At 41.2% G+C, this 288,358-nt stretch overlaps 4 protein-coding genes across 5 annotated transcripts; all 4 read right to left on the reverse strand.

Moving 5' to 3' along the window:
• Positions 1–53,245: 53,245 nt before the first annotated feature.
• On the reverse strand, positions 53,246–130,564 carry EPM2A (EPM2A glucan phosphatase, laforin). The gene is made up of 4 exons (XM_060240570.1): positions 130,227–130,564; positions 96,803–96,977; positions 62,734–62,975; positions 53,246–53,758 (listed from the first exon to the last, which is right to left on the reverse strand). Exons 1-4 carry the CDS (start codon positions 130,489–130,491, stop codon positions 53,484–53,486), a joined length of 957 nt encoding a protein of 318 aa, XP_060096553.1. The 5' UTR covers positions 130,492–130,564; the 3' UTR covers positions 53,246–53,483.
• A 5,903-nt stretch (positions 130,565–136,467) lies between these two features.
• On the reverse strand, positions 136,468–160,265 carry FBXO30 (F-box protein 30). The gene is made up of 6 exons (XM_060240583.1): positions 160,102–160,265; positions 154,339–154,439; positions 145,953–146,057; positions 145,259–145,370; positions 142,261–144,328; positions 136,468–139,171 (listed from the first exon to the last, which is right to left on the reverse strand). Exons 5-6 carry the CDS (start codon positions 144,310–144,312, stop codon positions 138,968–138,970), a joined length of 2,256 nt encoding a protein of 751 aa, XP_060096566.1. The 5' UTR covers positions 144,313–144,328; positions 145,259–145,370; positions 145,953–146,057; positions 154,339–154,439; positions 160,102–160,265; the 3' UTR covers positions 136,468–138,967.
• Positions 160,266–162,151: 1,886 nt separating this feature from the next.
• Positions 162,152–201,495, reverse strand: LOC132586814 (pancreatic secretory granule membrane major glycoprotein GP2-like). The gene is made up of 9 exons (XM_060258937.1): positions 201,372–201,495; positions 193,308–193,396; positions 190,394–190,498; positions 185,976–186,136; positions 181,873–182,008; positions 177,416–177,510; positions 174,997–175,165; positions 163,237–163,357; positions 162,152–162,416 (listed from the first exon to the last, which is right to left on the reverse strand). Exons 1-9 carry the CDS (start codon positions 201,436–201,438, stop codon positions 162,244–162,246), a joined length of 1,116 nt encoding a protein of 371 aa, XP_060114920.1. The 5' UTR covers positions 201,439–201,495; the 3' UTR covers positions 162,152–162,243.
• A 13,594-nt stretch (positions 201,496–215,089) lies between these two features.
• SHPRH (SNF2 histone linker PHD RING helicase) lies at positions 215,090–276,004 on the reverse strand. 2 transcript variants are annotated; one of them, XM_060240594.1, is made up of 30 exons: positions 275,711–276,004; positions 266,957–267,626; positions 265,166–265,295; positions 260,790–261,005; positions 257,060–257,138; positions 256,398–256,548; positions 254,041–254,146; positions 252,898–253,154; positions 250,801–251,454; positions 249,682–249,933; positions 248,499–248,577; positions 247,134–247,297; positions 246,785–247,041; positions 244,745–244,866; positions 243,060–243,148; positions 241,632–241,724; positions 237,412–237,519; positions 235,072–235,214; positions 232,576–232,749; positions 232,215–232,277; positions 231,279–231,504; positions 229,350–229,493; positions 225,659–225,760; positions 224,354–224,425; positions 222,944–223,132; positions 221,575–221,667; positions 221,242–221,328; positions 218,430–218,608; positions 217,728–217,808; positions 215,090–216,461 (listed from the first exon to the last, which is right to left on the reverse strand). In XM_060240594.1, exons 2-30 carry the CDS (start codon positions 267,593–267,595, stop codon positions 216,365–216,367), a joined length of 5,046 nt encoding a protein of 1,681 aa, XP_060096577.1. In that variant the 5' UTR covers positions 267,596–267,626; positions 275,711–276,004; the 3' UTR covers positions 215,090–216,364. The 2 variants fall into 2 exon arrangements, with proteins under 2 accessions (XP_060096577.1, XP_060096585.1); XM_060240602.1 differs by lacking the exon at positions 225,659–225,760 and having other exon boundaries at positions 275,711–275,959.
• Positions 276,005–288,358: the final 12,354 nt, after the last annotated feature.

Here is a 288,358-nt window from a genome sequence, read left to right on the forward strand (position 1 = left end):
CCCAAATGAGGAAGATCACTGGGAGGGCCTCAGATTGTGTGAGAGGAAGGGAACCATTCTTCTCTCTCAGCTCAGCAGCAACACACCAGCTATCACTGTCCCATTAGAGAGACCTCAGCATTGGTATGGCTGCTGGCTGCCTGTCATCATCACTGGCACCTCCCTCTTTCTTCCTCCTCCCCTGGGAAAAAAAATGGGTTATCCTGACTGGGCCTGTGGGTGCTGTTGGTTACAGTTGGGGGCTTCAATGGCCCTTTCAGTATTATTAGGCATGTGTGGATGGGGGACTGGGGAAATTTGGATTGCTTTGCAGATTTTAAATCAGCATTCACTTTTGGTTTAGGGATGGATGAAGGGGGGGGGGGGGTGCACTGCCAATCAATTTGTGAGTGACTTTTTGGGCTGTCTTTGGACTCTAGTCTATTTTTAATGGGAGAGCATTTTACAACCACCTTCCAAGCACAGACCAAGAGAGGATGCAGGCACAAGCAGATGCTCACTTCATTCACTCTCAAAGTCTACATTCAGGGAGCCGAACAGAGGCAAGTTGACCTTCAGGAAGACCAACTACTGAACTGTTCAAGGTTGCAGGGAATTGCAATGTGGGCAGACAATGTCGCCCATATATGAAAAGACGCGCTCGCTCTGCACGTTCGTCGGTGGGCATGAGAGGAACGCCTTGGCCACGGAGGAGAGGGCTGGCCAGACCGCCTCCTTCGCAACCCAGTAGTTCAAAGGAGATGTTTCATGCAACTCGTGGGCTCCAAAAGATAGACCCTCACCATCGCAGCACCCGTCTCCACTCTCAGGGGCCTACTGCTCCCAGAGGGGCCAACGAGCCGCCCGATGAGTGTCATCTTGGCACTCTTCTTGGCATGAGTCTGGTGGGAAACACTGCCTAGCCAGGGAGGTTGGGGATGAACAGCAGTGGAAGTAGCAGATGAGCTGCTTCCACCCCCCTCCTCCTCAGCTACCGGCACTAGACCTGCCCTGACTCTACAGCGCTCGACCTTCTGGGAGAGGTTGGCCTGCTTGGCGATCATGCCCTTAAGGTGCGGGTCTAACATGGTCACCATCATGTAGACCTTATCCTGGGTGAAAGTCTGAAAGCGGGCCTCAAGCCCTTCCTGCAGCCTAACAACCAGGGTGCACACCACTGGAAGAACGTCTGCATGGCCTTGAGCTGGCACTACAAATGAGACCATGGGGACGACCAGTGCGATGCTCGCCGTATCAGACGAGAGCATTTCTGTGTGAGTCTTGAAGGGCCCAAGAACCTCCACAGCCTGAGAAATGACCACCCAATCCTCTTGGGTGAAACGGTTCTCATCCCGAAAGACCCTAGTCTCAGAGACAAAGGTATCCAGGGCTGCTCTCTACTCCACCATGCGCTCCAGCATGGCACAGGTGGAGTTCCAGTGTGTGCTGATGTCACCAATCAGGTGTTGCCCTGGCACGCCTGTCAGTGTCTGTTTCTCACACAGCAGATACCAGTCTGTATTGCTGCATGAGAAGTGACCCGTGATGTGCCGACACTTCTGGAGCTGAAGTCGGTACTCATGGGTCGTGGCTAGAAACCGATGATCCTGGCTTTTTGTCTGGCCCAATGTGTCCTTATCCACGAGGTGGAGAAGAAAGGCCACACAAGGAAGGCATTTTAGGTCCTGACGCTGGACAGCCGCCTTGATGTTGGACCATCAGTCACCACGAAGCCCGTGGCAATGTCCCTGCCTACCCAGCCCTCTAACTGCAGTGAGAGGATGGCTCCAAGAGTGTTTGTGTGCGGTGCGTCAACTGCTTTGGTGTGCAGTAAGGCCCAGCGATAGCCGGCCTGGCAGCCCTGATCCTGCCTGCTGCTACTGCCACCCCCACCCTGCAGCTCACTGGGTTGCCACCAATGCACAGTCAGGGAGAGATACCCCTCGAATGCATGTTGGGAGCTCCAGATAGCTGAGGTAAAATGAACAGTCTCCCCAGCAGCACAGGACAAATGCTCCTTCACCACAGATCTGGTCGCCCTGAAAACAGATGGCACAATGGTCCTGCTAATGGTGGTTCCAGCAGGAACTCTGTACCAGGTCGTTAGGTATTCAAGCAACCCCAGCACCCCAGAATTAGGCCAAACACCCTCCCTTCAAGAACCAGAACCAGAGGAGAAAAGGGACAACAGCAGCACAACACAGCAGCAACAAATCAAACAGAGAATCCTTTTAAAACAATAAAAAAAGTTTTAACAATACAGGAACTTAACCAACCACTCCCCCCAAAAAAACATTCACCCTAACCCCAAGAAATCCAAGCCACCCAAATCAGGAAAAGTAAAAGGATACTGCACTTTTAAAAGTCCTCTCACTAAAGTAAGATATAGGCAAATTGGCAACCCCACCCCACCCCAGGCCCCCACCCCCAGCATAACCTCCTAAACCCAAATAAGCTACCCACCCACCAAAATCTGGATAAGTAAAGGGACTCTGAGTCTTAAAAAGTCCTTTTACTGTTATCCTAACTAAAATAAAACAAGAACCCCAAGACTGTCTTGCCTTAGATGTCTTCCCCAGGCAAGTCAGGCAAGGCTGAGAGAGAGCAGCAGCAGCTGAAGCCAAGGGCCAGCGCAGCACAATCTCTCTCACACACCAACACAGCAGCAATGGAATTGAGTCCAGCCAGGCAGACTCCTTAAAAAGGTTCTCTGACCCTACACAGAGCAGTTTCAAAAAATACCACTGCTCTGTGATTGGTCAGAGAACACTGTTTACTTGGATACCCAAGTAAACAAAAGAACAACAATGTTGCTGATGGCTGAGGGATTAGCCTAGCCATCAGCTACACAACAGCCCTGCAAAGCATGCATTTGAAATGCATTTGGATTGGCTGCTGGGGCTCCTCTCCCCCTCCCTCCCTGATCCCAGGGAGGCTATGGGAGAGGCGGGAAAAGGCTTCCAAAGGTGGGAAAGGAGGCAAGCAGCTTCCCTGAGGCTGCAGAAGCTCCTTTCTCGCCTTTTACATTGAGTTCTGTATACTTCCAAATATTGATTCGGAAGTATATGGTGAGCTGTATATGGCTCCTGGATAATGCCTTCCAATTGGATTCGGAAGTATACAGCACCATATACTTCTGAATCGGGGGTATTCGGCAGTCTATTTGGTTCGGCCGAACCGAATGCACACCCCTAATAGTAATATGCCCTGATCTGGATAGCCCAAACTAGCCCAATCTTGTCAGATCTCAGAAACTTAGTCAGCCCTAGTTAGTATTTGGATGAGATTCCACCAAGAAATTCCACCATGGTTGCTATTCAGAGGAAGGTAATAAAACCACCTTTGTTATTCTCTTGCACTGAAAACCCTATGGGGTTGCCATAAATTGGCTGCTGCAATGACAGCACTTCACACACACACAATAGTAATGTACAGTGGAACCAAAGTGACTTCTATGAAATTTTTACTTGGATATTTCCTGTGTTTTATTTTGTTTAAATTTATGTAACTGCCTTACTTGTGCTACTGATTGGAGGTGCCAGGGAACTGATCTAAAATTGAATTGTAAAGCGTGTGCTACTCACCATTGAATAATGACCTTTCATTGGTGCTATGGTATATAATTCAATGTATAATATTGAACACACATGAACATATGCATGAAGCTGCCTTGTACTGAATTAGACCATTGGTTCATCAAGGTCAGTATTGTCTATTCAGTCTGGCAGTAGTCCTCTGGGGTTATAGGTTGAGTCTTTCACATCATCTACTACCCAGCCTTTTTAAAGGGAGATGCTGGGCATTGAATCTGAGACCTTCTGCATGCAAAGTAGATGCTGTACAAACCCTCCCCTCAAAGCAATGTGTTTTTATTGACTTAGAAACCTTGCTGCAAACAATGAACTAGAAACATTTTTATACTTTATGCAACCTCACAAGAACAGGGGGATGTGGCAGAGCCAGAAAAAGTCAAAAGGAGGTCAAATGTAAAGAGGTAATCCAAAGGAAATTTACCCGAGGAAAATGAGTAACAATACACTGAGCAGTATTTCAGAAATAAACATAATGGCAACATGACATTTACAAGCACTACTTGTTCTCTTGGCACCTTTGCTACCCACTACTTCGATGCATGACCTCTGCTACTGCTTTGCTAATTACTGACAGTTAAGGTTACTAACCTCAAGGTACAGCCTGGCATTCTCCTGGAATTACAATTGATCTTCATACTATAGAAATAATTTGTTAGAGGAAATGGCAGCTTTGGAGGGTGAACTCTATGGCTTTACATTCTGTGATCCCTGTCCTCCCCAGGCAGTACCCCAAATCTCCAGATCAGAATTGCTTGGCTGCATTGTTCATTTTTATGCCTTATAAAGTCCCTTTTGCTCCAACACGGGTTTTAAAATGCATAAATCCATTTTTAAAAAATCAGAGCAAAAAGAACAGCCGTAATACGGGTGTGCAACCTTGAGGTGCCAGTAGTGCAACTTGTCCTTGTGGAGGCATGATGCATAGTGAACGCTTGATGCTCTTCATCCTGTTCCCAGTCTCAGGGAGTTCTGCTGCTGAAGTACTCAAACCAGGGGATGAAGGAGGTAATCATGTTGCTGGCAATAGCTGTGTCTCTGTGCCCACCAAGGAGAAACTCAGCAGTTGAGCCTATTTCCTACACAGAGCTGGAGTACGGTGTTGAGAAAGACATCACCTAGCGAGGTTCTGCATGTAACATTGGTGCTGGAGAGAGTAGCCATATCAGGCCAGGACACCTTAGTAACCATCCGGCGGGGAGGGCGGGATAGAAATAAAAAATTATTATTATTATAATTATTATCCCTTGATGCACTTATCAGCATTTTGAACTGCAGGCAGACCAATGTGATTGAATGTGCACCAAACAGCTATTAAAGCACATTAAGTAATCTTTAGCACACTTCTTACTTTGGGGAGGGACGGTGGCTCAGTGGTAGAGCATCTTCTTGGGAAGCAGAAGGTCCCAGGTTCAATCCCTGGCATCTCCAAAAAAGGGCCCAGGCAAATAGGTGTGAAAAACCTCAGCTTGAGACCCTGGAGAGCCGCTGCCGGTCTGAGAAGACAATACTGACTTTGATGGACCAAAGGTCTGATTCAGTATAAGGCAGCTTCATATGTTCATATGTTCCAGGAATTTTCCAAGCCAGGGCAACTTTATTGACTGTAATGAGCATGTGCATGCACATGAGCATTTGCACATACATCCCCAGGGACATTGCAGAGTGAGTGGAGATTTAATCTGGTTCTTACCATCGCCATAGACATTATATTATAGTCTCTTATTTCTAGCATTATTTATTTTATACAACATTGAACAAGGATGCCTTCTGCAGTTCTAGAGCTGCAGTCTGTGATACCCAATGATCTCCAAACACTTGATCTTATGAAATGCTGTCTTAGAACTATGTCATAGGATCATGTAATTAGAACACCCCCCTCCCCAATCTAAATTCAATATTCCAGAACTCTTATGAAGAAACTGCATCAACTTAATCAGAATAAGGAATGCCATCATTTTATGTTTACCTGCAATAAAGATGAAAATGAGGATCCTTTTAAGATATGGTTGTTGGTTTTTACAAAGACTCTTCAGAGACAGTCTTTCAAGGCTGAATAATGGGAGTTTATTCCTGTCATTTGCAATCTTAAGAAGGAAAAGCTTGACCCCCTATCCCCCTAGTTTTCTGAATCTGAAAACAGTGGTGCAAAGCATTCATTCAAAGACTAATAAAAATTTTAGCGAGCCAAGAATTCACTAAACACATAGGAAGGGAACACTTGACAAGAGAAAGATGTAAAAGCAGGTACTCTTGGAACACATTTTGAGAATAAAGTACTAGAGGGATATGGATGTTTTCATATTATAGTTCTTCTGAGATACCACGTTTTGTATATTATAGAAGAAAGTACTGATGTGCAGACTGACATTTAAATCAACGCAAGTTTTTCTAAGGCATTGTTGCGATCTTTGTGGTTACAGCTGTTATTTATTATGTGATGCCCAGTACTTTTTTTTGATAAATGACCAAATTCCAGAAACCAGCTCTTAAAGCTGTTCACAGACCTCATGTATATGTGAAGCTGGTTGGTAAGAAGATTTTACCCATACAATCTTTCATGCACCATGTATCTTTTTAAAACTGTTTTTACTCCTGACTGAAACACTCAAATTTATGTTAAAAAGCAGTTACCGTATTTTTCGGACCATAAGGCACTCCGGACTATAGTACGCACCTTCCTCCTGGGGGGGGGGGGGGGCGATCCGCTGCCTCCGCCTCCGATCCCAGCGCTTCCCCCACGCCTGCCTGCCTGGCTCCAGCTTCTTCCAGCAAGCGCTGGGATCGCTCCACGCTGCCCCCACCACAAACCCAGCGCTTCGCAAGCGCCAGGATCGCTCCCTCCGCCCTCCGATCCCAGCGCTTGCTTTAAGCATCAGAGCTGGAGCCAGGCAGACAGGCACGGAGAAAGCACACCACCCCCTCCACAGCCGGCGCTTGCGAAGCGCTGGGTTTGCGGAGGGGGTGGGTGCTTCCTCCGTGCCTGTCTGCCTGGCTCCAGCTCTGATGCTTAAAGCAAGCGCTGGGATCGGAGGGCGAAGGGAGTGATCCTGGCACTTGCTGTAAGCATCAGAGCTGGAGCCAGGCAGACAGGCACGGAGGAAGCACGCTGCCCTCTCTGCAGCCGGCACTCGCGAAGCGCTGGGTTTGTGGTGGGGGCAGCGTGGAGCGATCCCAGCACTTGCTGGAAGAAGCTGAAGCCAGGCAGGCAGGCGCGGGGGAAGCGCCGGGATCAGAGGCGGAGGCAACGGATCGCCCCCCCCCCCCGGAGGAAGGTACCTTTGCTCCATAAGACTCACACACTTTTCCCCCACACACTTTTTTGGGGGGAGGGAAGTGCGTCTTATGGTCCAAAAATACGGTACTCTAGCCTATAAAGTAGACCCTTGACATTCGTGGCTTCATGATTCACAATTTAACTTATTCAAAGCCCATTACCTGATCATGCTACATAGTGTCCAGCCTGATTATGCTACATAGTGACCATACCATTATCATCATAATTAAATAATTAAAATTTGCAAGAAATGTGAAGGAATTAATATCCAATGGTTACTATATACCAGTCAGCTTCAAGATTTAAAAAGATTAACACAGAAGGTAGAGTGGTAAGAGAGATGACTGAATTTAAAAAACTGGTTACAAAACAAAAAGATCATTTATTACATTGGATATATAAGTAATACTTCAGCTAGAAACAGAAAAAGAACAAGTGAAAAAAAGGATGAATAAATGGATGCAGAATTTGGAAAGCAGATACCTATGCATCAGTGGAAACAGTTACTGGAAAAAGAACTTAAGTTCACAGTCAGTCAGGTGCTAGGAGAAAACTGGCATAAAATGTTTTTCAGATAGTATATTATTCCAAAAGATATTGAGAAAATAGATAAGAATTACAAAGGAAAATGCTGGAAATGTCAAGACATAGATGGAATTTTTTATCATATGTGATGGAATTGTAAAAAAGCAGAAAGATATTGGAAAGAAATACATGGGAAAATGCAGAATTAGCCCAGAACAAATTTTGTATAAGGAAATTGATTTTGAATAAAATATTCCTTATTTCTTACTTTTGTTGTAAGATAGATAACAGAATTCCCTTTAGTTTTGGTATATTAAAAGTTACAGCTAGTACATAGTAATGATGAAATATGTAATACAGAATATGTATTAATGATGAAACTATTGTAGAAAATGTTTTAAAAATTCTAATTAAGGAGATGTCAAGGAGAAGTATTTCTTTACTTCTTTCTTTAATATATCCTGTATCCATAATCCCTATACAACCCCTTTCTTTCCTTCTGTGCCCCTTTTACATTATTGCTTTGTTTTTAAGATAAAAAATATATTATAAAAAAAGTGCAAGAAATTTGGTTGATTTGTAGGAGGTTTGGTTGTTTTGTAGCATAGAGGCAGCAGGCACCTGCATCCCTGCAAAAAAAAAAAAAACTATTATATTTCCCACAACATTCCCTGACTCTCAGTATTTGTGGATTTCACCATTCATTGTGATCCTGAGAACAGAGAAGGAACAAGGATTCTTGCTGAAGCAGATAAATAGATCCAAGTAAGAGACAGCAGTGGAAGGACATGCCTGTATCGGTGGAGCTGAGATGATCCCTCCAGAATGATATCTAGACTGAAGAGACAAGTGGGACCACTGTGAAGAGTTCAGCTCCAGATAGCAGAGGCTGGTCAGCTAAGAAAGAACTCAGAATTGTGAGGGATACTTTGGGGAGGATAGTATGGGGAAACGCCTCTACAGAAGAGAAAGGGAAGTCTTTTTCTACTAGTATTTATTATTGTTTTCATTCTTCCTTTTCCCATTCTCCCCTTTTGTGCCCCCCCCCCCGCTTTTGTTCATGCTTTTCCATTCTCATATGTGAAACCATATATTTTGCTACATCAATATTTGCCAACGTCCTGCATTCCTCTGGTTGATGACACCACTGTGGCATCAGTGCTGGGGAACTGCAAGGATGGAATTAACACACAAGCAACATCTAGTGTATCAGTGCAGACTGATACTGGGGACAATTTTGCCTGTTGCTTCTGCCTGATAACTTTTTTATACCAAGCCTTTAATATGCAAAACAATACTGACAATAATTTGACCTGCAGAGATGTAATACCTTACAATAGAGGCATGTAGGCTCAATAACTTGAAACAGACACTTAATTTTAAATAAAATAATTGTATCAATATATCAAAAGACTGGGGCCATGATAGGGTTGCTAACCTCCATGTCGTATCTGAAGATCTCCTGGGATTACAACTGATCACCAGGTAAGAGAGAAGAATTCACTTGGAGAAAATGACCATTTTGAAAGATGAACTTTATAGCATTATATCCAATTTAAATCATTATTACCATATGTTACTAATCATTATTACCATATGTTACTAATTATTATTACCATATGTTACTAATAATATTTAACAAAGTTGCAGAGACTCTTCTGTTGGGATTACAAATGGAAAAATTTCCAAAAGAAGATAGAACTTTAATCTGGTATTTGCTCTCAGCTGCTAGGACATGGTATGCACAGTTGTGGAAGCAAGAAAAAATACCAGAGAAATGGGATTGAATTGTTAGAGTTATGACATGGAGTGAAATGGACAAGTTAACAAGAACCTTAAAAGACTATGATTTAGAAGTATTTAAGATGGAGTGGAAAAAGTTCAGAAGATATGTAGAAAAAGAGTGAAAAATAAAAGGACATTGGACAATTTTTGATAATGACTAAGTATAAGAGGGAGGAAGATATTAATTTTGGTTCCTATTTATTAAGGGTACCTTTAATATTAAGATTTTAAGTATGTAACACCAGCGGGGGTCAAGTAACGGGGGGAGGGGTGGGTAGAAAGTAATATATGGGATAGATTTTAAAAAGTAATTATTAATTATGTAAGAAATTGAAATTTATTACCATATGTTACTAATAAAATTGTTTGAAACAAAAAAAATATATCCTTGAAGGCCATTTTTAGAAAACCACAACAGTGTTGCCATCCTTTAAGTCTTAGTTTTTGTCAGTAAAAGGCAGGACCTTTTCAAGGGCAGTTTTGGCCTTTGAGAGAGGACTCATTGAGGCCAGGCCCACCACCAACCACTGGAGTACTTACTATCACCCAACTGGCATGGCACCCAGACCCAGCTGCTTGCTACTGTTCAGCATCAGCTACCACACAAAGAACAGTGGTGTAGTGGTTAGGGTTACAGGGTAGGGAGAACCAGGTTTAAATTCCCACTTTGACATGGTGCTTGCTCAGTGACCTGGGCATAGGGTTGCCAGGTCCCAGCTTTTTAGGGTTTGGAGGGAAACCACAGCCCCAAACAAGGATGTCACTATGCAACATCCCCAGCGTGATAATGTCACTTCTGGGTGACATCTTCGCACTAGAGATGTCATTCAGTGATGCTCTGGTTTTTGGGCAAACTCTATGGTTTTGAAACAAAAAAACCCATAGTTTTCTCCCCAAACCAGAGTGTTTCACACACAATGTTGCTGACATGATGGCATCACTTCCAGGTGAAGTTATTGAATCAGGAATGTGCATGCAATGTCCTGCCCCCCCAGGATGCCCCCAAATCCCCCCACTGAAATGGCAAGGCGACCTGATAATCCTACTTAAGCAAGTTACACATTCTCAATGTAACCTATTTTACAAGATTGTTGCAAGGATAAAATGGAGGAGGGGGGATTGCTATAACCTGTTTTGAGTTGTGGAGAAAACAGGGTATACATAAAGTAGATAAATAATAAATATAGCTGAAGATGGGGGACACAGAAAAGATTGTTTGGTGGATGGGAAGGAGAAAAGGATGCAGGGAGTGCTGAGAATATGGGAGCTGACACGAGAAGGAAAGGAAGAAATAGTGCATGGAGGAGATGCAAGGGAATGTATGGTGCCCCTGAAAAATCCTTGTGGATTCCCCACTACACCACTGAGGCTGGCCTAGTTGTCAGCATCACACAACTGGGCCTGATTAAGGTCAACAACTGGAATCACACAGCATTTTCCCAGCAAGAGGCTGCTAGGAGGAGGGAAGTAGGGAAAAATGAAGACCGGGCACATAAATGTAGGTGGCTGTTGGGTGGGTAGGAGCAAAGGAAGGAAGAAGTGGGGAGAGGCTATAGGGGGTTTCAGAGAAGGGAAAGGACATAGTGAGGAAGGGGAAGTGACATGCCCTCCACAAGTCCTTGTGGCCCCCCACTTGTATTTATATCTTTTTGTTTTCAAATGAACCTTTTCAAGATGCATGTAAGTGGAACATGAGGACAAATATGTGTTCTCCATCATAATTTCTGAGCACAAATTTGTTTCAGCCATAATGATTGAGTTGCTTTGCCTGCTGCAGGCAGCAGATGCCTTTTACATGTCCTCTAGAACATTGGATTATGCACCTAATCTTGGTTCTCTTCATTATTTATTAAACATAATTTATTTTACCTCTGAATAGCCAAACATTATTGCAAGGTTATTTTTACTTCAGTCTAATTTGTCCGCCCTTTTCACTCCTCTTATAGCAATATTTCCTAGGTACTTCAGTGACTACTTGACAAACTCCCTAATACTAATATCCTACTAACTGATTTAGTAGGATGCCATATTGTGTCTCTGTACACTGTGGCAATCATGTCAAGTGAAATGAACCTCTGTGTGTTGTACTTTGGTTCCTTTTGTTGTATAATGGAAATTTGTTTGTATCCATATTACATAACAACCCACTTTTTAATATCTGGATTTTCAAAACCACCATATGATGGAGCATGACTGCTAGATTGCTGATTGAGGGGAGAAGGGCCTTCATGCCTAAAGGCCATCTGTAGGGTATTGTCTCACAGTCACTTCACCAATTGTAACTTTACATTTTCTAAGTGGGCTATTCCCATGGAGTTTCTGCCAGGAGCCAGCATACCTATGGGACCACCTCTCCCTGTATGAGCCCCATAGGTCTTTACAATCAGCAACTCAACAACTTCTGGTGATACCTGGCCCCAGAGGTGTCCATCTGGCCTCGACGAGGGCCAGGGCCTTTTCAACCCTGACCCCTGCCTGATGGAATGAGCTCCCCCTGGAGATCCAGGCCCTGCGGGATCTGCTTCAATTCTGCAGGGCCTGTAAACAGAGCTCTTTCATCAGGCTTTTAGTTGAGGCAGTGGACGTCACTTGTTATTGGACCTCTCCCTTCATTCCATCCCAGTGCTATAAGACCTGCTGGACCTGGACAATAGGCCTTGTCTGTGAGGCAGAATTTGCCATTTTAGTACCTCTTGTCCTCTGAATTTTAGATTTTATATATTTCAAATTGGGTTTTTATTGTTGATTGCTTTTATGATGTAACCTACCCTGAGCCTGTTCTACAGGAAGGGTGGGCTAAAAATCGAATTAAAGACTTCCGGTTTCGGCAACACGCCATTAGGAGTGGCTCGGACCGGCGCATCCTGAGCTGCTTCTAAATTGGACATTCAAGGGGTCATCCACAAAGGGTGATTCGACTCTGGGACCCAGGAAGGGTCCCAGAAGGCAGGGAGCTCGAGTGGTTGAACGGGGGATGCAGCGGAGGTAGCTGCATCCCGATCCCACTCGCTTCTAGCCTCGCTGTTCCAATTGCCATTTGTAAATGGCTTGAGGGTCGACTGCCGGCTTCTTTTCTTTCCCATTCCAAATCAAGAGATCCTTCAATGGCAACACAAGCTGCATCTTTATTACTAGAACTGTAAGTGTCTTTTCTTCTTTATGCTGATTTTAAGGCATCTTCATTGACAAGCAGGAAAATGGAGAATTGAGGCTGAAGCAGAACTCAAGTGGAGGCAAAAGATAGAGGGTGGGGGGGAACCCTCTTTTCCTCGTCTTCAAGGCTTCTAAAAGTTTCTGCTATTTTGGTGATTTTATAATACTTTCATGAGGAAGAGCACACCAATTTCTAGATACAGAAGAAACTTGATGGCTAAACTTAATTAAGCTGTTTTAAACTTACGTCTGGGGAAAAGATCTGACTTTGGAAAAGTTGTGTGTAAACATATGCTGATGTGAAGGGCAGTTGGCTTAAGAAGTAATTTGCAGCTTAGACTGAAGTGCTCTGAATAAACTTATATGAGCCCCAATTTGACTCTTAAACTCTAGTGGTTATTGTATATTAATCTATAAAACACAACAGGATCCTTGGTTGAAAGACAAGGCTGTCCGCTGTCACCACTACTTTTCATTCTATCTCTAGAGATATTGAACAACCCGATAAGAGAAGATGCAAGCATCAAGGGAGCAGTGATAAAAGGTGAACAATATAAATCGAGAGCTTTTGCAGATGACCTAGTTTTTATATTAGAACAACCAATAGACTCAATAGGCTGTTTTATAAATAAGATCACACAGTTTGGGTACTGGGCAGGACTAAAGATCAATTATCACAAAACTAAATTCCTGACAAAGAACATGACGATGGATCAAATTCAAATTCTCCAGCAAAAATCAGGGGTTATGTATGAGAAAAGAATTAAATATCTAGGTGTACTTATCTCAAATAAATGCAGCAATCTAAAAATAGACAATTATGACAAACTACTTAAAGAAATTTTAAAAGATTTGGAAAAATGGCATGACTTGAAATTATCCCTAATAGGAAGAATAGCCTCAATAAAAATGAATATCTTTCTAAGGTTGCTATTTTTGTACCAAACTATTCCAGTATTTTTAAATAGTGGGTTTTTTCAAGAGCTGAGCAAGATGGTTTCCAAATATGTTTGGCAAGGCAAGAAACAAGAATTAAATTAAAGACTTTGCAAGACTCCAAATTAAGAGCAGGCTTGGGTCTACCAGACTGGCAACTGTACAATAAGGCCTCTGTGCTCTTGTGGGTAAGAGACTGGGTACTATTGAACGACAAGAGACAGTTGTTGCTAGAGGGACATGACCTCACTGTGGAGTGGCATGCGTACCTGTGGTATCAGACTTGAAGGACATTCTTATTTTAAGAACCATTGGTTTCAAAAATCTCTGTATCATATATGGTCATGGTTAAAAATGAGAATTTACCAAAAAAAGTGGAAGCATTTACTCACCCAAATATTTTAAAATCTAATCAGAGTTATAGATATGATGATTTGTTGGGAAAAGACAATCAACTGAAAACTAAAGAAGAGTTAGAAAGTATGGATATTAAAATGAATTGGTGGTTGAGAATGCAAGTTGAATCTAGGTATGCCAAAGACAAAATGACAGGCTTCAATATTGAACAGTATCCATTTGACAAAATTCGCCTAGGCCCTCAAGAAAAATCAATCTCTAAACTATATGCATATTTATTGCAGCTGAAGACACAAGATGAAGTTGTAAAAGATTGCATGGTCCAATGGGCGAAAAATTTGGGCCATAGCATTACACTAGAAGAATGGGAGAGACTGTGGAAGTTTAATGTCAAATTAACTAGGTCGGTAACTTTCAAAGAAAATTCATATAAGATGTTTTATAGTTGGTATCTGACTCCACAGAAATTGTGTAAGATTTATACTAACATGTCTAACAAATGTTGGAAATGTACTAAGCAACTTGATTCTTTTTATCATATGTGGTGGACATGTGAGATGGTGAAGGACTATTGGAAAATGGTGCATGAACTAGCTCAGAAAATCATGAAGACACAGATTCAATTCAAACCAGAACTGTTTTTATTGAATATATTTCCTGGGGATTATTCCAAAGAAATGAGACATCTGTTGGCACATTTCAATACAGCAGCCAGGATGCTTCTGTCGCAGAGATGGAAATCTCAGGAAATTCCCATGAGAAGGGACTTGGTGGGAAAAATTCTAGAAACAGCTGAGCTGGATTTTTTGTCCCCGCTGATGTCTGGGAAATCTAAGGAAGAAGAAAGAAAATATTGGATGAAATTTTATGCCTGGCTAGATAGTCAAGACTCTTAAGATTCTCTGGTGTGAACTTATATCTCCTTTTTTCCTATATGCTGTACTACAAGATTGTCTTTATTAGATTTGTCAAAATCAATAGACAATATAACTAAAAGATTTATAACATAAAATACTATAATGTTGATGATGTGTAGTTTAGATATAATAATAACTGACAATGTATGTATTTTAAGAAAATATTGCAGATGCAGACTTGTACGTTTTGAAAGTATTTTCTATACAGAAAAAGATTAATATGTACTTTTATTTTCCATCCCCCCTTCTCTATTTCTAATTTCTTGAAACTAATAAAACTTTTAAAATCTAAAAATCGAATTCAATAAATAAAGTGTATCCACAGACTCATGTGATCCTGCATACCTATTCTTTTACCCCCTACTTTTTACTCCTGCGTGATTTCAGTTTACACTGGTGCTGGGATCTAACAACTCCAATGCAAGTTCCATATCCAGAAGTGTGATGCTTTCTGTCTCTTTTTGCCCCTCTCCTCCTGTACAGCATCCATACACTATCAGCCTTGGAGCTGAAAGGGAAGTTTTGGAGTTAAACCCTCAGCATGATTCACTAAGTAACATGACAGAAAATGCTGAAAATTCTAGTCAAATCCCATTGGTGTCCTTGGAAAAAATTAGTGAGATCATATTTATTAAAGCGTTCAAAAATTGTCATGATGACTATAATGGAATATTTATAAAGGTAAAGGTAGTCCCCTGTGCAAGCACCAGTCATTTCTGACTCTGGGGTGACATCATATCATGACATTTTCACAGCAAACTAAAATGTTGTGAAAGCAACATCACCCCAGAGTCGGAAATGACTGGTGCTTGCACAGGGGACCTTTCCTTTCCTTGCCATTGCCTTCCCCAGTCATCTACACTTTCCCCCCAGCAAGCTGGGTACTCATTTTACTGACCTCGGAAGGCTGGAAGGCTGAGTCAACCTTAAGCAGGCTACCTGAACCCAGCTTGTGCCAGGATTGAACTCAGGTCATGAGCAAAGAGCTCGGACTGCAGTACTGCAGCTTTATAACAATATATAACAATTTATAACAATATATATAATCAACCTGACAAAAAAGAATGGAAAGGAAATTCTTACCAGCTTTACATTACATTCTAATTTATTTTCCCTTTCCTTTTAAAAAACAGATGTAGTAATAATATAATGAAGAAAGACAGACATGGAATAGAAATTTATATTTGTCATTTAGAATAATTCTGCATCAGAAGCGCTATTCTGAGGATATTTCAGCATTGCTATAGAAGAACATCTTAGCTGAAGGTGCTGTGTGCCTGATCTTGCCTAACTACATTTTGTAAGTATGAGAGGTTCCATTCTGCTTTTCTAGTTTCCTCTATTAATAATTTTCTGAAGTTGAAATTTCCCATTCTTCCTTGGGATAGGTAATGAATTTTTTTATGTTTTTGAGTAAATGGATTGACATTTTGTATAAGATTGAAGGGAAGTACATTTCCCACATTAAATATTCCACATTCAGTGGTCTGGCTAGATTCAGAAAGACAGCTGTGAGGAAAACACTCAGTGGTTGGGCACTTGCTTTGAATGTGAAGGTTCAGTTGTAGCTATAGGTTTAATTCTTGATAACTTATTTTAAAAGACAGTAGGCTATGAAGGGCTAGAAAAAGTACTCTGAGAGCCACTGTTAGTCAAGGTAGACATTAGTGAGACAGTGCATTGGTCTGTTCTACTATAAAATAATTCCTTATACCTTTATTGTACCCAAGATGGTATATGGATAGCATCCGAAAATTATATTTCAGCTTGCTGATAGCAAATTGTCCAAGATAAACAGAATTAGTTCTCTTCAACATACTGTGGCACTCAAACCATGTAACCTAAAGGTTTATTTGTACAACAGTTTGGAAGCTAACAGGGGCCATCAACCCCTAGAGCTACAAAGGCTGGCAATTTCAGCTTGTGCTGGGCCTTCCAGGGTTGCCATCCCCTGAGAATGTAAGTACTGTTTTACTACAAGAAGAATGTTTTTGGATTCATAAATTAAACTCAGTCATACCTTACGGGTTGAATAACTGCCTGGATTTGTTGTGTTTTGTGTAAATCTGTAACTGACTTATTTAATTTTTTCCTGTATGTATTAAGTATATGGCAGCTGTATGCATGCGTTGCCTCTTTAAGAACTAGTATACTAGCAGCAGGTGTTACTGATCACAGCCATATAGGCGTATCGCTTTTGCGACTCTTTGCCTTGAGCCTTTTTGAGTATAGTGCAGGTTTGAAATTTTTAGTGGAGACTTTCTGTCCTGTTTTTCTATTGGAAATTGTAAGTATGGGAAGTTTTTAATTTTATACTGAGCACTATGTATTGGTCTCTGGAGGCTTAGTAATTTTTGCTATGTTTTGCAGCTTCTGCAGTCAATTGATGCATCAGAAACTGTCAATATATTTTTCTAAGCATTTGTCCTTGTGAGTATATCTGATAGATAAATGGGTATGATCATGTATCCCTGGTTGCATTAAGTATTGTTTAGTGTTTTGTTTTATATTTTAGTGGTTGAAATCTTATTCATGGAGCACCATATGCTGGAAGAAAAATCGAAGCAGGAGTAATCAAGTTGACTTCCTGTACATCAGAACTCCATTGATAGAATTGTGGAACTTTGGGAATTGATTTTTCAGTCTTTATGTGATTTGATATTGTATATGTTTGTTGCACTATATTAGTAATCTGGTCACTATAACCTTGGTTGTGTATTTGTACTCCGTAAGTGACCTCTCTCTGTTCAACTATCCTCCAGGTGGGGCCTGGAGATTCCCGCTTTTACAGCTGATCTCCAGCTGACAGAGATCAGCTCCCCTGGAGAAAATAGCTGATTTGAAGGGTGGACTCTATGGCACAGGCCCCTACCCTCCCCAAACCCTGCCCTCTCCTGGCTCCACCTCCAAAGTCCTTCCTCACCACTTGCCCATCCATCAGAAAGGCAATCATTGACAGACCAGCACAGGTATTGTGGTCTCTGCACAGCAGAAATGACTTTTCCAGCTTGTGAGAAGCATACATACTTTTTCAAGGTACACAATTTATTCCAGTGCTTCTTTAGCTAAGAATGCTGGAAGCTGCTCAGTCTGTTTCTCAGTCTCTTTAATCTGCAACTGTGAATATATATATATATTTATATATATATATATATATATATATATATATATATATATATATATATATATATATATATATATATATATAAATTCCCAAAGTTCCACAATTCTATCAATGGAGTTCTGATGTACAGGAAGTCAACTTGATTACTCCTGCTTCGATTTTTCTTCCAGCATATGGTGCTCCATGAATATATATATATATATATATATATATATATATATATTTTGCTTGTCTCTCTATCTCTTTCACCCAAATTGGTGGATCCACTCACTCATTCATTGTGATTTCATGGTATTAAAACTGAGAATATTCATTATTCTCAGCATACATTCAGTGACCGTGTTATTTATACAGCATGTACCTCCTCATAATCCATCCTGGCTCTCCTTGAAGTGCAAGAGTTAAATAGAAGGCTGCAAAATAAATATCAAAAAGTCAGTAGCACATAACTCATTGCTAAGGAATACAAATAGCACACTGCAAACAACTCAAGCTTGACTGTCTGTGTTCACTCATACATGAGCTCTTGAACTTCTTGCATTGCTGAGGTTTTGCATGAAAGCAATTCATGTTTGCTCAGTCTTCACTGTGGCCTTTAAAACAAACCACAGTGCTCCAGATTAAATGCTGGAAGGGGATAATTACAGTCCCAAGCATATGTTAGACCTTTTATTAACATCACAGGGCTTCATTCTGAAGATTCTTTTCTTGCTCTTTCTGTTTACTCCCCATCATTGGCTTGATTGGATGCTGTCTTAGCAGCCAAAGTAAACTAGATAAACGGAGCAAAATGCTTGGTGGGGGAGGGAGGGGGAAAATGACATCATCTAAATGTTCCTCATGTCTCACTCTAGTGAAAAGTTCATAGTTCAAAAACACTATGGCAACAGTCCAGCACACAATGAACTCCATTTATGTCCCATTTACCACTGTGAAAATTAAAGTCACCTAACAATGCACTTAACAATCCCCCTTCTGGACTCACACCTGAATATGGTGAGGGGGTTTGTGTGTGTCAGCAAAGCTGTGAGCAATAACATAAGGGGTCTAAACTTCTAACAGAGTCACTCAAGGCAGAATGGTCACAGCTGAGACACCAGACTAAGATACATCCACTCTCTTCAGGGATTAAAAGGCACATCAGCAGAAGGGAACAAATAATTCCAACCATGATGGGGGAGGAGGAATTGTTGAAGGGTAGCTACTGGGCAACAGCAGTACTGGAAGATGACACTGAGGGAGGATCTTTCATAGACAACAACGGTGCTACTGGACTCAAATCTAGCTATCATCCATTATGTATAAAATATACATTTGTAAATTAATAAAGAAAACTCAGGGTAGACAGCTATGAAAATTGTAACAATCAATATATTTAACTAGAGCACCGAAAAATAAATCATATAAAAGAAGGGCCTGATGAGAAAGAGGGTGGTAATGATGAGAAATTAAGAGTGTATTTTTGTTCCTGATTTCAAAACTATATCCTTGTCTAAGATAACCCTATCAGGGAAATGTTCACCTTTACTATAGGAAAAGAGCTATGCAGTGTTTTACCAGATTCCTATAACATCAATGGTGCCTTCTATAGCTCAGCTTCCATTGTTTTCTTCCTCACTTGCTCCACCAGTACTGCAATAGTAGGAGAACGCATCTGATAGAAATAAAGTCAGCGAACTTGTTTGCATGAGAATATTATTAGAGACACAATAAGATTGATCCTGCTATATTGGACTGTAAAATATCGTTCAGAATCCAGACTGATGCAGAACAAAAATAAGTATTTTCTTCCTAATGGAAGTAATTTATGGAATTAAATGTAGGTAATGTAGCAACAAACCTCAGCTGCAGGTGGTCAGGTAAAGACGAGGCCACAGGCAATATCAGGAAAAACAGCAAACTTTAATGTGCACACTGACTCCCAAATCAGACTCATGTCCAAAAGAATCTGGGAGCCCCGATTTCAGGAAGGTTTACAGTTTTATAGTCACAGACAATTACTTCCAGCAAACGATCACAAAGTTACCGCAAAGGACCACCCCAATATCCCATACATCATTACAAGCGTCATATTACTAAAGGAACAAGGAGGAGACAGGGAGGGTCTTTCCATACACGGCATTATTGCTGCAAATACCTTTTAAGCAATATCCTTTATCATAAATACATATGCACTTTTGACTTACTCTTGAGACATTTTCCTAAATGCTATGCCAGCAAATGTAGCTGGTTCCAGTTCCCCTTTTCGCTAGCTGCTATTCAGCAAGCCAAATTCCTCTTTTTCCCGGTTCACTCTACTGCTACTTGGAAGTGGAGGCTAAGCAGGGGAGAGTCCAACTTCTCCTTTTTGGCAGACAGATTTCAAATACTCTTGATACATTTTAATTCCTACTCATCCCTAGGCGCAGTCCCTAGGCCCAGAAGCCGAATTTATTTGTGGCCTGCTATAGTAACAATAGGACATCACTTTTCTCAATGAATTCTATAATTATAACTGTCCATCTACTCACAAAGACCACATAAACCATTATAGGTAATCAAACTATGATATGTCTCAGGCACAGAATTGGTGTATTACAGAAAGGTATTTATGGGATGTATCAATTGACTCCTTAAGCAATAATATAAAAACTGAAGAATGCAAATACAGCATGTTGGGTCCATGGTGTTTGGTCACATGTCTAGGTAATCTGTTTCTTGTTAAAGCCTGACACATCTCTAATGCAGAAGACTGCTTATCTTGTTAAGCAATTAAGCTAGGTTAATTGATTTGATTTGCCAAACTGTTAACTCTGCATTAGATTTGAAATGAACAGCAGAACTGATCTCAAGTCCAGCTTTTGCGCCTCATCAACTGTTCCACACAATTGGCAGCTGTCTAATGAAGTTCTTCCCAATATGCAATGAGGTGTGTACCAACCTGCTGTCAATAGTCAGGGCCATTCTCTTTATTTACGAGAGCATGCTAACAAAGGGAAAGGCCCAAAGAAAGGCATGAGTCTATGAAAAGATGTACAATATATTGATTTCATGTCCAAGGGGGAGAATAACAGAAAACTATGAAGGAGAACAAACAATAATAAGGTGCTTGGGGAGCCCACCAAAACTTTATGACATAAGGTTTATTACCACATACAACAGAGGGCTTTCTGAGTTCTAACCAGAATTACCTTTTTATTGCTACCCACAGATCTTTCATCTGGAGAGCCAGTTTGGAGTAGTGGTTAAATGTGTGGACTCTTATCTGGGAGAACCAGGTTTGATTCCCCACTCCTCCACTTGCACCTGGCACCACTGGCAGGAGCTGCCAAGGCCCGCAGAATGTTCCTGTCATCTGAAGACACTGTCAAGAGCAGCTTTCCACAGAAGTCATGCTCTTGAAAGATCTTTCAACAACAACTCTTCTTGCTGCCTATCGTTATTAGGGCTAAGCAAGAGCACCATCTACTCCTGGCGTGTCAGTGGAGAAACCTACTGTCAACAATAGGCTTGCTGTCCTGTATTCACACTTAACAAAAGACAGTTCTTGTCAACCATTTAGGAGATTGCTGAACACAAGAAGAAACTCAAGAGAGAGATGGTTGCTAAGGACTTAATCCTGTCATGCAGATTATGCCCATTGTGTTTGCTATGGTGTTACAACAGATAGCGATTTGACTCTAAATTTCATATCTGTTTCTTTGTTTTAGCAGGGCTTGAATTCAGCAGGAGCTCACAGGAGCACAGCTCCTGAACCTTCAGACTGGGTCTGCATGCAGTGGGGAGTTCTCTCCCTGCTGCACACAGATCCCAGGACATATGCAAATGAGATATGCTACTGAGCTCCTGCACCTTTTTTTCTACAAAACAACCCTTGGGTAAACGCATCACTGCCCATAATCCTTTATCCAAACCCTCCTGGGAGCCTCCCCTTCGGTGATGTCAGGGGTCACATGCAGCTATGTCACAGGTCATCTGACAGCTATGTCATGAGTCACCTGATATCATTTCCTGGGGATATGAATTTGGCCATATAAGGCCATTATTCACCTCCTCTGCTTCATGGATCCTTGGACCACACCTAGAAAGGTAAATATAACCTCTGCAATAATTCCTAAAAATCTCTGTTCCTCAGCCCTGAATTCCTAGAGTCTTGATTGTATTTTTTGTATTGCTTATATGTGTGATTGCATTTTTACATATTTTTTTCTAGTAAACATTTTAAACTATTTTAATTTTAGAGTCTTCCTTCTGATACTGGACCTCTGTATTATAGGAATAAGATCAGCTCCTAGCTCTACCAGGGTCATTCCCTCATATAAAAAGCAGCCCCCCCAGCAATTTTGGTAACACATCATGAAGAATAAAGAGTGAACAAGTTGCTCTCTCTCAGCCTTACACAGAGTTAATGTGAAAATGAAACTGAGATAAAACATGGCTGCACTTACCTGTAACTTGTTCATCAAGTGGACACCTATGCCGTTAAACATTGGTTCCTGGGGCTCCAGCAAATTTATGGGGAGCAGACTCTTCCTCTTTGAACAGTTGGCACTGGGCCATAACCAGTCCAATGTGAGCACTCAACCCATTACTGAGGCATCAGTGGAAAGAGTTACTATGGGAAAGGAAATGACAGTGATAATGTAAAGGCTGCAGGACATCAGAGATTGAAACCATACAGAACTTTTTTATTTGCAGGAATGTGTCAGGTCTGGAATGGGCCTGATCGCTCCTCCTCCCACCCCCATTTTATTCACAAGAAAATAACTGGAATAAAAGCCTAAGTACTGTTCCTTCACAGGCATCTGTTCTAGTGAAAATTGTTTTGCTGCTGTCAGTATACTGATCTAATTTTAACTGTTGTTCATTTGTTATGGTTTGGTGGTGAATGCCATTCAGTTAAAACTAGCTGTTCCAGAAATCATTATTTCCCTATATGGAGAGAAGGATGGCTGGGTGCACCTTCTTCAGGATGCCATAAAATTAGACCCCTTTGTCCAATTCACTTAAAGTTTGGAGAGTCTTTAGTAGAGAGGGAGAACTTGATTCACTGGCATTTTGATGTGATTTGATGAAAAAACAGCCATTCTGGAAAACCTTCCATTTTCCCCATAGGAAATAATGGGTAGGCATCTGATCCAACATTAATAAAAAAGGAAACATTCCCCAATACAATTTTACAATACAATAAATACATTCCTGACATTTAACAAAAATGATAAACCTGCCCTTTAAGAAATTATGATACAGAATTAAAATGATCATTTTTCATGTGCACACCACTAATGATGCTGTATTTCATGCTTTTTCTCACAGTTTTCTGGTTATTAATTTCTGTATTTTCAGCAGTTTCATGGTGTATTTCATTGGTAATCTCCCTTTGTGTCATTTCTGCCTCAGTATATAAGTATCTATTTTTTTTTATTTCACACTTGCAATGGCTCATTAAAATGTTGCAGAACTCCCAAATCCCTCTGCTATCTCATTTAACTATCTTCCTAACTAAAATGTCTGCTGTAAAATTACATGGCTGAACTTCAGCAATCATATTGTCAGATTGTATGTTGATCCCCCAACTTTCTTTACTTTTCACTCTGCGGTTGTCCATCCATCCATCCGTCTGTCTGTCTGTCTATCATCCATCCCATCCATCATGGATACTACAAAATTTCATAGTTCATTGTTTTGACTTTTAGAAACTTTAGATTTCATTTGGTCACAATTGTATGAATTGAGCTAATAAATCTTTATGTTTCCTTTATTGTATGAATTGAGCTAATAAATCTTTGTTTCCTTTATTGTTTCCTTATACCAGATTCATCCCTTTAAAGTTACACAATTTATCATATAAGCTTGCATCAATTTCATATAAACTGCATAAAACATAGAAATAGCATAAGATGTCATAAAAAACAAAGGTTCACAGTGGCAACATATGCAAACAGAACAGGGCAGATCCCTAGTATGTGTCATGTATGTGCATATCTATACATGTGAGTCAGTTCAGATATGTGGTAAACTCTTTGGGAATACAAGCTATCACTGTGCAGTTAAACTGGATTTGCATGGAGAATGTTAATATCTTCCTTCACCTTGTTCCTTTGGACTCTAATGATTCAATTCTTACGATGAGGAGAGACCAAAAAAAAGTGTTGGTGCCATTATTAAAAGATTCACAGATGGATCACGCATGTTTAAAAATACTGCATCAAAAAAAGCCTAACCCAGCTATTAACCTAGTAGTGGTCCCATATGCTCCTTAGTTTCTCACATGAGGAGAGTTGCCTGATGTCTAATGCAACCTTAATTTTTAGAAATGTTCTGTTCAGTTTTTTTGCCTAAGCAAGTTTGCATCTAATAAACCAATTAGCTTGTAGCATATTTTATGTTCTAGTTGTGAGAAGACCTCTGAATGGAAGTAATTTATGTTTACTGCTCCTGAAACACCTAAACATACCTAATTACATTTTTGATGATATAGGTGATGCTTATAACTAATGAGGAGTAGAGAGGAAGTAATAAGAAACAGAGTTGGGTAAAGGTATGAAAGCTGTTTTATTATTTAAAGTGCCATCTATTGTTTGTTTGTTTGTTTAGCTTGGTAACCCACCTTCCCCTGTAAACAGGGCTCAGAGCAGGGAACAACATTTATAGCAGTATTCATAAAGTATTTAAAAATTAAAATAACGATTTCAGATGGTACAAAAAACTCACAATTTAATATCCTTTTCCTGATGGAAGAGAAGGAAGGAGCCAGGCTAGCTAGAAAACCATAGTTGTCTTCAACCATAAGCCTGGCAGAACATCTCTATCTTATAAGCCCTGTGGAACAGCATTAGGACCCACAGGGCACAGATGTCATTCAGCAGAGAGTTCCACCAGATTGGTGTTAGGGTCAAGAAAGCCCTGACTCTAGTTGAGAACAGCCAGATACGTTTTGGGTCAGGGATCACCAGCAAGTTCTTCTATGCTGAGCGTAGTGCTCTTGGAGGGATATATCAGGAGTAGGGTTCCCAAGTCCAACCCCAGAAATATCTGGGGACTTTGGGGGTGGAGCCAGGAGACTTTGGGGGTGGAGCCAGGAGACACTGGGGTGGAGCTAGGGGGGAGGGGGGAAACGGCCCTTAATTTGCGTATTAACCTTTTACGTTACCAGTTCTCAACGCCCGTGGGATCCGAGGCAACTTTCAGCAAGCCCTTTTCCCCTAAAGCAGTGCTGCAGCTTCAAAAACCCGCCCCAAAGCCCACTTTCACTTTTCCTCCAGCCCCGAAGAACTACAACTCCCAACAGCCCGCACGTCGAAAGCGCCCATAGGAAAAAGTAGGTGTTCCTTCCCTGCGCTTCCTGCCTGGGCAAATTTCTTTTTGCTAGTTCCTGGTTGGAACTTTGGAGTTTCTTTCGCTTAGCGGGCGATCTCTTGCTGGAAAGCCTTTCCCAAAGGAGGGAAGGAACGGCTGCCTCCCGGTGTGAATGCAAGTGGGATTTCTCTTTTGGGCCGGGAAATGGAAGGGGCGGCGGCTTGCAAAGACCCCCTCGTGAGTTGCCCCGTTTGTTCCTGCGAGCTCCCGGCCCCGAGCATTAACTTGCATCTGGACAGATGTTTGCAGGGGAAAGGGGGCGGCGAGAAAAGTGGGGGAAACAGCGGCTGTCCGACGGGCCCGCAGTAGCCCTGCAAGAAGAAAATGCGCCTTTCTGCGTCCCCGGAGGGCAGCAACCGAGAGGACGAGCCGGTCAAGAGTCTCAGCCCCCCGCCGCTGTTTTCCCTCTTCCAGAAGGGCAGAGGCTTCGGAGCAAAAGCGCCTCCTGCTGCTGCTGCTGCCGCCTCTCCAGCCCGGGCCCAGGGGGAAGAGAAGCCGTCGGGGGAGGAGGAGCCTGGCATCAGCCCTAATGCCCGGGGACCTGAACTGAGCGGTGAGCCTCCCCGGCAGCCCCCGACGCCGCCAGCAGCAGCAGGAGGACGCCGCTTCTCCCCCCGCTTCCGTTTTTTGGGGGGGCGGGGGAAGAGGCTCGGAAACCTGGGGTCCCCCGCTAGAGCGGGAGGATTGGGACCCCTAATCAGGAGAGGCAGTCTCATAGATACTGCCAAGTCATTGGTCCCAGACCATTTAGGGCCTTGAAGGCTAGTACCAAAACCTTGAACCTGATCCAGTATTCAACCTGCAACCAGTGCACAAATCACAAATTACTAGGCAAATGCAGGTTCATGCCAAGTTTCTTCTCATTCCTAAGACTACAAATGACAAAGTTCAGAAAGGTAAGATACCAAAGACATACCAAAACTATATTCATTTTAAAAATACACTCCATTCTAATAATTGGATCTAGTGATTCATCAGGGAAAGGCATCAATGGCTGTGGATTTTCCTATGTTTCTGTCCTCCCAGAAGTCCTTCTGGAGTCCAGGGAGGTTCTCAGGGTTATAGGATCCACCTGTACAAAAGGTCATATGTTTTGATAATCAAGAGTGGTGAGCAGTTGTTTAAGACTGAGGGCTGCCAGTTGTCAAGAAAAGGGTTGTCCCCCAGTACTTGTGAAGTCAATGATGCGTTGAACTGTTTTGAGTTGGGAGCTGTATGTAACCACTAGTGGTGTGGGGTTACTGTCTCTTCGGGGCCTATCTTGCAACAGGTTTTCTCTGGGTACCATTCTGGCTTTGTTAATCTGTTTCTTGACTTCATCAGGTGGATACTTTAGCTCCAAAAAGTTTTGTTGTTGATCCCTCATGTGTGAATCTCTGTAGGATTGGAACAGACACAGCTGTAGCACAGAGCCTAGCTATATACAATGAATAGCTTAGCATGAAAACTGGAGGCATGTAGATATGTTTATTTGTCAGTAGGTTTCTAGTATAAGGTGGTGTCTAAGCATCCATTGTGCATCTTTATACAGTAGTGTCCAGAAAAGGTATTTTTTGCATGGATTGGCTCATTGTCAGGTTGATAGTTGGGTGCAAATCATTGAATACCTGGTGGAATATGCCCAGGGTGTCTTTGCCATGTATCCAGACAATAAAGATGTCATCAATGTATCACAGATATAAGACAGGTGTGAGTGGATGGGAGTTTAGGAAACATTGCTTCAAGTCAGCCATAAAGATGTTAATCTATTGTGGGGCAATGCAGTTCCCATGGTTGTGCCATTGATCTGAAGGAACAAGATGTCACCAAATTTGACCTAGTTATGGGTGAGAACAAATGGCACAGTTTGGTGGCAAAGTCAGCTGTGGTGTTGTCAGAAATCATGTTCCTTATGCTTGGTAATCCATCTTCGTGTGGGATATTGATATTCGGAAATAACATCCATGATGGCTAAAACAGTATTCCCGGAAAGCTGTTCAAAAATTGTATTTTCCTCAGTACACAGTGTCATGCACATAACTATAATAGGATCTTAGAATGTATCCCGATACCTTCCTGGTGAGAGTGCCTGTGCCTGAGACAGAGGGGTGTCCTGGGTTGCCAGGTTTGTGTATTTTGGGTAGAAGATAAAAAATACCTGGTTAAGGTTCCTGTGGTGTGTCTGAACGGATTTGTTCCTGAATGTTTAGTGGCAATTCCTTTATCATCTTGTTTAGCTCTTTTTTGTATTCCTGTGTGAGATCTGACTACAGTTTGTAAAAAGCATATTTGAGGTTTGTTTTTGAGTCTCCTGTATGTAGTCTGATCTATTCATGATGACAATGGCTCCACCTTTGTCTCCCTCTTTAATTATAATATCTGGATTGTTCCTGAGACTGTCTACAACAAAGGTGTTGAACTCATTAGTTATGAGGACTGGATCTGTTATAAATGGAACTTTGTGGGACTGGGTCATGTGTGACATAAACTGTAATGCCAGGTAGCAGAGATATAAACTTTATAAAGGATACAAACGCAATTAAAGATATTTTTAAACTTAAAATACAAGCATGCTTAAAACTCTTGCAATATTTTATTTAACAGTTTTTGATATCTGACACTTTCCAAACCTTCCCTCCCTTAAAAGATGCCTGCCTGAAATGGAAAGGGGAGGAAATACTGTGATTTGGCAATGCAATTTTTAAAACAAAACATCAAGGCAAATCACAAGGATTACAGCAGAAACTAAAAAAATAAAATGCTCTGAGCCTAGGAAATGGCAGGGCATTGCAAACTTCTCCCCCACCCCCCAGATCTACTCAGAGTGGCAGTGGTTCTTCTGTGTAATGTCCCCCTTTGGTTGTGGTTTCCCAGGTTAGAATACTCAGACACCCATTCTCAGGTCCATTCAGCAGAGACAAGCTCGCTCAAAATATCAATCATTTATTTGCAAGGAGACAACTCCAGCAAGCAACAACCTCAGTTTGCATACAAACACTGGAAAGTGAAGTTACTTGAGCTCCACACAATTGAACTACATTGCAGCACAGACAAAGTTGCAAGGAAAATGTGGAATGGATTTTCCATTAAGGCATCTGGGCCCAGATAGACTACTCTGGGACCTAAATGACAGTCACCAGAGTGAAATGGCAGTCCCTGGGAGAAGCAGAGGTGTTTTGGGATTGGAATAAGGGCCCCCAGAGTGGAATTCCATTCCCAGAATGCTGCTGCAACTTCCAGGGGCTGTCATTCCACTCTGTACCCTGACATTCCAGTCCCAGAACATAGATTCTATTGCTAGGAACCATCATTCTACAGTGGGGGCTGTCATTCCAGTCCCAGAGTACTGTATCTATCGCGAGAAACTGTACTGTTTCTATTGCTAGAAACAGTCCCAGAGTAGTCTATCTGGACCCAGATACCTTAATGGAAAATCCATTCCATTTTTTCTTTACAACTTTTCAAGCCCAGAAGAGCTTCCTGCTGAAGCAAGCAAAGCCAAGGTTTAGGGAGGTGGGAACTTTGGCAGCCTTAAGCTTTAAAGGGTGAGGACAAGCAGAGGAGGGGGAAAGACCTGTGGGCTGGATAATAGCCATAAGTGGGCCAGTTCTGGCCTGTTGGCCTTAAATTTGACAACCCTGGTCTACAGCCTTCCTTTCAGCATGGTTGAAATACTGTTGTACACAATGGTGTTTGTTGATCACATTAGTTTGGATTTTACACTGAAAGCTTTTAATGTAGAGATCCAATGTGGCATTCTGACCATCAGGAGGGGTCCATGTGGAGTCTTTTTTGTAGCATTGTTTTGATGGCAGTTGGTGGTCAGTATCTTGGTGGGTTAGAGGAATGGTTGCTGTTCTCAAGTAGATTGTGTGATGGTATGTTGTGAAGATGCTAGCTGTTCCTTCATGTTCTATTTTGGGGTATGTTGGAAATACTCCTTCAGGTGTAGATGGGAAAAGACTTCCAGGTCCCCGCAGAACTGAATCATCTGTGTGGATTTTGTGGGACAGAATGATAGTCCGTGTGAAAGAACTGGTTCATCTGCTGGACTGAGTCTGTACTGTGAAAGAATGACAATATTGTTGAAGGAATTCTTGTTGTTATGAGTAGCAGCCTGCATGTTAGAGTGGCTTTTTTTGTTGTTTGTTTGTTTCTTCAGCAACTCTAGTTCAGACCGGTACATGGTTTGTCTCTTCTTGTGGAAATTTTGCCAAGTAGGTTAATTCCTTGTAGAAATGTCCAGTTTAGGGAGTTTCTTCTTGAGCAGTTTCTGTTTGTGGTAAAGGACACTGATCAGATGTTTGAGTAGCTTTTGGGGGAATATCAGGCAGTTTTTCCTGCATAGTTTTCTGAATTATTTTAAAAAATTGTGAGTGTATTCCCTCTAAAACTTTAACCTCAACTGTGCAGGCCACCATGCCCCACACTCCAGGAAGCAAAACTAGGTTTGAAAATATCATTTTCCATTTCTTTCATCATATCCAAATTGTTCTCCTGCAATTCATATCTCAGCAAGGATTCCTGAATCTCTCTAAAGCTATTCTGGTTTCTCTGTCTCCACCCCCACCCCACCCCCCAGCAGCTTTCTTTCACCTTTGTCAGCTGTATCCAGGTGACCTTCCTCACTGTTTGAAGGTGATTAATTCATTTGTTCTGCCTCAGTTAGCTGGCATGCCTCTCTTCTTCCAGTTTTCCTTGTAAAATTGTTCTCCTCTCATTACTACTTGTCTCTCTTAATTTAGGATGTGACTCTGTTACCAAAAATCACCCTCTTTTTTGTATTACTATATTTTAAATTAAGTATTGGCAAACAATATTATTTTTTCTTTGTTGGTCTTCAGTTTTTGAGAAGATATTCAAATAGAAGAAGGTACAAAAGAATTCTAGATTCAAAATGGGATTTGTACAATGGTGGTTATATTTGTTCAGCCAGAGAGCAATTGATGAAAAGCTGACTTTTGGAGCAGGTCTAGTTTAGAAGTCTTAATTTTATTTAATGGGGCTTATTCCCAGTAAAGTGTCCTTAGGGCTGTGGCCAGTAGGATATTTTCTGCATGCACAAGTTACTCCTGATTTTCTTGTGAGTCAACCCTCAAGCATAGGAAATGGTTTGGGTAGGGTTCTTCTGTATGTTTGCCCTCCGTATGCAGTTTTACAGTTGTGAAGTCAATTTATTTTCTTCTGCATGTAGCTTAAATAATGATTTTCAAGGAAGGTTGCTGTCATTATATTTGGCATCATTGGTGGTATCCAGGAACTCATTTGCATATTAGGCCACACCTCCTGATGTCACCATTGTTTCACACAGGGCTTTTTTGTGGAAAAAACTCAGTATGAACTCATTTGCATAGTAAGCCACACCCCCTGACACCAAGCCAGTTCAAAAAAAGCCCTGGTGGTGTCACAATAAGACTCAAGCCCCTCCTTCATTGAGATATGCCTTTTTTCTATCTCTGAAAAACAGCTAGAGACTTACTTTTTAAAAATGACACTGGGAATTCAGAGAACCTACTTAAATTATTGTTACAATACCACAGCAATATATTCATATTTTAGCAGCTAAAAAGAATTGAGGGGCAAAGGGAGTGGTTTAACAATGACAACAGTCCAAGAATTTACAAGTTGGGTGGGGCTAAGAAAACCAATAGAAACGTTATACATTAGGGAAAAGCTCAAAATTGGCTTCCAGAAAAAGTTTAAAAGTGGTCTCAAGGGTCAAAATGGTCTCAAAAGGGCTGGGAAAAGTCCAGGGGTAAATAAACAAACAAACAACAAAATAAAGTGAAAACTAAAAGCAGAAAAATACACACAGAAATCAGAAGATAAATGAAAGCGCTATGGGATCAGGCAGGCATCAAAGGCGAGGGTGTAAATGCTAATTACTACCCATTACAGCCCTATTTGGAATAACACACACTCACACACAGTTTCTTTGGAAAGTTTCTAGACGCTCTCAATGACTGTGCTATGGAGCAGATGGTCACAGAACCTACCAGGGGTGGGGCGATCCTGGATTTGGCCCTAAGTAATGCCCAAAACTTGGTGAGAGATGTAAAAGTAATCGCACCGCTTGGGAGCAGTGACCATAACGTTACTGATTTCACCATTTGTATAAATAGGGAGTTGCCCCAAAAGACCAGCACAACCACGTTTAACTTTAAAAGGGGTAAATTCTCTGAGATGAGCAGGCATGTGAAGAAGAAACTGAAAGGAAAGGTAAATACAGTCAAAAACCTTGGGAAAGCTTGGAGGCTATTTAAAACTACAATCCTAGAAGCTCAGATAAAATATATACCACAAGTTAGGAAAGGCACAAACAGGTATAAGAAAAGGCCTGCATGGTTAACAAACAAAGTAATGGAAGCTGTAAAAGGTAGGAAGGATTCCTTTAAGCGGTGGAAAGCTAGTCCAAGTGAGATTAATAAAAGGGAACACAGGCTGTGGCAAATCAAATGCAAGACTGTGATCAGGCAGGCAAAAAGGGACTATGAAGAGCATATTGCAAAAAACATAAAGACCAACAATAAAAATTTATTCAAATATATTAGAAGCAGGAAACCAGCCAGGGAGGCAGTGGGGCCCTTGGATGACCAAGGGGTCAAAGGATTACTGAAGGAAGATAGGGAAATGGATGAGAAGCTAGATGCATTTTTTGCCTCCCTCTTCACTGTGGAAGACGAGAAGTGTTTGCCCACTCCAGAACCACTAATTTTGGAAGAGGTATTGAAAGACCTGAGTCAGATTGAGGTGACAAGAGAGGAGGTCCTACAACTGATTGACGAATTAAAAACTAATAAGTCACCAGGTCCGGATGGCATACATCCAAGAGTTCTGAAAGAACTCAAAGTTGAACTTGTGGATCTCCTGACAAAAATCTGCAATCTTTCATTAAAATCTGCCTCCATTCCTGAGGACTGGAAGGTAGCAAATGTCACCCCCATCTTTAAAAAGGGTTCCAGAGGAGATCCGGCCAGTCAGTCTGACTTCAATACCGGGAAAGTTGGTAGAAACCATTATCAAGGACAGAATGAGTAGGCACATTGATGAACACAAGTTATTGAGGAAGACTCAGCATGGGTTCTGTAAGGGAAGATCTTGCCTCACTAACCTGTTACAGTTCGTCGAGGGGGTGAACAAACATGTGGACAAAGGGGACCCAATAGATGTTGTTTACCTTGACTTCCAGAAAGCTTTTGATAAAGTTCCTCATCAAAGGCTCCTTAGCAAGCTCGAGAGTCATTGAGTAACAGGTCCTCTTGTGGATCAAAAACTGGCTAATTAATAGGAAGCAGAGAGTGTGTATAAATGGACAGTCTTCGCAGTGGAGGATGGTAAGCAGTGGGGTGCCGCCGGGCTCAGTACTGGGTCCCATGCTCTTTAACTCGTTCATAAAGGATCTGGAGTTGGGAGTAAGCAGTGAAGTGGCCAAGTTTGCAGATGACACTAAATTATTCAGGGTGGTGAGAACCAGAGAGGATTATGAGGCACTCCAAAGGGATCTGTTGAGGCTGGATGAGTGGGTGTCAACGTGGCAAATGAGGTTCAGTGTGGCCAAGTGCAAAGTAATGCACATTGGGGCCAAGAATCCCAGCTACAAATGCAAGTTGATGGGTTGTGAACTGGCAGAGACTGACCAAGAGAGAGATCTTGGGGTCGTGGTAGATAACTCACTGAAAATGTCAAGACAGTGTGCGACTGCAATAAAAATGGTCAACACCATACTGGGAATTATTAGGAAGGAAATTGGAAACAAATCAGCCAGTATCATAATGCCCCTGTATAAATCGATGGTGCAGTCTCATATGGAATACTGTGTACAATTCTGGTCACCGCACCTCAAAAGGATATTATAGCATTGGGAAAAGTGCAGAAAAGGGCAACTAGAATGATTAAAGGTTTGGAACATTTTCCCTATGAAAAAAGATTAAAATGCTTGGGGCTCTTTAGCTTGGAGAAACGTCAACTGCGGGGTGACATGATAGAGGTTTACAAGATTATGCATGGGATGGAGAAAGTAGAGAAAGAAGTCCTTTTCTCCCTTTCTCACAATACAAGAACTCGTGGGTATTCAATGAAATTGCTGAGCAGTCAGGTTAAAACGGATAAAAGGAAGTACTTCTTCACCCAAAGGGTGATTAACATGTGGAATTCACTGCCACAGGAGGTGGTGGTGGCTACAAGCATAGCCAGCGTTAAGAGGGGCTTGGATAAAAATATGGAGCAGTGGTCCATCAGTGGCTATTAGCCACAGTATATACATATATGTGTGTGTGTATGTATATGTATATATGCACACATACATATTTTGGCCACTGTGTGACACAGAGTGTTGGACTGGATGGGCCATTGGCCTGATCCAACATGGCTTCTCTTATGTTCTTACGTGTGGTGTGATGCTATTTAGCATTCACATTTTTCCTGTTACCTAATTTCATTTGATAGAAAGCCCCACCACTCTACTTCATCAGTGCATTAAAATGGTATCTCCACAAGGCATTTGCTTATTTATCGAGGTATTCACATTCCTCATTTCCTCCCTTTTGAATGACTCAAGATAGCTTACAAAATCATTTTTTAAAATCCAGTGGTACATTAAATACTAAGAATGTTTATTTCAATATGAACTTTTGTGAATCACTGCTCACTTCATATATGTGATGGGAAGATTGTGCTTCACATATCTGAGGAAGTAAGCTGTAACTCATAGACATATTGAAATAAACATTGTTAGCCTTTAAGATGCCACTGGAATTTTGCTTTAATTTGCTACAGCAGACTAACATGGGTACTCTTACAAAATTATACCCAAATGATAAAGATGACAACCAACATCGTAAAAAGCTGAGTCATATTACCTGTTTGTTGTTATTCAGTTGCACAGCTAAGTCTGACTCTTTGCGACCCCATGGACAGTCATGCCAGGCTCTCCTGTCTTCCACCATCCTCCGAAGTCTGCTCAAATTTATGCTTGTTACATCAGTAACGCTGTCCACTCATCTCATCTTTTGCCGTCTTCTTCTTCTTTTGCCTTCTGTCTTTCTCAGCATCAGGGTATTCTCCAGGGAGTGCTCCCTTCTCATTTGGAGGCCAAAGTATTTGAGCTTCAGCTTCAGCATCTGACCTTCCAGGGAACAGTCAGAATTGATTTCCCTTAGGACTGACTGATTGGATCTTCTTGCAGTCCAAGGGATTCTCAAGATTCTTCTCCAGCACCACAGCTCAAAAGCATCTATTCTGCGCTCGGCCTTCCTTATGGTTCAGCTCTCACAGCCATACATTACTACTGGGAATACCATCGCTTTGACTATACAGACTTTTGCTGGCAGGGTGATGTCTCTACTTTTTATTATACTGCCCAGGTTCACCATAACTGTCCTCCCAAGCAGCAAACGTCTTTTAATTCCATGGCTACAGTCACCATCTGCAGTGATCTTGGATCCCAGAAATGTGAAGTCTGTCACTACTTTCATGTCTTCCCCTTCTATTTGCCAAGGTGTGATGGGGCCAGATGCCATGATCTTAAGTTTTTTTGATGTTGAGTTTCAAGCCTATTTCACCCTCAACAAAAGGTTCTTTAGGTACTCCTCATTTTCTGCCATTACAGTGGTGTCATCTGCATATCTGAGGTTGTCGATGTTTTTCCTGGCAATCTTAATTCTGGTTTGTGCTTCATCTAGGCCAGCCTTCTGCATGATGTACTCTGCATATAAATTAAATAAGAAGGGTGACAATATACATCCTTGTCGAACTACTTTACCTATTCTAAACCAATCAGTTGTTTGTTACATATCCCGTTCCGACAGTTGCTTCTTGACCCTTATACAGGTTTCTCAGAAGATATGTGAGGTGGTCTGGTACTCCCATCTCTTTAAGGACTTGCCACAGTTTGTTGTGATCCACACAATCAAAGACTTTAGTGTAGTCAATGAAATAGAAATAGTCGTTTTTCTGATACTCCCGTGCTTTCTCCATAATCCAGCAAATGTTGGCAATTTGATCTCTAGTTCCTCTACCTCTCCAAAGCCCAGCTTGAACTTCTGGTAATTCCCGATCTACATACTGCTGAAGCCTAGCTTATAGGATCTTTAACATGACCTTGCTGGCATGTAAAATGAGTGCAATGGTGCGACAGTTTGAACATTCTTTGGCATTACCCTTCTTTGGGATTGGAATATAAACTGACCTTTTCCAATCCTGGGGCCACTGTTGCATTTTCCAAATTTGTTGATATAATGTGTGGATCACTTTAACAGCATCATCTTTTAGGATTTTGAATAGCTCAACTGGGATACCGTCATCTCAATGATGACAAAATACATGGTGACAATATACACAATATACATATTACCTGTAGTTCTTTTTAAAGTCTTCCCTGAGAAGATATCCTGACATGTTAACAGAGAAGATCTGTCTTCCTATATAGGCCATACCAGAATAGTTAAATGGGCTAGGACAAATCCCACCAGCCTTCAGAATGGCACAGTTAAAAGGAACCAGTGGGCAGGGAGCAGCTGCCAGATAACCGTCTAAGATACAGAAAACTGGTTCTTTAGCTATATGGAACTCTGGCTGCTGGTTCTTATTGATAAAAACAAGCACTTTAAATTGAATCTGGAAGCACATAAAAAGCCAATGAAGACATTTATAACAGCGCCCGCCTCATGATCCCACTGGATCGCTTTTAGATGCGGCTTATGTCTACCCCAGCCCCTCTTCCTCCTCAGTTCTTCCTTTTAAAACTTTTCCCTCAGGACTATAGAACTCAAGGGGTGGGTATGATATGGATTTTGCTCTTCTAGTCTCTTCGGGGTTTTTGCTTTCAGATGGATATATATATATATTCACTTTGTAGGGGACCATCAACGCATCAAGTCCTGCAGTGATGGGCAAGGGGCGAAACGGCAGGTGGAAGGTGCCACTGGAAGCCGCAGTCCCGATACTGCATGTAGGCGGTTCAGGGTATTGGTCGCCTGATGCTAACCCGGAGACGAAAGCATTTTTCGGCAGCACCCTGAACGACCAAGCAGCCTTATCTAGGGACAGCACTGCTTGCTCCACACGGAGAGGGGCCTAGAAAAGGTGGCCTAAACAAAGCTCGTCTCCCCCACCCCAGTTGGCTAGCCGCGGTCAACGGGCATCCTTACTTGCGGTCGAAAAATAACAACAAAGAAAAGGCATGCACCTGCCTCACAAAGTGTGCAAAGACTAAAGCTTGCGTGTTGGAACATCAGAACCATGCTTGAAACAGTAGGCAGTGGTCGCCCTGAACGACGCTCTGCTCTAGTTGCCCATGAACTTCTCAGGTTGAATATCGACATAGCAGCTCTCAGTGAGGTCCGTTTCCCTGAGGAAGGTAGTCTTCAAGAACACGGTGCTGGCTATACCCTCTACTGGTCGGGTAAGTCAAAGGCTGAGAGCCGCCTTTCTGGCGTTGGCTTCATGGTCAGGAACTCCATTGCCTCCAAACTCGAAAACCTGCCAACAGGTCACTCAGATCGCATCATGTCCATGCGCCTCCCACTTCAAAACAAGCAGCATGCAACACTCTTCAGTGTGTATGCCCCAACCCTTCAAGCAGATCCTGCAGAAAAGAACAAGTTCTATGCTGATCTACGCAACATCGTACGGAAGACCCCTACAGAGGACAAGGTGATCATCCTTGGCGACTTCAATGCCAGAGTAGGTAAAGACTCGGAAGCCTGGAAAGGAGTACTTGGCAAACACGGCATTGGCAACTGCAATGACAACGGGCGCCTCCTGCTAGAATTCTGCATGGAGCACCAGCTCACCATCACCAACACTATCTTCCAGCAGAAGAACAGTCTGAAGACAACCTGGATGCACCCACGGTCCAAGCATTGGCACCTTATCGACTACATTCTGGTGCGCCAGAGAGACCTTCGAGATGTCTTACACACCCGAGTAATGCCCAGCGCAGAATGTCATACGGATCATCGTCTTATACGCTGCAATCTCCGTCTTCACTTTAAACCCACACCCAGGAGAGGAGGTATCCCTCGGAGGAAGTTTCAGGTTGGCAGCCTCCAGTCAGCCGAAGTTAAAGCTGCCTTCCAGGCAAAACTCCAGTCAAGAATTGAGGACCCAAGTTGCCCCACAGACCCTTCTCCAGAAGCACTTTGGGAACACCTAAAAACTACCATCCTGCAGATCTCTGAAGAAGTCCTCGGGTTCTCCACAAGGAAGAACAAGGACTGGTTTGATGAGAACAATCAAGAGATCCAAGAATTACTGGCAAAAAAGAGATCTGCCTACCAAGCACATCTTGCTCAGCCCTCCTGTCCTGGGAAAAAAGCAACTTTTCGCGCTGCATGTAGCAACCTCCAGCGCAAGCTTCGAGACATTCAGAATGAATGGTGGACCAAGCTTGCAGAGAGAACCCAGCTGTGTGCAGACACTGGTGATTTAAGAGGGTTCTACGAAGCCCTGAAGGCAGTATATGGTCCATCATATCAGGCTCAGAGTCCCTTGCATAGTGCAGATGGCCAAGTGCTCCTCACAGACAAGGCATCCATACTGAACCGGTGGTCGGAGTATTTTCAGGTTCTCTTCAGTGCCAACCGCGTAGTTCAAGATTCAGCAATCCACCTCACCCCACTTCAACCAGTGAAAACAGAGTTGGATGAGATCCCCACCCTAGAAGAGACTGTGAAAGCCATCAAGCAACTGAAAAGTGGCAAGGCAGCAGGAGTTGATGGAATTCCACCAGAGATCTGGAAGCATGGGGGCACAGTACTACATAGCTCACTTCACAAAGTACTTGTCACCTGCTGGGAACAAGGCAAATTACCACAGGACTTTCGCGATGCAATCATCATCACCCTACACAAGAACAAAGGGGAAAAGTCAGACTGCTCCAACTACCGGGGGATAACCCTGCTCTCCATCGCAGGCAAAATCCTTGCCAGAATACTCCTGAACAGACTGGTGCCCACCATTGCAGACGAACTCCTCCCAGAGAGCCAGTGCGGCTTCAGAGCTAACAGGAGCACCACCGACATGGTATTTGTTCTCAGGCAGCTCCAAGAGAAATGCAGGGAACAGAACAAGGCTCTGTATGTGACTTTTGTCGACCTTACCAAAGCTTTCGATACCGTTAGCAGGAAAGGCCTGTGGCAAATCTTGGAACGTTTAGGATGTCCCCCAAGGTTCCTCAGCATGATCATCCAGCTACACGAAGACCAGCAAGGCCAAGTCAGACACTGCAACGACCTCTCGGAGCCCTTCCCAATAGGCACAGGTGTAAAGCAAGGCTGCGTTCTCGCGCCAACTCTCTTTACGATCTTCTTTAGCATGATGCTTCAAAGAGCCGCTGTAGATCTAGATGATGACGATGGTGTCTACATCCGCTATCGCACCGATGGCAGCCTGTTCAACCTGAGGCGACTAAAGGCCCACTCCAAGACAATGGAAAAACTCATCCGAGAGCTACTGTTTGCTGATGATGCTGCACTTGTCTCCCACTCGGTATCAGCTCTGCAGCATATGACGTCCTGCTTTGCAGAGGCTGCCAAGCTATTTGGCCTAGAAGTTAGTCTGAAGAAGACAGAAGTTCTCCACCAGCCTGCACCCCAGGAAGATTATCACCCTCCCTGCATCACTGTGGGTGAATCAGTTCTGAAGACAGTCCAGCAGTTCAGCTACCTGGGGTGCATCATCTCCTCAGATGCCAAGATCGACAAGGAGATTGACAACAGGCTGGCAAAGGCAAACCGTGCATTTGGCCGACTGCACAAAAGAGTGTGGAGCAACAAGCATCTGAAAAAAGGCACAAAGATCAATGTTTACAAAGCGGTTGTGATGACAACCCTCATCTACGGCTCTGAATCGTGGGTTTTATACCGTCATCACCTGCAACTCCTTGAGCGCTTTCATCAGCGCTGCCTTCGCACCATCCTCAACATCCACTGGAGTGACTTTGTGACCAACACTGAAGTCCTCAAGCGGGCGGAGGTTACCAGCATCGAGGCACTGCTGTTGAAGACGCAGCTGCGCTGGGCAGGGCATATTTCTAGGATGGAAAACCACCGCCTTCCCAAGATTGCTCTGTATGGCGAACTTTCCACCGGCCATCGAAATAGAGGGGCACCAAAGAAGAGGTACAAGGACTCCTTGAAGAAATCCCTTGGCACCTGTCGCATCAACCATCACCAGTGGTCTGACCTAGCCTCAGATCGCAAAGCATGGAGGCACACCATCCACCAGGCTGTCTCTTCCTTTGAGAACGCACGCATAGCTGGTCTTGAGGACAAAAGGAGATTGAGGAAGAATCGCACTGCTACAGCACCAACCCCAAATCAGACCTTTCCCTGTAGCCGCTGTGGCCGGACCTGCCTGTCCCGCATTGGTCTTGCCAGCCACCAGCGAGCCTGCAGCAGACGTGGACTACTGCACCCTTCTTAAATCTTCGTTCGCGAAGCCAAGCCGAGAGAGAGTAGGGGACCACAGCAGTTTGGACAGTTTTCCCAAATTATAGGCACCAGAGAACTTTAACGTAAACCACAGATATTTATTTCAACACAATGACTTAAACTGGGGATATGGGTGATATATACACAGGCTATATTATGTCTCAAGCTGTTAACAAGTTGCTCAGTAGTTTCAGGCTTTAAAATATCTTTTTCTTCTTAGGTCTCTCAGGTTCACAGTTCCTATATAATACACTCTCCACCCCTAATATAGGCTGGCCTCTTGGGTATACTGTGCCAAGTCTCTCAAGTCGACTGGAGCCTCTACTCCCAGCCCTTCTGACTTCCAGACCCACATATATTCCCTCAACCACCTCTCTAGATCTTAAGAGATGTATTTAAGTGTCTGTGACCATTCAGGTCTTCACAGTGACTCTCCTTCTTAGTCACACAGACCCTTGCTGTTTTTATAGAGCTAGCAGTCAGCTTTGCTTCTCACGAAGACTCTCCACAGCTACTGCCCCAGCTCCTTCAAAGACCAACTCCCTCAGATTCTGACAGACACTAACTGACTCTCCTCAGCCGTTAGCTGTCCAACTCACACTGAGAGTTCCGAGCACTCTGGCCCCCACCCTCAGGTCACCTGACACAGGCTCTATGCGTCCTTGGTTTTCTGTTAACCCATACCTTACCGTCACAACATTTAAGAACAAATATTATACATTCAAATCAGTTAGATCCTGTCAAGTACCTGGCCACTCATTTTCTGAGTCTTCTTTAAGGGCAGCTCTCAGTAAAGCACATGGAGTAGTCAAGCCTTGAGGTTACAGTACTGTGGATCCTCATTGCAAGATCAGCTGGGTAGAGACAGGAGAAAAGTTTCCATTTCTGAAGTACTCTTTAAAGTAAAGGTAGTCTCCTGTGCAAGCACCAGTTGTTTTCCACTCTGGGGTGACATTGCTTTCACGTTTTCACAGCAGACTTTTTACAGGGTGGTTTGCCATTGCCTTCCCCAGTCATCTACACCTTCCCCCCAGCAAGCTCGGTACTCATTTTACCGACCTCGGAAGGATGGAAGGCTGAGTCAGCCTGGAGCCGGCTACCTGAACCAGCTTCCACTGGGATCTAACTCAGGTCATGAGCAGAGGGCTCTGACTGCAGTACTGCAGCTTTACCACTCTGTGCCACAGAGCTCGTTACCACCATACTAATCTACTTCTCCAAGAACAGGACTTAGGGGGTCAGGCCTCCCCCAAGCAACCAGTGCCAGACATAGTGACAAACTCCATTGAACGTATGAAAATGTTTTCCAGTCCATTTTAGGTTTTCAAGAAGGAAAGATAATGAATAGGGTAATGGATCCTGTGAACAAATGCATTTTTCTCCTGGGGCCTTGTGAGGCAGGAAAACTCCCCACTCTGTGTGTTATTTCCTCTGGGCTGGAAGGAAGGAAGTTAGCAGTGTAATGATCTCCCATGCTCACCTTCTTACAAATGCTAATTCAGCTAGCACAGAAACACAATGGATACATAGATGGATGGAGAAATTTCTCTTCCCTTTCTTATTGTGGAGGTATCTAGTGCTAGAGAGTCTTCAGGAAGAATTATAGCAATCTGTATTTACATTTAGTATCTACTATATATTGCCAGTAATGTATATTGTAATTACTAAACAATATACATTTATTTCACAAGTTTTAATTGTACCTTTTCCCACTTACGTATTTTTTCAAATTTTTATTTATTACAAAAATTAAATGATAGCCTTATAGTTGTGGTTGGGCCCCCTTTGTCTCCTCCTGGCAACCAATATTTTTAGACCCACTGGGGTGCACTATCCCTTCCAGAACATCAGCAAATTGAACTAACATCGCCTTTATCATCTGGATTCATTTTTAGTTTATTCCCTTAGTTACTCGACCACAGAGCTCAGGGCACTAGCTCAGGATGGAAATGGCTACTTTGAGAGGCTGATTCAAGGAAATATAAAAATATGTTATCAGCTGACTGATGACACAGTTCACCAAAGCTGGAAAAAGATTTCATTTAGTGGCTGAGCATAGTTATTTAAAAATAAAGGAAATACATCTGATTTTTGTGGCGCTTTGTGGTCTGAGGACATCACAGAAATGGCCCTCAAACCATAGAGTTTTGCCTTCAAACCAGAGCATCCCTGCACAATGTCCCCAGTGTGATGATGTCACTTCCACATGATGTAATTGTTTTGGGAATGCTGCTATTTGAAGGTGGGGTTTCCCCCACTGGCCAGCCAGTGGTCCACCAATTGCACTGGCTACCAATTGAATACCAGATTTGTTTCAAGGTGTTGGTATTAACCTTTAAAGTCCTGAGTGGCCTCGGACCAGCATATTTTAAGAAAAGTCTCTCCCCATGCACCCCCTGGAGAGCCTTGTGCTCTGTTGGTCAACATCTACTAGTGATTCCTAGCCCAAAGGATGTCCACTTAGCCTCAACCAGGGTCTGTCCTGGCCCCCTCCTCTCACCTTTCACCTGAGATCAGGGTTTTGTGGAACTCATTGCAGTTCCACAGGGCCTGTAAAAGAGCTATTCCACCAGGCTTTTGGTTGAGGTGGTGGATGTCCAATTCAATCATCTGCCTTCCCTGTCTAGAAGCTACCTGACCACTGCCACATGAAGTCACGATATAATGATTTGGAGTGATTCCTACCATTATCTGTCTAGTTTATAGGGGGATTCTGACTCTAGAACTATGACACATACTTTGCCATCTTTATTGTTAACTGTTTTGTTTTTATTAATTGTATACTGACTGGTTTTTAATGTTATATATGCTGATGTTATCCACCCTGAGTCCACTTGGGAAGGGCAGGATATAAATATAATAAATAAATAAGCCCCCCCCCCAAAGTGGGGGGATCCCCCCAGGACCTTGGGGCTGGCAGCCCTAGTTTTACATATACATGTAAAATATGGACTGTCCCTTAGCTTCTGATTTTTTGAGAACAGCATGTACATATATTGTTTAGCAGATCTGCAAAATGTGTCTCAGAATATCAGTGACCTGGGTTAAAACTGCACTGGAAAAAAAGCATTAGGCAACAATATTTCACTTCCACTATATTATAAGATAAGATAAATATGTCTTTCATACCCCAAATCATTAGAAGCTGGAAAGAACAATTGGGGACAGATTATTCCATTACACTTCTGGTTTTTGTACACTTTCTATCAACATTCAGTTACTGTTTGTATCTGAGACAGAATACTTGTCTAGAAGAATTTAGATATTATCAACATGGCTGTTCTTACATTCTTATAGCATTTATGCTAACAGAGCAGAATATTGTTCTATTAAGTCTAGTATGGTAGAATTCACTGTATCAAAGGAACTTTCATAAAGCTACAATCAGTACTGCTTGAGCCTCCTCTTGGTATGAATTTGCTATATTCTTGGAAAATAAGTTGGGCTTTAATAGACTAATGCCATTTGGAAGTATTGAAAGACCTAAAACATACTGAAATTAATAAATTGTGTAGTTCTTCATGTAGTATTATTTTTTGTAATTGTTAATAAAAAAAAGCCCCTGTGACGGTAATGAAAGGGTTAACAAGAAAACTAAGGATGCGTCAGGTGATCTGAGGGTGGGGGCCAGAGTGCTCGGAACTCTCAGAGGTGATTGACAGCTAACGGCTGAGGGCAGTTAGTGTCGGACAGAGTCTGAGAGAGACTGCTGAAGAGAGCGGTTGGTCTGAGAAGGAGTTGAGACAGGAGCTGAGGAGAGTCTTCGAGAGAAGCAAAGCTCACTGTTCACTCTATAAAGACAGTCACGGGACTGTGTGTGACTCAGCCATTAGCTGTCCATCTCTGAGAGTTCCGAGCACTCTGGCCCCCACCCTCAGATCACCTGATGCAGGCTCTATGTGTCCTTAGTTTTCTTGTTAACCCTTTCATTACCGTCACAGCCCCATACTATTAAATATTCACATGTGAAACAGATTCTTATTCCTTCTACTCCAGAATTTTAAGACAAAGTATAAGTTATTTTTGAGCCAATTTTGGCTGTACAAGAAAAAAATTCCTATTTGATTTGCAGTGTTTAAGTTTCAAGTAGGCACGCACATAGCAAAATATTCAAGCTGAAGATATAAATGGAAATCACTTCTTTGGGTCATCACCATTACGTTCTAGAATGGTGTTGGGAATCTGGGATTCTTAGTAAAACAAAACTACCATTCCCAAAGAAATCTATTTTGTTTTTGAGTTTGGGTTTTGCTAGCTGGCTAGAGCATGTGCTCAGATTCTTGAGTCTATTGATTTCTGGAGCACTGGCATTTCTCCCTTTCAATTGGATCCTTGCAAAGAAGGAGCACAGAGCACTTCCAGCCATTCACATTTGGAGATAAGCCATAGAGAGCCACAGTTCTCTTTTCTTCTCTCTTTTGTGGGTGGAGAGCTCTTTTGTTCATTTATGGCTTGATAAATATACTGCTGGGGCAGCTTGTTCAGGAGACCTATGAAAATAGTCCTCTTGGTCCAGTTTGTTTGAGAGCCAGCATGTTGTAGTGGTTAAGAGAAGCAGATCTGAAGAACCTTGATTGATTCCCGACTCCTCCACATGAAGCCTGCTGGGTGACCTTGGGCCTGTCACAGTTCTCTCAGAATTCTCTCAGCCCCACCTACCTCACAAGGTGCCTGTTGTGGGGAGAGGAAGGGGAGGAGATTGTAAGCCACTTTGAGACTCCATATGGGAGAGAAAAGCAGGGTATAAAACCAACTTTTCTTCCTTAATTTGGTTCTTTAGTAGACAAGCAGTACTCTGCTGCAATGTTGGTGTAATTTAGTTGAAAAACAGCCCTCCTGAAAAGTTTCCCATGAAGCATAATAGCAGGATGTAACAAAATGAATGACAGGGATGCCCACTGGATACAGGAGAGGCCTGAAGGCCCATTGAATACAATGGGAGCCAAGACTGCCAATTGACTTTCACAGGCTTCATTGAAATACATCTCAGCTCACAATAGATGAGCCCTGCTAAGGGGCTTTAGGACAAATGACAGGCTCCAGATTGAAATGACATATATGAACATATGAAGCTGCCTTATACTGAATCAGACCCTCAGCCCATCGAAGTCAGTATTGTCTACTCAGACTGGCAGCGGCTCTCCAGGGTCTCAAGTTAAGGTTTTTCACGCCTATTTGCCTGGACCCTTTTTAGTTGGAGATGCTGGAGATTGAACCTGGGACCTTCTGCTTACCAAGCAGATGCTCTACCACTGAGCCACTGTCCCTCCCCTAACAGTGCCTGGGACCATATAAACTGGTCTGAAACTGGAATGACAGTGCTCAGAGCACAGATTCAAGTCCCAGCAGGGTCCATCATTCCACTCTGGGGTAGGGGTGCCAGCCTCCACGTGGGGTCTGGGGATCTCCTGCGTTTACAACTGATCTCCAGCTGGCCCTCATAACAAATGTGAGGTTGTCAAATTCAATAATAATTATAGTTATTATGTACTAAGAGACCCTGATGTCCTCTTGAGCTGGCTGTTACTATTGTTGAGAGACTGCAATGCCCTTTTGAATTGGCTATCAGTATTGGAATTATTCATTTCATTGTTCGTTGGAGTATATATTGGAGTATAATATGTACAAGTGATTCTTGTTCTCAAATAATGTTTATTGTAGTATGATTGAGCATTGTATGCACAATTATAATAAATGACTGTATAATACATAAATCATCATCATCATTTTATTTATATCCCGCCCTCCCCGCCGAAGCAGGCTCAGGGCAGCTAACAACACAAATCAATACATTCATTATACAGTAATTGACAAGACTAAATTAACAATTTAATTAAAATTCTATTAAAATTCTATTAAAATTCTAAAACGATAAAATTAATATTAATATGCTGGTGCTATTGTACAGATGGTAAGTTTACTTAGCAGCCTCTCTCTTTAGTTGGTGAAGGCCATTCGAAAAAGGATAGTCTTGCAGGCCCTGCGGAACTGTTCAAAATCCCGCAGGGCCCGCATTTCTTCCGGAAACTGGTTCCATAGGTGTGGAGCCACAACAGAGAAGGCCCGGGCACGGGTACTCTGTAGTTTTACCTCTTTCGGCCCAGGAATAGTCAGCAGGTTCTTCCCTGCTGACCTCAGTGCTCTCTGGGGTTCATATGGGGAAAGACGGTCCCTAAGGTAGGCAGGTCCTCGGCCATATAGGGCTTTAAAGGTGATAAACAGCACTTTGTAATGAATCCGGTATGTAACTGGCAGCAAGTGCAGTTCACGCAGCCCCGGCTGTATGTGCTCCCACTTTGGGAGCCCCAACAACAGTCTAGCAGCCGCGTTCTGCACCAACTGCAGCTTCTGGGTTCAGCACAGAGGCAGCCCCATGTAGAGGGCATTACAGTAATCCAGTCTCGAGGTGACCATTGCATGAATCACTGTTGCCAGGTCCTGGCGCTCTAGGAAGGGGGCCAACTGCCTTACCCGCCTCAGATGAAAAAAGGCTGACTTGGCAGTGGCTATCTGGGCCTCCATTGATAATGAAGGCTCCAGTAGAACTCCCAGGCTCTTGACTCGGCACGCCACTTTCAATGGCGCCCCGTCAAAAACCGGGAGAGGTATTTCCCCTCCCAGAGCGCCCCGACCCAGGCAAAGGACCTCTGTCTTCGCTATTAAATAACCATTAATGGTGTTCTTTTCTAGTTTTGTTGACCATTGGTGGTGATGGCAGTTGGTGATGACAGCACCCTCACTCAGAATACCCAACTGAATTGAGGCATGTCTTTAAGAAAATAAACCAATGTAGCAGCTGCAAAACTGTGGAGGCAGAGAAGACATGCAGAAGTTCAGACCTTAAAAATGATTCTGCTACTATCATATTGACAGGTCAGAAAACACAGAACAAGGACCTTGTTTGGAAGAGACCCCCTAGAATGAGAAGGAGATTCATGAAATCAGTATCCAGAACCTCAAGCGTGGTTTCTGTCACTGAACATGAATTTACATGATCAGTGCTGAACACATGACCAGTGGGTCCATCTTGGCAGTGCTTATTGAGGATTAATCTAGTTGAATCTATTGAGGCTGAACTTAATCTTTGGATGAAGACCACAACTTTTTAACAGATACAGCTCACAGAGGTTTTAGCTTTCCCAGGTATTGATAAAACAAATATTACATTAAATCAATTACACTTTTATGAGACACATTGAGATAGTAATACAAACCAAAGAAGGATTTTGTTAAACTAAAACAACATACTATGAATGAGTGCAAATAGGAATGCGCAGCTTGTTTAAAGGAGCTGTGCCAGGCACCCTGAAGCAGCTGAACCAGCACGGAGAGACTTCTCCCTGCTGGCTCAGCCGCCACTCTCCGAATTCCTCATGAAGTCCATTTAAAGGGACTGCACTAGGCAGCCTGAGGCAGGGATGAGGTGTCCCCTGCTAGGCACTTCACCTGTTCTTTTCTGCTGAATGTAGCCAGGAGAAAGAGCTGATCTCCCAGGAAGGAACTCCCTTCCACTCCCTCCTTTCTTCTGGCTGGGACAAGTCACAGCCAGGAGAAAATAGATCTCCCAAGAAGGGATTCCCTTCCTTTCTCCTGGCCAGAGGGAGTCATGGCCAGGAGAAAGTGGAGAGGAATCTCCCAAGAAGATTAAAGGGACTATGCCAGGGAGCCAGAAGCAACTGACCCAGTGGGGAGAGCCTTCTTCACCAGCCCAGCTGTCTCAGACTCACTGGTGCAGCCTGCTTAAAGGTACTATGCCAGGGAGCTAGAAGCAGCTGAGCCAGCTCTCTGTTACAGCCCCTTAAAATGGCCTGTGCAAGTGAAACTAAGAGAGCTGGGCTGGCATAGAGAAGGCTCTCCCTATCAGCTCAGCTGCCCCTGGCTTTGCGCATAGCTTCTTTAAATTGGCTATGCCACTGACCCTGAGACAGCTGGGTTGGTGTGAAGAAGTCTTTCTCCACCAGCAGGGAGAGTCACTTTCTACCTGGAGGAACACCCCTCCCCCTACTTTCTCCTGGCTGTGGCTTACCTTGGCCAGGAGAAAAGTGGAAGGAAGTCCCTTCCTGGTAGATCTTCGCACTTTCTCCAGGCTGTGGCTTGCCCTGGCCAGAAGAAATATGGGAGTGGAAGGTATTCCCTTCCTGCGAGATCCTCCCCCCCTTTCTCCTAGTTGTGACCAGCAGAAAGGAATGGGTGAAGTGCCTTCCACGGATCACCTCATCCCCAACTTAGACTGCCTGATATATTCCTACTTTAAATGGGCTGCATGAAGGAGCAAGACAGACAGCTGTGCCAGCAGGGAGAAGTCTCTCCCTGCCAGCTCCACTGTCTCAGTGTGCCTGGCACAGCCCCTTTAAACGGGCTGTACAAGCAGGCTGAGATAGCTGGGCCAGCAGAAAAGAAGTTGTCGAGTGTCTTCCAGGGGGCATTTCACCCCTCCTTTCTGCTGGCTATGGTCAATGTTGCAGGATTACTTATGTATACCTCACTGTACCTTCAGTAACCCAAACCCAAAGAATTTTCAGAAGGCTAATACATACATACTAGTAAGTTTCAAGACCTTACAGATAAACTTTATTAGACTCCAAGGGCGTTTTCGTACTGACCTTACTCGGGAGCGACGTCCCTCTTCACCGCACAGCGTCTGCGCGGATTTCGCACTAATTGCTCCCCAGAACCCGGAAGAGCCGCAAAGTCCCGCGGCTTTTGCATCACAAATGTAAACTGGCCAAAAAACAGTTTACATTTGCGACGCAAAAGCCGCGGGACTTTGCGGCTCTTCTGGGTTCTGCGGAGCAATTAGTGCGAAATCCGCGCAGACGCTGCATGGTGAAGAGGGACGTCGCTCCAGAGTAAGGTCAGTGCGAAAACGCTCCAAGTTTCTTCTCTAGACAGAGGGCTTAAAATATAGGCAGAAAGGCAAAGCAATTAGATAGCTTTAGTACATTTGCTCATATAGTTAGAATTCAGTCCTACAGTCAAGCATCTCTCTCTCGGCTTGGCTTCGCGAACGAAGATTTAAGAAGGGTGCAATAGTCCACGTCTGCTGCAGGCTCGCTGGTGGCTGACAAGACCAATGTGGGACAGGCAGGTCCGGCCACAGTGGCTGCAGGGAAAAGTCTGATTTAGGGTTGGTGCTGTAGCAGTGCGATTCTTCCTCAATCTCCTTTTGTCCTCAAGACCAGCTATGCGTGCGTTCTCAAAGGAAAAGACAGCCTGGTGGATGGTGTGCCTCCATGCTTTGCGATCTGAGGCTAGGTCAGACCACTGGTGATGGTTGATGCGACAGGTGCCAAGGGATTTCTTCAAGGAGTCCTTGTACCTCTTCTTTGGTGCCCCTCTATTTCGATGGCCGGTGGAGAGTTCGCCATACAGGGCAATCTTGGGAAGGCGGTGGTTTTCCATCCTAGAAATATGCCCTGCCCAGCGCAGCTGCATCTTCAGCAGCAGTGCCTCGATGCTGGTAATCTCCGCCCGCTTGAGGACTTCAGTGTTGGTCACAAAGTCACTCCAGTGGATGTTGAGGACGGTGCGAAGGCAGCGCTGATGAAAGCGCTCGAGGAGTCGCAGGTGATGGCGGTATAAAACCCACGATTCAGAGCCGTAGATGAGGGTTGTCATCACAACCGCTTTGTAAACATTGATCTTTGTGCCTTTTTTCAGATGCTTGTTGCTCCACACTCTTTTGTGCAGTCGGCCAAATGCACGGTTTGCCTTTGCCAGCCTGTTGTCAATCTCCTTGTCGACAAGTGCATCATCTCCTCAGATGCCAAGTTCTATAGTTAAGCACAATTCTATAGTCAAGCATTGTCTACATTTTCTCATTTAAAGTCTCAAGTCCCAAGTCCCCTTTGTTTGGCATGACCAGCACAGAGAAAGTCTCCTGTCTCTAGTCAGATCAGGCTGAAATCAACAAAAGCTTATTAATTTCAGGGCTTGACCAGCACAGAGGTTCCCTGCCTCTCATGCACTCTCTAAATCCCAGGGTTTTTAAAGAGTTTCCTCCGGAAAACTTTCTTATCTCTATTTCTTCATCATCTTATCATATACATCATCAATCTTCAGTTGCATCTTGCAGATAGCCAGTATCTTGCTTCCTCCTTATACCATATAAGGCTATTCCTGTCCCGAGACAGTTTTTACCTTTCACACACTTTCTCTACTGACCTAGATTTTCAGCCTAAACTGTTAGCTATTAGCAATATGAATGCTTAATAGTGCTGAATAGCCTGTGGCTCTTGTGGCTAATTTCATAAAGAAGGCCAACCAAAAGAAATCCTGCCACAGTTAGCAAGCAGGAGGGGGTGAAGTATCCCCTGGGAGGCACTTCACCTCTTCTTTTTTGCTATCCGGGGAAAGCTGCGACCAGCAGAAAGGAGGAGGTGAAATGTCCCTGCAAGGCACTTTACTCCATATTTAACCCTCTGGTTTTGTTCCCCCTGCTTTGAAGTGGCAGGGAGCAGAACCAGAGGGTTTAAATGGCTCAAAGCCCTTTAACCCCTGCTTTCTGCTCCCCCTGCTTTCACGGGGAACAGAAAGCAGGGGTTTAAACTTTATTATTATTTTTTCCTGTTTCAAATTTTTTATTAGATTTCAGTATAAAGGGGGGGAATAATGCAGGGATACAGAAGCAAAAAAGGGGGTAATTGGGGAGAGCATAAGACAAAGAAACATTAACCAAAAAAGAAAAAGAGAAGCAGTATATATAACTATTAAATTTCTACCTTTCAAACCTAATATATAATTTTTTCTACCTGTAAGTCTTAAATTTTAACTCAATACAACCATTACATCCTACAGTCTTATTATTTTATTATATATTTTAACTGTCTATTGCTTATGGCATAAATCTAAACTATTCATTTTAATACCAATAAATGAGAAAGCAAAAAAGTCAGCCACTAAATAAAACCCGCTGTGTATTTTAAACCTCATTAGCAGTAAGTACTAACTTTATCACCAACAACAGTAATCATAAGCAGAGAAGATGGACATAGTCTTTTTTATCCTTAATACTTAATTAATTCAATAATAAGAGAGGAAAGATAAGAGTAACAAAAAGTCAATCTAAAACCTAGCATAGGGTGCTTTATCTGTTTCAATGTCAGCAGAATCTGTTATTAAAAGGAAAAAAAAACAAGAGAATAACCAGGAGCAGATCTTTCAAATACCTGTGTCATCTACCTTTATAGTTTGACCCAAGTTAATTGCTTATCTAAATTAAGTATTTGAGTATTTAGCTTCATTAAGTTTTGGAGACTATATCTCCCATTTCCATATTATTTTAAAAACTAGAAAAAGAGAAAAAAGGATCACCAATTTAATATGCAGTGGCAACCTCATTTCCAATACTTACTATTGCATACATATTTTCTAAATAAGAAGTTATATACTCCCTATAATTCACTCTCTGTTAAATTGCTCTATTTGTCTTTGTAAAATAAAAGGAGGAAAATCCTTAAATAAAAACGGCCTCCTCTCTCACGCTTATTTATTTTTACCCCTAGCAAAAATCATACACCTCTATAACTCTCTCTCTGTTAAATTACTCTATTTAACTTTGAAAACATATGATTTATAACACCAAAAACAAATAGAGAGAACACATTTAAATTCTAAACATCTCATTGCTATTTCATAGCCACACGTCTCAATAGATCTCAGTTGTCCCTTCCAAGCCGTTTAAGGTCGTACATCAAGTCCCTTTTATTAATTCCATGTTAACTGATTACACAACAGAGCAATAGTTTATAATCCCTTCTTTCTGAAAGCTTTCCAAAACTTGGATTTCTTAAAGTAGTCTGCCTTTTCTCCCTTTGATGCATATGTCCATTTTATTAAAAATGATGAAGTCTTCATGCCAGCACTTCCTCCTGCAAAGATCTTAATCAAGCTTGATTTCCATCTTTTTTTTGTAGTTGCACATGATCTCGCCATTTTGATTTCTTTCAGCTTCTTTCCCTCTGGGTCTTTTCCCACTTTTCTCATCCTCCTAGACAGCACTGGGATCCCGTCATTGCTCCACTCATATATATTTTCAGTTTCGCTGTGTTTTAAAATAAAAATTTCCACCTTATCCTGTATTAACTCTGCCAGCTGACCAATTTCCTGCTTTAAGGAAGATATAGCAACCATAATATCACACGTTTCAGCTTTAAACTCCATCTTCCTTCAAAAGCATCTATTCTTCTGCGCTCGGCCATCCTTATGGTCCAGCTCTCACAGCCATACATTACTACTGGAAATACCATTGCTTTAACTATATGGACTTTTGTTGGCAGGCTGATGTCTCTACTTTTTATTATACTGCCCAGGTTCGCCATAGCTGTCCTCCCAAGGAGCAAATGTCTTTTAATTTCATGGCTACAGTCACCATCTGCAGTGATCTTGGATCCCAGAAAAGTGAAGTCTGTCACTACTTCCATGTCTTCCCCTTCTATTTGCCAAGGTGTGATGGGGCCGGATGCCATGATCTTACTTTTTTGATGCTGAGTTTCAAGCCTACTCCTCTTTCACCCTCAACAAGAGGTTCTTTAGGTCCTCCTCATTTTCTGCCATTAGAGTAGTGTCATCTGCATATCTGAGGTTGTTGATGTTTTTCCCGGCAATCTTAATTCCAGTTTGTGTGTCTTCCAGGCCAGCATTCTGCATGATGTACTCTGCATATAAATTAAATAAGCAGGGTGACAATATACATCCTTGTTGAACTCCTTTTCCTATTCTAAACCAATCAGTTGTTCCATATCCCGTTCTGACAGTTGCTTCTTGACCCTTATACAGATTTCTCAGGAGACATGTGAGGTGGTCTGGTACTCCCATCTCTTTAAGGACTTGTCACAGTTTGTTGTGATCCACACAATCAAAGGCTTTAACATAGTCAATGAAGCAGAAATAGTCATTTTTCTGATACTCCCGTGCTTTCTCCATAATCCAGCGAATGTTGGCAATTTGATCTCTAGTGCTTCTACCTCTCCGAAACCCAGCTTGAGCTTCTGGTAGTTCCCGATCTACATACTGCTGAAGCCTAGCTTGTAGGATCTTTAACATGACCTTGCTAATAGCCACTGATGTTTATCCAATCCCCTCTTGAAGCTGTCTATGCTTCTAGCTGCCACCATCTCCTGTGGCAGTGAATTCTATGTGTTAATTACCCTTTGGGTGAAGAAGTACTTCCTTTTATCCATTCTAACCCGACTGCTCAGCAATTTCATCGAGTGCCCATGAGTTCTTGTATTGTGAGAAAGGGAGAAATATATATATATATATATATATATATATATATATATATATATATGACAATATATTAAATTACACAGCCAGGATCACAACTGAGAATTCCACACTTAAAATACATAGATTAAAATTAAATTCAGCACCTTATTTTAGAAGTTAAAAATCTAAATCATTACACATGTTATAAGATCAAATTCTAGTCATGCAGCACAAACAAATGAGTCAGTGCAAATAGAGTAGTACACAAATTCCTTAAGTTTTTCTCTTTCATTCTGCTTCATTACAGCTTCCATTTGGCAGAGACTTGGAAAAAAAGGTTATCTTTGAAATGACCAAATAGTTCTATGAAAAAAACATGAACACATTTTTATTGGTTTCCTCTATGATTTTTTTCTTTCTGTTTCTCTTTGCTTATACACTTCATACATATCTTCACTGTGCCACGGTATGAGATTGTTTGTGTGACTGCATGTAGTAGATTAGGAAGAGCTTCATTCTGATCCAGCAACTGTTTGTGAGTGAGGAAATGAACAGGGTAGATTTAGTCTCCCATTGTTGCCCTTTCTGCCATCCTGCTTAGCAATATGATTGTTGCTTTTTGACAGAACTGCCCAGTGCCCACTCATGCATAACCCTGGTTCTACATACACACAGAGTTGAATTAGAGCCCTTGTGCTTAAATTATTTCATGACAAATAAAAACGTGAAGCATGGATTCAGATGGCTTATCATGCTTCTTGTTCTTATGAGTAATAATGATTTATTCTTTTCTTCAGTCACTCATACCACTTTGGGAGCCAGATCATTGATTTATCAAATGCTGGGCTTGATCGCGTTTCTACTGATTTCCTCTTTTTTCTGTTAAGGCTTGTATGAGGAGCGAAGAGGTCCAAATTTCTGAAAGAAATCCTCCTCAGCACATACGAGAGCCTCTTCATCAATATAGACAGCTGCTCTTCTGGAAGCCACAAAGTATTGCACTTTCCTCAAATTCCACCCCAACACATATTTTAACCAGCCACAAACTGCAGCTGTGGACCTGCCAACTCCAGCATTGCAATGAACATACACAGTATGCCCATTTTCCAGCAGCCCATGTAGAAGACAGACAGCCTGGGGCAACATCTGTACTCTACCTATGAATAAAAACAAAACAACTGTCAAATACTTGCCAAAGAAAGACAGTTAGAAGCATTATTAACAGTATATCTTTAACATTCAGTGTGCTATGCAATCATACTTCCAGAATAAGCTATATATAGTTCACTTATTTTCATTGATTTAAACCCCCCCACACACATGCTGTTTTCATTTTGTGACTTGTAATTAGGGATTGCTTTATTATGGCAAGTCAAGGATTTGCAGATGAGCCAAAGGATTATAAATTCTTCAGTTTTGGAGGTTTCAAACCACAACCTCTTTCCAGGGATCTTGCCATAAGCTTAGTCCTGGGATATAAATGTGTGACACTGTTTGCTAGATTGAAGCCTGCTGAGCAAATGACTCAACAATCTTTTAAAATGACAGCTTAACTTTTCCAAACAGCTTTGCACCCCATCATAAAAGTTTCTGTTTCTACCTATGAGACCAATTTAATATCCTCTTTTGTGACATTCCACTATCCTAATAATTTATATATCTGATCCAGAGCGCCTATATGATGGCCCAATGTAGCATGGGGTTGCCAGGTCTAACTCAGGAAATATCTGGGGACTTTGGAAGTAAAGCCAGGAGACTTTGGGGGTGGAGCCAGGAGCAAGAGTGTGACAAGCATGATTGACCTATGAAGGGAGTTTTGGCCATCACATTTAAAGGTACCGTGCTTTTTAAAGATGCCTTCCTTCCATTAGAAATAATGGAGGATAAGGGCGCCTTCTTTTGGGGCTTTTGATTTTTTTTTTTTTTGCAGGGGCAGTGTTTGAGAAGAGGTACCAGATGCTATGCTGAAAATATGGTGCCTCTACCTCAAAAAACCAGCCCCCCTGAGCTCCAGATACAGAGATTTTTAGCCTACAGGAAGGGCAGGCTAAAAATCAAATCAATCAATCAATCACATTGATTCTCCATTTCACCCCATGGGGACCAGTCTCCATAGGGTATAATGGAGTGCCCAGCTGACATCCCCCCTTTTGCTAACCCTGAAGCAGGGGGAGGGCCTCCAAACCAGGGGATCCCCTACCCCCAACTGGGGATTGGCAATCTTAAAATAGCATATCATGTTTTCAACAACTATTTGAACAAACCAGTTCTAAATGGATCCTACTTTATGGTAACCTCAAGGCAAACACATGACAGTGAGATTAAAGGTTGAGAGTTACCTCATTGCATTTTAACCATCCATTCCTCATCTGCAAGCAGTGATTTACAACCACTTCAGAACAACAGACTTGTTCCAGAAAAATAACAGGTACAACTATCAGCATTCTTTCAGCATTCTCTCCTTATAGAGTACAAGGGCCATTAAATTGCAGCCAACTTATGGTGACCCCATACAGATTTCAAGACAAGAAATATTATCGGTATTATAAAAATGCTGTTACTTGCGCTGAACTCTGCAGTAGTAAGGGAAGATGTGAGGGAGCCAGGGTCAGCAGGCAAAGGGGACCACTTTGAATTCTGTCACACCTTTACCCAGTATCTCAGGAGAACCAAAATTAACCTTGTCAGAAATAAATGGTGGCACAGATAGCGTTTTAAGATCAAACAAATACTAAGTTTTTAAAATATACAGATAGACTGGGAAGGGTGGAAATAATATCAGGGGTTTGTAACAGTAAAAAACATTGGCAGGCAGAAAATCAAATTAGAAACACATAAGAACACTCCTTATGTTGGCAGGCTGTTATTATTATATAAAAACAAACAGTGTTTCCCTCAACTGAATAACACTCAGTAAAAATACATCTTTGAGAGACGGATTTGGCTTTTAATAAATCTCCACACACTATTTCACTCCCTGAGAGGACTGATTGAACTTGTGACAGAACTTCCCACCACAGACCCTTTCCCCTAGCAAACTAGGTATCCTCTTGTCTGAAGAGCTATGCCCTTGAGGGCCCTTCACACTGGCACATCATACACTTGTGCCAAGTCCCCTTCCACTGCTAGGATCTCTGTCTGACTTCTGGGATTTCACACAGACACAAGACTCTTTTGTCCCTCTCACAGTGTATGTTTTGATATTCTTTCTTATGACCAGGAGCCTGCCCTCTGGCTCTGACAAAACTCCTCAGCAGAGTCTTTTTGACTCACTCTGCCTTGTGACACTCTGTGCCACAGCCTTGAGAGTCTTCCCAGAAAGAGCCACTGTTATCCCCTTCTCACACAAACAGAAACTCTCACCAACAAGAGTTCCAATGAAACAACCAGTTCTGTCTCAGACTGCTCAGTCTGCAATCTCAGATTTCTCAGTCTAATCTCTACTGGAACTCGACTGGGAGATTTCTCTCTCCCTGCCTCCTTTAACTTGTTACATTGGTAACCATGGAGGCAGTTAGCCCATCACAGCGAGTGTGTCAGTTGTCACTCATGCAGACTGCTTTCCAGTCCATCACAGAGGGTGAGTCATAAATTGACTAAATAAATAAATAAATGAAACAAAATATTCAGAGGTTGTTTGTCCTTGCCTATCTCTGCATAGCAACTCTAGACTTATTTAGTGATTTCTCATCCAAGTACTAACTGGGGCTGACCCTGCTTAGCTTCCCAAATCAGATGAAATCCATCTACTCTGGGCTTTTCTATGTCATACAAATTATATGGAGGGTCCTGCAAGGAGCCCATGTATGAGAGTATTTCCATACTAGGAGTATAATATCTAGAGATGTTCATAACATTATTTGCCCTAATAAAGTGAAATACATAATGAGAAACCTTCACATACAATGCCCCAGGTAGAGGAATAGTAGTAAGTATAATACGCAGATTGGCCCAAATATTTAGTCAAACTTTGCCTTAAAAAGTTTGCTATTCCTTTTTAAATAAATACTGAGGGGAAAACTTTTGTTTGCAGTCTGTATCTTTTGCCACTTAAATGCCTTGCAACTTATTATATTTAAAGAATGGAATGAGGTTTCTGCCAACACAAATCCAAAAGTTTTATTTAATTTAGTATAATTAACAGAAAAAAAACAGTTCATTGATTTTTCAAGACAACTTTCCTTGCAGAGAATGTTAAATATATGCTGATTAGAGACAATTTAGACAAATGTACTAAGAATTCCACTGATGAGCTAACAAAATTAAATCATTGCTTAAAGACTTCCTACAAAGATAGGGTTGCCAAGTCCAATTCAAGAAATATCTGGGGACTTTGGGGGTGGAGCCAGGAGACTTGGGGGGTGGAGCCAGGAGACATTGGAGGTGGAGCCAGGAACAAGGGTGTGGCAAGCATAATTGAACTCCAAGGGAGCTCTGGCCATCACATTTAAAGGGACAGCACACCTTTTTAAATGCCTTTCTTCCATAGGAAATATGAAGGATAGGGGCACCATCTTTTGAGGCTCATAGAATTGGACCCCCTGGTCCAATCATTTTGAAACTTGGGGGTGGGTATTTTGGGGAGAGGCACTAGATGCTATACTAAAAATTTGGTGCCTCTACCTCAAAACATAGCCCCCCCCCCAGAGCCCCCAATACCTGCAGATCAATTCCCCATTTTTCCCTATGGGAATCGTTCTCCATAGGGAATAACAGAGTGCCCAGTAGACATTTCCCTCCCCCCCCACACTTTCTAAAGCAGGGAGAGGGCCTCCAAACCAGGGAATCCCCTGCCCCCTCCCTCTCTCTCACCCACAAATACTTACTCGGTTTTGTTCCTGCAGAACTTTACTTGATCTGAAAACGAAAGCAAAACAAAGGGAGGGGCCGTTCTCTGAAGCCCTTCCTGTTTCCTGCTTCCTGCTCAGCCTTAAAGGCACATATTTTAAAAACGGACCTGCAGGAGCTCTAAAATTACATGGTGACTGTGGGGGGCGGGGCTTCCCCCGTCGGCCAGCTGGCTGGGGGTGGGGAGAAGCCTGTAAAAACAGGGGATCCCCCACTAGAACCTGGGGAAGCCTATACAAAGATGGTGCTTGTTACCAGACCAATTGTATATCAGATGCTCTTTTAAGTTTAGTTCTATTGCTTATTTACTACCAAATAAGTCAGCTTCACAGTGAAATATAAGCACCTGCAGCAAATGACTGGTCAAAATTATGGAAGAGAGAACATGCATAACAATGCACTGATGCTGTAGCATAATGTTGAACTGAATTTGGATTCTCTTTGGCATCCAAATAATATTGTTATTAATGAAAGTAAATTCACACTTATTCATAATGCTTTGCATTCCCAAACAACTGTTGCATAGTATAGCAATAAATTTGTGGTACTTCTTTTTTCACATAAGTGTACTGGATAAGGTAAAGTGTTACATAATTATAATATTGTCAGGTATGTTGATTAGGGAACTTATAAACATCTTATTTCAAATGATAAAATATATGTGCAATATCCAATTTAGCACTTATTTCTATGTAGGAAAAATGTAACATTTGAAGTGATTTCACTTCCATACACTACCTAACTGCCTCTCTTAACATGGCTATATTAACTAGGATGTCAATGGCCACAGACAGTTAATAACTTTTGTTGCATATATCAGTGCTGTGCAGTTCTGATCTAATTTATCCTGGTAATAATGCTGTAAGGAGAGATAGGCTCAAAACAGTAATTTGGCTGAAGCCTCCTCAGGAACAAAGAATTAAACCCTCAGTATGGTGACAGACATAACATTTACAAAGCGATGATGATAATATGAAATAATAATAATAATAATAATAATAATAATAATAATAATAATAATAATAATTTTTATTTCTATCCCGCCCTCCCCTCCTCAGCAGGCTCAGGGCGGCTAACAACATTTTATAAAAACATACAGTGGTTAAAAGCCTTTAAATTTAACAATATAAAACAGTAAACACTAACTTAACAACATTAAAACAATCTAGTAAGTACAATTATTCAGCGGTATAGGTCTTCAAACCGCATTGGCGGATCCTTAATTGCTGATCTTCTTAGCAGTCCAGGTGTGCAAGCTTAAAAAGGGCGGTCTTGCAGGCCCTGCGGAACTGATCAAGGTTCCGCAGGGCCCGCACCTCCTCGGGGAGTCGGTTCCATAGGGTAGGGGCCGCGATTGAGAATGCCCGTACCCTAGTATTCTGATATTTAGTCTCCTTCGGCCCAGGGATGGTCATTAGATTTTTCCCAACTGACCTCAGTGCTCTCTGGGGTTCATATGGGGAAAGACGGTCCCTCAGGTAGGCAGGTCCTCGGCCATATAAGGCTTTAAAGGTAATGACCAACACTTTGTACTGGACCCGGTATATGATCGGCAGCCAGTGCAGTTCACGTAGCCTCGGCTGTATATGTTCCCGTTTTGGGAGTCCCAACAACAGCCTGGCCGCCGCATTCTGCACTAGCTGCAGTCTCCGAGTCCGGCACAAAGGTAGCCCCAAGTAGAGGGCATTACAGTAGTCCAATCTTGAGGTGACCGTTGCGTGGATCACTGTTGCGAGGTCCCGGCGCTCAAGGAAAGGGGCCAACTGCCTTGCCCGCTTCAGATGGAAGAATGCTGACTTGGCAGTGGCTGCTATCTGGGCCTCCATCGATAATGAAGGCTCCAGTAAAACACCCAGGCTCTTTACCTGGTGCGCTGCTTTCAATGGCGCACCATCGAAGACCGGGAGAGCTATTTCCCTTCCCAGAGCGCCGCCTTCTCATTTGGGAAGGACCTCTGTCTTCGCTGGGTTCAGCTTCAGCCCACTCAGCCTGAGCCATGTCGCAACAGCCTGTAAGGCCCGGTCGAGATTCCCTGGTGCGGGGTCGGGCCAGCCGTCCATTAGTAGATAGAGCTGGGTGTCATCTGCATATTGATGGCAACCCAGCCCAAACCGCCGGACAATCTGGGCGAGGGGGCGCATATAGATGTTGAACAACATCGGGGAGAGCACTGCTCCCTGGGGCACCCCACAATCCAGTGTGCTCCTCCGGAACCGTTCACTCCCAATAGCCACCCTCTGTCCCCGACCCAGGAGAAAGGAGGAAAGCCATTGCAAGGCCGACCCCTCAACCCCAATGTCGGCGAGGCGGCGCGTCAGTAGCCGATGGTCGACTGTATCAAATGCAGCCGACAGATCTAACTATAGTTAGATCCAAACTATAGTTTGGAAGCAAACTAAAGCCCAACAAATTGGAGCAAGAGAAATGTTGTCAACCTCCTAGAACTAGGAGTTCTTCTGGAATTCCAATTCATTTCCAGACTACAGAACTCAGTTCCCCTGGAGGAAATGGCAACTTCAAAGGACACCACATCTCTGCTGAACTCCCTCTCCTCTTCAACCTGCCATTTCCAGCGGCCCCCAAATCTTTAGGAATTTCCCAAGCCAGAGCTGGCAATGTTAAACAGGTGCCACAACTGGCTGGCAGCTCCCGGAACTGCTTATATTACATCTGTTTTCATTCAAAATTTCATAGTGGTAAATCAAAGCACTCCACCCACTATAGTATTCTATTGATAATTATTGAGTTTGGGGGTTTTTTGGATGATAGTATTACTGTGTATCTCATTTAACAGCTGCATTGGAAATTCTCTCAACTGAAAAACAGGATATATTTCAAATAAATAAATGTATCACATGAGGTCACTTTTGTTATGGCACTTATTAGGGAAAGGGGAATCTAGTAGATTTACCAGTCTCCAGGTCTGGATGGGGGATCCCCCAGTTTTGCATGCTCCTCCCTGCTGCCAGCCAGCTGGCTGGTGGGGAAAGCCCTGCCCCAACATCCATGATGTACCTTCAAATCTCCACAGGTTTAGAAGAAGCTTGCAAACTTTGTTTTGGAATATGTGTGTGCCTTTAAATCTCAGTAGGAGGAAAGTTGCATGGGTGCGGGGTGAGCAGGCAGAGCACATGTGGCTCTTCCCAGTGAGTGTTCCAATAATAGCAGTGGCAGTAGTGTTCAAGGCATTTTTCTGGTTGTTGCAGATAGGAGTCAGGGGGATTCACATCTCATTTGTTTTCTGTTTCTTAGCCATGCTCCAGAAAGCTCAATTTGTCTTTTTTCCAATCTCACTCAACTTGTCTTCTCCAAATCTCAATATGAGACATTAAGGGACAACTCTATTGACAAACACAGGCTTTGATAAGATACATCCTTTCTACTTGCACTCCTTTTTGTCCACTGGAGAGATGATCCTCTGCTATGGAGTGCACTCCTTTTGGTACAAAGCACTTTCCAGCTCCTTGAAAGACATTGGTCTTGCTTGAATAGAAGTACCTAGAACAGGAATCCCCAGCATATTGTTCATGGGCATCATGGTGCCTGCCAACAGCTTTCCTGGTGCTTGCTGCAAGTGTTTTTAGAAAATCAGAGAGGCTATATGGGGCTTTTGACCAATATGGCTTCTGACTGGCTATGCAACTATTTTTAAAGTTGCTTTGATAGCAGCTGCTACCACAACACAAGAATTGTCACTGCCTCTTCAATGGATGAAGAGGAACACAAGCAGAAAGAAGATATAGGATTCAAACTTAGAAGCAGCAATCAGTTGTATATAACATTGAACCAACCTTTTTAAAAAAAAAATAATGAAAGATTACAGCAACAAAGAGGAGTAAGATAACCAGGGGAAAGTGGGTTGTGGGAATCATCCCCAAAAGTCCCACCTCTTCTCCAGTCCTTGAACCTAGAACCAATCCTTGTGATTTTTGTCTCATACAAATCCAAGTGATTGTCTGCCGATCAGAGCCGATAGAACTCCACTGGATGGTAGCTGGTGAGCCAGCATTAGTTTAACAAGGGGCAGGGGAAAAGTTCCTCAGACAAGGGATTCGGATGGCTCTCTAAGAGCATCAGTTTATCTATACCGTTTTCGCACGCAGCTTACCTCACAGTCACAATCCTGTTTCCTCCGCAGCGTCTGTCGGATTTCTCACCATCTGCGCCGGAGTTACAGGAAGTGCCGCGGCTTTTGCGTAGCAAACGTAAATTGGGTTTTAGCGGTTTACGTTTGCTACGCAAAAGCTGCGGCACTTCCTGTAACTTCGGCGCAGATGGTGGGAAATCCAACCAGACGCTGCAGAGGGAACAGGATTGTGACTGCGAGGTAAGCTGTGTGCGAAAACGGCCCTAGTTTGGCTTTTAATTAGGGTCTGGGAAGAAAACTTGTTTAGTGAGACATATAAACATCCAAATAAGGGCCTGACGTTCTTAAATTACATGTACAAGTTCTGTGGACAGGAGCTCATTGTATTAAAAGAGCAACCTTGAACCAGGAAAGTATTCTGTCTATTATGAAAACAGGTTCTAGTACAACTTTGTAAGCTAAGACAATCTGCCTGGAGAAAGGGGAATCAAATCTTTCTTCAGGATTTGTTAACTGAGGTTCAGCTGTGAATCATTACTCTCATTGAGGAAAGACTGTAACCTATGGGAGTGAAGTTGAGAAGCAGTTCACTATATCTACTGAAGCATTTCCACACAATAGCCTTACCCTCTTAAATACTTTATTTTCTGTTAAGTAAACATTTGTTCATCTCCATCTGTGTCTTGTCTGTCTAATCAAATAACTTTGGAAAAATTACTTTTGATGAAAGAAATTCCATTGGAGGCGTGTATAACTCAGTTTTGATTTTAGAAGACCTGATAGGCTTATAAAAGGCATATGTTTAGTACATCTTATTTAAGATTAGTAGTGAGTGCAGGAATTTTCATCTAAAACCCATGCTCACTATAATGTTTGAAAATCAATATGTGGATTTTCAAATGTGGTATTAATGGATATGAGGAAAACTAAGGGCAAGCAGGCAGGGGACAAGCAAATAGACTATGATTTACAGAGATGCAGAGCAAGGTAAAATCAGCTAAAGATAATACACATAGGATCAAGGCACAGCCAAGGAGCAAAACTTTTTGTAAGTAGCCTGTTAATCTGTAACAAATTGTATGGAGGATAATAGTAACTTACATGAAAGTTATAGCCAGTTGTTCACACAATGCAAATATATTTGAAAGATTTATCTTTCTTCAGCATATTGTGCTGAAGGTAAAATCTAAACATTACCTTCTGTACTCATGTCTGGAGTTGGCATCCAGACATAAGCAAGACCTTCTTCTTTGTACAGCTTCATGAGAACCTCTGGGGTCATAGGTTCTGGATAGCGGTTGCATCCCCAGGAATTCTGAATAATATCCCATTCAGTCTGGAAGTTCATTATAGCTGTAATACCCAACTCATGCTTTAGCTTCACAGTCACATGTTCCACTTGACGAGGGCAACTTCCCAGCCACAGATTTGGTAAAATTCTATCAGGGATAAATATGTTAAAATACTTCATGTTAAAATACTTAGAGATTTTCTATAACCAATAACATAACAGGAAGCAGAACTATGCCTTCAATAGCAGCATGCATTGCTATACAGGCTGCCCACACTTGTGGTAATTTGTGCTTACTTAGTGGACACAGTGTTCTCACCTTTTTAATCTTATTTTGGCAATTATGGAGAAGTAAAGAATGGCTATTGTTACAACATTAGAAAGTGGGAGCAAACACATGCAAAGAGCACAAGGTGACATTGGAAGACAACCAGAGACAGCCTAAATGGGAGGAAAACTCTGACAGAAGAAGAAGATATTGGATTTATATTCCGCCCTATACTCTGAATCTCAGAGTGGTCACAATCTTCTTTACCTTCCCCCCCCCCCACAACAGAAAGCCCGTGAGGCAGGTGGGGCTAAGAGAGCTCTTACAGCAGCTGCCCTTTCAAGGACAACTCCTACAAAAACTATAGCTGACCCAAGGCCATTCCAGCAGGTGCAAGTGAAGGAGTGGGAAATGAAACCCGGTTCTCCCAGATAAGAGTCCGCATACTTAACCACTACACCAAACTGGCTCTCAGAGGCCTCCTGGTTACACCACATGCACATAATAGTTCATTGGTTCACAAATGTTATTATAATGAGGCTCCTGATGGCAAGGAAACAACTGTTCAAACTTCCCTAGATGTAAATAAGCCAGCGAAAATGGAATGTATCCCTTGCACTATGATCTTGATGGTAACTGCAGTTTAAAACAAAACAAAACAAAACAAAAACTGGCGGATACAAAACTATATGAGATCACAGCTTTGTATCCCCAATGGCTTTCCTGAGAGAGGAACTCTCTGGAAGGAAAAGCCAACGAAAGAAATTAATGATCCCAGAACACAAATAGTTAGCAAATGAAAACACACTTGTCACTGCAATAAATAAATAAACTTGGCTGACCCAGCCAAAACGTTTTAGAGCTGTTCTCTCAGGTGAATTAAGTTGTAGAATTCTGGATTGTCCCACTTCAGACTGGATATGAGTGAATGGGATGGTCATTTTTTTTAACTATTTTTGAATTTCTGATGGTCATATTTTTGGAGAAACGTTGACTGCAGAGTTACATGATAGAGGTTTACAACATTATGCATGGGATAGAGAAGGTAGAGAAAAAAGTACTTTTCTCCCTTTCTCACAATACAAGAACTCGTGGGCATTCAATAAAATTGCTGAGCAGTCGGGTTAGAATGGATAAAAGGAAGTAATTCTTCATCCAAAGGATGATTAACATGTGTGATTAAGGGTGATTAACTGCCACAGGAGGTGGCGGCGATTACAAGCATAGCCAGCTTCAAGAGGGGATTGGATGAACATATGGAGCAGATGTCCATCAGTGGCTATTAGCCACAGCATATCATTGGAACTCTCTGTCTGGGGCAGTGATGCTCTGTATTCTTGGTGCTTGGGGGGGGCAAAGTGGAAGGACTTCCAGCCCCATTGGTGGACCTCTTGATGGCACTTGGGGGTTTTTGGCCACTGTGTGACACAGAGTGTTGGACTGAATGGGCCTGATCCAACATGGCCTGATCCAACATGGCTTCTCTTATGTTCTTATGTTAACTTTCCACTAAAAAGCTCCTTACATGTTACTGACAGCTGTATTAAACACCTCTCCTAGGTACACTAATTTACTATAGCCAGTGTGGTGTAGTGGTTAAGAGTGGATTTTAAACTGAAGAACTGGGTCTGATTCCTCAATATTAAGTCAGCTGAGTGACCCTGGGCTAGAAACAGTTCTCTCTCAGAACGCTCAGCTCACCTACCTCAGAAGGTGCCTGTTGTGAGGAGAAGAAGAGAAGGAGACTGTAAGCCACCTTGAGATTCCTTGTGGTAGAGGAAGCAACTTCTTCTTCTTCATTATTTAACAGCTGTACTTGTAATATGAATACAGACTTGTAATAGTCTACAGTTGTAACACCTCATTCTACTACCTAATAATTTACAATGCGCCATGGTTTTCATTAGTCAAATGAGTTGAAAATCCAGACTTACTCAGTTTATGCATCATAATTGCAGTCTACCTCCTATTTCAACAGTCTAGATCATATTTGTCCTATAATCAATAGTAGCAAAACATAGAACACAACATCATCTATCTGAGCTTGTCCTATTACTTATTATCTGTACTATATCTGTACTATATTAGCATACACAGTATTCTAGCTGCCATTCACTTAGAAAGAAGACAACGTGCTCGATATCAACAGCTGCAGATTAAAACATTCCTTCACTTACAAAAGGCAAGCCAGATATAAGGATAATTGATACAAATTCTACAATGGGACATATTTGCTGAACAACCACAGTGTCATGAGCAGGGGTCATTTTGTAGAAAAATAGGTGGTGGAGCTCATCAGCATTACTCATTAGCATATGCTGCCCCCCCCCGCCAAAAGCAACCCGATGCAAGAAAGGAAAGCCACAGGTGAGCGAGGCTTGCTTGGGCTGACTAGAGATTTAGCCAGCTTAAGCAGGCCTCACTCGCCTGGGGCTCTCCTGCCCACCCCCCCAGTCAAAAGGCCAGCAAGCCACCCACTGCCCAAAATCACATAAGAAGTGGAGAAAGGGTGGTGTGGACTTCTCCAAGGGTTAATGAGGGCTACTGGGGGTGTGGCAAAGTGACTAGTGGCTGGTTGGCTGCCCACTCTCCTAATCCAGGGATTGTTATGCAGCTGCACCTACTATTCAATGGACAAGGTAGGTGGGGAGGAGGAGGGGGAACCCTCAGAAAGGTTCAGGAACTGTGCTCCTGTGAGCTCCTGCTGAATCTGAGGCCTGGTCATCAGGATGCCGACAGGATTGTTACCTTGAATTATAACAGCAGTTCCTAAAATTCCACTCTAGAGACAATGCCTGTCTTGGAATGATTGTCCTTCCACTCTAGACCCATGCCAGTCCGGCTTCCGCCCGGGCCATGGGACGGAGACAGTCTTGGTCGCCCTCATGGATGACCTCCGACGACAACTGGATCGAGGCGGCTCGGCAGTATTGCTGCTGCTAGACCTGTTGGCTGCGTTCGATACGGTCGACCATCGGCTGCTGACCCGCCGCCTCGCCGCCGCAGGAATTCGGGGGCTAGCCCTACAATGGCTCTCCTCCTTCCTGGAAGGTCGGGGACAAAGGGTGGCAATTGGGGGGGAGCTGTCCCAGAGACACCCACTTCATTGTGGGGTGCCTCAGGGAGCAGTTCTCTCCCCCATGATGTTTAACATCTTTATGCGCCCCCTTGCCCAGATTGTACGGAGGTATGGGCTGGGTTGCCATCAGTATGCAGATGACACCCAGCTCTATCTATTGATGGACGGCCGGGCTGGCAATGTCCCAATAAACCTGGACCGGGCGTTGCAAGCCGTGGCTGACTGGCTCAGGCTGAGCGGGCTGAAGTTGAATCCAGCGAAGACTGAGGTCCTTTGCGTGGGCTGCGGCGGACTGGGAGGGGAGATTACGCTACCGGCTTTTGACGGTGCGCCACTGATACCAGTGCGCAAAGTCAAGAGCCTGGGAGTGCTACTGGAATCCTCCTTGTCAATGGAGGCCCAGATAGCTGCCACTGCTAGATCCGCCTTCTTTCACCTCAAGAGGGCGAGGCAGTTGGCTCCCTTCTTGGAGCGCAGCGACCTAGCAACTGTGATCCACGCAACGGTCACCTCGAGACTAGACTACTGCAATGCCCTCTACATGGGGCTGCCCTTATACCGAACACGGAAACTTCAGGTAGTCCAGAACGCGGCGGCCAGGCTGCTATTGAGACTACCACGGTGGGAACATGTGCGGCCTGGGCTGCGGGATCTGCATTGGCTGCCAGTTGTGTACCGTGTTCGTTATAAAGTGCTGGTCATTACCTTTAAAGCCCTATATGGCCGAGGACCTGCCTACCTAAGGGACCGCCTCTCCCCATATGTTCCCCAGAGAGCACTGAGATCTAGCTCGCAAAATCTCCTAATAATCCCTGGGCCAAGAGAGGCTCGATTAAAGGCAACCAGGGAGCAAGCCTTCTCCGCAATGGCCCCTCGATGGTGGAATCATCTACCAGAGATGGTGCGAGCCCTGCGGGACTTGAATCAATTCCGCAGGGCTTGTAAAACATTTCTTTTTCAGCTGGCTTTCGAAACAGAACCTGGCTAAACTGATGAAATTGATGTGTAGCCATCCAGCCATCTTGTGGATATTATGACCCATAGTAATGTAGCACCTTTTATCTATTTTAACTAACTTATTTATTATGTTATTGATTTAAAATTGCTGTTGTATTATATTGTTTTATTGAACCATGGATTTCCATGCTTGTGAGCCGCCCTGAGCCCGCCTTTGGCGGGGGAGGGCGGGATATAAGAATAAATTTATTATTATTATTATTATTATTATTATTATTATTATTATTATTATTATTATTATTATTATTATGAGGTAATTCAATATTTGCATAAAATGTTCCCCTATGATATGACAGAGCTCTAATTCCGCTACAGTGCTAACTTCAGAAAACTAACACTGACGTGATAAACACTTTTGAAATGTGAAACTTGACCACTATAACCAAAATATTAAGATATGACTCAACCACAAGCCACAAATACTATCTGCCACTCAGTGCTCTCACAGGAATATCTGCAAATCCTAATTTCCATAAGAAAGAAAATAGCACAAGATTTTTCCGCTTCTTTTTCTGTTTCTATTTAATGTATGATCCAACTCCCACTAAATGGAAATTGAGATATATAAAATGACAGCATGCACATCAGAGCAAGTCAAGAAAATAGAGAGTGGTGAACATTACCGTTGGTGGTCCTCCTATAATACCAAAATGTTGGCTACCAATTCTGAACAACATCTTTTCGGCCACTGGTTGAAAACAGATACCTACCAGCAGGGTTTTTCTTCTAGAAAAAGAGGTGCCAGAACTCTCAAGAGGGAAATGAAGGAGAAACACATGGGGCCCCTCATGAACTTTTAAACTTTTTTTTTTAGAATTTTGTTTCCACAAAGAGGTTCTAGAACTCCATTCCACCATGTTCCCCCAGAAAGGAAACCCTGTCTATCAGCAAGGCAACCCTCAACAATATCAGTTCAGTCCTGGATACCAATAGAGACTACTGCACAAGGATTCCCAGTCATGTCCAGACATTCTCAAATAATTCCTCCACATTTGCTTCATTGGGATAGGCATACTTTCTCAAGTTTCTCTGCCCATTACACTGGATGTGGAGCAGTTTGATCTGAAACCTGAAGAGAAATGGACATACTTTCCTCTCAAGCATGACTAAAGACTGTGCAGTCTGTGACATTCTGGAAGTGGAGCCAACATAAGCAGAGTGAATACAGAATTCTGTGAAGTCTAATACACAATTAATTTTTGTCTGTCCATACCCTTTAAACTATTTTAATGATGTCAAAGCTTGAATGCTTGGATGATTCCCTACACAGCTTTTCACGTTCTTAATTAAATTCGACAATTCACTCTGAATACAGCTGAAGCAACAAATTCTTTCATTTAATCAATATATATTTGAATCATCATTTTACCCACAAAGATGTGGGCCCAAAGCTGTAAAAGATCACTGCTGTTCTAACACTGTACATTGCCATTTGGAAGCATTAAAAAAAATTATCAGGCTCATAAAGTTCCTTCTAGTCCCATGAGCAACCCATCTCTGTCCAGAAGCCTTGTAAAAGCAGATCTGTGTAAGCAGACTTTAAGTGGCGCATTTAACTTACTTGTCTATAATGAGATACTATATGACCATAAGGCTAATATTTGCCAAAATTAAGCTCTTTTGCAGAAGAAATTAGCAATAAAACACCAGTCATTAAATTTGTTTATATTGCTGATTGTGTTGAGATGAAAGTCAGAGCATATTTTGAACAGCAATGAATTCTTCCTTTAGTATCTACTTAATCCGCCCTAAGTTTTCAGGAACTGCAGCTCTTTCTCTATTTGGCCAATCAAGCATTCTGATCCAGTCTTTCTTAAAAAGTCACTTCAAATTGTAATTGACAAGCATGCATGCTTACAGAGTGTCTTCCAAATGTCCACATGGTAAGTACTGTTCATCTGATCTCTTGCAGTTAGACATGCCAAAATCCATTGATTTCAAATCTGATAACCAGTTTTGGCTTTTTGACATTCATGGATGATCTTCTATAGTTTATAGAATTCAGTGAGAATACCATCACATACTGCAAGGGTACTGTACAATGTCAGGGACTTCCAGGGGGAAATTAAAAAGTATTTGGTTGGTCCTTTTGCATTGAAATTGTTGGGCCAACACATCTTTATAAACCAGGGCTTTTTCTGTAGCAGGAACTCCTTTGCATATTAGGTTACACCCCGATGATATAGCCAATCCTTCAAGTAGATTTGCCAAGTCCGATTCAAGAAATATCTGGGGACTTTGGGGATAGAGTCAGGAGACATTGGGCGTGAAGCCAGGAGCAAGGTTGTGACAAGCATAATTGAACTCCAAAGGGAGTTCTGGCCATCACATTTAAAGGGACTGCACACTTTTTAAATGCTTTCCACTGGAAATAATGAAGGATAGGGGCACCTTCTTTTGGGGCTCATAGAATTGGATCCTCTGGTCCAATCCTTATGAAACTTGGCAGGTTTTTGAGGAGAGGCACTGGATGCTATGCTGCAAATTTGGTGCTTCTACCTCAAAAAAACAGCCCCCCCAGAGCCCCAGATACCTGTGGATCAAGTCTTCATTATACCCTATGGGAATCGGTCTCCACAGGGAATAATGGAGTGCCCAGCAGACATTTCCCTCCCCCTCCCCGCTTTCTGATGACCCTGAAGCAGAGGGAGGGCCTCCAAACTGAACCAGCTGTGGAACTTGTGCGAGGCATTGCCCATTAGTATGGAAAGACTGGGTCCCAATTTGTGAATGAACATTTGTAATACTGGAGAAGGTGTACGCAGTAATGTGTGTTGCAAGTAAGGATTGAGAAAGGCGTGGCCGAAACCGGTCTCCATTTTTCTTCTCTGTTATTCTAAAAGAGAAACTGAAGATTGCATCCCGAACAGATTTTGAAGTACAATGGACTATTGATGACTGGGACTTTTGTGTATATACATTTTTGTATACTTTTGTATTCTTTGTATTTATGAAATATTGAATATAACATTGCATGTCTGTGCTATTTGATTCTTAGTGCTTTTTCCCATCTGGGGACTGACAACCTTACATCCAAGAGATTACAGTAGGTTCTATAAGAAGAGCCTTGTAAGCACTTGGAGGATAGTGCTATATCAGGGGGGTATAGCCTAATATGCAAAGGAGTTCCTGCTACAAAAAAAGCCCTGGTATAAACACAAAATTAATGAGCCACCAACTACAATTGAGTGGAGCAACACATTTTCTAAACAAGATATTAGAGTGATGTAGCTTCCTGCTGTCTAACCTATGGCCTAGCTACTTGATATATGTGATGCTTATTGCATCAGTGTTATGTATGTATACTTATGTCTAGTATCTGGGTATTCCTGTCTAGCTCATTGGTGCCAGAAGAATGGAGCTTGGGGAACTAGGAAAAATGGGCAGCAGGATCCTGATACCTGCTGCCCTGCACCAATCATAGGGCCCCAGCCAGTTTGAATGGCCACATAACCTGCTAGTGCAGGAACCCAGAGCTGTATACAGTTATGGCCCCCCTGGCCGGTTCTCCAGTCTTGTTAGTGCAGCCATCTACCATGCTGCTTCTAATAAAGAGCTGCTAGCACTGTTACCTTGTCTTTTCAATGCTTTGAACTCACTATATTATAGTGGCAACGAGGATGGGATCCTGGTAGGCGATCCGGAACCGGCACCACACCGCGCATCGCAGCAGTCACTTCCCGCCCCACGCATTGCACCACCATCGCTAAAAAGGTTCGCCACACCAGGAACCAAAGATGAGCACTCCTGCAGACTCCAGCACATTCTCGCCAGCAACGGCTCCTCCAAGACCTGGCTCCAACCAGGCCGCTGTGCCAGGGCCTCACAGGCACCATCTGGAGTTCAATCCCACTCACCCGGAGCGGTGGGAGAGATGAGAGAAGAGGCTAAACTTCTACCTCCTCTACCACAACATCACGAATGAGCAAAAGAAGAAACAGCTTTTGCTCAGCATCTGCGGAGAGAACACGCTGGAGCTAGTGGACAACGCTGCCACCTATCAGGTCATCATGGAGAAGCTTACAGAGCACTTCTCACCCCAGCCAACCTGGACGTCCAGGTGCCTGGAATTCCACAAACGGGTCCAGAAGGCTGGTGAGACTGTCTCCGCATTCCTGGCAGAGCTGCACTGCCTCGGGAGTGCGCCTTCATTAGTCTCGAGGAGGCCCTACTCGACCGTTTCGTGGCTGGCCTCTGAGACGAGAAGATACAGATAAAGCTGACGATACACAAGACACTCACCCTGGCAGATGCCCTGAGTGAGGTGGCTGCTTACAAAAAGTCACACAAAGAGTGGTGCACAACCGGGGATACACCAGGTCACCAGCGGATCTGACCAAGAAAAAACTGAAGAAGCCGACGCTTTGAAGATGCATCATGTCTTACTGAAGCATTCTGCACCCCGTGCGATGGAACCGGCTATGATCCAAGGCTGCATCAGCTGTGGAGAAACCCATGAACGTCACACGTGCAAGTACCAGAATGCAGTCTGGCACACATATGGGAAGGCATGAGTTTGCCACCCGAAGTCAATGTGCCAAGGACGGGGAAGTGCAGCGCGACCAAAAATTGGCTGCCGCCACGAGGTTGCTTTCCTGGAGGACATTGAGGTGCTCACATCTTCGACGGATCAGGTATGTCAGCTTCCCATGCCTTCCCCTGATAAGTTTAAGTTGACTGTGATCATTAACGGCAAGCCCTGCACCATGGAAGTAGACTCTGGGGCGAGCCAGACGGTCATCTCGGCCCAAATTTTCTGGCAGCTGTGGCCTGGAGGGGAGTCCCAATTACAGTCATCTCCATTTGTAGTCAGGGACTTCCAAAAGTGAAGGGTCGTGGTCCTAGGGGTGGGGGTGGTGCTTGTCAAATACGGTCAATTCATGGGCAGGCTACTCCTTTTAGTAGTAGAAGGGGACCTATGTTGCCTACTGGGACGATCATGGTTTGAACCACTGGGGATCCAGGTCACAGGGATCCACCAAGCATTCTCCCAGAGGGACTTCCAAGGCGTGTGTGAGGAGTTCCCCGCCGTCTTTGATGGCACACTAGGTACTTACACTGGACCTCCAGTAACCCTAGACCTCAACCCAAATGTACAGCCCATAAGGCTGAAGGCCAGGTGAGTGTCCTTAGCCCTGAGACCAAAAATAGAGGAAGAATTAGACTGCCTCGTGGTGCAGGGGGTGCTGGAACCCCCATAGTGACCCCAATTAAACCTCATGGCGGCGTCCACATTTGTGTGGATTACAAATGCACAATAAATAAGGCACTGCAGGACCATACGTATCCCGTCCCCGTGGTCAGTCACGTGTTGGCGTCACTTGCGAGCGCTAAAATTTTCAGAACACTGGATTTCACTCAGACTTAACAACAACTCCCCGTGGACGCTGCCGCAGCAGAGGCCCAAACCATAGTCATGCACAGGCAGGCTTTCTGGGTCGAGCGACTGCAGTTTGGGGTCAACATGGCCCTGGGAATATTCCAGAACTTAATGAACTATCTTCTCAAAGGTATCCCCGGGGTTCAACCATTCTTTGATGATGTGTTAATCACTGCCGCCACCAAGGAGGAGTTCGTCCTTCGACTCAGCCCTGTGCTTCAGCGCTTCAACAGAGCGGGTCTAAAGGTTAAGAGGGAAAAGTGTGTCCTGGGGGGTCTCCATCATAGATTTCCTAGGTTATATGATGGATGCAGAGGGAATTCACCCAGCTAAGGACAAAATTAGAGCCATTTGAGAAGCCCCTGCCCCCACCAATAAGGCAGAACTACAAGCATTCTTGGGCCTCCTCAGTTTCTAGCATGCCTTCCTCCCCCACAAGGCGGCGGTAGCGGAGCCCTTACACAGGCTATTGGACAAGAGGGCCCTGTGGGTTTGGGGGTGCTGGCAAGCGGCCACCTTCCAGGTGGTTAAAACCTTAGTGATGTCAAACAGCTTGCAGGCGCTCTTTGACGAGCGGCTACCTGTCGTATTGGCCTGCGACGCCTCTCCCTATGGGGTGGGTGCTGTCTTGGCCCACGTGCTACTGGACGGCCACGAGGTCCTGGTAGCTTATTACTCACAGACCCTACAAAAGCCCGAGCGCAATTACACACAGACTGATAAAGAGGGGTTGGCAAGTGTCGTGGGGGTTAAAAAAATTCATGACTATTTGTATAGCTGACCCTTCACCATCCTGACATACCACAATCCCCTACTGGGTCTCTTTGCCCCCAAATGCCAGACACCGCAAATGCCATCCCCGAGGGTTTTGCGGTGGTCCTTCTTTCTCTCAGGCTACTACTACAACCTTCAGTAGCAACTGGGGAAGGCTATGGGCCACACTGATGCCCTGAGTCATCTGCCACTGTCCTCAACAGACTCTGACTCAGCACTGGCACACTACATCATGGCATTGGACTCACTGCCAGACCGAACAGTGCATGCCAAGAACATTGCCAGCTGCTCTTGTAAGGACAGAATCCTCTCCCGCGTTCTGGACTGGGTGTGGGGGGGATGGCCTACTGGCCGGGTGGGATTGGAGTTCACTGCTTTTGCAGCCCGCCAAGATGAACTATCAGTACATAAGGGGTGTCTGTTATGGGGAAGCAGGGTGGTGGTGCCTTTGGTACTGCAACAGCATGTGCTCTCTGCATTGCACAAGACCCATCCAGGTATTGTGTGAATGAAGGCGCTGGCCTGCAGTTATGTGCGGTGGCCGGGTATGGATGAGGCCTTCGAAGCCTGGGTAGCCAGGTGTCAGCCATATCAAGAAACACGCCCCGCTCCTCCGAGAGCCCCGGCCCAACAGTAGGCGTCAACCTGCAACCACTGGTCATGCCTGCACCTTGACTTCGCGGAGCCAACCTGAGAACAAACTTTTTTTTTTATCATTGCCGATTCATAATCTAAGTGGCTAGAGGTCACCCCAGTGGCATCTACATCAACCAGGGCCACCCTGGGTGCCCTGCACATGGTTTTCACCACCTACAGGCTGCTCGACACACTGGTCTCAGACAATAGGACGGCCTTCACATCAGCCAAGTTCCAGGAGTTCTGCAGCCAAAACTTAATAAAAACATAAGGTCAGTCCCTTTTCAACTCACCACCAATGGTCAGGCAGAAAGGATGGTGCATACAACAAAGGAATCGCTCCGCTGCATCATCCATGGGGACTGGAAAGCATGCCTGGCGGAAAGCCTTTTAGCTCGGCATTCCATCCCCAGTTCCGTTACCAGTTGCAGCCCAGCCGAACTCTTAATGGTGTATACTCTATTAGACCGTATGCACCCAGACCACGCCTCTGATTTGCAAGACATGCCAGAAGCAGTCTGGCAGGCTGGCCCTGGGGCCAAAAAAGTTGGGGACCACTGTACTAGGGAACACCACAAGCCGGCATACATCAAGGACTATGTCTGTCTTACGAACTAAGGGGGAAGGGATGTTATGCATGTATACTTATGTCTAGTATCTGATACCTGCTGCCCTGCACCATCATAGGGCCCCGGCCAGTTTGAATGGCCCAATAACCTGCTAGCACGGTAACCCAGAGTTGTATATAGTTATGGCCCCGTCGACCGGTTCTCCAGTCTTGTTAGTGCAGCCATCTACCATGCTGCTTCTAATAAAGAGCTGTTATCACTGTTACCTTGTCTCCTCGATGCTTTGAACCCACTATATTATAGTCAGGATTCCTCCAACTGGACTTGCAGTCACACATAGCATCAGGGGGCCCACTTTAGAAATGGCTCTATCATTCAATGGAGCATGGTGGCACTATGAGAGTGTGAGGGGCTTATGCTTTCCCTCATATGCCATTTTGCCTAGTGGAAGCAGCTACCATGTGATTGAGAAAATGTGCCCAAGAAAGGGCCAAAGAATGCCTTCTCACTGCTGCCTTCACTAAGGAAAACAGTGCAGGAGGGCAGGCAGAAAATTCTCCTCTTTCTTTAAAACACCCCTGAGTGCCACTAAGCGACAAAGTGGTTTCTAAGGTGAGTCCTCTAAAGGTTGCTGTGGTATGTATATCTGCCATTTAGTTAGGTCCCTATTGTCTGAAATGCAGGCTTTCTGTCTGGGTATAATATGATATATTAAGATTGGCTTTCAAATAATGTTCTGCTATAACTGGAGGCAGAGCATGAGGAAGAGGGTGTCAGTGGTATTGGTTCTTCATTTAATTAAACAGGAATGCTTTACATTTAACTGGTGTAAGATTACGTTATCACTGGAAATAAGACCAAAGGCTAAGAAAAACAGGATTTCTCCAAAGTCCTGCTTCTCCCTGCATCACCCACTTTTAGCCCATAAGTGTGTGAAGTTACACCAGCAAAGTATAATGTCAAAATATCTTCAGGTTGCATCAGCCCACGTGTACTTGTAAAAAAGTCACTAACAGTAGAATCTTACGCAGGTCTGCTCAAAATTCTACTCAAATCTATTCAATGGGACTTAGTCCTAGGAAAATGTTCTTGGGATGTCCCTGTGAGGTGTAGTGCTAATCTAATTGATGAAGGGAAATGCAGACAACTTGCCAGCAGTACGATCTCTTCACATTCTATTATATTTTAGCACACAGATTTTATGAGAGCTAATGTCACTGAGAAAGTGGCTAAGTTTATTTATTCTGTTTTAAAGACACGTCAGAGGATCTCATAGAAACAGTTTATGTTTATACTTTTTCTGATGTATATGTACGTAATCGTTCCATTTTATCTTTTTTGACCAATTTGCTCTGATATATATATCTATATATTTTATGCCAATAAAGGCTAACTTGACTTGGCTTGACTTGAGAGCTTTAGGACATGCAGAAACAGCAGCAACCTGGCTGAAGAAAGGGATTTATTAATGAAGATCTTACATTACTGAAACAATGCAGCTGTAAAATTTGTGAATGCTGTTCCCAATTTTGATCAAGTTCCGGATGAACTGAATTCAGTATTTAGAATCATTCTTATTCACTACTCTACTGAAACCACTCAGTATACAAAAATTCTACTGACAGGGGTTTTTTAATTAGTGGAATTAATTAGGCTGCAATACATTCTCTATGAACATTTCTGCCTTTTTTCACCACTGGTGGCATCATGGTGGAAAGTAATTAAGCACTGGCAAATTTTCATCTTAGATGGAATTTAGTCTACTTATCTGGGATATTCACATGGGAACATACCTGGGAACTAAAAGGAAACACCTGTTTTCATCACCATTGAACACCACAATGTCTATGAAACCAGATGCCACAATTTTAAAACTCAATGCTTTGCAACATCTAAAAGTCTAGTTTAGTCATCTGCAAGATGAGCAGTCTATGAAGATTCCTTCTCAGTTTGGCAACATAAGAAAAGAACCAGGGCTGCCTTCCGCAGATTAGGCAACTGACCTCTTACTTCTCTCCCCCACCCCCGCAGGACTTGGCTACAGTGACTCATGCAATGGTCACTTCCAGGCTTGATTACTGTAACTTGCTTTATATGGGCTTGCCCTTGCAGTTGATCTGGAAACTCCAGCTGGTGCTTTAAAGCCTTGTGCAGCCTGGGACCAACATACCTGAGGGACTGCCTCTCTTCATATATGCCCTGGTCTGAGCGAGAACCCTCTATTTTTGTTTGTATATGAACATCATGATCACTGGTTTGGTTGCCAGGGTGCCTGGAGTTCCAACTTGCACACATCTGCATTAGGACTTGGGTTTTAGCCTGCCATTTCTTAACAGACTTATGTGAATACTATAGGCCTCATCTTTACAGCAGCACTCTCTCTCTCTGAATGGGTGCTAGCCAGAAGTAAAGCAACCTCCCAGCCTCCCTGTGCGTACTCAATCCTGGCTGTTGTAATGGAAGAAGTTGCACTGCCATCTGTCCAGTCAAGTGGTTTTCAGCCCTTTTCGACGGAAGCCATTACCAAAGCTATCATCACTAGTGACCATCTTTATGCATTTCCAGACTCCATGAGGGAGAGGCGGGAGCCCCACGTATCCAGCAGTTGCCTCAGACATCTGCATAAGGCTATTATGCTTATCTTAGGCGCGTATCCTGCCAGACTGCCCAAGCCTTTGTCAAACAGCCATTCAACAAAAGACGATGCCAGAGGAGGAAGAAGAGGAAGACCAGTCTTAATCCAGAGCCAGCGCTATAGTGTAAATCGGGTGTCACTTTAGATATCAATTCGGTCCCCTATTGTCATTTTAGATAAGTTTGTATAGCTTGTTTTAATCCCCTCAACCCATGCCTTGCCCAACTGTCATATTGGAGCCTCCCCTTTGCTTAGGTCATGTACCACGTGTCACAGCATCATGATTCACATGACCCTGTGTCACAGGCCCTTGGACCTCCCTCCCCCTTAGGGCTCAAGACAGTCCTTATAACCTCTGACCCAACGTCCCCCAGGTGTGCATCTGACAGTACCCCTACCCTGCTGTTTAGATGCGCCCCCAATACCTGATCAGTTGAGGGTCCTTTCCCCATCCCCTTTTTCATTGCCATTGGAGCCTTCTTTGAAGACTACGATAGGTAATTGTATTGCCCTGTTTGTCCATCCTTTGTGTTACCTCTATTTCATGCTGTTTTCCTAGATCTGTATGTATGGTGAATGATTTTATATCCTTGTATGCTTGTCTTTATTTTATAATAAATACCACTGATTATCAGATAACATCTCCTCATTATTGGGTGACTTCCAAAGGAGACATCTTCTGTATACATAGATCCTGATCTTGCTAGAGCCTAGTTGCCCACCAAACTAATTCCCCAAACCTATTTTTAGGGCAATTTGGCTAACACTGGAGAGCCTTACATTCTGCCAATCGAGATCTGCTGGCTGTCCCTAGCCTAAGGGACATGTTTAACCTCAACCAGGTACAGGGCTTTTTAAGGACCCCAGCCTGGTAGAACATGTTCCCGTGTGAGATAAGAGCCCTGCGGAACCTTCTACCATCCCACAGGACCTGCAAAACAGAGCTGTGCCACCAGGCCTTTGGATGAGGTGGCAGACATCCAATAAGAATGTTGACCTCCCCTGCTGAAGACACCATTTCCATATGGCCCAGGTTAAACAAACTACAGAGTCCATAAGCACCAATTTTGGAACTGTGCACATGATAGATGGTGCAATTTTTTAAAAAAAATTTCTATTTTGTCTATTGTTTGATGTGATGCCGATTGACCCAAGTATTTGTCTGTCATCTGCCCTGAGTCCACTTGTGGGGAGTGTAAAATATAAATTTGAAAAATAAATAAAATAAGAAAACAATCAAGAGATAAGCAAGACACACTGCTATGTATATACCAAAAGGGTTTGGTATACTGACTTCAAGGAGGCAATATATTTTAAAAAATCCCAGATAAAGCATGAAGTGGAAATATCTAAATGAGATACATATCATTATAATGAGGCATATGTTGGCATTATACATCTATACATGTTTTTTTTTCCTGAGAAACAACATCTGACTATGGTTATTCATGTTCTGGTCACATCTGGTTTAAATTACTATGAAATAGTCTTAGGATTTCATTGTTAAGTGACTGCCTACCATACGAGACTGTACATTTTTGAGGACACTTTTGCAGGCCCTGTTCCGGGTGCTTCCACTTTCTGAAGTATGATGGGTGGACAAAGGGTCAGAGTCTTCCCTGTTACGGTGTGTTCTTTATGGAGCATCCTTCCTACATATTTTTGGTTGGTGCTGAGGCTGCATTTTATTGATTCATTCTGTTGGGTGGTATGTATTTCCTAGCATGGCTCTATATTGATGTGCAGCGGTATGGCTTGACGTTAAACTTTTTGTGGCAACATCTGTATTACTATGGCCCCTTTTCATGGAGCTAATTTTAATGTGAGAAAAAGTACTTTCAAATGACTTTACATTTTTATCTATTAGATATATATAATATTGCTAAAATGTTTTGGGGAAGAATATGGAATGAGACATTCTTATTTTCACGTTCTCAATTCTGCTTAAATAATAAAGAGAAAATTAAATACATATGTCTAACACATTGGCAAACTGAGACGAGCTAATTTTGATCATAGTTTGCAGATTTGAAAAACATTCTTAATCGGAGTTATATATCTGGCCTCTGAGTATTACAATAAAATCTCCCATTGCATACCATTAAAGTTGGGAATGGGAGTTGTTTTTAAACAAGCTTCTTAAGTGTACTCTGTATGAACACTGCTGCAATTCAGCTGCGTGGGGTTTTGTTATTTCATGTTTTATTTTGTGAAAACAAGAAGTCTCTTGAGAAAAGACAGCAATAATTCTGTAATGTGTTTACTTTAGAAATAATACAATGTTGTTCTAAAGACTACACTAAAGAGAACAAGTAAGTTTGGTTTCTCGTAAACTACACGCAGCTTTTCCTGCTAAAATACAAATGCTTTAAATGTCCTGTTATGGCCCAAAGTTATAATATAGTCTGATCTGCAGATTTTGCTGCCCATCAGATTTTGAACTGTTTTTGCATGAAAAGTGATCAACTGCATATGAGGTGGCTGAGACAATCAGCCCACTGTGAGTGCACTGCTCTTGCATTTCCAGGTTTAGTGAGGAAGAAGAGGCATCACGGAAAATGTGTATGTATCTGAGTTTAAAATCTGTTTCCGCATTCCTAGAAACAGTATTAAAGCTTTTAATGAAATCTGTGACTCCCCACTTATTACAGGTGTTAACTAGATCGAGGTGGGCAACCATGTTGGTAGAACAGATTTTGAGTCCAGTGGCACTTTTAAGACCAACAAAAGTTTATTCAAGGTATGAGCTTTTGTGTGCCTGCACACTTCTTCAGATATTACAATATGTTAAGATGATACAAGGTGTTAACTAGCTCAGCAAAGCACTGCAGTTAAGGCTGCTGCTGTTTGGGATGGTGAGTGGGCCTTCTGCTTTAGGAGGAGCAATGACAACAGGTGCCAATGTAAGGTCCCTTGATCTGGTACAGAAGCCTGGAGGTTGAATTTTCAATGGTGATAAAAGTAGTGGCATAATAGTAGAAGCCAAGTGGGGTTTAGAGGCCCTTGATACTGTTGCCTCTGGTGCAGCCTTAGATAACTGGTCATCTCTATTAGTCAACCTGGAGTAGCAATCCCAAAGTGGGATAGGTAAAATGTATGCGACTGTCAATATGCCAAATAGAGGTTTGAAGAAGATGATAATGGATTTATATTGCTCCCCTTCACTCTAAATCTCAGAGTGGCTTACAATCTCCTTTACTTTCCCCCCAACATGACACCCTGTGAGGTATGTGGGGCTGAGAGAGTTCTCTCAGAAGCTGCCCTTTCAAGGAGAACCCAATGATTCTGTTTTAGCTTTGAACTTTGAGTCTGTGTAAGAAATTATTGAAATCGGGTTCCATTTTAACAGCCTGATTAACTGAAGACGACCAGTATTGAAACATCTTGAAATCTAAAGGAGGAGTCTTATAAAGGCTGCAAGGATTTCCTGGCCCCCCCATTTGAAAGAATTTCACAATAAGTTATGGATTACATTATGAACTTTGTTTGTTGGAGGAAGGATTTCTGAAAATCCCTCTATTGGAAAGTATTGGAACTAATTGTTGTTTGTTAATAATTTGTAATTTTTTCTAGAGGGAAGAAATTGGAAATTGACGTTGATATTTGTATACACTGGTTTAAAGTTGTATATAGGATAAATCATATATAAAGATTTAAATATACTCATTGTTTTGCAGTGGTATTCTATCTGCTTTGACTTTACACTGAAACCCCTTCTCCTGTGGTACTTTCAAGGACAGCTCTGTGAGAGCTATTGCTGACCCAAGGCCATTCCAGCAGCTGCAAGTGGAGGAGTGGGGAATCAAACCTGGTTTTCCCAGATAACAGTCTGCACACTTAACCACTACACCAAACTGGCTCTCTTAGGTGAATAACAACCTGAGAGATGACAATGTAGAGACCAGTGAATAGGATGGTGTTGAGATGAAGAATGATAATGACAAGACTGACAAGGTGACAAGCAAAGCTGAGGAGAATAACAAGATGAGGGATAGCACCTCTTAAATGGTGTTCTTTGGAATACCATCCATGGTCACTGCTAGGGTACCCAAAATGATGGTAGCTATAGGGTTGGGTAGGAAAGTCTCCCAGTAATGTCATCAGTAATGGGATTGACATCCCTGGTATTGGGAGTCTACAGACAAATCTGGATGGTCTTGATAATAGGGAGCACCTTAATAAACCACAGTAGCTGGCTGGCAGATCAGTTGTGGTTGGGCATGTGGTTGGGCACCGTCGGGGAGGGAGGGTGGCTCAGTGGTAGAGCATCTGCTTGGGAAGCAGAAGGTCCCAGGTTCAATCCCTGGCATCTCCAAAAAAGGGTCCAGGCAAATAGGTGTGAAAAACCTCAGCTTGAGACCCTGGAGAGCCACTGCCAGTCTGAGAAGACAATACTGACTTTGATGGACTAAAGGTCTGATTCAGTATAAGGCAGCTTCATATGTTCATATATGTGCAGTTCCTGTTTCTTCCTTCACTGAGCCTTCTAATTGACTTCTGGACAAGCAGTGATGATCCAGTGAGAGCTCTTGAGAGAAAGGAAGCTTGTGCTGGACATTTTCCAGTATTGGCCTGTGTTTGACCACAGTGAGTTCAGATTTGAAAAAATTGTGTGGGATGTCCTGTGTGAAGTCCAGCATGGACACCAAGATCAGGACAGTTGAAGTTCTTTTTGTCCAGGTGCGGAGATTTCCCCTTCTCTTCTGGGATTGAGATGGCAAGGAATCCAATGTAGATTTGGATCCACACACAGAAGTGGGAGGCATGGACATTGAGAGGGCAGTCGGTATTGAGGTAGTCGGTATCAGTGTTGGATCAGTACAGGTTTTTGATAGGTGGAGTTGACATTGAGGAAGCACTAAGTACCATCTTAGCTGTCAAAAGTGCTTGTTCACAAAAGAAAAGATGGAGGTGAAACTGCCTATTCTGCCTAGCCTGCCAACATTTTAAGCAATGTTTACTGGCCTCTATGTTATGGCCTCACTGAAGCATAGAAAACAATGGTTGATGATTCTTGGCAGATGGTAGCTTTCCACCCCTGTCACAAGATTTTTTAAACAATGTGGTTATGGGCATGGACAAATGGAGAGAGAAAGGGATGAGAGGCCTATGGAAAAACCTCTGAAGGCTAAACTCACATAAAGGGAACAAAGGCAGCTTTATGATAGGGTTGCCAGCCTCCAGGTGGGCCCTGGAGATCTGCCATTTTTACAGCTGATCTCCAACTGGCAGAGATCAGCTCCCCTGGAGAAAATGGCTGCTGTAAAGGGTGAACTTGTGGTATGTATTTTATCTGAGCTTCTAGGATTATAAGACAATGTAGTCCCATTTGTAGATGTTGCTCTAGGGTTGCTATGTCCTCTTGTCACACTTGAGGGAGGATTTGGGGAGCATTTCAGAGGTGGACGGGGACACACAATGTGTTGATTTCACCTGGAAATGACATCATCACATTAGTGGCACCAGGGGCAAAGCTTTGGTTTTTGGGTGAAACTCTATGGCAAATTCACCCTCAAAACATCGAGTATACCCCCCAAACCAGAGCATTCCTGCACAACATCCCAACATGATGACATCACTTCTGGGTAGGCTTCCCAATCCCCAGGACCCAGCGGGGTATCCCCCGGTTTTACAGACTTCCCCCCATCCCCAGCCAGCTGGCCAGCGAGAGGAAGCCCCGGCCTCACAGCCACCATGTATCTCTAGAGCCCTGGCAGGATTAGAAACCTGCAAACAGGTCCCGTTTTAAAATGTGTGTGTTTCTGTTGTTTGTGTACCTTTAAAGTTGAACAGGAAACAGGAAACAGGAAGCACTTCATGGAGAAGGGTCAGAAGCAGCTTCCGTTTGTTTTTCTTTCATTTTCAGAGCAAGTAACCATACCCAGTAAGTGTGTGTGTGTATGAGAGAGAGGGAGGGAGGGTTGCCAATCCCCAGGTGGAGGAAGAGGATTCCCTGGTTTGGAGGCCCTCCCCCCACTTTAGAAAGCGGGGTGGGGGGAGGGAAATGTCTACTGGGCACTCTGTTATTCCCTATGGAGAACAATTTCCAGAGGGAATAATGGGAAATTGATCTGCAGGTGTCTGGGGCTCGGGGGTGGGGAGTGTTCTTTGAGGTAGATGCACCAAATTTGCAGCATAGCATCTGATGCCTTTCCTCAAAACACGCTCCAAGTTTCAAAAGGATTGGACTGGGGAGCCAATTCTATGAGCCCCCCAAAAAGGTGCCCCTATCCTTCATTATTTCTAATGGAGGGAAGGTATTGAAAAGGTGTGCAGTCCCTTTCAATATGATGGCCAGAACTCCCTTTGGAGTTCAATTGTACTTGTTCCAACCTTGCTCATGGCTCCAACCCCCAAGTCTCCTGGCCCCACCCCCAAAGTCTCCTGGCTCCACCCTCAAAATCCCCAGATATTTCTTGAATTGGACTTGGCAACCCTACTTCTGGGTGATGTCATTGCATCAGGGATGTTGTGCAATGATGTCCCTGTTTAGGGGTGGGGTTTTCCCCTCCAACTAGTTGGACCGTTGTGGGGAGAAGCCCCTCAAACTCCTGCCCAGACCTGGGGACTGACAACCCTATTCTGCTACCCACCAAAAATTGAACTTGTTCTCATGATGGGCACTCTGCATGAGTTGGTCAATAAGAGCAGCCCACTGTGAGCTCTCTGGTCTTGTGTTTCCAGAAATAGTGAGGAAGAAGAGGCATCACAGAGAATGCTATTATGTATCTTTGAGTTCATATTCTGTTTTAGTATTACTAGAGACAGTATGAAAGATGTTTATGAAACCTGTGATTCTCCAGCTACTACAAGTGTTAACTAGATTAGTATAACTACTGAAAGGTCTCATTTTTCCTGATTAGGTCTGAGTTATACTAAATACATTTATTTTATGCCTCATTCTTTTCACAACCCCTTGACCTTGCTGCTTTTTTTCCAAACCCTCTACATAAAATGACTGTATAGTGAGGATCTACTGATATTGTCTGAAGTGAGTCGTAGTTCATCAAAGTTTGTTGAAATAAACATTTGTTAGCATTTAAGGTACCACAATACCTTGATCACTTTTACTGATGTCAACAGTGTAGGACTGATCTGAAAGCAATTAATAGCAATACTGAAAGAAATGGGAAAACTCCAGCAGAAATGGTGAAACTGCAGCAGTGATTTGTAGCAGGCAACACAGAAGGAAAGTCAATAAGTGAAAGGGGATTCATTTCATCCGTGGCCACAAGAGATGAAAACTGAAGATGCAGTCTTCTAGAGCTGTAGTTTTAAGGACGCAACCCCCTCCTCCAGATGAGACCCCATTAGGTCACTGGGATCCCCCTCTTATTTTGGACTTAGTTGTTTTAATAGGCACCCCGTATTAAAGTGCCAGGGGATCTGGAACTCAAGGAGTTTTATGAAGGCACCTGGGTACAGTCATGAAGGCCCAGGTGTGCTGGCATCACAAACTGATTAACTGTGATCTCTCCCAGCTCAGAGTTCTCAATAATAATAAGGCTTCTTTCATTCTCAATAACAAAAGACTTTTCAACATTGGATTATTTTATTTAATGTATGGCAGAGTTGCACACAAGAAGTATATAATAATATAAAATATGTAACCAAGTTGATACAATGGTTGTGCAGACCTGTCAATGCCGATCTAGCTCACTTCAACTTAATTAATGTATGTTAATTGAGCTGTCTCACCTAGGCTTTTTGGGCCCATGAGGATTTGGCTCACAATAGCCTAATCAAGGTAGTTTCCCCACTTTTTCCTGCCAAAGTTTGACAGCATTCAACTTTAAACCAGCCAGTGAGATTCAAGCTTTTATCTTGGAAGACTCATATTCCTGGGAAAGTGAGTTCCCATGTCCAACTATGGGACGTCTCCACAGAAAGACCATCCCAGGTCAGTGAAAAGTGCCCACTACCTGACCATTCCTGTAACTGTATTGCAGTCTCCTTCCCTCCCACCTCGCTCTGCACATTGAACCTCTCCAGACCTCAAGCCCAGGATTTCAGGTTGTATGCTCCTTCCCTAAAACTACCCAGTATCCTCTTTTCCTTTTTATGAGTGCACTTTCTGGTTGGGGCATGTGTGTGTGTGTGTGAGAGAGAGAGAGAGAGAGAATGATTACTTAGGGAATTCATTCTCAGGTGTTCAGTGTAGGTTCTTCAAATTATTTTGTTCACAATAAAATTGTCTGTTTACAATTACTCTTCCACTCTCTTTCTTCCTAATTTTATTTTGGGTAACAGTTTAATGGTTGGAGAAATGTGGGCAGTTTAATGGTAAAAAAACAATCACTCACACTCTTTCCTCTTAATCTTCTTTTGAGGTGTCCCCACTAAGATCCACCCTGGTATACACAGACTTACCAGGTTCTGCAATATTCCTTTCTGAATATTCTATTAACCCAAACTGGACCCAGAGAAGGGGAAATTAACTTTTTTAAAAGCTAATTTCCCCTTCTCTGGATCCAGTTTGGGTAAATAGTGACTGATCTCATAAAATGTTTCCAAGGTTATATGTTATTGCAAAGTTTGCAGCTGTGCTATATGACGGAATGTACTTGCTTTCAGTATGTTTTGCTTTCTAATTTGACAATAAAACCAATTAGAAAAATATTACACATGCCTTCAGTTCTCTTTTTCAGCCAATGTTCACCCTACAGTGTAACTCCTAGTATTTCTTAGTATTTGGTCACAACCCAAAACTTCCACCAGTTAAAAATGCAAATGCTTGATTGACAGGGATGAGCTTCAATCATATTATGCTGCTTTTAAAGCATCTTGACTGGCCTCATATATATGTCTAAGTGTGCTGGTAAAAACATAACCAAATATTAAGCACTTCCATTAAACCCCCTCTGAAAAAAAGTACTATTGAGCATTTTCCTATGAGTAGCCAGTACAGGTGTCTTCCTAATCTCTTCTAAAAGACCATTCTGAAAGAATGAATCCCTTAATTGAGAATGATTTAGAATAAGTGAAGGCAAGTCATGAATGTCTATATGTCAGGTCATGAACAGCTTTAAAGTTAAGAACCAGCATTTTAAACTGAATTAAAAGAAAATAAGACAATGCAGTCATTTAAGAACAGGTATTTTAAGTTGCAAGCAACTACATCTGGTTAACTTATGGATTGTGCATTCTGCATTAATTGAGGCTTCCAAGTTGTCTTTAACGGCAGCTCCTCATACAAATGTTTTACAATGGAGGTTATGGTAGCAAACGTCGGTGTGGGAAAGTCAGATGAGTCTAGGGGTGAGATAACACAAGAGATTTGGCGTGGCAATATCCTGGCTCAGAAAAAGCCAGTTCTCTTTTATCCATGCTGTGGCAATCACACAGACCCTGTCCTGCTGCCAGGAGAGGCATGGATCGCAAATGCACAAGAGGAGCATTTGGACTGTTCATGCACATGGCAGGCAGGTGTAGGGTAGGTGCAGTGTGCACCTGGCCATTCAGACAGCTGGGAAATGTGCCCTGCATAAGTTTTAGAGGTTTGCTACCAGGAAGTTCTTGGTAGCTATTTAATCTGGTCCCAGCCCATCCTTGATCAGTTCCGCAGGGCCTGCAAGACCGCCCTTTTTAAATTTGCATACTTGGACCGCTAAGAAGATCGGTAATTAAGGATCCGCCAATGCGGGTTGAAGATCTATACCGCTGAATAACTGTACTTATTGGATTGGTTTTAATGTTATTAAGTTTAATGTTTTAATGTTTTATATTGTTAAACCTAAAGGCTTTTATCTACTATTGTATGTTTTTATAAAATGTTGTTAGCCGCCCTGAGCCTGCCGAGGTGGGGAGGGCGGGATATAAATAAAAATTTATTATTATTATTATTATTATTATTATTATTATTATTATTATTATTATTATCCCCAGACAAGGTAGGTACGGGTGGGACTCGGGGGTGGGAGGGCAGATGTGTGTATGTGATCATACACATTAAATCCGGAGAGGAGGCGTGGATAGGTCAGGCCAAATTTCTTGTGTGATCACTCCCTAGATATCAACATAGTTTATGAGTAAGATGCAATGGAAGGTGTTCTTAGCAACCATACCAACCTACTTTTCCAACAGTAAAGCTCCTTCCAAGTTAACTCTCAAATTCTATAAGTATTTTCAAAGATAACTTTGTTACACCCATGGCAGGCAGGTCAGTTCCCCCTGTCAAGTTGCGCAGCACCGCTTGCGTCTTTTGTGGATTCTCCCCTCGAACACTTAATCATAGATCCATCAGTGGCTATTAGCCACAGTGTGTATATATATGTGTGTGTGTGTGTGTGTATATATATATATATTTTGGGCCACTGTGTGACACAGAGTGTTTGACTGGATGGGCCATTGGCCTGATCCAACATGGCTTCTCTTATGTTTTTATTCTAGATACCAATTTAAGACAGTTGCAGAAACTTCCAGAGGGTTAGATAAAGAGGTAATCCACACAGTGATGATAACCAACTCAATCTGTCGGGGGGGGGGTAGGTTTTAATGCAGTGATTTCACTGATCTGTTGTCACTTACTCTGGGCTCTTAGGAAGAAGCAGGATACATTTTATTTTGGAATGAGTCATAATTGATATGGACAATATTAAACACAGAACCATATTTAAAATCTTTATTTCAGTGGAACTTCTAAATAAAGGCATATAGGATCAAGCTGCTGATTACCTACAAGTAGTGATGAGACTACAGCATAAAAATTACTGAAATCTTTATGTTGACATTACTTTATATAACTGTTCTACACTGCTTTTGTCATTTAAATCACAATCCTATGCAATGTTACTCCAGTTGAAAGTCATTGATTTCAGTAGATTTTGACTGGGATGACTCAGGACTGCATTGTTAGTTACTTATTTGGGCCATATAATTGATAAATGATATCCTGACTATGTTTCACTTTCCTGTCATTAGAAGATTCAATGCTATTCAGTCTGAAATCAATGGCAAAATTTTCACCAACTTCCAAACGGCCAGGATAAACACATTAGCATGCATTAAAAGCAACCCAAGTCTTGTCCCCTTGTTTTAAATGAGAGCCTGTATCCAGACTCTTTTAAAAATTTACAATACAATCAATGCCTTTTCCTCTGTAGCTCATTATTTTTGAGCTCTTGTTACTGATGCAGTTAGTATTGAACTCCTATAGCCAAACAAGGGGAAATGGGCCTCAGAATTTAGTTCCAAAAGGAGGAATCCCAATAGGTATCATAGCTGTTCTTAATTATTTAACCACAGGGCATCATTTTAAGTTTCTGCTCCAATGGCACAGCTCACTGAATTCCATTTAAAAGTCATCCCTTTCCTCACCACAGTTCATGCTATAATTCAGCGATAAAAACAATCACTCTAGAGTGACACTTAGCATACAGGTTATTTTTCTTTAAACAGCTGAAAAGATTCATTTTTCATTTCAAATAGTTCAAATCAAACAAAAATCAAACAAAAACAGTTTTTCTTCCACAGATTCAGGTTGCATAATCCTGTGTTGACTTGAATTTTATTAATGACAAGTAAGAGCATTAATAGCCTTTAAAATAATCTGACTCCATGGGTTTTATTTTATTTATTTATTTATTTATTACTTTACATTTATATCCCGCCCTCTCCACAAGCGGACTCAGGGCGGCTTACAGTATCATAAAAACAATCAATTCCATAAAACATATAAAACCATAAAACATTTATCAAGTTAAAAACTAGTACGCTATCTCAATCTAGTCTGGCGGTATTGGGTTCTGACTATGACCGCCAGCTTCTGTAGGATGTCCGGTGGCAGCCCATTTTCAGTCAACCAGAAAAGCCTGCCTAAACAGTTCGGTCTTACAGGCCCTGCGGAACGCCGACAAATCCCGCAGGGCCCTTATAGCTTCTGGGAGGGTGTTCCAGAGTTCTGGTGCTGCCACCGAGAAGGCCCTAGATCTTGTTGCGGATAGCCTGGCTTCTTTTGGGCCAGGGGCAGACAGCAGATTTTTTGTCCCTGATCGCAGTGCTCTCTGGGGGATATAGATGTAAAGCAAAGAAGCACGGCATAAACTTAAGTGGAAACCACTAAACCATACAAATCTTTTACCAAAAAAACATTTCATATACTCTGCTTCTCAAAAAGATTAAATCCAGTGTCTTTTGAGCACAAGACTCTTTCTGAGGTAAGTAACAAAGCAGTCTTGCAAACTACTTATACCAGTCTCCAAGGTGGCATTCTCCTTCAAGCTTCCATTTTCAACGTCTATACTTGAGGCACTGAAATACCACAATACATATTCACCTATGAACGGCTGGCAATCAGACATGCATCAAAGCCACATTGTCAAGACTCTTTAGAGATGGCTGCCATTGATTCTTTGGAACTAAAACCATTGGATGTCTGTGAATGGAATCTGGTGGATCAGACAACAGTTATCTAATGGCTGCATCTGAACTGCAGGCCACCGTCTATAGATCCCTTTGCTATTTTAAATAATTAAATAATCACTACAGGTTTTTTTTCTTTATTTGATGAAGTATCTTGCGCCTGAAACACAAAACCTTGATTAAGCAACACAGATCTCCATGCAGAATAAGCTATTGTCCATGTAGCTGATGAGGATATGCACCTGCACTGCAATGCTCACTGAGCCTGTTAGCCTGGCTTCCCATAACTATTATGGCATATAGGAATGGGCTATTTGCTGTTCTGTAAAATTATAGTTACAATGGAATTATAAAGTTATGTGGGTGGGTGCACCCTGACCTGGACAGCCCAGGCAAGCCCAATCTCAACAGATCTTGGAAGCTAAGCAGGGTGGACTGTGGTTAGTACCTGAAAGGGAGACTTCCTTGAAATACTCAGCCAGGAAGCAGAGGCAGCTTTATTCAGCCACCTCTGTGAATATACTCCAGGCCCCCAGCAGGCGTCAGTCACCAGAAGTCAACATGACTTCCAGGTGCGAACACACACATGCACGTGCAAACACATATACACACACAAAATACAACATACCAACAAAAAAAAGTTATATGGGTGAGAAAGTTACACAGACTTTAAACAAAGGCTATCAAAAAGGTCACTTTTAAAATATCTTAATCTGAGTCCTCTCCTTTACCAAGGGGTGGCTCCTTAGTGCAGACAAAATGGCAAATCTGTCTTATGCTTCCTTTAAAAATCTGCAACTGTATATGTACCAGTGGTTTCTCCTTCACACATTATACAAAATACGTAGTGTGATATCCCTTCTGCCTTACTACATAACGTTTTCGAGATATTAGTTGTAACTCAACCAGATTTTACAGAGAAGAATATCTAAAGCAGAGGTTCAAACTTATGTCCCATGGGCCACAACTGGCCCACAGCTCTTTTCTCCCACCCTCCCATCCTGTCCTCACCCTTTGAAGCTCTGAGGATGCTGAAGTTCCCAGCTCCTTCTGCCTTGTCTTTGCCTGCTTCAGCAGGAAGTTTTTCTGGGCTTGCAAAGCTGCAAAGAAATACAGAACGGACTTTCCATTAAGGTCTCTGAGATTACTCTGGGAGTAATCTATCTGGGCCCTGAGACCTTAATGGAAAATTTACTCTGCGTTTTCCTTGCAACTTTGTCTGTGCTGCAATGTGTTTCAATGGAGTGGAGTTCAAGTAGTTTCACTTTCCAGCATTTGTATGGCCAGCTGAAACTGTTGTTTGCTGGAGTGGTCTCCTTGCGAATAAAGAGTTAATGCTTTGAGCCAGCTTGTCTCTGCTGAATGAACCTTAGAACTGGTACCTAGTGAGTACTCTAACCTGGGAACCAACAGCCAAAGGGGTGCATTACACTGGAGAGCCATTGCTAATCTGAGTAGACTTGGGGTGGGGGGAACTTTCAATGCCCAGCCATTTCACGTTTTCTTAGGATCAGAGCATTTTATACTTTTAGTTTATATTTTTAGTTTCTGCTGTGGTCCTTGTGCTTTTTGTTGATGTTTTATTTTTAAAACTGTATTGCCAAATCCCACTATTCCCCCTCCTTTCCATTTTAAACAAAACATCACAAGAGTTTTAAGCATGTTTGTATTTGAAGTTTAAAAAATGACATATTTGTGTTTGTCTGTGTCATTTATAAAGTTTATATCTCTGCTACCTGGCATTACATTTTATGATGCACATGGCCTTTTATGATACACATTTTATGATATACATCTTCAAGTGACAGGCTTCTGGAACTGTACCTGCCTTACAATCTGACACTTACTGTGGCCCAGCCTTCTGAATATAACTCTGGGTTCTGTTTCTGCTGCCAGCTTCTGACTTGGATCATTCCTGCCTGACAGCAAATTCCTTAACTTGTCTCTTTGTTTTTTTGTTTTTTTTTCAATTTTACAAACTTTTATTGAAGTAAAGTGAGTTATACAAAGAGTGAGTGACTGCAGTATCAATAAATGTGAAAATTTGAACATATAAGTCAATCACAATCGTTAATATATCACGACAATAGTTGGTATATAATACAAAACAATATAAAAAATAACAATACAAGAAATATAATAACTACAACAAAAATAGGAACAGAAGACGCGTAAGATGTTGGGTAGCCAAAGAGAAAAGCAATTCCAGAAAAATGAGCTTAAAGTAATAAAAGGTCATTATATGTAGTACATTTGGTATATGAATTAATATAAAAAGGGTCACTATCCAATTTCTCCAAAACTGGTAACCAAGTTGCAACATAATTAGAGTGAGCTTGGAGGGGATCTGACTGGTCAAGCGAAGCTTGGATTCTGTCCATTGCAATGTGTTCCCAAATTTTGAGCAACCAGGAATCGAGTGACGGATCGTTTGGGCTTTTCCAAGTCTGAGCTATCAGTGATTTGGCAGCAGACAATAACTTAGTGATTAAGGATTTTTTGGAGGGGGTGATTTGTAAACTTGACCAGTGGTTAAGAAGAATTACCTCCGGGGTGACAGGGATTAAAACGTTTGTTAAAGATGAAACCTGAGCGCAAATTAGAGACCAAAAGGGCTTGAGTTTAGGGCAGTCCCACCAACAGTGAATGTAGGATGCTGTGTGGCCACAATTCCTCCAACAAGCGGAGGATCTGTGGGGCAAAGCATGAGAAAGTTGTTGGGGAGTGTAGTACCAGGGAGCAATTAATTTGTAGTTTAACTGAGAAATGTTAATAACTTTAGATTGTGGCGTCTCGCTGGCCCAAATGGAATCCCACTGATCCGAAGAAAGCGTGACATTGCAATCTTTATGCCAGTGGGTGGTGTATGAGGGAAGTTGATCTTCTATATCGGTAAGGAGAATCCGGTATAGCCGTAAAATAAGCCCTTTTGAGGTGTTATGCGTTTTAGGGAGGTGTAAAATCAAGTGTTCAAAGTCCGTCGAAGGGCGAGCGAGAGATAGGCGTATTTTGGGATCTTGGAGCAAGTGCCGGACTTGAAAGTATTCAAACCATGGAGAGGGTGATATCAGGTTTTGGTCTATTTTGGGTTTAGGCAGAATTTGTTTTGAAGCAGAAAGGAAGTCAAAGAGGTAAGTTTTGGAAGAGTTCCTCCAAGTTGTGAAAGTTGAGTGGTGTTGGGCTGGGGGGAACCATTTCTGGCCTAAGAAAGACGAAATGATGGAGTAACCAGGTGCTAGGTGGGGGCGAAGTGGGTCCCAAACTGAAAGAAGGGCCCTAAGAAAGGGATTCACGAAGTGCCGGAGTGGCCTCTCGGATCGCTTGAGCCAAAGTAGTTCAAAGTATTTAAGAGGAGTAAAATGGGCTTCTTCTATAAGCTTCCAAGAAGGAGCGGGGTGTTGATAGAGTAATTTGACCAGTTGAGATAAAATGATTGCCTTATAGTAACGAACAACGTCCGGTACCGCCAGTCCTCCTTTAGATTTAGATCTACAAATAGTGGATAACTTAATCCTAGCTTTCTTATAGCCCCAAATAAATGTTGTTAAAATACGCTGCCAAGATTTAAGAGTGGACAGGGGAATCTCGGTGGGAAGAGCCCGGAACAGGAACAAAAGTTTCGGAAAGATAAAAGACTTGACAACCTGGATCCTCTCCAGCCATGACAGATGCAATGAATCCCATTGTTTCAGGGTCTTGGAGACCTCTAACATGGTAGAGGTGTAATTTGCCCAGAGTAAGTCTGAAAGTGAAAGCGGGATTTTGAGGCCTAGGTATGACCACATGTTTTTTGCCCAATGAAATGGAAAGTCAGAGACTATGGCTTTGATAGTCAGAGGGAGTAGGTTGACCGGATAAAGGGTTGACTTAGATTTATTAACGCAGAGGCCTGATAGTTTAGCAAAGACTGACAAAAGAGTAGAAACAGCCGGCAGGGATTGGAGAGGATTAGAGATGTAGAGAACGATATCGTCAGCAAAAAGACTGATTTTGAAGGTAGTATCTTTTACTTCTATACCCTGGACTTCAGAAGATTGACATATTTTGTTTGCCAATGGTTTGATTGCCAGAGCAAAAAGCAACGGTGAAAGGGGACAGCCCTGGCGTGTACCTCTTTCTAAAAAAAAGGAAGGTGAATGTTGGCCATTAATATGGAGGATAGCGGAAGGGCAAGAGTAGAAAGAGTTTATTATGGACATAAATTTTGGTCCGAAGCCCATGGACTGAAGGACGCTACGTAGGAAACGGGGCTCGACCGTATCAAAGGCCTTTTCAATGTCCAAGGCCAGGATGCAGGATTCGTAGGACTGGTAGGAGCAATATTGAATCAAATTGATGGTTTGTCTTGTATTATTGGTAATGTCACGGTTTGGTATAAAGCCGGATTGATTGGGATGGATGTAGGAGCCGATTATACGGTTCAACCTGGCCGTCAAAACTGAGGCGAAGATTTTGTAATCGGTGTTGAGTAAAGAGATAGGACGGTAGGATTTGGTGTCCAGAGGGTCCCTGTCTCTTTTAGGTATAAGAATAATTTTTGCCTGGGACCAGGAGGGAGGCATATGCCCTGAGTCCATGATGAAATTACAAATTGAAGTAAGGTGAGGTGTGAGGGAGGGGCTAAATTTTTTATAAAATTCTGAAGGTAGGCCATCCCTACCAGGAGTTTTGTTGGGCTTAGAGGCTTTTATTGCAGCGGTTATTTCTAGGGGAGTGATTGGAGAATCTAAAAAAAGTTGGTGGTCGGGGGAGAGGTGACCCACAGTATGCTGCTCACGCAGAAAGTTATCAATTAGAACGGAAGGAGGATTAGATGACGCATATAATTGGCTATAATATTGGTGGAAAGTTTGTAAGATTTTAGAGTTGGAAGAGTGCACGCTTCCACTTGAGTCTTTAATGGAATAGATCTGTCTTTCACTGATTTCCTTCCTGAGTTTCCAGGACAAAATTTTTAGAGCCCGGGGGTGGTTGTGCCAATATCGCTATTTTAAAAACAATAAGTTTTTCTTAATGGTGGAAGTTTGCATTAAATCTAACTTTTTCCTTTCAAGTAGGAGTTTATGAAAGATTTTTTTAGATCCAGTAAGTTTATGTTTCTGTTCTAGATTTTGGATGTTATCAAGGATTGATTGTCTAAGTTTAAGTTTTCTCCTCTTGCAGGCGGAGTTCAAAGATATACATTTGCCCCGGATGACCGCCTTCATAGCGTCCCAGACAATTTCTTGGCAGACACCACAGTCCATATTATTCTCAAAATAAAGTTTTAATTCCTGGTCAATTTGGGTGCAAGTGTCTTCATTCAGCAAGAGCTGTTTATTTAGGAACCAATCGTGGGTGGGTTTCTCTAAGGGGGCCAAATTTAAGGTGCATTCCACCCAAGCGTGATCGGATAAGGTCCTAAGACCAATATCGGCTTGGGATGTTTGATTTATTAACGATGGAGAAAAAAGAAAATAATTGATTCTAGTAAAAATGTCGTGAACAGCGGAAAAATAGGTGTAATCTTTAACTCCGGGGTTTTTGACTCTCCAGATGTCACATAGGTCATAGTTTTGCAGTGTAGGATATAGGGGGGGGGGGGGAGACAGTCACTGGAGGGCTTGTTTTGTATGACCTGTCCCATAGGGGGTCGACGATGTAATTAAAGTCTCCACCAATTATGACTGCACCGTCTTGAAAAAGAGCTAATTTAGCTAGCGTTTCATTAATAAAAGCTAGTTGGGCAGTATTGGGTGCATAAAGAGAGACTAGAGTAACTGGGGAATCGTTAACGGTACCTTTTAGAAATATGTACTGCCCTGGGGATCAATTTCTTGAGCCGTCAACACAAACCGAATACGTTTAGAAAGTAAAATAGCCACTCCACGTGATTTAGACGACCCAGCGTTCCACCTGGAACGCAAAATAGTAGAGTTTGGAGACTTAATGTGGGTTTCCTGCAAGAAGAGGAGGTCTGGGCGTAGTTTAGACAGGGCTGAGGAAAGTTTTTTGGCCTTGATGACGTTATTAAGGCCCCTACAGTTAAATGAAATCAGTTTAAGTTCAGCCATTGTAACAACATATTGTACAGAAATCTAAACAGTAAACCAATACAAAACAGGAAGTTTAATGGAACTCTGGTTGACCTATCTCCCCAAAGTATAGTGGGCTGCGAAAGGGCAAGAGCCAACAACAATAACTGGGAGTAGAGAAGGTCAACAACATGGTTGTCACAAGTAACAATTAAAGTGGAGGTTGAGACCAAGAATATCAAGGTACAACAATACCCTTGCATAACGATTAGTATACTTAAAGGGCTCCAGGTGCTGAAAAATAAAACTACAACCTGAGAATAAAATTGGATTAGAAACATAACGATGAAAAAATACCGAGCTCTCCACGAAACCGGAGAAAAAGCTAGGTACCAAAGAGTTAAGAACATATATCGTTCTATGAACATCTCTTTGTTTTTTCATATTTATTCCTCCATGGGTCAACACCTGGCATTTGTTACTACCCATATTAGTCAACATGTTGAAACAGCAATCAGCTTCCAGTCTGCAGACTGTAAATAATGCTATTTGAAATCTTGTTGGCCAGACATTTTACACACATGCGCACTCACGCACATGTGCACACACACACACACATGAAAGCATAAAGGACTAATACTTCAAATAAAGCAGATTCACTGTTAAAATAAACTTGTCACATCCTAGTTCTATTGTCATCTAACATGACAGAAGTTCTTAGAATTCCATAAGGAAACTTAGAATTCCATAAGGAAATTTTCATATGGATTGCTTCCTTACTATTTATCTTTCCAATGAGTAAGTCATATCATTTGTTTAATTCTTCACTTAAGCACTGAAAAACTGTCTTCCAAGGCCACTAGAAATTCAGATATGTATCTGTTAAACTTTTTTCATTATATAAAATGTAAATTCCTGGTCTTTAAAACTGCAGAGAAAATGTTTGGGGAAAAAAACCTGAGACATGTACTGAAAGCATGTTTCTAAGGTGCTGCTAGCCGTGTGTGACCATAAGAAACATCAGCAAAGTACAGAGCAATATCTTTAGGTGCCCAGCATAGAGAAGATGAGTTCAATCCTTGAATCCTAGGCACAATTACTATGGAGTTAGTCCTTTTGGAACTCTGAACTTGTTTTGAGAAAATATATTCAAGTTCATGCTGTTAGTTCCCTTGTATCTTCTTCCTCATGTACACATAAAAATCTAAGACCATAAGTAATCCACTCTCTCTATATATTTTACCTGGAGTAGTGAATAGCTTGGTGTCCTGCTATATTAAAATAAAAGTCAGTTGTATGTTTCATCTCATCAGTATGTCCAGAAACTTCAATCCAGTGCCCTATTGGGAGGCAGTAAACTCCATCAACCAAGTTGCTTGGGTTATAAACACTGCATCGATCATGGTGGGGCCCATTGCCTGAAAAAAAAGTGACATACAAAATTCTAATATAATTTATGAGTACAAAAACTAAGTATTTTGAATATGTAAGATTTTCATGCACTTTCAAGTGACTACACATTTTTAGAAAATAACTTCACTTGTTGTAAGGAAAATGTGGAGGTCATCTAAGCACGGTAGAGTGCACTCTTTAAAAACCTAAATAAAATGTTTTCTATATGAAAGAAGAATTTAACTTCTTGTGACAGTGCTGCCAACTCTGTGTTGGGAAATACTTGGAGACTGTGGGGGGGGGACCTGAGAAGGGGCAGGATCTCAGTGCCATGAAACTTATCTTCCATAGCAATCATTTGTTCAAGGGAAACTGATCGCTGTTGCCTGGAAATCAGTTCTAATTCTGGGAGATCTCCAGGCCCCACCTAGAGGTTGGCAACACTAACTTGAAAGTTAATTATCATATATTAGCACCATCTAGCGTAATGAGGAATACTAAAGCCCATTGAAATAATTAAATTTACCTAAATTTGTACCTACTTATGACTTGGAAGTATATTAATAGATTTAACATTTTTGAGAAGATGCAAAAAAAAGGCTCTTTAACTGTCATCAGAACTCATTTGCTGATAAACTAACCACCACATTCAGAACTCTCTAGTATTTATGCAGGATGTTGCCATACCACTACCTTTATCATGTACAGCATTTTCCAAGATATTCATTGCTCATAGTCCATCATCCTAGGATACAGATATCATAAGGGTTCATGAAAAGATAAGGGCTATTTTAATGTTCCAACTGAAATGACCTAAACACCAAAAACAATCTGCACTAATTTTTCACCAGCTATTTCAACACTGTAGCGTACATATGATTTATTAGTAGATTCCTTTCCAGTTTTGACATTAACAGTGCCATCTGCTGCATGAAAAATTGTGCACCAGTATTTTGGCACCGTTCACTTTGAAAATTCATTGATCAAATTTGCTAACTCTGACATCAGATTCAGAAAGCTAAACACAGTCTTTCACAACATGTAAACATGTTGCTGATCAAAGGTAGTTAATTCCATTTGATAATTGAGAGGGAGAGAGATAATGTAATAGAAGTGAATTATCCTACCAACTACACAGATTGGAACAAATATCAAAACTGGAACAAAGGCTCTATCCTGTAATTGTGCACTCAAGGCAATCTTATTCATGAGAATATGTAGGAATGATCACTCGACATGTGCTTCGAGAGAAAAAGCCTGCTCAGAGGAGAAGCCCCTCTTCTCAGCAAGGTTCCTTTACTTTATACATGCTCTCATAATAATGAAGTCGCCCACACTTAAAAGCCTAACAGGAAATGTCCGCCCAGTTACAAGGAGGTCATGTCTACAAGATTCAATGCAAGCTTAGCAGTTTACCAAGGATAGATGCGGTTAAACCACGAGTGTAAGAATCTTGTGTCTGCAGACATTGCAGAGTATAGCTGAACCAGGTGGCATGCTGAACGTATGATCCTCCCACATCTCACTCTTTTTTATTTATTTATTGTAAGCTAGCTATACACTGGTGTTTTCATAACAAGGTGGGTGCAGGAGGGGCTGAGGTGCGCACGGTGTGGCATAGGGGCAATAAGCATTGTGTACAACAGCAACAGATAAGGCCAAATGACAAAATACCACAAATAATGAGGAACACATGCCGCAACTCTATCTGTTCTGCATTCAAAGCGGCCAAGGCGATGGAGGTAGAATTAATAGTTTTTGCTAAGTTGCAAACAATTTTACTTTGATATCTACTTTACAATCTCCAATTCACACGCACTGAGATTATCTGCTAACAAACAGCTGCTTCAAACATTGCATCAGACATTCTCTTTTGAAGGCAAAAACGTATTAAACAAATCAATTCTGTATGCCCACTCAGGAAGAGCAGCTAGGTGACAATATGGTTTTTGACATTCCCAAGAAAGACTGAAATGACACTACAATGGGGTAATGAAATAGTATATTGACAGAGCTGGGGTAAAGATGGGACACGGGAGGAGAGAGACAGTGATAGGATTACTCAGTTACACTGGCACATCTCAGGATCATTCTATTTAGAGAAGATGTGTTTGTTCCATCTAGAAAAGATATGTGGATGTGTGGAGGGGAAAAAGTCACTCAGAGGCATGCCTTGGCTATGCAGCCCAGCCTTCCAGTATGGAGTTTTCCTGGTCTCCATCATGGGGCCTTTCTGGGCACACAGACTAGCTTGAGAGGGCCCTCCCATGAAAGGTTACCTTCTTTATTTAGCAGTACCCCGGTATCAATTCCCCTCCTTTTTGCTGCCTAATCCTTGGAAAATGTGTGCCACATTTTATGATGTGCTGCCATTCAGACTTCATACAATTGGGGTTTAGACACAGTTGGGACAAAAGTAAAGGGCTTAGGAATGTCAACCACCAAAAAGTAAGCTCTTCATGTATATATATAAAAAACTATGTGTCTTAGTACTGACAACTCTTTATCAATAATCACTGCTAGCTATCATTTCAATTTCTAGGCACATAAGCAACAATGAGGGACATATGCAAGTGACATGCTATAAACTGAATCAATTCATGTGCCTTTATGGCAAGCAACTGATTGTGGTAGGGGTGATCAGGATGACACATTCAAACATAGGTAAGAGCATTGCCAGAGATGGACAGTCCATACTGGCTACATTATTACAATACAAAAACCATTTCCTGACTAATTCTTTGTTCCCCTCCTCCCTTAGTCTAACAAAAGGTCTTCTTTCTTGAGTTCATGGAGAGTTTGCGAACTCTATGCATTACAATCTTTTCACAGGGAAATCTGTTTCTATTGCAGCCAAAAGTAATTCCTTTTCCTGGAAGCACAACTTGGAAGTGGCAGTGGGGCTGCTGTTGTGATCAGCTGGGGCAACCAGCCTTTTGCTAGGCAGAGGAATTTCCCTGGAAATAAGTTTTCTCCATAACCCAGTTTGGATGGGGTTCTGGGGGAGGCCTTCCTTCCAACATCAATGAGGCATGACCAGGCAAATTTCAGGACCTCTGGATACATATGGAAGAGCATGGAAAACACAAATACTTGGAGAAACAAACAAGTAAGTAACACCTTTGTTGTTAGCCAAAATACAAGATTTTGGAGAATTGGCGGGACTTTATGTTAATAAAGAAAAGTCAAATATTTTGTGTAAAAATATGCAAGTAAGTAAACAAAAGGAATTGCAGAGATTAATGGGATGTGAAGTTACCCCTAAAGTAAAATATTTGGGCGTGGAAATAACAATGAAGAATATTGATCTGTTTAAAAACAATTATGAAAAGTTATGGCGTAAAATGGACGAAGATATGATAAAATGGAACAAGCTTAATTTGTCACTGCTTGGTAGAATAGCTGCAATTAAGATGAACATTTTGCCGAGAATAATGTATTTGTTTCAAACTATTCCGATTGTAAAAAACAGTAAACAATTTAATAAATGGCATAGAAAGATTTCAGAATTTGTATGGGTCGGGAAAAAACCAAGGATTAAAATGAAAGTTTTAACAGATGCTAAAGAGGAGGATTTCAACTACCAGACTTAAGATTATATCATGAAGCAGTTTGTCTAGTATGGATAAAAGATTGGGTGACGCTGTTGAATAAAAAACTTTTAACGTTGGAACGTCATGGAAATAAATTCGGCTGGCACGCTTATATGGTACTATGGAAAGAAAAAGTTGGATGTTTTTTTTTCTCACCATTATATAAGAAATAATCTACTAAATATTTGGATGAAGTACAAGAAATATGGCGATGAGAGAAAACCACTATGGATAGTGCCAGCAGAAGTAATAAGAATAACAGCTGAGACAGGAGAGGAAAAAGGGATGTCATATAATCAATTACTAAAAATACAAAGTGGTAAAATAGAATTGAAAACTGCTGAAGAGTTGAATAATAAATATGATTGTTTCAAATGCAACAAATAAAAAGTTTGGTGGAAAGCGATGTTAAAACTGAAGGAATAAGATGAGAACAAACAGAAATGGAAAAAGTTCTCCTTGGAGATAATGAAAAATTAATTTCGAACATCTAGAACTTACTTTTAAAATGGTCTACGGAAGATGAAGTAGTGAGATCTCAAATGATTAAGTGGGCAATTAATGTAAATAAAGAAATACAGATGGACACATGGGAATATTTGTGGAAGAACTCTATGAAACTCTCAACATGTCAGAGTATTAAAGAAAATTGTTTTAAGATGATGTACAGATGGTATATGACTCCTAAAAAGTTGGCAAAGATGAACAATAAGATGCCAGACAGATGTTGGAAATGTAAAAAACGTGAAGGTTCTTTCTACCATATGTGGTGGATTTGTGAAAGAGCGAAAAAGTATTGGCAGATGATTCAACAAGAGATTTCTAAGATCTTGGGATACGAATTTAACAAAGTTGCAGAGACTTTTCTGTTGGGATTACAAATGGAAAAATTTCCAAAAGAAGATAGAACTTTAATCTGGTACTTGCTAGGACATTTCTCAGCCGCTAGGACATTGTATGCGCAGTTGTGGAAGCAAGAAAAAATACCAGAGAAATGGGATTGGATTGTAAAAGTTATGACATGGAGTGAAATGGACAAGTTAACAAGAACCTTAAGAGACTATAATTTAGAAGTATTTAAGATGGAGTGGGAAAAGTTCGGAAGATACATAGAAAAAGAGTGGAACATAAAAGGACATTGGACCATTTTTGATAATGACTAAGTACAAGAGGGAGGAGGATATTAATTTTGGTTCATATTAATTAAGGCTAACTTTAATATTAAGATTTTAAGTATATAACACCGGCAGGGGTCAAGTAACGAGGGGAGGGGTGGGTAGAAAGTAATATATGAGATAGATTTTAAAAAAGTAATTATTAATGAAGTAAGAAATTGAAATTTATTACCATATGTTACTAAAAAAATTGTTTGAATCAAAAAAGATATTATAGCATTGGAAAAAGTACAGAAAAAAGCAACTAGAACGATTAAAGCAGGAGTGTCGAACTCATTTGTTATGAGGGCTGGATCTGACATAAATGAAACCCTGAGGGGCTGGGCCATGTTGGATTGGGCCAAGCCATGTCGAGTCAGGCCATGCGTGTACCTATTTAAGATTATGTAGCAGAAATATAAATTTTATAAAGAACACAAACACAAATATTTTTTAAAAACTTAAAACATGCTTAAGACGTTAGCACTCATTGATCTTAAGGATGCTTTCTTTGTATTTCTCCCATAGGATCCAGGGAACTGGACAAAGGAAGCTCTGGCTCTTTCCTTCCTTCCCCAGGGTACTGGGGGGGAGCCTCAGCCAATGGAGAAAATAGAGGTTTTACTCTGTAGCTCCTAAGCAATTGAGCAAGCCTTGCAAAGCAAGCTGTTATGTAGAAGGTATCAAAAGAGAGGGAGAAGGAAGCAGATGACAGTCAGTTGCTCGGGGGCCTGATAGAAGCCCTCCGGGGGCCTGATTCGGCCCCCGAACTGCATGTTTGACAACCCTGGATTAAAGGGTTGGAACACTTTCCTTATGAAGAAAGGTTAAAACGCTTGGGGTTCTTTAGCATGGAGAAATGTTGACTGAGGAGTGTCATGACAGAGGTTTACAAGATTATGCATGGGATAGAGAAGGTAGAGAAAGAAGTACTTTCTCACAATATGAGAATTTGTGAACATTCAATGAAATTGCTGAGCAGTCGAGTTAGAACTGATGAAGTACTTCTTCACCCAAAGAGTGATTAATACATGGAATTCAATGCCACAGGAGGTGGCGGCGGCTATAAGCATAGCCAGGTTCAAGAGGGGATTGGATAAACATATGGAGCAGAGGTTCATCAGTGACTAATAGTCATAATGTATTGTTGGAACTCTCTGTCTGGGACAGAGATGCTCTGTATTCTTGGTGCTTTGGGGGGGGGGCACAGTGGAAGAGCTTCTAGTGTCCTGGCCCCACTGGTGGACCTCCTGATGGTACTTGGGTGACACTTGTGGATCTCCAAAAAACAGATCTGGTCGCTTCAAGGAGAATGGGAGGAAATCGCAGATCAATGAGCTGGATGGGCCATTGGTTTGATCCAACACGGTTTATCTTATGTTCTTAACAAAAATGAGATTGCAGTGTACTGAAGACAAAAATGGAAAAAGCCACCATGGCTAATGGTTGATATCATCATCATCATCCCATTACAAGTCATATTCAAACTAAGCAAACCTTTTGTCAACAGAGTTAAATTTGGAAATCTTTGCTGCTCTTTAAGATTGAGATTGGCTACTTTCTGTTTGAATTTACATTTAGAGATTGCTTCCAGATTAAAAACAAGATAAAATCTTTGGAGATGACTTGACTTTGATCAAGATAAACAATGAAATGAGCTGAAAGCTAGGCACTCGTCAGTTGGAGCTTCTATTGGTTTCTTGTGGGATTTTATGTATATTCAGTCAGAATTAATATTTCCATGTAAAATTGTTATTTTGTGCACACTGTGGTATATAAATATATGCCTCATCCACATTGGGGTACAAACTGTGAACAAGAGGTTATTTTTCTGAGAATTACGATTTTGCTTAGTTTGAGTATGACTTTGTAATCCTATTGAGTTATAAAAATGCTTTATATAAGTAATGGATTGAGTCACTGGATCAGAGTCAGGACTTATGTATTATACTTTATACAAATGTAGCATACTTTATTCAGTTCAGCCATTAGTCATTGACTGATTCCAGCTTGAGCTGGCTCGAACAATCGATTCCCCACCAGTTACTGTGTGGGCGCCTTTTGATCCATGGCAACTTCCCATTCCCCTTGCAGCGATTGGATCTCCAAAAAACAGATCTGGTCGCTTCAAGGAGAATGGGAGGAAATCGCAGATCAATTCTAAATTCTTTATTATGGTCCAAGGACCGGCCAGTTTGTAGAAAGCAGGTTTTTAAAAGTACATAAAAATAAGTTCTAAATCAATTACATTCCCTTAATTACGCAATTCCATTTCCTAAGAGCTAATATGCAGAATTTTGCTACCTCATGTGTTACCCATTTCTATCGCTTAACAATAATGTCTGCAATATTTCAGGTCTGAGGTTGATATAGTCTTGCAAGGGTTTGAATTTAGAAAGTAATGGGATAAGTATTTGACATCTCTCATCCTGAAAGAGGTTCCAATGTAAAAGTATGTGTGTGATAGTCTCAATTGCATTACTTGAACAAGGGCAACAGCACTGTTGGGTAGGCAAGTTGGAAAATCTACCACTTAAAATGGCAGGAAAAAAGGCATTAAAGTGGGCTTATGAAAATGCCCATCTGTGCCTCGCTTGAGTAACGTCCAAAAGATAAGAGGATGCTGTAAAATTCAAGTCCTTCCTCAGACTCTTATAGCTTAATGGAAGCAGTTTCTCATCATTTGGGGCTCCTATATTAGTTAATCTCCAGATAACCAGATTTTTTGCCTTAGTAAATCCCATGTCAAACAGGACCTATTTGTTTTATTTTCTCAATTATCTTTAAAGACCATGTAGGGTAGGGGACAGAGGCTAGCAACCATGGCATTAAGCCTTTTGGGTCAAAGTGAATTCTAAGCCAGTAAAAGATTGCACTTTCCAATATTTTTAGTTCAACTTTAGACATGCCAGCCTCTTGTCTGATAATAACATTTTAGGTACATCGAGGTGCGTTAAATAAACACCTGAGAAACTTAAAAAGGTAAAAATGTAGTCCCCTGTGCAATCACCAGTCATTTCCGACTCTAGGGTGACGTTGCATCATATTTTCACGGCAGACTTTTTACGGGGTGGTTTGCCATTGCCTTTCCCAGTCATCTACACTTTCCCCCCAGCAAGCTGGGTACTCATTTTACCGACCTAGGAAGGATGGAAGGTTGAGTCAACCTTGAGCTGGACAACTGAATCCAGCTTCTGCCAGGATCGAACTCAGGTCATGAGCAGAGAATTTGACTGCAGTACTGCAGCTTTACCACTCTGTGCCATGGGGCTCTCTCCTGAGAAACTTAGCTTGGACCAATTCAAGAATCTTAACATTTAGAGTCAAGCTTAATTGAAAGCCATATAAAGGTCGAATTAGAGATTTAGTTTGAAAAAGTTTCACAGCTGCTGGGATGAAACCTGCACCTTCTGTTCTAAAAAAACCTAAGAATTGCATCTACACTCCTTTCTGCAGAATTAGCCAATGAGATCATATTTGCTTTGAAATTGGCATTGTAAGTGAACAAAACACCTAAATATTGAAAATACTTTACTTGCTCCAGAGTATTCTCATTTATTTCCCATGTTTTTCTTAAAATTTTCTTTAAAATTTTCTTTAAAAACTAAAGTGCATAATTTCGGATTTAGAATAATTTATTGTTAAAAGTTCAATTTCACATTGATCACTGAATTTTTGATAACTTGTTTCAAGCTAATTTTGGTCTGAGACAAGAGGGCTGCATCATCAGCATACATCAGAATTGGGACCTTCCTTCCGCAAGGCTAGAAGCATGGATGACTGCAGTATGTAGGCATCGAATAAATGTATTTACATAAAAGTTAAGTAAAAAGGGAGCTAAAGGCAGCCTTGTCTGACACCTTTCTGTACTGATACTTTTTTGGATAAATTACCCTCATGTGTATATCCTATCTGAAGTTCATTATTTTCATGGAGGCTGCATATCAAATGCAGCAGCTCTTATCGATAGAGGAATCCCTCAATTTAGCCCATAATCTATCTCATGAGATGGTGTCAAAGGCAGCCCTCAGATCTATGAATTCTCCGTATAAGTTTTTCCTAGGGGTCAGTGCATATTTATGGATTAGTTATTCCAGTACCAGGCAGTAATCCATGGGGGAATGAGAAAAACCTGCTTGTTCTGTTTCTAGTATGTTCTCTTGAACTAGCCACTTGCATAGTTTCAAGCATAGATGTCTAGTGTATAATTTACAGATGGTGTTTAGGAGGCTTATCAGTCTATAATTATTTGGCTCCTTTCTATTCCCTGTTTAATATATAGGGACTATAATGGCTAAGCCCCAATCCTTTGATATCTGGGCCGTTTTAACAATATATGTAAACAGGTTGGCTAATATTGGGCCCACTAGTCTATATTTGATTTGAGAACTTCTGCAATAATGAAGTCGCTTCCTGGAGCTTTAACTTTTCTCAGCTGTGAAATTAATGAAGTGATCTCCACATCTGTGACTGGTGGCCAAGATGAAACATTTGTTAAGAGGCCCAATTCATAAGAAATACAACCATGATCTCTATACAGGGTATCAAAATGGCTTCCCCATGTTTCCACTGGAATATTATTGATTGCAGCATTTGCTTTATTTTTTTCAATCGTGATCAGTTTTCAAAAGGGTAAGTTGTCCCTTTCCTTAGTAGCCCTAATTAATTATTTCCATTTATTATGGGTATCCACTTTTTTTTCCTTCAGCATATTTTTATTGTCTCTTTTCAATGCTTGAAGTTTATGGTTGGCATTTAGACTGGGATTTAGTTGGAAAGCTTTGAAGCTCTCTGTGAGATTGATCTTAGCTTGAACACAATCCTTATCAAACCATTTTTGTTTAACCGTTTCCTGCCATCTTTGGAACTATTAGCTTTTGAGAAAAGGGGAATTAACTTAGATGTAAGCACTTCATATGAATTTAATATAGTTTCAACAACCTCAGAGAGTGACAATAATACCTGGACTACAGACTTTACTTCAGCAGACTGTGTCCAAGCAAGACATTTCTGCTTAAGATAGATGTTCCAGTTAATCAAAAGGCCCTCGCTCAGCAACTGGTAGGGAATCGATCACTTGAGCCGGTTCAAGTAGAAGCCTGGGGGCAGAGCAACTGCTGGTGAGGAATCAGTCTGAGTTTTTTTCTATTTTTACCTTTTCCTCATTGTCAAAAGATTGTCAGTGTCCCTACTTCTCTGCTTTTGGGAATCATGTAAGATGTTCCTTTTCTAGTGGCCTTTGCATAAATAAATGTAATAAATGTAACAACTGTTTCCAGGCACAGTTCAAGGTACTGGTCTTGACCTTCAAAGACCTACACAGTTCGGGACCAACATACCTGCAGGACCAACTACTCCTGACCATTGCGGTCATCTTAGAAGGCTGTGCTTCAGATGCCCCCAATTTCAGATATTAGACAGATGGCAACCTGGGAGCAGGACCATAGCCAGCGGTAGGGCAGTGAGGGTCTGCCCCCTTTCGAATTCTCAACATCTCCACTGCACCCAGTCTGAACCTTCTTGGCTTGGGAGGGCGCCTGGGATGGATGGTGCTGTGGTTCCTCTTAACTAGGCTGCTGTCCTGCCTGCCTCAGACAGAGCGGGTGGAAGGGAGGGGGCGGCCTGGCTTTCCTTCCAAGTGCTGGAGGTTGCCACCACCTTTTCTCCTGCTCCCAGGGCTGGCAAGCAGGCAGGAAAACTCAGGTAGCAAGGAGGGGGGAGGGAGAACTGAGAGGGTGAGCTTAGCACCAGAGGTTGCTGCCTTCCTTTCTCCTGCTCCTAGGGTCAGCAACAGCAAGGATGCAGGTGAGCCTGCTTATTAGGGCTCCAAAGAGGGGAAATTTGGGATCAATAGGAATGCTTCCTTCTCTTTGAACTGTCCTACTGCACCAGCCACTCTTGTGCCCAGCCTCAAAGTGCCTGGGCTGGGACAGAACTTAGGGGAATGCATTGCTTCTTACTGGATGGTAGGCTCTATCACCCATGCCTCATTGCTTTAGGAGACCCTCTTTCCTCCAACACCACTTGGGCAGCTCTGCCTTTGCAGGAAAAACAAGGATGTGGCACAAGCAATGATCAAGGGAGGGCTCCCCTGAGGGACCCTTTTGGGATCCATGTATTTTACAGTTTCACTCACACATGAGATTGAGCAGACTATGCATGTTTAATGAGTAGAATTGTTGATATGTTGATGGAAGAACTATGATTTACTATTCAGTTTGTAGCTTTTAGCCATTTCAACATGTTCATTGTTCCAGTGTCAGAAGTCTTGGATGTTAAATTATTAACATTTTAATTCCTCTATATTTTCCTTCACTCATCGCCAAAGTTTAACAAATAAATGAATCCAAACTTTCACCCACACTAGGAATGTCAGTCTTCACTGGCTGCCAAGCAAGGTCTGGCAACCCTAATCCACATCCTTTTGCACTTGCTAAAGAATACATCAAATAAATACAAAAATTATCCAAGGGCTATATCCAAAATAGTTTACTTGTAAAAACCTGGATCAGTTGACACATATATTTTCCCCTAATCTTGATTTCTTTTGTTTTCCCATTTGCAGGAAAGAGGGTTTGTTTTTTTTAAAAACCATCTGATTACATGAGATCAAATTAGGGTTGCCAAGTCCCATTCAAAAATATCTGGGGACTTTGGGGGTGCAGCCAGGAGACATTAGGGGTGGAGCCAAGATCAAGGCTGTGACAAGCATAATTGAACTCCAAAGGGAGTTCTGGCCATCACATTTAAAGGGACGGCACACCTTTTCAATGCCTTCTTTTCATAGGAAATAATGAAGGATAGGGGCACCTTCTTTTGGGGCTCATAGAATTGGACTCCCTGGTCCAATCTTTTTGAAACTTGGGGGGCATTTTGGGGAGAGGCCCTAGATGTTATTCTGAAAATTTGGTGCCTCTACCCCAAAACAGAGCCCCCCCAGAGCCCCAGATACCCGTGGATCAATTCTCCATTATTTTTTATGGGAATAAATCTTCCTAGGAATAATGGAGTGTCCAGCAGACATTCCCCTCCCCCCCCCCCGCTTTCTGCCGACCCTGAAGCAGGGGGAGGGCCTCCAAACCGGGGGATCTCCCGCCCCCACCTGGGGATTGGCAACCCTAGATCAAACATTACTTCATAGAGGACCGTTGCAATACACAACACATTTTTCTAATTTTTCACATTGGATTTTCATCTGAAGAAAAAAGATGTACAGGTGTTTTTCTAAGCAGATCCTAGTTAATACATGGCTTAGATGTTCTATGCTGACATATACAGAACGCAAAAAAAAAAAAAGATTATTTTAGAAAGGACAGAAGCGTTTTTTTATTTGGGGCTGTGTTCCAAACTTCAGTCTTTTTGTATACCTTTGTTGTTCAAAAACTCTTCCATGCAATTTGCTTGCACACCAACCTGCACAATAACAAAGCAATCAGTAAAGTCTGCCTTACAAATCAATTTTTGTGAATAGTATTCCTTTCAAAGCCTGCAGGACTGCCCAGATGGCTCCTGGCATGATATGTAAGAAAGATGATCAAACTGGCATATCAAAAAGCCACTAGCTTTATCGCAAAGCAGATTAAAACAAAGATCTCTGAGCAATGTTCAGCTCATATGGGAGAGAAGAACAAACAAGACTATAAAAAGTGTGCAGGAAATGATCAGAAGGGAAAAGTAATCCAAACTAACCACAGATCAGTAATGGCAGGAAAAACATAAGCTCCAGTATCATGAGGGGAAGAGGGAAGAAATATCAAAAGAGCTGAACTTCAAGATTGCAGGACAAAAGGGTAGACTCGGTTGCAAAGAAACCTGTACTACAAACCGTCTAATCAGTACAACTTCAGGAATTCCACAGGTTCCTGTAAAATTCTTAATGCTATTTTTAAAAAAAATAAACTTCTAGACCTTGTTTCTTCCTTTGTCTTTTCAATCCCTCTTCTTTTCTCCAGCTAGTTTTGAGGATGAAGGGGCTTCCAACAACCAGCCGCAGAAACTAATAGCAAAAAAGGAAGGAATAGCTACAGATTGCAATGGGAACAGAAGTGAACTTGCTCCTACTCTCTTGTGTTCTGTGTCCGGAAATGCAATGTTTCTAAAAGATCCCAGACTGCTAAGCAAAGTATGCTGAGGACATTACTTTCACTAACCACATGTATTCCAATCCAGTAAAAGGGAGTCCGAGTGCAATAACAGACTTCCTCACAGGAGCACCTTGACAGATTTGAAATTGTGCATGCAAATTGGTGTTGCATGACCTATTCTAGTGGCTGGAACACTGCAATGGTGCATAAAGGTACACTCAGGTTCCACTTGTTAGACTGAGGTTGCATGCACCATGCCAATCATGCCATCACCAACTGAAGACAGACTCCAGTCCCTGCCCCCATTCCAGATATGAATGGTATTCTGAGTGAAGGCATAAAAGTATCTTCTGGATTGAGTCATAGTTTCAAAATGTCTCATGTTCATTTAAAAAGGGACATCTATGACAGAAATAGAAATTGATTTTAAAAGCCTGGAATCAAAAATAAATAAATAAAATCTCTGTAAATGCAAGCCTGCCTCCCCAATCTGGTTTACAGAAGGGGAGAATGCTGGGGGGGCGGGGGAAGCACCTGAACTCCAAATGGAATTAAGGTGGGCGGTGAGCAGCCACCCCTCTCCCTCCTTCCTGCAAGATCTAAAGGTCCATCTAGCTTACCAATGGGCCACATGTTCCCTACCGATCACCTGAAGGACTCTTTAAATCTTGGGGAAGGAGAGGAGCAGCGGTCAGTGGTTGCACTTGGGGGCAGGATCCGGCTAGCTGACGGTGGATTGGAGCCCCCAAAAGTGGGGGAAACCCCCCCCCCCAAGGACCAAGGGGCTGGCAACCCTAAGACAGACAGACTGGCAAACTGACATGAACATGGAACATTAGGAGAGACAAAAATACATCTGGCTGTTTTGACTGATGTTTTATAAAAATGATTAATCACTTTTCTGTTTTCTGCGCTCTTTCTCACTGAGGCCCAGTTTTTATCAGACTAAGAAAAAATTCAATTGCAAGACGTTTTCAGTTAGTATCATCATTAGACTTCTACTACTGTGCATGTAATTTTTAAAAAACTTTTGATATGCAACTCTGTTATGAAAGTATTCCTCCTGTCTACTGTTGACTGAAATTCAGTCTTCAGATGGCATGGAATGGTGTCTTCTTCAGTCTGAGCAAGACAAAATTGTTATTGATTGTTACAGTGCAGACCTATTTCATATACTCTTGGCAACAGGCCTTGCTGGTTTCTGGTTGTCACTCCCCTGCCATATATTTCCAAGACCTAGTACAAATTGCTAAAAATTTAGGAATCAGAAACATACATCACAAAACTATATCCCATTTACTTTCTGTTTGTTAAAATGAATGGAATGAATTTTCAAACTTCCTGTTACTAAAGAATTTTATAAGAAAAAAGTCTCTTTAACAGCTCTGATGTAAGCCAAATTGCCCTCAAAAAGAGGTTGGGGAATTTAAAAGGTGGGCAACTATGGCTCAGTGGGATACAGAACCAATGTATACAGGAGATGATGTCCAGAAACTCCCTCTTAAATGATGAGGAGACTAATTAAATAAAAATAATTGGATTTTATTAGGAAAACAGAACACACATGCAAGACAATAAAATCACACAACACTCACACAGACCTAAGAAAATAGTCATGAAATTGATAGGGGTATCATAGAGATAAAACACAGAAAAGGGGATACTGTACCTATCGTCATCTTCGTCTGAAGCCCAAAGTGACAAAAAGGGAATGGGATAGCAAGGCACAGCTGGCATATCCTGCTATTGGAGACCCAAAACTGATCAGGTTTAGGGGGTGGATTCAGACAGTGGAGTGGTGTAACTGTCCGAAGCACACCAGAGGAAAGGTGTGCTTTTCCTTTTAAAGACTACCTGGCACTCTCAGGGGGAGCAGGTCAAATGACCTGTGACACAGGGTCAGGTGGGATGTGATGCAGGGTCACATGGGGTATGACATGTGGAAAGTGGGATGCTCCAGGATGACGTTTGGAAAGGGATTAAGGGCGATGGGACTAACATTCCTAGATAAGATTATCTAAAAGGGTCAATATAGAGCCAAATTATTATCCTAAAGTGACACCTAACAAACACAATGGTGATGGTCTCCTCTTCTGTAACATCTATAGTCTTTAACACATCTGGTATTACGCAGTTCTTTGTTTAACGTCTGGCTTAGGATATCTGGCAGGATGCAGATTACAGTGCACTTGATGGGTTTATGCAAAATCCGAGGTACACCCTGTGTACGTGGGTATCCCGCTTTCCTCCTATGGCTTCCCAAAGGGACAGGAGGGTGACAGCTGTTGTTGTTAGCTCGATTAATGGCTTCCCTTGCATCAGGAGGCTGGAACAGCAAGGCCGGAGAAGCTATGCTGAAACCGTGAAGCTGGACAGCTCAGGACAGGCACGCTTTCCGACTGTACCATAGCCTGAACTGGAACATGATGTCGGTTGGGAGTCCATGTGGCCGGGATGGTATTCAAGCTGCGTGCTGACTGCTTGGTTAACAGAAACCCCGGAAACAGTTGTCATAGGCCAAGCAAGGCCTATGCCCGACACCGATGTTTGAGAGTTCTGTATGCTTAAAGCAACCTGCCCGCTAAGCCAGGGATCACAATGTCTGTTTACAGAATTGGAGGGGGCTTTTGCTCACATCGATTCACAACCAGGATATAGCTAAGTTTAAAGCAAAGTCTTGATAACCTTTTTACTGGGAATTCTCGCAGACAAAATTGTGATTTAAAACACTGCTTTGCTGAATTAAGCCAGGACTATGGAGTCCAACATTCCTTTTCCAAGAGAGGTTAACCAACATCTCTTAGAGGCTCATAAAGTGAATAAGATGCTTGACCCTGCATCAGATAATCTGAGAGGCACTGCCACACAATATAAAGGTTCCATTTATCTGTTTTGAGTAACAAGACTGAGACCGATTTCACACTCACCCTATGTCGCTCTGACATTCCTTCTTTTCAGTGCGGCATCCTTCCGATTTCCCACTATCTGCCCCAGGGCTTCAGTTTGCGTCGCCATTTTGGCGAGGCAAAGAGAAACTGCTAAAATCCAGTTTCTCTTTGCCACGCAGAAATGGCGACACAAGCTGAAGCCCGGGAGCAGATAGTGGGAAATCAGAAGGACGCTGCGCTGAAAAGAAGAATGTCTGAGCAGCGTAGGGTGAGTGCGAAATCGGTCTGATAAATTTATCCTCTGAAAGTTGTTGGTAGTATCCAGCTTTTCCACAGAAACAAGACAACAGAACGGCCCTTTGGACCCAACAGGTTATTCTGTGGATCATGGGACACTTACATGGGTAAAATGGAGATGAAAAAACTAGTGGGATTGAATTCAGAGAATTAATATAATTTAACAGGTATCAAAATGTATAATGGGTTGTAATGAATTACATAGATTAACCAGTAGTAGACAACTTGGTGACATGGGTTGATGGGAGCAAACTAAGCCATGCCAAACGGCCACACCCGTAGATATCAAGAACTGCCCATACACATGCCTTCTCCATTGTGGCTCCCACTCTGTGGAATGGTCTGCCTGAAAAGATCAGGACGGGTTTCACTCACCTGGCTTTCTTCAAATTATGCAAATCTGAATTGTATTACATACAAACGACTTTTGTACGCAGGCAAAAACTGTACAAAATAATTCACAAAGTTTCTTGGACAAATTAGTTTATACTACTGTGTAAAGTTCACAGTAAATTAGAACCTACTATGTAATCTTGCATCATTTTGTGTGTCATTTTTTCCCACTTATTCTTTGCTTCAATCTTGCTTTTTAGATTTCTGGTTGGTTCTACAACTCAAATCCTATTTCATCATTTACTGAATGTCCATCCTGTTGGTTATATAGATTCACTCTGTCCAATCCACCTTAAATCACAGCAAGTAAGGCAGACTATAAATAATGTAAATACATTTAAAAAAAAAGAAAAACCCTGACATAAAATTGTAATGTTTCTCAGTGACTGAATAGGATTTCCTGAATGTGTAGTTCACCTGCAAGGAAGGATGCATGTAGGGCTGCCAGCCTTGGGTTGGAAAATACCTGAAGACTTTGGGGGTGGATCTGGGAGAGGGAGGTGTTTGGGGAAGGGAGGTACCTCAGCATGGTACAATGCCATGGAGTTCCCCTTCAAAAACAGCCATTTTCTCCAGGGAGCTGATCTCAGTCAGCTGAAGATCAGTTGTAAAAGTGGGAGGTCTCCAGGCCCCACCTGAAGGCTGGCAACCCTAGGTGCATGTGAAAAACATTAGCTTGAATTTGGGCAGAATGAAAGACTGTAAAGTGTTGTGCATCTAGAGATTCATTTATCTATCAGAAAACTGTCCACATTTGGAAAACAAAAAACACTCTGATATACAGCAATTTCTACTCATTCCAATGCTTCCATGAAGAATTAATGGCAAACCAAAAAAGCAAATTGTCACAAGTACACAATACATAGCTAACAGGCAGCATGTGGTCCATGGGCCCAGGACCACTCATTTGCCAAATTTCCATGGATAGCTGTCTCTCCCTGTGGTCCAGTCCTTCACTGGACTGGCAAGAGCTTGGAAGCCAATTGGCTCCCCCAGATAGGTACAGTAGATATTTTTTTCTGCCAGACACTGTGAAACTCACCACATTGCTGTAAAGATAAAATGCAGTATGGGAGACCTATGTATCTGATTTACTCAAAGGCAGAGAGATAGACAAATAGAACTCCCTCAGTACTTATAAAGAAGCAATACCTAGCACTTTTCAGTAAATAACGATCCATTCTCTGTCAAAATCAAGAACCTGCATAAACTAATAGTGGCCAATTCTTAACCCATCTCAGGCAGTTCATCTAAACAGATACTCACAGGTCTTTGTAACCACAATTACAGAGGTGTATAGCTGTGTATTCAGTTATATAGAAAATTAAGTAATATGAACCAACCATACTGCATTCAGTATTTTGATGAGACATTACATTGTTATATATCTGTTCCAAAATTTCATTTATAGCACAAATTTATTATGTAATGTTACATAAAAAAGAAAAATATAGTTCTATGCCAGATTTCCAGCTGATTTCTGTTTCCTCATGTCAAAATTTCCCTGCACCTGGAAACATATAAAGGCCTAATATTGTTCACTTATTAAAAGGAATGAAAACAAATATTTGTTCTTTATAAGAAATTACTAGTCAGTCAGTTTCTAGATATAATGTTTCATCCCATTCATGACCTCTTGGGAAATAAATTTAAATGGGTGAAATTTGCCTTTTACCATCAACAACAAAAACAGTTAATAGACTGCAGTAAAACTGATTTAAGATCTCATGGTGCTGCTTTATAAGAGAAAAAGTGTTTCTGTGCATATTCAAGTAGAGTAGTGCCACCTTGTGGAAATAATACAAAAAAGAAGGATTTAAGATTTTTATTTAAAACCATTTTAGTAAGTCTGGGGAGTAATGGTAATGAGGAAGAAGAAACATTTTTAAAAGTCAACAAAAAGGTAGGAAGAAATGGCAACTGTCATTCATTAGAAACACATGATTCTTACCATAAACAACTATACTTTCTTCAGAGGTCATAAGTTTTGAAGGATGTACTCTATAGGGCCAAATTAAGTATGCGGCCCAGAATGGATCATGTTTTGTTTTTGTTCTAATTGGGTTCCAAATAAATGTACTTGCAATTACAATAACTGAATAAATAATACGTTTCTAAAAATAACTGATCTGGGAGGCAACAGAACATAGTTGGGCGAGGTTTTCTTCCTGTGTGCCCTAGAGAGATCTAATAGCATCAGGTCTGTTCCTGTTCCCCTGTGCAGACTAGCAGCTTTCAGAATTCCCCTATGGGGAGAAAGGAATACAAGGAATGCTTACTAAATCTGCAGAGTTAGCAAATATGGTTTGTAGAATATGGTTTGTAGTCTGGATACAGGATGACCCTGACAGGCTGGAAAACTGGGCTAAAACAAAATAAATTTTAACAGGGATATATAATATAAAGTTCTGCATTTAGGTAGCAAAAAATTAAATGTATAATTATAGGATTGACTTGTCTTGTGTGAAAAGGTTCCAGGGATCTTAGTAGACCATATGCTGAACATGAGTCATGATGTGATGCAGTAGCTAAAAAGTGTGATGCAGTAGCTAAAAAGGCCAATGCAATTTTGGGTGTGATTCACTAGCTAAAAAGGCCAATGCAATTTTGGGCTGTATCAACAGAAGTATAGTGTGCATATCATGTCAAGTGATGGTATTGCATTACTCTGCTCTGGTTAGACCTCACCTAGAGTATCGATTTCATTTTGGGGCACCCAGGTCCAGAGCTGGGGGTTCTGCCACCCGAGGCAGAGCCCCACCCCCAACTTCCAGTGGGGGGGGAAGCACGGCAGCGGGCTGCTTGGAGCTTGACTCTGAGCGCGTTCACTGCCATGCCTCCCTCTAACATTGCCCAGGTTTCCTAGTCTCGGGAAGCCTGGGCAATGTTGGGGGGCAATGGGTGTGGTCAGAGCCAGACTCCAAGTACTCGCTGACATGCCTCCCCTGACACCACCCAGGCTTCCTGAGTCTCGGGAAGCCGGGGGGACAGCGGGCATGCACAGAGCTGGGCTCCAAATGCGCTTGCTGCCATGCCTCCCCCAACATCACTGAGGCTTCCTGAGACTCACTGGGCGATGTCGGGGGCAGAAGACACACTCAGAGCTGGGCTCCCAGTGCTTGGGTGGTCTGCTGACCCCACTCAGCCTTCCTGCGGCCCAGGAAGACTGAGCGGGGTCAGGGTCAGTAGGGTGGCACCTGCGCAGTGTTCTCTGGATCTGTGCTACAGACCCAGAGAATGTGAAACCAGTCAGGTAGCATCTGTGCTCCATGGCACCTGCTTTCCATTGGGGAAGGCAGGTTCCAAGGAGCACACACAATGTGCATGGGGAGAGGGGGCACCTGGTGGAGCCTCTTAGGCAAAATGACACCCAAGGTAGCCACCTACTTAGCCTACTCCCACCCACCGCCCTTGGGGGCACCTCAATTTTAGAACAGTATAGACAAGCTGGAACATGTCCAAAGGGCAATGAAGATGTTGAGGGTCTAAAATGAGACTTTGTTAATGGATCAAAAATAGTAATTTGTAGGAATATACGTATATGGAAAAATACTTTGCTTTCTATGACTTAGCTATTCTTGTAATGCAGAAATGGATCAGAACCAACAAGCTGAAAATCAATCAAAAGATTTTCCGGTTAAACATTAGGAAGAACTTCCTGACAGAGCAGTTCCTCAGTGGAACAGGCTTCCTTGGGAGGTGGTGGTGGGCTCTCCTTCGTTGGAGGTTTTCAAAAAGAGTCATCTGACGGCAATCTTGATTCTGTGAACTTATTCAGATCATGAGAGGGAAGGCAGGAAGGGTTGCATTCGTGCTAAGTTGTTGGAGTTTTTGCCATCTTTTGAGCAAAAAGCAGGGGTAACTGGGAGGTGCGGGGGGAGATATTTGCAAATTTCCTGCATTGTGCAGGGGTAGGACTAAACAACCCTGGAGGTTCCTTCCAATTCAATGATTCTAAGTGTGGGAGGATGCCCAGCTCTGTGAGTGCTCAGAGAATTGGCAGCCTACTTTTAAAAACAAACACACTGCAAACATTGGGGTGGGGTGTGGGCGGCATTGATCCCCTGGAATGACCCTCAGAGGCAGTCTGGAACTGAGATTGGTTAGGTTATTAGAAGGCAAATGAAGAAGAAAAAGACAAAATGGTGCACAGGAAAAAGAATCTTTAATAATTATACAGCCCCTATGCGTTTTGCATGCAGCTTCATCAGGAGGATCTTTCAGATTCTTTTTAGTATCATTCCCATGCATACTCTGTTCCAGTGTATGCATGGGAACGATACTAAAAGTAATCTGAAAGATTCCACCTGATGAAGATGTACGTGAAACATGCAGGGGTTGTATAATTATAAAAGGTGTCTTTTTCCTTTGCACCATTTGGTCTTTTTCTTATTCTTAGGTTATCAGTGGCCTATTAAAAACTTTACAGATGTTTAGGCTAGTGGTGTTAGTGCTTTTTCAGTATAGTGTCAAATTGTTAATTTGGCTATTGGCTATATTGGTAATATTGATTCAATTTGCATTGGTTTGTATTTATTTATAATTTCTTTTTGTGAGGATTAATTAGCTGTGAGTTAATTAGATAGAATTAATTAATTAGGATGAGTAATTTCTTAAGGCACTTTCTAAAATTCAGTTGCCTACCCTTCCGCTATGCCTAAGAAAAAAAGCAGCAATATACCATCTGAAGAAGAACCAGAGAATGTATTGCCAGTCTCCACAGAAACTATTAGAGATTTGTTTTCATTTGAATTCCAGAAATTATATCAGTATATATAACTTAAATTAGATAAATTTAAACTGAATTAGGAAATAAAATTGCCCATATAGATAGAAGATTTCAGTCAATTTTTTTAAAATGCTGAATTTCTTCAGGAGAATTCCAGGTGGGCAGCTGTGGTGGTCTGAAGCAGTAGAACAAATTTTGAGTCCAGTGGCAGCTTTAAGACCAATAAAGTTTTATTCAAGCTGTGAGCTTTTGTGTGTGTGCACACTTCCTCAGACACATTGGAATGGAGGTGTGTGTGTGTATATATATATTTTTCTACAAAAAAAAGCCCAGCAGGAACTCATCTGGATATTAGGCCCCACCCCCTGACGCCAAGACAGCCAGAACTGTGTTGCTGTGCATTCCTGCTCAAAAAAAGCCCTGTGTATATATAAACTGTAACCTCCATTCCAATGTGTCTGAGGAAGTGTGTGTGTGCCTCTTGCTGTTTGGCCTTTGCATATGTCAAAACATCTTCATTAAGTTGTATGCTAATTGCTGTTCACCTATGTAGAGGCATAAGTCTCTATATATGAAATGTTAACCTCCATTCCAATGTGTCTAAGAAAGTGTTTGTGCACAGGGAAGCTCACACCTTGAATAAAGCTTTGTTGATGTTCAAGGTGCCACTGGACTCAAAAAACATTGACGAGAGGAAAGAGATCAAGGCAGTAGTAACTGAACTGGTTAAAAAGTAGACTCAGCTGAACAGAACATAAAAACAGATAAAAGTTCTTATCTTAGAGAATGAGGACAAATACAAGAACTAGAAGTTAAAGTTGAAGACCTTGACCAATTCCGCAGTAGACTTAATTCTGGGTCAGCCCTGTCCAGAAACTGAAATTCTACACTTGAATCATGGAATCATAGAAACCAATTCTATGAGTTTATGATTCTATTATTCTAGTGTAGAGAATCAGTTTGGGGATTAAAGGTCTAGTGCAGAATTGGCCCTTGATAGAAATCGAAAGTTTCCATTAAACATATAGGCTCAAAAGAAAGAAAAAAATGAAAGAGATAATTTAAGGCAATTTTTAATTTAACTAATTTAAGGCAAAATTCTGATTTTCCTAGAGAGATGGTTATTGATAATGTCTTTAGAGTTAATTCTGAGATAACAAGATTTGCAGGGATATCATAGCCACCTTCAACTGTACAGTGGTAAGAAACACTATTCTCAACAGTTTACCTAAAAACCTAGTACTCCATTTAGACTGCCCTTACCTGGATACCCCAGATAGCTGATCTTCTCAGATGTCAGAAGTTAAACAGGGTCAGCCCTGGCTAATATTTGGATGGGAGACCTCCAAGGAATACCAGGGTCATGATGAAGAGGCAGGCAATGGCAAACCACCTCTGAATGTCTCTTGCCTCGAAAACACTATGGGGTTGCCATAAGTCAGCTGTGACTCAACAGCACTTTCCAAAACCATTTGGATTGTAATTTCAGTATAAAGAAGGGATGTATTAATTGACGATGGCTGAAGAAGGTGGACACTAGAAGACTTATGTTCCAGAACTAGAAGACTTATGTTCCAGAATTTACTGCTAATCAGAAGAAATGCTAGAAAGAAACTGGAAACACTGGGTGTGGTTGAAATACATAAAAACATATATACAAAACAGAAGCATTGTGAATTTGGTGGGAAAGCTGGAAAGTCTATCAGAGTTATTTTTTTAAAAAAAGCTAAAGAAGTGATTTCTTGGGTTAAAAACCAAGAAATTGAAATTTTGAGAATCCACTCTAAAGAAATTATGGAGGAATTTGTTCACTTTTTAAGAAAACGTTGTACCCCTGAGAACCCGTATAAAGAAAAAGTAATATTTTTTCTCAAAACGTTGTACCCCTGAGAACCTGTATAAAGAAAAAGTAGTATTTTTTCTCAAAAAAATAAAAATACCCAGATAAATAAAAGGAAAAAAACCCTAAATATGGCAGAAACCATAGAGCCCCAGAAAGTTTTTGCAACAATTTTTTAAAAAATTATTTAAGTCTCCCAGCCTTTATGGTTTGACCCTGGAATATTACAAGAATTTTTCAGGTAAATTATTTTTACCCATCAGTCACACTGTAATCTGCATTTATAGCACTAAGAACATTCCACAAGCTTGATCCACTAGTAAAATTATTGTAATGTATTTAAAAAATGTTAAGACTGCACTGTGGTGGGTTCATATCAACCTATATTTCTCTTGAACTATGATTATAAAATGCTCATCTCAATATTAGCCTTGAGAGTTAATTTAGTTCCACCCACCCAGTATATATATTCAAATCAAATAGGCTTTATTTCTGGCCATAACCAGTTAATGTAAAGTTTCCAGTCTCCTGGACTATGTCAAATCCACAGTATTCCATCTGCTCTTATTTCTCTTAATGCAGAAAAAGTGCTTGACAGACTGGAGCATCAATTCTTAATAGCTTATTTACAGGAGTTTGAATTTAGCAATTATTTTTTTGCAATTGGCTGAAATAATTTATCACTGTTCAGAGGCAAGTTCTTAATAATATGGATAATATGTTTTCACCTAAAGCGTTGTAATAAGTAGTACTATATCATCTGCATATAAAGCTAGCTTAAATTCCCATGAACTATTATTCCAGTAATATATTTTTCTCAATATTCCTTATATAAATACGAAAAACTTCTTAAAGAGAAGGAAAAAAGTAAAGCAGATAATGTTTTCACCTACCATTAAGACAGATTTTACGGAGTTATATACACTCCTTTTGTTGCTTCTTTTTGTTCCGGGGGTGTTGTTTCCCGCAGCCAGACTTGAGAAAAGACTCCAACGCTTAATGAGCGTCCTCCCAAATCACCAAGCCGGTATGGTGTTTTAATGACTTGACTGTTTGCTCGTAGGATTTATTGTCTGCTACAATGAGAGTTGTGTTTTTATTTTAATCTCAGTCCTCTTTTGTAATAAATTGTTGTTGGACTAACTGAAGACTGAAGTGTGGAACAGTGTTATTTGCAAGTGCCTTTTGTCCCTTGAATCAAACCCTAGATCCGAAGGGGTGGATTTTCTGAAGAAGCAACCCCTTGCAGTCAAAATAGACTGGACTTTGTTAGCCTGGAATGCTGAGAAGTCTTAATTGCAGAGGGAAGGGATTCAGGTTGAGGTCCTAAGCCCATATATCGGATGTATGAACCCATGTATGAGTTCAGGGTCTCTTCCCAAATCTCTGCCACCAGCAATTGAGGCTGCTCAGCACTCCAGGCAGACAAAATCACGTCTATTTTAACTACAAAGGGTTGCTCCTTCAAAGGTCAAGCCCTTCTGATTTAGGGTTCTGTTCCAGGGGAAAGGCGTACTTTCAAATAATGCTGTTCGATACCGGGGTCTTCACTTAAAGTCCAAGAACAATTTATTACAAAGGGGATAATATTAAAACAAAAACAAAACACTCATTGCAACGGACGGCCAGTCCTATAAGACAGGGGTGGCCAACGGTAGCTCTCCAGATGTTTTTTTGCCTACAACTCCCATCAGCCCCAGCCATTGGCCATGCTGGCAGGGGCTGATGGGAGTTGTAAGCAAAAAACATCTGGAGAGCTACCGTTGGCCACCACTGCTATAAGCAAATAGTCAAGTTATTAAAACTCCACAGCAAAATACTGATTAGGGAGAGGCGCTCATTAAATTCAGAGTCTCTTGCGAAGTCAGGCTGCCAGAACAAAGCCCCCGGAGCTAGCAGAAACAAACAGAAGCGAGTGCAACTCACAAGCAGTCAACCAACGTCCGAGGAACGAAGATTGCTGTCTCTTCTCACTCCCCGGCTGACAGACTTCGCAGACAAAAAAGAAAAGAAGCCTGCTCCCCTGTGTTTTTGCTACAATGCTACTAATTAAAACCAAGAGTTTATTGCTCACAGCTGTGGCTACTTAAACGTATGTACCAGATTTCTGGCTTACTCTAAAGATCTGGCTAACACCATTTCCACACCTTGGGGGTAGTTTGGGGTCTGAACAAACTGAAAATCTACCTTAGAGGAACATATTTTTACCTGGAAACAGATCATAGCCCTCTAACATTCATTCACAGAATGAGAAAAACTAATTCCAGAATTCTGAGAAGGGCATTATCTTTGCAAGACATGTCCTTCAACGTTAGTCACATCAAGGAAAAAGATAATATTCTGGCAGATTCCCTCTCGAGATGTTATAATGATTCATAAGAAGCAGCTGAGTATTGTTGAGACCTCTGATGTTAACTCTGGAATCGATGTACCATATTGTTAATAACTGTGTGTCTGTTGTCAACATAATTGTGGCATCTGTAATAAGGGTATCGCTTGATCACAGAAATGTGAATGACTGTTAGTCACTGGCTTTCTGCGTGGGGGGGGGGGGGGCGGGTGTATGGAAATGTTGTTAGCTCAGATTTTTAGAGCAAGCTGGAAATTTGGTACATCCCTTTAAATAGCCACAGCTGTGAGTAATAAACTCTTAATTTAACTAGCAGCAAGGCAGCAAAAAACGGGAAGCTGGGGGAAGTTTTTCTCTTCTTGTTGGTGAAGGGGAGTAAGAAGTAATAGCTTCACTCCTTGGACGTTTGACTGTTTGAATTTATTGAGTTGTGCAGGCTCCTTCTGTTGCTTCTGTTTGTCCTGGGGGAATTGTCCCACAGCCTCACTTGAGAAAAGACTTTGACACTTAATGAGCATTCCTCCTCCCTAATTACCAAGCCGGTATGGAATTTTAATGACTTGACTATCTGCTTATAGGACTTACAGTCCGTTGCAATGAAAGTTGTGTTTTTGTTTTAATCTGAATGCTGTTTTGTAATAAATTCTTGTTGGACTTTTACTGAAGACTGAAGTGTGCAACAGCATTATTTGCAAGTACCTTTTGCCCCTGGAATCAAACCTCTGATCAGAAGGGGTGGACTTTCTGAAGAAGTTGTAGTTAAAATAGACTGGACTTCGTAGTTAAAATAGACTGGACTTTGTTGGCTTGGAAACCTGAACAGCTCTAATTGCAGAAGAAAGGGGCTCAGGATAACACCCTGAACCACACATATATGCTTTAGTACCTGCTTTGGAGATGTATTTAGGGTTGCCAGGTCTGTGTTGGAAAATACCTGGATACTTTGCAGGTGGATCAGGGAGAGGGGAGGGTTTGGGGAGTGGAGGGGCCTCAACATGGTACAATGCCATAGATTCCACTCTGCAAAGCTGCCATTTTCTCCAGGGGAGCTGATCTCTGCCAGCTGCATATCAGTTATAAAAGCGGGAGATCTCCAGGCCCCACCTGGAGACTGGCAACTCTAGATGTATTCCAAGGCCTCAGGGAATAAATTATTATATTTAAAAATCAAAAGTTATGTTTCTGAACAATGAACCCTCTAGCCTAGATACAGAATGTTGGATAAGCCCAGGTAAAAAAGTGCACAAACCCAGTGAAATATCTGGGTTGTAATGTATCTTTGGATAAAGCAAAATTATATAATAACAACTTTGACTGGGTCATTAAAAATGTAAAAAATAAAATATCTACTTGAAATCCATTTCGGTATCACTTTTTGGTAGAATTAATACTTAAAAAATTATTTTGTTCCCAAAATCTTTTTTCCTATTCTTAAATTTAATTTGCTATTCTATTTTCCTATTTTCTGTATATATCTGATAAAATACTAACTGTGTGGGAGAAGATATTCAATGAATATATCTGCTGGATGCCCAGTTAAGATGGTGTATGGAAAAGGAGGTTTAGCCATTCCTAATATTTCTTTGTAATTGCATGCCTCTGGGTTAAACTGGATGGCTTCACAGAACAGTAGTAATGATGGAGACAATACAATATTTGAACAATCGTTTGTAAACTGTTCATTAGGCAACTGGTTCATATGAACAGAAACCATGAGAAGCAATTACTATGGTACTATGGTAATAATAACAGCTATTATTAATTTTTTCACTGCAGTTTTCTCCATTAACTTCCATAATACAAGAACTACTGTCAAGGGGCAGATTGGTGAAATGTTGATTGTTTAGAATAAGAAAAAATGTTTCTTCATCAACCCTATGACATTTTTGTTAACAAAAAAATGGGTAATTCAATACAGTATCTGAATGTAGTAATGGGAAATTTCTCTTTCTCCAATACATGCAAATTAGAAGTCTGTTTATCACCAGGCTCTGTAAAGATCTGATCATAGAGATCTGACTCCCTCTGAAGTTCTTACAGCTTCAAGGAGCAGTGGCTCACTATCTACATTTTATACAAAACTTTGTAAAGCTGTTTGGGAATCTGATCAAACTTTAATCAAAAATGGCATTGCTCTCAACATTATAAAACTGATGCTCATGCATGTAAGTTTTATGCAAAACAAAATTAACTTTTTTCAATCAACCTGGGTGTGAGAGAAAATGTGATAAAATTATGCATCATTGGCATCTCTCTCCTATTATACTAGCTAAAATGTATAAACGTGCTAATAACTACCGCTGGTTTTTTGATACACCTTAGGCAGACTTCTTCCAAATGTGGTGGGGCTGTGTTAGGGCTTTTTTTTCTTTTTAAATCATGATGATTATCCTGGCAAATAGGATAGACTATAATGTTATTGGCCCTCCATTTTTTTTTAACTGAACTACATAATCTCTATCCCAAAGAAATTTAGAACATGTTCCTTATATGTTACAACTGCCACAAGGTTGGTATTCACTAAACTTTGGAAGCAGAAAAGAATACTAACACATAGAGGGTTTTTGGATAAAATTAAAGACTTTTATTTTTATATAAAATTATTGGCATTACAAAAAAATGAGGAATTTACAAACACTGGATTTATCTGGTCATCTGCATTAAGCTCTTCCACCTCTTCTCTCTTTTTTCAGTCAGCAGCCAAAGATGAGTTTTAAAGACAAATTCATAACTAGGTATTTCATCTTAACTAGCTTGCTGCACCAAACAATTCTCAAGGCTACAGCTCACAGAGTAACTTCTGAACTCAATGAAAGTTTTCAAAACTCTTTTCAGCAGCTAGACAAACATATTGACATGTGAGTGATAAGCTAAATAATAGTATGCCTAGGAGTTCCAGAGCATAATTAAAAAGCTTATCCAAGAATAAACCTTAAAACTATTAAAAACCTCAGAGCTCCCAACTAAGCGTCTGTCTGTCCCAACCCTAGCGACCAGTAAATCTGAAGGCAGCTCCCTAGAGAGGACAGGAAGTCCATCAGCGGTTAGAGCAGATCTGCCTCAGAATGCTGCAGGAGGGAGAACGAGTTCCTGGGCAGAAACTGCAGTTTATATTGTTAAGTTTTGGGTGGAAGGCAGTATGCATTGGATAGAGCTTGCCACAGACAGAGGCTCTGCTCCTGGGCCAGAGTGAGTGACCATTTTGGAGAGTATAAATCAGGGGTGTCAAACTCATTTGTTATGAGGGCCGGTTCTGACATAAATGAGACCTTGAAGGGCCAGGTCATGTCGGGTTGGGCTGAGCCATGTCGGGCTGGGCCATGTGTGTACCAATTTCAGATTAGGTAGCAGAGATATAAACTTTATAAAGGATACAGACAAACAAAAAAAACTTAAAACATGCTTAGCACGTTGGTTTTAAAAGTGCTGTCTGTATTTCTCCCATGGGATCCAGGGAACTGGGCAAAGGAAGCTTTGGCTCTTTTCTTCCTTCCCCAGGGACTGGGGGCGACAGGGGCGGGGAGCCTTAGTCAATAGAAGGAAGAGGCTTGGCTCAGTAGCTCAGCTGTGCAATTGAGAGAGCCTGGAAAAGCAAGCTGTTCTTCCCCCCTTGATTCTCAAGAGAGGAGCCTCAGCTAATGGAGAAAATAGAGGTTTTTCTCTGTAGTTTCTGTGTGATTGAGCAAGCTTTGCAAAGCAAGCTGTTATGCAGAAGGAAGCAAGAGAGGGAGAAGGAAGCAGATGACCGCCAGTTGCTCGGGGGCCTGATAGGAGCCCTCCAGGGTGCCTGATTCGGCCCCCAAACTGCATGTTTGACACCCCTGGTATAAATGACCATCTTATCCAACTGTAACTAAGGTGCCTGCCCTGCATACCATCTAGTTAGAACATGAGATTAGAGAAGGGAAAGAGATGGAGCATTTTTGCCTCCTTTGATTTATTACTTCTGTTCACTTATATTACGCCTGTACATAGTTGTGCAGTTTAAATAAATATTTCAATTGTTAAAAGAGTGGAGTTCCTTTGTACCACATAATTTAGAATGCTAAGAGTGAGGCAGGGAATCACTAGGAAGGAGAAAAGTGGCAAGATGGCCAGTTACCAGCTCTCCAGAGGAGCCCCAAGGATATCTGGGAAGCCCTGAGGTGGAGTCCTAGTGACACCAGAGGGAGATTAGGAGGCTAGCCCACCATCAGCAATACCCTGAGGAAGTACAATGGAACATCCCCTTCAAATCAGAATACCAGGAAGGAGTAGGCAGAGCCTGGTCTACCAGCTGATGCAGGCCTGGTCTGCCACAGAGTGTATTAGGTTAAATGTAAAAAAAAACCCATTTAACATGGAAGCAGAGAAGCTTTACACAGTGTCCCCAATTCTCCATGTTTCCTAGTTAAGGGGAAAATGCTGCTCAAACAAATGATCTGACTTCAATGGTAACAAGAGAAAGAAATTTTACGTACAGAAACAGAATACATATACAATGATTGAATGGGTTTAGCATTTGTAATGAGATAAGAAACCAATATCCCTGTTAAGTACCTGGGAGCTTGTTCCAAGTTTTGTATGTATTCTCACCAAGAAGGACTAAACATCCTCTGGAATAATATATTCTAATAGTGAATGTAATGTAATGTAATAGTGAATGTAATTTAATGTAATCTTGCAATGTGCTCCTCTGACATAACAATGCAACCCCACTTAGAAGAAAACAATGCTATTAGCTAACTCCATGCTTTAGAGGAGACGAGCGGAGTGTAACAACAGTCTCAATTACTCTTAACAATTAAGGATATGTTACACATTAGTCTCCAACTCTGACATATTTTTGCTTCACTGTTTTCCCCTGTAATTAAATCTAAACATATTGTAACCTATAAACTTAGTTTGTTATTGCTGTTTAGTCTTTGCATATGTCAAAACATCTTCATGAAGTTTAATTTAATTTAATTTTTCCATGTATATTCCGTAAGTGGGCTCATGGTGGCTTACAACAGTTAAAACAACACCAGAATTAAAAACATCATAAAACAGTTCCAATAAATCAGAGCACCATATTTGTATGCTAATTTGCTGTTCATCTATGTAGAGGCATTTGCCTGTATATATGAACTGCTTACTTTCATTTCTGTGTATCTGAGGAAGTGTGTTTACACACAAAAGTTCATACCTTGAATAAACTTTTGTTGGTCTTAAAGGTGCCACTGGACTCAAAATTTGTTCTGCTTCAGACCAACAAGGCTGCCCACCTGGACCCACCCTTTTATTAAAGAACCTCACAAATTTTTGCTATGCTAGTCCACTTAAGCATATGATCCACTTAACTGCTTCAGCTTTCCCCTGATTGTTTTCAATACTGTCATTCTTTCCTTTGCAATCATAAATAGAACAGTACGCCTCATTGCCACTCTGAACATGGGTCCAGAGTGCTGATTTGCACAATGTGGCCAGATATAGAGGGTAGATATTTCTGTAATCTGGCAAAATTCTGAAGTTTGAAAAAAAATTTAAAGGGGGGTATAAAATAAAAAAATATTTTAAAATGTAGAGATTTCCCAAGATTATTTCTGAGAATCCAGGCAGCCATTTTGTATTGCCTACGCAACTGCAGATAACATCAACAATTGTTTGTAGTTGCCCAGGTAATCTAAAATGGTGTTATGTTTCAATTTGAAACCTTAGGTGAATTTGGGTGGAGAGTAATCGGCAGGCAGGAAAGACAAGGCTGGTGGAGGGAAATGAAGATGAAATAGAGAGAAAGGGGAAAGAAAAAATGGAGAGGGGGAATGGAATAAGGAAAGGAAGCAAGGAAAGGGGAAAATGTGGAGCTGGGAAGGGAGAAAGGGCTAGAAAGAAAGCAGCAGATGAGAGCAACTGAGAATGACAGATGAAAGGGAAAGAAGGAAGCAGAGAAAGTGGAAATATAATGGGAAGAATGACCAGCAGGGGGTGGGAATGAGATTTCCCCTCTGATCTGAACTCACAGTCTCCCACTTGTACATTTTTATCTATAAGTATACATTATTCTTCAGGCACTCCCAAGCTATCAAAAACAAACAAAAATTGGGAAAGCAATACTTTCATCCTGACTGGCATCACCTCCACCTTGTCTGGATTCAGTTTCAGTTTGCCCTCCATCAGCCCCTTGACCACAGCTGCAATCCAATGGCCAAGAACATTAATAGCAGCTTCCACTGGCTTAAACAAATATAAAGCTTGGTGTTATCCATATACTCAAAACTACAGACAATTGCAATTAGCAGCCTGCCATAAATGCTGAAGAAGAATTGCAGATTTATACCCCGCCCTTCTCTCTGGATCAGAGACTCAGAGTGGCTTACAATCTCCTATGTCTTCTCCCCTCACAACAGATACCCTGTGAGGTGGGTAGAGCTGAGAGGGCTCTCACAGTAGCTGCCCTTTCAAGGACACAGATGGGAGAATGTACTCAAGACACTCCACAAGGTATATCCAGTGAGGTAGAATCAGTGCCTGTAACTGAAATTCTTTCTGTCCTACAGGATGAAGTTCCGTAGAACAAAAGGTTGCTATCATATTTTCTTCCCAAACAAAACAGAATGATTTATAAAAGTGGTTCTCAAACATTAGCTTTCATGATAAATTTATCATAGATCACTATGAGAGCCAGTGTGGTGTACTGGTTAAGCATGGCAGACTGTAATCTGGAGAACCAGGTTTGATTTCCCACTCCTCCACATGCAGCCAGCTGGGTGATCTTGGGTCAGTCACCGTTCTCTCAGAGCTCTCTCAGCCCTATCTACTTCACAAGGTGTCTGTTGTGGAGAGAGGAAGAGAAGGTGACTGTAAGCCATCCATGACTCTTTTGGGTAGTGAAGGGCAGGGTATAAAACCTTCTTCTAAACCATCCCATCCTTTCTGGCTAGCACACTCCACATATTCAGAAGTCTCTTTTCTCAAATGTATGTGGCAAGCTACCTATGCTCCTCTTCTGTCTACTCACATGTTCAAAACATTGCAATGAAACCTTACCAGCTATACTGTAAAAGCAATTTTAAAGAAAGATGTATCTCCGAAAATGGCTTCCAATATCACAAATAGCACAACTGCATTAGACGGGCATATTTTGGAATGATGGTCAACACAGACTTACTGGACAATGCTCATAATGCTTCCTTTCCCTCCAGATGGTGGCCGGAGATCTCCCACTATTACAACTGATCTCCAAACAATATAGATCAGTTCGTCTGGAGAAAATAGCCACATTGGATGGTGCAGTCTAAGGCATTATACCCCATTTAAATCTCTCCCCTCTCCAAACCCTGCCCTCTTCAGGCTCCAACCGCCAAAACCTTCAGGTACTTCCCAACCTAGAACTGGCAACCTTAACTAGAGGGCAGGTGTATGAAGCCTAGAATGTTGGCGGCCATTCTCGGTGATGACGGGAAAGCTTTAGATGACAGGAATGTTCAAGTACCCGGGCTGAGGCAGAGAAGCCAAAGTCTGGATCCCTTTTATTAATTATTATTATTGATTACTACTTGCAAAGGGTTACTGTACTGTGTTGTTTGTTGGTTCTATCATAAGGCACCTTTAATTTAATATTTAATAGGCGGGGGCGGGGATTAGCTTATTTGACATGAAAGGGTTTATGGAAGGAAGCCTGCCGTATGGACCAATAAGGCAATACAACTTTTCTACCACACTGAAAGGATACCTAGTTAGCCAAAACTCCCGGGAGCTGAAGAGATGCTGACTAGCTGGGCCACTGTATTTTGTATGGCAAGGCAACACATTTGCGATTATATAACAAAAAGTTGGCTCGCTCCCTTACTCCTACTGCGCATGGCAGTGGCTGTCACTTTCCCGATACGCCTACCTACTGGACAAAGCCGAGTACATGCAGGCGGCCCCGCCCCTCCCTCCTTCCTTCCTCAGACGTACGACTGCCAGTCCTGAGTTTGCCGTTACCTTCCCAGACTGCCTCTCCAGTCTCGTGCCGCCTGAGAAACTTGTACCAGAACGTGCACGCGGCCTCTTCTTCGGGAAGGGCCACCTCCGCGAGCCACAGCACCGGTTCTTGAGCCGGCAGTGGAGCCAATGGCCGTGCCAGTTTCATGGTCAGAGCGTGCTGGGGGTCCCAGTGACCTAGCTCCGGGCGGGAGCCTGATAGACACAACGCCGTGCCGCCCTCTGCCAGCCTGGCGGGCACGATCACCCCGAAACGAAACAGCATGGGAGAGACCTGGCCCTTTAAGAAACTTCAGTACTAATGGTGGACAAAATGTGTGCCTTGATTCCCTCTTTCCACCGCTAGAGGGAAGAAGCTAGCGCAGCGTTGCGGAAGGAATGTGACGTCACTTACGTAGGCGTGTGGTCAGCCTATCAAAGGAGGAGGCTCAGTATCAAGCGAGTAGGCTGTTGAGAGGCGCCGGTGCAAGGATGTTGGGAGGTCTGAGGCTGCTTGTTTTGAAAAGTCCTCTATAGAATTAGTGCACGTTCACCTGCTTAGTACAGTTTTATCCCTCTCTTCCTCCAAGGAGAACGACATATATATTTAAGTTATCCTTCATACGATTAAACAGATTATTAATGCCACCCTAAATTACAAGAAACACGTTCATCTTCCACATTCAAAGTTTGTGTTGTCTTGCATTTTGAGTGATTCATCTTTAGAAATGCAATATTACTTTTTATTCCAGCACTTTTTAACACTGCTTACTAATGGAAGTACGAGTAAGCTTTTGAGCCATCATAGGCGGAACAAAATTCTAGCTTAAGCTTTTGTAAACTACGGACCTTTTCTTCACATGTATGAGTGGTTCGTCTGCAGAGCACACAGTTACCCCCTCAAAGTGTTTTTACAGAATGTTTCATAAATGATTCCTTTCCTTTGTTAAACAAAGAGTAACTATTTAAAACGAGTTTCCTGACGTAAACGCAAAAATCATCGGAAAAAAAACAAATATATACTGTGGTTAACCCCTCCCCATAGTAGAAACAACACCTGCAGCTTTAAGAAATGAATTTCAGTTGCTGTTTTTTGTCAATAAAAGGTGGCGGAGGCAAGCCCTTTTTGGGGCCCACTGGGGCAAGGCTCAGCAGCAACCACAGAGGGACGGTGCACAAGATTTGCATGATTTATCCAGGACTGGATGCTTGCTACGATTCAAGGCAGTGTGATGTGGGGGTTAGAGTTTGACTAAGATCTGGGAGATTGAGGTTTGAATCACCACTCAGCTGTAGAGGTTGAGTGGGTGACCATAGGCCAGTTACATGTTTTTTGCTTAATTTACTTAATAGACAGTTGTGAGGATAAAATGGAGAGAATACTAGCTGACAAGTCCACATTGTGAGGAGATGCGAGGTATAAATTTAAGTAAATAGACAGTATGGCTGGAGGTGGGCAGCTAAAAGGTAAATGGATGGGAAGGGGAGAATGAAGCAGAGAAAGGTGAGGATATGGGGATTCTCAGTATTAGCAAAGGAGAAGAGATAAAACAAGAAATGAAGTGTCCTATAAAATTCCTTGTGATCCCCACCCCCACCCCGCAACAGGGCCCAGTAGCTAGCACTCTGCAACATGTTTGTCCATGTAGGTGCTTTGGGGGGAAGGAATAAAGGAAAGCTGGGCACATAAAGGTAGGCTGACTGATGGATATGAAGGAGAGAGAGAAGAGGAAGAAGGGGAGATGCTATGGTGCTGTAAAGAATGGAAAGAGGAAATGGTGGGGGGAGTGGAAAACCAGATCCTTCCTGCAATTTCTCTGCTTGTTTTGATATATTATCCAAACAAGAAGCTGAATGGACATGTAATAATCTGTACTGGCATTAAAGTTGTGAGCTGCTACATGAATTACTGTGTTCTGGGGCCATTTTTCTTGAGCTAAGACAAAAAGTTGTGAGCTGGAGGTTAAAAATCTGAGAGCTAGCTCATGCTAACTCAGCTTAGAGGGAACACTGCTCCTCACCCTTGCTGTCTTCTCACCCACCCTGCAGCTGAAACAGACACCAGCTTTCCATCCCCCCCCCCTCATGTGTGTGTGTGTGTGTGTGGCTCAAAGCCCTGAAACAGGTCCAGAATGCCAAGAAGGAAGAATAATGGGGTGTGGGTGTGTGCAAGGGGAGCATGACAACAATCACACAGACATTGAAGAAGATGATATTGGATTTATATCCCACCCTCAAGAGTCTCAGAGCAGCTTGCAATCTCCTTTATCTTCCTCCCCCACAACAGACACCCTGTGAGTGGGTGGGGCTGAGAGGACTCTCACAGCAGCTGCCCTTTCAAGGACAACCTCTGCCAGAGCTATAGCTGACCCAAGGCCATTCCAGCAGGTGCAAGTGGAGGAGTGGGGAATAGAACCCAGTTCTCTCAGATAAGAGTCCGCACAATTAACCACTACACCAAACTGGCTCTCGTTCCTTTTGTTTGCAGTGTATTGTTGCCATCTTTTCCTGTCATATTCAGCCTTGTGGTGTTAAGCATCAGCATGAGCTTGTGGCATTTTTTTTTTTGGCCTGGCAGTTGTGTTATAGAGCAGGGGTCTCCAACCACTGTGCAATGGACTGGTACTGGTCTGTGGCCTGCTAGCAATCGGGCCATGGAGGGAGGCAGAGGTGCCACACTGCCTCCACCTGCCCAGGACCCAGGCAGCTGAAAGAGGCAACGTGGCCTTGTTTTGAGGCAGGGAGGCAGCCTTGGAGCGAGGTAGAGCAGCCCCACTGCCCCTTCTGCCACCCAGGACCCAATCAGCTGATCGACAGGGGTCTTTAAATGGGAGGGGGAGGCAAATTAGCATGCTGCCTGGCCACCTAGCGGGGAGGTGGCAGAAACAGCCCCAGTCTCCCTCTCCCCATTTAAAGACCCCCATGTGAGGCATGGATGGGGCATGGGGGGGAGGCAGCCTGGGGCAGCAAAAACCTCATCACTGCCCCCCCCCCCCCAGTCCGTGGAAAAATTACCTTCCACAAAACCAGTCCCTGGTGCCAAAAAGGTTGAGAGACACTGTTATAGAGTATGCACTTCAAGGCAGGTATTTTCTGTAGGGGATTTTTATCTTATTTCAGTTTTCCATCTTCTTCCCCCTCCCTGTACCATCTTCCTAGTAAAAGTAGTCTTTCTCCACAATGGGGACAAAAGCAGGAAGCAAGCAATCTCAGCAGGGTATAATGACACAGCCTTTACCTGGAGATTGGCAACAATGGTTTTCCATGCAGAAATGGCTAATTTTGAGAGTGGATTCTATGCTATGGTACCAATCTGAGGTCCCACCCTTTCTCAAACTCACCCTCTCCAGGGCCCACCCACCAAATATCCAGGAATTTCCCAACCTGGAGTTGGCAATTGGTAATTCACATTAACTGTCATAGAGTGACTGCTGCTGAACAGGAGCAAACAGCCGGGCCTAGTTAATTCATGCCAGCCAGGTGGCATCAGGTCACCAAGGTGCTGCCAGGCCTAGGGTAGCCAACCCCCAGGTGGAGCCTGAAGATCTCCTGGGATCAGAACTGAATTCCAGACAACAGATTTCTCTCTCCATCCTGGAGAAAATGATGGACTGTATGCTAGTCTATTCGCCTGAGGTCTCACCCTTAACTGGGAAAAGCAGCCTGGGTTGTCTAGCAACAGCCTCTGGCTAGCACTTCCCAGGGGGGAAATAAGTGGGGCCTTGCCTCCCCTGCTATTTGTATGGCCTTTGGAGGCTGTGTGTGCTGGTAGGCCTTTTGTGAGGCTACAGTAGCTCTGCAGCCCTAAGGCTGGTTAACAAAGAGGACACAGAAGAGTTCGCTGTCTCTGAGGTAAGACTGTTAACATTCCTGGGCCTGAGTAGATGGGAGCCAAGGAACATTTCTCTCAGTTTACTGTTTGCTTTGTAGCAGTGTTGTTTGTGTGTGGGGGGGGGGGGGGGAGGCAGAGACAGACTATCCCAGACTTCTTACAACACGCCCTGAAGAGACGCAGTAGTAATCAGTAAGGCTCCAGGAGAACCTCTCAGCAGAGAACTGTCTCGCTCAAAGGTCAGCGGCCTTCTGATGGGGTTCTGACCTGACAGGGCCGGCAGTTGGCGGGTCACAGCAAGGCTACTCAATGACAGGGGGGAGTGGTGACAGAGTGCAATACCACCCCTGTGGCAGCCACGTCCAATAAATAATGAGGATCAAGCCAACACATCCAGCTTTTATTATATCTATGACGTTAAGGGAAAACATTAAAAATGTCCCTATGATCTTTTAGCCTTGTCACTTAGAAGCCTATACTCAATCTTGTATCAGCCTAAGGATAATATAATTTGCAAGCCATGCAAGTATGTATCTCAATCTTTCTGGATTCTCAAAATCTAATATTAGAAATACATGACTCTACATTAGTATTAAAACAGAGGGTAGGGGAAAAAATGGGTTGGAGGATTTTGCCCAAGAATTTTTTTTCCAGTTCTTCCAGAGAAAACTGGGAAACTGGGGAATACTAACCCCTCCCCCACCTCTGCTTTCTATTTTGGAAAGACTGGGTGAGAGAACCTTGCCTTTAGCATGTGAAAGATATACCTGAAAAAAGGCTAGCGACTTTTTTCAGTTTTCCATTGGAGAAACAAATTTGGCAGAACAGAATATTCCTGTGAACTACGTTCTCATTTTAAATGGGAAAAAACTTGTCTGAAAGCATTTTACTCATTCTAAAAATATAAGGAATATTTTGATTTTTTGAATGAAAGTTTTACTGCAAAAGTGTAGTATGCAAATTTTTATGTACAACCATCTACATCATTAAATAAATGTGATTTCTGTGATTAGTATGTTCATGATTTTTTTAAAATGTAATTAATTTTGGCAACAATTCTGTTTAGAACAGTGAAAAACTAAAGTTTAACAGTATCAAAATATGCTGTGACTATGTTACTGTCCAAATACATTATGTATACTAGAGAAGTTTTCTATTCTACCTCTCCAATGGCAAAAATGAGAAAATGTTCTAAGTTAGAATAGGTGCAGCATTTTGCAAGTCACATCACAAAACCTTTATTGGCATAACAAGACAACACCATATGGATAACAACAGAGTCCGTGGTCAAAAAGAACATCTCCTCCTGGAAGCATGGTAAAAGAATTTTGCTAGATTCAATGGCTTCACTCTTGTTTGAGGCTAATAGTGAAAAGATCTTATGGTCCTCAGATTGACCCTCCAGAGGTTAGTTTACAAGTCAAGTATTGGATATACAGTTTTCTTAGAGAAAATTATGACAGCTATAGTTCTAAATTCCATAAATATGCCAAATAGTGTGATTTTACATGCTAAGATATCAGACCTAAACTTTTTACTGATCTTATGTTAAATCAGTAAAAAAAAGTTTAGATTTGACAGGAAAATAAGCTATTGCATGAATTTCATCTCTCCCCTTCTCTGCAATATCCATGCCTTCAAAATTTCTAGAAATGTTACATCTGTGTCTCTAAACCTTTCCTACGTTTTGGGTTTGGCCACAAAAGAAACATGTAGGTTCACTAGCACCACATGTAGCACACTAGCACCACAACTCTTTTGTGAGAAACATGTGAGATCTCTGAATAATGAAATGATAAAACAGAATGACTTTCAAATGGTCTATGGCCAGGGAGCCTGGAAGGGTTTTTTGCCATCTTCTGGGTGTGGAGCAGGTGTCACTGGGGTATGTGGGGAGAGGTATTTGTGAGTTTCCTGCATTGTGCAGGAGGTTGGACTAGATGACTCTGGAGGTCCCTTCCAAACTTATGATTTCATCCCAAATTCTACTACAGAAATACAAGAACAGATCAGCCTTCCAGCAGACTTTTCCAAGTCAAGTGTATTGAAGAATGGGACATTTTCATTCCACATTCTAGAAATCATATTTGATAGTGATATTTAACCTTAATATGAAGTTGCCTTATACTAGAATCAGACCACAAATTCATCAAGGTCAGTACTTCTACTTAAGACTAGCAGTGGCTCTCCAGAGTCTCAGGTAGAGGTCATTCATGTCATCTGTTTACTACTGTCTCTGTAACTGAAGGTGCCAGGAGATTGAACCTGGGGCCTTTTACACACCAAACCACAGCCCCTGCCGATGTGTGTGTTCTCCTTTTAAATATCTTTATGCCAATCTATCACACACTGCCAAAAAATGCAATTTCAATACCAGATAGCTCATACTCATGATCAAGGTGGGGAAAAAACCAACCAAGCAAGCATAAATAAGAGGGAAATGGCAAGTGTATTTAATTAGGATATTACACACTGAAAAATGATATTAACTGAAAACTTTTTTTTATAAAGTGAGTAATGTCGTATCGGTAAGAGAAACAACTGGTAAGTAAAGGCAATGCAACAGGAAACCAAGCGCTAGAAGAGACTTGGTATACACTTAAATGTAAGTACAAGGGAACAAAAAAAGTAATGACAAACTATGTACCACTTTTTGGTTTTTTTGTAAAAACTGCATAGCAGTATAAAATACTGGTATCCTAGATTTTTATTGAATTCCTGCACATAAAAGTATTTTTAAAAGATTATTTTGAACAGCATTGATTTTTAATAGCTCTGGATTTTAAAGATTTAACACAGTATCTAAATTCAAAAATAAAAGTGCATGTAATGAATGAAGTATTCAGAATACGTATTGCGACAAAGCTGAACTGAGATAGTAATTAATCACAAGTTTAACTGCTTAGAGAACCTTCCATTCTGAGCCTCAGCAGTGCTTAGTACTCGGTCAAAGGGCCAAGACATTTTTTTACCATGCTCTAGCAACACAAAAAATACCAAAATACACACAAGTAAGGTATTTAATAGATGAACAGGTTGGAAAACAGCTTTTAAAACCTACGGAGTGAATAGTTTTGGTTATTTTTGACTGATAAATCTTTTTAGAAGACATAGAGGCAACAAACATCATGGATGTATTGCTGAAGAAAAACACTACCTAAACCTTGGTTGGTCACACCAACAAAAGAAGATTCAGTGTGTTATCAATGCTTCTTTCTTCTCCCAACAATGGCAATTACAAATGATGCTCAACTATCAACAGAAGACCAGATCCTGCAGGGCTAAAGAAAAATTCTCTTCTCTAGGCCCTTCAAATGAGAAAGGCAGCTTTGTGAGAATAGTAAACTGATCCCAACATCCAGGCATTTCAGAAAATAGATAAAGCAAATATTGAAAACTCCAGTAATCTCAATATATGGCACTAGAGAATGAGGTTTAATTTTTTCCTAAAAGGGGTCAGTCAAAAGTTATGAATAAGGTACTATTTCCCAGATTGGAATCATGTATGCTATAGATGTGAACTTTTGATCAAGTATACTAAAATGACTTTGTTACAAACATGTAGCCATTTCTGTAATAACCTTTTCAATACTTTTCCTCCTTAAAAACTATATACACTACTTTTAGATTGCAAACTTGGTCTGCTTATAACCTGTGGCACAGTTACCAAGTACAATCCCCCCAACAGTAATATCAAGTCTGAAAGCTTCCAAGTTACACTAGTATAGTTAAAGGCATAAATTACAGTAAACATTAAACACAATGTCCTCAATGGAAGACTATGGAAAAATGTGAAGTTCTGAAATGGACGAACATGCATTTAAGATATGCTTTATGCAACAAATGGTTTCTCATCTTATAAAGATGGCATACCAGCACCTCTCTTCTAAACACATTTATTTGGAAATAAGTTTCACTGGAACTAACTTAAGTGTGCTCAGAATCAGAATCCTATAGAATTTAAAATAGCCTTGAAGCCAGGATTACATCTGTAGGCATGTTAATAAGATGCTCTCTCGTCACCATAAATAAGCCCTTCATTAGTTTTACTAAATTAAAATTACACATCCTGTATATCTGGTTTACAGGAAGCTAAGGGAATTTTGTTCACATTCACCTCATTCATTAATACAAAGGAGAAAGTTTACTCAATTGCCAGTGTAGGTTTAAGTATATGACAAACCAATTTTTCTTCATAAGGCTGTTCATAGTAGTAACCTATATGGATAATCAAGAACATGTTATTTAGAAACATCTCTGTTGCAATTCAGTTCCATTGGGGGAAGTCAAATCATTGACTCAAAGAATTGAGGATTATCTCCCCTAATCATTTGTGGTCAGCACTAAAAACACATGTCCTATATCATCTCAACTAGATAGTAATTTAAACTGAGCCAGGGTATTTTGAGAGGCTGCAGCATTATTTAAAGAATAAAAAGAACTGTTTTTAAGATATGCACAAGTAAATTATGTTCAGCATTTAACTTTTTAAATTTCTTGTATCTGCAGATTTCTTAATCTGCAAAATGACCAAACACACAAGTTGTTTGGTCAGATTCCTGTCATTACACATCTCAAGTTCCTGTCTGATAAATGTGCATATATCTAAAAGTCCGAAGTCAATAAAAAGGAAATGGGCACCATTAAGTCAGAAAAATCCCTAGAGAAAAAAATTTGTAAATTATATAAGTTATATAAAACTACCCTGTCCAGCAAGTTCCATATTTTCAAACATTAAGGCAATTTTCATTAACTCTAACCAGACAGTATTATAAAAAATAAATGCCACTTCAAAACATTATGTACATAATGAGAGTAGATTTATCTAGAGTAGATTTATCTAGAAATCTTTAGTAAATTAATAAAGTGTCATAATGTTACAGAGGTTACATCAGGTGCTTGAGTATGTGCAATTAGAGTGACTTCATATTTAAAGTACAGGTTTCAAGACAGAGCGCAATGAACGTCCTTCTTTTGTAAGTTCTCGTGTGACACACATACATGGCAGTGGCACAGCCTCTTCCCGTCTTTCTACAGCATTATAACTACATTTCTTCAAGTGGTCAGCCATGCTTATGATGTCAGCAAATTTCCATTCATTTACAGTACAAAAAGCTGTGCTGAAGCGCCATACCTAGAAAATAAAAATAGTTAGACTGCATTTGTATTTTAAACATGAATGAAAGAACTGGTGTTTTAATGACAAAGTAATACATGCCAAATATGTGATATGATAGTAATAAAATTCAAGAGCCAAATAAACTAACAATAGGTTGGGTGCAAACATGTTAGATCCTAAGCTTTGCTTCTATTTGTGCTGCACTCCATCCATTGCAGGGGCAGTTCTGTGCTACAGAGCATTTTTCTCTAGTGCTAAGCATTTCTTAACTTACCAGAAGAGACTGCTCTCATAGAAGTGCTTAGCATTAAAAAAACACCATATTCTACAGTGCACTGTGTCAACAACAGAAGAGGGTACAGAGCAAGCAGAAGCATAGTTTGAGATTCAAACCATAATGCTGTATGATTTACCAACTATGGTTGGCAAACTTGTGAACTATTACTCTTCCCGTTTATTTCTTCAAGCGAACTATGACTCAGCATTGTTATCAGCTGGTTATAAATTAGAGTTTCTCAGGGCTTTTTTGTAGAAAAAGCTCAACAGGAACTCATTTGCATATTAGGCCATACCCCAATGTCACCAGTTTTGAACATAGCTTTTTTGTGGGAAAAACCCAGAAGGACCTCATTTGCATATTAGACCACACCCCTTGGCACCAAGCCAGCCGGAACTGCGTTTCTGCGCGTCCCTGCTCAAAAAAAGCTCTGGAGTTTCTTATTCCGCCCCCAAACAAGCTTTTTTGCCATTAGTAAATAAAAGCTTTTTTGGTCAAATTAGCACTGAAGGGAAAGGAAACCTCAAAGTAGGAATAGCTTTGACTGCTTAATCTGTCATTACCATTGCATTTTTTGATCCTGAGTATTTTATCTGGGTTCAGTGTTAATAAGCAAGTTCTAAAGTGGGTATTTGGGGAGATGTACAAGCTGAAGGCCTGCAAGGAACTGTAAGGAAGGCAAATTTGGACATTCCTCCAAATCTCAACGCCAGGATTTCATACATTTTCAAGACTTGAGCAGCCTAATTCTATTGCCCCTTCCTCCCCCTCCCCTTTTGCTTAATTTACAATGTCAAGTTTTCTGCATATAGGAGGCCAATTACACTGATCTTGTGAGCAGTTCAGAATCACAGCTAACTATATATCTTTAAAAAAAAAAAACCTTTCAGAATAATAGGCTGAACCAGAGTGTATCAAGGTCACAAAAAGGTTTAACATGTGTCCCACTTGGGAAACAGAAACACAGTGAAAAGAGACACTTTCAACAGATTTTTTTTAATATATAAAAAAAGAATGCCAGGAGTATCAACCTAACTCATTTTCAGACCTCTGTAAAACAGGTAATGTTTTGAGTTCAGGAATTCTACAGCACTATTGGTTGTAGCCACATTATGCCAGCCATCAAAAGCAAACAGGTAATTGGCAACACAAATAACATTAATGAGGAAAAACATGCTCGTTAAGGCACAACTATCATACGCTTGCACTATCTGAATTCATGCCTCCTGGCCATATATTTGTGTTATTTGATAGTTAAAGCCTCTGACTATCTGACTTGAACAATCTCAGTCTAAATGAAAGACAACTTTTTAAAAAGCTTACAGCATAGTAAGGACACTTGAAGGAAAGGTTCTGTTATCTGTTCAACTAGCAACTACAGCTAGTAATTAACAGCTTGCAACTACTAGGAAACTTATTGTCTTATCTAGGATTAGTTAATTAAGCATGGCATTCTGTACGGTAGAGCCAGAAGACTCAATGATTGTCTGGCAGCCTTAAATTCTAACTCTTTTAGCATTGGTGAACTACTTTCAAAGATGTCCTTGAAATGGCAGCTTCTGTGAGAGCTCTCTCAGCCCCACCCACTTCACAGGGGGAGGAAATTGTGGGGGAGGAAGATAGAGATTGTGAGTTACTCTGAGATTCAGAGTGGAAGGCAGGATATAAATCCAATGTCTTATTATTATTGGTGGTTGGGGACTGAGAAAGCTCCGAGAGCTGTGACTGAAGAAGAAATTGGATTTATACCCCACTCTTCGCAACAAGGAGTCTCAGAGTGGCTTACAATCTCTTTTCCCTTCCCCTCCTCACAACAGACACCCTGTGAGGCTAAGAGAGCTCTCCCAGAACTGCTCTTGAGCAAAACAGCTCTGAGAGAACTTGTGGCTGACCCAAGGTCACATCAGCAGGTGTATGTGGAGGGGTGGGGAATCAAACCCGGTCCTCCCAGATAAGAGTCCACACATTTAACCACTACACTAAACTGGCTCTCCCAAGGTCAGCCAACTGGCTTCAAGTCAGGAGAGCAGAATCGAATCTGGTTTTCGAGTCCACTGTTCTTAACCAGTGCACTGGTTGGAAAAAAATTATTTCTTCTCCAAACCTTTGAACAGAGGACTCTTCTAGCTGTAATTTTAAACATGTGAATATATTCTAGTATTAATCAGAGTACATAAGCCCCATCAGATGTTCAAATGCAACATGTGGTAAAAGATCTAGGTAACCCACTCCTTCTCTGATCCACACTTACACAATGGACTTAATTGCTTGAATCCTAAGGGTCAGTTCCAATAGTAGGTGTAGTCCCCTAGAGTTAGGAGCTTCTGCTCACACAAAACCAGTATTTTTTAAGCCTCAAAGCAACGATCAGTAGAGGGATCACCTCAGCAACAGATGAATACAGGAACAAATGTAAAAAGGCTTAGGATCAAAGCCCACCTATAGTTAGGACTTACATTCTCAGATAAGGAATATCCATACTAGGCATTACACCTGTAAGCTTCTATGCAACTGTGAACACCAATATGCAGATTTCAAGTGGAGATAAACCACCTGAGACAGATTGGGATGAGTCAGTACAACAGTAATCCCCTACCATATGCTGAGTTTGATGGGGTTTATGCATGCTTTTTATCTGGTAACCATTATTCTCTGAATAAGAGTTACCAAGTTTTATTTCACTATTGGCAAGGTCTTCTATAAGCCTGTACATCTTCTTATATCAGGGAGAAGGTGAAGAAGAAAATCACAGAAGCTTCAGCTAGACCAAACAATATGCTAATTTCAGCAGAAGTAAGGACAATTCCTGCCATCAATACATACAAACCTTTTCCTTTATTTGCCATGAAGAGCTTCCATCAGGATATTTTCTTTTTTCCCAAAGCAGTATGACCATTCCACGTGCCTGTAGTAAGCTTCCACATACATCCCTCATTAATCGTGACACACGTGAGAGCTGACATAAACTAAATCCATCGAGAAACCCAGCAATGTGTTGTAGAACCTCAAAAGGAAGACTACTCAGATGGTCACTATGCAGTCCTAAACAGCATCTCTTATCAGGCTCTGTCAGCACAGTAGATATGCAAGGCTGAACCCCAAATGACCTTAGGTGTCGGTCATGAATAATTTTTGCCCCCTGTGTAGAAGGACAAAATCTGCGTTGAGAATATGTACATCCATAGTAAGCCAGAGGACATCTCTGTTCCATCCAACCATTGAGGCCAGCATGAATATCACCATGCACATTCTTGAAGTGTGAAGAAAATTCATTGCGCCTAAACAATTGTCCACAAACAAATGTAAACATTGAGCGCTTTGTTTGGTATCTAGCTACACATTCTAGTACCAAGTCTAGCCCAAGTGTCTGGAAAGGGCTTGGATTTGAGAGCTGTGGATTAGCGTGATCACATGCAGAGGCCGAAGCAATTTCCCCTACCATTGTATTTGTGGCCAGGATTGCAGATGGGAGAGAAAACGTCTGTGTCCCAAAATCAACACGATATCCATCAACAACACGGCTATCAGATATTCCCCTACCACCAGGAGAATCTCCCAGACAAAACAACAAAGCTGCTGTAATCAAGTCTATACCCTGAAGACCCATAGGATCTTCAGTTATTTCCAAATCTGATGTATCTACTGCTTTGTTTTCCTTTGGTGCGGAGAAATAATGATTTGTGAGAAAACTGTAAGTACGATGAGGAAGTAAAGAAAGTACATCTATGTTTCTGAGCCTGTCTTGCTCTATTTGTCTGTGTAACATTTCTTCCTCACTACAGCCATATGGTAAATATACATGATTAACACTGCCATTAGGCAAACTATGCAGATGTACTTCTTCCTTAAGTTGTGTTGCTACAGAATTGGGGGCACATGAACTTGATGCCTCATCACAAGAATTACATATGCCATTTGCTACATTAGATTGCTCTGAATTAGACATTCCTAGTTTGTCATTTTGTTGCAGCATATCTGTACATGAATTGTCTATATGAAAGCCATTACAGAGAGAATCATCAAGGCTCATGCCAAAATTGTATTGTTGCATGGAATCATAAAAGTCACTCGAACCATTTTGTTCCACCTGCACATTTTGATTGAAGACATCCAAGTGAATGCCACCAGCTGCTCCCATATTATCTTCTAGACAGTCATGCTCTGTAATTTTATGCTGCACACTTCTATCACAGTTTTGTTCTTTAATCTGACAATCTTCACTAGTTTCACATGGTGAAATGCCAAGTTTTGAACTTAACATGCTTATGTCTCTAGTAGCTGTGTTCAAGATATCTAGGGCTGTAGCTAAACTTTTGGTTGTTTCCACAGTAGCTTGATAAAGTGCACCATATGACTCTTCATCTACCGGCATTAAGCCATTTGGAAGAGTGACATCTGGGGCACTCACAATAGAAGTCTGTTCTTTTGATTTTGATAGCTCATCAGCGGTTTTTGATGTCATAGTTGCTACTTTGAGGGATTCCAGAAGCATACGCTGGTCTTGAAGGGCAAGAGCCATGTCCAACTGTTCAACTTCATCAACATCTTTACTCAGATTTTCATAAGATTTGCGATCTGCATAACTCACTGGCCATCTATTCCACTCCATAGTACAGCATACCACACTTGCAGGGCAAATTTCTAGATGTTCAGCAATTTTGTTTCTTGCTACAGTAAATGGACAGCCTGAACCACTGTTCAGACAAGGCACTCTTTCAAGTGGACATAAAAGGCGGTGCTCTTCAACTTTGCATGAATGAAACACTGCTCCACAAACCATGGGGCAACCAATTAAATCACAGGAAATGCCAGCCTCTGGCCTAGTCATACAACGCCGACTAACACAGTTGACACAATGTAGATGCTGGTGCTCTTCCATGATGATAAGTTCAATTCTAGGAGTGAGATAAAGACAATGTGTTAGTATTTTTTTTTTGTCAGCAAACCCCCCCCCCTTAACACAGAGGGTGGAGGGCAGAAGGATATAAAATCAAGCACTACCACAAGCAGGAATTTGGATACCATATGTAAAACCCAACCATAAACAGTATGAAGTAGCACAAACTGGCACTATTCTACTGGTCAGTAGACCAGCCAAACTGCTGCATCACAGAACTGTGATAGACCTGCCTGGACTGCCACTTGAGCCAGGAAAGAGACAGTACTTTTCAACACATTCCTAACAGCCTGTATGTGACTCTTAACAGTAATCCCAAGCAGTATGACAGGCTGCTTCTGAAACAAGTGTAAGAAATTGTTGCAAGTAACATGGTACTTCAAAGCAAAGTGTAGTACAGTTGATGAAAGCCATACACATGAAGCTACTCTGGTTTCTAGCCATCGCATATTCTATATTACTGTCAATCTCTCAAAGCTGAAATATACACCCCATTAGTACTAGCATTTGGGACCATACAGTCTGTGTAAGAATATACTGAAGTTACCCTGTAATTGCAGTTACTTTTCTTATGTGCTTGAACACTGTAACATATTAGGAGCATAATCTCTAGAACAAGGATAGCCAGGACACTTATTATTATTATTATTACTATCTGTGAAACAATGCAGCATTAGCACCCAAGGGCTGATCTAAACAGCAATCCCCTCATCTAGTTTATGCCTCTGGTTGCAGGAGAACAGCCCTACAAAATAGCCGCAGAAGGAATAAAGTGACAGTAGCTCAAGCCAGCTGCTAGTACAGTACAGAGAAGCAGGCCCAAATCATAAATGAAATACACACAACAAAGAAGTGCATCAGAAGTATTTTCCACAGTTAAAACTTAATCTCTTCAAATAATCCAAACCTTACCCAAATACATACATACTTGAACTCTTGCTTTCCCAAGGTTTCTTTACACCATGTACAATTTCTGAACAACTGAAGAAAACGATGATAATCTCTTCACATTCACCACCACATTCCGTAATGGTGTCTTCCTGGAAAAGTCGCATATGACATTAGACATTCTAGTTTCTCATTTGTTAAGAGCATTTATTTGAATTTTAAATGAGAATGACATCCCTAGGATTAGTTAAGTAAATCATATTTAAAAACTTGGTAGTCCAATGAAAACACACACCAACTACGTTGCACAAATCAAGATTAGTTTTACATGCCGTCTTGTCCCCAAATTAAACTGCAACAAAAGATATGCAAAAGTGGTAACCAACTATATGCATAATAGCCACGATACAAATAATTTATTCCAAATTAATGCTTGTCAGATTTTCAGCAACATCAATTCAAAACTTTTTTGGCAAATTCTGTATTGGCCTCTCCTTTTCATCAATTCTCAAGACTTCTGTGCCAAAAGTGATCTCTGCTAAAGCAATGTTTGCAATGCTGGGTGACAAACAACATTAGACTCACTTTTAGATAATTTCTCCCTAAATAATAGTTTAAAAAATAATATTGACATAGTGCACCAAGTTTTCAAAGCACTTCTTTCAAATATTATTATGACAGTCCTGTGATTAAAATATTTATTAAAATTTCAGTTGTAACAGGAAGTGACTCACCAGATCAAGATCTTCTAATGTGGAGCAGAGCAAGTGAGCTTCTTTTTGATGTAGTCTCCATTCTTAAGACTATTCAGAAGGGGAAATCCCACTGGCACAGCACTGCTAAGAGAGATAATTAAATAAAAGTACTAAGCAAAACTTAAAATACACAGATCACCAGCACACGAGGCTGTAAGGTATCTGAAATTCTCCTTTTCCTACAATCATTTTGCTAATATACCCTCTCACTCAGAGTGCTTTAAACTGGGAAAGTGTATGTGTATTTTTAAAAAAATCTTTAATTTATATGCCACCTTTCTACTCAATTTCATTGTTCTGCTCTCCTTTTTATCATCATGACAACCACCACTGTGTGAGATAGATTAGACTGAGAGCGTGTGACTGGCCCAAGGTCAATCAGTTTGTATACAGTAATTGTTATCTAATGCTGTAGTAGATTACCTTGCATAAAAATGTTCATGCTACACATGCCAACAAGATAATGTCTTAAAAAGCATTTCACCCATTCCCAGCCAGAAAAAAAAAAATCATAGGCGTTTCAGTACTCTTGAAAATTTCCCAACTTCTTCATGAAAAAAAGTCACAAAGACGTCCTCCAAGTTAAGTACACCTCCAAGGGGAGCAAAAAAGTACGCTTCATCCTGAATTTTCCTATTTTTTCCTTTGGGCCTTCACATTTCTGTACTACCTTATTAGAAGTAAATTACACAAGACTGGACCCTCCACTAACTGTAAAGCCTTCCTTTGGCGCAAGGGGTCTTTTACCAATAAGAAAAGGATGGTTCCACCAGCACATGGTGTTGACGTTATTGGAATAGATTCAGAGAATACATAAAATTAATTTCAGAGCTGGGACAAACCTACTTCAACCAGCTCTGGCCCTCAAAAAAAAAAAAAGGTTAGGTTCTGCCTCCTTCCCTGACATGTGTTTGAAGCAGAAAAATGGCAGACAGAGAAAAGTCTAACACTTGCTCTGAAATCTCTATGTAGATTATTTTCTTTTGCAGATTTTATTTAAAGCCTTCGAAGTTTTGTTATACACATTTGCACACACGTTTAGGAAGGCTTTAAGGTGGTGCACCAAGCATATTTTCAAACTAACTTTTGTTAAGTAAAGGCATTTGGGATCAAGGCTATTTTTCAATTGGAAAAGTAGACATAAACTATCAGTATTTTTAATTACCCAGCAGCCATTTTTTCCCCAGGACTGTGCTACTTTAATTCCAGGCAATCCAGGCTACAGTAAGATAAAAGACTGTAATCTCATGATTTAACTGCAATTTAACCAATAATAAACATGCTAAATTAACCCCAGCAATCAATGGGTTGATGGATGCTGCAGTCATATCACCCTCACATCCTGCAATTAACTAATTATGAACATATTCTGCAAGAAACTGACATATACACTATTGCCACATTATTTGGTATTCCTTCCATCCTGGACCCAGAGCCTTTGGCGCAGGCTCAATTTTTAACATGCCTTCTTTATCTAATTGCCTCCTATCTTAGAGATAGGATAAAAGATCTTACTACTTTTCTTTTGGCAAGTCCCCATGTGAAGATTTGTTCCCCCCCATAGATGAATAGGCATTTTTCTCTGACTGGTAGTTATGTTTTAGCCAAACTGTTTACCCAGATTAATTCTAGTTGGAAACAAAGCATTGTTGTGCCTCTATTCAAATAGGGCTATGAATAAGATCCCCCAAATTATTGTCCAATTAGTTTACTAGACATAGCCATTAAATTCTATACCAAATTTTTCCTGCGCAGATTGGGGAACTGGGAGATCTTCAATCACGTAATCCACCCAGAACAAGCAGGGTTCAAGAAAGGGTTAGGTACTATTGACCACCGACTATCAGCTGACCCAAATGAATATTAAGGGTCCCACCAAGTCCATGTTTGCCGCATTCATAAATCTAATCACTGACTTTCACTCAGTCGACCACAATCAACTGTGGGCAAAATTAGTGGGCAAAAACATGGATAAATGCTTATTCTTCCTGTTAATTTCATTGTCATATTTCTGCTAGAAACAAGTGAGACCTATAGAGTCCCTAACTCAGGAGATTATTATTACTTGGAGGGTTGAACAGGGATGTGCTTTGGCCCCTCTCTTTTTAATCTGTATTTAAATGATATTGCTCAAAGTCTATCTAGCCCTGAGCTCTTCAGATCATCCTTCGGTGGTCAAAAGATATCCGTCCTCTTATACTTGTCCTCTTATATTATATGGTGCTGGTTTCCTTAACCTGTATCAGTTTAAAAAGAATGTTGCACTAACTGGGAAATTTCTGTAAGTGTGGGGCTCTAAACATTTATTTTGCCAAGATCAAGATAATGGTCTTTGGGAAGAGTACTCGAAGGCTTAACAAGTCAAAAGATGGTAATTCCATTGAGCAATGCTAAACCTTTAAATATCTCAGGGTGATTGATCTTCAGTGAAATCTTCTCATTGAAAGCCCACTTGGAGATCACAAGACCTTTTGTTCTGAGAACCACAGGTGCCATCTTGAAATGTTACAGCCTGGAAGGAGGATGTTTGATTCAGCAAGCTCACCTGGTTTCAATACACAAGACTGGATTTTTAAGACTGATGCTGCATTGGACAAAAATACAATACCTCACTTTAGATTTTCTCCTTGGTTCTAATTGTTTAAAAAAGACCACAGCAAAGCTTCTTACTTAAAAAAAAATGTTTTTAAGTATTATCTTGAAGTTCAATTTTTTCCTGTTTTGCTACACTTCAGCTCCAGGTCTCTTTATAGTTTATGAACCTGTAAAAACTTCCAGCTCCTGGAACCTATAAGCTGTTAAAACTGAACTTATTTCTTCTTAAAAAATTATGAAAGGTTGGTTTCTATGGGGGAAAAAACCTTCAGGAAACACCTTTGTCAGTCATTGTGCAGCACAATAAATTCTTGCACTTCTATTATGGATAGAGTCTGGGAGTTAGGGATCACTTGAGGATCAAATGAATAATAGTTTCTACCTAATCTCTGCAACAGGCTCTGTATTTTTATACATATATATTATTCTACCTATAAAGAACACAGACATTTACCTTCTTATTTACGGTTACGGTACTTTCCATTTAACAGAGAACACTCCTGCCAACCCTTACTTGTAAACTGAGAGTCTTCACTTTTTTTGCAGTGGGGATGGGGCAGGACAACAATATGGGAGAAGGAGCATATCAATACAGAAAACCCCCTACATAACAAACAACACTGGAAACAAAAAACACCTTCCATTGTTAATTCAAATCACCACCTTTCTGCAGGAGTCAGGCATGGCTTCAGGTTGCAAGTCTTTTTGGACTCATGCCCATTATATTGCTTAGTAAAACTATATTTCTCAAGAACCATAGCTATTCTGAGTTTGGATAAAGGTTCTGTTCCATTTTAAATCAATAGGTTCTTTTGCATGTATTATTTAAGCACTACCTAATTTTAAAATGGACATTTTTTCTTCTATATTTACATTACCGATTTAGATCAATCCATACTACTCAGCTAAAATTTGATTTGAGGAGCCATGACAATGGAAAATACAAAAAGGAATACAGTTCATTTACAAAATGTCATTCTTCACTATATTGTATAAATAAATGTTAGCCACACTCACTAAACACAGTGAAGCTAGATTCCATTCAGTGTTTAAGGTAACTGCAAATCAATGCACATGCTCTTACAAATGAACAAACCTAGAAAAACAGCTGTTCATTTATGATTAGGCAATGTCAGCAGATAGATTCAGTTCATTTGAGAAGTTTAAGTATGTATGCTTGCCTGTTACCAACCAAGAAACCTAAAAATATACACAGTTCTGGTGTAATGTCCACTGATCTCCAAAGGTATAGATCACCTGATGTTATTGTACATACTACAATCAGCTGACTAGAACTGTCAAAATAGGTTTTGAAATTCTGTCACAACTGTAGCAAACAACCCAGTGACCAGTGTTTGTACAAACAACTATGATCATAATAACAACTTGAAATAGAAAGCTCTAAGTATTCCTAGTGTAATCCAAATCCTTCGGTGCCCTCTTGTGTGCCCAACTACTACAGGTACACTATTTAACAGAGAACAGTGGAATTATATAACTCCTCTCCAAAATGATATTTCTTATTTCATACATTTAACTCTCCTTGTTTATTTAAGGTCAGTGATGGTTTTCCTATTCAATGTCAAAGGCTTCAGATAGAGTAAAGAGCACAGCATGAAAGAAGATCACAGTATTAGAACTGTTGCAGTTTGTTTACTTGTACTACCACTTGTTTTGAGACAGCTTAGTTTTCAAAAAGGCAAAAGTAAATATTTTTGTAAAACGTGACACTTAGCAGATCAACAAAAAATATACCGTGTATTAACAGTTTTTAAAAAGAATTTTGTGGCCATTCAAGTCTTAGTCTGACTTTTGTTGAGAACGGGCTAACAAAAATGTTAGTTTTTATACACATTAAGACCAGAGTACTGCCCTAAGCCTGGGGATGCCCCCAAGTTTGCGGACTCCGGCCACTGCTAGCCACCTGGTCAGCAAGGGAAAGTCCCACCCCCAAGCCCTGCCTCAACAGCTACCACCCCTCTCCCACCCCTTCTGCAAGATTTAAAGGGCCCTCCAGCTTTTCAGCAGGAGCACATGGCCTGCTGATCAGCTGGAGAGCCCCTTACACGTTGCAGGAGGGGAAGGAGAGGGGCGGCCACCAGCTGCAAACCTGAACTCCAATAGGCAAATTCACCAACTGGAGTTCAGGCATGCAGGCTACTGGCTCCCCTGCTTGCAAAAACCATTTAAAGGAAAGGTTTCCTTTAAACTGTTCTTACAAGCTGGCCCCGAGGGTGCCTTCCATGCGGCTGGGGATGTCCTTACCGTCTCCAGGAATGCCCCCCAAAGTTGCCTACCAGGGAGGGGGTAGAACCTGGCAACACTACCTAAGCCTTAGTTAGAAAGACAGACTATACACAGGATGTGAGCGTGATCTGTGTGTGACATCTGTCACCCCAATGATCGCCAGGGTTGATTTGGCTGATCTGGCTGCTTAGGCGGATGTCCCCTACCGCCCTCACCCCTTCATGTGCGTCCCCCTCTCGAAGACTATACATCCATTAAATAAATAAAAACTGTTAATGCTTAACTATTAAATATGCAACCAAGGAAAAACATTGCTGTAACACTATAAATGTTGATTTATATGAAGAAAGTTAGAATGTTCCACAGGCAGGCAGTAAGACTATATACAGATGACCTACTATTATGTAAGTTTTAAATATATCAAGCAAAGAATTAGAAGAACAAACAAAGGTTTAAAACGGGGGTGTCAAAAATGTAACCCATGAACTACCCATGGAATCCAGCCACCAAGCAACTTCCTTCTCCTGCTTCCTTTTCCAGGGCTGCTACTGCAGCTACATGGTAGCTTGCTTTTCCCCTCCCCCCACCATGGCTCTCTGCTTCCTGCCTGTTGCCTCCCTCCTCCCCCCCCCCCCACACAGAGAGCTCCGTGGCTGCTTCATGTGCGACAGATACAAAGACAAGCCACACACAGAGCTTCTGCTTCCTTCTCCAGGGCTGCTTCTCCTCTTTTGAGGAGGAAGGAAGGGGGAGGGCGGAGAGATAGAGAGAACAAAGTTGAAGTCCATGTTAGACTTAAGACCAACAACATTTGTTTCCAGGTATAAGCTTTTTTGTGCAAGCACACTTCTTTGGAGGGAGGGAGGGAGTGGGGAGGGGTGGGGGGTAGATGGATGAATTCTTCTGACAAGCACAATGTACATTGAGGAAATTATTTTGGCTTCTGAAAAGTTTTTTGAAAAAATTGATTTCTTTGTTCCTATATGGATTTATCTTCTTTCAAAATGATCCTGATTAGGAATTAGAACACCTGGAAAGGTCCTTGTATCTTGGAATGTGGAGTGATTTCAGATACTAAATGATAATAGCTCACATTAACAATGAGACAGGAAAACTAGCTCTCAGTTCAGTCCAGGAAAACTTGAGCTTCATTATCAATTGTAAATTCAGCAGTTTCCCTTTCTAATCTCCCTTTGAAATTCCTTTGTATGAGCACTGCTACTCATAGGTCAGCAACTGAATGTTGTAGTTTTTAATGTCAGACTTATGTCCACTTATTCTTTGCTTCCTCTTGGATTGAATCATCCTGGATGGAATTGAGACCTAGGTTTCCTGTCTCATTACCAACACTGGTCTCTCCATGCCTACTGAGAGCCAGTTTGGTGTAGTGGTTAAGTATGCAAACTCTTATCTGGGAGAACCGGGTTTGATTCCCCACTCCTCCACTTACAGCTGCTGGAATGGCCTTGAGTTAGCCATAGCTATCACAGGAATTGTCCTTGAAAGAGCAGCTCCTGAGAGCCACTCAGCCCCACCCACCTCATAGGGTGTCTGTTGTAGGAGAAGAAGATATAGGAGATTGTAAGCTGCTCTCTAATTCAGAGAGACAGGCAGGATATAAATCTGCAGTCTTCTCCTCCTAACCCTCTGCATTTCACACCTAATCCAATCAAGCCTGTTATTGTCATTCACCTGCTATTTCCATTTAACATCTGAAATCATCTTTACAAAGTTTATATCTTCAGTACCGCATGTTACATTATATGGTATGTGTGGCCCAGCCCAACAGAGTGACATTTATGTCAGATCTGGCCATCATAACAAATGAGTTCAACACTTCTATTTTAAAACATTAAAAATGTGTTTAAAATGTTTTAATCAGAGGCTTGGATAAATGTCTGCACAGAAGAGGAACTAATTTTCAGTGATCTCTCCCCCACTTTCCCCATGGTATTCCAGGAAGCTCCCTTTTACCACACACAGCATGAGAGAGAACATTTAGGTGGGAAGCCAGGAAGTCATGTTATATGAATGGAAACCCTTTCATCCATGGAAATTTGAGATGGGATCCATCATTAATATTAGTCATTAGATTATGGACCTTCTGTTATAAATATTTAATTAAAATTCAGAAGAGCAGTCATAAAAGTTTTTCCTAGTCTTTATTATTTATTTAAAACTTTTTAATGCTGCCTTCACAGCTGATCAGGGTCCACAAGACGGGAACATAAAAAGCATTAAGATATTTAAGCAATTAAAAACACAGTTAAAATTATAAAATAATTCAATTAAAAGCACATAAATAAACAACACTAGAAGGAGAGACAGTAAGCGTTATTGAGGGGATGCTAGATGAAACAAAAGTCTTCACCTACTAGCAAAAGATACCAATAGAGGGAGAAAGACAAATCTCCCTGGGGAGGGAGTTTCAAAGTTTTAGGCTTAACAGTGACCACAATGCTTTATAGGCAGGATAGAGAGAGACCGACAGGTAAAGGCATTGTGCTGTACATCAAAGAGGGCATAGAATCAAATAAGTTAGAGAACATCAGGGAAACTAACTCCCCAACAGAAGCATTATGGGTAAAAATACTGGGCCCTAAGGATTCAGCATTCATATCACTATAATCCATAACATCTGATTTCAAAAGATGGAACTTTATGAAAATGGGTAAAGAGTTAAAATGAAGCTGAAAATAAAACAGAAAGTTCAGTCCCTAGAGAATGCTTGGAAGCTACTAAAAACAACACTAATTGAAACCCAGATGGAAGGCATTTCACAGGTTAGGAAAGGCAGTGTCAAGTCTAAAATAATGCCTGCATGGTTAACAACACAAGAATCTGGGACTCCTCAGTTTAGAAAAGACTAAGGGAGGGCATGAAAGAGGTTCATAAAATTATGTATAGGAAGCTAACAAATATATCTTTTTCTCCCTCTTCTAAAATACTAGAACTCAAGGCACCAAAGAAACTGATGAGTAATAAATTCAGGGCAGACAAAAGGAAATACTTCTGTACACTAGTGGTTGAAGTGTGGAATTTGTTGCCAGAAGATGTAGAAATGACCACATGAACAGACATCTTTAAGAAGGGATTAGACAGATTCATGGAAGATAGGTCTATTGGTGGCTACCAGCCATGCTGAATACAATGAACATCCACATTCAGAGGCAGTCAGTCTCTGAATCCCAGTGTCAGGAGGCAAGATCAGAGGAAGACCTTGGCTTCTATACCTGTTGGCCTCCACAGGAACTGGTTGGCCACTGTGTGAGACAGGATGCTAGTCTAGCTGGACCACTAGTCTGATCCAGCAGGGCTCTTCTTAGGTTTTTACAATCGATATCAGCTAGTTCACTAGTATCTTGGCACAACTTCTAAAAGATTCCAATAAAATTTTTCAAAAGTATTCATTAGCTTTTTATCACCAGCTACAATTACTCACCTTGTACAACATAGTGTTATAGGACAAACACAGCAGAAACAGGTAAGCTTAAAAAATGACCCAGATATGGTAATACTCTACCTGATGAAAGAATAACATAGGGAAGCCAAGTAGAGAGACAGATAATCTTATGTGTAAGGCACTTCTGCTTTTAAACTCAGTATCCCCCACCTGTTCCAGATCTGCAAAGACAGAACAGAACAGTTTGAAAAAGGAATCAATTTGTGTAGGACTGGAATACCAATAAAATACTTTTAAAATTCCACAGTAATTTCTGTGTGTAAAAGATGCACCATGACATCATCCAATACCAATGGCAGTACCAAAAGCCCTTGTTCCCCAGCCTCATGGGAATTAGACTAGATAAGCATCTTTCATATAGCAACCACCTTGTACCTGACAGGTCTCCCTGGAGACCTTTCACCCTTCCAGATTTATTTATTAGGAGAAAGTATACACTATCTTTCCACAGCCCTGCCCAAAGCAGCTCACAAAGCAGAACAAGCTAACAAACCATAAAAACCCTAACCCTAACCCAGCCATCACACAAACATAGCACAAAACATTTAACGGGGTGGGGGGACCCTTCATAAACCAGCCTGCCTTCTAGCTCAAAGCAGACTGAAGAAACCTTTAAAATACCAAACCCCTTAGTTAAAAACCTGGTTAAAAAGAAATGTTTTGTTCTAAAAGAGTACAGAGGAGAGCCTTAATGGACAAGACATTCACACACATGAGGTGCAACCACTGAAAAAGCACTGTTGCTGGTCACAACCTGCATCACCTCTGCAGAAAGGGAAACTGGTTCTTAACTGGCAAGATCTTAAGAAGGATTCTTAATTGGCAGGCTTGACTGTATGGGTCTAATCAAAGTATAAAGCAAACACAGTAGTACAGATGACATGCCCAGGACATGTACAAAAATCCAACGTATTAAGATTAAGAGTCTGATCTGATAAGAATATTCTGGAAAGGATGGGACTCAAGTCTTCCAGAATAATGATATTTCTGCTAACAACATAATTGTCTACATTCCTAGGTAGCGTTCTAGTACATGTCTTGAAATCTTGACCACACTTTACTTGTTGAGTAACACATCTTCAACTAAAAATCCCTGTCCAGAGACTGATACCGATTTCTCACTGGTGTTGCTGTCTCCAGGCTTCTGTTTTACTCTGACACAAGTGATCATTTTCCCACAGCTGCCCTGTGGTTGCATTTTGACGAGAGGCTCCCTCCAGCCCCCTCATAGCATCTTAATCCTTAAAAGATAGCATCGCAAAGCTGCAAGGAGAACTGGAGGGAACTCCACGTCAAAATGCGCCACGGAGCAACTGGTGGGAAAATGATTGCTTGTGCCAGATAAAACAGAAGCCTGGGGGCGGAGCAACACTAGTGAGAAATCAGTCTGACTAAGCTTCCAACAACTCTGAATTTACCTGGCTAATCATGTGAAGACCCCCAAAACACACACGAACATACAAGGGAAATTTAGGGAAATGTTTAAAAAAAACCCCAATTTATTATTTCCTTGTGGAATGAGTGAAACTTTTTTGAAGACAAGGTTTTACTTTTTCAACATGTTTAGTATAAAGGCTACATAAGAATTTATAGCATTAAACAATCCCTGCATATTTTATTTTATTTTATCAGATTTATATCCTGCCCTCCCCTAACGGGCTCAGTGCATGCACTGGCGATCTACACAACATTTTCAGGTACATTTGAATGTAGCATTAACATTTTTAAATTTCATAAACATGCCAAATAGTTTAATTTTATATGTCAACTCACAAAAATGTATTTATGTTAAAGCAGTTACAGAAATTTTAATTTGGTAAGTTATGACAAATTTCAATTTACACAAAAGTTGTTTTCCCCAAATGGGGAAAGACACACACATATCCCTGCAGCTTAAAACAATCTGTTAAAAGTTTATATCTGTTGGACCATCTTCCTGAGTCATCATCCTGATAAAGGAAAACCTGCTTCTGAACCATACACAGGACTTCCCTATGCATCACAGCCCCATCCAACATAGAACTAATCCACACTTGATCATTACCTATTGCTATAAATAATTTATCCATCACTGTATATGGAAAACATCACTCTTATCTGCAGCTTTTTAAAGTGGTGATGGAACATCAACAGTAAATACATCATATATTTGAACCTAACATCAATAATGCTATCCTAACCATTACTGACGTGTTTGTAGTAGACAGAGATTTAGTAATCAAGCCTGGGGGGGGGGGGCAGAGAGCCAGGGGGTTTCCATGGAAATATGACCAAAAATGGAGGGGGGGGGGATCTGAAGAAAACAGAAAGAGCTAAAGTGAAATTTATCTTTTCCAAAAATAAATAAGGAAGAACGCTCAGGCTGGTATAAAATGTGTTTTGTCTTTCAAAATGTTCTTATCACTTAAACATTTGAAATGGCCAAACAATACAGTAATTTAATTAGTAAATATTTCTCTATAATGCAAATGCTGACTAGTTTTCAAAGAAGACCTGGAAAACAAAGTTTGTTCTGCATTTGATGCAATTCAGTTCAAGAAACAGGGATAAAATTACAATGCATCCATGTCTACCAATTCAGAATGGAGATATAGGCCAGAATAATTTAGAACTGGAGCATGGGTAGAACTGGGCATTTGACCAGTAAAAAGATGTTTTGGTAAAATGCTATCAAATATGTTTAAAGCATCAACTTAAAAAACATTTAAATCATCAATTGGTTGAATGCTTTGCTAATTACAAAAATAATTATTCTGAAATAACCAAATTTAAGTTTTAATAAAGCAATACATTTATTATTTTCAGTAATGTGAAGGAGAACTTATATATGTGCACCAAAGAGTTCTTTTTGCAGTTACTTCGCTTTGAAAACAATATGCTGCTCAAACATGTCTGCAATTACAGCACGTAGCCAATAGGAGAAAAACTGCTATACCTCTAAGCCTGACCCTGACAACCACATGGCTACTGAGCAAGCAGCCATCAGTCTAGTCTATTCCAACAAATGATTCTAATGATTAAACCAGGGAACGTGTCACTGGTATTCTTGGCTTCAGGGTCAAACAGCTGGTAAATTGGCAACTGGCTTAATTTTGTTATGTTTCATTATGTATGCATTGCTTCCAGCAGCCAAACGCACTAAACACATTTAAATTTGGACTTGTACATAAAAACTGCAGGGGGGGGGGGGAGATACCTTTGTATCTAATGCCTGAAAATGAAAAGTGAGATGCTGTTTGCTGGACTGGGAGCTACACGCCCAACTTTAGACAGTCTGGTTGATCATGTTTAGGAAGCAAGGGAACCAATTTCAGACAAACAACCCTCCTCTCTCCAGGTATCAGCCGCCCTGAGCCTGCCTTGGCAACGGGGAGGGCAGGATATAAATCAAATCAATAGAACTAACATCTCCAAATTTGTAATAACGTAAAAAAGTATGATACAGATCACTGTATCTGAGGAAGTGTGCTTCCACATGAAACCTTATACCTCACATAAAACTTTGTTGGTGTTAAAGGTGCCATTGGACTCAAATTTTGTTCTGCTGCTTCTGATCAACATGGCCACTCACCTGAATTTAAGTATGACACAGTTGAATAATAACTGTAATACTGTTCTAAAGCCTAGGAACTTCAACATGTATCATTAACAGTATGCAAAAATTAAAAGGCTTCCCCAAGTTGTTCAAACACAACTGTTTAGGAATAAAAGCACACATTATAATTTACCTAGTTACTACCACACCTATCAATTGGTAGAGACCAATGCAACCTTGATCTATCTACACTCTGTGGTTATACTTAAAACGTGTTTCACTTGAGTACCTGTGTTTGGTCTGCAGTAAAACAACAAGATTCAAATGCAGTAGCACCTTAAAAGACCAACAAGATTTCCGGGGTGTAAGTTTTTGAGCATCAATGCTCTAATGAAGGAAGACCTGACTCTAAAAAGCTTATATCCTGGAAATCTTTTTGGTCTTTAAGATGCTATTGCCCTAGAATCTTGCATCTGAAAAAGCTGAAACAACAATTAATTATTTGGAATTCAGAAGTTAACTTCTTTGACCTGAATAATCCCACAAACTTTTTTCAAAGACTGCTGACAATCATGACTCAGCTAAAAAGCTTCCACACATACTATCAAGGTACAATACAAACTCAGCTATTTAAACAGCACATTTATTTGATAATAATTGTTCAGGATGTCTGGAAATTTTTAAAAATTCGTTTCAATTTCAACTACTTTCTAACATTATAAATCCCACCTATATTTATTCATTACTAAAGTGTAATTAGCTGAAGACTGTCAGCATAAGAACTCCAAACTGTACTGTGACCAAATCTGGCAACTAAAAATGGAACATAATTTCCTCCAGAAAACTAGCAATGCCTTTACATGTAAGAACATAAGAGAAAACATGTTGGATCTGGCCAATGGCCCATCCAGTCCAACACTGCCATACAGTGACCAAAATCCAGGTATCATCAGGAGGTCCAGCAGCACAGCCAGAAGCCTTCCCACTGTTGTGTCCCTCCAAGCACCAAGATTAAAGAGCATCACTGCCCCATAGTGTTCCAACTACACGTTGTGGCTAATAGCCACTGATGGCCCTCTGCGCCATATGATTTTGGTTCTCAACAAGTTGTGTTAGCAGCTAATGTCTGCTGTAGTAGACCATTCTTAAATTTCATAGTTCACTTCTTTTACAAGGATTATATTAGCCTATTCCAAACTTACTTCTGGGTTTATCATATTTTGCTTTCAGTTATCAAACATTTCAAACTGCTACTACCACCCCATCCCCTTTCTAAGGTCCAGGGGAAAGTCTTTTCATATTTGACGTGTAAGTAGAACAAATCTATTTCAACAAGAAATTGTTCTCAGAAGCAATTCTATTATTCAGGGAGCGCTAATCTATCACAACCAAGCAAAACAACACTCACACCCTGTCTAGCGTTTTAGCAGAGGAGCGATGATACTGTCTCCTTTTAAGGCTTGCGCTTCCCTTCATGGGGCACTCTTACCGGCGCAAATAGAACAGAAACTGAAATTCCATTTGTTTCTGTGCATACACCTAGAAAAACCCCACTAAAAACTTCAAGCACTGCTCAATCTAGAAAATTAAACACCTTGCGGGGGGGGGGGGGAGAGAGGTTGGGACAACGGCAAGATGACTTGCAGCTGTTGTCTCGACACCACGCACAACGGACATTTTGACCACAGGGAGCCCGGCGCGTGTTTGCTTGTGCGGCTCCGCATATGACTGCAGTGAAAATGCTAATCAAGCAGTACAGGGCTGAAGACAGAGACGGCCCATTCCTCCCTATCCGCACTACAACCATTGTTTCCCATATACACTGAAAGCAAAGGGAGGAGGGGACTGCAGAGATAAGAAAGCCGCCAGCGCTACCTTCCTTCTCTCCCTGCCCCTTTTCCGAAATAGCTTGGATTTTTTAAGGGAAACCCAAGCAAATGTCCCACAAACGTATCCGCGACACCCCCCGAGCAACCTCCTAAAGTGCTCCAGTTGTCAGTCAGTGTTGACCGCTAAATCCCTCCCGGGGAAACCCCGCCGAGCTCCCACTCATTTCCATAGTCCTGGCGACTACGAACCACTGCGGCTCAGGCTAACCCAGGCCAAGCCCAACCCTCCCCCTCAGGGCTAGGGCTGGGGCTGAGAGGGGGAATCCCCAACCACGGGCTATGGCCGCCATTTGTTTACCCCTCGGCCGACAGGGAGCAGCAACAACTCAGCAGTGTCGAGAGCACAAAGCTACGGCAACCAAAGCCCTCGATCCCCTTTTTTCCTCGCAGGAGACTCACCCGCTCGCTGGGACGCGTGGAACAGCTCGGTGGGGGAAAGACAACACAAGCAGCCCGCTCCTCCCCGACGTACACAAGATTCGATCCGGTTCCGGTGAGGTGGAGGACTGCAAGTGCTGGCTCACAACGTCGCTTTCCGGCCACCTCTCTTCCCTTGTTCCATGCAGCCGGGCAGTCGGGAGAGGAGTGTCGTAAAAGAAGTGTGGGAGGTACTGTGGGAGCCGCTGCTGTTGCTGCAAGGGGGTGGGGGGCAGCGAGGGAACGTCTGTGAAGCGAGGGAAGAAAAGGAAAACAAAACTTCTCTAAAGGGACATGGTCAGGCGGCCCTAGAGCACAAACTGATCCGGCTGGGATTGCCCTGTTTACCTCTCCTCGACCGTTACCGGTCTGGTGAAGTCTGTTTAAGAGCATACGAAAGCTTACATTCTGAATAAAACTTAGTTGGTCTTAAAGGTGCACTTGTCTGCTGCTTTGTTCTGTTACGTTACTGGGTTAGCATATTTATTGTTAGCCGCATTTTCCAGAAATGTTTGAAGCGCTTACGCTAGTTAGCACTGATACAATCAGAATCGAACATATGAAAACACTTTGTGCTGTTATTCTTCTGGAACAATGCCACTGGAATCCGTGTAAATTATTGTGTTGTTCTAGTATCTTGATAAAGTGACTACATGGGCTTTGCTCTGGACCAGGAAAGGAAAGGTCCCCTGTGCGAGCACCAGTCGTTTCCAACTCTGGGGTGATGTTGCTTTGACAACGTTTTCAGGGCAGACTTTTTACGGGGTGTTTTGCCGTTGCCTTCCCCAGTCATCTACACTTTCCCCCCAGGAAACTGAGTACTCATTTTACTGACCTCAGAAGTATGGAAGGCTGAGTCAACCTCGAGCCGGCTACCTGAAAACCCAGAATTTCGAGAGCTGCACAGTCATATTTAGAACTTAAAAAGATTAGTTCATGTCATGAACACAAGAGGCTACTAGTTAAGGCACCAGCAACTTCAATTTCAAATTTATCTCAAGGATGCACATAACAGAGTACACATTTTGGGTCTGGATCTCCAGCAAGTGTCAAAAGAATGGGCACACATGGATTGAGGATTCTCCTCAAGTGCTCCTCATGCAGTGTCTGATTCAGGTCAGGACCATGGTGCATGTGCAGAAAGAATGTCTGTCTTTCCCCCTATACAAACACACAGACCATTTTACCAACCTGAAATATAGTTCATAAAAGCTAAATCCACTAAATTCTATCACTGCTCACGTCAGAAGTCTTCAACAGAGCAATCCTAAGAGGAAATACATTCTTCTAAATCCATTGAAACCAAGGGGCTTAGAAAGGTGTAACTTTCCTTAAACTTGCAGTACAAAACAGCTAAATTTTATTTCTTTCAATGCTGTCACAAAGCTGACAAACAAACAAAGTTAAATATTTCACAAACAAAGTTAAATTGGCACAGACATTAACAAATATGTAGTATCTCAGTACATGTTGTTCTGGCGACTAAGAACCACTGCGGCTTAAACAATTTGCCTCGGGAATTTTTATTTGGTATATAAAGATTTATGGTTGGGTATATTTGGAATTAATCTATATTCACAGATGTAAAGCACATACCAAACTGTGTATTACAGATTTCAGTAGTTCTCTTTTCGTTTTGAAAGATTGTAATATGGAACCTATATCACAATCTTTCAAAACTAAGAGAGAACTACTGAAATCTGCTTTTCTGTAGCAGAAATTTGCAAATAGATAGACCAGACCTTTCATTGGGTGTGATGATAAAAAAAAAAATCATTTGATTGCATATGGTATTTAAGTTCAGAAACAGGCTTTCCCATCACGAGTTCATTCAGAAAAATATACATATGTGCCATTATCACAATGTTTTTATGGTTTTTCCTCTACAAGAAAATGCTACTCATGTGGAATATTTAAAAAAAACCCTATGAACTCTATGATGAGGGTTCACTTCATTCTTTTTGTCAATTTCTTCCTATGTTTGGTATACAAGCAATTTGACAAAAGTACTAATCTAGTACTTTGAATGTATAAAAATAAAAATTACAATCATATGTAAATAAATGCTAATCTGCAACATAAGCATTGCTACAATATTGCAAGATATTCTTAGATAACAGTTTGTCATGATGGGACTTCAGAGCTGTGGAAACGGGACATTATCAGCTGTGCTTGCATAGCAGGGTATGTCCTTCTTGACTGAAACAAAAGGTTTCCAAAAACCGCAGTTATCACCAGAACAGCTACTAGAACTCCTCCAAAGACCAACATTTCTATTGGCAGAAGCCTTTCTCCACCTAAAAGAAAGGACAATCTTTACCAAAGAAGCAAATTCGACCAATTTAAAAAACAGTTATCAAATTTGCATTATATCTACATGCTGTTGTAAACAGAGCATAAATGTGAGCACCAAATGACAGTGAAAGGGAAATACACTGATCTGACAAATGTTATATGAATATATTAAACTACTTTCTTAGCCCTGCAAATTGATTGTGTTGCCTAAAAATCATGAAGACTGAATATGGGGACTTGTACTTTACAGTATAGCCTTCAGTGAACTGTGAGCTGCTCCTTTAACAAGTTTTTTTGTGTTACAGGTTTCTTATGCTGGGAATGAAAGGTAGGTCCATCCAGCTCACATTCTGAAGCTTAAGAGTTCTCAATCAATCAATCAATGGTGTTTCACTGTATTGCACAAACTCAGTTTCTGCACAAATCCCAATCTCACTAAAGCTTAAAAGGGGTTTGCCACATAGCATCCACAGTTTGTAGTTCTTCACTCATAGAAATTAATATAGCATCAACTAAACAGGAATGCGCCCGATATTTCAGCAAACAGCCATACCATTACTAACAAATAAACATTATTTTTTTTCTTAGAATCTACTGCAGATAGTTATAAGAGCTCAATGTATGTTTCAAATAGAGACATGCAAATATGATTGTGGCAAAAAAGTGTGATGTTTATGAAATTTAAAGCTGAATCTCTTGACTTAAACTATGATTCTTCACAGGATTAAAGATATAGAATGTGTTGTGTGTCCTATAACGAAGAACAACTAGTGCAAAATTGAATGAAGTATCATTTATAAAATGCATTTGTTAACCACTTACTTATATTGGTCTCCCCATTATGTACCAGTTTTCGTTTTATAGGACCATACGATACCATGTGATTATAAAAAGGTGCGGTTTCTCTTTTACTTCTAGCCAGACTGTCATTGTTTGTGCAATTCTAGGAAAAATACAAACAGTTTTACACATGTCTGTGTACTCTCAAAAAGAACTACAGCAGTTGACAATAAGAAATCCTAGGAAAACAAATACAATATTTATTGGGTTTTTTCTGTTCCAGTAGTGAACAGCCCCTGTCTGTCTGTCTATCTATCATTAGGGGCAGGGGATCCCCTGGTTTGGAGGCCCTCCCGCCACTTCAGGGTTATCAGAAAACAGGTGGTAGAGAAAATGTTTGCTCAGCACTCCATTATACCCTATGGAGAACAGTGCCCATAGGGTATAATAGAGAGTCGATCCATGGATATCTGGGGCTCAGGTGGGCTGTTTTATTTGAGGTAGAGACACCAAATTTTCAGCAAAGCATCTGGTGCCTCTCCTCACTCCCCACCCCCCAAGATTCAAAATGATTGGACCAGGGGTCCAATTCTATGAGCCCCAAAAGAAGGTGCCCCCATCCTCCATTATTTCCAATTAAGAAAAGACATTTAAAAGGAGTGTGGCCCCTTTAAATGTGATGGTCAGAACTCCCTTTGGAGTTCAATTCTGCTTGCTACAACCTTGCTCCCATCTCCACCCCCAAAGTCTCCTGACTCCACCTGCAAAGTTCCCGGTTCCATGAAAAAAGCCCACAGGAAAAAAGCTCACAGAAAAAACCCCATGTTCATAAATGCTCACAGGAAAAAAGCCCGCATAGAAAAATATCATGTAAAGTACCATAGATATTTATAATAACAAACATTCATCTCTATTTATGAGAATAAACAGGTATCATCTATATTTTATGTTGTTATTTTAGGATTAAAATATGTCATATTTGCATGCAATTATTTGTGTTGTGATTTTATAAAGTATAATTAAATAATAATTTTGCTGTGTTATTAATATATACAAAACTGGCCTGTATGAAGAGGGCTTTAATGCTCTTGAGTGTAAAGGTTTGGAAGGGAAAATATAGGAAATAAAAGCGACCATTTTGTTATCAATGAACTTTATTAAGTAGGAAAAACAATAACAACAGAAATTAAACTCTACATAGAAATGTTTTTTTAAATTAAATTTATTAATTTACAATTTGTCAATCTTTTCAATGTTGGTATGAAGTAATTTCTAAAGTACTTAGTATTCACAGCTTTTGAACTATATGCCTTAAAAATTAAAATAATATTTACATATTTTGTTATTAAAAATTAAAACCATAAGATAACAAAACCATAAGGTAACATTAAGGTTAATTTCCTTTACTAGGTCAATTTTCCTTTACTTGTATTTTAACAAATACATTGTGGTACACCCAGTGACCACAACAAAAGACTACCTAACCCTAATAGTAAAAGAAACAATTATTTAAGAACAACAATAACAACAATAATAATAACAACTCACATAATTCTTCATTGCAAATTAGCCAGTCTCCTTAAGTAATTAAGTTTAACTTCTACCTGCTCATATTGCTGCACAGAAGTGGCAACCATTTCATGTAATGCTTCATATTTCCTCTTTTTCACCTCTAGGCAACCTGCCTGTGCATTAGCCAGTGTTAGTTTGTGGCAAGCCCAGGCCCTCTGCTAGGGCCTTAGGCACCCCAGACAGGCACCTGACCCTGTGCTCCCCACCCACACCTGCCCTGCCAATGCACCCCTGTCTGTAGGGAGGGTAGGCATGGTGACACAGCAGGGGAGTGCAGGGAAGGCTCTGGGCAAGCCATGCCCATACTCTTGGAAGCAATCTGATACTGCCCAATTTCAGAGTGCCTCCGAGAGTGCACTTGCAGGTGTTCTCCTCCAAGCTCGGGAAGCCAGACTCCTCTTCCTCCTTGCCAGGCTTGGAGAACACACCCTGCCCAACTGCTCCCGCCTTGAAGGTGAGAGCGGGCAGGGCCAGGCACATTCTTCTCTGAGCTCAACTTCCCTTGCAAGAGAAGCTAAGCTTGGAGGAGGAGAAGGCGCCCTGCTCGGCTGCTCTTGCCTGAAGGTAAGAGCAGTTGGGTGGGACAGGGCACACTCTTCTCCTCTGAGCTCAGCTTCCCACACCCTGCTCCTCTGCTCTCACTTTCAAGATGAGAGCAGCTGGGTGGGGCATATTCTCCTCTGAGCCCAGCTTCCCTTGCAAGGGAAGCTGGGCTCAGAGGAGAGCCTTGCTGGTGTGTTGTCCAGTCACTCTCAGCTTCCCAGCTCTGTGACCTGGGAAGCCGAGAGCGGCAGGGTGGGGGAGAAGACACCTATCTCGCCTTCTCCCATGCGCCAGCCATGGGCAAGCCAGGTCCTTCTGCAGTCCATCAAATATACAAATAACCAGGGCTTTTTTTGCAGCAGGAACTCCTCTGCATATTAGGCCACACATCCCTGATGTAGCCAATCCTCCAAGAGCTTACAGGGTTCTTAGTACAGGGCATACTGTAAGCTCCAGGAGGATTGGCTACATAAGGGGTGTGAGAGCTAATATATAAAAGCGTTCCTGCTACAAAAGAAAAAAAAGCCTGTAAATAACTTAGCAAAATTGGACTTCCGGGGTTGGAAAATGCCGAGCTGAATTGCTTCTCAGAAGGAGAGCAGGCTGGGGCTTCTGTTCGGGGTAGTGGAGGGCAATTTAATGCCTACTGCCTACTTTTCTCAGTCAGAGATCAGTCCAAGATATGCACAGGAAACTCTGAAAAGATTTACCTTGGCTAAAAGGGAGTCCCGGGGGGGAGGGCTCCTTTGAGGGGTTTCCGGAGATGAGTTGCATATTCATCATCTGCAGAAGTTTCCAGAGTCATTTATTTGACATAAGCTCGACAGGATCCTAACCTTCTTTGAGTCTGCTAAACATCTAAAGCTATACAAGACGGGTGTTGGATCTGGATAACTGCAGAAAAAGGTACTGATGACTATCTTCATTCTGGGACTATTTAAAGTTAAACAAAATAAAATCAGAAGGTGGGAAATAGAGATTCAGAAAGCTTGGAAGAAGAAGGGGAGAAGGGGCGAAATTTGAATTTTGTAAATTTAAAGGACAGTGCTTAAAAGTGGAAAGGAATTTATTGTTTTATCTACTTGCGGTTTTGGTGAAAAAGCCCCATTGTCACAGATTTGCAGCTCTCACAGTCAACACAGGAAATACATCAAACATCGCGAGATCTTTTTACCAGTGAAAACGGGATTTGGTGGCAAGAAAAGCAGGAAGTGTCGGATGGAAAAGGGAAATCACTGAAGCAGCTAGCCTACTCTAGGACTATAATATCATAGAAAAACATCGGCGGTCATTACTAGGTCAAAATTTAAACAACGTTTTTTAAGTGTTCGGGACATTAAAAATTGGTGAAGCTGACAAAGGTGACAATTATAAGGTAAATACTATTGGACATTATCACTGATAATTATTTTAGAAGCCTTTTGAAGGAAATTTTTTTTTTGAAGGGAAGCAGAAAGTCGCAACTGTCATTTTGGAAGAAATAAAAACTTTAAAAATTAATATCTGTGCTCAGGAGGCTCTGAGGACGGCGAAATTAGGCTTATTGAAAAGGGCAAGCCTTACTCTATCAAACCTGATAGTTTAAATTTAATTTGGAGAGGTCAAAATTTGTGGTGTTTTTTTAAATGTCAGTGCATAAGTTAACCTGTGCAAGGGCTGCCTCAATGGAAAAATGCAAGAACAATTAAAAGCAATGGAAGCCAGGATGATTAAAGGGGTGAGATACATGATAACTGCTTCTAAAAAAGAAATTAGAAAAGTCATTGAAGAGCTAAGGAAAGATATAGAAGATCTCAGAAATGAGACTGTGGTAACATCAAAGAAAGTGCAAGAGGTGGAAGAGAGAGTGAAAGTACATGATTCCACCTTGCTAAAAATGCAAGAAAAGGTGGCAATTCATGACTGCAAATTGATGGAAACCCAGATACGTCTGAGAGGAGTACCTGAGGATGGAGACTGATTTGAAAGGATATATAATAAGAATAATTGCAGAATTTTTGGAGGAAGATCCTGAAGGAACTAGAAGCATGTATGACTATATGTATAGAGTGAACTCACTATAGGCCAAGAAAAATAATCTACCAAGAGATGTGGTTATAAGATATATGACAAAAGAAATGGTGGGAAAAATCTTGAATAAAAATTTTGAAAAGACATTGATAGTGGGAGGCAGCAGAGTAAGAATCATAAAAGAATTGCCAAGACAAGTGAAAAATGACAGAAAAGCATACAAAAAAATTGACAGAAAAACTACGTGACAATGAAATGAGGTATAGATGGATAATACCTGAAGGTCTGAGCTTTGAGCTGCAAGGAAAAAGGATTACAATTACAAGCACACAGGAACTGTGTAGGTTTTATGAAGAACATAAAGAATTTGCACCATGATGGATTACAAATTATTATCTTGGAATGTAAATGGACTAAATTCACCATAAAAAAGAAAGGCAACGTTTCATTGGATTAAAAAGCAAAATTGTAATATAGTTGTTTACAAGAAGTGCATATCAAACAAAAGGATTACAAATTTTTATGGAATAAACAAATGGTACTAGAATTTTATTCATTGGCTGAACAGAAGAAAAGGGGAGTGATTTTCTATATTAAACAAGAATTGGAGCCGAAATTAGTGTTTAAAGATAAAGATGGAAGATTTGTAGCAGTAGAAATAATATTAAATGCCAAAAACCCGTTGTTATTGGGATTGTATGCACCAAATGGTAAAAAGGATGCTTTTTTAAAAGACATTATACAACAATCTGATGAACTGACTTATGACCAAGTTTTGATAATGGGGGACTTTAATGGAACAATTAAGAACACACTGAATAGGTCTGGGGGTAAAAACAATAATAAGGAAGGAAAATTGCCAGTCTTTTTTTGAATTGGTCAAACAAATAAATTTGGAGGATATATGGAGGAAATTTAATCCTGAAGTGCGGGACTATACCTTTTTTTCAGCAAGACATAAAACTTTTTCCAGAATTGACATGTTGTGGGGCACTAAAGACTTAGGCCTTATAACAAATAAAATAGAGATTTTACCTAAAATTGGGGCTGACCATAACCCAATAATGTGGATTACAAAATTGTCTAAGAAGTTGAGAAGATAGAGATTGAATGAAGATTTACTACAGAATAAATAAATAGTGACATCTCTAGAAAATGAAACTAAAGCTTTCTTCCAAATAAACAATAAAGAGGATATAGAGTTTCAGACGGTCTGGGATGCTTATAAAGCAGTAATGAGAGGAATATTGATTACATTGAATAAAAAAGATAAGAGGGCAAAAGAAAAACAGATGTTGGACATTCAAAATGAAATAAAGAAAAAAGAAGGGAAACTGAGAAAAAGGCCAGGGGAAAAGAAAATTATAAGGGAGATTACAATATTACAAACGCAAATGAGACATTTGTTAAATAAAGAACTGGAATGGAATCTGAAAAGATTGCAGAAGAAATCTTTTGAGGGAGCAAACAAACCCGGAAAATATTTGGCCTGGCAACTGAAGAAAAAGAGAGAAAGTAAAATTATTAATAAAATTGTGGTGGATGGAAGAGAGGTGGTAGATCAAAAGGAATAAAAAGATAATTCTTTAAGTATTATGCCAAGTTATTTAAAGGTGTTAAAATAAGGAAAGAAAAGATGGATGAGTACTTACAAAAGACAAAAATAGCACCCTTAGCAGAAAATATAGAAAAAGTTTTGAACGATCCAATTGAAAAAATAGAATTTGAAGCAGCAATTAATTCAATGAAAAATGGAAAAGCACCTGGGCCAGATGGATATACAGCTAAATTTTTTAAAACCCTCAAAGAGGAGTTAATCCCGAAACTTCAGAAATTGATGACTATGATAAGAACATAAGGGAAAATACCAAATACGTGGAAGGAAGCTGTTATTTCGTTGATTTCAAAGGAAGATAGAGATGTTACGAACGTAAAAAATTATAGACCAATTTCATTATTAAATAATGGCTATAAAATATATACAAGAATCTTGGCAGAATGGTTTAAACAATATTTGATAAATTTTATAAAGGAAGATCAAGCGGGGTTTCTTCCCAAAAGGCAAATCAGAGACAATATCAGAACTGTTGTAAATATTGTAGAATATTATGAAAGACATCCAGAAAAGGAAGTAGCATTTGACAATTTAAATTGGAATTTTATGTTTGCAGTAATGGAGAAAATGGAGCTGGGAGAAAGTTTTATAAGAATGATAAAAGCAATATATACTGAACAACATGCAAGGCTATGTATAAATGCTGATCTTACAGAAGACATGATAATTAGTAAAGGTACAAGACAAGGTTGTCCACTTTCCCCACTGTTGTTTATAATGACTCTTGAAATATTACTGATGCAAATTCAAGAAGATAAAGAAATAGAAGGATTAAAAGTAAAAGGATTTACTTACAAATACAGAGCATTTGTAGATGATATGTTTATAAATGAAAACCCTATACAAGTCACACCTTTGTTGTTAGCCAAAATACAAGAATATGGGGAGTTGGCGGGACTTTGTATTAATAAAGAAAAATCAAAACTTCTATGTAAAAATATGCAAATAAATAAGCAACAAGAATTGCAGAGACTAACGGGCTGTGAAGTTACCTCCAAGGTAAAATATTTGGGTGTGGAGATAACAATGAAGAATTTTGATTTGTTCAAAAATAATTATGAGAAGCTATGGCGTAAAATGGATGAAGATATGTTAAAGTGGAATAAACTTAATTTGTCATTGTTGGGTAGAATAGCGCAATTAAAATGAATATTCTACCAAGACTAATGTATTTGTTTCAAACTATTTTGATTGTGAAAGACAGTAAACAATTTAATAGATGGCAAAGAAAAAAATCAGAGTTTGTGTGGGCGGGGGAGAAACCAAGAATTAAAATGAAAATTTTAACAGATGCAAAAGAGAGAGGTGGATTTCAGTTACCAGACTTAAAATTATATCATGAAGCAGTTTGCTTAGTATGGATAAAAGAATGGATAATGTTGTTAAACAAAAAACTCTTAGCGTTGGAAGGTCATGGAAATAAATTTGGCTGGCACGCTTATATGTATTATGGGGGGGAAAAGATAGACGAATTTTTCTCTCACCATTATATAAGAAACAGCTTGCTAAATACATGGATGAAATATAAGAAATATGGAGATGAGAGAAAACCGTTATGGATAGTGCCAGCCGAAGTGATAAAAATAACAGCTGAGACGGGTGAAGAAAAGTGGTTGTCATATAATCAACTATTAAAAATATAAAGTGGCAAAATAGAATTGAAAACTGTTGAAGAGCTGAATAATAAATATGATTGGTTTCAAATGCAACAAATAAAGAGTTTGGTAGAGAATGACATTAAAACTGAAGAAATAAGAAAAGAGCAAACAGAAATGGAAAAAGTTCTGCTTGGAGACAACGAAAAATTAATTTCAAAATTATATAAATTACTTTTAAAATGGTCTACGGAAGATGAAGTAGTGAAATTTCAAATGATTAAGTGGGCAATTAATGTAAATAAAGAAATACAGATGGAAACTTGGGAATATTTGTGGAAGAACTCTATGAAGCTTTCGACGTGTCATAGTATTAAAGAGAAATGTTTTAAAATAATGTATAGATGGTATATGACTCCTAAGAAATTGGCAAAAATGAATAAGATGCCAGACAGATGTTGGAAATGTAAAAAAAATGAAGGTTCTTTCTACCATATGTGGTGGACTTGTGAAAGAGCAAAAAAGTATTGGCAGATGATTCAACAAGAAATTTCTAGGATCTTGGGATATGAATTTAAGAAAGTTGCAGAGACTTTTCTGTTGGGATTACAAATGGAAAAATTTCCAAAAGAAGATAGAACTATAAATGGGATTGGATTGTAAAAGTTATGACATGGAGTAAAATGGTCAAATTAACAAGAATTAACAAGAGTTAAGAGACTATGATTTAGAAGTTTTTAAGATGGAGTGGAAAAAGTTCAGAAGATATGTATAAAAAGAGTGGAAAATAAAAGGACATTGGACAATTTTTGATAATGATTAAGTCTTAGAAAAAAGAATATTAATTTTTGTTTTTATTAGTTAAGGGTACCTTTAAACATTAGTACTTTTAGTAAATAACACCGGTGGGGGTCAAGTAATGGGGGGAGAGGTGGGTAGAAAGTAATATATGGGATAGATAAAAAGTTATTAATGATGCAAGAAATATAATTTGTTACCATATGTTACCAAATAAAATTGTTTTAACCAGAATAACGTAGCAAAATTATTATTTAATTATACCTGATAAAAACACAACACAAAATGTTGCATGTGAATATGACATATTTTAATCCTAAAATAACATAAAATATAGGTAATACCTGTTCATTCTCATAAATGGAGGTGAATGGTTATCCACAATTATAAATATCTATGGTGCTTTACATGGTATTTTTCCAGGTGGGCTTCTTTCCATGTGGGCTTTTTTTCTGTATGGGCTTTTCCCACGTGGGCTTTTTTCCTGTAAGTATTTATGACCGTGAGATTTTTTTCTGTGATTTTTTTTTCTGTGGGCTTTTTTCCGGTTACCAAAGTTCCCATATATTTCCTGAGCTGGACCTGGCAATGTATGCATATTAACAGCTTACCTCAGTCATATAGTGAAGATCCTTGTGCAGTGGAGGTACATGGTGCCATAGGAATTTTTTTTAAAAATCTGCAGAGCCAATCAGATTTCCGATGTCCAATCACAAACCTTCTAGGCAAAAGCCCTACCTGGCACTTTCTAAAAACACTTGGTGGGTGCCAAGAAAGGTGTCAGTGGGTGCCATGACACCTATGAGCAACACATTGAGGACCCCTGTTTTATGCAATATAGTAAATTGAGGTTTCATATTATCTATTATTTTATGCATCTCCACAGTCAATCTCATGCTGAACTGCCCAGAACCCCTTCCCTCTTATAATCCACTTAAAGGGTATGGGCCACTAGTTTCTACCACTGAGTGGCCCTTGCAGAGTGCAACTTCCCACTTACCCTTCCTACTGCAGTCCACTGACCCCCCCCCTCCTCCATTGTGTTCCTTGGGCAGTCAGAATACACTAAGGAACAACACAGAGGACAAAGTGGATATCTGCAGTGAATGAAGGAATCTGAATCTTCTGAAGTGTTCTTAAACTTTCAGAGCTGTGTGGCTGGGTACAAGCCCCTATTTTGGAACCTCTATTCTAGGGGTGTCAAACTCATTTGTTATGAGGGCCGAATCTGACATAAATGAGACCTTGCCGGGCCGGGCTGTGTCAGGCCATGTGCTTACCTATTCAAGTTAGGTAGCAGAGATATAAACTTTATAATGGACTCAGACAAACACAATTAAAGATTTTTTTAAACCCTTAAAATAAAACATGCTTAAAACATTAGCAGTGCTTTCTTTGTATTAGCAGTGCTTTCTTAAAGGTGCTTTCTTTGTATTTCTCTCATGAGATCTGGGGAACTGGGCAAAGGAAGCTCTGGCTCTTTCCCTCCTTTCCCAGGGGACCAGGAGGGGGAGAAGCCTCAATCAATGGAGAAAACAGAAGTTTTGCTCTGTAGCTCCTGTGCAATTGCGCAAGCCTGGCAAAGCAAGCTGTTATGCAGAAGGAAGCAAGACAGAGGGAGAAGGAAGCAGATGACAGCCAGTTGCTCAGGGGCCTGATTTGGCCCCCAGGGCACATGTTTGACACCCCTGCTCTATTCTATATATTCTAAGCTACAGACTCCTGAATTTAAATGAATACTGCTTGTATATAAGCAAAATACTTGGAGGTTACAAACCATTATTTATCACATTGGGTTGTTTCATATAGCATCTGGAACTAGCCTCTGATTTTATTACAGTGTTCTTCCAAAATGTCACAATGACTTCTGATTTCATCTTGCCCTTGCTTAGTATTTTAATATGGTGACATTTTAGAAATAATGCTCAGGAAACAAATCCATGTAAAGAGGTTTGATGTGGCTATGAAATTTCTGTAAAGGTAGAGGCATCTATTCTCTAAAGCAGCCCTAAAGCAATTCTGCAGTTTATGGTGTACTCATACACCTTACAGTTCATAATTCAAGTGCAAAAACTGTTTTAAAGAATGCTATTTTGAAAAAAAAATGATATACTGCATTTGCTAAATAGACTTGTCTCAATTGCCTAGAATTAATTTGCTACTTGATTGCCAGTAAAGGTCACTCAGTTAAACTGCCATCAGGATTGAGTACTAACATTAAATTATGTGCTTAAGAGGGTCTGATACGAAAATCTGTAAAAACAGTATGCACTCATAGTCTGTCCTCTAACTAACCCATAGGTCCTGCCATTCTTCTATACTCATCCTCCACCTAGTTCTTCTCATGATTAGAAGCTTTCAAATCAGAAAGAAAGGGAAGTCAAAATAGAGTCTGCCTGCCAGATCGCAGTTCTTCAAGTCCTTCTTTGGCAAGCAGGAACTTCTCTGCCACCCCACACCCCTCCCTTGCTCCAGCTAGGTGTGTTAGCGGCAAGAATCCTCCCATCCTCCTTCATCTTTTAGGCTCTGGTAGAACTCATTGGTCAATGAAAAGGCAGATGGATCAAATGAGCTTAGGGAGAGAAGTTACAATTTATGGATTAATTTGAATTTTTTATCCTTGCTTCTTCCCCCAAGAATGCACTGTTTTGATTTTGCTACTCCCTTGTATAAATCAAACCTATAATTCTCATTTTTGCATACATTTCCTGCCACCAATTTTTCCTGCACAATGTACAGATTTTTCATTATTTGTGCATTAATTAAGCAGTATCATGCATATTTTATGCCTACATTTGACATACAATGTGCACATACAGTATAAAGCGAGTGAAAAAATATGCACATTTTAAAAAATGGAAATATGGCCATTCATCCATCCTTCGAGTAGTTGTTTCTGGCTGCTTCACAAGTACATGTGCATTACTTCCTGACCTACCACTTGAAGACTAACAACTCAGTGAATGGATTCATTCTGATAAAAATGATATTTTACTTATGCCATACTTTTATCCTCAATGGACCCCCAAAGTGACTTACAAGTATCATGTATTAAGTATTATTACATGCCATTCATCAAAATTATTAAAGCCAACTACATGCCAACACTAACACATACATTCTTTTATATAAGGTTTTTATGTGAGCCTTTGGTAGAAAATTTGTTTCTGCTCTACCACACATCAATTTATATTATGAATATATTGATATACGCTTTTTCTCCACTTCCCTGAACCCTGAAAGCAAACAAGCACCTACAACTGTTATTACAGCAGCTATGCTTCTTCAGATTCCCTGAAAACTCCCTAAGGCAGCAAAAATCTCTCTCTCAGACTTTGCTCTGCAAAAAGTGGATCGAAATTGCCCACTTCCACTAACTGGAAGACCTCACCTTTTGAAGACTGAAGAAAGATTCCCCAGTCTTGGAGGAACATTAAAATCCCATTGTTAAAGTTGTTGGCTTCACACAAGTCGCCCATTCACAGGCATCAAGGTGGTCAGATTCCTAGTAATAACAATAATGATAAACGGATGTACAGAAGAGCAGAAAGGAATTTGCTCCCCACATAATAGCCTCAGAATTCTGCCTTATGCATTTTTATATTTTATATTCACTGGATACTTGAACACCCTGGCAAACAGAGAGAGAGTGAAAAAAGAAAACCTTACTGGTTTGCAAATAGACACTGTATTGTGGCAAATTTGAACTGTGCAGTGTAGGAAAACATGATTGAATGAGGCACCAACAAATTTGAACATCTGGATCCTAAACATTGCTTCTTCACCTTCTCCATTCATTATTACCGATAAGGTTTCATCTTTTACAATTTGTGGGCAGCTGTGCAGAAAACAAAACATGTAGTTATATCAAAATATCTGCAGACAGATGTAGACAGAAGAAAGGTAAACCCCTTTGCAGAATTCCAATGTAAGTTCATTGTAATTATTAGGGCTAGCAGCCCTCTTTGATCACTGGCAGCAAGGACAAAATAAACAACAACAAAAACCAGCATCATCTACATTGCTACTTCATTTTTAAGGGAAAACACAAAAGTGATGTAGGTAGCTCAAGGAATCACTAGAAACAGTATGGTAAAACCATAGAGTTTGGGGCAATTTCAAGAGCTATTCTACATTGCTTCTGGATTTTTCCCAGAAGCAGTGTAGCAGCCCATAGGATTCTGCAGCCCCTCCATTCCTCCCACTTGGCACAGCCTGGCAACCCTAAAATAAAGCTGCTGAATTTCAACTGTGTACCAAGACTGTTTAGATTTATCCTCTTTGTAATTGTAATTGCACCATCCCTCTGAATAGGAATAAAGAGTTCAGTGGCCCTCACAAGTTGCAGCTTACAACCCTCTCCCCTCTCCCAAGGAGTTTACTATGGTGAGAGCACCTGCAGCGAAAGAAGGATAGAAACCATTAAAGCATTCATTGAGAGTTGTTAAGAAAATTATAAGAGCTGTCATTGCTGAAGGCCAGGCCATTTCACATATCACATTGTTTACATATAAAATATTTTACATGCATACATGATTAGTAGGTCAGGCCCACCGTAGTGGGAGACCTCTTGTTGCTTACCTCTCTTTCCCCATTAGCATTTCCAAGGCAACAAGACAAAAAATGGGACAAATGGGGAAATGTTCTGTTGTGCAACATCACTTTCAGTGAAACTGGAAGCAGTGGCAACACTGTAGGATTCACCCCCAACTCTTTGGTTTAACCAGAGATTTTTGGGTAAATTCTAAATTGATGCCTGTGACATGATGACATCACTTCCATTTTTTATTGAAATGATTGAAATCGACATCTCATGTTGATCACCACAGAGCGCTTGACCCCACCTCCTCATTTCCTCCCAGTGGGTTGCAAGCTACCTGTGGCAATTCTATGGCAATATAATGTATGTATGTTATGTGTGAGTGTGAAAACACTCACATTGTAGATGTGCACACCAGGAAGTAACCCTGGGCTAATACTAACTTATTTTATAATTTGCCTCAGTGTTCTCAACAATGATATAGGAATTTGGGATTCCAACAGTGCAATGCTATGCAGAGGTACTTAAATCTATTGGAGTCAATAGGCTTAGATTGGAGTAACTCTGCTTATGATGGTACTGTAAATCAATTTAATAACATACTGATTAAAACATACAATTTAAAAGGTGATTGGAACTCACACTTGTGATGGGTTATCAACAATGCACACATGCAGCACTAAAAGCTTAATGCATTTGCTGGTAAGAATTATCTCCCCTTATAATCTTTTTAAAAGGAAAGGAAAATTAATATTGCAAAACACAATTATAAAGAAACAAACATAGGGTTGTCAGGTCTGTGTTGGAAAATACCTGGAGACTTTGGGAGTGGAGCCAGGAGGGGGCAGAGTTTGGGGAGGGGAGGGATCTCTGCTTGGTGCAATGTCATAGAGCCCACCCTTCAAAGCAGCTGTTTTCTTAGGGTTGCCAAGTCCAATTCAAGAAATATTTGGGGACTTTGGGGGTGGAGCCAGGAGCAAGGGTGTGACAAGCACAACTGAACTCCAAAGGGAGTTCTGGCCATCACATTTAAAGGAACTGCACACCTTTTAAATGCCTTCCCTCCATTGGAAATAATGAAGAATAGGGGCACCTTCTTTTTGGGCTCATAGAACTGGACTCCCAGGATCAATCATTTTGAAACTTGCATTGGATGTCTCTAACTCAAAAACAGCCCCTCCCAGAACCCCAGATACCCATGGATCAAATCTCCATTATACCCTATGGGAATCAGTCTCCATAGGGAATAATGGAGTGTCCAGCAGACATTTCCCTTCCCCCGCAATTTCTGATGACCAGGGGGAGGGCCTCAAAACCAGGGGATCCCCTGCCCCCACCTGGGGATTGGCAGCCCTACATTTTCTCCAGGAGAGCTGATCTCTGCCAGTTGGAAATCAGTCATAAAAACAGGAGAACTCCAAGCCCCACCTGGAAGGCTGGCAACCCTAAAATAGTGCCTATTAACCTTATATAGAAATGTGTGTGTCGTACACAAAAACTCAGCAAATGTATTTTCAGAATGATTAATTTAAACTGAGGGACACCAACCTGTCTTTAATAAAGGAATACTGAATAGCCTGAACAGGATCTTTTGTTGGGGTAGACCAGCAGTTTTCAAGCCTAATTATTAAATTACCTGGAACCTGTCAGATACAAAGAGAGAAAAAGTCAGCATGTATGTATATGTGTGCCTAACCCAAACCAGACAAATCCAGTGGCAAAAACTGCTTCCCAGTCCTAATACTGAAATTATAAAACAAATAACTATAGTTTTAAAATTTCCATTATGTTCACTGGAAACCTGTTAGCATTCTCGGTCATTTATAGTTCAGTCCATAGATGCTCTGCAATGGCCAAAGAGTTGCTTTGGCACAAAGTAATAGAACATAATACATCACAATATCAGAATTATTGTGTCTGTCTGCACTTTTTATCCTGCTGAAATTTAGCAAGGCAGTTACTACTGCAATTTTTAAAAATTACTTTTTTAAAAAACATTGAATTCTTCACTGCAGGTCAGATCTGAGTTATTACGATATTTGAATACCCTGGTGAAAGAAGCAAACCAGATTTCACAGTGCTTCTTCCGTATTATGAACTGAGATTCCACTCCCCCCCCCCCCCCCCCAGTTTTTCTGATTCCAGGACTGGATGCTATGGAGAAGATAGGGCTGCCACCCAAAACAGCAGCCCTGCATCTGTCTCTCATATCTAAGAGCGCAGAGGTTAGAGTGCCAGACTAGGATAAGGGAGACCCAAGTTTGAATTCCCCACTCTGCCATGGATGCTTGCTGGGTGACTTTGGACCAGTATACTAATCAGACTAATCTACCTCATAGGCAGGGCTTTTTTTGAGCAGGAACACACATGAACGCAGTTTTGGCTGGCTTGGCGTCAGGGGTGTGTGACTTAATGAGCAAATGAGTTCCTGTTGGGTTCTTTCTACACAAAAGCCCTGTGTGAAACAATAGTGACATCAGGGGTGTGTGGCCTAATATGCAAATGAGTTCCTGCTGGACTTTTTATACCAAAAAAGCCCTGCTCGTAGGGTTGTTATGAGGATAAAATGGAGGAGAGGAAAACGATATAAGCTGCTTTGGGATCCCTATGGAGGAGACAGGTGGAGTATAACTGAAGTGAAAAAAATACTAAACAAATAAATTATAATATAAAACATGTGACATATTATCAGGGTTTTCCAACTTCCACTCTACTTCATTGGCTGTCACTTCCAAGATCAGGAAAAACCAGAGCAAGATGATGTCATATTACACATTTTGCAATACAAGAGGTTACCAGGGAAAGAGGGGGGAGAAAACATGCAGCTGCTATTTCAAGTAGCAGCTACAAGTACTTGGTGACATCTACCACTAGTTTCATAATACTAGAATGCAAAGTCCTCTTGTGGAGTTGAATGACAGTAGAGAATTACAGAATTCTTCTGTGCAAAATGCATAATTAACTTCTGGAATTTACTGCTGCTCATGGTAATATCCATTAGTTAAGACGGCTTTTTAAAAAGATTAGAAACACTCATGGAAGATCTGCTTAGTCATGATACCTATGCTAAATAGTGCCTCTGTATTAGGCTTCCCAAATCCCCCACCTGGGTGGGGGACCCCCAATTTGGAGCCTCCTCCCCCCGCTCGCCAAAAATCTGGAAAGCGGGGGGGAATGGCGGCCCTTCCCACCTGCTCGAGACAAGACGAGACGAGCAGGCCTCTGGTGGGGTTGGCTGCCGACCAAGGTCTTGCGCCGTGCCGGTGCCCGGCGGGGTGGGATGGAGCTGGGTGCTTCTTCTCGGAGCCCTTTTATTGCTTTATCTCAGAGCAAAGTGCTGCAATCGAATACATCATTGTTTGTCACGAGGCTCCTGATAGCCCTGCGGCCGCGCAGCTTCCCTTCCCGCCTCAGCCCGGCTGACTGGGGGCTCTTCCGCGCTCTGGTGGTGGAGTGCCGGCTGTCCCCAAAGGGAGGGAGGGAAGCACGCGTGTGGGCCTCTTCTGCGGCGGCCCTTTGCTTTTGCAGGCACTGCGCAGACAGGGAGCAGTGGGCAGGTCTTTGCCTGCAGCCGCTTGCCCGGCCGTGTTCTCCCCGCACCCCCCCCCCGGGCCAGTGGCAGGCCCAGCCAGGTGGGCATCTGGCCAGGGCAGCGGGGCGAAGGAAGGCTGCCTTCCTGTGGGCCTTTCCAGGAGCCGAGCTGCCCTCTTGCTTGGAAGCCGCCTGGCCTCGCCAGCCCCTGCAGCTGGGCGCCTACCTGGCACCCCCCTGGCCCTTCTGGGTGCGCAGTCGGTCTGCGGGGGCGGGGGGAGAGAGGCCAGCCACCGCTGCCTTCCCTGCCTGCGGCTGCTGCCCAAACCCCCTAAAGTTTCCTGGCCCGGCTGGGGTGGCAGGTGAAGAGCAGTGGCCCCGGGCAGGCTGCTCGATCCTTGTGACGTCACTGGCTCCATCCCTTGCAGTCAGAGCAGCTGTGCCAAGGAGCAAGGGGCTGCGCACCACTCCGGAGCTTGGAAATGACATTTTAAAAGGTATGCTGTCCCTTTAAATGTGATGGCCAGAACTCCCTTGGAGTTCAATTATGCTTGTCACACCCTTGTTCCTGGCTCCGCCCCCAATTTCTCCTGGCTCCACCCCCAAAGTCTCCTGGCCCCACCCCTAAAGTCCCCAGATATTTCTTGAATTGGACTTGGCAACCCTACTCTATATACCAATACTAGAAACAAACCAACCCTAACTGAAAGTTTTCCAGGGGAATTTGATTAACCACTCCAGGAAACAACAAGCTGAACTGAAAATCAAACTAGATATGGTAGAAGCCAGTTTTACCATAGAGATTTTGCCCAGTTACCAGAACATTGACTAGATGTTGTTGGTGTTACGAAGTCACTTCCTACTTTATGCCAGCTATGAGGTCTAGGCCTTTCTTTTTTTTCCAAGTAAGTCCTCCCACCAGCTAGCTGATTAGGGTTGCCAAGACCAATTCAAGAAATATCTGGGGACTTTGGGGGTAGAGCCAGAAGACACTGGGGGTGGAGCCAGGAGAAAGGTTGTGACAAGCATAATGGAACTCCAAAGGGAGTTCTGGCTATCACATTTAAAGGGACCACACACCTTTTAAATGCCTTCCCTCCATTGGAAATAATGAAGGATAGGGGCACCTTTTTTGGGGGGGGCTCATAGAATTGAACCCCTGGTCCAATCTTTTTGAAATTTGGAGGGTATTTTGGGGAGAGGCACTGAATGCTATGCTACAAATTTGGTGCCTCTACCTCAAAACATTTTCCATTATACTCTTTGGGAACTGGTCTCCATAGAGAATAATGGAGTGCCCAGAAGACATTTCCATCCCCCTCCCCACACTTTCTGATAACCCTGAAGTGGGGGGAGGGCCTCCAAACTGGAAGATCCCCTGCCCCACCTGGGGATTGGCAACCCTTCAGCTGATCAGCAGCTGGAGGGCAGGGCTTGGCTGTGAGGGACCCCCACCTCCACCAGAGAGTCTGGCAACTCTAGCAGGAAAAAATCCACATGGCTGCATTTATTCATTACAAGTCATTGAAGCTAGTTTCTCACTAGTTTTCTCTACCCAAGGAGAATGGAGCTGGGGGGAGGAGGAAGTATGCTTAATCACAAGGTCAGCAACAAGGTGGGTTTGCACATGGCCTAGCTAAATGTTGGTTACAAGTGAGATCTAAATGCAGCCTGGGAGTTCTGCATCTGGGGCTCTGAAGTTTTGTTTTGTTTTAAAATGACAAGAGCCTGCATTGATTAAGCGGAAGTATATTGTTTAATGTTTATTAGATTTATACAGGGTCACTTTGCAGCAGGAATCCCTTTGCATATTAGGCCACATCTCCCTGATGTAGCCAATCCTTCTGGAGCTTACAGTAGGCCCTGTACTAAGAGCCCTCTCAGAGGATTGGCTAATTCAGGGGTGTTTGGCCTAATATGCAAAGGAGCTCCTGCTACAAAGTGAGCTCTGGATATCCCACCCTCCCCACCGGAGCAGGCTCAGGGCGGCTCACAACCAGTAAAATCAGAACAGTTCACATACAATGCATTAGAAATTAAGTAAAAACAGTTAAAAAAATCTGATGCTAATATTAAATGATAATTACATTTCAGATGACAATATTATATTTCAGATATTGAAATATATTCTGAAATATTATATTTAAGATATTGATTGGGAAACAGGAAAATGAAGGGAAACAGGTTAAAGAACTAACACCAAACAGTCTGAAGAACATCACTGAGATCTAATGCTGAATACAGAATTGGAACTGGAACTGGATTCATCTAGCCTGCATTCTCCAGTCTTGTTTTACAGTCTCAGTGGCCCTACAAACAAGTGACCTTTTTTATTCATTAAGCTCCTGTTATCCGAAAACATTTCTGTCAGGAAATTATTTTTTGTTTTTCTTTTAAATGAACCTGTTTAATTTTTGCTTTCTCTGTACCATCTCATTTTCCAGATTTATCAGGAAATCAATAACTCCAGATACCATTTTAACTTTGACAAATATGTTGTCCTCTAGAGTCAAAAAGGGAATTGTCGTCCACATGTCTTCAAAATATGGGTCTTTGTACAGTATCATGGACACAGAAAAGTTTCCATCTTCAGTATTTAATGTAATTGTCCTGTTGAACAAACATGCATAGATTCAGAGCTTCAAGCAATTTAATATACCTTTATACATATATTCTAACAAAAGCATGTGTTAAGCTCCTGTGGTAAGTCATACACATTTTAGGTGTGTAAATTGATACAGCCAGTTTAATTAATGCTTAAGCTAAAATGTATTTAGAAGCATAAGAAGAACCCTGTTGAACCAGACTAGTGATTCATCCAGTCTAGCATCCTGTATTATATTAGGGCAACCTTGTTGCCAATCTCCACTCAGTGGTGGAAGGAGAAAAATTAGGGTTGCCAAGTCTAACTTAGAAAATACCTGGGGACTCTGGGGGTTGGGTCAGGAGACTTTCCTATTCCCTAAAATAAATAAATAAACCTACAGTAGTGCAGTTCCCCTGAATACAGTCTTCATTTCCTCACTCCTGAGCAGCTGGCTGCACTCTCCCCCACCCTCACACACACGCAGCAGCCAAAATAAACACAGTTTAGAAGCATACACTTTGTGGTCTCACTGGGGCACTATACTCACCATGGGAGTTGTTGAATGCTGTATGCTCAACCAAGTTCTTCAGACTAACACAGGGAAACCAGAGGTTCTATTTTACTATTTACTATTTTTCTGTGCAAATGACTCTTGGGGTGCTGTCACACCTACCATTAAAAGCGGGTGTATAGCGCTCAAATCTGAACTGCTGAATATTGAATCGATGCAGGGCAGTTCAGACGAGCATCCAAGAATGTGATTCACTCTGTTGTGCGTGATCAGACATCCAATACTATCACGCTCCTTTCTTGGAGCATGCGTAATCAGATGGTGATTTCTGGGAGGGGAGGGGGTCCATTGAACATGCGCCCAACTGTTTGGAGCTGGGAAATCAAAACTTTCTTCAGAGGCAGGGGGGGAAGGGCGAAAGTTTCCAGAATTAACATTGCCGATCCAAACCACGGAACTGTTGATATTAGTCCTTCCTTTACACAGCATGACAGGTGCAACGTGCCAGCAGGAGATCTAACTGACAGATCAGGTCACAGTGGCCTTGTCAGCAAGCCGGCTCTGGCTGGTTAAGGACAAGAGGAAAGTACCTGCTGGAGTCAGCAAGATTATGGACTGCCTTAATTGGCTGATGTACATATATAAGGACTGCATTACCTGTGCATAGTTCTCTCACTGGAGAGATAGATGCTGGCGGAGCACTTTGTCGCTGAGGTTGATGTTTGTCACTGCACTAGTAACTACTTTGTATATAGCTTGTAAATACACTGTTTTAATACTAGGTGCAGGTGTCTGGCTCACTTCCTTACCAGAGCTCACTATTGTACATATGTCATTTCTCACTCTGCACACACACGCACTGACAGGAACTGCCAGGAATTATTTTCCTAGAAATTGGCAGTGACAATGATATCTTAAAATCCTCCACATTGAAAAAAAAGAATTTTTTTCCTGTTCTGAATAGTGGGATAATGTTTTCCCCCCCTCCGATCCTGTGTTGATTGGAGAAGCAGAAGCATCACCTCAGATTCCCGGATGATCTGGCAATGCGCATGTCTGCTGGGGCTTTCTTTAAAAAAAAAGTTGAGAGGCAGTATCACACGTGAGCTGTCCAAACAACAAAAAGCCGATCTTGTGCCGCTGTCACTAATGCTACGTGTGACCGCACTCTTGGAGGGACTGTAAAACAAATAGAGCAACAGGGCTGCTTCCTTTCCTACAACAGCCACATTGTTCTACAGGCTCACCCCGCCCCATTCAGCCTGACTCCTACATATTTAAAGACACTGACACACTGTCTAAAAGTAAGCCTTTCCAAGCATTTTCTTAAGCCTTTCGAGGTGGAAAAGCACATGGTGGCTGTGAGGGCAGGGCTTCCCCATGTTGGCCAGCTGGCTGGGGGCAGAAAAGAGCATGCAAAACCAGGAGATTCCCCCCCACTGGGACCTGGGGATTTACAATCCTAAAAAAAATAAAGCAGGGGGGGACGGGACCCTGTGCATGACACTACTTCTGAAGAAAACCTGGTATTGATGAAAAACCTGGGGCTCTTTAGCTTGGAGAAACATCGACTGAGGGGGTGACATGATAGAGGTTTACAAGATTATGCATAGAATAGAGAAGGTAGAGAAAGAAGTACTTTTCTCCCTTTCTCACAATGCAAGAACTCATAGACATTCAATGAAATTGCTGAGCAGTTGGGTTAGAACGGATAAAAGGAAGTACTTCTTCACCCAAAGGTTGATTAACACATGGAATTCACTGCCACAGGAAGTGGTGGTGGCTTCAAGCATACACAGTTTCAAGAGGGGACTGGATAAACATATGGAGCAAAGGTCCATCAGTCACTATTAGCCATAGCATATTGTTGGAACTCTCTGTCTGGGGCAGTGATGCTCTGTATTCTTGGTGCTTGGGGGGTCATAGTGGGAGGGCTTCTAGTGTTCTGGCCTCACTGATGGACCTCCTGATGGCACCTGGTTTTTTGGCCACTGTGTGACACAGAGTGTTGGACTGGATGGGCCATTGGCCTGATCCAACATGGCTTCTCTAATGTTCTTAACACCTCTTTAAGACTTGCCAGAAACTCTGTAGTGTTATCAGAGAATTTCCAGCAACTCCTAGAAAACTCCATTTTCCCCTACAGAGTATGTGATGTCAGCACTCCCCTCATTTTCTTGCTCTCCAAACTCCCTCCAGCTGCAAGGCCCAGCCTGGCATACTCATCCAGTAGCTAACCAGTTGCCATAGAGGGCCAATAAACAGGGTACAGTGGATGTTATAGGATGTTGTCCTACAACACTGACATTCAGAGGCTTGCTGCCTTTGTAGATAGAGGCTTTCTTCAGTTGCCATGGCTAGTAACTACTGATGGCCTTGAATCTGTCTAATCTGCTTTAAAAGCCAATATTCTGGCAGTGCCATCCTAAGAACACTTGCCTAGGAATAAGCTTCTTTGAATAAAGTAAAATTTACTTTCAAGTTGATATGCTTAGGATTGCTCTCTAAGGCCAATAAGTAAATACTTCTGTGTCAGCTATATGTTGCAATACTAACACTGTAGAAATATACACTTGTATTACAGCCCAATAGATAAATTAAAATGTTGCAGATCCATTATAAGAAATTTGGTAGTCTGTGTTATATTTGTCAACAAGCCTAAACAAATATGTTCTGTCCCATTAATAGATGTGTAACGTGTGAAAATATGCAGCTGAAACTTTTAATGCCAATGGCATAGAAGGAATGTAAATCACCTGGTAAATAACATCCTATTAAGTATCTACTAAAGGGACTATATACTTATTTCCTAAGCCAGTCGGCAACCCTATTCTGTATAGATCCAGCATTTAATTGTGCTGATTCCCTCTTCCCTCTGTAACTCCCCACCCCAATCATTCCTTAAGGCCCCTGTCTCCCAGGAGCAGCATTTTGTGGAGATTTGCAGGCTGCAGTGGAAGGGAGAAAGCAGGAAAGCTCTGTTCTACTGATGGAAAATGTTGTTTGGCTCCAACTCCTGATGACCAGACAATATGACATTTTAAGTGTGGTTTCAATTATTTTCTGCAAATCATCAGCATCAGAAAAAGCTTCATCACAAGCAACAATCCTGCTGGTGAAACTTTTCAGCATGAAAGGCTTCATGCTGAATTTTTGACTCTGAAACACAGAAACAGGAAATACCATGGTGCAACTCTAAGAAACACAGGCCCACTCTCCTCAAGAAAGAAGTTTTCAATTCTTCCCTGTTAGCAAAGCCAGTACTCTGAACAGCTCTTTTAGTGCAATGATATATCCAGCCTTGTTCAGCTGCCTCTTTACCCTGACTTTATTGTGGGCATGTGATTAGTACTAAGGAAGTTTTTTTTCAAGTTTACCTGATTTATTTATCATATGGCAGTTACACACAAGAAGCATATAATAATATAAAATACATAACCAAGTTGATACAAAGGATATACAGACTGGTTGCCTGTTACCTGATATCAACACTGATCTTGTTTTCTCCATTAGGCTGCTGCACCATGTAACTAATAGGATATCGGCAGGCAAATGTGATGTTGACAAAAGTTCTAGTGATTATATTAGAGAAGTTGTTCTGTATGGTGTTCAAGAAAATAATGTAAGTGCCATCTGATTCCTGCAAAATCAAGAACAGAAATCCCCTGTGAGTTCCAAGTTCTAGGAGGATAGCTAAATAATAACATGGTGGCAGTGGCAACTGAAGGTTGCCTGGAAAACTCATCCTCTAGCTTGGAAACTATGCAAAGCCAAGTAGCTTCCTGGATTACATGGGCCTACTGAGCATAGCCCTGGACCCAGTATGATTTCTAATCTACTTTTCCTTCTAGAGTTGCCAGCTTTGGGTTGGAAAATACCTGGAGACTTTGGGACAGTGGGGTATGGGAAGGGAAGAGACTTCAACAGGATACAATGCCATAGAATCCAGAATCCAAAGCAGTCATTTTCTCCAGGGGAACTGATTTTTTTCATCTGGAGATAAACTGTAATAGTGAGAGATCTCCAGGTGCCACATAGAGGTTAGCAACCCTCCTTCCTTCCATTCTTGTTGCTGGTGACCACTGGAGAGGTTGGATTAAGTATCACATATATGATGTGACTTACACATGTTGCATGCCTTGTATGCTTGTCAATTCTGTTTTTAGGAGATTTCTGGAGGTTTGGATGTGATTCCTAAAAAGGGTGGAGTTTAGGTGAGGAAGGTGATACCACAGAGCCTATCCTCTGAACCTGCCTGAAAATAAAGTGTAATTCTGAGAGAACTTCAGGTCCCTCCTTGAGAGGCTGGTGATCTTACTCTGCAGGCTGATTCTGTCCTTAATGTCTAGTGTTTGACTGAAGTTAGACTTACGGTAAGTCACTTACCAAATTGTCCACTCCCTCTGACCCCCTGTTCCAGCTTTTACCCTCTCTCAATGGAACAGCAGGGACAAAACTGGAGAACAGCATTACATGAAACTCTGCAAATTTTTACAATCTATAGTTTTTACCATAGAGTTTAGGGGAACTCCTAGAGCAGTGGTTCCCAACCTTTTTAGCACCAGGGACCGGTTTTGTGGAAGACAATTCTTCCATGGACTAGGGGGGGTATGCTGGGTTTTTTCCCATCCCAGGCTGCCCCTCCATCCTGTCTCTGCCTCCCATGGGGGTCTTCAAATGAGGTGTAGGTAAAGGTCACTGCCACAATACCCCTTCTGCTCACCCAGGACCTGGGCAGATGAAAGAGGTGGTGCTTCGGAGCTAGGTCACGCTGCCTCTTCAGTCTGCCTAGGTTCCAGGTGGGCAAAAGGGGCAGTGAGGCTGCTCTGTCTCTTTTGGAGAAAGGGTTGGCAGAGCTGCTCTGCCTCACTCTGTGGCCTGGTTGCTAACAGGCCACGGACTGGTACCAGTCCACAGACCGGGGGTTGGGGACCCCTGTCCTAGAGTATTATATGACATCATGATGAAATTCTCCCCAATCTCTACCCCCCCAAAGATTGCAAACTCAGAAAGGCTCTGATTGTTAACACTACTCACATGTTCCCAGAAGCAGTAATCTGCATAATTCTGAGATATGCCTTGACTGAAATGAAAGCTGACAAAATTTACACAGACCGAGGCAATGCCATGGTCTGACCACTATGCCCTGAGGGCCCATGTGGACATCCCACCCCTACCCCGTTCAGGCGGTGAGCAAGTTTTAGCTCGCCCACGAAGCCAGATGGACCCATTGCGGCTTCAAATGGCTTTACGGGATCCCTGGCCCTATGGTGACTTGCTGGATGAGCTGATGGAGATCTGGAATAACCAGCTCTCTACAGCCATCGACAAGATTGCTCCCCGACGTCCTCTTCATCCTTGTTCACGATCTGCTCCGTGGTATACCCTGGAGCTGCAATCGCTGAAATGGCTATTAAGACGACTAAAAAGACAATGGCGATGTGCTCGCGACAAGCTATGAGAACATCTTATAGGTCATTTATGCAGACCTATGAGATGGAAGTCCGGGCCACAAAGACTTACTTTGCGTCCCGGATTGCGTCTGCGACCTCGCACCCAGCACAATTGTTTAGTATAATTCGATCACTAACAACTTTACTGCAAGGTAAACCAAACGTTAGAGAATTGGAAATTGGCTGTGAGGCTTTTGTGAGTTTTTTTGCAGATAAGGTCTCATCACTCCGACGCGAACTTTTCGCCATAATTGATACAGTGGAAGAACTTGGGGCACCGAGTGTGTCTTCTGGTCCAATTCTAGATTCCTTCAGCCCATTCAACCTGGAGGAAGTCGACAGGATCCTTTTTGCTGTACGCCCTATGACCTATGGGTTGGACCTGTGCCCGTCCTGGCTTATAAAAGTTAGCCAGGCATTGCTACGTGAGCCACTACAAGGTATTGTCAACAGATCCCTGGCAGAAGGGATATTTCCCACACCTCTTAAAGAGGCTGTGGTCCATCCCCTCTTGAAAAAACCATCTGTAGATCCGGCTGTATTGGCGAACTATCGGCTGGTATCAAACCTTCCCTTTTTGGGTAAGGTTATAGAGCGGGTGGTGACAACTCAGCTACAAGGATTCCTGGATGACACTTCCGCACTGGATCCATTCCAGTCCGGCTTTTGACCAGGACACGGGACAGAGACGGTTCTGGTCGCCGTCATAGATGACCTCATGCAACATCTGGGTCGGGGCGGCTCAGCAGTGCTGTTATTATATCTGTCAGCCACATTTGATACGGTTGACCATCACCTACTGACTAGCCGCCTTGCCGACGAGGGGATTCAGGGGTCCACCTTGCAGTGGTTGGCTTCTTTTCTCCAAGATCAGGGACAAAGGGTGGTGATAGGGGAGGAATCATCCCAAAGGCACCCGCTTATATGCGGTGTGCCAAAGTGTGCGGTTCTGTCCCCGATGTTATTCAACATCTATATGCGCCCCATTGCCCAGATTGTCAGGATATGCAGATGACACCCAGCTCTATCTATTGATGGGTGGCCAGTCTGACTGTACCCCGGAAAACCTAGATCTGGCTGTTTAAGCCGCAGCATCTTGGCTCAGGCTGAGCTGGCTGAAGCTGAATCCGACGAAGATGGAGGTTCTCTACCTGAGCCAGAGAGGGGAGATCCTTCTGCCGGCTTTTGACAGGGTGTCACTAATACTGGCCCCTAAGGTCAAGAGCTTGGATGTGCTCCTGGAGCCCTCTCTTACAATGGAGGCTCAGGTAGCAGCCACTACTGGATCCGCCTTTTTTCATCTTCGGCGGGTGTGGCAGTTGGCCTCTTTCCTGGAGCATGACGACTTAGCAATGGTGATCCATGCCACGGTCACCTCAAGAATAGATCACTGTAATGCTCTCTACATGGGGCTACCCTTGATGCTGACTCGGAAACTACAGCTAGTGCAGAACACTGTGGCACGGCTGTTAATGGGGCTCCCCCGATGGGAGCACATTCGGCCAGTGCTGAAAAAGCTGCACTGGCTACCTATTGTGTTCTGAGTCCGTTTCAAGGTGTTGGTATTGACCTTTAAAGCCCTTTATGGTCAGGGACCTGTCTATCTGTGGGACCGCCTTTCTCCACATATTCCCCAGAGAGCACTGCATTCAGGGACAAAAAATCTATTGTCCATCCCTGGACCAAAGGAGGCTAGGTTGCGTTCTACGCAAGCTAGGGCCTTTTTGGTGGCAGCACAAGAATTGTGGAATGCTCTCCCGGAGGCCATAAGGGCCCTGCGGGATCTCTCCACTTTCCGCAGGGCTTGTAAGACTGAATTGTTTCGACAGGCTTCTGATATCTAACCGGGAGAGAACTGCCAACCGACATCATATAGAGTTCTAGGTGATCACCATCAGAAAATAAGAACTCACTTATATTTTAGTGACACAGCACCATGAAATGGTTTTTAAAAGTTTAAATTGTAATTGTAGTTATGTTTTATTGGTTTTGAGAATATGAATGTTGTCAGCCGCCCTGAGTCGGCTTGTGGAGAGGGCAGGATAGAAATTTAAAGTAATAAAAATTAATAAATAAATATAATGGTCAACTTCCTGACACCCTATATTTGTTTATGGCTTTTGCTTCTAAATAGTTGAATCGTGTACTGCTGATGTCTAACCCATCTACATATACAATAATGATAATTTGCACATAAAATATGAGCTTTTACAATTCCATAGAAATTCTCAATGTTTCAACGATGCTTATGGCTCATGTTAAGAATTAGAGACAGACAGATAGTTATTATGGCCCATATTAAATTAAACACAAGTAGAATAATAAAATTCCTTAAAACCACTCCCTTCTTGCACTAAATAAGCAGCAGCCATGAGGACAAAACGCAGTGTTCAGGAAAAAAAACTATATAAAAAGTCAAAGCTTATACACTGTTTGTGTATTACCATTTTTGTTCCACAATCTGTGAAATTGGTCTTAATGCTGAACACATATAGGTTTCCTACTTCAGTGCCATGGCATTCTGGATCATTAAGGTGCAAATCAGAGATCTGGGGGGGGAAAAAGTAATAACTTTTTATTTCACAATTACAAAAGTGACCATCTTATATCATGTTTGTAATTGCTATATCGAATAAACATATCCTGACTCTCAATCCTGACATTTCACTTATTACTTTCTAGTGAAGCCACCCTTTCCTGGCAGGGGTTATGGAATGAGGATTCAACTATCCCTTTTCATAACTATATATCTAATTCTCAACAGTCCCCTCTGCCTGCAGATACTTATTTCCACAAACAAAGGGCACACTCTCTTCCAACAGGTTTTCCTATAGACCCAGGTGATTCCACGGGTCTGCAAAAAATCCAAAAAGTTTTTTAAAAATTCCAGGAGGGTTGAATTCCTCCCCCCATACCTTTTGAAATTGCTGCCACAAGGATCTACTCCAGGCCCTGCCACATCGAAAGTAAGAGATAAACTGGCTAATAGCCAGAGAGAGAGAGAATGGGTGGGGGAAGAGGAAAGGAAGCAAAAGCAGGAGAGGAGCTGGGGTTGGGGAGGATTCCTCACTGCCACTTGCCCATATCCAATACTATTTCTCCTGCAGTTTGAATGGCTAAGTAGCATGGGGAATTTTTTAAAAGGACAACTGAACCAGCAACTGCAAAGCCTTGCAAACAGGAGAGAAGGATCGTTCTCACCCCTGTCTCTGTAGCTACAGCCTCTCCCTGGCTTCTGTTTCTCTCCCCCAAAAGCTTGGCCACTGCTTCTTCCCGCTGCTCCTCTCTTCTAACTAGAAGCCAGAGGAAGTTATAAAAGCATAGCTGAGGTGTCATTAATGCATGGGTGAACACAGTGACTGAGAGGTAGGGGGCAGTGGAGAGGAGGCAGGGTTTCCTCCAACCAGTGTCAGGTTGTACATACCACCTTTTAAAATGTTCTTTAGCAACCTTGACAGACAAATAAACTGCCAAAGACAGCTGAAGTACTGTGGGTGAATGTGGATTTATCACAAGCGGAAAAAGACTGGAGCCCTGCAACCACATAATTCTCCATGGCAAGTTGAGAGACTGAACATATAAAGCAAAAGCAGAACAGGAAGATTCCTCACTGGGGAAGGATTCCTCACTGCCACTTGCCCATTTCAGGCTGATCCATTGGATGGCCATTTAAATTATGATTAATAAAAGCCAAGGCCAAACATTGCAGAATGTAGGCATATACTTTTAACTAGTCTTTACCATGGGCAATTACATGTTGCAATGCCTAGAATAAAATGCTTTGAAAATTTAAAAATCCAAATTTGCAGCACTCCATCCAAGGATATTTTAGAAATGAAGAAGGAACATTCACATCTAATGTGGTATTCAAAGAAATAGTTTAATTAAAAGCAACAATAACAAATATTACAAACAACAGAAGAATACAGAAAAAAAAGAATGGTGACATTTAGAATTAACACATACAGAAATACACAAAACCAACAAAGAAAAAAATATTAAAGGATTAATGCTTTCCATACATTCTGTATATTGTACTGAGTGGGTTTCATCACAGGGAGTATATATTTAGTAACTACAAATCCTACACTGCAGTTTAAAAAAAATTATAACATAAAACAAACTACAACACATTACCCTTTCTCACAATACAAGAACTCGTGGACACTCAATAAAATTTCTGAGCAGTAGGGTTAGAACAGATAAAAGGAAGTACTTCACCCACTGGGTGATTAACACATGGAATTCACTGCCACAGGAGGTGGTGGTGGCTACAAGCATAGACAGCTTCAAGAGGGGATTGGACAAACATATGGAGCAGAAGTCCATCAGTGGCTATTAGCCACAGCATATTGTTGGAACTCTGTCTGGGGCAAGTGATGCTCTGTATTCTTGGTGCGGGGGTGGGGGAGGGACAGTGGAAGGGCTTCTAGTGTCCTGGCCCCACTGATGGACTTCCTGATGGCACCTGGGTTTTTTGGCCATTGTGTGACACAGAGTGTTGGACTGGATGGGCCATTGGCCTGATTCAACATGGCTTCTCTTATGTACACAACATTTTGTTGCAAGTCCCCACTTGTTTCCCTCTATTAACTGAAGGAGAGAATTCTCTTGTTTCTACAGAATCATGTAAGAATGCCTCTTGTCCACTTTACACAACCTGTTATCAAGTGATAATCTTAGGTGCACCTTTTCTTCATGCTTACAGTTACATTTTGTGATTATGACAATTGTTATTTGTAGAAATCCTGTCAGGTGATTTGGCTTAGTTACAGCAGACTACAGCACAATGAAATCTGCAGCATCAATAAATCCTGTCAGCAGTCAGGTCCTCTAAATTTCCCAATCTAAAAATCTTCATCCAATCATAATTATTGATTTTGGCACATAAATGATGTGGCTTTTTCTGAAATCTATCAGGTCACATTTTATATGCCGCCCTGAGCCTACCTTGGTGGGGAGGGCGGGGTATAAATAAAAAAAACAAATTATTTATTTATTTATTTATTATTTATATCCACTTGGATGGCCATAGCCAGGCAATTACAGTATAGTGAAACCACAGATGTACAGATGAGAGCTAGGCATTGGTTTCCTCTAAATGTTCCCTTAAAAGTAAAGGAGGGTACTTGTTAATCTAATTGATACTTAAATTATGTAGAAACTGAGCTCTTATATAAAACTACACACATAGGTAACGACAAGGAATATTTTGATAACAAATAATGTTCTGTTATCTATACTAAAGTTGCTGATCAACGTTACTAGCTATGACAGGAAACTGGGCAGTATCCAAAATAAAAACCAAAAGTTCAGATTGTAATGTTTTATTTAAAATTATTAAGTCAGAGTACTTACTAATATTGGAGGGTTCTTTGATAGAAAGAAAGTACTTGGGATTTCCACTTCAATTAGGTCCTTGGTACAGATGATGGTTTCATTGATTTCTGAGTAAGTATTGAAATTGCTATATGTTAAAGGAAGATTTAATAAATATTTAAATTTGCATCCAATATACATAAATTGGAACCCTGATGCATTGCCAAAGAAAGTGAGTCAATGTTACTGATATAATACATTTTAAAATACTAGTGGATTAAATTTCTGAAATTCTGTGGCCTAAGGCATATTCTGCAAAAGTATAGTGGACTGTCTCCATGCCCTAATATTGGGGTATTCCAAAACATGCATTCAACCACGTAGCACTACAATAAAATATTGATCACAATAACTATGTGTTATTTTTTACATCATAATCACAGTGGGGAACCATTACAAATAAATAACAACAAGGAGAGTTCCATAAAAGCTCCTAAGTCCGCAGGGCTTAATGTCGTGGATCCATTGCCCTGTATGTGTGGGACGAATTCTACCTGGACCAAAGACTGAAATAAGGTCTGTCCCAAAGATAAATAAAGATGAGTGATGCTGCTTCCAGATTTGGTCAGCATTTCCAATCTTCTTCAGACCTGGAATGTCATTACCAAGTTGAGGATAATTACTACAATGAAGCACCAGTCATAAAGTCAATAATAACACATCTATACTATTATCCTACCATCAGATAATGGTATAGATGTGTTATTGGGGGAGGGGAAATTTAAAGGCTTAAGAATTTGACTGCACTTGTTGTGTATCATTGTTTTCTATTTTTTTTTTGAAGTTTAATTAAAATTAAAAAACAATGTAGAAATAAATGAAGTCCACAAGAGTTCAAACATTTCAATCACTGGTATTGCTACATTTGAATATCCTTTTTGGAACAGCTTTGGCTTACACATATAAGAACAGGAACTGTTTTTCAGTACTAGTACTGTGAGTTTGTCATCTAGATGCTTTCCTTATGTAACTGATAGAAAACCCAAATCAAGCACATTGTCTTTGATCCAAAGCTTACTTTTCCATGAGGTTCCATGCCAGCTATCTTTATGTATATGTACTCAATAGGCAGTTTTTCAAGTAACTGTAAAATAATCAGACTGTATTTCTGAGCTGTGATCATTATCAATCATGGCTCATTGTCATAATAAATTATTTATATTCTAGGAAAGAGCATAATTTTTACAATATGCTCTTATAAATTTGTGGCCTCAAAACAAATAAAAACCCTTTATAATATCATTATAATTGACTCACATTGAAGAAGAAATGTACAATTGGAAATTTTTCTCCTAGTTAAGCTTACTTCTGGTACTGAAATTTGGAATTACCTAAGCACCAGAATGTAGAAGAGTAAGGAATGGGAGAGAGACAGACTTAGTTCCCCTTCATTTAGCTACATTTTGTTTGAAAATAAGTCCCTCAGGTAAGAACAGGTGAACTTATACACAACAATCCTCTATTTTTCCTGTGCACTGGGTTTGTCAAACATCTGCCTCCATCATCTCTGCAAAAACTTCTATTGGCTATTAAACTGGGGCAATTACTCCTGTCTCTCTGAAATTTGCCAGTAAGTATCCCTTGGGCAAGAATTTCATTCCAGTTGGATATGTGGGAAATGTTATCTAGAAATGTTTTCTACTGAAAGCAACAGATATGACTAACAAATATAACAAAGAAATCACTTGTAATAGTGATAATAAAGAAAATGAATTTTAAAAATCCTAAATCTAAAATGAGCTAAAAATGGGGGGGGGGGGGGAGAGGAATCTTTTCACACATCACTTTTTTATACCGAACATGAAGGAATTTCTGCCTCTTGTACGTGTTCCAGTGCAACTGAGCAACAGTGCAAACTTAAGCAGATCTCCTCAGAATCTTACTATGGGTGTGACTAGTGGGCTAGTGTTGTCTAGAGCTATACCAGTATTATAGTGAGCAGACTGGATTTCAGTTCAAGGTTGATGAACTGAGAAAATTTAGCTACTATAAATGATTTAAGTATTCAGGTTCAGATGAACTGTGTCATATGGTAATAGAATGTAGTATTCTCTGAACCTCTATCATCTTTGAGAAATCCTGGCAGGGCAGTGAGGTCCCGTGAAACAAGAGACAGGCAAATGTCCCAGTCTTTTAAAAGGGCTCTATTGGCAGCTCAGTCTTACTTTGACTTTGACACCAAGGAAAATGCTAGAACAGATTACAAAGACGTCTATCTGTAAATGTCTTAGAAGCCGTCAGGGATTTCTCAAGAGTTAATCCTGTCAAACTAGTCATTTCTTTCTCCCCCATTGTGCTAGCTTAATAGATAGGTAAAATGCTGTGGACATAATATAGCTTGATTTCAGCAAAGCATCTGATGAAGTTCCCTAAGCTATTTTTTTTGTAAGCAGATTGGTTAAATACAGGCTGGACTGCAGTACTATCAAGTGGATTCACAGCTGCCTTGAGAACCGTAGTAAAAATGGGTTATCAATATAACTTGCAATGCAAAGGTCTGCATTTAGGCAAAAATAATCAAATGCACAGCTATAGGAGAGAGGATACTTGGCTTTGCTGCAGTGCATTTGAAAAGGTTCTCAGAATTGCAGTCAGTGGAGGCATGGTATCCTGAGAAGTAATAGTTCTACTGTATTCCACACTAGGGAACATGTCTTCTTGTGAGTGGAACACTCTAAACAAGGATGTATCCAAACAGAAAAAGACTGGAGAGCAATGGAAATGATGGATCTGTAAAACAAATGCTATGATGAAAGGTTGGCGGAACTTGGTTTTCCCAGAGAGGGAGGCAGAACTGAGGGAATATCACATAGGAGAGAATCAAGGCCTTGCAGTTCCAGAGGACAGGATTAGATCCAGTGTGCTTAAATTTCAGGAGGGTAGATGTTGGCTAAAAATTAGGACAAACTTCAAAGCCCTAAGAGAGCACTTCAACAAATTGCCTGGGGGCTGGAGATGACAGGCTTGCCTTTACTTATGGTTTTCAAGCAGAGGTTGAAGAACCATCTGTTAGAGATTTGCCTTGGGATTTCCTGTATTAACCAGCTATAGACATCTAAGTGAGTTGCAGAAATATTCCAATTGTACTCATTCCATACACTCCAATTGCCCCCCCCAGTAGGAAGAACGAGACAAACACTTATGTTGGATGAAAAAACAGGGCAACTTTATTTAAAACGAAACATGGCATGGGGCAACCTAAACTGCCAGACAAGCAAAGGGAAACCCCTGACCCTTCCAAGTCCAGTGGGGCGAGCCACCCAGCCCCCAGCAGTAGCCGAGAAAAACGGCTAATGCCAGGCCGGCAAAGGTCGGGTGTACCCTCGACCGGCCAGGCGCCGACTCCAGCTCACCTGCCTGAGGAGGGTAACCCTATAGCGGGCTTCACAGCAGAGAGCTGTACAGCCCTTCTGCCATACCATCCCGCCACATTCTCATAAACCGGGAATAAACCGAGGGTGCTCACCGGTTACCAAACTATCAAGCAAAAACTTCTGCCGAAAGTTACCAATTAACCTATAACTATGCCAACAGTACAAGGTAGGCGAAACACATCCCAACCAAGACAATCGGTTGAGATGAAAAAATTCCGACCTGGCCCCGTAAAAACCGGCGACCGGAGGAGCCTGTATTATTGCAGGGAGGGAGGGCCAAATAAACGCCCGGACGCAACTGCGCCACCGGAGGCGTGTCTGGGCTTAAACAGCCCCGGAGCCACGCTCCCTCAATCCTCGGATGGGTGAGGACTGTTTGCCTCGACCCCTTCCGGGGAGGCAAAGATCGGCCCCCGCCCTACGCCGCTGAAAGTGGCGTGGGCTGGGAGGGGCCGAATTGTATTCATTCAAATCAAAGGGCTTTGAAAAGGGTTACTCATTTAAGGATTGCACTGTAAATGTACCACTTGCTGTTCTTTATCCAAATGTGCCTATTTTCAGGCAAGTTATCAGACCATTGCAAATGAGAAGAGTGATGCAAATGATAACTATAGCATTTTCAGGATAGACTGGAGATATTATTAGTGCCTGATGCAGAAAATCCAAATTCCCCTGCTTTGGATCCTTATCATCTTGCTTACTTTTGCCTGCTGTTTATCAACCCACCTGAATGAACTATTGACCACACATACCCTTGTCTACTTTTTTTCTTCTTCCTGCTTTTACACTGTCACCTAACCTGGCAACAGCCTTTTGGCATCTGTTGTTGTATCAATAAGCATATCTTTACCCTGCCCAGTCAAACTAGTTCACATCATTAAAAAGAAATATTCGGGTAGCAAAGACCAATAGTATCCCAGTCAATTGGAGTAATCAGAAGGCATTAAATTCCTTTGAAACTTTCCAGAAACATTTTAGCTGGTTGATTCATGTTCTTATTTGAAGCACTGCAGTTCCATGGAAGGTTCTTATATACTGCTGTCTCCTGAAATGTCACCAAGGTTATTGACTTGACAAAACACTGTAATTTGGATTCAGAAAGGGATTATTAGGCTTTGGGTAGCTAAAATGGAAGATAAGTTATCTTCATGCTTTTTATGCACACATTTCTACCAACTAGAAGCTGAGTTTTAGCAATGAGACCAGAAGAAAAATAGATGTAGGAAACAGGAAAGAAATCAATCAGAAATATTTCCTCAGCTTATGTAATTTTGAACAATTATCTGTAACTGTTAGTTGGGTTAAGAAAAAAATTGAAGTGTTTGGAAACAAATGGGCTTAAACACAACTGCAGAGATGAGATATGGTTTGCTCTGCAGACATAGGATGGCATTTCAGCTGCAGTGTCACAACTCTAAGTATCTAAGTTGACCCACATGTTCTTATTTGGACATGAATCAGCACGAATCTGAGAGGAAAACGTTGCATAGTTTAGAGAGCAAGTAAGAAGGGGGGTATTTGGCATCTCACTGGGATGAAAGAATGACAGTGCGTTCAAGACTACAAACACATATATATGTACTGTTTCAGATGGTGCGGCAGACAAGGATACTGCAACCCGTGACACAAACACAAATGGCAGATTGAACTTCCTTATGCTTGTGTGTGAGGTGAGCTCCTGATCCTTGATGTGTTTTGCTGACATGCATTTTGAGCACCATATGTTTTGTGCCTGCTCCTAGGGTAGCTGCTGCTTCTGCTGTGGATGTGCCTTGGTCAAGAATAACACACGGGTGCTTTAGGCTTGCACCTGCTGTAGCACTTGCAGTCTTCAAATAAAATCTTTTTTGGGAATGTATCCCCCTGGAGTTATAGCTGGCCCAGTAAACTTACCTACATTCACCTGCCTATAGAGGGCAACTTACAGATTGCATGTTGGTCACAAATTTAACTACATTCACGGGCAGCCACTTAAGGCACATGAATCTTAAAAGGAACTTAAACAAACAAAAGGAGATCCAAAGATCTTTATGATGCATTGCTAAAGTGAAATAACGGTTTACACCTCTCCTTAGCAAAGCTCTCTAAGTCTACTCAAAAGTCTCAGAATTTTCTTCTTCTAATACTGTGACTTTTAGCATTTGGAGGTAGCAGTGTTGGCAGACAGGTTGCATGAGGGGGCAGATGCAATAAAGCAGTCTATTCATGCAAAGAGACACATCCAACTTTGTTTGGATATAGCCAAAGTTTGGCAAACAACTGGAAAACAGGATGCAAGCCAAACCAGCAGGTGATTGAGCATCCCTACTTACAGGAGCTGTTCTAAAAATAAACACTGCAAAAGAAAGAGAGCGCATGCTTTAGCCTGCTTCTTTTCAGTCAATCATTTAGCAACTTAATGTGTTATATACTAAAGGGCATGACAATGCCAAGTAAATGTGAAGGCTGATCCTGGTAGGTCAAACTGAGAAAATTTATCTTGCTGTGCACATCTAAATGTAGGATCAGAAGAACTAATCCTGTTTTCAAATTCCTGTGGCCTCTTTGAAAGAAGTGAGAGCCATGTAGGTGTTGATCTGCCAGCAAGTAGCCAAGAAACAGCACTTAATTTACAGGAAGTCAGAGGAGTGCCAGTAAGAATTCCGCACAACAACAGGACAACAGGGCTATGCTGAATTCATGAAGTTGGAAGGTAGCCAGATGCCCCACTGATATCTGTACCAAAGCAGCTAATGCCAATACAGACTTTTCTTAGCCCTATAATATAAAACACAACTGGAAGCCTCTTTTCTATGCCTGCAGACTGCTCCGTTCATTCGTCTTTCATCCCATAAATGTATCTTTCATCCTTCCTCCAAGGGTGTATACATGGATGGGGTGATTCTGTTATCCCCCTAACAACAAACCAGTGAGGTAGGTTAGACAGAGAGTGAATGGTAAACAAGCTTTGTAACAAAATGTGGTTTTGAACTTGGGTCTCCACAACTTCTGCAGTACACTGGGCAACTGTTAACTCTACATAAAGGTTAGAGTCACAGGCACCTTGCCCTTTATTGATATGGTCACTCCATGCCAGCTATTAGAATAGCTTTTGCTTAACCAAAGATACGTCCACGCTTGCATGAGCTCACCAAGCCATTCTGGGCTCAATGTTTCAGAGTAGGTTGATACCAATATAGAAGAAACAGTAGCCACACAGTGGAAGCCATACAATAGCAGAAAGGAAGGGGGTCTGCAGTAGATGAAAACCATTTTATATTCTACTGGATATATATGCAATTGCTAATTTTTTTAGGTTTAATGTGTTTGTTTTATTTGTATTATAAACCAGAGAGCTTTGCTACTAATACGTTACGCTAATTATTCATCCAAAAGCCCTTTGGACTCCCTTCTGTATTTTGTTACTGAACGATTTATTAAAATAGTTAGATCGTTGTTTTTATATAACCATGCAATTATAAAGCAGAAGTTACATAAATAAGTACATTGTTACCGGACTGGTACACAAAATAAAATTTAAATTCTCATTCTAGACATTTTAATTGGATTTATCTCAGAAATTAATTTCCATGTACAAAGCTAAGATGCAATAAAACAGTATGATGTATACTTTCCTAAACTCCCTCCAATATATTCCCTCTTCACTTCAAATGGCAAAGAAAATTATTCAAGATAAAGAAAAAAAAGGATAAGACTTATAAGTGTTGTTACTAAAAAGGAAAACATACTAGAAATTCAAAACAAAACTGTGTATCTCATTAACCCAGTTTAATACAAATATGTAATAGATTTGATTTGAAAGTAACTTTCAGGCCAATAATACGGAATAAATAAACCAAATAAGTACATGAATAAAACCTTTCTAATTCTCACCAATTTCTTCTGCTGTATTTGTGTTCCTCAACATATATCTCCAACAGCTGAATAGTGATTCAGTGCAAAAGCCAATCAAATATTTTCCCGTTGGGAATATAATTATTAAAAATAAAAGTAATCCCGATAGTTTACAGGCAGAAAAATCACATTGCAATTCATAGCTAATTCCTCTGCAGGGATAAATATATTAGCTATAGAAAGAAACGGGCACTGATTTCTACAGTCAGTACTTTCACACATGGTATTTTAACAATTCTTTATTTATTCTAGAGTTTGTAACCCACCTTTCTAGAACTGCAACTAAGCCTGTGTGTGTAGTTCAAATCAAACTCATATAATAAACAATTGGAAAACAATTAACTTGTATTACCAGACAACAAGACCCATACAGATTGATTTAATTAAACGTCTACAGTTTTAAAAATAGTCTAACTGAACAGCAGAAAGTTAGTATCAGGATTATGATTCAAACAAAGGTTACTGCAGGATTTTTAAAAAATAAACCTTAGTTCTTAATTACATAAAGAATCTTCTGATGTGTAGGTGTAAATATTTGATACTAACAGCATTTCAGTACAAAATTCATTCTAAATGTTATCTGTAACATATACTTGACATATATTTACCACAGCCCGAAGGAATATTAAATTATACCATAAACTGTTCCAAAGTTAACATTTTGATGCACCTGTCTATAGCTAAAGTACAACAAAGGCAAATGCGGAACTGGGCCAGTAATATTTTAGAAAACATGGAAATCTTTTCAGAGTACATTCTTACTGAGAGAACTCACCCTCCCCAGTGTTGGTCCCACTTGAAAAAATCAGCAGAGAAACTGCCAGGAGGGCAGAAAAGGGCATTTTGTAAGGTGTGATCAGACCTGGAATTCCCTCAGCCAGGAAACTCCCTTTGTACTGATGTTTCTGATCTTCCAGAAGTTTGGGGACTGGAAAAGTGCTTAGCTCAAAGGGTTCCCTCACAGCTTTTACTCTGTGGTGTTTCTAAATCTCTTTACAGCAGTGAACACCGCCCATCTCAAGACAGAAGGGTGTTCTGGGTCTAACAATAGGATTCCACAAAGCTAGCCAGTGGAGACCATGATTACTCACACTAAACTCATCACATATTTTAGAACCAATTCCCTAAAAGAGGAAAACCCATTTCTCCCCTCCCTTGACATTTTTGTCTTTTGCTATAGCAGCAGCTTAGCATGTTCTTTATGAAGGAAGAGAAACACCTCCCTCACCTCGTACTATCCCTTTGGATTCATCCCTTGGTGTTTTATATCCATCCATTCTGCTCTGCAGAGGGCCAGTAAAAGATTTACAGCACTTTCTTTTTTGTTCTTTGGAACAAAGAATAAAGGAGAGGCGGGAGGAAAGGAAGAATCACCACTCACAGAAAAAATACTGTTTTAAAACATCACCATTATCTCTAAAGAAACATGTTTTTTTCAAAAGGTAAGAATATTATATTACCAATCTTGAATGACATACATTTCAGCTTTTATTGTTTCCAGACAATGATCCCACCCATTTATATGGAATGCATTTCACCAAAAAAAGATGGCTAATTCATTTTTTAAAATCCCTAAATGTTTAATGGACCCAATATAATACAGGCATGTCTAGAGCTGCTAAGCTATTTTTCTAATTGTCTATCACAATAGTGGGATTGTACTTTGGAATTTTGTGCTGATCTGAGAAGTCAGGATTTCACCTGGAGTGACATTGTAGGATCTGAGAGCAAGATCAATATACAAAGATGGTCAAAACACTGGCCAAGATCCAAAGAACAGTGCAAGTAGTGTTTTGAGCTCGACAGTTCAGCTTTGTTTTTCTTGAAGAGGAGTCATTCTTCCATGCCTCACAAGATGCTTCTGAAAGTAGGCAGGAGAAATTTATGTGTTAGGTTATAACTTGCTTTTCAGCCATAAGGTTCTCTAAGTGATTTACAACATTTCAAAAATACTGTATTAACCATTCCTTCCCTCCCTATTTCAATAAATTAGCTCCTGTGGATGCATTAGGAATGACAACTACTCAGCTACCAGGTGCTCTGGTGCTCTTCACTCAAGGGTTGCAGTCTTGTTGTTGTTGCCATTAACTTTTTTATACCTTGCATTTCATCCAAATGGGGATCCAAAGCAGTGTAGTTCATTCTCCTCACCTTCATTTTTAAAGCAGCGGTTTTTCTTTGAAGTGTGTGTGGATACAGAAAGCAAGGGTGGCATGTCTCCTGTCTCTCTTTGCATGCTCACTGAAAGCCAAACTAGACTCAACTAAATATCTACAGATCTGGCCATGGATACTGCCACTATTTTAAAGCCTAATAAGGTGATTTTAAAATGCCACAAGGACCTATTGTGGTTGCAGCATGGTGAGACAAGGTGCTGCATACTCAGCTCATGAAGAATAGGTATCCTTCCAGATATAAAAATGCATCTTGGATATAGGAGCTGTCTTTGTCTATAGGAGCATGCCCTTGTCTTTAAAAGCATTTTACTCATTGTTGTTTTCTCCACAGAGCATTTTTAAGAGACAAAGTAGTTGGACAGAGGATTAGAGTGAACCAAGGCCACTTTTTAGCCCAGATTCCAAGATCCTCCATGAAAACCATTTGCCTTCTGCCCTTTCCCCTTAGTTTCATTGGTTCTTTCTTTCCTTTTTGCAGTACATCGTCTTTTGACTCATGTTTCCTGATCCCAGCTCTCTTGGTCTGCTGTCCACAGTTCTGGCTGGTGAGAGATAAAGCCAAACTATGGCTGTCTATTCCTGTCATGTGACAGTCACCTACTTGCTATCATGTGTTTGTAGGTCAGTGGGTCCCAATCTGCCACTTGTGGGATGCCAGATGGAGCCCCCAGACTGAAAAGGATGAATACCCACTGCCTTTCACAACCCATCCCTGAGATTTTCCAAGTTCCTGGGAACCAAGCAGGGAAGACCTAGAGGCTGCTCTGTTTCTGACAGAATAGTTTGTGATATGGCATGGGCTAGAGACTCAGAATCTGAAGTTCCATTGGGCTGGTGTAAGCCTGAATGTTTAAAAAACACCAGAACTTGATTATTAGTTAAATTAGACAATGGTAAACAGTCCAAGAAAAAAATTAGTGTAAGTTTATGTGGGCTACAAGCAATGCTCAGAAGCATCAAAATAACCAGCTGTTAAACATACAAGAACTTTCCTCATTCTTGTGTACAGATGACTTATTTCAGATGATATAAAGCTGGTGGGCTGATCAGACAATTAAGCAGCAGCATACATGCTCTGGTTACATCTAATTAGTTCACTTCAATACTCTATATGGGGCTGCCCTTGAAAAGTGTTTGGAAATTTCAGTTGGTATAGAATGCTGGACCCAGGATGTTATATGGAGTGTATCATAGGGACCATGTCATTTCAGTTTCCACCCAACTATACTGGGTTTCTGAGCACAATTCAAGGTCCAAGTCTTGACTTCCAAAGCCCTATACAGTTTGGGACAAACATACCTAAAGGACTGCCTACCTCCTTGTGAACCTGCCCAACCATAATGTTCATCTTCAGTGGCCCTGCTTTGGGTTACTCAAAGAAACTGGAAGACAAATTATCAGTTCTAACAGCAGTCTCTACTTGGAGAAAAAAAAACCATATTTCTAAATCAACTGAGAAAAGGAAGGGTTAAAAAACATTGTTTGTTTTTTAATCTAAGCAAACTTCCTTTCTTTGTCAGGAGGAGCAATCCGTCTGTTAACCTAGCAAAGAACGGCAACTTCCAGACATTACATTCACAGTCTCTAGGTTACAAAGCTGATAACAGAAGAGCCATTCCCAGGAACCATGGTTCCAGCTGGACTGTAGAGCCAAACTGTATCTTAATTAAACAATTCTTGCTGTTAAATCTTTAATTTCATTTACATTTAACTGTGTTCTACAAATGAACAGTAACAAGAGCCTAAACGTAACTACTTGGATCCTGCACCCACAACTGTTAGCTATCTCCCCCATCTACAGGATCTTGTCTTCTTTATGTAATATTTATCATCAGATAGAAAGGATGGTACATTTTCACAGACTTAAGATTTTCTGGCTGCCAAATATACAGCTTCTAAGGATCTGTGTTCACACACATGCAAATGTGTGCAAACACAAATATGGTGGTTTAGGTAAAGCTTAGTCATTAGGTTTTTATTTAAGCAAATGACTTCCTGTGTTCAGGTAACAGAAAAATTACAAGTTTAGCTTGTAGGAAACAATCAACTCAAAACTTATAATTAGCATAGCCACTCAAAAACTGTTTTCCTCCAATCATGAATAATACTATCAAAGGGAAAGACAGGTTGCTTACCTGTAACTGTAGATCTTCGAGTGGTCATCTGTGCATTCACACTCATGGGATAGAGCGCCTGTGCCGATCCCCAAATCGGTACCTAAAAAGCCCGGGATTTTTTCGCACTCGGCACCAACGGGCATGCACAGGCGTCACATTGAGCATGCTTGCCGGCGCCAGCGCGAGGATCCCGCCAGTTCCTTCCTGACCGCTGGAAGCCCCTACTGGAGGGAGACCGTCAGCAATGGCGAAGGAGGGCGGGTAGTGTGAATGCACAGATGACCACTCGAAAATCTACAGTTACAGGTAAGCAACCTGTCTATCTTCTTTGTGGTCTCTGTGCGTCACACTCATGGGAGATTAGCAAGCAAGACATACCTGGAGGCGGGAAGATGGTCAACCAGAAGAAACAGCTTGCAGCACCACAGCTCCCAGACGAGTCCTCTGTTGAGCATGCACGTCCACCAGGTAGTGCTTCATAAAGACATGCGGAGAGGACCAGGTGGCAGCCCTACAAACAAGCGTCAGGGAAACGCCTTTTAGGAATGCCACCAATGTCGCCGTCGCTCTTGTAGAGTGTCCGCGAATAGGCCCAGGTAACGGCTTCTTAGCCAACAAATAACACAGGTTAATAGTCTCAGTGAACCGTTTTGAAAGCCGCTGAGACGAGATTCTGGAACCTAACTTAGGAGCAGCATAAGAAACAAAAAGATGCTGGTCCTTATGAAAACACTTGGAGCAACTCAAATAAAACAATAAAGCATGCTTAACATCTAAAGCATGCAACCTATGTTCCTCATCCAAGGAAGGTGTAGGATAAAACGTGGGCAACCAAACTTCTAAGTTAAGGTGGAACTGAGAAACCACCTTGGGGAGAAAGGAAATATCTGGAGCTAAGGACACTCCAGACTCCTGAAAAGCTAAATATGGGTAGTTACAACGCATAGCCGTGAGCTCCCCTGCACGGCGTGCCGATATGATGGCTACCAAAAAAGCAGTCTTCCAAGATAGGAGCTGTAACGAGCATGTGGCCATCGGCTCAAAAGGGCGCCGAGTCAGTCAAATCCCACAACTGTGGGGGTGATCTCGAAGGAGGATGAAGCCTAAGCAAACCCTTCAAAAATCTCTTAGAATGAGGGTGTACAAAAACTGAATGCCCCTCCACTTGTTCATGGAATGCAGATATTGCCGCCAGATAAACTTTAATGGAGGAAAAAACAAGGCCAACATCCACCAAAGAAAACAAAAACTCGAAAATAACCGGCAGTCCCACCCTCTGGGGCGAAACTGTAGGATCAGCTAAAAACTGAAGAAACTTCCGCCACTTCCTATCATAAGAAGTGTGGGTAGACAGCTTCCTGCTATTCAGGAAAACGTGTTCGACTCTGTTGGAGAACTCACAGGGTCGATGAACCACGCTGTCAGCTTCAGGTGGGGCACGTTGTAATGGAATACATGACCGTCCTGAGCTGACATAAGGTCCGGTTCCGCCGGAAACTGGTAGATGACCCCCCTCATCAGTTGGAGTAAGATCGGGAACCAGTTCTGCCAAGGCCACCATGGAGTCACCAGGATGCAGCATGGCCTTTCTCTTGCAATCTTGTTGACCACCCTTGTCAATAGTGGCAGAGGTGGGAACAGATAAAGGAACCGACCTTCCCACGGGAACAGCAGACCGTCTCCAATGACTCTGGATCCGAGCCCCCTCTGGAGCAGAACAGAGGACACTTCCGGTTCTCTGCTGTGGCGAAGATGTCCACCTGAGGATACCCCCAAAGCTGAAACACGGGTTGAAGGAAGCGCCACTGCATCTCCCACTCTTGCGGGGAAGCCGCACCCCTGCTGAGGGAGTCTGCTTGCAGATTGAGCACCCCTGGGAGATGCATAGCCTTCACAAAGATGTCATGGTCCAGGCACCCCGACCACAGTTCCAGTGCCAGCGCACAGAGCCATCGAGAAACTGTCCCTCCCTGTCCGTTGATGTAACACAGGGCAGTGGTATTGTCCGTAAGCAGAGCCACGGCCTCTCCCATCGGTACCAACGGGCCCAATGCCATCTGTTGAGGACGAAGTGCCGACTCAACCAAAGCCGCCGAAAGCCTCGCCACTCGATTCTTCCGAGTTTGTTTGGAGAAACTCAGACAGTGAGCGCAAGAATCGACGCGATGTCTCTTGCCCAGACAGAGGAGACAGAGGGAATGGCTGTCAGGGGGGGGGGGCAATCTTCTTCCCATAGGAGCGGCACCTCTTAAAAAAACCCGTCTTTCCATAGACGCCCAGGAAAAAAACCCACCCAGGAAAGTCTCTGAGGGGGAAAACACGGGGAAAAAACCAAGCCCCGAAGGGCAAGTTCAACAAACTTTTTTTTTAAAACAACACTAATCTAACTAACTAACTAACTAACTAACTAACTAACTAACTAACTAACTAACTACACTAAGAAAATAATAAACGGGCTATATACAGCAGGCAAAAAAGCAATCCAAGATTATTAGGGTTTGTAAAATCTTTCGGGATCAAGTGCCATGTTCTACTGGAGAAAGTTTTCCTTCCAGACGTTTCGTTCTCAGCTGCGGAGAACATCCTCAGTGGCGTTGCAGCCGGAGCAGGCGCTCAGACCTTCTTGGCTGCTGTGCATTGAGTGGGGCCAGGGCTGCTGGAGAGCTGCTATTTGTAGGCTGGAGGGGGTGTGATGAAAGGGCATTTGGTTTGTGGATGTGCCCATTGTTTGGTGGGGCTTCCTGGAAGGGTAGTGATAAGGAAACTGGCTGTTGAATGTGACCATTGTTCTGTGTTAATTGCTGGGAAGGTTGGAAGGGGTTTGAAGATAAGGAAGATGATTGTTGACTGTGCTGATTGTTCTGTGGAATTTGCTGGTTGTTCTGAGACTTTCTGCAATTTATAGTCTGTAGGGTGTTTTGCAGAACTGGATACCAAGATTGGTGGATGAAAATGCCTTCTTCCTTTCTGTTAAAATTGTGCTGGTGTTTGTAAATCTCAATAGCTTCTCTGTTCAGGTCTGAGCGCCTGCTCCGGCTGCAACGCCACTGAGGATGTTCTCCGCAGCTGAGAACGAAACGTCTGGAAGGAAAACTTTCTCCAGTAGAACATGGCACTTGATCCCGAAAGATTCTACAAACCCTAATGATGTTACCAGCCGTGAAAACCTGAAATCTTTGAAAATCCAAGATTACTTTACCGACCGGGGACACGAAAGGAGATCTTCTCAGCGCAGCGGTCAGAAAGGAACTGGTGGGATCCTTGCGCTGGTGCCAGCGAGCATGCGCAATGGGAAACGTGCGCATGCCCGTTGGTGCCGAGCGCGAAAATATCCTGGGCTTTTTAGGTACCGATTCAGGGATCAGCGCAGGCGCTCTATCCCATAAGTGTGAAGCACAGAGACCACGAAGAAGATCTGCTCGGTTCAGTCATTTTTCCTGGAAACATCCTAGCTGGTCAAACAATGGATTCAGTACCTATAGCCAGGACAATATTATTGGTGGAAACCACAGGCTTCTCTCATCACAAGTGATCCTCAACATGGAGCTGTGTTATGTCAAGGTACTCAGACATTTGTTTCCTGGTGCCTGCTTGCTTGTCGACTCTTGAGGATACAATGCAAAAAAAACCCCCACAGAAGACTTTTGATCACTCCATCTCCATTATGTGCAGGTACATAGCAATTATGTACCCTTACCTTGTCATAGACACAGGTTTTTGGCCTGGGCTTGGAAATCTCTCTGTGGCCATGCAGGCAGCAAACCTTATTTTCCTAAAAACTGAAAGTGCCTCTCTTCTGCAAAGTAAGGAGGAAATCCCACTTTTTGTCTCCTTCTCTGTGCCAAAGTCATTTCAGAAAAGCCCAGGAGGAATCAGCTTTGCATCCATAGCATAACACTTGGCTCATAACCTTCCAAGATGTTGTGATTGACCATGGTCTTCATAGCAGACATCTTGTGTGGTGCTCACTGGGCTTTCTAAAAATTCCAGAAGTGTTGCAGACTTAACAACTAAGTTATTTCCTGTGAAGCTGTCAATAACTATGATAATTTTATTTGGAGAAGTGTGAGAATTTCACTCAAATTGCCACTTTTTTACAATCTGCAGAAGGACTTGAGAAATAGCCGATGCAATCAATGTGATAAGCCAGCCAGTTTAATTTTGATACCCTTGTACAACACAGATTCAAACAACCTGTCTCTCTCACAGGGGTGTTGTGAGAACAAGATATATGTTGGGTAGAACTTTGTACAGGTAACGTATTGTAGAAGCAATAGGCAGCAACATTTTCAATCCAGCTACACCACTCTGAGGCCAGCTGGCATCATTCACTTTACTGAAGCTCTGCCTGCTTCAGAAAATAGGACACATTCCCAGAATGGTGTGGCTTTGTTAAGAACTTTTCTAAAATGCTCTGGCTTTCCACAAGGTTAGTTCTAAACTGCACTTTTTATTGGAGCCAATTTATAGATTGTGACTCATCTGCCCATATGTCATTGACCACATGCGCACACACACCATCAGACTGAGCAAAGGGGGGGGAGGGAGCAAGTAATTTCCTTGGCTTCCTTTCTCCCTTAGCGTGGGATTTCTTTAGCTGACGTTTATAGTACAAGACCATTCCTGTAAACAACTTTTATCTTCCAGGCAACCAAAAAAGGAAGAAAAAAGCTGAGTGTACAGACTGAGATGCTTTGCAGGCCAAGTCTTCAGACTGCCTGAAATGGTAGAAACTCTCAGCACAACTGAACCAGCAGCTTGCACTTTGGACAAACCAGAAGCAAATATACATTGCTGATTCTCCTAATGAAGAAGAAAAACACACTGTTTCTGGATTTAGATATTATTTGCCTTACCTAGCACAGTTCTACAAGTATATAATTTTAAAGTTCATGCTTGAATCTTTTAAAGAAACCTTTACAATCCTTAACACCTCAATAAAATCAGGTATTCATGTTTACATATCACCACACATTTTAGCTCTAGTAACCACTGCCAAACCGCTGAATATGGAATTTTTAGCATAATGTCAAACCACTACTAATTGTTACAGAAAATTTCAGAGTAATCCTCTCAAACTATGTTTTGACAAGTCCTTAGAGTGAGGCCTCATTTTTTTTAATGGATTCACAGCCCATTTTGTTTTCATAGCAGCTCCTTAGCTACTGTCGCTTATACTTATTTCAGTTTTACAGGTCAGGAATCAACATGTAAGGGGTATATTTATAAGAGTAGACAAAGCCCTGCCTATTTTGCAGAAGTATCCAAAACTTTCAAGTCACAAAGCTTCATACCAAAACAGAAAGCTCACCTGACTGACACAGGAAGTACTTACTTTGGCTCAGTGCAATCTTTTCACTATGTTTAAAACATATGAATTAGGGATGGGCACAAACTGGGAAAGTGGTGTTTCCTTATTTGTTGGGTTCCATGAACCAAGAACTTCACGCTCTCTTCTGTTTGCCAAGCCACTTGAGAGTGAGAGATACCAATCTCACAAGAAGTCTTCAGCGGGCTATTCTCCACCTGCTCACTAAGTCTGGCAAAGAATGGATTTGGGATGATGACATTATAGCCCCCCTCCCAAAGCAAATGCCCCCAGGAAAACTCAGCTGTGGCTTAGGTCCCTGAAACCACAGCAAGGAACACCTTCCCAGCCGGGTGAGGTGTTTAAAAAATTGTTCCACTGTGTGTGTGGGGGGGGGGAGCTGGTGGGGAGGAGAAAGGAGTCCCTCAAAGCCTCCCCTTGAATCAACCAGTAGCAAGCAATTCTCCTTCTCCTAACTCTCTCTCAATAACAAACTCTTCTCTCTTCCTACTGCAAGGTGAAAACAGCTGAGTTAAGGTACGGTGTATAATCTGCTCCCATAGAACAGAATGGGAACTCCGTGATTGGCTGCCAAAGCTGCCAATAAAGCTATGAGGAACTACTATGGGTGTTTCTGAGACTCTCCGCAAGCCCACCCCCAGCATTACCTAGGAATTGATTAAATTGGCACCAGGTGTCTGACCAATGAACTGCTCTAATGAACCAGCTGAACCTCCACAGAAAAAATGGCAGTTCATTGTTGGTTTGAAAATGGTGCGACCAAACAAACCAGGTCAAACTGAACCACAAGCTGGTTTGGTTCAAATAAAATTTCAATTTGTTTTGTGGTTTGTGCTCATCCCTAATATAAACACATCCGTATTCTCTTCTGTACTCCATTTTCCCTTCTCTTATATCTTCAGAGTATAGAATCATGGGTATTTTCAAACCAGAGCTTTAGGATTGTTTCAAACTCAGCTACAGTTAATACAGAAAGGGGAATGGAATTTGAAGTCAAGACCACATAGGCTGGCAGGAGGCTTTTGCCGGGAAATTTCATGTCTGCACTGGGCTTTATTTATTTCCTTGGCTTCCCACATTTGATGGAAACACATTCAAGGTTAATGAGCTGCATTTTAACAGTATTTTGCCCCAACAAGATACTTCCCTTAGTATGTCAAACTTAGGAAAATGTTACATATGTAACATGTAAAAGTATTCTTCGTTTTAATGTGAAGTATGTAACACTTTAGATATGCATCCCATAAGGCCACTTGTAATGTTCATCTATGTTCAGTGTTCCCTCTAAGCTGAATTAGCGTGAGCTAGCTCACAGATTTTTAGCCTTCAGCTCACACATTTTTGTCTTTGCCCAGGAAGGATGTCCCCAGACATTAAGGATGTCCCCAGAGCACATTAATTTATGCAGTCGCTCACAACTTTAATGCCAGTAGCTCACAAAGTAGAATTTTTGCTCACAAGACTCTACTGCTTAGAGGGAACATTGTCTCTGTTATACCTTTTTTCCATTCTAATAAATTCATACTGAACCTCAGAGATTCTGAATATAATTAGTAGCACTTTGGTATTTTTCATATATTTGAATTGCAAAATTCTCAGCATAAGAATCTGACATCACTAAGGCAACTTTGGTCACTGCCATGTGTTAATTTGGTCCTCTTAAGCAGGAGGCCTCCTACAGGTTCTTATTACCCTAGTGTGTATGATGCTTCAGTGTTACTCTAAAGTGTTACTGATACAAATTAAGTGGTTTACTGGAAAGCAATACACTAGAAAAGCAAATTGTAAACTGAATCAGATGCAAGATACAGGAATGCATACAAAACGGATTAATACAAATCCATCCAAAAGATACAGATAGGTACAGAAAATAATATCAACAGATAAACAGGCTAATGCTGAAGCATTACCAAATCAAAGTTCTAAATCAGTTTCAACAGTAGAGGACATAAACCATGAACAGGCACTGTAAATACACTTGAAACAAACATGAGACCAACGCAGTATGTATTATCAAATCTGAATCTAAATGTTAAGCATTAATTTTTTACCTTACCACTCTTCACCCTTTCCAGTTTTGGTTCAGTTTGCTAGGAAGCAAGTTGTTTCACAGCTATTTATCCAAGGATTCAGAAAAATTGAAGAGGCAGGTTTGTGACCCTCTTAATCCTAAAATTCCTGGGAAGTAGCAGAAGGGGAAGGCAAAGCATAGCAGCTAAGAGTTAGGAATTACAAGACCATTACAATTCTGTCCAGACCTGGAGTTCCTTAGCACTTAGAAAGAACACATTTTAAATGTGTTTCTCCTACATAGAAAGAATAATAACTATAGAAATTAAGACCAAAAATCTAAAAAAGTAGGGAAAAGTACCCAAGCTAACAAGAGAATGGACTCCAGAAAATTCAAGTCCCAGAAGTAGGCCTCTAAAGGCCTGAAGGTAGGAAAGCTGGATCCAGAAGTGAGTGGATTCCAAGTTGCTCAAAGCCCACTCTTACCTAAGGTCTTTATACCTTTCACTTGATCAGGGGTGTTACCAAGATAGTTCCAATCCATAGGGTGGAGAAACTCATTTCTAGTTTACTTTGACACCCAGGGGACCAAATGTCCTTTTCCTATAATATCTTCCTAATATCTCAAAACAATATGAGCTCTTCTTATCAATCATGAGTCTGGTCTTCTTGTCCGTCAGAATTGTAGGTTGCACCAGTATCCTGGGGATTTTTTGCTTTCTCGGAAAATCAGCAGCTCATTCTGAGGACTTCCAATGAAGATATTCTGGCTAGGGTTCTGTGCATGTAAACTGTCAAGGGAGCAGTCTATTACCTTTTATGTATGGAACCTAGTCCCGTGCAATCCGGTTTGTCATGGCATATCAGCAGCTGCTTATCTTAACTCAGTTGGCAACAAGATTTTTTTTAAGGAATCCAGCAATCCATGCTTCTCCTCATCTCACAAAATCATACAGGGCTGAACACAATTGAAGCCATCTGGTGGGAGTGGTCTTTTGTTGTAAAAATCAATTTGAGCAAGCTTTAGACAAATTGTCTCCCATCTCCACCCCCAATAAAGTCCTCTCGATATTAACAGGTATTTTTCCAGTGCTTACAATTACTTATGGTTACATGTTCCTCTTAAAACGCACAAAAATCACTCCATGCTGTATCATTGTGGTTTCAGCAGAAGTCACAATTTCTGATGGTAGTATAGACTAAGGGTTTGAAATCCACTTTGTTCAAAGATGGACGCTGTAACTAGGCCAATTCAGGATCAGGAATGTACTGGATTTAATACCATGGTGATGGCATAAAAAGAATGGTGTGGAGGAGAAAAACCCCTAGCCTTGTAATTTCTGACCAATGCTAGCTATCAATAAAAACCCTGGAGTGATACACACAAAACCCTATTTTTTCATCCTGGCTTTACCCATTACACTCAAATTATTATCTATTTACAAATTTTTCACCATGCCCTTTTACCCTGATCAGGGCGAACAAGATAGCTATTAGATTAAAAGCCAGATATAATAAAAATCATTAAGACCAAACAAAATACATCATTAAAACCAATCTAAAATATACATTCAAAGAGATAAAGGCAACCATTAAAACAAAGGACCGGAAGGAGGTATCACTGAGAGAATGCCAGATGAAACAAACAAACAAAAAGCCTTTATCCACTGATGGAAGATAGCAACAGAAGAGGACAGGTGAGTCTCTTTACAGAGAGTTCAGAGTTTGGTTCCATGACCAAGAAGGCCTGCTCCCAGATTGAAGTCTTCTAATCTCAGAAGGTGACAACACATGAAGCAGGCCTTGGAATCTGACCACAGCAGTCAGGGAAATTCATTAAAAAGTAGGAGGTGTTTCAGATACGCAGGCCCCAAGCTATATATAGGGCTTTAAATGACAACACTTAAACTCATTAGGATGAAAACCAGGAGGGAAAATTAAGACCTATTGCTGAAGGGTTAATTTAGGGAGAAACTATAAGCATGGTACTGGGTTCTTGGTGTGAATACCGAATTTATTTCACTTCTAAAACTCAGAAATCCAACGAATTTAGTTAGTTGAAATCTATGTATGAAATTCAGCCCCTCTTCCCAACCCTGCTTTTTTGCCCGTTATTGACTCTCTTAGGCTTGCCAAGTCTGCCAATGCTGAAGCCATGACTAACTACCTTGTAAGGGTAGCCTCTAGTTCAATGCTGTTTCTTGACCAGCCTAACACTGTCTATTTTATTCTCAGTAGCGCATGGTTCATCCCTTCTGACCTTAAATACTGTAATATTGTTTCAGAATTCTCTCTCCAATTAATGCTTTCTTGCCACCACGGCTAGTGCCTGGTTTTCGGTGCCCTAGATGAGGCCACCCTGCACCCTATTTCCCGCCCCACTGCCCATGCCCTCCCCCCAGCTCTATTTGTATTATGCCCTGATTAAATTTCTACCACCTGGAATGGAGTCATTTTAATTGTTTTAACTGTTTATATTTGTTGTTACTTGAGTATTGCTTTATTGTTACTTGTTCAGATTTGTTGTAATCTACCCTGAGCTGTCTGTTGGGATAAGGCGTAACAGAAATTAGCATAAATAAAAAATATCTATCTATTTGTCTGTCTGTCTAATTTATTGAATTGAGGTTAAGTATCAGTCTTTAGGTTTTTTAAATAAAATGCACTGTGCAAAATCATTCTTAAAATTCTGGTGATGTTATATATTTATTAAAACATTTATATTCCATCTTTACTCAGCTTACAATACTAGTTAAAACAGCAAACCTCAAATGTCCCCCTCCCTCTTAAAAGATGCTTGCCATTTAAACTCCATACAGAACTTATCATAGTTTATAGACAGGAACAAAACACAAGCAGAAAGCTTTATAGATTTTAATAGGACACAAGAATCCAAATTTTAACAAAGAACCTTTAAAAATCTGTCACACATTTTCAGCTTTCAAGAAGATCATACAAAAGGCATAATTTATCATGAACAGAACAGACATTAAAACAGCATAACTTTAAACATGAACAAGCAAAAATCAAGTTTCTGCAACATAAATTGCTAGTAACAATACCTAAAAATATTACAAATGTCAAAGTGGTTTCTAAAAAAGTAGTAGTTAAGTGTTAACTGATAAAACAATTATTTGCATGGTAAAATGGCAGCACCACTAGGAGCCCTTTCTGAAAAGGTATTTGCTTACTCAGGAACTTTTAAATGATTAATTCTATACATAAAAAGGAGGCAAAATAATTGTTTCATGATTTTCATACCCTTCTCTACCATGCAAAGTGTCAAAGTGTAGTTGAACTTTCCAATCCAAAGGAAACCTGCATGTACATCATTTGTTGGTTTAGGAACTACAGCACACATCATTGAAAACAAAAGCATAAAGGTGAACATAAGATTGCCATTCTCCAGGTCCTGGTAGGGATTACTCTGGTTTTCAGGGTTTCTGCCTGCCACTGGACCCTATCTCCAAACAGTGACATCACTGTGGGATGTTGCGATGCAATGATGTCATCCAGAAGTGGCATCATTATGCAAGAGATGTCACATGATGATGCTATGGTTTGATGAAAAAATTCCATAGTTTGAAGCTGGTTTTACCACAGAGTTCTATCCCAAAAGCAGAGAGTTACCAACATGATGCCACTTCGGGGTGATGTCATTACGTTGGGACGTCATGGAATGACAAGAGGACCTGGCAACCTTAGGTGGACAGCATACATATGTGGATAGGCATCTGAGTATGCTACTCGCTCATACTTCACTGCTTGCAATGAAATGCAGTTCCTTATCCACATAGCTGTGCACCTTGTTGTGTACAAATAACTTTTTATGCACAACTATAATTGGATTGGGGACATTCATATTCTTTGGAACTACAAAGCCATAATTTATACAATATTTGTGTAAAGTGCATTTGCTTTTCTTTCTCCTGTCAATGCAGTAAAGAAATCCATAACCACAGAACCTAGTGGAAGCTGTTAAAAATACTTACCAATCAGATAGCCCTACTAAGGATGGGTGTTGGGTGACATCTACAGGAACTTCAGAATTGTTAATTAATTTACTTGTGTTGCTCAGAAATAACCAGGTTATGGTCCATCCCTTCTGACCTCGACGAGTACAAAGCACATCACTTCATTCTAGTTCTTCAGTTTCTTCTGAAAAAAGGTCTGCCAAATCAGCTACTGTTAACACGGAGGCTTCTGACTGCTTCATGGAAGAACTGGAATGACTTTGGGGATTGGTGTGGGGAAGATGAAAACCACAACAGAAAATGAGGAACACAGTTCGTATACAATCCAACACAAATATGTCCTATATGAGTGCTTTTTGCTTCAACGATTATTGTTAGAAACTAAAGCTTCCAAGATGAGTACTGGATTGTAAAAGTATTAAGAAAAATCTTCCAAAATGGATATAAATTTATGCTTACTGCTTGAATGGTGTTCTGTAAGCTAAGTTTTGCTTTATTTAGTTATCTTTAAAAATGAATTCCTAATTCACACAATTGTAAATTGGCTTAAGTCACACTTGAATTATATATTTGAAAATGCTGCTAAAGCACAGAGCATTATGAGGCTACCACAAGTCAAAATTAAGATAGGCTGAAAGCTGCCATGTCTGTCACATGTCAGCCAAGTATCTAGCAAACCAGTGCATCAGGCTCAAGCCTAAAGAGCCTTATGAGAAATGCATGATTACATGCCATATTTCACCTTCAGGAACTGCTCCAAGACTGAACAGGATTGGAGGGGGGTGGGGAGAAGAGACACACCCAATTTGCATTTTTGCAAGGTGAACACCTTGCCCCTCTAGCTCTTCATTTAATTTGAAGATATCCAAAAATGAGCTGTGTGAACCAACTCTTTATTCCAGTTCTAATGACTAGTTCAAATTTTAGAAAAGTAAAGCTAACGATGAGCAGTATTAACGCTTAAAAATGTATGTTACATCTGGTATCAGTAACCAGATCATTAGCTAAGTTTTTTAAAGATTCAGATGGGCAGCCATGTTGGTCTGAATCAGTAGAACAAAGCAGGAGTCAAGTAGTACCTCTAAGACCAACTAAGATTTATTCAGAATGTAAGCTTTTTTAAAAAATTGCACATTTTTTTAAATTACGTTTTTTATAATTTTACATTTTTTAAAATTACACATGATGGATCTGCAAATGCATTATCAATTAGAAAGATGAGTCATAGAGGCTTTCGTAAATGATCAGTTAACAGCAAAAAAGATCTACAAGGGTTACTAGCGTGGTGCATGACATTAAGAACGTTTACATCAGGGCAGCACTTCTGTTGGCAGTGGCTATCATTTTCATCACATATCTCATCATTCTAATATAATCACCTCAATTTATTTCTGTACCTTTCCTGGCTTCTAAAGGTGGGTGGGTTATCTGTCCTAGTTAGCTACTTTTGTACTTTTCAAATGATAGGCATTCAAATAAGTATAATATTGCTCTACTGATACAGATAAATTACATTTTATTTACCTTCTCTCTACAGTCTTCAGCATTGTCTGCATTCTCTCTTCTATTGTAGCTTTTATTAAGAATCTGTGAACAATGGTGGGTCTAAAAATGGAAAAAAATTAAGAAACAAATTAGCACTAGTTTGTTACACTTAATCCTTTTCACTCCTTATTCAATCAGGTACATTGACTGTGATGATTCTAAAAACTGCTTTAGCTGAGAACACTGTCAAAACATTTTAATCTATAAAATTAATGACTAGCCTCAGCCAACAGCTGAGTGCAATACTTTGCAAGGGAATCAGAGTTGTATTTAGAAAATACTAGTTTAGCAAAAAAAAACACCTTTTCCTTCCCTCTCTATGGAAAGGAATACATAAATTTTCTGTAAGTAACAAAAAAAAATCCTCCTTACCTTTATAGCTAAATACAGCTGGCAATGAAAAATGTTTGCACAATATGCAACACTAAATCTAGTAGATGTCTGATCTCACAATAAATTCTTCAAAACCTCTATTATATTCTAAAACCAAATTTACAGCACGTGGAAAGTAGTTCTAGCACTACCAACTCAAAACAGATGTCCACTCTCAAGTCACCAACAGTTAATTAAAACATTTACCATTTACACTAACTTTCCAATTACTCTCAGCTCATTACAAATCACTACAGGAAATCTGGCTAGCTTAGCTAAGTCAAGCCACATGACAATTGCAGCACTAACTTTGTTTGCCCAATACGATGCACTCTGCCGATAGCCTGTAGCTCATGTGCTGGATTCAGTATAGGTTCCACTAAGAGGACATGAGTTGCTTCAATGATGTTTAGTCCATTGGAACCAGTATGAAGAGGCAACAACAATATGTTGATTTTGGGATCATATTTAAATGCAGAGAGATTTTCCTGAAAGACAAACCACCCCCCCCTTATATTTCAAATTTTCAAGGCGAAAATAACTGAAAGAATATGCAGGATCACAACATGTCCAATACTTAAAATCAAATTCAGTTATGGTGAAAGACAGCAGGACGACAATGTTGAATATCAACTCCTTCATAAAGGCAGGCAAGTCCCAACTAGGAAGTAACCAGTCAGTCACTGCCTCAAAACAGTTAGGCTAGCGCACACACAACAATGGTTTCCTGTGCTGCACAGCTCCAGCACCACTTAACCATAGTTAAGGTTGCTAAGGGTTGTATATTTTACCAGGATCTGAAATGGGTTACAGAGCCTGAGTGAACAGGAACCTCCCATTAACTTTAACCATTGGTAACTTAATTACAGAGGAACTGTTTAAATAAACTAAGAAAGCGGGATTACATTTTCGTTTTTTATCCCACTTCTTAGCCCTAAAATAGCTCCCAAATAAACTGGCTGCAATGAAGTAACCACCACTCAACGTATGTAAAACACACTTTCCATTTATGCTTTAGTGAAATCAAGCATTCACAAAGGCTATTTTGAGTACACATAAGAGATATATTTCTCCCCCCCACCCAATACCTTCAAATTAGACACATAACATCTAACTTAGAAAAACAGAATTGCTGTCATAACAATAAATATAATAAAATAAACAAACAATGTTTTGTTAGTATTCAACATTGTCTGCCTATTGTCTTTCACTGTAACTGAAATATTATACATGGAAGTATAGAAGTATTTTTAGTTGTGGTTAAGTGGTGCAGGAGCTATGGGGAACAGAGAACCACTGTTGTGTGTGCACTAGCCAAAATGTTTTGAGGCAGTGACTGACTGTTATTTCCTAGTTGGGCTTGTATGTGTTTGTGAAGGAACTGATATTCAACATTGTCAGCCTGTTGTCTTTCACTGTAACTGGTAGTATTATACATGGAAGTAAAGCAGTAGAAAGAGTAACCTTCATAATGCATTATAAAATGGACTAAAGTTCTGAAAATGGTGATTCTGATGGATGTTTGGAACTGGTTTTGGACTAAATTCCTTAAAAATAATTTTATCAGATTTGAAAGAAAATTTTCTTTAAGATCTTGGTTCGCTACTGTCAGACACACAAACAGATTATTTATGCCACAAAATTCAGATAACTGTTGGAGATGCAGAGAACCAAATTTTTATCTGTTTAACATATTTTGGCTTTGTTCTCTAATTTTTGGAGTTCAATGTGATACATAAATATTTGATTATATCACCTCTAATTTGATGAATAACCAGTATTACTTGAAAGGGATTGTTGATTAAACTGATTTATGATTGGCAGTTGATGCTAGACAATACACAGCAGCACGTGCACATGTGTGTATGTGTGTTAAAAGGAAGGGCATGGCAAAAAGATGCATTGGGGTAAGGGCAAAGGAGAATTAAAAGAAATTATTTTGACTCATTCTGAAAAGATTTTTTTAGATTAGATTTCTTTGTGTTTATCTGGGATTTTATTATCTGAGATTATATTATTTTATTGGATTGGATTCCATTGTTTAATGACTGGAAGTAGATGGCTGAGATACCTCTCTCCAGTTCTAACAGATGAAGAACAAAAAGAAACCTAACAACACAACTTGCAATCTTTTTTTGTGGAAAGGAGCAAGAGTAGTAGCTTAACCACTAAAAATTTGTGGCAGGGCATGAGCTTCTGTGAGTCGCTGCTCACTTCTTCAGTTACAGCTGAAATGTGAGTCCCTCAATCCTTATATCTTGGAAAATGGAATGATTTTCAGATGCCAAATGACAATAGCAGGCATTGATAATGAGACAGAAAACCTAGGTCTGAATTCAGTCCTGGAGGATGCATTGTCTTGAGCTTCATTATCAGTTGCAATTCAATAGTCTCTCTTTCTAATCTCCCTTTGAAATTCTTTTGTTAAGAGAACTGCTACTCTTAGGTCAGCAACTGAATGTCCTGGAAGTTTAAATGTTCTTCCACTGTTTTTTAAATGTTGTGGTGTCTAACATCAGACTTATGTCCATTGATTCTTTGCATCCTCCTGGATGGAATCCTCCTGGATGGAACTGAGACCTAGGTTTCCTGTCTTATTACCAATGCTGGTATCTCCACATCTACTACCTGTCTGCATATCGCACCTAATATCACACCCCACCACATTGGAAATACCATAAAAACAGCCTTCAAGCCTGGCGGACACCCCCCCCTCCCATTTTACTTTACAAATGCAGGAGGCAGACAAGCCCTACAGTTTGAAGTAGAGAGAGACAGAGTCATTTCAGGATGTTGGCTGGCAGCACTACTATCAAAAGCCCAGAGCCACTTGTGGGAAGGGCGGGATATAACTCCTAAATAAATAAATAAATAAATAAAATATCTTGGAGGAATCAAATTGGTGGGCTAGGTAGGAGTGTGGGGGGTGCATCAACCCAAAGATGCAGAAGTGAGGTGAGTGACAGGAACTTGTCCTCTGCATAACACTGGTTAATTAAGTCCTGGATAACAAATCAGTTATTGTATCTTGGCAGATTTTTCATCATTCACCAATATTCTGCTGTTCCCAGTGACAACTATTCTTTATGACTCCATTGCTATAGAGTACTAACTCACATACCTGGAACTTGTTAATTCCATTGATCTGAGCAAATACCATGTTGTTATCATATAGAGCTTTTGCAATAATATCCAGCACATCTTGCCACTAGAAAAATATAAGTGAAAGACATTTCATTGTGATGAGATTGCTGTCTTTATTACAACAGTTGAACAAGATAGTTTAGCTATAAACTAGCTATATCATTCCCGGTATCCAAAAGAGACAACAGAAGCCTAGAGAACATCTTAATATATTCTAATATAATCTTAAATCAGAATTTCCAGCAGCCAAAACCAACACACAACTCTTCTAAAATAAAGTGCATTTTAGATCAAAAAGGTTTAAAAATACCGTTGAGAAAACAAGAGATTTTGCTCCAGGATTTTTAAATAGGATTTTCTTCAGAGTCCTGACCACAGCTTCAACTTTGGTAGAATGACTACCCTTTGAAAAAGAATACATATGAATTGTATTTTTATTTGCTTACACACATATATACAAAAACTAGAAATAAGGCCAAATGTGGGGGAAAATACAATGGAGTCTAGAAAGAGGCTTTGGGTGAATGCTCCCCACCCTTGCTGTCTTCCTGTCCAAGTGAAGGCATAACCCACCCAAGCTTACTCATCATCTCCAGGCATAAGTGTACTCTCAAAAACAAAATTACACATAGGATAGCAAATCCATTTCTCTTTATAGTATTATATGTACAACATCTGCAGTAAGCAGCTTTGCAACACTACACTTTTTAACATAAATGTATGGGTTCAGTGGAGATTTCTTTAATATTTGTGAAGCTGTCATTCACATCCTACACAGAAAACACTGGCAAATGAACATAACTGAATTTGTCAACATTAACTGCTTCAACATAAAAACTGAGTACACTGATAAATTAAGTGTACACATTTAATTGAAAATCCAGAATTTGTAAATCTTTTACTTATGTTTATATCTGTTATCTCAGCAATGAAATTTGTCAGTCTGCTGGTATGTTCACCCTGTTTGCTGAAGAAAGAATCAACATGAAGGCCCAAAGCAGACATAATGCTGAATGATGGCAATACTAAATCTGGTTAAGGTGCTGAATGAATAGTGTGAAAGTTGCATTGCTTGCTAAACTAGGCTCTATCCTCAGAAGTGTATTACAAGTACTAGGAAGAACTAACTGTTACCTTGATGGCACAGAGACTTCAACTTACAGGAAGGTGTTTGAGCATGTTTATTATAGCTACATTCTCTCAGTAGGCCTGTTGTAATGGCAAGTCCTTTACACAGTGATATAAGTTAGAACACAAATAAGAAATCAAAGACAGAACACATAGCATTATGAAATTATGGAAGGCAGTAGGAATTCTCTGGTTTAACTGTAGAGTTAGTCTAAACATCTCTATAAGAATATTTTACAGTTCTACACAAGAGTGCAGTCAAGTTAAAGTTGAGCATTTTTTAGTTCCATATGAAAAAACAATGATACTAAAATGCTTGACTTTGGCTAGATGTTTCCCATGGTATGGTATCACTGGAGATGACAAAAGATGGATAAAGTACATGACAGAAGTACTCTGGAAGTTCCAGTGATTCCACTAAACCTGTTTCCCAGAAAGTGCACATAGGCCTGAAGCCTGAAATAATTTTCTAATGTTACCATATGGAATGTAAACACCCTTTTGACAACATGAAGAAGTTACATCAGGTACTCATGTGTATTCCAGCTAACCTTCACAGGCATATCATCCTCTTGGTTTGAAAACTCTGCAGTGAAGACATACGATATTTCTTTATGTGACGTTGTCTGCCTACAGATGGCACACTTTATTGAACTTCTGCGGGTGCCAACACTGTACTGTTCTATAATAATAGCTATGCACTCATTACAGAAGCAGTGTCCACATGTCAGTACTGCCCACTATGGAAGAGAAGAAAAGAGCAAATGAGTGCAATAACATATTTATGTGACCTTGCTGTTTATGTAATTATGCTGATAAAAAATTCAATAAAACCTATCAGAGGAAATGTAGTAGAAAATACAGCACAGGAATTCTCAAGTCTACAAAACATACACCTTACTGATGGAGTAATGAGAGAAAAACTTTAAGTTTCTTAAAGTTTCTAGGGCCTTTCTCTGAAGAAAGCCATTCTGAAGGGACATGAGCACTTCTCCTTGTGTCACCAAAACAATCAACTGAGAACTTACTTTTTATAGCCAGCACCATTTCTTTTACCATCCCATTCCCACATGGATACATCTATTTTTTGGAGCATATGATGGCCCAACAATGGATTCTGTCCTTTGCATCGTGTGTGCGTGTGTGTGTGTTCTGGATACATGTAGTGAATGCTGGTACTGAAATCAATGGAGAAGATCCCTTTGCAAATGTATCTTGTATAGACTTTCTAAAACTGGAGTCAGGTGACTGGAAGACAGGGCAGATGAGGTAATGTACTACTCAAAGATATATGCTGGGGTGCTAAATTAAGAGACTAGAATGAACATGTGGGTTGGGTGCTGAGGCTGACTTAATGGCCAAGTTTGTGTGTCACATCAGAAGTATTGAAAGCTGACCAAGTACAATTACTGGAATTCCATGGCTCTTTTATGGCATGTTAATCTATTGAGACTGAGCTCACATGACTATTTACATACCAGAGTGTCTGTAAAACTCTTGTGCTTAAAAGAAATAAACTCTTACACCAAGTAAAGCTGGCTTATGGAACTCAAGTTGTGTAAATGTGCACAGTACTGGTCATCTTATTTCCAATAATTAAAGGGGGGGTAGGCGAGTTCTGCACAGTGCTGAAATTGTACCTCTTTTATCAGACAGCCTCCCTCAGCCTTAGTGTCACCTAACTAGATATTACCTACTCAAACTAAAACCTATCTTTGCAACTAGAAACTTATTTTTAAAGTAATAAGATGCTGGGTCTTGAGGCCAGTTCTAAATTCCATGCTTGCTTGGTAGAGCTGAGTGGCTGCAACATGCACATGGCCATATATTCATATGTTTCATATTTCAAATTCATATGTTTAAGACATCAGGGATCCAGTTTTAAGACTGGGCACAGCTTGAAGTGCAAACAAAGAAACCCAGCTAATCATTCTATACAGAAAAAATTTGGAACTTTTTACCTGTTGTCCCAGCTGCCGTGCACAAATTGGACAGGGCTCTGGGTTAACTCCTCCATTGGTTTTATCCTGAGACTGTGTAACCATTAAACAAAGACAGTTAGCAAGGTCTTGAAGTATTTTTATAAATGCTCTGATACTGAACATTTTTTCAAAGTTTTGTTTGCCAAACCATTATTAAATACAGCTTCCCATAACTTGATAAATGAACACTATACTTCCAGGAGAGATAAAAATTAAGAATATAGGCAGGCATCCAGAAGACTGCGTCTATAGATCAGATTGGGAACTGGTATGAAAGCTATTTTTAAAAAGGAAAGCAAGGGAAAAGCAAGTCTACATTCACCACCTGCAGTTCACTTATGAACAACTGCTTTCTAAATTTAGCTGTGAAATTTAAAAAAATTGAGATTCCATGAAATTCTGACTGAGAAATTCATTAACGCTCAGGCATATATTTGCTTTTGTGAGTCAAATGACACGCACTGTCAGAATGCAGGTAACTAGCAGGACAAAGTTCTGAGGGTCCTGCCAAGTCTGTGACTTATTTTTATATGGCTTTTAGGCTGGGTGAAGTAAAAAGGGTTTACTCTGTCAGAAAGCACATGTTCTTATCAGCCACAACCTGGGCCTCAGAATGAAGAGAGGTAGGTACCCCCTTCACAACATTTCCTAAATTTCAATTCTGGGAGATGCTGTCTGCCATGTAGGAGAAAACATCACCAAAAAAGTGTGTCAACAAGCTATACAAGCCCCAAACAACTTACACCTGTTTAGATTTGGGCAACACCTTTCATACAGCAAACTGACCTGAAAAATGCCCCTGAGTCTCAAAAACAGTTACCATGATCTACAAACAGAAATATTGATGTTTGCACTTCCTGTAGGTAAGGAGACAGAATACTTTTTTAAAAAAAAGTAAAGGTTCCCAACTGCCTGAAGATACAAAGCCCTGTCATATTTATGGATATCATGCACATTCTGGAAAAAGATGGGAATCAAAGCTCTAAACTTCTGTAATAAGCATCTGCAGTTGCATGGTCACAGAAGTACAAGTGTGTTATTTGTCCTTGAAATCTGTACTAGATTTCAAGGATGGAGTGGAATGGGAGGTGAATTGCCAATTCTTAGCAAGATCTGTTTTACAGCAGCTTCCTCCCTTTGTTAATTCCTATACTGCATTTACCTTCACACTTGCTCCTTTAGATATCCAAGAAACAGGAGGGTAGGTTAAAAAGAAAATCATGTGTAGAAGATGCTAGGAAGTTGTGTTTTCTAGAATATGTATATATGACAGGTCAGCCTTACCTTTTCTAAATTAGTGAGATACAGTAGCTGGCCCAGTTTCTTCTGAAGCTGTGATTTGGCAACTGCTTTATCATTCAAAAGTTTCACTCTATTCTGTTCTACCTAGAAAACCAATTTTACTCTTTTAGGTGAAGTTTCATTATAAGATTTAGGAAAGCAGTTGCAGTAAACTGCTGTCTGAAGCATTTCTAATAATCATTATTCTAAGTTTTTCTTTTTGTCCAGAACTTTAAGCACACCACTTACAGAAGTCAGCAGGTTCAGAACACATCACACTAGACCAGTGGTGGCGAACCTATGGCAGAGGCGGCACTCGAAGCCCTCTCTGTGGGCACATGCACTCCCTCCCCCCACCCCCTGCGCATGAGGCTCTAGAGTCATATCTCATTGAAGCTCCTCCTCTCCCCAAACTCAGGCTCCTTCCTCCAAATCTCCAGGTATTTCCCAACCCAAACTGTGGCAACCCTAACTGTGCCTCCTTCAGAGAGACAACAGGGCACTCCAACCTTTTTGAGCTCGTGGGCACCTTTGGAATTCTGATGTGGGGGGGCGGGGTGCAACCACAATGCAGCCCCCAAGCACAACACATAGAGGAAAATTCCTTGCAGGTGTTCCTGCAGATTTAAGGAGGGGGTTAGATGGGACCCACTAGGGGTGGCCAAACTTGCTTAACGTAAGAGCCACATAGAATAAATGTCAGATGTGTGAGAGCCACCAGACATGAATGTCAGTTGTCTGAGAAAAGGAAGGAAGGAAAATAGGTGAGGAGGGAGAGGTGGAAAGAAAGCAACTTGAACTTTAAATGCATTCTCCAAGTGACTGGCTGGCTTGGCTTGAAGAAATGGTTTAAAGAGACAAATGTCTTCTCTAGTGGGGCTTCAAGAGCAACACCATTTGTGTGAAAAAGCCACATGTGGCTCCCGAAACACAGTTTGGCCAACCCTGCACTAGAGAGATGGGTATAATGCAGCTTCACATTTTCATGTGGCCAAGACCTGGTAGCGTTTCATATTTCAAAACTGTTGTGGCACGGTCCAAGCCGAAGGGAAGAAGAGAGCATGGGTGTGTGGGGATGGAGGGGGGGAGGAGAGGAGAGATCAGAACCTTGAATAAAGCACGTTTTTTGGAAGGGATGTGGGCTTATTACAGGAAATGTTGGATCCCACTAATCTGGCAGAAACAGCGGCCGGGATCGCCTCTGGTTTAGAAGTGGAAAGGGAGGAACTGCAGGCTTCCTTGCTTTCAAATACAATGCTTCTGACAGCAGTATCTGAGCAGAGCTCTTTCAAGCTACAGGGACCATAAGGCAAATTGTTGATAAGCTGTTTTTGAACTGTTGCACTACTGTTCTGATTTTCCAGAGCATCCCTGACAAGTGTTTGTCCAGCCGCTGATTAAAGACTGCCAGTGAGGGGGTCAATTGCACTGGCAATTGTTAAAAAGTTTCTGTTACTGTTAAAAAGTTTCTCCTATGCCAGTCCTCTCCTCTGCTGCCAGCAGGAACAGCTCCCTGCTCTCCTCTAAGTGGCAGCCCTTCTAATACTTCATGTCTCCCCCCTCAACCTCCTCTTCTCCAGATTGAACATCCCCAAGTCCCTTAGCCTTTCCTCTTTGAGCTTGCTCTCCATAGTTACTCGGAAGTAATATACAGTGAGCACTGTGGCACCTACTCTCTACACATGCACAGGATTGTAGTTTTAGTTTAAAGAAAGAAGATGATATTGGATTTATATCCCACCCTTCACTCTGACTCTCAGGGCCTCAGAGCAGCTCACGATCTCCTTTATCTTCCTCCCCCACAACAGACACCCTGTGAGGTAGGTGGGGCTGAGAGAAGCTCTCCCAGAAGCTGCCCTTTCAAAGACAGCTCTGTGATAGCTATGGCTGACCCAAGGCCATTCCAGCAGCTGAAAGTGGAGGAGTGGGGAATCAAACCTGATTCTCCCAGATACGAGTACACGCACTTAATCTCTACACCAAACTGGCCCTCCTTTCTCACATCAGACTTTCTAGTTTATACAATTCAGACTATCCCTGAAGTTTCCAAGGATAGCCGTGCTGGTCCATAGTAGAACAACTAGATTCGAGCCCAGGAGCACCTTAGAGACCAACAAGATTTGGGGAAGGGGGCACAAGCTTTCCAGCATTAGAGCTCCCTCAATTAGATAAAAGGAGCTTTGACTCTCAAAAATCTTGTTCTCTAACATGCTGCTGGACTCAGATTTAGCCATGTAAATCAGTGGACTCCTTTCATCAACTTAATTTATTAAATAACATCATGTATCCCCTGCCTTCCTCCCCCAAAAGGACACTGAAGTGGTTTGACACGCTCTCCCCTTCTCTTTTATCCTCACAACGAACCTATGAGGCGGGTTAACTCAGAGTATATTACTGGTCCAAGGTTTCCCAGCAAGCTGCCAGTGCAGAGTGGGCATATGAATCAGGATCTCCCAGATTTGATTTGGACACCCTAACCACCAGCTCCTACTAAACACACTATATTTTAATGTATTCTTTTTTCCCTAATGGCAAACTAGAATTATGTTTATAATGTATGTTACGTGTTCAAAAGTAAATTAGGTGGACAGGAACACTTCTAGGAAAGGCATGTTCTCAGTTTAACCCAGACCTGCAAGCAACAGAGCAATGAACAGCCTGCATTTATTGCCTTCATTCTCCCATCACCATCATTCTCCCATTCTGACATGTTACTATTTTGTTGGTTTCCTAAGCAAATGCTATCCAGACCAAATGTTCTTTCAGTTTGTTAATTTCACTATGAGTTGTTTTTTCTAAACTAAAACCTCAGTATTCAGGTTAAATTGCCGTGTTGGCACTTTGTGATAAATAAGTGGGTTTTGGGTTGTAGTCTGGGCACTCGGTCTCTAAAAGGTTTGCCATCACTGCACTAGACAGAAAAAATTGCTAGACGGAATTCTAACTCTTAAAGCAATGAAGAAATAACAAAAACAAACAATTAACCTGTAAAGATTAGTGAGTTTTTTGCCTTTTAGCTGCAGGTAGTAGTCTCAAAGGACTGAAGCTTAAAAACAGAAATCGAACAATATTTTTTAAAGGGGGGGGGGGATTAACTCATGTGGCTGAATAATATGAAGAACAGGATGGTCTCGTTTTTCGTTCTTCTGGATGACCCCAGCCACCTATCCACTGAGCTGATTGGTTCCCTTTGTCCTTCAAATTTTCCAGACCTCTAATTTGGTCATCTCAGCTTTACAGGAGGAAGTTACTCTAGATGACCCATAGCCACCTGTGCACTGAACTGTTCATCTTAAAATTTTTCCAAACCTCTGAGTCACCTTCTCAATTTTACACATTTTGTGCGTGTATGGAGGGGGGAGGTTACAATGATTGCTTTCTTTAAAGTAAATGGTTTTATAGATTTCCAACTGCTTCTTCCGCTTTAAAAATTGACCCCATTTAATGTTTTTGTGGGGTTTTGATGTTTTCAACGAGGAGTATTTTTGAGTCCAATTCCAAATTTACCTTTGTACTGTATTTCTGAAGGAAGTTATTCTTGAGGCCTGATTTTTTTCTTAGTCGCTAATGCTGTGACTGAGAGAGCTTATCAGGTTTCCTTTGCTTTTTGCTGTAATGTGGTGTCGCTTTGATCCCTATGCTAAAGTAGTATAGTTGGGTTTTTTCCCTTGGAAGAATTAAAGGGGGGAATTACCTCATGTGGCTCAATTATGTGAAGAACAGGATGGTTTGGTTTTGGTTCTTCTGGATGACGCACTCGAAGCCGTTCTGTGGCCATGGCAAGTTCATCAATGGCAGACACATGATCCCTCAAGACCATCCAGTATTCATGAAGCAGCTGAGATATCAAATATAGTGACAGAATGTAGGCATGGTTTAGCTAAAAAATGTTGCATCTTCACAACTGAAAGCGGACTTCAGAACAATGTGGACAAAAACTAGCCAAAAATTACAGCTAAAATGTCTTTCTTTTTAACTACCAAGTATACTGATAGAGTCCAGTGATACTTTTAAGACCAACAAAGTTTTATTCACGGTATGAGCTTTTGGGTGCATGCAAACTTCCTCATATACACAGAAATGAAAGGTAACAGTTAAAACTTATACACGCAAGTTTCTATAAGTCCGAACTGTTACCTTCCACTTCTATGTATCTGAGGAAGTGTGGCTTCACACGAAAGCTCATACCTTGAATAAAACTTTGTTGGTCTTAAAGATGCCACTGGACTGTAACTTTGTTCTGTTGCTACAGATCCATACAGCTGCCCACCTGGATCTACAAAGTATACTGTGGTATGTCCATATTCTTCCCAACACAGATAATCAGTGAAAGATCACAATAAGTCAGAAATGCTTCTATAACTATAAGTGGAGAAACTGGTTATTTTCACAAAACTAAGCATACCAAACAGGGTTCTTTAAAAAAGACCAATAAAAAATTAAAGCCACCACAATATAGCAATGCTGTGGGAAATTCCTACCTAGGCAATAAATACTTTTTATAATGACAACAGTAATTTATATAGAGTTTTTTTTAATGTTTCACATACATTACCTAAATCCTTATAATAACTTTGTAAAACAGGCTAGTGCTCTTACCTTCAAATCACAGAAATGAGATCAGTGCCGACAAGGCATACTAAGTAGGCTTAGGCACAGTAAATTTCATAAATGGGGTGAGATTAGAATTGCAATTTCTCAATTACCCTCATTCTTTTAATCATGAAAAACTGTTTTTGTCATGTTTTGGTAATTTCAGTACCTGTAGATAAAGGAATGCTTTTACTGAGCCTCCCAGTTCTGTACAACAGGGTACTGGGAGAAGGTCATAAACCTTTAGCGTATACTAGACAGGGGCCTCTGTTTTAAAGGCTGGTGTCACACTTGAGATTTGGTTCAGGTAGAATGTTTTTCATTCTTTCAAACAGAATAGGGACACACAGGCAACTGAACATTTCCAATATTGGACAGATGGGAGGTACAAATGTATAATTACTCTTTGTCACTGGCAACAGGCCTCCTTATGTGTCCTCCAAGCAACCGTATGCAAAGAGACAATTTGTTCTCCACTGTCAGTACTAAAAGCATATTACTAGCTGATCTGAATCAGTAGTTTTCCTTCTGCATTGCCAAGCCCTCATTCTGCATTTAATAAATGGTTGCAATTTAGTGATAAAAAGCTATGAACAAAATATTCAAATTAATTATTGAATTATGGTAACCTGCTTCTAGAAGAACTATTTAGATCTTTATCAAAGAGCAATCTGCTTCTAGAAGAACTATTTAGATCTTTATCAAAGAGTAAAAACTAATTTTTACTGTGATAAGCATGCATGTATGCACACATGCTCTCTCTATCACACACAGAGATACAGAAAAATATAAACTGTGTGGTCACATGGCCATAAAATGCAAGCATGATGTTGCTTTATCCTCAGTGGAGAGATACAAGGTAATTACATCTGGTGCAGAAGGCAGGAGTAAGGGCAGGTGCAGCTAACCATGGTTCACCTGATGCAATCTGACCTGTGCCTTATGTGCATCACTGTTGACTTGCTCTGCCTCAAACATTCTTTGGGTGTATTGTAACAACTTTCTCAAAAAATTCCTCTTACTGTTGTACCTTATATTCCTTTTTCCATGCTTCAAAAAGCTCCAAGAAGATGCTGCCTTCTTCAATTATCTTGACATCCATTCGGTGAGCTTTGGCAAAAGACAGCACGGATTTCAAAGACCGCTCCGTTTCACTTGCTGCCCAGAGACCTCTGCTTGTGGTAGGTAAGCGGTCATCAACTAGACCCTCTTCATCTTCTATCATCTCCTCAAAAATTGCCATCTGACCCTTTACACTTAAACAATTCAAAAGTGCAGGAATTGGCACCATATCTGAAGATTGTATGAATATTGAAATATTCTTTTTTTTTTACATAAAACAAAAACATACCAGACAAATAATTCCACAAGTTCTATGACTTTTTAAAGAGTTAGGAAGAGATCTTTCACATAATTTACCACCTGATCCTTTTAGCTAGAGATGCAAAGGTTTGAACATGGGACCTTCTGCATGTCAAGCAGATGCTCCACCAATGAGCCACAGCTCCTCCCCTGAACATTCTAAATGCACACTGAAAGTCACCTTATTTAAACAACGATCAGTAATCTTTACAAGAACACATGGACAGAAGGCATAATTTACATAATTTACTGAAAGTGCACACAAACAAAACAACTCCAAAGTCACAAAGAAGGAAATCTGTTTTTATACTTAGGGCCTAGGATATGGATGGAACATGATGCCATAGCCTTACTGAAGCTAAGCAGGTACAGGTGTGGTCAGAACCTGGACAGAAAACCTTCTGGGAACACTGTGTGCTGCTTAAAGTTTTGAGACAGAAGTAAAGCAGCATATCAACGTAATACACTTGTATTCCGTAACACACTTGTATTCCATAACACACTTGCAAATTCTTGCAAATTCTGTCCCAGAAAAAAACTTTAAGAAAAAAATTAGGGGAAAATGTTTGCTTTTCATCTGATGAAGGAGAAAAACAGCACTTACGTGTGAGAGAACAGCTTTGACTCGTATTCTATAAACAATTCATCAGCTTTACAAAAGACACAGCTGGAATACAAGAAATTAGAAAGAGAGAAATTTGAAATGTCAGTCACTGAACGAGCAAAGTTTGACAGAATGCTAGAAGGCTATGAAGAATTTAAAGAAAGGAAATAGTTCAAAATGAGTAGTGAGAATCGTAATACAAATAACAAAATTAAGCAATTTTTTTAAAAAAAATTAAACCAGTAGTATGTATACACTGCTGCTATATTACAACTGCAGTGTATACCTTGATATTTGGATAATGGGCAAGAATATATAAATAACAAAACTTTTTGCCTACAAAATAAGTAGTTACACCTACTTGTTTAGTGGTAGCCTTACAGGCCGCAGATGGCAGATAGTAGCAGCCTCGATAACATCTTTGGAAGGAGGACCTTCCAGATTTTTCACAGCCTCCCTTACAAGTTTCTGGAATTTCTTCACTTCTTCCATTTGAATTGTGAGCAAGTACTGAAGGCCTCTGCAGTCACGAAACCTAGTAAACAAGGGAAAGCAAACCAAACTGTCAAAGTCAGAACTTGAGTTTGGAATTGCAGCATTGATTCAGCATCCTCAAGGCAGATGGGTCTTGATTAGTAGCACAAAGATCCAAGTCATGTGTCATAAGTTTAGATGACAGAAAAATACACGGAAGTGAAAAGTACTACTGCAAGGCATACACCAAATATCAAACATCAAATAAGAATCCTATACCCCAAAGGGGGAGCAAATACCAGATTAAAAGGAATCTCTTGTACTCTCCCCTTTCCCTCCTATAAACACTTGCTATCTCTTTCTCCTCTCTAGTTTGTTCAGGGCCTTACTGCCAGAAAGTACATTCATAATGGAATACTGGAAACAGATGGTTTTTAATTTTTATTTTAAATACAAAAACATCAAAATTACAAAAACAAATTCCAAACTACTACTACAAAACTCATAATCCCACACACTTTGTCTGAATACGATTAATAACAAACAACCAAACAGACCTCAAATCATCAAATGTTGGCCTTTCTGAAGGGATGCAAGCTTTATCATTAAACAAATTTTGTTTATTTTGACCATGTAATCTTGAATTTTTGGGATCTGTTTCAGCATCCAGTATTTTGCAAAACACTAAACTTGCTGTCATTAACTGATTTCAACAAAATGGATTGTAATTTTTTCAGAATCATGCAAACATAATTTCGTAAAATGGTTTCAGAGGTATTAATAATCGAAACAAAAACTTAACAGAACTGCTATTTTATTTCAATATGCCACTGACCTGGGGAAAAGGCACCACATCTGAATGGAATCTGCTGATGGAACATGGCAATACCAACTACCAAGGGCTACATATTTTGGCTATCAGTTTTGGAACCACAGACAACTGATGGGTCATTTAATATAAGCTTTCTTTAAAATTCAAGCAAACAGAAAAGAATTAACCTAAAGAAAAAACGTATTTCCAGACATCGTCTGCTGCTTTATAACCTAGGGCAGGGGTGGCCAACGGTAGCTCTCCAGATGTTTTTTGCCTACAACTCCCATCAGCCCCAGCCAGCATGGCCAATGGCTGGGGCTGATGGGAGTTGTAGGCAAAAAAAATCTGAAGAGCTACCGTTGGCCATCCCTGACCTAGGGTCTGGTTCCACTTGGCAGATAGGTTTAGGTGTTGCCAACAAGGCAGAATGGTCATTGTATAAAGTCTAGGAAAAGTACACTTTTGAGGCTGTATCAGTAAATCTTCAGAGCCATTAATTTTCCTCAAGCTTGATCCATTACCAAATAATTTTGTATTAAAATTTCTATTTTATAGATACTCAAACCACAAAATTTGACCATAACTGCTACTACTTATTTCATAAGAAATCCCTTTATTTCAATCCAATAGGACCTTACAGCAATCTAAACAAAAATTTTCCTACTTACATAAATTTATTTTATTTTCTTCGATATCCTGCCCTCCCCACAAGCAGGCTCAGGGCAGCTTACAGGTCATGTAAATAGTGATGAAGAAACAATATAAAACCCACAATTAAAATTTTAAGATTTTAAAAATTTCAGAACCTCATAGGTCTGCCACTAAATTTTTTTATGCTTATCCAAATTTCTGGCTGCAAAAGATAAAAGAGAGCTGCTATATGGGGAGAACTTTTCTTCTGTCTCTCCATACCATCAACAAATTTTCTATTATTACGTTTTCATTCTTATATAAAGTTCTAAGTGACACTTTAACTACATTATGCTTGATTACTATCTCTGATGAGGTATTCTCCACATCCATCCATTCCATAATTCAAACTAGTTTAGCTGTGTCACAATATGCCTGAATGTTAGTAATAACTAGACCTCCTGATGTCCACTTCAATTGAGCTACTGACCAGGTTACCTTGGGCTTTTTGTTCCCCAGGTAAATTCATTAAATCAGCTTTGCTCTTCTTTTATCGTTTTATCAAGATTTTATTAACAGGTAAGTAAACTTGGGAATTATCATCTAATGGGGTTAATGCAGCCTAGAATAGGAAGATTAAAGGTTTTCCATAGTGAACATTTCTGTTTAATATCAAATATTATTGGTTTAAAGTTGTCTCCTAATATGTTTAAGACATCATGACTAATTTTAATGCCTAAATAAGTAGTATTTAAACAAATCACTTTCATCTTTTTTATACAATTCCTGACAAAGCATCATTCAATAATAATGAGCCTGTTCTACAGGAAAGGTGGGCTAAAAATCAAATCAAAATAAATAAAATAGCACTGTTTTCTCTACATTTAATACAATCAGAAACTGTTGAACAAGATTGAGACCCTGCTCTTCTTGTCTTACTTGTCTGCCATAGAGAGTTTATTAGTTTGCTGTTTATAGTTGCTGGTTAGATCATTTTGCACTCGTTGAACAAGTTCCTCATCAATGGCATACTGTATTGCTGACAGGATCACATCCAACCACCAAGGTGAATTGGAACGTATCTAGATGCAGGAAAGAAAGCAGTCTCATAGATAACATTTCACAATTCCCCCCCACTCCCACCAAAACGTGTTCTGTCACACTGAATTAGAAGCACATCCTTCTCCCGTTTTAATGGTTTGGTTCCATAATTTTTTTTTAAAGTCAGAAAAAAACAATTACAATAAAAATCAAACAACAAGCAATGATTGAAACTGTGAAACTACATTGGAAAGCATATTTGATCCATCACATGAAAGATAAGGGATTTTTTTCCTGCCAAATGTATGGACAAATAAACTAAGTGATAACTCCCTAAGACTCCCTTTCCAATGTACCTGTTTTGGTAGGAACATTTTGTCCCTTGTATAAATGTGTACATATATTATTTATTCATTATTTTCTTTTATAACCTGCCCTTCCCCACATGGGCTCTGAGCAGGTAACAACAATCAATCAATACAGAATTAAAATCAAATTAATATAATAAAACAATATAATATTCTAAAAACAAACTCCAATTCTGCAGATGGTGGTATCAATTGCCTCTACTCCTCCCATACATCCCACACCTGGTATAAGTAGATGACTCAACAGAATTATTTCATCAGGACCTATGCAGCTGGGAAGCCAAAGATTAACAAAACGTCTACCACCTCAGTTGAAAGCCTGGTGGAACAGCTCTGTCCTACAGGCCCTGCAGAACAGCAACAGTCCCTGCAGGACCCTAATCTCCAGTGGGAGCTTGTTCAACCAGGTAGGGGCCAGGACAAAGAATGCCCCGGCCAGGGTTAAGGATAAGTGGACTTCTTTTGGGCCAGGGATTACCAGCAGATGTTGATCCATGGAGCTTAAAGGTCTCTGGGGGGTATACGGGAAGAGGCGGTCTCACAGATATGCTGGTTCCAGGCTGTTTAGAGCTTTAAAGGTCAGAATCAAAACCATGAACCGGAGTCAGTACTCAATTGGCAACAAGTGCAGCTGGCAGAGCACCGGCTGCATGCATGCCCATACAGGCACTGCAGTAAGCAGGCATGCTGCCACATTCTGCACCAGTTGAGAGTATCCGAGTCAGATTCAAAGGAAACCTGCATACTGAGAATTGTGGTAATCTAGTCTGGAAGTGACTGTTGCATGGATCACTGTGGCCAGTTCCTGAATGGAAAGGCAGGAAGCCAGCTGTCTCACCTGTATAGATAGTAAAAGGCAGACCTGGCAACTGTGGTGACCTGGGCCTCCATAGACAGTGAGGCATCCAGAATCACCCCAAGGCTCCGGACCCTTGGCGCCAGCAACAACAGTGTCCTGCCAATGGTCGGAAGCCTTATTCCCATACCTATCCCACCCCAGACCAGACACAGGACTTCCATCTTAGATGGATTTAGTTTCACCAGGCTCTGTTGTAGCCAACCCATCACACCCTCCAATGTACGGCCAAGATATTCTGTGGCAGAGTCTAGATGGCCATCCAGCAAAAGATAGATCTGGGTGTCTTCAGCATATTGGTGGCAACCCAACCCATACCTCAATACTAACTGGGCGAGGGGGCACATATAAATATAAAACAACATTGGTGACAGGATCGCTCCCTGCAGCAGTCCACATTCTAGTGGGTACCACTGGGAGACCATGTCACCAATTGCCACCCTCTGTCCCCAACCCCAGAGGGAGGAGGAAAACCATTGTGAAGCAGTCCCCTTCACTTCTATGATGCCAAGGTGGTAGGTCAAAAGATCATAATTGATGGTGTCAAACGCTGCCATAAGATCTAACAATAACAGCCTCAATTCAGATGTCTCTGGAGGTCATCTGTGAGAGTGACCAGTGCCATCTCCTCCACCCCATGGCTGGGTCAGAAACCAGGCTGGAATGCGTCCAGGACAGATGCTTCATCCAGGAAAACCTGATGATATATGAGACAGCGCTAATAGTTTTAAATTGATAAGTAAATTATGGTTTTATATGTTTTATTGAATTGATTGTTTTATGATGTTGTGAGCCGCCCTGAGTCCGCTTGCGGAGAGGGCGGGATATAAATGTAAAGTAATAAATAAATAATAAAATAAATAAATAGTGATTCTTAGATACATTCTTAGATATATTCTAAGTGATTATTTATTCCAATCCAATAGGCCCTTATAGCAACTGTAATCTAATAAACTAAAGAAATTTTGGATATATTTATAACGGCAAAAAGCAAACGTATTAATGGGATCTTACTTTCCTCTGAAGTTCATGAATTGTCTGAACCAATGGCTGTAAAGCCTGATGGGCTTCAGCTACTTCTGCATTTGATTTACTCATATAATGTTGCCGAAGTTGTTCACACTGCATTTAAAAAGATTAGCCAGTCAGTTTTCTTTGCACAAATAAATACCCCCTTCCCAAATTCTGAAATGTTAAAAACATACTTAGTTAATACAGGTGTGCTGCAACTTACATACACACACACACACCACCACCAACGTTCCAGCATTCTAGACTTCCTAGGGCTCTTGTGGTTCATTTTTAATTTCTTGCACTTTCCACAAGACAGAAAAGCCACCACAATAGCAAGCAACAACATCATATATGTTCAGAACTACTTAATAGTAAGCCTCCAGAGAAAGAACTTTACAGGCTGTTGACATATCTAGCAATGACTAGTCATATCTCATAGGCAATGCATTTCAATAACAAATATTCCCCAAGAAAATAATAAAATAGGGAGTTTTTCTTTGCAATCACCTTTCAAACACTTACTTGTATAACACAGCACCTTATACAGAGCTTCACCAAGTGCAGAGGGCTACTCATATGAGCACTGGGAGCATCAGAGATGTATTAGCTACAAGCTAAGTTTAACAAAGTTATTTCTGTATTTTGATCTGTTGTACATTGCCCAGAGCCTGGCCTGGGGCAGGATGGGGCAATTAAACAAGTTGAATTGATGATGATGATGATTACTCTGACAATTATGAAAAAAACTCATACGGACAGAGTAACTGATATCCTTCTCTACTTTGTATATTACACCCTCTGAATGGGAACTCTCTCATTACTCTGCAACATTAAACATACTGATAATGCTAGCAAATATCAAAGTTGTTATGATTTTAAAGGCATCAGCAAAATTGCCATTTGGCAGGTACAGAAAATTCGAAAGGGAAAGAACCTTCCAGAGCTTAAAGCCCTGTCTAGCTGGTTCTTGTTTAATCAGCACCAGCGTTCCCTCTAAGCTGAGTTAGTGTGAGCTAGCTCACAGATTTTTGGCCTCCAGCTCACACATTTTTGTCTTAGCTCAGGAAAAATAGCCCCAGAGCAAACTAATTTTTGCAGTAGCTCACAACTTTAATGCCAGTAGCTCACAAAGTAGAATTTCTGCTCAAAAGTCTCCACAGCTTAGAGTGAACATTGATCAGCACTCAACATGAGTTGAGGACAGCTTTATCCACAAGTCTGGAACATGCCAGCCTTTTGCCTAGGTGCCACAATATAGAAAATAAATCCAGTATATTTCCAATAAAGGAAGTCATAGTCTTCAGTTCACAAGACCTGAACAAAGCTGTCAAGGATAGGACATTTTGGAGGTCAATGCCATAAATCAGAAGTGATTTTACAGCCCAGAACACAAAAACATGCTTCCATTTTCATCTTTTAACTTAAATCCGGATATTTCTTTCAGTTCTCCTTTTGTGCCTCAATATTTCAATCTTTGTTTCCTTTAACTGAACATATGAAGCTGTCATACAGTTAGACCATTAGCCTACCAAGGTCAGAACTGTGAACTCTGACTGGCAGTGGCTGTCCAGGGAGTCTTTCACGTGTCTGTCCTTTCACAAAACAAAAATGTTCAGGAGGGAATTTTTGCAAAGGAATTAGAATACTAATATAATAAAAGGACAGGAGGTCGTTCTACAAGGGGTAGCATTATAGTCTACTGCAATGTTTATTGTACATATCACCTTCCCTTTTTTGCTGCAATGCATGCACACAAAAGCTTACACCCAGAATTAAAATATGGTGACCTTAAAGGTGCCACTGGAGTCAGACCAACATGGCTACTCACCTGAGCCTCTCCTCTACTTCTGTAACCCTCTTTGCATTGTTTTTCAGTTCTGTAATTCTATTTTTTATTTTATTCTATTCTATTTTTAGCCTTCCCTTCCGACAGAACAGGTTCAGGACAGGTTACGTCATAAAAGACAATCAGTTAAAACCAATTAAAATATATAAAATCTAAAATTACAGAGTAATATTAGAGACTAAAATGGCAAATTCTGCCTCACAAACATGGCCTATTGTCCAGGTCCAGCAAGTCCTACAGCACTGGGATGGAATGAAAGTGAGGAGGCCGGTAACAAGTGACATCCCCTGCCTCAGCTGAAAGCCTGGCGAAAGAGCTCTGTTTTACAGGCCTTGTGGAATTGATCCCGCAGGACCTGGATCACCAGGAGGAGCTCATTCCACCAGGCAGGGGCCAGGGTCAAAAAGGCCCTGGCCCTCATCAATGCCAGACAGACATCTCTGGGGCCAGGGATCACCAAAAGGTGTTGTCACTGATCGTAAAGACCTACGGGGCTCATACAGGGAGAGCCGGTCCCAAAAGTATGCTGGCCCCTGGCCATATAGAACTTTAAAGGTAAGTACCAGAACCCTGAACCAGATCCGGTACTCAATAGGTAGCCAGTGCAGTCCACACAGCACAGGATGGATCTGTGCCCATACAGGCAATGACATCAACATCTGTGCAGCAGAGTTCTGCACAAGCTGGAGTTTCTGGAGCAGGGTCAAGGGCAGCCCCATGTAGAGAGAGTTACGATAATCTAACCTGGAAGTGACAATTGCATGGGTCACTGTGGTCATGGGGGCGGGGAGATATGGGACCAACTGTCTGACTTCCCTCAGATGGAAAAAGGCTGATCTGGCAGTGGTGGTAGCCTGGGCCTCTATAGTCAGAGAAACATCCAGGAACACCCACAAGCTCTTCACCCCTGATGTGGAATCAACGGAGGATGGGAGTCTGATCTCTGATCCCAGCTGCCTGTAGCCTAGGCACAGGACCACTACAGCAGTGTTTACTGGAGGTCTTTATTGCCTGAAATAATTTTCATGTTTGGTGATCTGTCTTGAGCTTCAGTGATAAAAATGAAAGCTACTACCTGATTTCTTTAACTAGAGATGCCAGGACTGAATGCAGGATCTTCTACAAGCAAAACAGATGCACCACCACTAAGCCATAGCCCCACCCCAACTTTCACAATCTTGTTTTGACCATTTGCAACACTTATTTCACTCTACTGCTCAGTGTATGATCCTTTTGGCATTAATTCCTGCCTTGCCAAAAAACTCCCAAGCCTCAAATGTACCTCAATGTCTATGGTATGCGGATCTTCACCCTGCAAAACCTCAATGAGAATGAAACATCTACATTGAAATGTGGACCTGTCTGCACAATAACTCAGATACTTCTCCCTTTGGGCTCCATCTAAGAAAGCTAAAGACTAAACAGAAGTTGAGAAAGTGTTAAATGAAACCACCTCCAAGGGTATGTCCTGTAGCTGCTCATCTGAATTATACCGTTCTAGTTTTGGACTGTATTATCGTTAGTTGCTCATCTGGAACTTATTTATCCTATTGGTGGATGTTTGCCCAATGTTTTGACGTTCTTGTGGATGTTTGCCCAACGTTGTATTTGAAAATACAAAAGCACTCCACAATTTGAAAGCACTAGACTGGAAAATGCAGGGATGTTTGGAACACAACAACAGGTTGAACTTGGTTTCAGATGCTTGGAGCTCGTTATGAATTGACTGGGAACCAACTCTTATTTCTATAGCAATCATAACTTGGACTGTGTTTTATTATGCTGCAGCTATATGAATATTTAGCACTGCTGTGTCTGTTTCTTTGCATGCAATACTTCTTTAGCTCTGGGAAGTTGATCACGGATATAATTTGTATGAAAACGACTATATGCAAATTAAATTTGCACATTTTTGTCATATGAGAAATGGGGTATGAATATGGAATAGTTTAGTAGTGATGATCCAACACAGTGTATTTTTGACTTTGAGATTTAAACTTATTTAAGCATAAGCCTCGTCATAAAGAGTTAACACAATTCACTTCAGTGGATGTCTGAGAAGGTGTGGTAGTTCACCTCCTAAAAGAGTAGCTTGAATGAGGCTAGGAAAAGCCAGACATGACAGTCTCCTTTAGGAAGCTATTGATTTGCATTTGCAGCTTGCTGTTGCTTACAAGAGAATGCCACAGGGTACATCTGAAGAAGTAAATGTGGTAGTTGCATTAAATGCAGGATTTGTTTACATGTTAGAACTTGTAGGCACACTTGTCATAAGCCCAGGAGCAACAGAAATTGTTCTATTTTCTAAACTGGTTATTGTACAGAAAGTATCCCTTAACACTCATTTAAATGCACACAATGAATTCAAAATCACCTCTTCCTGAAGTCTGCCATCTCGTAAGGTGGGAGGTATGCCAGGATGCTTTGCTCCCAAGAGTTCCATCAGGTTGTGTGTTGAATGAAGCCTCTGTGCGTCAGTAAAAGGCAAGCTAAGTGTAAGCACATTACAGCAGCAACAAACCAACAACAGTTTAATCTATTCGATCCTGGCACTAAGGCAACATTTGCAGGCACAATGGCACAGAAATAAGTAACCCTTTTAACCATATTTTGGAGTTATGACTGTATTATTAGAGGTAAATGTGACTATTTGTTTTCAACATAACAGAAGACACAACAGAGAGAGCACGGTAACTTTTTAATAGTTTTAAACTAAGCCATAAACCAGTCTTACAGTTAAACATTTGTTCATACACTCTCCACCCTTTCACATGAAGGAGAAACTAATGTATTTCAAGGCTGTGGCAACACAATGGAACAATGCACACTGTCTCCCCTTCCTGATGCACTGAGGCTGCCCACAGTCATGTGAATTGAAGTGGGGAAAGAGGAAGACAGACAGCTCTCCTGGGTCGTAGTAGACTGATCCCTTAAACCTTGCACAGTCAATATAACTATAAAGGCAGAAAAGGACATACAATTTACAATTAGAGTCTGCAAACAAATAATCTTATAACATCATACAATGTTTGTTATTTCAGACTAAAGAACCTGAAATAAGATCACTTTTGATTACTACAGAAAGCAAACTAAATGCATCTCCTGTGCAGCCGCTGATCAGCCCGTATCTGCATAATCTCAATGTTTCCAAACCAACCAGTGGATAAAATTGTCATTTAGAGGTGATCATAATAACTACACTGACTGGAAGGAAATCTGACCATTTCCATTGCAGCCCTTTACAGCAGAATTTCTATCACCACAACCATTGGTTGTACTTTATAATACTCTAAATCCAGTCATATCAGTAGTGTCACACAGTGTGTGTGAGTGTTTAACATACACTCCATTGTATGTAAGACTGTTGGTCTTAAAAGAGCCATTGGATTCAAAATTTTGTTCTATACACTCAAGCAGTAATTGCTCATCAATAATTATTTTGTTAATGGCACACCACTGACTCTTGGACCCTGAATTAACTGAATAAAGTTTGCAATTATCTATCACAGTTCATATTTGCAAAATACACAGAAGGCCCTGATGGTTTCTTTTCTTAGTTCCTGTTAATTCCTACGTGATACCATGCATGTCTGTTTTGCTTTAAGAGTCCTGATTTCTAATAAATGAATTCATTAACCTCTTATGGAAAACAGCAGGTGGCACTAATGTAATATGAATGTGGTTTAAGTACACAAATATATCCCTGGTGAAATAAGGAAATAAATAAAAAGGAAATAATGTCCCCAGTACTGTCAAAGTTTTTCATTGGTTTGAAAAGCAGTTTCAGAGCTTGTGTACATACCTGCAATGAATCAGTTTTGAGCTTTTCTTTGTGCTCTTCAGAAGAACGCAGCACTTCTCTATATAATTCTGCTGCCAATGCATATTCACCTGAAAAATGAGAATAGTTTAGACCACATCAATGGAATTTCAATGTGCCAGATGTCCAATTACCTTCAAGTAAATGTACAATGCTATAAGGGCTAAGCAAGCTCTTAAGTATAAATATCTGTGCTTCACTCATTACACAAACTAAAAAGGAGCTTACACTACAAAATAAATTCCACTGTGAAAACAGATGCTGAAAAGTTCTACTTAATATGAATTTTAATTTCAGTAGAGGCAAGAATATATTTTCTTAATCTCCTTACATAAGAGATGCAAATAATTTTTCTGGCAGGCATTTACCAACTCTTCTTTGTTTTTGCTGCTGATAATGGCCTTGTTTGGTATTCATGTCTTCTATTTTAATTTTCTATGGGAAATATTGATTAATTTTCTATGGGCAACGTTGATTGTTATTATGCATTTTATGCATCTCTGAAAACCACTCTGATCATTTAAAAAAGTGTATGGATATATGTGAGATATTAACCAACTCTAGTAAATTTCAAAAATAATTTTGTTGACTTAATATAGGATTATATGAACGCATGTCAACAGTCCTGTTGGGCCAAAATATTTCTTATGACAATACAGAATTTTTGCTTCACTATGTATACAAAATACCAGTGTCCAAAACATATAGCATATGATCTATAGTTAGCAACACAATTATGTTTTCCCCCTCCTTCAAACACTTCTTTCAAACAGGGTAATTCTTGTTTCTCTCTTTGCTGGTCAGTGCCAGCAGCATAACATAACCTATCAGTTGCTGCCAACTCAAAATGAATTCTGTTACTTAAAAGGATAATTGCAAGGGTGTAAAGAAGCCATTTTTAAGAGCTTTGTTTGAGGGGACTAATTGAACAGTGTGCTGAAGAGACCAGTACTGACTTAACACTCACAGTCAGATAGTGTTGCATATTTTAAGAACATAATTGGATTACCAGAATCAACATACTACAGATTGAACTCTAAATGATATACCATTGGAACTCATTCATGGGATGAACTTGTGTTGGCATTTTATTATCTAATCTGAATTAATAAACAGAAAAACTTTGAGACTTATGAAAAAGAGAAACAGACATATTAATTATCAGCAAGCAAATAATGGAAAGCACACTAGCTTGGGTGTAGTGAATCATGGAACTCACAGAATGTTACTTTCCTGCTTCTCTTGTCCCACTATAACCTTATGTGCCCTCCCCTGAAAGCTGGACACCTGCATTTCTGGGAATGTACAGTATGTAGCTGTGGTGGAAGAACTGACAGGAATCGTTGCCCCTGATTTTGCCTGGACAGAAGCATCCTTCTGCTTGCTCAATGGCTGGCTTGGATCAAATCACTAGTATAAGTTATGTTTTTTTTAAAAAAAAATACATCAACTTTATTCTTGCTATCAAGGCCAAATCACCACCAGCTACACATTCTGGAATATTCGTATCAGGATGCTGTAGCCAGTCTTACAGCCTATTACTGGAGGCATCTGAGGTGAATCAAATAAGCTTGAATTGACTGATTTTTGAAGAAAGTGCAATTAATCTTAATACTGGCTGAACACATGCAAAAAGTATACCCTGAACTATGTTGCACTCATTTTACCTTTGATTATGTGAATACCAGCTAAGCCGTTCAGAGCACAGACGAGTTGCCTGTGAACTTCCTCACATTCTGTTCGACATTTTTTCTGCAGTGATGTCAGAAGCTCTTCCATAGTCATTGTGCTAGAACAAAAACCCAAATGTGAACTGAGGACAAGTATGATATTCCAGAGATCATCAGACTGGCTCCTTAAAAATATACTTGATAGAGCAATAAACAATTCAGCTTCTAACTGCTTATGTTTGAAAATGCTGTTCTACTGCTAATACTTAATATTCATTTTATTGTGAATTATTATGCAGAAGGAGTATGGATGCTGTTTTAATTCAGATGCATTACATGTAAATGATCAGAGAGGTGGCAAGAGGCTATGACTGCTGAGAGGAAAGTGGTATGACTAACTAGGACCAATGCAGCATGAAATAATAGTGAGAAAGAGAGTCAAAAGCAATCAAAGTTGTTCCTTCAGTTCAAGAGTTGAAAAGAATTTAGGAAGGTTAAAATGTACATTTCTAGAAGCTAAAAAAAAGATATATATATCTATTATTGCTCTAAAAAAGATATATATCTATTAAGAGGCCTGAGATCATTCAGTCTTTAAAAGCAAGCAGTTTTGTGCTCTGTCTTTCTTAGATAAAAGACTACCTGGGAATCCCGTACGTGATATCTAGTGAGAGACAGAAAGATGTAAAAGCAATCACAAACTAGTTTGATAACTTTATCACACCTTTGTGTAGTTAATGGCTCCCTGTTTCAGTCATCTTTTTTCCCCAATTAGTCAAAATTCCTAGCACTTGGAAGCCCTTTTTGTAATTGTGCACAGGAACACAAAAGATACCCATAAACTCTTTTCATTTTCCTGCTCTAAGAATGGCTGTTGATCTGAAAAGAAAAGTGCATAGAGACAGCCTTTTCTAACACAGTGCTTTTTATAAGAACTACTTGTTTTGTTGCTGTACTCTTCCCACTGCAGTTGCTATGGGACTGCCATCCATGAACATTCCACTGGTATTTAGGGAGTTGTTGGACAGTCAGATAGAACACTTAAGGACAGAAGTGCTATATTTGACCTATATACTCCTTAAACAGGAACAACACAAATATGAAAAGTGTGAGCTACTGCTCCTCTCTAACCAACAAAAAATACATGTTACTACTGTTAACAGTTCTGAAGTCATCAGAGTATAAATCATCATCAACAACAAATTTCCTATTGAAAGTATTTCATTTCCAGGAGCAGAGTGTGGAAATGTGTAATTTGTAGGGTTCAAAAGCATTGCTTGATTAATCAGCATTACTATTTCTTTGCTACAGATCAAACTGTGAATTTTTAATTGGGTCTTAATAGATGCTGGGCACTGTGAAGGATTATTTAGCACTGCTGGCTTAAGAACATAAGAGAAGCCAAGTTGGATCAGGCCAATGGCCCATCCAGTCCAACACTCTGTGTCACACAGTGGCCAAAACCAAAAACAAACCGAAGTGCCATCAGGAGGTTCACAAGTGGGGCTAGAAGCCCTTCCACTTTGTCCTCCCCACCAAGCACCAAGAATACAGAGCATCACTGCCCCAGACAGAGAATTCCAACAATACGCTGTGGCTAATAGCTACTGCTGGACCTCTGCTCCATATGTTTATCCAATCCCCTCTTGAAGCTGGCTATGCTTGTGGCCGCCACCACCTCCTGTGGTAGTGAATTCCAGATGTTAATCACCATCACCTTCCACAGTTAATCTAGAGGAGCACCAAACCCTGGGCTGGTTGTATTTGAGCATGTCCTCATCTGTTCTCCCTTTTGCATGAGTACATGGTGCTTACACAGTGCATGTGAGTAGTTATGAAAGTACAACTTCAAGAGCAGAGCACTCTACAATTGCTAGAGTCCCTGCTTAGAACACCAACATACTAAAGAATTACTGCATATCTCCTTCATGTACCGATCCTGATTAATTTTATTCACCAGCTGATTTTGGAATGGTCACCACCATAGTAAATAAATATAAAAGATGCAGATCCCCTTTAAGGAGCAATGAAATTAACCTTTTCTGCAGAGGTAAGAATTCTCCACGAACAGCTTGCGGATGACAGCAGGCTTGTCTCAAGCGTAACAAAGGGTACAGAATAGAAGTGACTGTCCTCCTATCCAGACTGCTAAGCTTTAGGGACCAATCAGAAATCTTCCTGAATTTTGCCAAAGCATCCTGGCAGCACACCTCATGCTGACGATGATAAAAGTGTCTCTCCACAGGAGAAAAGTGAAGCCAGTGTGTATCTTCTGTCTGAGCAGGAATCTGAATCTAAGTATAAAGGAAATAATAAATAAACAACTGAAACTGTAGGTGGAAAAAAATGTTATCCATGAAAATCACCTTAGAACACAAGTGTTTACTTGGTCAATCACGTCCTTCTTTGCTGACCTCCACATTATCTTGGCTATGAAGTCGTAGAGAGGCTGGGGATTTTTCCTGCAGTAAGGTCGGTACAGAAGCTGATCCCACCAATATTTTACCCAGTAAGGATCAGCTCCAAGAAAAAGCACTAATCCATATAGATCTGTGAAAGAGAAAGAGCATGTTTTAATACATACAAGTTTGTGATAAATATTTAAATAAAATGCTGATATTTGAAAATCCAGTTTATAAAGATCAGCTTGGCTCATCATCCTGAAAAGCTAAATTATCTCAAAGCCCACTTTCTTTTGGGAATGGGGAGAAACAATGAAACTGAATGGCTTCTATACAGCAATATATTTACCAATTGTTAAAATAAACTGAATGCTTCTTTACAAATACACACATATTCTGTCAGCAATTAATCTACAGCATTGATATTTTAAAAAAACATGTGTTACATCACAAATTTAAACAGGACTTGCCTTAACCCAAAACACCAGAAGAGTGGTGTTTGCATAAACACAGACCAAAATACTGGAGATACTGTGACACCATAGTGTGGCAACCAGGCAAAAGGTGCCTTGGAGCAGAAAGCAAGTCTGGAATGCTTTATACTCCAACTCTACCTGCCTATCAGCTGGCCAATAGTGGCACAGAGGCTTGGGAGCAGAACTGTAATTTAGAGAGCAGTTGAACATCACAAAAAAAGCAAATGGAGTAGGGAAATTCTGCAGTTCAAAATTCTAATAATAACTTGGAAGAGAATATTAGGATCTAGGTTTAATTTCTCAATAGTTTATATACTCATCCCATAATTACCAACTTACACAGTAGAACTGGTTTTTAAAAAAAATTTAGATGTTCTTTACAAATCCCCTTATTCAAAACTGAATGTAATGTAGAAGGAGGCACTATTCCTTCAGGCCTTCCTTGATAATCAGTATTGGGGCTCCGAACTAGGCCAAGTTTGTGCTGAATTTTGGCTCGTGAACCAGTTCCTGCCCATCCCTATTGATATTGAGATAGTACCAAGTATTCAAACTCAAGGCTGCTTTTGGCTTCTCAAACAGCAAGCGTCCATGCAACAGCAACTTTTTTTTATAAATGAAAGGAACTTCTCCAAGCATTTGTGATATGGTGTAGCAGACTGTTATTCCAAAGAATAGAGTCAAAAATTCCAGTTCTAAACTAGTTCTTTGGAGCCTGGCCAATATTTAACAAACTTCTGCATGAGACTAGAAGACAGACTGCTTATGGAGATTGTTCAGAAGTGACATTGAACAACAGTATCCTTGATGTTTTAACATTCAAAACTATTGTTTACTCATTGTGAGAGGAAAAAGACAAGCGGCATCATTCACCTTCCAATCCACGCTGCACAGGTGTGCCACTGACACACCAGCGATTGATTCCACTCAAACGGAGAGCCATTTCTGCAGCCTAATAAAAAATGAGAAAATACCGGCAAAGTTCACAAGAGCTAGGAAAGTAGTTTGCCTCATGATGCCATCAGGTATATGGCAATAGAACTGTAACACTTGTAACTAGTCACCATCTTTTTAAACACTTCTTAAATATCCTATGTTAAGCGAATTTTAAGTTCAGCACCTTGTGGACAGTAATGTGTACATACATGGGAAAGTACATAGCTGTATTAAGAGCCTGACTAGACTGTGACTACCTGCTTCAGCTATAGTGAAGATCAGAGTTTCCCTGAGGGTTGCATAGCCCATAAGCAGAGATGCAGCAGTGTATACCATTAGGGCTGAAACAGCTTAAGTAATGAACTGCAAGAACTGAACAGAAGTACTGAAATCACATTCACAACCACCACCATCCCAAAATAGAGCTCTCTTTCCTTTCCAGCCTCCTAGCATAGTCTTGTGTCTTTGGAACAAGCTTTTCCAGCACCGTCTTTTGTCCTCAGTTCTTCTTTTCTTCTGCCCTCTCCACACCTTGTCCCTAAGTTCCTGAAGCTCAGGCCCTCCATCTCTGCCTCTTCTTCCTTTCTTCTTCAGACCTCTTTCTCCTATATGATTTTCCACTTTGCTTCCCAGGTGTCTGACAAAACATATTTTCTCTCTGACAGTGAAGTGTTCAGTGGGAAATATTCATCTGCTTCCTTCTTCCAAGTGTTGCTTGGCCCTAAATAGCTTCTGTTTAGTCAATGCAGCTTCTAGACCCAAGGGCAAACCCTGTGCCTCTTTAGATGGGCATTTAACTGACTAACATCTTGCTTTAAACTATGAAGTGGTGCAAAAGACATGATGACCTAGTTCTTTAAACTGTCAGAATACATTATGCTAAGTGATTTTTTTTTCTAAAAAAGGGACAGTACTTCATAGCCAGTCAAACCTCCAACAGGGAAAACATTTAACAGCAAGCACCTCCGAGGGAAAACAGATCATTAGTCACTTCTGAAGGATGAACAAGGGCAAATTTACATCCCCGTGTGCTAAAGGCTATGCAAGTAGGCTTCACATTTGTATTTCCACGTTAATGCTTTTAATGTTCAACTGAAGCATACCCAAGAGAGTCTCTCACCTTTGCTGTAGTGCATTCTACCATTTGTGCTTCATCCAGACAAATTCGCCACCACTCCACTGCTACCAAGGGGCTTGGAATGGCCATATATCGCTTCTGGTTTCTGAAACGGCGGCCATCTTCACTATTGCTGTGAGGAATGTCCACATAGTTCAGCTCACTACGAAGGACATCATAGGTGGTAATCACTACTTCCTGCTCTGCTAAGATGTGAGGCTGCAGGAAACCATGTTTCTTTACTCCTTGATAAACCTATAAGGATATTTGCACAAAGCATGACGGTGTAAATGACAACAATTAGGAGGTTTCCTAGTGTTGGGGGAAGGGGGACAGTCCACTGAAGACTATTTCCTGTTTTACAAGTATATTTAATAATATGATGAAAGCTTTGAGTAGACAGCACTGAGTAAACATGGTTTTAAAATGCAATTCTCTGACAGCTGATGTGTTCTATATTGTTTTAAATCTTCATGACAAAGAAGATTTTAACAAAGAAAAATAAGTCACTTCATCCACTATTTACGGCTCTGTATGAAAAAATAACTTGGGGAAAAGTGGTAACTGTATAAAAAAATTATCAGTGGTAACTGGACAAAAAAATCATAACAGAAGGCATGTTGGATCCAACAGACTCATCACAAAAAAAGCAGTCACTTTCCAATAGCTGAAAAAAAAGTAAACACAACACTGTAGATCTAGTCCCTCTGAAGAAATATAGCTCAGCCACTAAAATGGGTCTGCACTGGATTATATACGATGGTAAGACAAACTAATGAATCTCAGAAAGTGAGCCACATTTTGGTTAATGTTATAACCAAGGTGCAAAATGCCATCCTTTACAACTTCATACTTCTTGTTTACAAGTATATTTACTGACAAATGCCAGAACTTTCTGAGATTTCTACTGGCCTCCCAAAAACTCTTAAGAATTGTCATGAACATTAATACTACTGAACAAGTGATATTTATTATAACATTTACAATGCAGCAAAGAACTCGGATGGAAATGTATTCCCACTCCACCCACTCAGTGACTAACTGCTGTACCTCATCTAAAGCACTTTCTCAACAGCAAAAACCATAATACCTGCAGCACTCTTTTCTATGAAATAATCTTACCAGCACTCGAAGGGTGGATGATCTTACATGTCTGTTGATCTCATCGACCCACTGGTGACATATAGAACTAGGAGAGATGATCAGAGTTGCTCCAGTGGGAACTGGTTTCATTGCTACAAGGCAATGAGGACAGTAAAAAGGCTTGATCTTCAGATTTTCTTCTTTATAGTTCACACATTCAGCATGCTGCCACAGGTGACAGTTTAGGCACTGAACACGTGCCTTGTAGTCTACTAATCCAAGCTCCCCACAAATGCATTCAAAGCGGTAGTCAGGTGTGTTGAAAGGGAAAATGGAACCAGGATGTTGTACAAAAGTGCTAGTTTGTTCTTGGGAGACTGGATACGGTTCTTCTTTCTGCTCTTCAACTTCCTCAGAATTTTTAGGAACGTCAGTAACACTACATGATTTGCCTTTGGAAATTAGCATGTTGCATTGCAAATCAGTAGACTCAAGGTTCACAGTTCTATGCTGGGTATCTTCAGCTTTCCACCTCTTTGAATCCAATTTGCTGGTTGTACAGTAATCATGCTCTTCTGCTGGCAGAGGTGAATTAAGAACATCTACAGAGGATATGTCGTTATCTTCAAATTCTTTGGTTTCATTCTTCTGTTCCTGCAACATTTCTTTCTGGATCTGATTTGAACTTACTTTCTGATTTTTTAAAAAAGAAGAAAACAAACAAATTTAACAAGATCAAATTACTAATACTACGACTAGCATGAAATCACCCTTCTAGGAACAGAAGGCACTTTCCTGTATGGTGGCATTGTTGATTTCCTCCACGCCACCAGGAGCATTTTGAGGTGAGCTTGGGGAACTACACGAGAAAAGGAAAACAAATTCCCGCATTGTGCACACAGACCACAGAATTTGGAAATCTGGATCACAGCCTTTGTAAAATCCAGGGTGGTGGCTGGGGATGAAGCCGAACAGGAACATGTTTTGGGCTTGTGTATATTTTGCATTTTCACAAGTTTTTAAAACATACATTCTAAAACACTTTTTAAAAATACACCACCATTCCGTTATTTTTTCTTCTAATTCAGCACTATTACAGTCTAATATTGGATTGTAGAGACCATGGCACTCCAGTCTTCGCCCACCTACACTGGGTTCCAATCAGTTTCTAGGCACAATTCAAGGAAGTGGTCTTGACCTTCAAAGCCCTATATGGTTTGGAACCAACATGAATCCTTGCTTCAGGTGCTCCTGCCTTCTGAGACTAGGTAGGTGGCAAACTGGGAGAAGGCCTTCTCAGTCATGGAGCCAAAGCTCTGGAACTTTCTCCCCAAGGAGATTCATCTGTCCTCTTCTGTTGCTGTCTGAAGATTTTTTTTTGCTTTGCATTCCCTCAATGATACCTCCATTCTAACCAATTTTTTACAGTTCTGAAAGTATTTTAACTGTTTTTAAAACTTGTTTTAATGAAATATGTTTATAAGGATAATTTATTTTAATGGTTTTATAATGTGATTTTATCACATATATCTTAAACTTTTAGCCTTATAAGGACAGAAAGGCCAAATATAAATTTTGTACATAAAAATAAATAATACCGGGAGATTTCAGCCCCAGTCGAAGTGTGATGCCCTTGTGATTCATTTATCCATTCTAGCATTATATCCAAGGATGCCACTTTCCATTATATTATTTGCACCCACCCTCATTCATCAAGGCTACACTCAGTTTTTCTTGGTGTAATTTAGTCAACATATTTTCAGCGTTTTCGTATCACCTTGGGATGTTTCTAGAGACACCTTAGAGAAAATTTGGGATTATGGCTGTTAAGAAGATGATGATAGCGGATTTATACCCCACTCTATACTCTGAATCTCAGAGTCTCAGAGCAGCTCAAAATCTCCTTTACCTTCCTCCCCCACAACAAACACCTTGCAAACAAATTGTATGAAGATTTCCAGTGGGAAGCCCAGATAAAATCTCCCATATAGCCAGTCCCACATGAATGCCATACACTCTCATTCATGCTGCTATGCCCTTTTCCTCCCAAAGCAGCCTTGGTGTAATGCTCAACAATTATACAGAAATAATAAAACCTGGATAATTTCATGTCTGAAAAACAGTCTCCCAGCTTACCTGTTTCTTGGTTCTACTACAAAACTTCTGTTCCTTGTAGTTTCTGCCCAACTTAAAAGAGCCTGCAAGACCATGGCCTTTGACCTGTTCTACTACCTTCTCTGCAATTAGTTTTTCCAACATTCTTTTAAGGATCCGACGGTTTCGTTGTATGTCATATTTGTATACAGTGTGGACATACTTAAAAATAGCAAAAATGGATGCTCCCTTTTTTACATTCATTTCTTTTATAGCAGTTAAGAGCATTATTCGCAAACCTGCATAAAGAAATGAATGGATAATAATAAAGAAGCTGCAACATAATCATTTTAATTAGGAACCAATGGCTTAACTGTATTTTTTATAACCGGCTCTCTATTAATTTAGAATCAATAACTACAACATTTAAATGAAGAAAAATGAATAAATATTCATATCAATCTACTATAGAAACATAACCAATTTATGATCAACTCTGAATTGATAAATATCTTTTTTTGTGTAGTAGATTAAATATAACAGTTCAGTAAAAATTACATTCACCTTAGAAGGAAATCTTCAGAAGAACTGAGCCAATTCACTTTTTATACCCGTGTTTAGTTCTTCTGTTTTATTCCAGACAGTGCTATCATTCTTTTGTTGCTTATTATGTTTGTGCAGCTGATTTTATACTGATGTTACACCATGCAAATACTTTTGAAGGCCTAAATATACATACTTTTAAATAAACAAATTGTTAACTAATATAACTGATGATTTTGTGTAACACATTTAACTACTGCACTCAGACTGGATAATTAATCTTACGTTTGAATTGACTTAAGAGTACACAGGGAAAGAGGACAAAGAATAGCAAGTAGTAACTACAGCTAATAAACTATGGCCGAATCCAGAAATATGCACAGCAGATCATTTAAAAATCAGTCCCTGAGAATGGATCACAGTTATAAAACCTGATGGGATATTGTTAAGCTTACTTCACAATTCACTGGGCACACACCTATCTCCTAGACTGGAATATAAGATGCAGACTTCAGCAATATTTTCTGTTATTTCTGCTGCAGGAGAAGCCTCTTGGATTCTAATAAACCACCTCTTAAGTATGCAGAACAAAGCAGTCAACACATTGTTTATGGCAAAATATGTTTGCTGAATAATACTTACTAGGATACTGTACTTTCTCCTTCAATTTAAGTTCCATTTTATTTATGGTTTTTTTTTCACCTCCTTCAGTGGGTTGTGGTGGAACGAAGAAGTTTACCAAGAAACCCTGACAGAGATATTTTAAAATACTGTTAGATAGATGTTTAGTCACAATACTGAATTGCTTGCAACTATGTAGTATTTTAATGGTAATCACCAGATATTAAGACAACTATGTCAATAAGATATGAACTCAGTGCTCAACTAGACATTATATTTTATACACAGTGACTATAGGAACTTGTAGCCATATCACAGCTGTGAGTTCCCTATGACAATTCCACAGGGGTCCATGACAATTCCCTATGACAATTCCACAGGGGCCCAATTTGGATTGGAACTATGGCACAGGGGAGGAAAGCTCCTCTCGTCCATTTTCCTGAACTAAAACAGTTCTGGGGGATGCCGTTTGTCTCAATGTGGGGGGATGCACATACAAAGATTGTTTCATCAAGAAAAAGTCATAAATTCTACTGTTTCACTGGCAGCACAAAATTAAGACTGGTGGTAAGAAAAACAGTCTAAGATTTAAAAGGTGTAATAACTGCATTCCAGTTCTCAATGTTTTGCTGTGCAATGCCATTCAATGGAGCATTCTGGATAATCAAGTGCCGGATGACAGCATGGAAACAGATTATCCATATTTTGCTGTTGTTGTTATTTGTTTCTTTATATTCCGCCCATTCCCCCATAGTAGCTCAGAGTGGAGTACATCATAAATAATAAAATTACAATAAAATCACAACAACATAACAATAAAATCAATTACAGTATCAAGTACAACAGGATGGTCCAGCAGAACGATATAATAAAATGGCACAGCAGGACAGTGCAGCGCAGTAGAATAGTACAGTAGGGGAGGCCAACCAATCTAATGGATAGATGCCCGCTGCCTCACCTGAAAACCTGGTGGAACAGCTTCGTTTTACAGGCCCTACGAAAGGCTAGCAAGCCAGGTAGGGCCTGGATCTCCATAAGAAGCTGATTCCACCAGGTTGGGGCTGGGGACTAATCTAATGGATAGATGCCCACTGCCTCACCGGAAAACCTGGTGGAACAGCTCTGTTTTACAGGCCCTACGAAAGGCTACCAAGCCAGGTAGGGCCCGGATCTCCATAAGAAGCTGATTCCACCAGGTTGGGGCTGGGGACCTGGCCCTGGTAGAGGCAAGATGGGCATCTCTTGGGCCGGGGACGGTCAGCCTGTCTTGGGAGGCTGAACGAAGCGACCCCAGGGGCATATATCGGAAGAGACGGTCCCACAGGTAATTTGGTCCCAGAACATAAGAGAAGCAATATTGGATCAGGTCAGTGACCCATCCAGTCCAACACTCTGTGTCACACAGTGGCAAAAACCCAAGTGCCATCTAGAGGTGCACCACTGGGGCTAGAAGCTCTTCCACTGTGACCCTCCCAGGCTGCATAAGGCTTTAAAAGTCAAAACTAACACCTTGAAACGGATCCGGTACTCTATAGGCAGCCAGTGCAGGCCGCAGAGCACCGGCCGAATGCTCACCCGTACAGGTGATGCAGTCAGCAGGCAAGCTGCCGCATTCTGCACCCGCTGCAGTTTCTGAATCAGTTTCAAGGGCAAGCCAGTGTAGAGCAAGTTACAGTAATCTAGCCTGGAAGTGACCTTTGCACGGGTCACTGTAGCCAGGTCTTGGGGGGATAGATATGGTGCTAGCTGCCTAATCTGCTGTAGATTATAGAAGGCAGACCCGGCCTCCATAGAAAGTGAGGCATCCAGAATCATTCCCAAACTCTTCACCTGTTGGGTTGGCATTAAAACGGTGCTGTCCAAGGCTGGGAGTTGGGTGCACAACCCCCCCCCCCCCTCAACTCAGGCACAGAACCTCCGTCTTGGTTCGATTTAACTTCAATCAGCTCTGCTGTAGCCATCCCGCCACAGTTTCGCCATCCCATACCCAGGTCTCTGTCATACATGCCAGGTCCACTTGCTGCTCTGCAATGGACCTGGCATTAATCAACACCAGTGAAGGAGATGGGTAATCCGTCCTAGCACTATTCTCAAAAAAATCTAAAGCATTGGTGAATCAGGATTTTCCTGGCTTCTTGCAAAGGCTAATTTTGTCCAATAAGGCTTATTCTTATTAGAATAGTCTTTAATATAAATGAGAGCAATAATCATGGTTTCCACAATAATTCTATCTTAATACTATTACATTCACAACCAAATAAGAACAGCCATATGAGATCTATTTACATTGGAGTGCAAATGTTAACTTGTCTTTACTGAATGCCCCTTTGTAGAAAGAAAGCATGTTTTCAACCACACATCTATCATAGGTTTCTCACCTCAGGTAACATCAGAGCATCCTGTTTAACATCTTTGCGAGAATGCGTTAGGATAAGAGCCAATACTTCAACTGTTTTCCCAAGACCCATCTCATCTGCCAATATTCCTCCAGGCCACTGAGGCCCTGCAACTGCACGTTCACGGATAATGCTGAAGACCAAAAATTAGTTTAGTCAAGGAGACTCAGACATATGAAAAACTGCTGAGTGCAAACTGCACCGAATGAAATTATTCCACTGCCTTTCCTAAAATGGGAAAGAAAATTCTCAATATATCTGTTAGAGAATGAGCAGACTATTCCGTCTCTAGTTTCAAAAACCAAGTCACAACAAAATCCTTCATAAATTGCTTTAATCCAAGAATCTATTTTTTTAAAAGATGGTCCAAATATTGTCAATAAAACACAAAAATATATGGAGCAATGATTATGCCAATATTCTAAATGCATTTACCACTTTTACTATCCCCATCACGCTGTCTTCCTTCTCTAATAAAATATTTAAAAACTACATGTGCTGTATTCCATTTTTTAATCTTTGAAACATTTATACAAAAATCAAATATCTTTGTAAAAAGGTGGTGAAGTGGTATTTATAACATTTGCTAGAACTACTTCAATTCTAGGCTTGTTGGCTATAATACAAAACCCAATAATCCTTACCAGCCAGTAAAAGGATTATAGTAGAGTTTTTGTCCATCTAAAGTAATAAATTCTCTCCATAAGTAGTGAAGGGCATTTTCTATTGAGGGAAAGAAAAAAAATGAGATTCATACACATGCTGCTGATCCTATTTAAATGTAGACTCCATCTTCCTACCTTTAAAAAGTAAGACCACAAAAACTTCAACTCTGAGGAATCCTTTTCCAACATTCCACATTTCCCTTCCTATATCCCTTGAACTTCTGTAATATAAAATGTACCCAAGTAACACAGTTACAAGACTACTACAGATTAACAAAAATTTTAGCATCCTCATACTACTAGTTATTCTAAGGGTTTCACTTGCATCTGTTCTTATAGAATGACCATGTAAAGGTTGATCAGTATCATTAAGCTTTATATGAGGTATGGGGACTTGAAAGAAAAAGACTACTCTGTCTCTAGCAAGTTTATGGTCAAAACTAGATATGAACACAGCTTACTCTTGTATCTTTGTGCTACATTAGTTCTATTTACTTTATCCCCCATTTAATGATTTTGTAAGGTGAAACAAGAGCTATTAATTATAGGGAGGGCACTAGAGCTCATAGGTAGGTTTTCTAGTGTTCCATCTACTTCCAGATATGAACACAGCTTACAGCTTACTCTTGTATCTTTGTGCTACATTAGTTCTATTTACTTTATCCCCCATTTAATGATTCTGTAAGGTGAAACAAGAGCTATTAATTATAGGGCGGGCACTAGAGCTCATAGGTAGGTTTTCTAGTGTTCCATCTACTTCCAGATCAACTGTAGAAAGCTGAATATTGGGATTTAGCATCCCAGTTTCTATGTTCCAAATGGATTAATTTTAGAATGCTGAAACTTTAAACTATTTTCTGACTACTAGCTTAATTCAAAGAATTAAGTGGAAACTTTAAACTATTTTCTGACTACTAGCTTAATTCAAAGAATTAAGTGGAAACTAGCAAGGAAACTGAAAACAATATACATAAGCATGCAGAGAAGGGGTTGAAGAGAAGGGACAGGATTTCTTGGGGGTGCTATACATAATTAGCCAGCTTCTGAATAAAACAATGCACGTGGCTAAACAGATGTAAAGTCTAATTTAAATAGCATGGGGCAATTTTAAAAAACCCAGATCTGGGCTCTTCACAGTCTGTATCCTGTATAAATTGGATTTATGCATGAATGGGGACCCCTGAATAATTAATGAATACCCCTATAATAATGAATGAAAGCATGCTTCTGCCTTCAAAAAGAGGATGTCTGATACAATGTTCATTAGAAGCACAGACAGCCTTCAGTGGGTGTGTTCACAGATGTGTATTAGGATAAGATGAAGGGGCCTCATTGAGAAACTTCTTGCTGGAGCTGATAAAGGAAGCAGACAGGACGAATGGAAAAGTACTAGAAGGAGTTGCAAGGGGATGGGGAATATTGAATCAGATAAACTTATGAGTCTGTCTGGTAAGCTTGCTTTGTGCTTAAAAATACAGTCTGAGGATCCGGGGGTGGGGGGAGGTTCAGTATTTTGGAGCTATGCTGCTCAACTGGACCCTGCTTTTGGTACCAGACGTAAAAAACCTCGCTTCATACTAGTAATGTGTGCGGCTCCGTCATTTTCCTGCTACATGTAGCATTCTCATATGCAAGACTACAATGTTACAGATCTGTGGCCCAGGAGCAGGCATCATTAGCGTCTTGATGTTGCACATGAAGGGTGAGGAAGCTGGGTTGCATGTGACAATGAGCCCGCAGAATGGCTAAGATTTATTTTAACATCCCTATTTTCATGCTTAAATTGGGGCCTTCTCATCTGAAACTGGCTTTTGGCAATGAATTCTGTACATTTTATGTGCTTCAGTCTAGTTTCAGCAGCATATTTGACATGTAAGCTTCTAAATAACAGCTAGAAATTTAGTAAATCAAGTGGTGAAGCGACTTTCAGAAAAGAAAAGGCTAAAAAATTCTGGGAAATATGAAACAACTAAAAAGGACAGGAGGGAGGCATGATAGAGTTTTATAAAATATGCACAGTGTGATAACAGTGGAGGAGAATATTTTTAAATATTCTTTTCTCATACTGGGGGAATACTGAGGGAAACCTGCTGCCTTTAGTGCCTGTGGACTTTCCAGAAGTATCTGCTGTCAGTGTAAGAAAATAGGATACTCATCTGAATGGATCACTGGTCTCACCCAGCAGAACTTTTATTGTCTACTCTAGTTACATAAAATTTATTTTTCCAAAACTGTGATTTTTTCTAAAATTGAAATGTCTTATTTCTACTTCTGAAAAAAATTGTCCTGTTAAGCAAAGCACCATGTCTGCTTTAGTCATGAAAGATTTATTGGACAGTTAAATTTGTAGAAAAAGCATGAACATCTTCAAAACAAAACAGTATCAAAAGCCAGCAGCTGAAAATTACTATAATTTGGAACAAAGCAATGGAAGCATGAATTCAGATGGAGGAATTTATACAAGGAGTGCAGGACTACAAAAAATCCAAATACAACTGGTATCTGGGTCAGAAAACAAATTTGTTCTTTTTGGCTCCTGAAATATCTCTCATTTCACACCCCTGGAAACCAAACGAAGTCTGAGTCCAGTGGCACATTTAAGACCAGCAAAGTTTAATTCTGGGTAAAAGCTTTCCTGTACATGCACACAAAAGCTTATATCCAGAATTAAACTTTGCTGGTCTTAAAGGTGCCACTGGACTCTAACGTTCTTCAGACCAATACAGCTATCCATCTCAATCCCTGGAAATAACTATTACTAGAACTGCTGTAAATAATACTGTCTTTTCTTCATTGAAAGATGCTGAAAGTCATGGATCGGCTTAGACCTTCAAACCCCAGCTGTAGCAAAGAATGGGAGCAACATGAAGCAAGGGAAAATATCTCCACAAGGAACTCACAAACAAAAGTTCCAGAGTGAAAAAGAGAGCTTTGCCTCCACTTTGGCACAATGAAAGCTGCTGGGTGCAATTTACGTACATGTGGTTCTCAGGAAGCCAGGAGTAGGTACAAATATGAAAACCTTCTAGTACGGTAAGTATATCACAAAAATGAGATGATTACATCCTTGCACAGATACATCCCTCTCCTGCACCTAACAATAAGAAATTATGAGATGTTTTCCTGGATACCAGAGAGAGGCAACCAAGACAGTAATTTAAGCTAGGTACACTGCAGACAGCTGCAGAGACAGGCTCCCTCTTTACTACCTCTGCGGCAGCAAGCCCAATTTCCCCATCTGTTGATATTCCAGCATTCCTGAATTAAGCATTCTTCTGCAAGCCGTAAGATTGGGGCTACCTGGCTTGGCAGTCATACATGTGAATAGGATCTTGGGATTTCAGTAAGATTGTGAGTCAGGAGTGTGATGAATCTGCCAAAAAAAGGGCTAACATAATTTTCATTAATTGATAATCAAGTTATGAGTGTAATAGTTCTCCTCTACTCTGTGCTATTTATTGTCTGGTTCCGGGTACCACAACTTATAAAGAGGGGTGGCCTCTCCTCAGTGGAGATCTTCAAATAGAGGCTGTATAGGAATCTGTCAGAAATGCTCTAATTAGACAGCCTATGAAGACCCTGCCAAGTTTATGGCATCGGTTGAAAAATATTCCTTGCAACTTTCTATAATCAATGCAGCATTATGAATTTCTCCCAATATTGCTATGATTAGGAGCCATATCAATGCTATTTATTTCCGGATTCTTACCATTGGTAGGTGTATTTCTGAAATTCTCCCGTTGCAGCATCCAGTTTACAGCCTCACTTTGATACTGCCTTAATATAGGAGTCAATGCAGGGTGCTGTACATTTTCCTTCAAAAACTGTACTTCCTTCTGGTGAATGTGCCTCACATAGTCATAAAGCTCTTCAATATTCTGCCGTTCTATATCTCTGTCTGATTCCTCATCATCTTCCAGTATATCTAACAAGAATCACAGAATCACAGAGCATATATTCACTATAATCTGCAACCAACACCCTAAATACTTTAAGATATACTCATTTATTTGCTAAACAGAAACTTTACCTATTAACAGTGCAGCAAAAAGACTGTGTGAGATACTGGTTTAAGTGTCATTCACTGCTGCAGAAACCCTGGCTATTTACACACTTTTGGGATAAACTACCTTACAAGGTTGTTGTGAGGACAAATGGAGGAAGGAACAATGTTGCAAACCACTCTGGATCCCCAGTGGGAAGGAAACCAGGGTACAAATATCACCAGCATATATTGCATATATAAATGATTATAAGGATTTTCCCTTGTTTTTATATAAATTTATCTAATTCTGTGGATATGTTATTTTTACATCTCTGGTATAAGGACAAGCAAGGGGAAAAAGGAAATGGTGAAAGAAAATTCTTAGAAAATGCTTTCCATTATAGATTCTTCCATTTCACTATTTCCTTTAACAGAGATAATTCTGTTAAACTTAGAGAAAATTCTTAGAAAATGTTTTCCATTATAGAGGCTTCCAAGTTTAACAGAATCTTAAAAAGCCAAAACATGGCATGCCAAAAAAATAAGTGGTGGAGAAAAAATAGAGACTAGATTTCACAATCTGGAGGGACAATTGCAAAAGTTAGCAATTGCAGTTACTGGAGGGACAATGCAAAAGGTAGTAATTGCAATTACTGAAGGGTCAATTGCAATAGGTAGTAAAACAACTGAAATAGTAAGTGATTGAAAGGTACAATCTAAGAAGAGTACCAAGAGAACAGATAAAGACAGCTTTCAACAATTAGGAAAGGATTTTGGCATGCAAGAAGAGATAAAACTCTGACTCAAAATTTTGAAGAGAAAGAGATAATAAGAAAAGTGTGGCAGAATTTTGACTTGGATGGAGATATGAGATTTTCTGTTCTTCTCAATACTCTAAGGATGCTAGGGCCTATATTTTAGTAAGGATGGATTCTGGTTCAGTCCTGGAAAGTACTGCAATTCAGCTCTGCCTGTTTCTCAGAAACACCCTGTAACTGGCTGAACAGTGCTCTCCACATTGTTTGCATTATCCAAGACAGAGTATACCAGCTCGAAGTATAAACTTCTATAGATTAAGGTCAGGCCTGCCTCCAGTACTATCTGTCCCAATAACCCATGGCTGGTTATAGTTTATGATACTGTTAGTAGGAAGGGTCTGCATACTGATACTTGCATGGCATTCTTGCGACACCCACCTTGGAAATGCTTAGCAATGAAAATGGTATAAAAGGTGTTAATTTTAGGCGCTTGGGGCTGCCTTTTCTGACTGCCAGATGGGCCCTCCATTTTGGCATCCAAGAGATCTCTTTATTATTGATCAATACATGTACATTGTTTTGATATATACTATGAGCAGTTCTGTTATCCCGTTTTGTTGCTTATCTGAACAAATTAGAACAAAGTGCAATCTTTTGTCTTTGTCTCTTGCCCACTGGTCTGGTCTCCTGCTGGTCCATGTCCAGCCCCGGGACCTGGGATATGTTATTTTTTTTTCATCAACAGAAAGCTAATTTAAGGATATGTGGTTTGAAAGAGGGTATAGAGAGAGATAATTTAAGGGATTATCTTATGGACTTATTCACAGGTTGGTTAGAATCAGATTTTCAGGTTCAAAATAGATATCGCTTTCACATCAATAAAAAGGTTTCAGAAGCATTTTGTAACAACTAGGACTTAGAAATTGGTGATAGTAAGATTTTTATAGAATAGAATCATAGAATCACAGAAGGCCAACCAGAGCATCCCTGACAAATGTTTGTCCAGCCACTGCTTAAAGACTTCCACCTGTGTAGGTAACTAATTTCACTGTTGAATGACTTTTACTGTAAAAAGTTTTTCCTACTATCCAGCTGGTACCTTCCAACCCTTAATTTAAACACATTATCTCTAATTTGACAATAAAAAATAGAAAATCCTATGATTTCTAAGTGGGTATAAAACAGGGGAGCACACAGTATAAAATGGGATTTCCCTTACACATTAATAACATTTAAAGATGGATTACTCATGAAAACAAGGACATGTTTATCTGTTTTAGACTCTGAAACTGAAGTGGTAGCAGAAGCACTTAATGAAACTTAAGCATCAGGTGGTGCAGGAAAAGACAGAAGAATCAATCAGATTGAAATATAATTTGGCCCTTCTCAGTGGCAAGGAAGATTAATCTCTAATAGCTGAGACTTCTAAAATTAAGGCTAAACTGACTGCTATTAAATATGAATGCTTTTAACTGTTTGTCTCTAAATTAGATCAACCTTAACAGCTCTAATAAAATGTACAGAATTAAGACTTCACTTAAGAAAATGTAGACATTCTTTTTAGACAAGGATATGCAGGTTGGAGAGGGAAGATGGATAAATTACCCTTTCTGGTTTGCCCCCGCCCATTCACATATCCACTATTTGACATGGGTCCTGTAACCTCAGGAATAATAGGTTAGAAAGGGTGTGTGTGGAACATAGGGAAATCCATGAGCTTTGCATCCATGGATCTATGGATCCAAACTACTGCTTCCAATTTTAGTCATAACTGTAAACAGTGTGATACAATGGAAGAAAAAATTAGCTCTTTCTTAACACCGAAACCCTTGGTCAATAGTATGAGAGCAAGCACATGTATTGGGAATAGGCCATGATTGGTAGAGTTGGTTTAAACTTAAAATTGATTCTGAAAATTGAATTAAATAAAAATTCTAATTTCCTTTCTTCATTCCAAACAACTGCCTTGTTTTCTGCACAACACCTACAGATTTCCCAAGTTTAAAGTGCTAGTACTAATTACATTTGAAAAAAATCTCATGTGGAACTTCTGCCAGCATTTCTCAAGCTTTGGTGTAGTGGTTAAGGGTGGACTCTAATCCTGTGAACCAGGTTTGATTCCCCATTCCTCCACATGCAGCCAGTTGGGTGACCTTGGATCAGTCACAATTCTCTCACAGCTGTTCTCTCAAGAGCAATTCTCTCAGCACTGTCTCAGGCCCACCTACCTCATAGGGTGTCTGCTGTGGGGAAAAGAAGGGAAGGAGATCGTAAACCGCTCTGAAACTCTGAGTGAAGAGTAGGGTATAAATTCAATCTCCTCTTCTTTAGCAACCAAAGGATCCCCTATTTATCAAAAAACTTTACAGTGTACCCTGCCCCCTTCCCTTGCCAGGACCTGCCACACCAGAGGAGTCCTTTATCTCACAAACTAGAGGAGAGGTATATATCAAGTTTACTAAGTTTTTTTTTAACAGTCTATAGGTCATACACTAGTTAAAAGAGCTAAGAGTTAAAAATCACAATAAAACAGAAATTTGCCACGTTGACAATACGATTTTCAGAGAGGTTGCTCTGGAGTAATCGAACTCATTGGACATCAGGAAAGGTTAAAGGAGAAGATGAACTATAACCACTCCTTATTCCTTCCTCCTCTTTTTCCAAATGCCACTTGTCCAGGGGACAGACAGCCATATCCTCCTCTGATGCCTCACAGTGTTTTTCAAATGTGCAAAGCAAAAGGTTAGAGACCACAGTGGCTACCATCCTGGGGGTTTCTGCTTAAACACTGATGTTGTCTACTGCAGTTGGCAGTCCCTTCAAAGTGAATAAAATCTCAGCAAGATGGTAAACTGTATAACATTATTGCCTTTAAATCCCTTGATTTCTGTACCTGAACATCTAAAGACTGAAATAGAGGGTCAAGATTAAATACATGCAAAAGATGGATTTGGAGGGAACAAAAATAAGCTCATTACACAAAAGCATTTCCACGTCGTTTCCATGCACATTTACAGCATGTGTCAGGCCAAGTATTGCCCATTAGTATTACCCAAGTCTTCATCACCATTGTGAGAGAAGCATATTCTATTATTTTGTCACAACAAAGATCTTTGTGCATCTAGTTCACTTTGTATCATGGTCTCTGAAGACAATGTTAATTATTTCAGTTCCCTTATGCTGGCAAGGGCTGAAACCCTCCTTAGATGACTAAGATAAATTAAAGTCACCTGAAAAGTAACAAGAACACAAGAATATTTTTTTCAAAATTTTTCTTACACACACACACACTAATTACATACGTCATGTGTGTTAGTATTGATAGCAGGTACTTAAAGCTACCTGGAATTGCGAAGTGGTAGAATTTTTCCATCAGCTTCTGAATGAGTTGGTTGGCTTTCTTTATTCTGCCACCTCCGTCATTAAGGAATTCCAGTTTGCTTAAGCCATGTTCTAGAAGATATATTCCAACCTATGAATCAAATTAACATGAAAATAAAGTAGATGGAGTTTAATATATTCAACAAAAATGCATGGATGTACTAACATAACCAAACTGATTAAAGGAATGTAAAATTTCTGGGAAATTTTAAGCCATGATAAAACACTTCTTTCCAGAAAAAAAATTGGGGGAGGGGTGCGGTTTGGAATTGAAGTATGCAGTACTTTCTTGTCAAACCAAAACTTTATTTTAACATATAAAATCATCCTATTCGGCCTATTTACAGAATTTAGACATAAAACTGTCATTGTATATTTTGCCTTTAGGAAACTAATAGTGCCATTCTAACATCAGTTACACCTTCCTAAGGACAGTGCTGTAGCCCCTTGTTTATTTCAGCTGGGTCAGTAAGTGTTCCTACGTTCTCAACATAAGCAGCTTATTCTTAACCATTAGTGCAGGGATCCCCAACAACCTTTTTCAACCTGCAGGCACATCTGGCATTTGGGAAAAGGGTCATGGATGACAAGAATAAAATGGCTATCACAGAAGACAGAGCAAGTGAAAAGTGCCTAGGATCCATCCAAAGCAAGCTGCAGAGGTGTTTCTTCTGCACTCCATCTCAGAGCATGCTGGGAAGTCACCTACTGAATGAGACTTTTAACTAGAGATGCCAGTAATTTTCCCCACCATGGTTTCCAAATTTCTGGAAATTTTACATCTCTACTAATTCTCTAGAGGTAATCAGGAGAATTTGGTCTCTAGCAACAGTTTCCACTCAAACCAGCTACTTTTTCACAGATCTGCTCTCCTGGTCTAAATGCTCTGACTGACCAATTCAACTCACAATCTCACTCCTCCCCCCACCCAATTTCTCAGAATTCTAAGCAGTCTGACATCACAGCTCTTAGTCATGTGATCTAGCAGCTCTTTTGATTCCTTGATGCTTAGCCAAAAGCCTTGCAGTCCATCACACTGGGCTATTCAGGGCAGGGCATGTAGAGGTATGATAAGGATGCAAAATTCCAACAAGTAGTAATACTTATTTGACAAAATAATAGTCACACACCATTAAACCTGTAGGAAATCTGGAGGCTATAGAAGCAACAGCTTTTTAGAGATAGCCTATAAGGCTATAGTATATCTGAATGGATATTGCAGATTACACCTCTGCTGTACAGTTTTGACACAGAAGGTTTGGCAGAAAACTCTAAAACAAGCAGTTCCTGTTCACCCCCAAGAGCTCAACTACAGATGCCATTAATAAGCAGAAGTAGTACAATCTGCAGCAGTGTCTGCTCTTGTCCTGCAGTCAATCATCTCACTTTCATTTGAAATGGCTGCAGGTAAGCTGTGCCCCCTGTTGATTGGCTGTGCTGTGAGTCTGCCCTCCTCTCAGTCAGCTGATTGGTGGCACTGTTTTTTTTAAAATATAGGTAACTAAGGCATTTATACTTTTAAATTCCATAAATATGCCTGTTATATGCTGATTTATAAATGATGTATTTGATGTTGTTAAAGCAGCAAAACAGGTTTAGGCTTGACAGGAATATAAGTACTGCATATATTTCAATTTCCCCCAAACTTCTGTATTTTCTGACAAAAAAGAAAAAAAAACCCAAACTTTTCCCCACCATGGTTTCCAAATTTCTGGAAATTTTACATCTCTACTAATTCCATAAACCCAGTACCTTTAAACACTGAGCATCTCCAGGTCTTTGGTGAAGTAATATCAGCCTCTTCTTTCGCAACCACATCAAGTCTTCCAACATTTCATTACTTAAAGATGATTCAACAAACATAACTTCTTCGAAAGTAGTTGGAAATGATTCTTCTCTCTCATCCATATTCTCAATGTTCTTTGCATGAACACAGACATGCAGTTGATCACTAGATTCTGCTCTCATCAAGGTATAGCTTTTTTTATGGAAATTCTCTGTTGGAAGCTGTTCAGGAAGAATTTGAAGAACAAACTCCCCAAGCAAAATTTTCCAAGAAGGATCAGGAAAATATGGGGATATTACAATATTTAGCTGTATGGATAAAGAAGTCAATAGATGGCAAGAATCTTCAGCTTCATCTGTAATTGTTGAGAAACTCAAGGATGACAGATTATTTCCTTTACAAGTCAAGTCTTCATCAGTGCTATCATCATTTATAACAATACGGGATGTAGAAGATGAGCTTGTACCTGCAACAGGGTGATCTTCATCACTGGTATCTAAATTTATCACCTCATTTTTCCGGTCATCATGCATATTCCAGCACAGCTGCTGCTGCTTTTCATCATTCATCCGCAATGGAGCAGCACGTTTTCGACGGTTACTCATCTTGATGTTTCGTCAGAACACTCCCTAGCCTCTGTAAAACAAACTAATATTAGCCTACTACATTATCTGTACTGATCATTACAAGGTGGAGAGTGTCAATTTTTGCTAATGAAAGTGGGGTATTTTTGGTGATTACCCACTCACACTGCAAACTTCCAATTCAGCCCATGTTGTTCCTAGATGTCCCTGATCTCCCCAGAAGCAGCATTTTAGGAAGATCAGTGGGCTGCAGCAGGAATGGGGTGGCCTTTCATTAGTGAGCATTATTGTTAAGATCCATCTCTGCATTTTGATTTTCTTCAAAATCTAGATTATTCAAAAGTTGATTTTTAACAACCACCCCAATCCCCATCCATAAGAAAACAAGTTTAAAAAGTAATTAGATAGCAATATACCAAGACTTCATGGACAATGCCCACTGTGTTGCTAAGCAGCTGTCTTTGTTGCTATGTTCTGAACTCCCTCATTTTTACTACTAACCATCTAACCAACTTCGTGTCTGTTGATGTCTGAAGTAGTAAGAATCAAACTAGGCATACTACTAGTTCAAAGCAACTGAAAAATATCACAAGGGCCTGATCCATAGTATGGCAGGACCAGGTGCTCCTGTACCTTTTCAAGCATCAAAAGAACCATGGGATAGGACACTGAGCACCTGCAAAGGCAGGGGAAGAAACAAGACCACATGGTCCTGTTGCACTTCAGGCCCAGTAAGGTTTGGGCCCTCATGACATTTTTAAATCAACCAAAGTAGGCTTTAAAATGGTGACAGCATCTCTGGGTCACCTCGGGGATAACCACCACTTTTAGTTTGGCCCTAAAAAAACTGCCAGAAGCATTCTCATTCCTTTTAAGACCATACAACAGGTCACTGTCATTCCCTATTTGCAAGCTGGTCACTGTCAAGAGATAACCATATCTTGTTAAAGTGAATCCACACACATTGCCAAGGAGCCTCATGTGCCCCACCATCGCCTCTGGTGCAGCCTGAAGTTACCAGTACCAATTTGGTGATTCAGCAGTCACTGCTGGTTTCCATGGTGCAGCCTGCACTTACCACTGCCCAGTTTGGTAACTTAGCAGTCACTGCTGGCCTCCATGACCCCAACTGGCTGTAGTTGTGAGCAGGAGGCAGCTTGGCACCAAAGAAACAGCTCTGAAAGGATTGGGTGGTAAATATTAAGTAGCTAAGAGCTGACATCCTTTAAAATGGTTCCTTTAAAACACTAAAAGTAGGAAGCTAGGTTCTCCCTTTGAGGCAGAAGACATCTTGCTGGGTGATTCCTACCATCCCATCACGGAGACAGGAACAATTTTTTACCTTCCTGTCTCCTGCCTGTGGGAGTCACCCTCTTCAGTTCCTTATTCAACCTCATATATCTTCTATCATAAGTGTTTCTATACCAGGGGTAGCCAACAGTAGCTCTCCAGATGTTTTTTTGCTTACAACTCCAATCAGCCCCAGCCATTGGCCATGCTGGCTGGGACTGATGGGAGTTTTAGGCAAAAAACATCTGGAGAGCTACCACTGGCCACCCTTGTTCTATATACTTCCTATAATTCTTTCATTGCTCTTCTCTATATTCTCACCCTTTCTGGAGATGAACAACATTATATAGAGAGGCTGACTTCAACATCAGTGGCCATTTTAGGAGTCTCTTCATTTAAAGAGTGAGATCCATTCAGCTGCTCATATTAGGGCACACTGACAAGGAGACAGCAAGGGCTTTCTTCTGCTGAGGAGCTAAATACCGCCCCCCTTATAGCTGGTGCTGGACAGGGCACAAGAGGAGCCAGCATGACCTATAGCAGGCATGGCTAGGCTACCCCAATGTGATTGTCTTAATCTGAGGGTGACAAAAAGTGCACCAAAAACAATGCCTGTTACAACTGGCTGATGGAGACCAGGGCTATTTCAAATGCCTCTGCAGCCTATGACAATCAATCTGCATACCCATTAGGACAGGGGTGTCGAACTCATTTGTTATGAGGACTGTATCTGACATTTATGACCTTGCTGGGCCGAGTCATGTGTGTCATAAAATGTAATGCAGAGATATAAACTTTATATGGCACAAACACAATTAAAGATTTTTTAACTTAAAATAAAACATGCTTAAAACAGTAGCATGTTTGCAATATTTTATTTAAGTCTCTGATATCTGATGCCTCTTGATTTGAATTATGGCATCAAAATCTGGAGACAATGTGCTGTAGCAATCTTGACTATGCTGTTAAAATGTGTATCTGTAAATTGCAAACCTACTTTTTGATTTATTGACATTCACTTCAGAAGTCTCATGGGAAATGCTCTGTGCCCTAGGACCCAGGGAAAAACATGAAATGGCTGGGCATTGTGAGCTTTTTCTTGGTGTGCTGGTTAAGAACATGTGAAGGCACTATGACATAGACTGAGAGCCATGTGTTTATCTGTAAAACTATAATCTTTCCCAGAAAAATAACTGCAGCTCCTATGAGGCAGTGCAAGAATAGAGAGACAGCCATGTATAGTGATCACTATCAGCCTACTGGGAAGTCTAGATTCAAAATCCCCAGTCTACACAGGAAATGTGCTGGATACACACTCTCTCAACCTAATCCACCTCACTGTGAATTGTGATTATTCCTCATTTAAATAGTTCCCATTGCTTTCCTATTGAGAAAGACTGGATCAGGTTATGAGTACAGTGAAAAGCAGGAGGGAACCCAGTTGCACCCAGGAGAGCCCTGACAAAATGACCTTAACAACACACACAGAGAAAATAGCAAGGCAAAAAGCTCGTACCTTGAATAAAACTGTTAAAGGTTTTAGAGGAGTTTTTTTTTTGGGGGGGGGATTGCATTTATCCAGAGGGACTGAGGTGCTAAGCAAAGCAGCCTCTGCTCTTTCCCTCTTCCCCCTCCCTCTTACCCAAGGGAGGAGAAGCCTCAGCCACTGAAGGGGCTTGGCTCTGTAGCTCTGCTGTTTGGTTAAGAGAGCCAGGCCCTATCAATCACACAGCAGAGCTACAGAGCCAAGCCCCTCCATTGGCTGAGGCTCTTCCTCCCTTGGGGAAAAGCGAGGGGGAAGAGGGAAAGAGCAAGAGGCTGCTTGGCTTGGCTGCACTAAACAGAGAAACATAAAAAATGGCTACCAAAGGGAGCAAACAAAGGCCATTTGCTGGTGAGCCTGATTGGAGCCCGCTAAGGGATGTATTAGGGCCACAGGCCACATGTTTGACGCCCCTGCATTAGGAGGTCTCAGCAAGATTCCTATCCACAGGCCTCACAGACAGCAAGGAGACACTTGGCAATGAGCAATAATAGGCTAATAGAAACAGGAATCCCTGTGGGGCCCAGACAACATGCCGGATTTTCAGCATTCTGGTAATGTATGCAACCCCAGACTGTTCTCCTTACTTCCCACTTTCCTTGTCTCTTTAAAGTCCAGAAGGCTGCTGAGTACCTTCCCACTCCATAAGCCATGAAAGCAACATAGCTTCTAATGAGAGCCATCTAAGCATCTACACAGTGCACTAAATTGCAGCAGCAGCTATATGCAATGTCAACGGTGGGTCTCCAGGTCTACTCATGAATAAGGCACATGGATCAAGACCCTCGATGTTTTGCCCCTGGATTTCTAGTCTTGCTTAGTCAAACCATATGAGAGGAGACTGCCAATTCTAGCAAGAACCTCTTCTGTCTATACAAAGAATGAGCCTGTGCCTTGTATGGAATTGACAGGAAGGATTGGTTCCACTTTAAGCCACAAGTCTTGACAAAGGCAACGAAACGTATCACACCAGTTTTATGTGGACTGGCTTTATATGAATAGACTTTTCTTCTCACACATCAATGCCACACTGGAAGACTGACTTGTAACATATTTGCTTCAAGGATTCTGTAAAATTCTTTGCGGCACCTTTAAGAAATGCCAGTGTGAGCAAGTTTTGTAAGAGTCATTATGTGCCCTCTCTTGAATGTTTATTCTGCCTGCAAGCACATTGTGATTTATTGTGGATGTTTGTGATAAACTGTTGACTTTTTAAAATAACCATTTGTGATAAATTTTCAGGCTAAGTAGTAAGCAGTATTTCCCAGCATTTCTTTTTTGGAATTCTACTTCTACGCAGGAAAATTCCCCCCTTTCGCCTATTGTCTGCTTGTGAGTAAGGCACATGATCAAGACCCTGGATGTTTCCCCCTGGATTTCTAGTCTTGCTTAGTCAAGCCATGCAGGAGGAGACTGCCAATTCTGGCAAGGTAGAGATGGAAAACATATGTCCTACCTCAGGTCCTCCTCCTCCTGCCACCTCCCTTCCTACAGGCAGTGGGACTTGGGCAACACAGCTTCTTGCACAGGGAGACCTAACTGGCCCCTAAGGCAGTGAGGCAGGAATCTTGAAAGAGAGAGAAATCACTTTCTATGGGACAGAGAGAAGGGGTGTTCCTTCAGTCAAAAAGAGGATGAAATGTGCTGAGCTTAGTTTGACTTGGGTGTTACCCACCCTGAGCTCTATAATGCATGGAAAGACGAGCTATAAATCAAATATAAATTCGACACTGCACTTTGCAGTTTATCTACAAATGATATGGTTGTCTTTATCTTGACTATTTGAGACCCTGTGCTGTCAAATTCCTTGGATTGCAAACCTTGAAATTAGCAGGGCAAGGCTTCATGATGTCCTGGAGTTGAATCTAGTGATGTCACATATTTCTCAATATGGCCCATTTAAGTCCCATAAAGATCAACTGATTGTCCAGAATTGAACTCTTTGTGCTACAGACACTGAAACTGATATGCAAGTACAGAACAAAGAAAAATTGCATATAAACCATTTTCAGAAATGTCTGTCATATGTTTTACAAACTCTTAAAATACATCTGAAGAACAAGTGGCAAGACAAATAGTTGCAACCCATATAGAGCTTCATCCTACATTTCACCAAGTCAGCAGCACAATAAGCAACCAATGAAATAAAAAATGGGCATAAACAGAAAACTTACTCTACCCATAAAATGGATGAACTGTGGTTTAGCACACATTTTCATGCTCCCCTATTTCTCTCATCATGACTCATATTAACCTTTAAAAATACTGAATTGTGTAATGCAATTCAGTAAATACCTAAATTAAATGCATATGAACCTACTGAGCTTCACATATGATGTATCACTTTGAGGAGAGTTGTGAAATGATTTTCAGCATTTTTCCAACAAAGGACATAACTTCCGCAGTACAGGCAAAACCCTTTATGAGGTATGTCATAAAAATTACAAAACATCAAAAATGAGGAAAAGAAATTCTAAAAACCTATTAAAATCATTTTAACAAGGTAACGAAGCTTATAATTCATTTAAAAAGGTAATGACGCATATAATAATTCTTAATTACCATAGTCATGAAACTGATCTCAATTTTGTTGTCACAAAATGAGAATACCATTTTTAATCCTTGATCCGAGAAACCTGTATGATCTGAAACTTTGCATTCAACAACATTCAACTAGATTTACTTTAGCATCCACTGCATCCTGTTTAAGACCACAACTGCAAATGTGGAGCCTTGAAACAATCTAGTTTTCTACACACACATTCAGCTGATAAAGAGTACTACAGTACTGTTTCACAATATGCAAAGTTTGTAGTTTGGGCTGGTCCTAATTTTTTAAAAAGCATTCTTGCCCAGCTTTTCAATTCCACTTGCCAAAGTAAAAGAGCACAAAATAGACTTTCTCCATATAATTTCCTACATAAAAACTGGAGACAGCATTTTGGCACTGGTCCAAAACAAAGTTGTTGCAGATAGTCAAGAAGCAACGGGATGATGAAAAGTTCCATCAGAGTGATTAAGAACGTTATCCGGAATTCCACGAAAGTCATATCTAAAATGAAGTACAGAATAATAGGAAAGGAAAAAGAAAGGAAAGGTCCCCTGTGCAAGCACCAGTCGTTTCCGACTCTGGGGTGACGTTGCTTTCACAACATTTTCACAGCAGACTTTTTATGGGGTGGTTTGCCATTGCCTTCCCCGGTCTTTTTAGAGAGCCAGTTTGGTGTAGTGGTTAAGTGTGAGGACTCTTATCTGGGAGAACCGGGTTTGATTCCCCACTCCTCCACTTGCACCTGCTAGCATGGCCTTGGGTCAGCCATAGCTCTGGAAGAGGTTGTCCTTGAAAGGGCAGCTGCTGTGAGAGCCCTCTCCAGCCCCACCCACCTCACAGGGTGTCTGTTGTGGGGGAGGAAGGTAAAGGAGATTGTGAGCTGCTCTGAGACTCTTCGGAGTGGAGGGCGGGATATAAATCCAATATCTTCATCTTCTTCTTTTTACACTTTCCCCCCCAGCAAGCTGGGTACTCATTTTACTGACCTCAGAAGGATGAAAGGCTGAGTCAACCTTGGGCCGGCTACCTGAATCCAGATTCCGCCGGAATCGAACTCAGTTTGTGAGCAAAGAGTTCAGACCATAGTACTGCAGTACTGCTGCTTTACCACACTGTGCCACAGGGCCACTAATCATATATTGAACCAGATTTTGGCCCACAGCAAAAAGATTTCACATGCTAAATACCAATCCCTGCATATTATTCTTCTAACATTAAAACCACCCACACACTAGGAGGAAAACTGCCTGTAATTTTTCTACTGATTTCTACCTTGTCTTAAAATATGCATCTCACAAATTTTCATCATAGTTTTAAAAACACACATAATTACATGACACAAATAATATGCAAAATACATGATATGGAGTAACAGTTGTCCTTTAAATCGTCAAGTTATATCCACAATAATGATAGGCTGGGAGTTTCCATGATTAAATGATGACTAACAAACTTCAGAAAATCTATCTGCTCCTTAAAATCCTCAGGTTAAGAACATAAGAGAAGCCATGTTGGATCAGGCCAACAGCCCATCCAGTCCAACACTCTGTGTCACACAGTGGCAAAAAAATTTATATATACACACACACTGTGGCTAATAGCCACTGATGGACCTGTGCTCCATATTTTTATCTAAACCCCTCTTGAAGGTGGCTATACTTGTGGCTGCCACCACCTCCTGTGGCAGTGAATTCCACGTGTTAATCACCCTTTGGGTGAAGAAGTACCGGTACTTCCTTTTATCCGTTTTAACCTGTCTGTTCAGCAATTTCATCGAATGCCCACGAGTTCTTGTATTGTGAGAAAGGGAGAAAAGTACTTCTTTCTCTACTTTCTCCATCCCATGCATTATCTTGTAAACCTCTATCATGTCACCTCGCAGTCGAGGTTAGGAAGTCAATGCAATGGGCAGCAACGGCCTTAAAACACAATGCATTATTCACATTAAAAATATTTAAATGTGTTAGAAAGAAGAGTTATTAATTGTAGTATTAAAAGGCCTTGTGTCCCACAAGAAGTGCAACTGTGTGCAATGTTATTGCTGTTTATAAGCCAATAGCAGATTAGTAGCTTGTTCATCAAGGAAAAATGATAAACCATACATGTACTGGATACAAATTAATTTATAGTTGATAAATACCTTTATATCACATTAGATGCACAGAACATATATCTACATTAAACACTGGATATCCTTCCAGACAACTTCAGGACCCATTGGTCTGCCTCAGAAAATGCATAACCCTTCCTCAATGAAGAGGAGATACAGCAGAAAATGCTTCTAATAGAGAACATTCAAGACCATTCAACTGCATTGTACTATCCCAACCTGGAACCAACAGAGGATTTTCTCACCATTATATAATTCGAAGTACCACAGGTAACCTAACCCCGGTGGCAACAACTGAAGACACTACCTGGAAGTACCGTTTTCTCTAGATTAAATAACAAAAGATATACAAAACTTGGACGCCTGACCATTCCATAGGAGAGGGAGAAAGTGGCTTGTGGGGGGAATGATGGTCACTTCTAAGAACAGTGAGAGACCAAAATTATACAAAACCACAGGAGAACTACGCAAACATCACATTACCCCGACCAGGCATCATCTCAGCAAGGCCTGTGCCCAGCTGGTGCAACTGTGGTGGGGGAGGATGCTGTTAGGCAGACACTATAAAGAAGACGACGAGGGAACTAAACGTTACCTACCAACCAACCCTCTCACCGATGGCTGCTCGTCCACACAACGTACCTGAGGCTTAAATGCAGCTCCGGAGGGCTCCTCGCCGTCCTTTGTGAAAGCTTCCAGGGCCCTGCGAGGCCGGTCTCAGAAATCCACCGTCGGACTCACCGCAGGCCAGCACGACAACCATCCTTGAGCGGGGGTGGGGAGAGGAGGCAGGAAACCTCAGAGTTGACAAAGCAAGCGCTAGCACAGAAGGAGCCCCGAACCCCAACGCGGCCCCGCCTCCTCCGTGCGCTCTCACATGCGCACGCGCCAGTAACCAGGAAGCGATAGCCAGCCTTGAAGAGACGCGCATGCTCAATAGCTTCTTTCCCAATCGGCTTTGTCTAGTTGTGCTGTGTCAGTTTCTGGTAGCGGACCCATAAACGGAAAGAACGAAGCTTCTTGTTACGCTAAGGAGCCGCTGGAAGTCTGTTACAAACTTTGGAACAGGATTTTTCTAATAAGGACCTAAATGAACTTATTCCAGACTTGGCAAATGTTTGCTTTTCTTTTAAAATTGTAAAGTTAATAATGTTACACGCTGGCTGAAAATCCAGAGTCTATTTTGAGACGAATCAATATCTTGTTTTGGTTGGCTTCAGAAGTGGCCTTTGCCAGTGGGCAACAATTGCAGCTGCACTGAATCTCCGGGGTGGGGGGTGTACTGCCCACAGTCCCAAGCCTCCGGGGAATAAAAGAAGAAGAATAGGCTCCTGCCCTTTTTTTACACCTTGTCCTCCTAGGGCTGGGGTGGTTGGCTTCCGGCAGCAGAGGCGGTGGCTACCACTGGCCACCTCACATAGGGTAAGGGCCACAATCTCAGTTGACTAGCGGGTAGAGGAGGGGAAAGCGATTCTGGCGCTCTCAGCATCACTAAGAAGTCCTCTGGTTGTCTTGAAGGTGGATTTTTTGTTTTATTTTGTTTTGCCTGGTTCAGAATAAAACACAGGAGCATAACTGATCATTTAAGAGCAAAACACAAAGACCACACAAACATAACTGATCATTTAATAGAGTCTGAGCTACTTCTTGAAAGAGATGATAGCACTGTGACCAGAATGTGATTGGACTTCTTACATTCACTGTGCTCCCCTGAATCCTCTCCCCAGGGCAGAAATGGCTTCATGCACAAATGGTTTTATACTCATAGACTGATTGTCATATCTTGATCTTAAGGTTGTGTATGTGTGTTTATGTGCATGCTAAACATACAGAAATCCCAAATTATTTTTAAGGAGAAAATCATAAAGTACAGTTATGTAACTGTGTCCTCAGTAAGGTGATTCTGCAAGTTCTACACAGATTATAATATACATAAGAACATCATGCCTGCTGATTCCTAAGCTTGCAGATAATAGTGTGTGTACATATGCGATAGATGGAGATAGATTCCAGCCATATTCAAAGTAGTTCTTAGAGCAACAGTCACATTTTAAATAAAAATTCTGTACATACACTAACAAAATTGTGTCCTGCCCCCTTCATATTTGAAAACTATATTTGATACAATTTGAACAGAGTTCAAGTCCGGTGGCACCTTAAGACCAACAAAGTTTTATTCAAGCTATAACCTTTTGTGTTCATTCACACTTCTTTAGATACAATTAAATGGAAATTACCAGTCCATACATATAGGTAGAGCATGAGCAGCAAATTAATATACAGCATAATGAAGATGTTTAACAGATTCAAGGACCAAACAGGAATTTTGTGATGAATATTGTTTTACATGTCCCATTAGATAACCAGGCCCATAGGATGGGGACCTTCACCAGAAACACTGTTATAGTTACATGCAGGGCTTTTTTGGAGAAAACTAATTTTTGGATAAAACCAGCAGGAACTAATCTGCATTTTAGGCCACACACCCCTGATGTCACCATTGTTTTAACACAAAAAGTCCAGCAGGAATTCGTTTGCATATTAGACCATACCCCTTGATGCCAAGGCAGCCAGAACTGTGTTCCTGTGTGTTCCTGCTAAAAGAAAAAAAGAAAAAAAGGCCTGGTTATGTATGCATATGTAAAATTTTAACATTTAGCTACTATTGACCATATGTAAACATAAGAACATGTACAACCCGCTGGATCAGCCCTGTATCCTACAGTTCACGCAGCAGTAACCCAGTTGCCCTGAAAGGCTAAATGACCAGGACATAGATTCTCTGTCTCAAATGTATATTCACAGTCTTACACACTGACCACCCAATTGCCCTAGAGAGCCCAAAACAAAACAAAAACAGGGCGCAAAGGCTAAGGCCACCTGCTGCTGCTGCCTCCCAGCACTGGTATTCAGAAGTTTGTTGCCACTTTATATGAAGACTGCCTTTAGTCACCACCATGGCTGGTAGCCATTGATGGACTTTTCTTCCATGAATCTGTCTAACCCCCTTTTAAAGCTATCTGTGCTACTCACTACCTCTGCTGGCAGTGAATTTTATAATTTAATTACTGATTAAAGAAATATTTCCTTTTATCTGTCCTTGACCCAGGCCTCAGATTCAGTGGGAACTCACAGGAGCACAGCTCCTGAAATGTTCTGAGAGTTCCACCTCCTTGTCCATTGAATAGTATGTGAAGCTGCATAACAATCCCTGGATGAGCTCCACCACCTATTTTTCTACAAAATGACCCCTGCCTTGACCTATTTTCTGACAACCACACTGGGTGTCTTCAAGTTCTAGTATTATGGGAGAGAGTGAAAAAACTCTCTCTACCCATTTTTTCTACCCTATGCATAATTTTACAGACCTCTAGTCTCTTCTAGCAATCTTTTTTCTAAACTGAAAAGTTCCAGCCTTTTCCAGCTTTTCCTCATAGGAAAGGCACCTCAACCCCTTTATCATCTTGGTTGCTCTCCTTGGTACTTTGTCAGGCTCTGCAGTATCTGTTTTGAGATACAGAGACCAGAGCAGCACACAGTATTCCAAATGAGGCCACAACATAGCCCTATACAATATTTTCCATCTCTTTTAAAAATAATTCCTAGCATATAGTTTTCACAGTGATAGAACCAACATGAGCAGCAAATTGCCAGTGCAAGTGCCCTTCAAATCATGCTAGTCTGTGAAATTAGAATGTGGCAACTATGCTGAAAGAACAGACTGATAAAGTCTATAGTTGGCGATAATGCATTATGAAATCCAATGGAGACAAAAAGTGACTACAACATTAAAGACGAGTAGGACAACTGCCTAAACGTGTTTGTAAGATTCGTTGTGCTATCAGGGTGAGATACAGCATGATGAAGAGCAAGTATAACCAGGATTTTTTTTTTTTCTGGAAAAAGAGGTGCCAGAACTCTCAAGAGGGAAATGAAAGAAAAACACATGGAATTATTTGAAACAATATTATTTCCATGCGCTACAGACTTACCTCTAATTTAAAGCAGTTTCCAAACTTTAGACATGTCACCATGTTCCTCGGTTCTTTTTCGAGTCTTGCTTCTGGTACCTAATGCTGAATGATGACCCTGAAGCTTCCCTGGTGTCTGTCATGAACTTTTAGACAATTTTTGAGAATTTTCTTTCCACAAAGAGGTTCCAGAACTCCATTCGGCTACGTTCCCCCAGAAAAAAGGCCCTGAGTGTAATATCACAGAGCACAGTGGCATTGCAGGTGAGATTATAGGTATGAGAACTAAGATCAACAGTACTGGTTAGATCAGGGCCAACTCTGGATGGGAGATTTTGAAATTACTTCACCAAATCAAACTTATTGAAAAGGAATACTTACATTCACAAGACAAATTAAGACATTATTTTCCCCGTTATTAAAGGATATGTAGTTAGTGAATATAAATACTGCTGTACATTTCCTAAACTGCAATGACTCAAGCACAATACTGCTTTGGTTTGTCCCCTGATTTCCATGCACATTTTTGTGCCTTTAGTTTTCACTTTGGGGGGTTTGTTTCTCCTCCCCCCCCCCCATTTCTTTTGAGATCACTTTCAACCTGATGTTTTTCTGGAAGCTAATTTTGAGTCAGCTTTTTCCTCATGCACTCTGTTTCTGTTGGTTTTCTTCGTCCTGCCCACTCCCACCCACCTGTAGCCTACTGCTCAGTGATCAGACTGTTGTGGTCAAGCCATTCCCCCTCCTCCTTCCACCCTGAGGATGAGTGGTTTCTTTTTTAAAAACAACACTAAAATATCAATACGTTGCTGGAGCATTCAATAAGCTTAGGAGGTTCTCTGAATTCCCAGCTTTCATTTAAAAAAAAAAAAAAAATTAAGTCTCACAGAGATATAAGGGGGAAAGGCAGATCTCTGCAAGGGAAGGAGCTTGAAACCTAAATTTTTTAAAAAAAATGAAAGCTGGAAATTCAGAGAAGAACCTAAGTCTATTGCTACAATGCTCCAGTGATATATTGACATTTTAGCGCTTTTTTTAAAAAAGGAGGGAGGTGCTGTGATGCCACCAATGACAACAGCACAATCCCTTGAAAATACTCATTTTTTTGTATTTTTTTTCCTGTGAACATGTGCATGTGCACCTGGAAGTCATGATGACCTCTGGTGACTGACCCCTACTAGAGACATGGAGGATATTCAGAGAGGTGAGCTGCCTCTGGGCTCTGGTATCCAAGGAGATCTCCCATCCAGAGTTGGCCCTGCTTAGCATCTGAGATCTGATGAGATTGGGTTTGCTTGGGCTATTAGGTCATCATCCTCATTATTGAAGGCATATGTGAAAGAAAATAACCTGACTCCACAATTGTGAAAATGCACAGGGAAGGCAAACATGGGGAAGAACACTGCCCAAACTTATTCCAGTGCTCAGGAGTAAGTTGAACATGCAGAAAAGCCCACTGTTTTGAAGGAAGAACTTAATAACATCCACCAGTCAGCTTCAGCAAAACAGCTTTGACATTTATCAAGGCTCAGGTGACATAGTAAGGCATACTTAATTAAAATTTCTAAATCATTTTGAGAGTTGCAGGTGAAAAGACAGCACAGCATAAATGAGCTATTTTCCAATAAGCTTTGTTTAGAAATAAAGTTGCAATACATAGAACTTTATATAAACCAGCAGGGAAATTATCTTCAGATGACACCCTCAATTCCCCTCCTCTACTTTAATTGTTCATTTATATAATGTTACATATTACAAAGGATTTCCAGCAATAATAATCATGTAATTGCTTCCTTTACTGTAAGCAATGGCAGATTTGAGAATGAAAGCTCCCAGATTATTTTGGGCAATGCTACTTATGGGGACACTTGAACGATTTGCATACTATACAACAGGGGTGGCCAACGGTAGCTCTTCAGATGTTTTTTGCCTACAACTCCCATCATGGCCATGCTGGCTGATGGGAGTTGTAGGCAAAAAACATCTGAAGAGCTACTGTTGGCCACACCTGCTATACAACATGATCCTGAAGATGTCTACATTGGGCTGATATGCAAAGTGACTTGTACTGATGCTGCTAACACAGCATCATGTGAAAGGCAAGTAAAACAAGGCAGTTAAGGTGCTTGTCAGTTGCAATAGCTTATTTATTTATTTATTTATTTATTTATTTATTTATTTATTTATTTATTTATTTAATGACTTCTATCCCGCCCTTCCCAACAAGTGGCTCAGGGGGGCTTACAACACAAGAATATAACATAAATAGAAGTTAAAGATAAAACATTTAGATTTAAGTATTAAACCATTGAAGACATTAAAACATTTAAAACATTTGGCATTTAAAACATTGGGGCAGCGGACATCCAGTATAGCTACACTCAGTTTATTATCATAAACTACAAAGTGTATAACAGGGGTGGCCAAACTGTGGATTGGAGAAGGCATTTGTCTCTTTAAAGCACTTCTCTTAGCCTACCCAGTCAGTGGCTTGAATAATAATAATAATAATAATAATAATTATTATTATTATTAGAATCACCCCATCCCTGCCAGTGCCAGGCTCTGGGCGATGTACAACATAAAAACAAAATACATATATTAGTTAGTGTTATGTATGTGCCTGAAAGTATGTACTTCCTGCCAGCTCATTGGAGCCAGGAAAGGAGAGCCTGGGGACTGTATAACAATGGGTAGTGGGATCCAAATACCTGCCACCCTGCACCTATCACAGACCCCTGCCTGTTTGAATGAACCAATGGCAGGCTAGCGCGGGAGATTAGAGTTGTATATAGGTTTGGCCCACAGGCCCTGAGTCAGTCTTTGTTGGGAGCAGCCTTCACCATGCTTTCCTTAATAAAGAGCTGTCCTCACTATGATCTCGTCTCTGCAATGCTTTGAACCCACCATATTATAGTGGCGACGAAGGTGGGATCCTAGTAGGCGATGCAGCAACCGGCAACACACCACTCCTCGCAGCAAGCTCCCACTCCGCGCATTGCACCGCCATTGCTCACAAGGGTTGCCACACCAGGACAGGAGATGGGTCAGAGCCAAACTTCCGGCTCCACCAGTGCCGGGGAACCAACTTTTCCAAGGGCCAACCCCGACCAGGCCACAGCACCTGGCCCCCATGGGCAATTGCCAGAATTCAACCCCAATCAACCCGAAAGATGGGACCGATGGGTGAAGGACCTCAACTTCTATCACCTCTACCATGACGTTGAAAATGAGCAGAAGCAGAAACAGCTTTTGCTCAGCCTCTGCAGAGAAGACATGCTAGTGCTGGCAGAGAGCCTGATGTCACCGGTGAGGCTGAGCAATGACGCCGCCACATACAAGGCCATCACGGAGAGGCTCACCGAGCATTTCTCACCCAGGCTGACGCTCACGGCCCTGCAACTAGAATTCCACAAGAGGGTACAGAAGGCCAGTGAGGCCGCTTCGATCTTATTAGCAGAGCTGCACCACCTGGCCTGAGATTGTGATTTCACGAGCCTCGATGAAGCGCTGCTGTGCCATTTTGTGGCGGGCCTCCGTGACGAGAAGATACAGGCCAAACTGACAAGGCACAAGAAGCTGATGCTGGTGGACACCCTGGATGAGGTGGCCACCTAGGAGAAGTCGCATAAGGAACAGCAGGCCACTTCAATGAACCAGGTCACCAGCGGGTCCAACTTGGAAGACTCTGGCGAGGAAGATGCCCTGCAGACACACTAGGCCCCAAAGCACCAGCAGCCACGTGCCACTGACCCTACCTCGATGGGAGGATGCACTAGCTGCGGGAAGCCCATGAGCGCCATTCTTGCAAGTTCCGGAACGCCGTCTGCCACATGTGTGAAAAAATGGGGCACCTCACACGGGTGTGTCGGTCGAAGTCAGTGTGGCCTGGCAGAAAACCGCGACAGAAAGATGGCCACCACCACGAGGTCACGATCGTGGAGGACATCCAGACGCTCACCGAGGCAAGGGACCAGGTATGCCAGCTTTCCATGCCCTCCCCGGGAAAGTACAAGGTGATTGTGCTCATAGCGGACAGGCCCTGCCAGATGGAAGTCGATTTGGGGGCAGGCCAGACACTAATATTGGCCCGGACATTCAGGGAACTGTGCCCGGGGAGGGAAGCCCAGTTGAGCCTATCCCCGTTTGTAGTCCGGGACTTTCAGAAGAGGGAGGTTGCAGTACTGGAAGTAGGAAATGTCCATGTAAAGTACAGCCAGTTTTCCAACCAGCTGCCCCTGATTGTAGTTGAGGGGGACCTGTGCTGTATACTGGGGCGGTCCTGGTTCAAGGCCCTGGGAATCCGGGTAATTGGCATCCATCATGTGCCTGCACCCTCCCAGACCAATTTCCAGAGAGTGTGCGAGGAATTCCCTGCCATTTTCGACAGCAGCCTGGGCACCTACACAGGAGAACCAGTGACCGTACAACTAGACCCCAATGTGCAGCCTATTAAATTGAAGGCCCGGTGGGTGCCCTGGCATTAAAACCCAAGATAGAGGAGGAGTTGGACCGCCTCATGGCTCAAGGGGTACTGGAGCCGGTCGTGAATGCCAAATGGGAAACCCCCATAGTCACTCCAGTAAAGCCCAATGGCAGCATGCGCATTTGTGCAGATTACAAATGTACGATAAACAAGGCACTGCAAGGCCACGCTTATTCAGTGCCGGTGGTGAGTCATGTGTTGGCCTCACTGGCAGGAGCTAAGATTTTTGGGAAGCTTGATTTGGCCCAGGCTTATCAGCAGCTTCCAGTAGGCGCTGCCACCGCAGACGTACAGACTGTTGTCACACACAGGGGGGCTTTCGGAGACAAACAGCTGCAGTTTGGCATCAGCGTGGCCCCAGGGATCTTCCAGAACTTAATGGACTCTCTCCTTAAAGGCATTCCCGGGGTCCAGCCATTCTCCGATGATGTGCTGATCGCCGCAGCCACAGAGCAGGAATTCGCATCCCGCCTCTGAGCAGTTTTACAGCATTTCGATGGGGCGGAGTTGAAGGTCAAGAGAGAGAAATCTGAACAGGGGGTGACCAGCACTGACTTCATGGGGTACAGGATGGATGAACAAGGGATTCACCTGGCTAGGGATAAAATCAGGGCGATTTGTGATTCACCGGCTCCCAGGAACAAAAAAGAACTACAATCATTTTTGGGACTTCTCAATTTCTACCACGCCTTCCTTCCCCACAAGGTGGCAGTAGCGGAACCTTTGCACAGCCTACTGGACAAAAGGGCTCCGTGGGCTTGGGGTTGCCAGCAAGCCTGGCATTTCAGGCGGTAAAGGACATTTTAACTTCCAACAGCTTGCTGGCGCACTTTGACGAGCAGCTGCCAGTTGTCTTGGCCTGCAATGTGTCTCCATACGGGGTGAGGGCAGTCTTAGCTCACGTGCTGCTGGACAGCCACGAGGTCCTGGTGGCATACTACTCCCGAACCTTGCAAAAGCCGGAGCACAACTACGCACAGATTGATAAGGAAGGTCTGGCTATAGTTGCAGGAGTAAAGAAATTGCATGATTATTTGTACGGCCGGCCATTCACAATACACACAGACCACAAGCCCTTGCTAGGATTGTTTGCCCCAACTGCCAGATGCTGCAAATGCTTTCATCGCGGGTCTTGCGGTGGTCCATCTTCCTTGCAGGGTACCAGTATGGCCTGTGCTACCGACCGGGGAAGGCGATGGGCCACGCGGACACGTTGAGCCAACTGCCGCTGCCTTCCATGGACCCAGATCCTGCCCCAGCTTACCAGATCAAGTTGGAGTCCCGGTACACGCTACGGACATTGCCCGATGCTCCAGGAAAGACAAGACCCTCTCATGGGTCCTGGACTGGGTGTGGAGGGGATGGCCGGTGGTCTGCGTGGGGTTAGAGTTCTCTGTGTTTGTATCCCACCGGGATGAATTGTCAGTACACAAGGGGTGTCTGTTGTGGGGAAACAGGGTGGTGGTACCCCCAGTTTTAAGGCAGCGGGTCCTCAATGCACTACACGAGACACACCCCGGTATTGCGTGCATGAAGGCGCTAGCCCGCAGTTATATCTGGTGGCCAGGGATCGATGATGCCATTGAGTCCTGGGCAGCTTGTTGCCAGCCATGCCAGGAGACTCGGCCAGCTCCGCCTAGAGCCCCAGGTCAACAGTGGGAACAAACACGAAACCCCTGGTTCCGCCTGCATTTAGATTTTTCGGGGCCCTTCCAGGGACAGGTATTCTTCCTGATTATAGATTCCCGCATCCACTTCCACCAGGGCAGCACTAGGGGCACTCTGAAGGGTTTTCGCCACACACAGGTTGCCCGACACCCTTGTCTCGGACAACGGGACAGCATTCACTTCGGCCAAGTTCCAAGACTTTTGTGGCTGAAATATAAAAAACATATAAGGTCGGCCCCCTTCCATCCCGCCACAAACGGGCAAGCAGAGCGGATGGTGCGAGCTCCACTGCATCGTCCAGGGCGACTGGGAAGCCTGACTAGTCAAATGCCTGCTCACCCAACACTGCACTTCTAGTATGGTAACTGGCCGAAGCCCAGTAGAACTGCTCATGGGTAGGAGAATTAACACATTACTAGACCGCATGCACCTGGACCAGGCCCTAAGCTTACAGGAGGGTTCGACACAGGGGACCTGGTGTTCGTTAAAAACTTTGGAGGGGGAGCGGCATAGATACCGGCCCGAGTCTCCAGGGTACTGGGGACCGTAATGTATGAGGTCACCTCAGAAGAGGCGACACATAGACCAGTTACAGCCCCGTGAGGCACCAGGGGGCGATGTAGCAAGCCCCAATGCCTCACCGGCTGACAGTCCGGAAGCGGAGACGGAGGAAGCGACAGCCCCAGCGGCCGCGGCTCAACAGACACCCGTGTCGCAAGAGGAATCCGAACATCCAGCTGGGGCCGAGCATCAGGAAGACCCTGAACCATTGTCCGAGGCTACAACGCTACTGGGCCCCCAGCCCACTGCACCCGAGGCCTCAACCTCCCCTCCTGCGGCCACAGAACTCAGAAGGTCAACATGAGAGTGGTGCAAGTCAGTGTACCTACAGGACTATGTACAATAGGGCTTGCAAACTTAGGGGGGAGGGATGTTATGTATGTGCCTGAAAGTATGTACTTCCTGCCGGCTCATTGGAGCCAGGAAAACAGAGCTTGGGGACTGTATAAAAATGGGTAGTGGGATCCAAATACCTGCCGCCCTGCACCTATCACAGACCCCTGCCTGTTTGAATGAACCAATGGCAGGCTAGCGCGGGAGATTAGAGTTGTATATAGGTTTGGCCCACAGGCCCTGAGTCAGTCTTTGTTGGGAGCAGCCTTCACCATGCTTTCCTTAATAAAGAGCTGTCCTCACTATGATCTCATCTCTGCAATGCTTTGAACCCACCATATTATAATCAATAAAATCAGTTACATTATAAAGAAATTATAAACCCAATGGTGTCTCATTTAAAGTGCTATTATTCAATTTCAATCTCCAGTCATTATATCAGGGGTGAGGGGATCCCCCCAAGAAGGGGTAGGGAGAAGAAGGTGCCAGGATGGCAACCATTGCTGTCCTTGTGCAAAGGCTTGGTGGAACATCTCTGCTTACAGACCCTCAGAACTGTAGAAGATTCCACAGGGCCCTGATGTCATCTGGCAGATCGTTCCACCAAGTCAGGGGCAAAACTGAAAAAGTTCTGGCCCTCATTGAGGACAGCCGGACCTCTTTGTGCTGGGGATGCATTTAAAGTTAAAGTTGTTTTCTTTCCACCCTTCCCATCTATCTATCTATCTTCCTTCCTTCCTTCCTTCCTTCCTTCCTTCCTTCCTTCCTTCCTTCCTTGCAGCTCTTGAACATCTGACATTCATGTCTTGCAGCTCTCAAACACCTGGCGTTTATTCTATGTGGCTCTTGCGTTAAGCATGTTTGGCTACCCCTGGTGTATAAGTTAGCATTCAGACTTTATAGGAGCCAAATGCTTTGCATTGCACAGAAGAAGAATCCCCCATATGATTCCATGCCATACTTTTGCTCATTTAAGTTTAGTATTATGACAGCTTTGAACAATATTATAGACACTGAATTTTGAAATAATTGCTGTTGCAAGAATGATAGCAATGCACTGATCCATTGTCTCTGAATGTCATACATGTTATGTATGGCATGTAACATTAACAGTTATTACACTTTTTTTCTGTTGACTTCTCAGCTCTTAGAGCAACTCAGAAAATTTGTCATAATGACAAACCATGTGTGCATGTGCACATAACTTACAATAAAATAAATAAAAAACAGCCTTTGATCTTGACATTTCAACTATATGGATGTCTTATAAGACAGTGGCTTATAGAAATGGCATGTGTTGAGACTTCCGGGGGAGGAAAATGTCGAGCTGAGCTGTTTCTCATAATGGGAGCAGGCTAGAACTTCTGTTCGGGGTAGTGGAAGGCAAATTAATGCCTACTGCCTACTTTTCTCAGTTAGAGAAAAGTCCAAGACATGCACGGAAAACTTTGAAGAAATTTACCTTGGCTTAAAGGGGGACCTGAAGGGGGTCTTCTTTGAGGATTTGAGGGGTCTCAGAAAGGTGCATAGTCATTGTCTGCAGAAGTGCCCAGAGTCATTTATTTGACATAAGCTCGTCAGGATCCTAACCTTCTTGGACATTGCTAAACATTTAAAGCTTTGAAAGACCAGTGGAAACTTGGATAATTGGAAGGAAAGGTACAGAAGGTTTTTTTTTCATTCCAAAGCTATTTATAGCTTAAAGGGACAAAAATAAAAGGTGGGAAAAGGAAATATAGAAAGCTTGGAAGAAGAGGGAAGGAAGAGGTGAAATTTGGATTTTATAAATATAAAGGACAGTGTTAAAACTGCTAAAAAGTGAAAAGGAATTTATTGTTTTGTCTACCTGTGGTTTGGAAGTAAAAGCAACATTGTCACACTGGAACAGACCTGCAGCACATCTGAGCAAGACAGGAAGTACATCAAGTATCGTGAGATCTCCATGTGAGTTGGTGGCAACAATAACAGGAAGCAGTAAGAAAAAAACCTACTCTAGCAATATATACCATAGAGAAACATTGGCGGCTATTGCTGGGAGGCTAAACTAAAAATACTGTTTTTAAAAGAATTCGGGACATTAAAAATTGTCGGAATCAACTGAAAAGGGGGTAAGAAGATAAGTACTATCTTCTTTGTACTATCATATCTTTGGTGGGCTCCTAGGAAATTTTTAAAAGGAAAGAGAAATTTGAAGAAATAGTAAAAAGTCGCGGCCGTCATTTTGGAAATTTTAAAGACTTTTAAAGTAAATATCTGGACTTTGGGGGCTCA

Source organism: Heteronotia binoei, chromosome 1, assembly GCF_032191835.1.
Source record: "Heteronotia binoei isolate CCM8104 ecotype False Entrance Well chromosome 1, APGP_CSIRO_Hbin_v1, whole genome shotgun sequence".
Lineage (NCBI taxonomy): Eukaryota > Metazoa > Chordata > Lepidosauria > Squamata > Gekkonidae > Heteronotia > Heteronotia binoei.

What these genes read in the sequence shown, in the direction of transcription:
- EPM2A (XM_060240570.1), bottom strand. Translation starts at nt 130,491, where the DNA reads ATGCTGTTTCGTTTCGGGGTGATCGTGCCCGCCAGGCTGGCAGAGGGC. An exon ending in TGGAGAGGCAGTCTGGGAAG is followed by an intron (nt 96,978 to 130,226) that starts GTAACGGCAAAC and finishes CTTTTTTTTCAG; the next exon opens with GCAATGGGCCCCACCATGAT. An exon ending in CAAGCTATTCACTACTCCAG is followed by an intron (nt 62,976 to 96,802) that starts GTAAAATATATA and finishes TATCCCTGATAG; the next exon opens with AATTTTACCAAATCTGTGGC.
- FBXO30 (XM_060240583.1), bottom strand. Translation starts at nt 144,312, where the DNA reads ATGGAAGAGCACCAGCATCTACATTGTGTCAACTGTGTTAGTCGGCGT. An exon ending in CATGGCAAATAAAGGAAAAG is followed by an intron (nt 139,172 to 142,260) that starts GTTTGTATGTAT and finishes TTTATTTTCTAG; the next exon opens with GTATGGCGCTTCAGCACAGC.
- LOC132586814 (XM_060258937.1), bottom strand. Translation starts at nt 201,438, where the DNA reads ATGCCCTTTTCTGCCCTCCTGGCAGTTTCTCTGCTGATTTTTTCAAGT. An exon ending in CAAAGAACCCTCCAATATTA is followed by an intron (nt 190,499 to 193,307) that starts GTAAGTACTCTG and finishes TTCCCCCCCCAG; the next exon opens with ATCTCTGATTTGCACCTTAA. An exon ending in CAGATTGTGGAACAAAAATG is followed by an intron (nt 186,137 to 190,393) that starts GTAATACACAAA and finishes TTGATTTTGCAG; the next exon opens with GAATCAGATGGCACTTACAT.
- SHPRH (XM_060240594.1), bottom strand. Translation starts at nt 267,595, where the DNA reads ATGAGTAACCGTCGAAAACGTGCTGCTCCATTGCGGATGAATGATGAA. An exon ending in CACGGCAGCTGGGACAACAG is followed by an intron (nt 223,133 to 224,353) that starts GTAAAAAGTTCC and finishes TCTCTTCCATAG; the next exon opens with TGGGCAGTACTGACATGTGG. An exon ending in CATCGTATTGGGCAAACAAA is followed by an intron (nt 217,809 to 218,429) that starts GTTAGTGCTGCA and finishes TTCCATTTTTAG; the next exon opens with ACCCACCATTGTTCACAGAT.